At 35.0% G+C, this 273234-nt stretch overlaps 49 protein-coding genes, 2 long non-coding RNA genes, 5 other non-coding genes and 4 pseudogenes across 78 annotated transcripts; 33 read left to right on the top strand and 27 right to left on the bottom strand.

Moving 5' to 3' along the window:
- The first annotated feature begins 12282 nt into the window (after positions 1-12282).
- LOC106430771 (probable WRKY transcription factor 40) lies at positions 12283-13929 on the top strand. The gene is given in 4 exon segments (NM_001315783.1): positions 12283-12371; positions 12870-13220; positions 13320-13436; positions 13527-13929. Coding segments are annotated over 4 exon segments (906 nt in total). The 5' UTR covers positions 12283-12284; the 3' UTR covers positions 13878-13929.
- On the bottom strand, positions 13923-16197 carry LOC106430770 (DNA-3-methyladenine glycosylase 1-like). 2 transcript variants are annotated; one of them, XM_048761640.1, is made up of 6 exons: positions 15730-16185; positions 15116-15581; positions 14867-14924; positions 14698-14781; positions 14477-14606; positions 13923-14397 (listed from the first exon to the last, which is right to left on the bottom strand). In XM_048761640.1, the coding sequence occupies exons 2-6, from the start codon at positions 15462-15464 to the stop codon at positions 14131-14133; spliced, it is 888 nt and encodes a 295-aa protein (XP_048617597.1). In that variant the 5' UTR covers positions 15465-15581; positions 15730-16185; the 3' UTR covers positions 13923-14130. The 2 variants fall into 2 exon arrangements, with proteins under 2 accessions (XP_048617597.1, XP_048617596.1); XM_048761639.1 differs by having other exon boundaries at positions 15116-16197.
- Positions 16198-20471: 4274 nt separating this feature from the next.
- On the top strand, positions 20472-22711 carry LOC106430743 (probable N-acetyltransferase HLS1). Its single transcript, XM_013871538.3, has 3 exons — positions 20472-20778; positions 20923-21053; positions 21767-22711. The coding sequence occupies exons 1-3, from the start codon at positions 20575-20577 to the stop codon at positions 22617-22619; spliced, it is 1188 nt and encodes a 395-aa protein (XP_013726992.2). The 5' UTR covers positions 20472-20574; the 3' UTR covers positions 22620-22711.
- Positions 22712-22873: 162 nt separating this feature from the next.
- Positions 22874-23730, top strand: LOC106430706. The gene is made up of 2 exons (XM_013871497.3): positions 22874-23110; positions 23461-23730. The coding sequence occupies exons 1-2, from the start codon at positions 22945-22947 to the stop codon at positions 23550-23552; spliced, it is 258 nt and encodes an 85-aa protein (XP_013726951.2). The 5' UTR covers positions 22874-22944; the 3' UTR covers positions 23553-23730.
- Positions 23731-23742: 12 nt separating this feature from the next.
- Positions 23743-25551, bottom strand: LOC106430705 (magnesium transporter MRS2-10-like). Its single transcript, XM_048761638.1, has 4 exons — positions 25502-25551; positions 24327-25295; positions 24207-24254; positions 23743-24127 (listed from the first exon to the last, which is right to left on the bottom strand). Exons 2-4 carry the CDS (start codon positions 25278-25280, stop codon positions 23897-23899), a joined length of 1233 nt encoding a protein of 410 aa, XP_048617595.1. The 5' UTR covers positions 25281-25295; positions 25502-25551; the 3' UTR covers positions 23743-23896.
- A 159-nt stretch (positions 25552-25710) lies between these two features.
- On the top strand, positions 25711-26956 carry LOC111207324. The gene is made up of 4 exons (XR_007325369.1): positions 25711-25828; positions 26115-26310; positions 26452-26639; positions 26743-26956. It is a non-coding gene; the product is annotated as an uncharacterized LOC111207324 (long non-coding RNA).
- LOC106430697 (chaperone protein dnaJ 8, chloroplastic-like) lies at positions 26945-27973 on the bottom strand. The gene is made up of 3 exons (XM_013871485.3): positions 27572-27973; positions 27386-27454; positions 26945-27300 (listed from the first exon to the last, which is right to left on the bottom strand). The coding sequence occupies exons 1-3, from the start codon at positions 27809-27811 to the stop codon at positions 27121-27123; spliced, it is 489 nt and encodes a 162-aa protein (XP_013726939.2). The 5' UTR covers positions 27812-27973; the 3' UTR covers positions 26945-27120.
- A 403-nt stretch (positions 27974-28376) lies between these two features.
- On the bottom strand, positions 28377-32479 carry LOC106430744 (pre-mRNA-splicing factor CWC22 homolog). The gene is made up of 7 exons (XM_013871539.3): positions 30950-32479; positions 30653-30842; positions 30252-30355; positions 30036-30132; positions 29638-29939; positions 29181-29486; positions 28377-28946 (listed from the first exon to the last, which is right to left on the bottom strand). Exons 1-7 carry the CDS (start codon positions 32267-32269, stop codon positions 28602-28604), a joined length of 2664 nt encoding a protein of 887 aa, XP_013726993.2. The 5' UTR covers positions 32270-32479; the 3' UTR covers positions 28377-28601.
- A 784-nt stretch (positions 32480-33263) lies between these two features.
- Positions 33264-34588, top strand: BNAC06G40080D (protein HEADING DATE REPRESSOR 1). 2 transcript variants are annotated; one of them, XM_022704713.2, is made up of 4 exons: positions 33264-33420; positions 33504-33636; positions 33847-34181; positions 34259-34588. In XM_022704713.2, the coding sequence occupies exons 2-4, from the start codon at positions 33510-33512 to the stop codon at positions 34442-34444; spliced, it is 648 nt and encodes a 215-aa protein (XP_022560434.1). In that variant the 5' UTR covers positions 33264-33420; positions 33504-33509; the 3' UTR covers positions 34445-34588. The 2 variants fall into 2 exon arrangements, with proteins under 2 accessions (XP_022560434.1, XP_022560433.1); XM_022704712.2 differs by having other exon boundaries at positions 33265-33420; positions 33832-34181.
- Positions 34589-34648: 60 nt separating this feature from the next.
- On the bottom strand, positions 34649-37470 carry LOC106430746 (lysophospholipid acyltransferase LPEAT1). 2 transcript variants are annotated; one of them, XM_022704711.2, is made up of 9 exons: positions 36762-37470; positions 36250-36366; positions 36086-36123; positions 35877-35941; positions 35664-35732; positions 35454-35587; positions 35237-35377; positions 35084-35147; positions 34649-34799 (listed from the first exon to the last, which is right to left on the bottom strand). In XM_022704711.2, exons 1-9 carry the CDS (start codon positions 37239-37241, stop codon positions 34780-34782), a joined length of 1128 nt encoding a protein of 375 aa, XP_022560432.1. In that variant the 5' UTR covers positions 37242-37470; the 3' UTR covers positions 34649-34779. The 2 variants fall into 2 exon arrangements, with proteins under 2 accessions (XP_022560432.1, XP_013726995.1); XM_013871541.3 differs by lacking the exon at positions 34649-34799 and having other exon boundaries at positions 34938-35147; positions 36762-37467.
- A 1246-nt stretch (positions 37471-38716) lies between these two features.
- Positions 38717-40869, top strand: LOC106354806 (aspartyl protease family protein At5g10770-like). The gene is made up of 2 exons (XM_013794848.3): positions 38717-39049; positions 39446-40869. The coding sequence occupies exons 1-2, from the start codon at positions 38854-38856 to the stop codon at positions 40711-40713; spliced, it is 1464 nt and encodes a 487-aa protein (XP_013650302.2). The 5' UTR covers positions 38717-38853; the 3' UTR covers positions 40714-40869.
- LOC106354805 (probable folate-biopterin transporter 3) lies at positions 40830-42933 on the bottom strand. Its single transcript, XM_048761636.1, has 5 exons — positions 42454-42933; positions 42042-42301; positions 41867-41962; positions 41613-41783; positions 40830-41533 (listed from the first exon to the last, which is right to left on the bottom strand). Exons 2-5 carry the CDS (start codon positions 42288-42290, stop codon positions 40940-40942), a joined length of 1110 nt encoding a protein of 369 aa, XP_048617593.1. The 5' UTR covers positions 42291-42301; positions 42454-42933; the 3' UTR covers positions 40830-40939.
- A 1214-nt stretch (positions 42934-44147) lies between these two features.
- On the top strand, positions 44148-47097 carry LOC106430692 (AP2-like ethylene-responsive transcription factor At1g79700). Of its 2 annotated transcripts, XM_013871476.3 has the most exons (8): positions 44148-44403; positions 44500-44582; positions 44818-44826; positions 45062-45150; positions 45385-45458; positions 45534-45584; positions 45725-45801; positions 46672-47097. In XM_013871476.3, exons 1-8 carry the CDS (start codon positions 44237-44239, stop codon positions 47046-47048), a joined length of 927 nt encoding a protein of 308 aa, XP_013726930.1. In that variant the 5' UTR covers positions 44148-44236; the 3' UTR covers positions 47049-47097. The 2 variants fall into 2 exon arrangements, with proteins under 2 accessions (XP_013726930.1, XP_048617594.1); XM_048761637.1 differs by lacking the exon at positions 44818-44826.
- LOC106430691 (nudix hydrolase 3) lies at positions 47087-52312 on the bottom strand. Its single transcript, XM_022705259.2, has 21 exons — positions 51652-52312; positions 51263-51442; positions 51109-51186; positions 50898-50994; positions 50670-50800; positions 50386-50467; positions 50228-50314; positions 50018-50124; positions 49670-49841; positions 49356-49588; positions 49174-49255; positions 48964-49029; positions 48698-48775; positions 48520-48615; positions 48340-48446; positions 48101-48269; positions 47919-48002; positions 47725-47819; positions 47564-47654; positions 47332-47478; positions 47087-47241 (listed from the first exon to the last, which is right to left on the bottom strand). The coding sequence occupies exons 1-21, from the start codon at positions 51714-51716 to the stop codon at positions 47188-47190; spliced, it is 2301 nt and encodes a 766-aa protein (XP_022560980.1). The 5' UTR covers positions 51717-52312; the 3' UTR covers positions 47087-47187.
- A 641-nt stretch (positions 52313-52953) lies between these two features.
- LOC106430765 (wall-associated receptor kinase-like 10) lies at positions 52954-55888 on the top strand. 2 transcript variants are annotated; one of them, XM_048761633.1, is made up of 4 exons: positions 52954-53060; positions 53223-54125; positions 54261-54389; positions 54483-55888. In XM_048761633.1, exons 2-4 carry the CDS (start codon positions 53534-53536, stop codon positions 55706-55708), a joined length of 1947 nt encoding a protein of 648 aa, XP_048617590.1. In that variant the 5' UTR covers positions 52954-53060; positions 53223-53533; the 3' UTR covers positions 55709-55888. The 2 variants fall into 2 exon arrangements, with proteins under 2 accessions (XP_048617590.1, XP_013727014.1); XM_013871560.3 differs by lacking the exon at positions 52954-53060 and having other exon boundaries at positions 53067-54125.
- Positions 55889-55903: 15 nt separating this feature from the next.
- On the top strand, positions 55904-58737 carry LOC106430766 (wall-associated receptor kinase-like 22). The gene is made up of 3 exons (XM_013871562.3): positions 55904-57082; positions 57166-57288; positions 57358-58737. Exons 1-3 carry the CDS (start codon positions 56110-56112, stop codon positions 58569-58571), a joined length of 2310 nt encoding a protein of 769 aa, XP_013727016.1. The 5' UTR covers positions 55904-56109; the 3' UTR covers positions 58572-58737.
- BNAC06G40000D lies at positions 58602-59154 on the bottom strand. Its single transcript, XM_048761634.1, has one exon. It carries the CDS (start codon positions 59106-59108, stop codon positions 58824-58826), a length of 285 nt encoding a protein of 94 aa, XP_048617591.1. The 5' UTR covers positions 59109-59154; the 3' UTR covers positions 58602-58823.
- A 1369-nt stretch (positions 59155-60523) lies between these two features.
- LOC106430693 (serine/threonine-protein kinase BLUS1) lies at positions 60524-65145 on the top strand. 6 transcript variants are annotated; one of them, XM_048761630.1, is made up of 22 exons: positions 60524-60782; positions 60939-61126; positions 61224-61478; positions 61552-61676; positions 61766-61810; positions 61896-61977; positions 62052-62120; positions 62218-62388; positions 62485-62550; positions 62665-62733; positions 62822-62920; positions 63051-63118; positions 63236-63439; positions 63548-63636; positions 63727-63812; positions 63916-63960; positions 64066-64197; positions 64273-64321; positions 64401-64465; positions 64561-64622; positions 64719-64770; positions 64846-65145. In XM_048761630.1, exons 2-22 carry the CDS (start codon positions 60968-60970, stop codon positions 64849-64851), a joined length of 1998 nt encoding a protein of 665 aa, XP_048617587.1. In that variant the 5' UTR covers positions 60524-60782; positions 60939-60967; the 3' UTR covers positions 64852-65145. The 6 variants fall into 6 exon arrangements, with proteins under 6 accessions (XP_048617587.1, XP_048617586.1, XP_048617588.1 ...); XM_048761629.1 differs by having other exon boundaries at positions 63916-63978; XM_048761631.1 differs by having other exon boundaries at positions 63718-63812; positions 64413-64465.
- Positions 65146-65830: 685 nt separating this feature from the next.
- LOC106430696 (probable protein phosphatase 2C 18) lies at positions 65831-68523 on the top strand. Its single transcript, XM_013871484.3, has 4 exons — positions 65831-66666; positions 66980-67375; positions 67445-67562; positions 67644-68523. The coding sequence occupies exons 1-4, from the start codon at positions 66418-66420 to the stop codon at positions 68333-68335; spliced, it is 1455 nt and encodes a 484-aa protein (XP_013726938.2). The 5' UTR covers positions 65831-66417; the 3' UTR covers positions 68336-68523.
- Positions 68524-69147: 624 nt separating this feature from the next.
- On the top strand, positions 69148-73451 carry LOC106430704 (sodium/hydrogen exchanger 6). Of its 2 annotated transcripts, XM_013871493.3 has the most exons (22): positions 69149-69464; positions 69554-69605; positions 69879-69938; positions 70032-70056; positions 70143-70228; positions 70308-70419; positions 70507-70569; positions 70672-70691; positions 70775-70869; positions 71111-71139; positions 71228-71259; positions 71343-71390; positions 71474-71534; positions 71626-71723; positions 71815-71890; positions 71988-72007; positions 72121-72218; positions 72305-72414; positions 72512-72595; positions 72745-72845; positions 72963-73069; positions 73172-73451. In XM_013871493.3, exons 1-22 carry the CDS (start codon positions 69287-69289, stop codon positions 73228-73230), a joined length of 1614 nt encoding a protein of 537 aa, XP_013726947.2. In that variant the 5' UTR covers positions 69149-69286; the 3' UTR covers positions 73231-73451. The 2 variants fall into 2 exon arrangements, with proteins under 2 accessions (XP_013726946.2, XP_013726947.2); XM_013871492.3 differs by lacking the exon at positions 73172-73451 and having other exon boundaries at positions 69148-69464; positions 72963-73146.
- Positions 73452-73512: 61 nt separating this feature from the next.
- Positions 73513-75363, bottom strand: LOC125589204 (B3 domain-containing protein At3g19184-like). Its single transcript, XM_048761627.1, has 7 exons — positions 75108-75363; positions 74934-75023; positions 74668-74699; positions 74424-74586; positions 74107-74313; positions 73823-73973; positions 73513-73734 (listed from the first exon to the last, which is right to left on the bottom strand). Exons 1-7 carry the CDS (start codon positions 75237-75239, stop codon positions 73724-73726), a joined length of 786 nt encoding a protein of 261 aa, XP_048617584.1. The 5' UTR covers positions 75240-75363; the 3' UTR covers positions 73513-73723.
- A 213-nt stretch (positions 75364-75576) lies between these two features.
- On the bottom strand, positions 75577-77663 carry LOC106430769 (syntaxin-52). Of its 2 annotated transcripts, none has more exons than XM_013871567.3 (6): positions 77426-77663; positions 76792-77014; positions 76507-76712; positions 76331-76431; positions 76216-76260; positions 75577-75931 (listed from the first exon to the last, which is right to left on the bottom strand). In XM_013871567.3, exons 2-6 carry the CDS (start codon positions 77007-77009, stop codon positions 75800-75802), a joined length of 702 nt encoding a protein of 233 aa, XP_013727021.1. In that variant the 5' UTR covers positions 77010-77014; positions 77426-77663; the 3' UTR covers positions 75577-75799. The 2 variants fall into 2 exon arrangements, with proteins under 2 accessions (XP_013727021.1, XP_048617585.1); XM_048761628.1 differs by having other exon boundaries at positions 76792-77033; positions 77426-77557.
- Positions 77664-80070: 2407 nt separating this feature from the next.
- Positions 80071-83805, top strand: LOC111199413 (protein SOMBRERO). The gene is made up of 4 exons (XM_048761626.1): positions 80071-81195; positions 81688-81931; positions 82615-82886; positions 83021-83805. Exons 2-4 carry the CDS (start codon positions 81742-81744, stop codon positions 83636-83638), a joined length of 1080 nt encoding a protein of 359 aa, XP_048617583.1. The 5' UTR covers positions 80071-81195; positions 81688-81741; the 3' UTR covers positions 83639-83805.
- On the bottom strand, positions 83711-87992 carry LOC125589203 (disease resistance protein Roq1-like). The gene is made up of 4 exons (XM_048761625.1): positions 87185-87992; positions 85474-86584; positions 85000-85305; positions 83711-84906 (listed from the first exon to the last, which is right to left on the bottom strand). The coding sequence occupies exons 1-4, from the start codon at positions 87796-87798 to the stop codon at positions 84061-84063; spliced, it is 2877 nt and encodes a 958-aa protein (XP_048617582.1). The 5' UTR covers positions 87799-87992; the 3' UTR covers positions 83711-84060.
- Positions 87993-88728: 736 nt separating this feature from the next.
- Positions 88729-94079, top strand: LOC125589202. Its single transcript, XM_048761624.1, has 9 exons — positions 88729-88945; positions 89259-92069; positions 92139-92210; positions 92492-92644; positions 92727-92890; positions 92973-93120; positions 93226-93348; positions 93565-93652; positions 93757-94079. Exons 2-9 carry the CDS (start codon positions 89394-89396, stop codon positions 93954-93956), a joined length of 3624 nt encoding a protein of 1207 aa, XP_048617581.1. The 5' UTR covers positions 88729-88945; positions 89259-89393; the 3' UTR covers positions 93957-94079.
- Positions 94080-94437: 358 nt separating this feature from the next.
- LOC106430726 (phosphoglycerate kinase 3, cytosolic) lies at positions 94438-96943 on the top strand. The gene is made up of 6 exons (XM_013871517.3): positions 94438-94583; positions 94711-94927; positions 95464-95541; positions 95629-96207; positions 96276-96434; positions 96558-96943. The coding sequence occupies exons 2-6, from the start codon at positions 94733-94735 to the stop codon at positions 96750-96752; spliced, it is 1206 nt and encodes a 401-aa protein (XP_013726971.1). The 5' UTR covers positions 94438-94583; positions 94711-94732; the 3' UTR covers positions 96753-96943.
- A 264-nt stretch (positions 96944-97207) lies between these two features.
- LOC125589435 lies at positions 97208-97319 on the top strand. Its single transcript, XR_007325625.1, has one exon. It is a non-coding gene; the product is annotated as a U5 spliceosomal RNA (small nuclear RNA).
- Positions 97320-98894: 1575 nt separating this feature from the next.
- On the top strand, positions 98895-102024 carry LOC106430725 (metal tolerance protein 9). 2 transcript variants are annotated; one of them, XM_013871515.3, is made up of 7 exons: positions 98908-99278; positions 99790-99902; positions 99994-100239; positions 100321-100401; positions 100481-100711; positions 100801-101139; positions 101598-102024. In XM_013871515.3, exons 1-7 carry the CDS (start codon positions 99086-99088, stop codon positions 101598-101600), a joined length of 1206 nt encoding a protein of 401 aa, XP_013726969.1. In that variant the 5' UTR covers positions 98908-99085; the 3' UTR covers positions 101601-102024. The 2 variants fall into 2 exon arrangements, with proteins under 2 accessions (XP_013726967.1, XP_013726969.1); XM_013871513.3 differs by lacking the exon at positions 101598-102024 and having other exon boundaries at positions 98895-99278; positions 100801-101315.
- A 17462-nt stretch (positions 102025-119486) lies between these two features.
- On the top strand, positions 119487-119566 carry LOC125589507. The gene has a single exon (XR_007325691.1). It is a non-coding gene; the product is annotated as a small nucleolar RNA snoR117 (small nucleolar RNA).
- Positions 119567-119604: 38 nt separating this feature from the next.
- On the top strand, positions 119605-119690 carry LOC125589503. The gene has a single exon (XR_007325688.1). It is a non-coding gene; the product is annotated as a small nucleolar RNA snoR116 (small nucleolar RNA).
- Positions 119691-121334: 1644 nt separating this feature from the next.
- LOC106430719 (leucine-rich repeat extensin-like protein 5) lies at positions 121335-123290 on the top strand. 5 transcript variants are annotated; one of them, XM_048761621.1, is made up of 4 exons: positions 121361-121659; positions 121730-121826; positions 121913-122968; positions 123096-123290. In XM_048761621.1, exons 2-4 carry the CDS (start codon positions 121748-121750, stop codon positions 123125-123127), a joined length of 1167 nt encoding a protein of 388 aa, XP_048617578.1. In that variant the 5' UTR covers positions 121361-121659; positions 121730-121747; the 3' UTR covers positions 123128-123290. The 5 variants fall into 5 exon arrangements, with proteins under 5 accessions (XP_048617580.1, XP_048617578.1, XP_048617577.1 ...); XM_048761619.1 differs by having other exon boundaries at positions 121372-121659; positions 121910-122968; XM_048761623.1 differs by having other exon boundaries at positions 121335-121826; positions 121916-122968.
- A 2487-nt stretch (positions 123291-125777) lies between these two features.
- LOC106430729 (inosine-5'-monophosphate dehydrogenase 1) lies at positions 125778-128128 on the top strand. Its single transcript, XM_013871520.3, has 5 exons — positions 125778-126302; positions 126468-127066; positions 127369-127548; positions 127623-127880; positions 127959-128128. Exons 1-5 carry the CDS (start codon positions 125900-125902, stop codon positions 128028-128030), a joined length of 1512 nt encoding a protein of 503 aa, XP_013726974.2. The 5' UTR covers positions 125778-125899; the 3' UTR covers positions 128031-128128.
- A 277-nt stretch (positions 128129-128405) lies between these two features.
- Positions 128406-132540, bottom strand: LOC106430723 (ent-kaur-16-ene synthase, chloroplastic). Of its 2 annotated transcripts, XM_013871511.3 has the most exons (14): positions 132369-132540; positions 132151-132234; positions 131810-131862; positions 131258-131718; positions 130805-131016; positions 130604-130724; positions 130434-130531; positions 130119-130336; positions 129936-130054; positions 129755-129853; positions 129432-129647; positions 129216-129357; positions 128880-129125; positions 128406-128796 (listed from the first exon to the last, which is right to left on the bottom strand). In XM_013871511.3, exons 2-14 carry the CDS (start codon positions 132194-132196, stop codon positions 128482-128484), a joined length of 2346 nt encoding a protein of 781 aa, XP_013726965.1. In that variant the 5' UTR covers positions 132197-132234; positions 132369-132540; the 3' UTR covers positions 128406-128481. The 2 variants fall into 2 exon arrangements, with proteins under 2 accessions (XP_013726965.1, XP_022560479.1); XM_022704758.2 differs by lacking the exon at positions 132369-132540 and having other exon boundaries at positions 132151-132341.
- Positions 132541-132782: 242 nt separating this feature from the next.
- Positions 132783-137837, top strand: LOC106430724 (succinate-semialdehyde dehydrogenase, mitochondrial). Its single transcript, XM_013871512.3, has 20 exons — positions 132783-133043; positions 133288-133401; positions 133483-133582; positions 133725-133773; positions 134076-134163; positions 134276-134386; positions 134534-134596; positions 134723-134833; positions 135193-135258; positions 135376-135453; positions 135540-135617; positions 135878-135944; positions 136024-136109; positions 136349-136381; positions 136485-136517; positions 136685-136785; positions 136879-136964; positions 137043-137149; positions 137223-137300; positions 137528-137837. Exons 1-20 carry the CDS (start codon positions 132936-132938, stop codon positions 137564-137566), a joined length of 1596 nt encoding a protein of 531 aa, XP_013726966.1. The 5' UTR covers positions 132783-132935; the 3' UTR covers positions 137567-137837.
- Positions 137838-141192: 3355 nt separating this feature from the next.
- Positions 141193-143105, top strand: LOC106430728 (myb family transcription factor APL). The gene is made up of 6 exons (XM_013871519.3): positions 141193-141466; positions 141571-141647; positions 141780-141846; positions 141965-142031; positions 142116-142158; positions 142250-143105. The coding sequence occupies exons 1-6, from the start codon at positions 141292-141294 to the stop codon at positions 142886-142888; spliced, it is 1068 nt and encodes a 355-aa protein (XP_013726973.2). The 5' UTR covers positions 141193-141291; the 3' UTR covers positions 142889-143105.
- A 4590-nt stretch (positions 143106-147695) lies between these two features.
- LOC125589201 lies at positions 147696-150619 on the bottom strand. Its single transcript, XM_048761617.1, has 3 exons — positions 150093-150619; positions 149362-149721; positions 147696-148285 (listed from the first exon to the last, which is right to left on the bottom strand). Exons 1-3 carry the CDS (start codon positions 150444-150446, stop codon positions 147746-147748), a joined length of 1254 nt encoding a protein of 417 aa, XP_048617574.1. The 5' UTR covers positions 150447-150619; the 3' UTR covers positions 147696-147745.
- Positions 150620-153798: 3179 nt separating this feature from the next.
- On the top strand, positions 153799-155641 carry LOC106354782 (organic cation/carnitine transporter 5-like). The gene has a single exon (XM_048761615.1). It carries the CDS (start codon positions 154009-154011, stop codon positions 155551-155553), a length of 1545 nt encoding a protein of 514 aa, XP_048617572.1. The 5' UTR covers positions 153799-154008; the 3' UTR covers positions 155554-155641.
- Positions 155642-155739: 98 nt separating this feature from the next.
- Positions 155740-158309, top strand: LOC111214015 (annotated as a pseudogene).
- Positions 158310-158369: 60 nt separating this feature from the next.
- On the bottom strand, positions 158370-163997 carry LOC125589199 (cation/H(+) antiporter 2-like). Its single transcript, XM_048761614.1, has 4 exons — positions 163689-163997; positions 162614-163597; positions 159287-160209; positions 158370-158882 (listed from the first exon to the last, which is right to left on the bottom strand). Exons 1-4 carry the CDS (start codon positions 163845-163847, stop codon positions 158606-158608), a joined length of 2343 nt encoding a protein of 780 aa, XP_048617571.1. The 5' UTR covers positions 163848-163997; the 3' UTR covers positions 158370-158605.
- Positions 163998-164186: 189 nt separating this feature from the next.
- Positions 164187-165478, top strand: BNAA07G34870D. The gene is made up of 2 exons (XM_013794818.3): positions 164187-164452; positions 165090-165478. Exons 1-2 carry the CDS (start codon positions 164252-164254, stop codon positions 165267-165269), a joined length of 381 nt encoding a protein of 126 aa, XP_013650272.2. The 5' UTR covers positions 164187-164251; the 3' UTR covers positions 165270-165478.
- LOC125589200 (E3 ubiquitin-protein ligase RGLG4-like) lies at positions 165404-169559 on the bottom strand. Its single transcript, XM_048761616.1, has 11 exons — positions 169264-169559; positions 167691-167775; positions 167462-167602; positions 167261-167374; positions 167100-167197; positions 166540-166619; positions 166368-166473; positions 166156-166283; positions 165954-166062; positions 165809-165865; positions 165404-165699 (listed from the first exon to the last, which is right to left on the bottom strand). Exons 1-11 carry the CDS (start codon positions 169471-169473, stop codon positions 165616-165618), a joined length of 1212 nt encoding a protein of 403 aa, XP_048617573.1. The 5' UTR covers positions 169474-169559; the 3' UTR covers positions 165404-165615.
- A 4273-nt stretch (positions 169560-173832) lies between these two features.
- LOC106354778 (organic cation/carnitine transporter 2) lies at positions 173833-178945 on the top strand. Its single transcript, XM_013794815.3, has one exon. The coding sequence runs from the start codon at positions 174142-174144 to the stop codon at positions 175840-175842; it is 1701 nt and encodes a 566-aa protein (XP_013650269.3). The 5' UTR covers positions 173833-174141; the 3' UTR covers positions 175843-178945.
- Positions 178946-181115: 2170 nt separating this feature from the next.
- LOC111206977 (protein FORGETTER 1) lies at positions 181116-189839 on the top strand. Its single transcript, XM_048761613.1, has 32 exons — positions 181116-181845; positions 181960-182025; positions 182114-182287; positions 182381-182511; positions 182698-182774; positions 183298-183479; positions 183676-183753; positions 183925-184057; positions 184257-184317; positions 184395-184476; positions 184844-184972; positions 185080-185223; positions 185336-185435; positions 185525-185656; positions 185927-185997; positions 186076-186248; positions 186353-186446; positions 186704-186801; positions 186926-187061; positions 187216-187322; positions 187443-187538; positions 187652-187739; positions 187823-187943; positions 188036-188147; positions 188233-188356; positions 188424-188501; positions 188584-188702; positions 188806-188859; positions 188942-189044; positions 189184-189312; positions 189397-189508; positions 189604-189839. The coding sequence occupies exons 1-32, from the start codon at positions 181327-181329 to the stop codon at positions 189633-189635; spliced, it is 3855 nt and encodes a 1284-aa protein (XP_048617570.1). The 5' UTR covers positions 181116-181326; the 3' UTR covers positions 189636-189839.
- Positions 189840-189873: 34 nt separating this feature from the next.
- Positions 189874-191963, bottom strand: LOC111207306 (metacaspase-4). Its single transcript, XM_022705273.2, has 2 exons — positions 191492-191963; positions 189874-190947 (listed from the first exon to the last, which is right to left on the bottom strand). Exons 1-2 carry the CDS (start codon positions 191835-191837, stop codon positions 190064-190066), a joined length of 1230 nt encoding a protein of 409 aa, XP_022560994.1. The 5' UTR covers positions 191838-191963; the 3' UTR covers positions 189874-190063.
- An 872-nt stretch (positions 191964-192835) lies between these two features.
- LOC111207294 (metacaspase-5-like) lies at positions 192836-194926 on the bottom strand. The gene is made up of 2 exons (XM_022705239.2): positions 194225-194926; positions 192836-193770 (listed from the first exon to the last, which is right to left on the bottom strand). The coding sequence occupies exons 1-2, from the start codon at positions 194568-194570 to the stop codon at positions 192935-192937; spliced, it is 1182 nt and encodes a 393-aa protein (XP_022560960.1). The 5' UTR covers positions 194571-194926; the 3' UTR covers positions 192836-192934.
- Positions 194927-195110: 184 nt separating this feature from the next.
- On the bottom strand, positions 195111-196974 carry LOC111207054 (metacaspase-6-like). Its single transcript, XM_022704639.2, has 2 exons — positions 196447-196974; positions 195111-196046 (listed from the first exon to the last, which is right to left on the bottom strand). The coding sequence occupies exons 1-2, from the start codon at positions 196790-196792 to the stop codon at positions 195268-195270; spliced, it is 1125 nt and encodes a 374-aa protein (XP_022560360.1). The 5' UTR covers positions 196793-196974; the 3' UTR covers positions 195111-195267.
- Positions 196975-198589: 1615 nt separating this feature from the next.
- On the bottom strand, positions 198590-198661 carry TRNAK-UUU. The gene has a single exon. It is a non-coding gene; the product is annotated as a tRNA-Lys (tRNA).
- A 1164-nt stretch (positions 198662-199825) lies between these two features.
- On the bottom strand, positions 199826-201699 carry LOC106357417 (metacaspase-5). Its single transcript, XM_013797090.3, has 2 exons — positions 201285-201699; positions 199826-200782 (listed from the first exon to the last, which is right to left on the bottom strand). Exons 1-2 carry the CDS (start codon positions 201628-201630, stop codon positions 199959-199961), a joined length of 1170 nt encoding a protein of 389 aa, XP_013652544.2. The 5' UTR covers positions 201631-201699; the 3' UTR covers positions 199826-199958.
- A 1235-nt stretch (positions 201700-202934) lies between these two features.
- On the top strand, positions 202935-216033 carry LOC125589198 (nuclear-pore anchor-like). The gene is made up of 44 exons (XM_048761609.1): positions 202935-203362; positions 203443-203589; positions 203670-203897; positions 203981-204073; positions 204152-204217; positions 204360-204449; positions 204538-204615; positions 204982-205085; positions 205555-205675; positions 205764-205856; positions 206098-206146; positions 206264-206367; positions 206442-206510; positions 206698-206838; positions 206944-207048; positions 207118-207231; positions 207342-207420; positions 207933-207976; positions 208072-208248; positions 208333-208467; positions 208541-208639; positions 208718-208759; positions 208848-208901; positions 208985-209164; positions 209465-209512; positions 209638-209685; positions 210034-210117; positions 210191-210265; positions 210376-210560; positions 210633-210735; positions 211035-211151; positions 211274-211366; positions 211574-211732; positions 211828-211881; positions 212043-212156; positions 212302-212379; positions 212506-212655; positions 212725-212796; positions 213190-213387; positions 213494-213647; positions 213731-213807; positions 213897-214025; positions 214169-214282; positions 214379-216033. The coding sequence occupies exons 1-44, from the start codon at positions 203054-203056 to the stop codon at positions 215876-215878; spliced, it is 6273 nt and encodes a 2090-aa protein (XP_048617566.1). The 5' UTR covers positions 202935-203053; the 3' UTR covers positions 215879-216033.
- LOC106356062 (YTH domain-containing protein ECT2-like) lies at positions 216003-218519 on the bottom strand. Of its 3 annotated transcripts, none has more exons than XM_022689306.2 (7): positions 218363-218519; positions 217950-218023; positions 217685-217849; positions 216929-217597; positions 216638-216850; positions 216412-216558; positions 216003-216270 (listed from the first exon to the last, which is right to left on the bottom strand). In XM_022689306.2, the coding sequence occupies exons 2-7, from the start codon at positions 218010-218012 to the stop codon at positions 216199-216201; spliced, it is 1329 nt and encodes a 442-aa protein (XP_022545027.2). In that variant the 5' UTR covers positions 218013-218023; positions 218363-218519; the 3' UTR covers positions 216003-216198. The 3 variants fall into 3 exon arrangements, with proteins under 3 accessions (XP_022545027.2, XP_048617569.1, XP_048617567.1); XM_048761612.1 differs by having other exon boundaries at positions 216003-216267; XM_048761610.1 differs by lacking the exon at positions 218363-218519 and adding an exon at positions 218106-218123.
- A 427-nt stretch (positions 218520-218946) lies between these two features.
- Positions 218947-220214, top strand: LOC125589197. 2 transcript variants are annotated; one of them, XR_007325368.1, is made up of 2 exons: positions 218947-219515; positions 219623-220214. It is a non-coding gene; the product is annotated as an uncharacterized LOC125589197 (long non-coding RNA). The 2 variants fall into 2 exon arrangements; XR_007325367.1 differs by having other exon boundaries at positions 219602-220214.
- A 7094-nt stretch (positions 220215-227308) lies between these two features.
- LOC111213464 (disease resistance protein RPV1) lies at positions 227309-234276 on the top strand. The gene is made up of 4 exons (XM_048761607.1): positions 227309-227982; positions 231144-232257; positions 232330-232632; positions 232699-234276. The coding sequence occupies exons 1-4, from the start codon at positions 227369-227371 to the stop codon at positions 233557-233559; spliced, it is 2892 nt and encodes a 963-aa protein (XP_048617564.1). The 5' UTR covers positions 227309-227368; the 3' UTR covers positions 233560-234276.
- LOC111213466 lies at positions 233928-234276 on the top strand. The gene has a single exon (XM_022715227.2). It carries the CDS (start codon positions 233928-233930, stop codon positions 234162-234164), a length of 237 nt encoding a protein of 78 aa, XP_022570948.1. The 3' UTR covers positions 234165-234276.
- Positions 234277-234371: 95 nt separating this feature from the next.
- On the bottom strand, positions 234372-234444 carry TRNAR-CCG. Its single transcript has one exon. It is a non-coding gene; the product is annotated as a tRNA-Arg (tRNA).
- On the bottom strand, positions 234445-236675 carry LOC111213465 (annotated as a pseudogene).
- Positions 236676-237697: 1022 nt separating this feature from the next.
- Positions 237698-238506, bottom strand: LOC111213463 (annotated as a pseudogene).
- LOC125589196 lies at positions 238506-241556 on the bottom strand (annotated as a pseudogene).
- Positions 241557-241672: 116 nt separating this feature from the next.
- LOC111213468 (transcription termination factor MTERF6, chloroplastic/mitochondrial-like) lies at positions 241673-243140 on the bottom strand. The gene has a single exon (XM_022715229.2). It carries the CDS (start codon positions 242882-242884, stop codon positions 241763-241765), a length of 1122 nt encoding a protein of 373 aa, XP_022570950.1. The 5' UTR covers positions 242885-243140; the 3' UTR covers positions 241673-241762.
- A 105-nt stretch (positions 243141-243245) lies between these two features.
- LOC111213467 (proteasome subunit alpha type-2-A-like) lies at positions 243246-245037 on the top strand. 2 transcript variants are annotated; one of them, XM_022715228.2, is made up of 8 exons: positions 243246-243358; positions 243629-243698; positions 243777-243853; positions 243958-244022; positions 244172-244218; positions 244414-244489; positions 244585-244652; positions 244769-245037. In XM_022715228.2, exons 2-8 carry the CDS (start codon positions 243658-243660, stop codon positions 244776-244778), a joined length of 384 nt encoding a protein of 127 aa, XP_022570949.2. In that variant the 5' UTR covers positions 243246-243358; positions 243629-243657; the 3' UTR covers positions 244779-245037. The 2 variants fall into 2 exon arrangements, with proteins under 2 accessions (XP_022570949.2, XP_048617565.1); XM_048761608.1 differs by having other exon boundaries at positions 243267-243358; positions 243600-243698.
- A 395-nt stretch (positions 245038-245432) lies between these two features.
- LOC111213469 (14.7 kDa ribonuclease H-like protein) lies at positions 245433-245864 on the bottom strand. Its single transcript, XM_022715230.1, has one exon. It carries the CDS (start codon positions 245862-245864, stop codon positions 245433-245435), a length of 432 nt encoding a protein of 143 aa, XP_022570951.1.
- Positions 245865-273234: the final 27370 nt, after the last annotated feature.

Genomic DNA, 273234 nt, shown 5'->3' with positions numbered 1-273234 from the left:
TGAAGTTTTCTCAAAATATATGTGTTAACCCCTTGAAAAATATTGAATTTTGGTAAATGCTTTTGTATTGAAGCCTATTATCTTTAGTGTTGTTTTACAATTTCTAACCACTTTCTACATTTGCATTAATGTATGCTAAACTCTCTTTCATGGTAAATAAGAATCATTATAATTTTTTATCAATTAATTTAGTAAAACTTCATAATACTCCCAAAATCGGTGGAATAACTACTATTAAATCGCTATTTTCTTGAAAAACGGAGTCAGCAATGGCTCCAAACCTCATTCAACATCATCATATGTTAGTGCAAGATGCAACTATGCATTAAACCAATATTTTCATAGCTTTTGAAATTTTCTCAAAATCTATGTGTTAACCCCTACAAAAGTATTGAATTTTGGTAAATTCTTTATATACTGAAGCCTAAGTTCTTTCGTGTTGTTTTAAAAAATTTGAACACATTCTACGTTTGTATTAATGTATGCTAAACTCTATTTCATGGTATATGGGAACCATTATAAATTTTTATCAATTAATTTAGTAAAACTTCATAATACTCCTTAAATCGAGGAACAACCACTATAAAATCGCTATTTTCTTGAAAAACGGAGACAACAAAGGCTGAAAACCTCTTTCAACATCATCATATGTTAGTGCAGGATGCAACTATGCATTAAAACAATATTGTCATATTTTTTGAAATTTTCTCAAAATATATGTGTTAACCCCTTCAAAAATTTTGAATTTTGGTAAATGCTTTTGTATTGAAGCCTATTATCTTTAGTGTTGTTTTAAAATTTCTAAACACTTTCTACATTTGTATTAATGTATACTTATCTATCTTTCATGGTAAATAAGAATCATTATAAATTTTTATCAATTAATTTAGTAAAACTTTATAATACTCCCTAAATCGGTGGAATAACTACTATTAAATCGCTGTTTTCTTGAAAAACGGAGGCAGCAATGGCTCCAAACCTCTTTCAGCATCATCATATGTTAGTGCAGGATGCAACTATGCATTAAAACAATATTTTCATAGCTTTTGAAATTTTCTCAAAATCTATGTGTTAACCACCTACAAAAGTATTAAATTTTGGTAAATTCTTTATACACTGAAGCTTAAGTTCTTTAGTGTTGTTTTAAAATTTTGGAACACATTCTACATTTGTATTAATGTATGCTAAACTCTCTTTCTTTGTATATGGGAATCATTATAATTTTTTATCAATTAATTTAGTTAAACTTCATAATACTCACTAAATCGATGGAATAACCAACATTAAATCGCTATTTTCTTGAAAAACGGAGACAACAAAGGCTGAAAACCTCTTTCACCATCATCATATGTTAGTGCAGGATGCAACTATGCATTAAAACAATATTGTCATATTTTGTTTCTCAAAATCTATCTGTTAACCCCTACAAAAATATTGAATTTTGGTAAATGATTTATATGTTGAAGCCTATAATCTTTAGTGTTGTTTTAAAAAATTTAACCACATTATACATTTGTATGAATGTATGCTAAACTCTATTTCAAGGTATATAAGAATAATTATAATTTTTTTTCAATTAATTTAGTAAAACTTAATAATACTCCTTAAATCGAGGAATAACCACCATTAAATCGCTATTTTCTTGAAAAACGGAGGTAACAAAGGCTCAAAACCTCTTTCAACATCATCAAATGTTAGTGCAGGATGCAACTATGCATTAAAACAATATTTCATATTTTTTGAAATTTTCTCAAAATCAATGTGTTAACCCCTACAAAAGTATTGAATTTTAGTAAATTCTTTATATACTGAAGCCTAAGATCTTTAGTGTTGTTTTAAAATTTCTGACCACATTCTACATTTGTATTAATGTATTCTAAACTCTCTTTCATGGTATATGGGAATCATTATAATTTTTTATCAATTAATTTAGTAAAACTTAATAATACTCCTTAAATAGAGGAATAACCACCATTAAATCGCTATTTTCTTGAAAAACGGAGACAACAAATGCTGAAAACCTCTTTCACCATCATCATATGTTAGTGCAGGATGCAACTATGCATTAAAACAATATTGTCATATTTTTTGAAATTTTCTCAAAATCTATGTGTTAACCCCTACAAAAATATTGAATTTTGGTAAATGATTTATATGTTGAAGCCTATAATCTTTAGTGTTGTTTTAAAATTTCTAACCACATTCTACATTTGTATTAATGTATGCTTAACTCTCTTTCATGGTATATGGGAGTCATTATAATTTTTTATCATATAATTTAGTAAAACTTCAAAATACTCCCTAAATCGGTGGAATAACCACTATTAAATCGCGATTTTCTTGAAAAACGAAGGCAGCATTGGCTCCAAATCTCTTTCAACATCATCATATGTTAGTGCAGGATGCAACTATGCATTAAAAAAATATTTTCATATTTTTTGAAATTTTCTCAAAATCTATGTTTTAAAACCCTACAAAAATATTGAATTTTGGTAAATTCTTTATATATTGAAGCCTAAGATCTTTAGTGTTGTTTTAAAATTTCGGACCACATTCTACGTTTGTATTAATGTATGCTAAACTCTATTTCATGGTATATGGGAACCATTATAATTTTTTATCAATTAATTTAGTAAAACTTCATAATACTCCTTAAATCGAGGAATAACCACTATAAATCGATATTTTCTTGAAAAACGGAGACAACAAAAGCTGAAAACCTCTTCAACATCATCATATGTTAGTGCATGATGCAACTATGCATTAAAGCAATATTACCATATTTTTTGAAAATTTCTCAAAATATATGTGCTAACCCCTACAAAAATATTGAATTTTGGTAAATGCCTTATATATTGAAGCCTATAATCTTTAGTGTTGTTTTAAAATTTCTAACCACATTCTATATTTGTATTAATGTATTCTAAACTCTCTTTCATGGTATGTGGGAATCATTATAATTTTTATCAATTAATTTAGTAAAATTTCCTAATACTCTTTAAATCGAGGAATAACCACCATTAAATCACTATTTTTTTGAAAAACGGAGACAACAAAGGCTGAAAACCTCTTTCAACATCATCATATGTTTGTGCAGGATGCAACTATGCATTAAAACAATATTTTCATATTTTATGAAATTTTCTCAAAATCTATGTGTTCCCCTACAAAATATTGAATTTTGGTAAATACTTTATATATTGAAGCCTATAATCTTTAGTGTTGTTTTAAAATTTTTAACCACATTCTACATTTGTATGAATGTATGCTAAACTCTCTTTCATGGTATATAAGAATCATTATAATTTTTTATCAATTAATTTTGTAAAACTTCATATTACTCCCAAAATCGGTGGAATAAGCACTATTAAATCACTCTTTTCTTGAAAAACGGAGGCGGCAACGGCTCCAAACCTCTTTCAACATCATCATATGTTAGTGCAAGATGCAACTATGCATTAAAACAATATTTTCATAGTTTTTGAAATTTTCTCAAAATCTATGTAGTAACCACTACAAAAATATTGAATTTGGGTAAATGCTTTATATATTGAAGCCTATAATTTTTAGTGTTGTTTTAAAATTTCTAACCACATTCTACATTTCTTTTAATGTATGCTAAACTCTCTTTCTTTGTATATGGGAATCATTATAATTTTTTATCAATTAATTTAGTAAAACTTCTTTATACTCCCTAAATCGGTGGAATAAACACTATTAAATCGCTATTTTCTTGAAAAACCGGAGGTAACAAAGGCTCAAAACCTCGTTCAACATCATCATATGTTTGTTCAGGATGCAACTATGCATTAAAACAATATTGTCATATTTTTTAAAATTTTCTCAAAATCTATGTGTTAACCCCTACAAAAATATTGAATTTTGGTAAATGATTTATATGTTGAAGCCTATAATCTTTAGTGTTGTTTTAAAATTTCTAACCACATTCTACATTTGTATTAATGTATGCTTAACTCTCTTTCATGGTATATGGGAATCATTATAATTTTTTATCATATAATTTAGTAAAACTTCAAAATACACCCTAAATCGGTGGAATAACCACTATTAAATCGCTATTTTCTTGAAAAACGGAGGTAACAAAGGCTCAAAACCTCGTTCAACATCATCATATGTTAGTGCAGGATGCAACTATGCATTAAAACAATGTTGTCATATTTTTGAAATTTTCTCAAAATCTATATGTTAACCCCTACAAAAATATTGAATTTTGGTAAATGCTTTATATATTAAAGCCTATAATCTTTAGTGTTGTTTTAAAATTTCTAACCACATTCTACGTTTGTATAATGTATCCTAAACTCTCTTTCATGGTATATGGGAATCATTATAATTTTTTATCAATTAATTTAGTAAAACTTCATAATACTCCTTAAATCGAGTAATAACCACTATAAAATCGCTATTTTCTTGAAAAACGGAGACAAAAAATGCTGCAAACCTCTTTCAACATCATCATATGTTAGTGCAGGATGCAACTATGCAATAAAACAATATTTTCATAAAATTTCTAAAAATATGAAAATATTATTTTAATGAATAGTTGCATCCTGCACTAACATATGATGATGTTGAAAGAGGTTTGGAGACTTTCTTGTCTCCGTTTTTCAAGAAAATAGCGATTTTATAGTGGTTATTCTTCGATTTAAGGAGTATTATGAAGTTTTACTAAATTAATTAATAAAAAAATTATAACGATTTCCATATATCATGAAAGAGAATTTAACATACATTAATACAAATGTAGAATGTGGTAAGAGATTTATAAACAGCACTAAAAAGTTTAGGCTTTTGTATATAAAGCGTTTAATGTAAAACTTAATATTTCGTATGGGTTTATAAATAGATTTTGACAAAATTGAAAACCATAACAATATTGTTTTAATGCATAGTTGAATCTTAAACTAACATATGATGATAGTCAAAAAGGCTTGGAACCTTCGTTGTCTATGTTTCTCTTAAAAATAGCGATTTTATAGTGGCTAATCCAACGAATAATGGAGTATTATGAAGTTTTACTAAATTAATTGATAAAAAATTAGAACGATTCTGATGCACAATGAAAGAGAGTTTAACATACATTAATACAAATGTAGAATATAGTTAAAAAAAATTAAAACAACACTAAAAAGTATAAGCTTTAGTATCTAGTGCGTTTAACGTAAAACTCAATATATTCGTAGCAATTTATACATAGATTTGGAGAAAAAATAAAAAAATATGACAATATTTTTCAGTGGATAGTTGCATCATGCACTAACATGTTATAATGTTCAAAGAGGTTTGGAACCTTTGTTATCTCTGTTTCTCAAGAGAATAGCAGTTTTATAGTTGTTATTCTACTGATTTAGATAGAATTACGAAGTTTTACTAACTAATTGATAAAAATTAGAACAATTCCCATATACCTTGAAATAGAGTTTAACATACATTAATACAAATTTAGAATGTCGTCATAAAATTTAAAACAACAATAAAAAATATAAGCTTCAGTATATAGAGCGTTGAACGTAAACTCAATATTTTCCGTATGGGGTTAACACGTAGATTTGAGAAAAATTCAAAAATATAACACTATTGTTTTAATGCATAGTTGCCTCATGTACTAATATATGATGATGGTCAAAGAGGTTTGAAACCTTTGTTGTCTCTATTTCTCTAGAAATAGCAATTTTATAATGGTTAGTCCACTAATTTCGGGAGTATATGAAGTTTTACTAAATTAATTTATTAAAAAAAATTGAACGATGCTCATATACCATGAAAGAGAGTTTAGCATACATTAATACAAATGTATAATATGGTTTAAAAAATTTAAACAACACTAAAGATTATATGCTTCAGTATATAAAGCATTTACCGAAAACTCAATATTTTCGTAAGGGGTTAACACATAGATTTTAAGAAAATTTCAAAAATATGAAAATATTGTTTTAATGCATAGTTATATCATGCACTAACATATGTTATATCATGCACTAACATATGATGATGTTCAAAGAGGTTTGGAGCCTTTCTTGTCTCCTTTTTTCAAGAAAATAGCAATTTTATAATAGTTATTCCACCGATTTAGGCAATATCACGAAGTTTTACTAAATTATTTGATAAAAAAATTATAACGATTCTCATATACCATGAAAGAGAGTTTAACATATATTAATACAAATTTAAAATGTGGTTAGAAATTTTAAAATAACACTAAAAATATCACTTCAAAAATAATATTATAAATATTTTGAATTTTTTCAATCTTTTTAAAGAAATTATCAGAATGAGTGATTTTGATTTTAAAAGATAGAAGATTCATTTTATCTTATGTGATATATATATATATATATATATATCTTAAAAGAGGCAAATTAATTATACTAAACCAAATTTAATATAAACATATATAATGTATTTTACTAAAGTAAATATAATATAAAATTAACTATGATACTATCGTTAGAAATTTTTAATTATATCAAGAGGATGATAAATTATCAACTAAATCACTAAAATTATTCATTGATTAGTAATTGCGCATAAAATATGACTAAACTTAAAATTATGAAGATCATGACGAATCAGCAAATTCACTTCTCAAATAATAGTATATAACTTTTATATATCAATCCATCTATTTATAACTTACATAAGATGTTTTATTTTGAAAATTTAGAATTATTAATTGACATAAAATATTTGTAAGAAATAAATAAATATACATTATAAATAGGATAATATAGTCAAATATTATTAATTGACAAACATCTTATATATATATAAACAATCAACAGATATACAAACAATTACTTTTTCATGTCGTGAAATGTGATATATTTGTTTTTTATTAAAACATGGGTGCGCAGATCGAAGTTTAGTTTAGGTTTATTGTGCTTCCAATTATGCGATATCCTATTGGGCATTTTGAATGAATTTGGGTTAATATTTGACTGCTCTATGAAGTTGAGATTGGATTAGTGCGTCAATAGCAAACGCGGGCTTTTAATTTATGATTTTAAAGCCTGAGCTTTTAATCAGATATACTTGACTTTTAAATCTTGGGCTTTTAGGGAGATACCAATAGTTACTGATACCTTACTTTTATTTACATGTGAATATTTTCGAAATGTAACTATTTAAGAATAGTTACTGGCATCTTTCTCTTTCAGTTAAAAAGAAAAGGCATCTTTCTTTTCAGTTTAGTTTCAGTCTCCTTTTTAAGAGCAAACATGCTAATGCTATCACAGATTATTCAAAGTTTATAATCTAATTATTACATAATTGGCAGGGAAAATGATAATCTGATATGAATAGTATCATGCTACGTTAACATTTCATTGGTTTATCTTATTTAGAGACAAGTTCGTGCACTGAATTGCCAATAAGACTCTTACACGAACTCGTCAGGAGAATATTTGAATCAATAGAACGTTAGAAACCTTATTATATTTATTCATAGATAAGTCCTTCTTGGTCGGCCATCTACCATAAAGAAAAGTATAATTTTTATTTCAAGAAAACAAAAGAGACGTGAAGCCAATTCGAACCATCGAACTAAATATTGATATACAAAATAGATGTCAAAGAAAAACGTGTAACACACGGAAACACACTGTTGCTCTGATGGCTAAGACTATAATAATGGCTTCACTTTTACGGTAATGGATACTATTTGAAGAATCATTCATTGAATTCATGTAACAGTCAGTTCCATGTTGTTTAAAGTAGCAGTAAATACGTGATGAAGTTTCTATATATAGAACCTTTGTTTTTCAATAGGAAAATTCTATGATTAGGGTTAAATCAATAAAATATATTAAAACTATATAAAGGGTAATGTATTATGCAGCCTTTTCATCTATCAATATAAGAAAAAAAGCTGCCTAATTAGGAAAAAATGACGCGAAGAGAAGTAAAACCATATGTGTAAGAGTAGACTCTAGCAAAACTACTCTTTTTTCTTTCTCAAAAAAAAAGAAGAAGAGTAGACTCTAGCATTTGCGATTAGTCTTTGTTTTTTCATACTTGGTCGTGTTATTAAGTGAACGTGGGCACTAGAGACAAAATCCAAAAGACCATTTCCAAAAAGGCAAGAGGAATTAAGAATATCATATTAAATATATTTAATAGACAACACATGTTTTAGACCTTTATTAGTTCATGAACCTTTGAATTGTACGGCATTTTGTTCCTTTAGCTAAGTTCAATGCATCTGTGGATAACTAACCAAGAGGTCCAAGATACAGAATAATATCACAAAGGAAAAGAAAGCCATTATAGTTTTTTTTTTGAACTTTTGATGGCGAAAGCCATTATAGTTTTAACCTCTTAAAATGTAAAACAAACTTTCAATTCCATTACTTCTTTGGTTTCAGAAATATAGCTATAGTATCGGGGCGATACTTTTAAAGAAATTGAAACAGATTAATCTAGATTTCTATGTTTTGGTATCCATGTCTACTTAAGATTTTTGACTAACAAAAACGTAGACATATTTTTATACATAAGGAGATGACATATTGACATGCAGCACTTTGTAATTAGATTATCTGCAATGTATTCATCTAATTTTTTTGTCAATTGAATATGACATTTTCCAAAATTAATAAAACGGATGGGTCTATGCCTTTTGTTTTCTGAATCTTAATAATAAAAAACTGGATGGCTATTTGTTTTATTAAAAGGATGAAGAAGACAGACAAGGAAGGAATGGATCTAAACCAAACCACTCGTGTGTAAGGTGTTGGAAGTCAACGGTCAAAGAGGTCAAAGTCTTCAAAATACAGGAAAGGAAAGGAATTGTGCTTTCGTTACTTGGCTGCTTCTGTTCTGTCGTCTGGACGAGAATAGTTTTGCTTTTTGGTTGATTTTTTGTCCACTTGTATTTTCATTTTTCCTAAGTTCCTAACTTCATCATCACCAGTGACGTCCAATATATCCCATCACCGACCTATATTTTATTATTTTTCCACACTACAAATTCGTTTAATTTTTGGTCGGTCAGATCTTTTTCTTGGACACCCTATAATCCATTCTCAAAAGTCAAATATTAATGCATTATGCATGTATAGTGTTTGACCAAAACCTAGATATAGTGAATGTGTGCATGGCGTATTGGCATCTAACTAGCTAATAATTCATTCAAAATGAATTTAGTCCTTGATTATAAATAAAGAAAACTATTAGCAGCAAACTAAACAATTATCTGATTTATGACTAAATTGTTCGTTGAGTGTTGTAAGAACCGCCTTAGTTCGATTTTTTCTTAATAAAGAAAACTATTAGCAGCCATACTTTTCCTTTACGACATTCGTCAATGGGGATCCATCTTTTGAAAGGAATGAAGTATATATATATATAGTATAATGCATGATAAAGTCCAAAATGATCAGCACATGGTTATTCCATCTCTAGCTCAGTCAGGTTTCTTTTCGGATAGTGGATACATGGTCGGCCCCGAGAATTTGGAGGTCCTAGACCATTTAGTAAAGATTTAAAATATTTGGGGCCTAAATTTTTTTTTTCAAATTTAGGGCCTATTTTCATATAAAAATTTTCAAAAAGTTTGAGGACCTAAAGCGAATGTTTCATTAGGCTTTGCCCAGGATCGGCCCTGAATGGATATGCTTGAGGTCAATTTATGTTTTTTGGTGATCTCTCTAATATTAGCATAAATTTTACATTCTTGAATGGTAAAACAAATGAAAAAATTAATGAAAAAGAGATCAAGTCATCCAAAATTGTCAATTGTCCCAATAGTTTTTGAAAATGCCGATTAGGCTTGACTAAACAGAATATATAATTGTTGAAGTCTCTGAGTGTAATTAAACTACAGTAGTAGTAAATCTAATTGGGTTCTTAAAAATCAGAAGTAGGAAGAATGAAAGTAAGATCATGATTAACTCGGAGTTCTTAGAATTGAGTTCTTAGCGGAAGTTAAAAAACAGTTTTTTAACTTCCGATAAAAACGTCATGAACCCGGGTTAATTATCTTCTAAGATTTGATAAAGTGCGTCATCTAATAGTATCGTCACTTGTCCGATTGTTTTTGAAAAGCCGTGTCGGCTTGACTTTGACCGAACAACTTATCAAGACACACGTTTACATAAATAATTAAATAACTAATTAATGACTCGCGTTAGAAACATATAAACCACGTTCCGCACACTCTATTATTATTTACCTATACCACATTGTACAAAATTATATTTTTCGTCAACCGCAAGTAATTATTTCTGAAAACAGAATATAAAACTTTCTAATTAACCACGCCTTTACTATATTTCGCTACTATAAACTTATTCTCTATATTTCTATCATCGCACATGCCGTTCATAATCATATTTTCATATTTTATGTATATAGGTATATATAAAACGGCATTATAATTACCGTCTAATGTTTAGGTCACATGTTACTATGTTAGCATAGGTATATGAGACTCGTTGACACAAACATAAACGGGAACAGAGGAAGTTCACAAAAAACATACAGAAATCTTCCTTCTCTCTAGTTTTATCACCACCGCAAATAGTGTTCTCCGGTCGGCGGAGTGGGCTTCCACAGCCACCGCCGGTCCGGTTTTTGTATTTTTTTTTCCGTTTTTTCGCTGTGCATGTCTTTGTTCTGACTCCGGGATGAGGAAGCTCTGTTAGTTTCGTCGTCGCCGGCTTAGATTCCGGGGGGTGGAGGCTTTCAAAACCTTGCGTCGCCGGCTTTTGGATTTTGATCTTTATTCACGGTGGGTTATCTGTTACGGTGTTCTGGTTTGTCGGATTGGCTTTCTTGTATGAGATCTCGAATAGATCGATTGATGCTCTACAAGAATGAAAATAAGGCGTGGAAGGCAAACGAGATGGAGGTTCTGGATTTCTTAATCCTGTGTCTGCCGGCTTCGTGGCTCTGGATGAGATATCGATGTTGATAGATGAAATCTCTCCGGAGAAAAGAGCACGGCCGTGGAAGATGCATGTGAACCAGGAGGATTCCGGTGAAACGCCGCTTGGTTTCGGCGGTGGAAAAGGAGTAGGGTTATGGTGACACGTGTTTGTCTCGCAGTTGAGGCGTAAACACGTGTTTTTGACGTGTCGGGTTGGTTTCGGTGTTGGGCTTACCTTTAATGGGCTTCTGTTTAATATGTTTTATGTTGTTTTGAGTTCTTTTGGGCTTTGGTTGTAAATATTGTCGGGTTTGGTCCAGTTTGGACCTAGACCCTTATAATAATACTATAGATGGCAAAAAAAAAAAAAAGCATAGGTATATATGCTTGCTTAGCGACTAGGCCAGGTTATGATTTCTTTATTTATATCTTGGTTGATGCCCAAATGATTTAACAATAAGCATCATCATTTGTATGCTCAGTTCATAAACAATCGAAATGAACCAAACTCTGGATTTAAAATAGAGTATATTTGTTGTCTGGTAAACCAACTAATCAATAAAAAAACGTCAAATTCCTGTTTTTCAAAAGCATATAATGAGTAAGTTGGAGTTCTATTTATTAAATAGTCAATCTTTTTTTATCGAAGTATTCAAATTTTTAATGTATATATAGTTCACAGAAAAAAAACTCATACAAAAGAATAGGTAACGAAGTAATATATGTGTTGTAAGTTATGCTTAAAAAAAATGTAAATTCTAAAAAATGGTACGAATTTTAACATTTACACCAAAAAGAAAAAATATATATATATATGGTGGTTTAATTGTTTAAATATTTATCATCCGGGTTAAGAGATTACAATTTGAGTTCTCCTACTATGGTTTTAGGGAGAGTAGAATAGGTTACAATATTGTTATGGGACTCAATATAAATATGTTGTCCCACTATGCCAAATGTCTGCCTTGATAAAAAAGAAAGTCAACCAACAGTATAAGAAAAAATCAAGAACATATACCCTACTACTACAATAGTAAAGAAATGGTCCGGTGGTAATAAGGATTAATGGACCAAATACGTGTGCGAGTGTGGGTGGACCCGGTAGAAGACGAGTTGAGAGTAGTCTTAACGACTAAAAGTAAGAGGTGGAATCTGACAAGACCATATAGTTTATTGCATGAAAATGAAAAGAGCACATGTTGCTCTCTCTTTCCACCTTGTTTCCTCCCTTTATATATAGAATCAAAAATCATTCCTTCTTCCACCATCCCAGATCAAGAACCCAATAAGATCGACTCTTACTACGAATCTCTCAGCTTACAGAACTCCCACGCGCATATACGTACATACTCACAAGAATCAAGATCCGAGAAGATTCTTACATATTTATACATCCATGGACCAGTACTCATCGTCTTTGGTCGATACTTCTTTAGATCTCACTATCGGTATTACTCGTATGCGAGTTGAAGAAGATTCCACGGTATGCTTCTCTCCTATTCTTGATCCCTTACTACATCTTCTAAAAAAATCCATTAACCCATATCTATGGAACTTGTTAGTACTTCACAACTATATATGAACACATGTATATATATATATATATATATTTTTTTTTTTTTTTTTTTTTTTTTTTGGTAATCATGTTAAATTCATACCTTTTTAAGAGTTTACATGTTGCTTAGGATGAACACATGTATATATATATTTTATATAGGATCACAAATATCTACAGATTTTCATATGTGAATATATTTACATACGCATGTATACAAATTATTTAGATAGACTTGCTATATATTTAGTTATAAATTTCATAAAAATTGCTAGTATTTTAACAAAAAAAAGGCTTGCTAGTAACTCATTTGTTGAGTTCTTCAAATTTAATAGTGACAGCAGATCACAGGATAGGTTGTATAAAGTTTTAATATATTTATGTTACTAACTTCATGCAATATATATAAAAATGATTAATATACAGACAAGTGCATTGGTGGACGAATTAAAACGAGTGAATGCTGAGAACAAGAAGCTCTCGGAGATGCTAACTTTGATGTGTGACAACTACAACGTCTTAAGGAAACAGCTGATGGAATATGTTAACAAGAACAACAACACGGCCGAGAGAGACGACCAAACCAGTCCTCCCAAGAAACGCAAATCTCCTGCGAGAGATGAAGCAATTAGTTCAGCGGTTATTGGTGGAGTGTCGGAGAGCAGCTCTACGGATCAAGATGATCAGTATCTGTGTAAGAAGCAGAGAGAAGAGACTGTTGTGAAGGAGAAAGTCTCAAGGGTTTATTACAAGACCGAAGCTTCTGACACTACTCTTGTAAGCTTTTTAATGAAAACTAGTAACAATGGGTATACATATTTTTAGAAACTTTTGTTTATATGGTTTACTAATTATAGAAGTTTGTGTTGCTTATAGGTAGTGAAAGATGGGTATCAATGGAGGAAATATGGACAGAAAGTGACAAGAGACAACCCCTCTCCAAGAGCTTACTTCAAATGTGCTTGTGCTCCAAGCTGTTCTGTCAAAAAGAAGGTACTTACTACTATTAAGACAATAATGAAGATAACACCGTTGCTATAATTAGGCCGGCATATTAAAATTGATTCTTGGTTATGTGTTCAGGTTCAGAGAAGTGTGGAGGATCAGTCCGTGTTGGTAGCTACTTATGAGGGTGAACATAACCATCCAATGCCATCACAGATGGATTCAAACAATGGCTTAAACCGTTACGTTTCTCTTGGTGGTCCGGTTGCACCAGCTGCTGCTGCCAATGGAAGTTGTAGCTTGGCTAAGCCTGTTGATTTGACTGAATCCAAGAAAGTGAGGAGCCCATCAAGAATCGAATTTCCAGAAGTACAGAAGCTTTTGGTGGAGCAAATGGCTTCTTCCTTGACAAAAGATCCTAACTTCACAGCAGCATTAGCAGCAGCTGTTACCGGGAGATTGTATCAACAGAATCAAACCGAGAAATAGTTTAGTTTCCAATTATGTTAGTGTTCTTAGATTGAGTTTGGCATATGAGAGAAAGTAGATTATACATCCATTGCTTAACATGTAATCGTTTCAATGCAATCTCCAATAAACTCAGCCTAGCAACTTCATCTAGTTTTGACAATAAAAACATCTGTACAAATACAAACATATAACAGAGAATAACAAACTAAGCATCAGAGTGTTAAACTACCATCTCTCTCTCTCTCTCTCGGACGTTATTGGGTTTCCTTTACTAACTGGTCTCGTCCTTGGAAATGCATTCTTGGTGTCTGAAGCAGCTAGTGAGATGGTCGTTAGTGAGACCGGCTGTTTGCATGAAGGAGTAGATAACCGTAGGACTAACACTGCGGAAGCCTCTGCGGACAAGGTCTTTGCTTATCAACTCAGCTTTGGAAGTCTTCACAGGGACTTGGCGAGAGTACCGGAACTGGCTCTGAGTAGGCTTCTGGTTAACGAAGTTCCAAATGTACTTGCCAAATGATCCAAACTCAACTATTATCTGGATAACAGTCGATAAAAAGTTAATATAAAAATACACAAAAGCTATGATCATGTTTATAAAAAAAACATTAAAGTACCTTGCGAACTTGGTTTGCATTCTCGAGGATTGAGCGTAGCTTTTGCTCTGATAGTAATGAGTCAGGGGATGTTATCTTTTTGTTAGTTAGTTCAGATATGGCAATTGGATCAAAGTCCAAGAATACTTCCCTGTTTTTTAAAAAAAAAAGCGAAAGCATTTTGAGATTCAAGCTCATAAGAAGATCAATGTTACCAGAAGACTATGGTTTTTCTAGTTTACCTGAATGATTGTCTTTTGGAAAGAATGTCTTTCCAGGACAGTTCCGCAAGAGCACCAGAGAGGCTTAATAGCTCGAAAAGTTTCCTGCAAACAGTTTTAACGGTTTATAATCAATCAACAAAGAGCATTCTCTCAGGCAAAAGCAAAAGAGAGAGAGAAGATCACGTACTTGTCATCATGGACAGGAACTCCCCACTCTTCATCGTGGAAAGCAATGTAACATTGGTCTATTCAAATGAAACCAAACAAACAACATCAGTCAAATCATATTTATGTGGTCGTTGTTCAATAGAGAGAGAGAGATCTACATTCAGACACTAACTTCCAAATGTTCTAAACTAGTCAAGCTCACAATCAGAAGGAGGACACTGACGCTTCAATTGCTATCATAAGAAAGATAGAAAAAAAGGATTAATACCAGATTTGGGAGTGATCCAAGCGCATCTTCTACGACCATCAGAGAAGCAATCACCTGTCTCCTTTTCATCTCTCAGTGAACTCCAAGTGTTCGACCCACTACGCCTCTTCCCGCTAGAAGTAGACGCCATACTCAACGGAGACGACTCGCACGAAGACGACGCCTCCGACGAGTACGATGCGTTCATTGAGACACCGTTCCTCCTCAGAGGAGACGAACTCTTCTTCGCCGGAGACGCCGTAAAGGTTAGGTCTTTCGATTTACTAGCGGTCTTCTTCACCGGTTTCTGCTGCAGCTTGTTACCGGCGGGAACGAGAACTGAACGGAACTCTCTGTCGGAGGCCGACATTGTCCTAAAAGTCTCCGACTTTTCGATCGCGACTAAGAAGAATTGCGATTTCCCAAAAGCCCTTAAACCCAATTCCAAGATATTGTAATTGTACGCACCGATTCCGACAAACCCTAGCTGCATTTACAACACATTGTTTTAAGAAAATGTTGTAGAGAAATAATCAAGTTGCTCACTCACTGGAGATCACGTGAGTGAGTAAGGTTTACTTATAAGAGAGAAAGTGAAAAAGAGAAAATCTTTGGAACAGTGATGAGAAAATGACTTTTTTGACTTCGGAGAACCCTAAAAGGAGGTGACTTTTTCCGATCCAGAACGTCAAGAATCGATTTTGATTGAACGAAGAGAGTGTTAATTAGAGAAAGAGTAGCAAGGAAGAGAAGTTGTCGTTAGCCAATCATAGTTTTACACGTCATGGTTTGGTTCCTCCGCTCCTTTTCTTGTTAGGTGTTGGACCCGACCCGTATAGAGCGGGTCTTTCATTTTAACCCGGTTTGAGCTCTATACACCTTAATGAAAGTAATTTATTGCTTAATGATTTACTAAGTACATACAGTACTTCGTAGATCAGAAGGGAATGTTTTTGTCTCGTAGTGTATTAATTTATGCTAAGACAAAAGTTTTGGTTAGTCCACAGACAAAATTCTTATTGTATACGGTCCAAAAGAATACTCGCATAAGGAATCTAATCGCCGGAAGGCAGTTGAGGTTTTCTTTATTACACATTTAATCTTCTGGTTCTATTTATCACAGTATTACTATTTCCCCTATAGTTTTGGTTTATTACAAACGTTAATTATCGTTTAATTTTTTTTTTTTTGAACATCTTATATTTTATTAGATAGCCAAATGGATGATACATTTTCCTAAGACTATAATAAAAATAAATCTTTGAATGAAAGTTTAACAATTCAGTTGGACTATAAATTAAAAAGTTACAAATGTATAATTGTTACGTCCAAGCATTTGTATTTTTTTAGTTTATAGTCCAACTGAATTGTTAAACTTTTATTCAAAAGATTTCTTTTATACATTCCATTTCTGCGTGCAAAGTTGAGAAGTTCCTATTACACGTTTTATGTATAAAAAGTAGCTTTGCATGCAGAGATAAAATGTCTACTTTGGACAACTTCATGTATAAAAGAAAGAAGGATAAGCTCGATATGGTTTGAGAAAGATTGCTCGGACTTAATGGACATGAATACAAATCCGGTGGATTGGTCATCGTTCGATACAGAGATCGAAGTGTTCCAGATATTACATGAAAATTTTGAGGATGTGAGCCCGTCTCATATTCATCGGAACAGAAATGGCAGGGCAAACGCGTTAGCAAAAAAAGCAAGGATCAAAGACTATATCTTTTTCCATATAAATCAAATTCGGATAGATGTAATTGCTCCTCGGAAAATCGGCTAGTATATCTTCTGCTTGATGTAGCCGACAAAAAAAAGAAAAACTGGCGAGTACTCCTAATAAAGGTAACAAAAGTGATGTCATAGCCCAGTTTCATAATCAGAATTAGCTCAACATCGTCAACGAAGCCCAATATCAAATTGGTTGGAAGAAGCCCATGATCCAATAGAGAATAGTGACTATTTTGAATTATGAATAGGTAAATTTGAACCAATAATCAACAAAAAAATTATATTTTAGTGACTAACCATTTTTTATTTGATCAAAAAAAAAAAGTGACTAACCATTTTCCTCTCTCTCTCTTTCTTTTTCTTCATATTTCTCTTTACCCTCTTACTACAAACCTAATACTTTCACCAATATAGTCACTCAGCAAATTAACCCTTAGGTATATAAACTTTGTAGTCAGCTTGGGTACAAAAAAATAACACAAGCTGAGAATCAAAAGTGTCAAACAAGAAGATATGTGGTACTAAAGTGACCTGATTTTTTTTAATGGGAGTTAAGCTCTATAATTGCTGGTAGGGTATGAGATAAGAAATCAGGAGACGGTTGTAGCACGAGCATTTGGATCTTCCTTTGATTCGACTAGCATCATGAAAACATTACCAAGACACCAAATGAAGATTAGTTATTTGAGTGAGACATGATAACTAAGAGAGATAAAAAAATAACATGAGCATTTTTCATAGTTATTTGTATTGGAATGGAATCCAAGAGAGACATGATACTCAGCTCCCAACATACTGTGGATCTCTGATGACCCCAAATGGAACTCTGTAACCCAAGGTTTGTTCAATCTTCCCGGATCATACCCTTAATGTATACCAGCTTCACCTAACAGTTGATATATGTAAACTAAGGAAGAAAATATTGAGAATGTTCTAAGTTCTATTCATCACGTAAGTCATACATATATACTTGTTACAAGAGAATTTCAACACACAAGATCTCGTCTCATCCAATATCTACTTTTCGTACTTGTCTCATAACAATAATGACTTATACGATTATACCCCCAAGTAACGTTATCTACTAACCCATAACCGGTACATACTTAACCCGAAACCTTAACCATCTCTAACAATATACCCTGCAAATATGTCACCTTTTTTAAGAAAACACGCTACAACTTTACTTACCAGTTGATGTAATAAGACACAGCAACGATCTGGCCTATCAAAACTTTACGAGAGACGAAGAGTGACCTATTTTACGTTCTTACTAATGGGCCTCAATAATTTTCACTAATTGATTTATAAGACATGAAATAATGTGAAACAAAGGAGACAAGTATAAAGCCTAAGAATTTATACGTATTATTCGTTCGGCTTACCACATAATGAATATAAATCATTAATAAATTCGTTTATTTTCTTTCGAATATAAATAATATATTTGCAAGCTCTGATAATTTTTTGGTTACTACTTATCGTAAGATATTCTGCAAAAACTGTAACAAAAATATAATGTTTATTTTTTTTTTTTTTTTTGCTTAAGAAAATATAATGTTTTGAAAATAACAAAGAAAAAAAAAGAATGAACGAGAAGTTCCACCTTTTTCACTAACTACATATTATCACAAATCATTTCCGCATACTGTAGGAAATCATTAACCACCTAGTTAAATTATTTATTTTATTTAAGATATGATACTAACTCATATAATATAGTTACTACAAACCTAATACTTTCATCAATATAGTCATTCAGCAAATTAACCCTTATGTTTTTCAAAAAAAAAGTACTCATATAATATAGTATGGTTTATCCTACATATGGAGAGTGAATTAGAATTTGTTCTATTAATAAAGTTAGGAATAACCTTAGCTACATTTAGCAAAAAAAAAAAGATAAAATAAATAAATAAACTTAGTTGGCTTTCATTCTTTGAACTAATCAGAAAAAGAACGATAATTTTATAGCTCGTTACGGATTACAACATATTTGAATAACGACTCTTGGATTATCTGAAAGATTTGGACCTTTTTGTCTAAATTTGGACCAGTGGTAAAAGGTAGAGTTGCGGCTGTAACTTCTCTGCCACCCGAATCCGATTCGCGCTAGAAATGCTTGGATTCCGGTAAATAGGTGAAAAACATTTGGACCTATTTTTCATCACAAAAGGTATATAAACTGTAAAATCAAATGTATAGTTACTTACAACACAGAATGCGCTAGTTATCTAAATATGTGTAACATAAAAGTTTATGGTAGACTGGTAGTTAATTAGTTATCGTTTGGATGTTGGATTAGGTGTGAAGTGTTTTACTTTTATCACATATTTCACACCACGTCGTTCGTTGATATTTACATCAAAAGAGAGACAAACACAATCTAAAAGAGATCACTAGCCAATGAGAGAGAGCCAACGTACGACAAAAAAATCCAAGAGAACAACAAATTTCCCGAAAAAGAAATCAGATATAGATGCACTATGTTTTTGTTAAAAATATTATTAATATATGTCTAATTGTTGTTGTCATTTTCTATTTGTCTCCTTGGTTTATACGATGTTTTCTATTTCTCGTTTTTGTCGTTGTCAAATGATGTTCTGATTTCATATCCATTATTATAGGCATTCACCAATATTAAGCACATTCATGTTCTCAATTATTTGAACCTGACATTTGTCCATTTCTAAAAATTTGACATTTTATCAATCAGATAAAGTAGTTTTTTCATGTGTTATGTCATCTCAATACACAAGTTGTAAAACACAAAGGAAGTTTTTTTGTTTCTGAATAAATTTTTCATTCAATTCAAAAAAAAAAAATGTCATCTCAATACTTAACTCTGTATATATACTATCATCTAATCAGTCTCACCATCTATATATGATACCAATTAATAATAGTAAATTGTTTTCAGAAATAAGATCTAGTAAAAATATACCAATAATTACATACGTGGTCTTAATCAAGTCTAGTTAACTCTTATGCTATATCTGTATACTATAATATCACTGAATAATGACACTTGTTTAGCGTAAAGAACCGCCGCCATCTGCACTAACTTACATATGCCTTAGTTAACTTTACTTCATTAATTTTTCCCTCTGAGCTTCATATATTAATGGTACGACTTTAGTCGCCTATCTTAATCATTTGAGCATTCACATCTGATTAATACTTTAATCAGATACCAGAATTTTACATCTATCATGTCGCCTGTCGTGTTTAATTATATTTTTAACAATATAAAATCGGCTCAATAATATCGAAATCGTTTGATTAGCTGTTATTACTTTTTTTTAATTTGTCTATCGATCATCAGATTTCATGTCTTATTTCCGATGACACAATAACTAATTAAAAATGGATTTGACAAACCAGAAACTGCATGAACAGACTATTTTACGTAAAGCATTAATTAATGTGAGTTACAAAAAAAAGCATTAATTAATGTGATATATAATTCTTAAAAGAAAAAAATGGCATGACTATCGTTGCATGCATAATTTAATTTGCTTAACAACGTTTTTAAATAATAAAAAGGTTCCAATAACCTTTATAAATCTAGTAGTCTCTATCTCTCTATATATACATGACATCACGACATAACTCCAACTTATAACCACCAATAAATCAAGAAAATCCCTCTCCAACAAAAGAAAAATAAACACATATATATCCAAAAAAAATAAAAAGACATCACCACTTGAATGTTCTTCGCCTTAACACGGGAAAACGCATAAATGTCGAGTAAAATAGCGGCGGAGGTAGCTGCGGCTGCGGTGGTGGTGGTGAGAGAATACGATGAAGAAACCGACAAGCGTGACGTGGAGGAGATGGAACGTGAATGTGATGAGACCGGACCGCCTGGCAAACCGTTAATGGTCTCTGATTTATTAGGAGATCCGGTTCGTCGCGTCCGTCACTTTCCCTGCCATACTATGCTGGTAAATCATATTTTGACCTCTTCAACATATCAAAAAATATTACACAACACAAGTACTATATGATCATGTCTAGGTGGGTTACGGGTTGACATTAGGTACGAGTCTATAACTGCAAATTTTCTTATATCAAAATTATTGGTGTAGGTTGCAGAGTATGGAGAAGGAAGAAAGATGGTGGGAGTTGTGAGGGGATGCGTTAAAACCGTGACTAGAGGAAACTCAATCTATGTCAAACTCGCTTATGTTCTTGGTCTTAGAGTTTCACCTTCCCATCGGTACTTTCTTTTTCTTTTCTGCTTTTAGTTATTAATGACTAATGTGAATTTTAGAAGATGACACTAAAATCAACTATTTTGTTAAAAGAAAAATCTTTTTAATTTGTTTTTATTCTCTCATGTATTTCAACAGTAATCATGCAACTACCGTTATCTAATGATCATAAAACTGACAAAGACACATTTGTTCACAAGTTCTTTTCGTTACTATTTGTTTTCTTGAATTCGTTGTTTTCTTTTATTTTTCTGTAAAAAATGAACATATACGTAACGGTTTTATAGATACACGCCTCAACACAAGGCACTTATTTAAGTATTTTATATAATTATTAACTTCGAAACAAAAACTCCCAAGTCATACAAGAATCTTGTATATAAATCCACTTAGCCTAAAATCAATTTAAAATTTTTTATTTACATGCTATGTATGTGTAATGTGTGAGTGAGAATATATTTTTTGCTTTCTTGAATTTCGAATTCAATTCCACATAATAAATAAAGATTAAACGTAAAGTTGATGATAGATTCCAAATTAAGTTATGTATCCAAAAGAAAGAAGTTGCCCCTTTGGTGACACTTGTATCCACCCTAGTTGATTCTTCCTCTCATTTAATTAATCTCCATATAAATTATATTACTTTATTTAACTGATAAAGCATATATGATACACCACGCACTAATATATCCAGAAATGAATATGATTTCTCGAGCAGGAACTTAGGCATAGGAACAAAACTGGTGCAAACACTTGAAGAATGGTTTAAACAACAAGGCGCAACTTACTCGTACATGGCCACTGATTGTACCAACGAGTCTTCCATTAACTTGTTCACCAAGAAATGTGCCTACATCAAGTTCCGTACACCGACAATGCTGGTTCAACCGGTTCACGCCCATTCCAAACCAATTTGTTCAGATATCACAATCCTCCGGTTAACCACCAAAACCGCTGAATCAATCTACACCGGGGTTTTCAAAGACTCAGAGTTCTTTCCTAGTGACATCGACGCAATATTAACCAGCCGCAACAGCTTAGGAACGTTTATAGCGTTCCCAAAAGAAGAACACGGTCACAAATCTAACCGCTTAGACCGCGATTTCCCAACGGATTATGCGATATTAAGTGTATGGAGCACCAAAGATGTATTCAGGCTGCAAATGAAAGGCGTTTCCCGGTTAACTCACGCGTGCTGCTCCGGTTCGAGATTACTTGATTCTTGCATGCCGTGGATGAAACTACCCTCGTTCCCTAACGTGTTCGACAAGTTTTGGGTTTATTTCATGTACGGAATGCACATGGAAGGCAACGACGGTCCACGCCTCATGAAAAGTTTATGCTATTTTGTTCATAACATTGGGAGACACGACGAAGGATGTGGAGCTGTTGCGACGGAGATTAGTCCTTTGGACCCGGTGGCTTCGGCTGTTCCTCATTGGAAACGGCTTTCGTGGGCTCAAGACCTTTGGTGCCTCAAGAAACTCTCTGATGAACCTGAACTGTCTGATTGGAGTAGCTCAAAATATTCTTCTTCCAACGTGATTTTTGTTGATCCTCGTGATATCTAATGAATACTGGCAAGAGGATATTGTACATAGAAATGATTTAAAAAAAACTTCATGTGACATTCTACAGTTAAGACTATGTCCAGAGGTTGTAAGTATAAGAAAAAAAAAAAAATCTGATTTAGATCAGCTCCTCTATATCAAAAGAGTATTTTATAAACACTTGGAGATTCTTTAACTTCGGACAACAATGATGGTGGGAAACCATTTAACTTTGTTGTAAATAAACGTTATGGTAATGGGCCTAACTAAATAAAAAGCCCATTCAAGATGGTCGTAAAACCTTAGAAGAGAAACCTGACACGGCGACGTTGTCGGACCGACCGAGATGGGAAATGAGACCAAGAGCAACGGAGCTTCAAACATGGGAGGAGGAGGAGGATTCAGGGCAAAGATGGAGCACTATGTCTACAGTGGAGAAAAGAAGCATGTTTTGGCTGGGATCGGGATCATCACCATCATCTTCGGCATCCCTTGGTATCTCATGAATCAAGGTCCCGTTCTTTTAGAACCCAATTCGACTTCTTTGTGTTAACAAGCTAGTTTTTACAAGGAAAGTCTAGATTTTTATTTAAAAATGTTTCATTTTGATATTGATAGTTAGATATAAGCTGTTAGATTTGTAATTCAATGAAGTAATAGCATAAGCTTAGGATTCCTAAATTAAATTTTGATTGATAGATTGACTGAACAAATTAAGTTTGATGATTACTGAGGAATGATGAGTTTTTGTTACATCTCAATCAATTTATCATATTTGGTTTTATGTATGTGACTTTTGGTTTCTTCCTTCATTGAGCTAATGTTTAGACTTGACTCTTGTTAAATTTCTCGTTTGTTTTAGGATCAAAGCATCGGTCGCACCAAGATTACATGGAAAAGGCTGATAAAGCTCGTAAAGCCCGTCTCTCTTCATCTTCATCCTCTGACAAGTAGTTCTCTCCAATCCTTTTCCTCATCTTCCCCACTTGGAGACCTTTCTGCAAACTCTAGTTAGATATGTGTGTCCTGGATGAACATATCTCAGTGTTGTTTTAGAGTTCGGATACGTTTCATTTCACTGTACTGAAGTTTTCTGTATCAAATAAGTAAAAGTTTCCTCAAAACACAAAAACAATGAAAAGGATAAAGAATTGCGCTCCTAGTGAAACGATTCATTCTCATAATATTTCATCTAGAACACACTGTTTCCATCTTGTGAAGGTCACAGATGATTAATAAAAGCAAACATAGACAGTACTAATAGCAATCTCCTACTTGTCTGGCCACCACTTATGTCCTCACAGAGGCATGAGCCTTCTACGTTTGTAGAACCAGAGGAACGCCAAAAATACAAGAACGCCACAGACTCCAGTAATGGTCAAAACCCATTTGAAAACACCTGGCTCTTCAAACAAATCTATCTCAAAATTCATCCCAAAGATCCCTGCCACAACCCCAAAGATGGCCACCACAAACGTCGCTGTAGTTAGCAGCAGCTCAAACTGTATCAGCTGATTCCTCACGTTATCCTGCAAGCAAACACCATAGATTCTAAGCAAAAAAATAAAGATACAAAGTATATGATCAAGATTTAAAAGGTATACATACCAATTGAATGTTGATGAAGTCTTCAGTATCATCAATGTACTCCTTTAACTGAGTTGTAAAGAGAAAAAAACAGAGGATTAAACCTGTTAATAACACAAAGGAGTGGTGTTTTGATGTTACCGAGGTTAGCTTGTTGAGAGTGCTATCAATGACAACAAAGTAAGCTTCCAGCAACATCTCCAGCTCCTCTATATTCTCATTTTCGCTTTCTGAGCTTTTCGCACTGTCATGCCTGCTCCTTGCAATGCTCAAGCTTCTCTCAAGTCTCCTGGAGCTAGGAGGAGAGGAAACAGGAGACACCGGCGCAGAGAAAGAGACACCATCATTAGGTAAAGACTGATCACCATACAAAGAACCTTCCATCCTCTTCTTCTTCTCCGTTAGATACATCTCCGCCATGTCCCCATCATCGTCCATCAGCTGCTCAATCTCATCCCTCACCTTCTGAACTCTTCTCGTCAACGCCACAAGCCTGCTCTTCAGTCTCCTCACACGCTCCAAGTTCACAGTACTGATCTTTGAGGTGAGCTCATCCAATAATGGATACGCCTCAATCTCCAACTCTGAGGCCTGAGCATCAAGGAAGGTACAAGCAGCTTCGAGGGCGACCTCAAGGGCCCTGAACTCGAAAGGCAAGTAATCAGGGGACGTGTCGCCTACAGAACTTGCCTTTAGTCTCTGCTGGAGCTCAACCACATAGCCAAGGACATAGTCATCTAAAGAATTCAATAACAAAACCTCATCCGCAGTAATAATACAACGGATCTGCTCCAAGTTAACAACAATAGCCCTCTCTCGTCCCAGGATAGTAGACGGATATACAAACAAAGGATCAAGCAGGCGCAAGTCACGTGCAGGCAAGTCGCATCTACGCATCATTGAGAACTTATCCACCTCGATGACTTGAGTATTAGCAAAAGCGTCAACGCGGATCCACGACTTGAGACCTTGTCCACGCTTCTTGAGACCTGAAACGTCAAGTCCGAGGAGAGGCTGTCTCCCTGAGGAAGAAGGGCGAGAAAATGAATCTCCTCTGAGGGGTGGAGGAAGCAGACGATCTTTGAGATCAGACATTGTTTGACAATCAATCTACAGATACTACAAAACCGAGTAAGTGCATGCAAAGGATGAAACTTGATCAAATATCGAAAACTAAGAAGACGATTCAAAGTTAAAACCTTTGCGATCATACAAACGTACAAGTCATCGAGTGATTGGGACCCAATGATCAAAAAACAGAGAAAAGATCACCAAAAAAGGTTCTCAAATTGTACATGAGAATCCACATCACTTACGTTTAATAGAATCGAGGATTGCCTTCGTTGGATCCTTAACTTGAGTGAAGGCGAAGAAGCAAACGCAAAGCTTGTGGAGGTTTAAAACCGAATTGCAAACCGATTTTTAACTAGTTTAATTCGGTTTAGATTCAAATGTACCGGTTTAAGAGTTAACTAACATTAAACCGAATATTAACCGCTCAAAAAGTTCGGTAGATAATAAAATGATGACGAATGGACGACGTATGAAGATCTTCACTACCTTCTTCTTTCTTAATTCTCTGTTTGTGATTCTCGTTCTGGACATTGAACTATTGCGATAATTGGAGTTCGATCATCCTAAAGGTGATCATCAATTTCATTTTCTTTTTCATATAATTTTAAATTAGTTATGCGATTTTTGTATATCTTTCGACAATTTACCTATCTTTCCGATGATCATCATAACACTAAAAAAACGTATTTTTTTCTCCTTTCTCGAGTTATGAGTTTTCTGGTGATCATTTTGCATTACGTATCTGCTGAGTTGATGATGACAAACTAACCCTTAATTGTATGATTTTTTTTTTCAGACACAGAGTTGTAGTTATTGTCTGATTTCTGATACATACTTTTGTTTTGGGCTTTTAAGGATTTTTATGAGCTCTTAGAAGAAGCTATAGGGATGGCGTGTCTATAAACTCTGGTGGTGAAAAGCCTTCAACTTTGCGTGTTTGATTTGAGGAGAGGCCAAAACGAAGGACGGGAGCTCGACAAGGAAGGTCTTGTTCTTCTATCCTCCCGATGTAACTTTCTCAACTCAGTGAAGGGCTTATTACATTCACGAGGTCAGCTGCTAGAATATTTTCCGTCTAATCAGATGTTCAAGCTCATGGTCTCTCTGCGGATCATGTTCAGATTGAATTTCGAGGAAAACATTATGTTTCAGTGGTCAGTTGCTTATTTAGATTTGATCTAAACTTTGGTAGATAGTAGAGAAAAAATAAGGAGATTGAAGCCAGCCATATGGAGGATTGATGCATTGCATGCACAAGGAAGTTCATTCCCTCTTTGTTATGTTTCACGGATCAATTAGGTCATCATTGCTGGATAAAGAACCAACTGGAGTGCTTATCCGATCACATTTGTATCCATTCATCACAGACTCTTTAAAATGGTACGCAAATATCCACCTATTCTACAAACTAGTCCATGATTTGAGTTTGCAACATTAAAAAAAAAATGACAAGATGCTCATCTTTGTGAATGTGTCTCTTCAGGTACTGCAGCGGAGCATTCTCCATGGTTTAAAAATTCTACTTTTTAATAAAGTTCTTTTCAGATGTTTAGGTTTTTTCTATTACAAAGTTGAAAAGATTGATCATGTTGTCTATCTACACTTGGTCGTAGAACTTGACCCTTGACGGTTTCAAAAGGTCAAAAACAAACTTCGAATCCAAATTAATTATCATTAGATCCAAATTCACGAAAGCTTTTTAAGTTTTTTCATTGGATACTTTTGAGAGTCTACATAACATAGAAATGACTTTATTTACATTTAAGAGCCATTCAAGAGACAATTTTCAACTATTTACATTGTTCTTATAGTCTCTCTGTTGTTATTTATGTGCATTCGAATAATTGCGAAGTCGTCGTCTTCAAGCGTAAGGATTCACGTGAGAGGAGTAGTCTCTTGTTCCTGCACCTTCCCATCCCATCCATTCCTCCCACGTCTCGCAATCTGGATCATTCATTCCGTTGAATCCCTCTTCATAGACATCGAATGGCTGAAACTCCTCTGCTCCCTCCATCTGATTCTTTATTTGCTTCAACACAATCTTCAAAAAGACAAAACAAAGATCATCAATACACAATGACTTGGCTTTTTTAAACCGAATGTTTGCGTAAAGACAAGACACTTACATCGTAAGCTTCGTTGATTGTCTGAAACTGCACTCCACAGTTGCTTCCTCTACAAACATCAGGATGATACTGCAACAACAGATCAGAAAGATGACAACTTTGAGAAACCCAGATAACCAAATCGATGAAAAATCGAATCTTTTAACAGATCTAAACGATTGAGGTAAGGTAAAAAAAAGGTCAAACCTTTTTGGCGAGTTGTCTGAAAGCTTGCTTGACCTCGTATTCAGATGAATCTGGTCGGATCCTGAGGGTCTTATACGGATCCATTACAGAAGACGAAGAACAGACGACTCCTTTCCTGTTCAGCATCTTCGTGTTCTTTCGTCTGCTGTTCTTCAATCGAAGCGATGAAGAAGCTGAGGAGAACGAAGATCCGGGCAGACCCGAGAACCCGTTTCCTCCGATCGTTAAAGCAATAGTCATGTTTCTTGAGAATAATTTGAGTTCTAGAATAGCAAATATGAATTCTTTTTTTTTTTTTAGGGATTAAAGTGAAATTTTTAAAAAATGGATTTGTGGACTGGATAGGGAGAGAGGTAGAGGCAGGGAACAAATATATAGAGCCGAGAGAGAAGCGGTGACTAGTTTTCTCGTCATCTATTACTGTCCCTATCCTTATCCATTACCCTATTTCCAAGGCTTTTTTTTTTACTATTTTTACAAAATCTATTAGATTAAAAAACATTTATCCATTCCTACTTTTTTGTTATTTTGTTTAGTTAGTTTCTTTTTACTGTTTTTTTATAAAACAATTATCCATTCCTACTTTTTTTTGTTTATTTGTTTACAAGTTTTATTTTGATTTTCCCAAATAAAGAAAACCATTTAACTATTGTGCTTGGAGTTAGAGATCTGGTTTAACAAAAAAATGTGAGACAAGGGAAATGTTTAATAAGTTGGTGGTGTTTCAAGTTGTGATTAAGTTCAACTCTGTTTTCTTTACTTTCATATGTTGTTGAATCAAGATTCAAAATTTTATAATAGGGACTTTTAAACTTAAAAACAGTAATAACAAAAAAACAATACAAAAACATTTCAGTTTACAACCTTATTTGTCTGGCTAGTCTAGCCTCTTGTTCATCACCAGCGTATGCAAGAACAGACCCAAATGGCTGCTCAATTTGAGTTCTCATCTAAATTCAAGTTGAGTAGCCAAAACAAGATTTGAAAAATCTGAAGAATTTTGGTACAAATGACAAACAACACAGCCTCTTTAAGATCTTCTTCGCTTCCTCTTCTTCTCTCTGTCGCTTTCATCCGAACTAGAAGAAGACGACTCAGATTCAGACTCGGAACTAGAACTGTCGGAGCCAGACGATGATTCTGATTCTGATTCCGCAACTTGCTTCTGTTGTTGCATGATGAGGCGTGGCATGTTCTTCAGGTACTCTCTGAGATTCTCTGTGATGCCTCCAAGACCAATTGAGGTAAAGAAGTTGATCGCAAACCTCGTGTTCTTTGGGTTATCTTTAGGGAAAATGGACTCAAGTGATTCCTGCATTGTTGGATCCTGAAGCCTCTCATTAAGCAGCCTAATCCCCAAGTGTTCTGACAATTCCTGCAACCAATGCAAAGTAGTAACCAAATCAACACAACAGTCTCACAAACAAATTTGCCTAGCAGATTCCTAATTCTGCAGTAACATATCCACAGTTTTAGATAGCTCACTACGCAATCATATTATACAAACGAATTAAGCAATAACATGACCCAAATCCAATCGAACCAATGAGATAAACAGCTCTGAAATGGTAAAATGAATTTCACGGAATGTTTTGTTGATTCAAGTTACCTGGAAAAGGATCTTAATGAAGATACGGGACGAAGAAGTTGTGTCCTCCTCAGTCAGCCGAATGTAGGCAAGCACATGCCAGGGGAGTGCATCTGTGCCCAGTAAATGGGCGAAAAACTTGGCCACATTACGCAGCTTGTTCGTCTCAAGTCGGTGGATCATGGAGTACTGCTGAACAAAACATTTCTCAAAATTCTCTTGATGAATTTTGTTGATCATACAGAAACGCTGACCCAGCAAACCGTAGTAGCGCAGATATGTTCTCTCCTGAGAGCAACATTCCAGGAGCATTATGCATAGTTCCATCTGCAACATTGAATTGGATAAGAATGTTGTAAGCCTTGTGTACTTTCAACAATCACAATACTTTAAGATGGACTAGTTTATTCATCAAACAGTAAAGCAAACATATGAAAGCAGTGGAATGTAGAGATAATCAGAGTTCGGAATGAGTTACCTCTTGACCTGGTTCAAGTTTAATTTTAAGTAACTTGTGACCTGCTTCCTCAAAATCAACGCTGGACATTATGGTCAAGTATATTGTCCTCCTAAGGTTAACAAGATTGGTCTCTGTCTCATCTCTTATCCTCATTTGTTCTTCATCTTCTTCATCAGACTCATCTTCCTCCTCATCATTATCATCTGAACTAGCATCAGAGCCATCTTCATCCTCAGACTCATCCTCACCAAGTAACTCCTTCTTCAGCGCCTCGTATTTCTTTTCGTTCTCAACGAAGTCAGGATCAGGTTTGAAAACATCTGCAAACAGAAAATAAGAGACAATTTCCAAGTTAAGAGATGCTCCACAAATATAAAAAGGTAACCCATCTCTCTCGAACCATGAGGTAGACTTACCCAGAGAGGTTTCAGGATTTACTTCATCATCAATAGATAGATCATGCGAATATTTTTCTTCCACAAGATCTAGCTCCGGACGAACTGCCGGGTGTCCCTGAAAGTAAATCATTCACACGATTTATGAGCATTATGCTATCAGTGAAAACATCATCTCTACAACCACCAAGGATGTAAGAATATAATTCAATAAAGTTCTGTCTAAAATATATTTACCTGAAACTTCGCTTTCCTAATAGCAAAGAGCCCTTCAATCAAATACTGGACTCTCTTATCGATATCTCCCTCGTGGAGAATACCACGAAACCGCTCAAAGATCCCTGTATTCACAATTGGAAGAGCTTAGAAACGTGAATAAAAAAGCTTAGAAACGTGAATAAAAGGGAAGAGCAGTGGCGATAGAAAACATATATGCAATGAAAAAATAGGTGAAGTTAATCGCTTAGATACACAACCAGATTTCAAAGTTATCATTCACCAAGAGATGAAGTGGACTATATGTCAAATTGTCAATAATTACTGACGTGTTAAATAAGTTGGTGGATTAGGTGGAAATACAAAACAGTCTACTCTTTCTCACTATAACAAACAGAAAGAGAGGTTGAAAGGAACTTTACCGTGCAATCCTTTTGGGGTAACGTCCTGAAGCATCGCACCACACTCTGTGACAAATCCAACAGCCACCTCGACACTATCATCAGTCGGGATCTCCAGAAGTACACTGACTAATTCAAGGGCAATGAGCTCCTCGGCGACTTGCTGGTTTACTAGATGTGCTATGAATTTCACGGCAGCGAGCAACTGAGGCTGGCAAAACAAAAATAAAACACACAAATGCATAAATACAACATATAAATCAAAATGCTTGACAAGACTTATAGACTTGGAAAGCAAAAAAAAAAAAAAAGACAAACCTTGTCATTACGCTTGTACGCTCTCTTTAGCTGCAACACGACCCTCTTCAGTAGAAGTTCAGCAACTTCAGGAAATTTGGCGTTAATTACAGCGACCAAAGCTGCAAAGACATCCGTGAATCCAGGAGACGCCATTTGGGACTTCATACACGAACGGCAGAAAAGTCCCCTCCCTCTGATGAGGTTTTCAGCAAACAGTTCAGGGATTATGTTCTTGATGTTGCTTGCATTAACCTTATTGACCAGCCCGTTAATACTTTTACGGAGAGCGTCCCAAGTAAGACGTTGATACTCTACACTGCTCTTGTCTTCCACCTCCTTCATCATGCGTGCCAGCTTGAACGGAGGAATATAAACCCCGCCAGTTTTTCCCAAAGCCACAGCATTGCTATCAGACGGATTGAGTTCTGCCAACTTGGGCTTTGCAACTTCAATCTTCTCTTCCTTTCTCAGCTTGTCTCTTTGACTGTCATCATATCTATCATTGTGTCGCCTCTCCTTCTCATCTCTACCTCCATCGTCCCTCCGATGCCTATCCCTGCGATGCCCATCAGACCAGTCTCTCTCTCTCCGATCCCTCTTTAAGCGACTTTCATTACCTCTATCAGTCCTCTCTTTTCCTCTTCCCCCGCTCCTAATCTCACCTTCCTCATCGTCATCAGATGCTAGATGATCTCTACGCCTCCTCTGGCTTTCTCGCCCACCTCTCCTGCTCTTTTGCCTATCATCCTCTTCATCATCAGAAGGCTTATCAGCTATGACCCTACTACCCCTATGACCTCTCTCTCTATCGTGCTTCTCCCTGCCTTTGGGACTTCTCCTGCTTCCTCTCCTTTCATAATCATCCTCAACCTGTCTGGTTTCCTTCTTATTTCCCTTCAAATCACCATCTTCGTCTTCCAAACCTCTATCTTCAGCAACCTTAGAAAGATGCTTCTCATCTTCTTCTTCATCAGAAGAAGTGTCAGCTCTAACTCTACCCTTACTTCTTCCTTTACTCACCCTCCTCTCACGACCATCATCAGAATCAGAGTCTACTTCTCTACGATTCTTTCTAGACCCCCTAGCTGATTCCTCATCAGAAGAGCTATCTGCTCTCGCCTTATCTCCACGGCTTCTCTCTCTTCCTTTCACATCTGCAACGCGACCAATCTCGAGATCTCTTCGCGAGCTCTTAAGGTCATCATCGTCATCAGAAACCCTAACACGACGACCAACCTCTTCCGTCTCCATCCTCGAGCGCCTAACATCTGGGCTTCTGTCTCTTCTTCTCCTTCTCGCTCTCTCCTCTTCATCGGATGAACTATCGTGCCTACCCATGGATTCAACAGCGAATTGCAGATAAAGTACGAACCTTTCCCCCCGATTGTAACAGAAAAATCCTAACCTCGGAGCAAGAACCCTACTGCGAGGTTGTCGCCAAGATCTGAATCGCCGAGCAAAAGTGAGAGACTGGCAAATCAAATCTCTTCGATTTGGTTTTTGTTCGGAGTTACGCCGCTCCTTACCCGCCAAGATTTTCGTTACTTGCTTCTGGAAACGGCACGACGTGTGTATATATATATATATATCTTTATTCGGCGGTCGATACGAAGAATGGGCTAAGGCCCAGTTTTTAGATGATGTTTATATAAAAGAATCCTAATATATGTGAGCCCATGATTACATTTTATTTCAGTTAAGAATATAATTCCAAAATACTATTTGTAAATTACAATAAGACGCACATTTCAAGAAAGTCACTAACTTCAAGAAAGATGCCTTCGTTCGTGGCATATGCTCCTCTGCAACTTCCAAATTTCAGTTTTACCAAATTAAAGGACGAAAGTTTTGAACGTGTCTCAATGGGTCATTGATTAAAATATTACCTTGACCATTAACTAGACAGTAGAGAGTAATCATGTCCTATGTACGTATGCTCATGTTTAATTAAATTGAATTAAAGCAAGAACTATGCCGGGAGAAGACTTTGTGGATTAGACGTGTGCTCGTTACCCAATAAATCAATTTAAAAATCTTAATAACGTAATTTAATTCCCAATCGTAACGTAAAATGCACCAAGTAAAGTTTAAAATAAAATATTTAAATAGAAAATAAGAATAGTGTATTGATCAGTACTAGAAAAATAAAATCAAGGGAAATTCTACAAATCGAGTAACATTAACTGTGAAAGATGACGACATGGTAGTACCTCTATTTGATCTTATTCAAAGTAGAATGTAAAATCACGGTTTAATTTGGTTAATTACGGTTTAATCAAAGGATGCATGAAAAATAATCTGAGAAGAGGGAAAGAAGGGTCCCACAGAAGAAGACGATCAGACAACTACTGTCCGCTTCTTATCTCTCTCCACAAAAAAAAAAAACATGACACGGAGTCTGAAGATCAAAGCAAAAGCCTTTCGTAGTCGTAATCGAAACGCCAAATCATTACCGTTCAACTGAAATCCAACAGCTCTCCTTCTCTCTTGTACGCTATCTTCTTCTTCTTCTTCTTCAACTTCTCTTTCTCCAAATCTTGTGTCTTTTTTCATTTCTAGGGAACTTTTTCAGATTACAATGGAGAAAGGCGCTAGATTTGAGGGAGACAATACGAAAAAGAAGAAGACAGTTGGTGATGGATTTGTCGGCGGTTTTTTCCCTGTCTCTACCACCAAGATCGCGTGGAAATCAAGAAAAAGATCAAGTACTTCTTCTCTCTCTGTCTCCTTTGTTTCTTTGTTTTCTCAGATTTTTTTTGTCTTTTCATTTTATCGTCTGAACGATTTAGGCTGTTAAAGTCATGCTTGAATACTTAGCTCTCTCTCGGTTAACTGTTTCATCAAAGGCTTTTTCTCTCTGTCTTTAGCTTTAGTTTTAGCATTAACGACTTAGATTCCAGCATCTGTGAACTCAGACAAAGCACCGGGAGATGCTATGGAGGTCACACCAGAGAAGGATGAGTCAACAACAACAACAGCAATGGAAACCGATAAAGCTGGGGAAACAATGACCACCACAACCCCTCCTGTTCTGTCCGAGAAAAGAAAAGCTCTGTTTGAGCCGCTCGAACCCATCACAAACTTGAACGGAAAGCGACCAACAACAGATGCTGATTCCCTCTTGCCACCGCCAGATTTCGAGTCTGCAAACTACCCGAAAGGCTGGTTGATCGGTAAGAAGAGGAAGCTGGTGAATGTTGATGTGGTTGAGAGCATGCGAAGAATCGCTGTCCAAGAAATGAACAGAAAGGTAAAAAAGACTCTTGTTGTGTGTTTCTTTTTTCTTGTTGGTAAATTTTGTTAGATTAAAAGAGGATTGTGGGACAGGATCGAGAGATAGATGGGTTAAACGAGCAGCTAGAAGAAGACTCGCGCTGCTTAGAGCATCTGCAACTCCAGCTGCTACAAGAGAGAAGCAAGAGAACGGAGATTGAAAGAGAGAACACAATGCTGAAAGAGCAAGTTGATATGCTTGTCAACATGATACACCAAGAAGAAGAAGAAGAACCCTAGCTAATAGCTCTGTTCTGTTTGTTTATTCATTTGTCCATAAAACGTAAGGGAGAAAGAATCTTTACTACCATCTATTTATCTGGTTAAGCTACTGTTGTGTCCTCCTGTTAGAACAAATAATAATCAACTACATTATATTTTGAACCTGGTGTGTATGTATGTATGTGTCTGAGCTTGCTTCAGCAGGAGACAGAGGCCAAAAAAGAATAAACAAATGTAGATAGAAGTGGTTTGTGTATATATAACTGATGTGGTGTTAAAAAGTGTAATCTTTTTGTGTACTATGAATAAATGAAATTCTACGGACCACGAATTTTCGAGAGTCCATCATAATATTAGCTTTTGCAAAACAAACCTGCATGAACACGAAAGAGATTTGCTTCAGTATTTACATGTCCATCCCCAGGCAACACCTTCATTTTTTTCTGATTTATTTGACTAATAAAACAAATGCTGAAGTTAAGAAAGACATTGAGAGAAAGCTCAGGTTGTGTAAACCAAACTTTTTGTTTTATTATTCTCACAGATCCATTATTCAATCACTGGTTTTATTCTTTGGTAATGACTACTACATTACAGACACTGTAAAAAAATTTCATTCTTCTTTCTGATGGAAAACACGGAGTTGACTAAGATTACCATTGAGGGTCGCGTGATATATCCTTTTGTCTCCAAGTCCCAAATCCGACAGTATCAAATTACCCTGCAAACAACAAGATTAATGCAGAGACAAGAGTGGGTAAACGCCAACACAAGCTAAAAGCATATAGTAGTTTTACTACAAGCAAATACCTCGCTGGCCATTAATTTCCGGACATTGCTAGCATACAGTTTGGGATTATCCTTCTCTTCTTGTGAAGGGTAGTATACAGGTAACCGTATCACCTCCAAGTGGTTTACAAATTGACAGAGAAGGAAGAGAACGTGACGTGCCTGGATAAACAAGAAACGGTGAATTTATTTTCAAGGCCAAAAACTTGAGAGTTTGTTAAAAAACAGAAACACTCACTCCGGATATTGTATCCCATGCTGCACTGAAACGCTCGTACGGGTATTTTAGTATAACAGGAAGAACAGGAGTTCCGGCCAAAAATGCACCTGTCTTGAATGTAAGCAAGTAGTCTCCGTTGGTGGTTGTTCCTTCTGCAGTGACACCAAACCAGTTTTATGTAAAAATGATGGCTTGGTTGGTAAATGGACTACAGGAGCAGTACTGAACCTGGAAAAAGCATAATAGTCGGAGCAGATTTATTCTTATGAGCTTCTCGAACTCTCTCATTTACAGTGCCTGTAAAGATAATTAAACAGCGGTTATATACATAGTATGAAGACTATATTGAGCATCATTAGTTAGATATTATACTAGACTAGCATACACTAGTTACTGTACTGAGAAAGGTGAAGAGCAACTTCTCCTGAAAAAATCACATACCAGATACACCCTTGAAGTCAGGTGACTTTGCCTCTCGTTGGACATAGACACAACCAAGGCACTTGCTGCAATAGAAAGAAACAAGATTGTATAATTAAATTTGAGATGATCGGTACAAAAGAAAAACAGAAACAAGGACATTTTGATATTTTGATGAGCTAAAAAGGATTTTTTTTTCAAGAACTTAGATAAAGTTATTCAGAACTAACCTGATGAGGCCAACAAGAGGAAGTTTGCCCACTGATCTCTTCACAACCAAAAATAAATACAATTGTCATTGCCAGAAAAAAAAAAGATAATAAAAAAAATGTGAACTTCAGAAAGTAATTTTAACAGAAGCAGTACTATATATAGCATGACTCTATCAACTAACCTTGGCAACAAAACTAGGGAAAGAAGCAGACATATGATACAAAATGTCCAGGTACGAAACGTGATTAGACACAATCACTCCAGGTCTTTCAGGTTCCTCCTTATCGGTTTCCCCTTCCTGTAGGAAAAAAACAAACGCCAAGCCATGAGTGAGTAACAAAACCTTGAACCAATTACAGCAAAAAAGAGGTCCCCAGATACTATATAAATTGTACAACAACAAAAACTCCTCCTTTGAGCCAACATTGTCAGTACAATCTAGAATCCCACCAAATAAATGAATCTTCTTACAACAAAGTCTGACACTTTAAAGTTCCCTATCCACACCTACAAGGCTACAAGTTCTTCCACACACGTAATGAAACTTGGCTTATACCTCAAATAAGGACCATCCTAATGAATTGTACAACAACCTATACCTCAAATGTCCCCAGAACAGTGCCTGCCGACAATAAAGTCTGACACTTTAAGGTTCTTTATCAAGCTCCCCACATTATGAATCTCAACTTATACCTCAGAAGAAGTGGTTTCAGGATCCGGACAGCTCTCAGGAATCCAATAAAACCCAAACACGAAAAGCAAAACCCTCGAGAGAAACCTCCCACACCGCACGATCACAGTCCTTCTCCACCCACCCATGTGAGCATAATCTTCCTGAACAACTTCTTCTTCCTCCTCTTCCTCTCCCCCACGATACGGAGACGAGAACAGAGTAAACACTCTGCACACCAAGTAATACAGAAGCAAGATCGTCATCGCCAGAATAAACCGAACGGGCACAAGCGTCACCATCGCCACCGCGAGCTTGGCTTTCTCCGCCGCCGGAAAAGGACCCAACCCCATCGTCCCGTACAAATCCGTCCTCGCGTAAGGCGCGAACTTTTTGTCGAGCTCTTCGATGGCGGCGGAGACGTCGGATTCCGATTTGAGCAAGGGGCGTTCCTCCTTGCTCGTCGGTGGATTCGAATTCATATCCTTTAGCTCCGATTCCATTTATTATTGCCTTAAAAATCTAATCTTTTTTGTGGTCTCGCAGTTTTGGGGAATCAGACAAGGAAGAAGAGTGGTGGGTTCTTGTCTGATTGCGGATCTAAGGAACGTGTCATTCGCAATCCGTCTCTTCGTCGTCTCTAGATTTCCCCCATGAAAGGTTTCAGCTTTCGCGCACACGTATAGATTCGTCGACGTTAAAAAGGTAAACGTGAAACGAGAATAAGGGGTTTTGATTCGGTGAGACGAGGTGCATGGTAATGTAATATACTTGAGGAGAACAAACTGTTTTGTTTTTTTTTTTTTTTTGTTAAATAAAGCATATGACTTGGTTGGATTAATCAGATGTCTTATTGTAAGTCGCTGCCTGATCAATGTTAAGCTGGATCCAACCTGAGATTGATTTAACCATTTTTGGTATGTTAATGGATTCTTTAGAATTTTTTAATCAGGACTTTTTTACTAATTACTATTCAGTATTCTGTAGTTACACTTTAGTGGCAACACACAGAGCAAACGGGAATCATGTATCAGGCGTGTCCTCCTACTTAAGAATAAAACTGTAAGTGATTCACAAGGCATGTCTCCTTTCAATTCAGAAGCAGGATTAATCATTTTGTTTTAATTTACTAAAGAGATTAGTAAACATTGACAATCAAGTGGCTTAATTATAATATAGAAGTTTGCAGAGTCCAAGACATACTCATAGCTACCAATAGTTCACTATCACGACAATTAGATTCCATTTCACTGTGAGTTGAGTGGTCTTTTCTTCTGTTTTTTTTTTTTTTTTTGTTTTTCTTTGTTGAGTACCAATCAGAAGCGTATATCACGATGAAAATAATGCATACATTCATTGTCATTTCATTTGACAATGACCTTAATTAGTGTACTTGTAGTAGTTTACATTATGGAACAATCTTACCATGACCGACTTACTAGCGTGAACAAAGGGTGTGACGACCTGGGATTCAGTAATAAAAAAGTTCATAAAAGATATATATATATATATAGAGAGAGAGAAAGAGAGAGAGAGAGTGAGTGAGTGAGAGAATAATTAACTAAGTTTTTGTATTTTAAAAACGTATAAAATAATTATTTAGGTAAAACAATTGGACATATTATCAGACAAAGTTTTTGAAAACTTTTGTTTTGTATAAATATCACAATTTAAGAATTGCTTTACGATAGGGAGTAAATAAAACTTGGCCGGAAACTCGTAATAATCTTGGATCGACCGAGTGTTACTAACGTTGTGTTTGGAAGAATATGGTTGGTTGATTATGTTAGTGACATCAAATCATCAGCTTGCACTAGCTGCCAACATTGTAAGAACTAACAGAAGTAGCAACACCATCCACATTCCACACACTGTAAATTTTTGTAATGATTAGGTAATAAAATAGCAGTAATTCACGTGAATCCCCAATAATTTTCTCATGCACAAAGTGGGGTCCTAACTCTCTTTTTTATTTTTGTTCCTTTGCCACTTCTCTCGCCAGCCCTTCCTCTTTTGTTCTCTTCACTACCTCCAAACTTCCCAAGAATCTCTCTATTCCTCCTCTCTCTCTCCTCTTATTTTCTCTCTGCGAAGAGAGAATCCTCCTTTACGAAAATGTCGAAGAAAGCAACTTTTCTGCCATTGAATCTCTCACTTGCTCCTTTCCTTCTTGTTCTTCTTTATCTTCTTATGTTGTGTGTTAACGTTGCTCATAGCGCCCACGAGAAGAAGATTCTCAGTCTACACAACAACATTTGGTCTCTCACCAAATCAAACGAACCTTCCAGTTCATGTTTCTCTCACAATCTTGGTGAGTTTGTTTCTCAAACGTTCACCAACCATAGAGAAAGATATATAGATATACACTGTTTCTTTGCTTTAGTTTAATATTATTAATTAATGGCGTGATTTATGGGTTTTAGATTAGCAAAAGCCTCAAACTTTGTTTAAGCATTTAACTAAAGTCATTACTTTTGTAGCTCCCTTTTGTAACTAATACTATATGCTATAGCTGTTTTTTCTAAAGCTTTACAAAGTATTTATGGAATCTTGAGATTCTTTCCTCCAACTCATCTAACATAAATGTTTGTTTCTTTTGCGTCTGTTGCCTCCTGAAACTCTGTTTTATATATCCTCTTGTTGACTCTTTACTCTGTTTACGTTAGTATTTATAGAAGAAACTGATGGTTTTGTTTTGAGAACTTAGCAAAAGGAAGAGAATCATCATCCACTACACTGGGGATGAAACATAGGGGTCTTTGCTCAGGAAAGACTATAGATTGGGGTAAGAAACTGAGAAGAGCCTTAACTCTTGACAACCTTCGAGTCCAATCACTTCAACTCAGAATCAAAGCCATGAGCTCAACCACAACAGACTCCATTTCAGAAACTCAGGTTCCACTAACCTCAGGGGTGAAACTTGAGACTCTGAACTACATCATCACAGTTGAACTAGGAGGGAGAAACATGACTTTGGTAGTTGACACTGGGAGTGACTTGACTTGGGTCCAATGCCAGCCTTGCAAGTCATGTTACAACCAACAAGGTCCTTTGTATGACCCATCAGTCTCATCTTCATACAAGACAGTTCTCTGCAACTCATCCACTTGTCAAGACCTTGTAGCAGCTACCAGTAACCCGGACCGTTGTGGAGGCAGCTATGGTGTTGAAAAGACAAGTTGTGACTACGTCGTCAGCTATGGGGATGGTTCATACACTAGAGGAGACTTGGGAAGTGAGAGTATCCAGTTAGGCGACATAAAAGTGGAAAACTTTGTCTTTGGTTGTGGTCGAAGCAACAAAGGTCTATTTGGAGGAGCTTCTGGTCTAACGGGTTTAGGAAGAAGCTCAGTTTCTTTAGTCACACAAACCATGAAAACCTTCAACGGAGTTTTCTCATACTGTCTACCTTCTCTAGAAGATGGAGCTTCTGGCTCATTGTCTTTCGGTGACTACAAGAACTTAACTTCAGTCTCATACACTCCATTAGTACAACACCCTCAGCTTCGTTCCTTTTACATTCTGAACCTCACCGGTGCCACCATTGGTGGCGTGGAGCTGGAATCTCCAAGCTTTGGTAGAGGGATTATAATCGATTCAGGAACGGTTATCACTAGACTACCACCTTCTATTTACAAAGCTGTGAAGACAGAGTTTCTGAAACAGTTTACTGGGTTTCCTTCAGTTCCTGGCTATTCAATCTTAGACACTTGCTTTAACCTCACAAGCTATCAAGATGTAAGCATTCCCACTATCAAAATGATCTTCCAAGGTGACGCTGAGCTTGAAGTGGATGTCACTGGTGTGTTCTACTATGTCAATCCTGATGCATCTCTGGTCTGCTTGGCCTTGGCAAGTCTGTCAAATGAAAACGAAGTTGGTATCATCGGAAACTACCAGCAGAAAAACCAGAGAGTAGTGTATGATACCAAACAAATGAAACTTGGCATTGCAGGAGAAAACTGCAGTATCTGATGATTGTGTGTTCCCTTCCCATATCATGAAAGCCAATCATCTCTTTTGGCAAAGCCAGTTTGAATTCTTCAACTAGTCAGTCATATATATATGTGTGTCTGTATCGGTATAGCAACTGTAAGAAACAATCCTCTTATAAAAAAATTATCTAAAACAGATGAACATACAATGAACAAACAAATACATCTAAGAGAATCCACTTGACAGGTTTGTCTAAGAATCTGGATCAAGCTTCATTAGTTAACAGAGCAGTCATCTCTATCTTGTCAGTTTCAACCACATCTTCACTTCTTCGGTTCATCAACATATCAGCAGGAAGAATAGTTGAGCTGGGATCAACGTTAGGTATCAAAAAGACCAAACCAATTGGAATTACTCTCAACAAACTCCTGATCACAATAACCAACCAAAGATTATCAAACTGAGTACGTGTAACTTTCAAGGCGTGTAGCAACACTCCTCCACCCCATGAGGACAACAGATGTCCTAAATGTTCAATAGACATGAGCAAAGCAAAGAAAGTGCCCTCCATACCAGCAGGGCAGAGCTTGGAGCTGAGAACAAGTAAGGGTAGCCACTTGATTCTACTGATCATGTGAGAAACAAACTCATCTACCACAATGAAGAAGTAATCAGGAACACCGAGCTTCAGATTTATGCGCAGGACCAGGATCAAGTCGAGAAATCCTGACAGGACTGATAAGGAAAGTGCCCAGAAGACTACATTCCGGAAAGGGAAGTTCTTCAGAAAGTTCTGATAAAGCAGTATGCCCACGAGAGAGCCTATTGCACCAAAAGACATAATGGATCCAACTGCTTCCTAAGGAACAGAAAATAACAAACATTAAGGCACAGACATTAACTAAGAGATGAGATCTCCATAAACAAAGTCAAAGCACCTTAGAGAAGGAAGGCCCATCCTTAGAATCAGTGTACCAATAGAACATGCCTTCATGAATGTGCAAGCTCACTGCAGCTGACAACAACATGAACAAGCATGGGCGCCACACCTCACCATATTGAAAAGTTTTCCATATTGCACTTCCGGCATCTATAAACTTCTCATTCACCTGAACACAAAGTTAGTCTATTAAGTAAACAAATATAAAACAACCACACCTTTGGTCTATAAGGATAGCAAAAAAAAACGTACATGCTTGCCACCTGGACTACGAGAAGGAGATTCTTTCAAAATCAACCCAACCACAACAGTCAATCCTGCAGTCATACCAAGTAAACCATACACACCCTGCCAAGAAACAGGACAAAATGAAAACGCTTAAAGCATTGTTCAGAAGCCTAACAAGGAGAGCTTGAAAGAGCCTTACCTTGGACCCAAACAAGTGAACCAAAACGCCACTAAGGGAGAAACCAACCAAGGATCCAATAGAAGAACTCATACCACACAGACTCTGCATATCTGCAGCGAGCGTAGGATGGCTTATGCTAAGCTGTGTCACACAAGCATCAATAGTCACATCAGCTATAGCAACTCCAGCACTTCCCGCCACAAGACAGGACAACGCCAGTCCAAGCTGCAGATTCTTATGCAGAGATAACACCATCATAGACACCATACTAAGCACACCTACCAAGTAAAAAAGATGACATCTTTCCTTTATTAGTAATTTCTTCTTTCCTTTATTAGTAACCAAAGAAACTACCTTTAAGCTAAGAACACCTATCAAACAGAGAAACAAAGATTTAATCTTTCCTTTATTAAAGAACCAAAGAAACTACCTTTAAGCTAAGAACACTTTATCATCTGCTCGTCTTTGAAGTAGTACTGCGTGCTGACTTTGCTGAGCCCTTTGCCGAGCCCTTGGCTAACGCCGTAGACGACGATCACGCCGAAGAAGAAGCTCCAGTGAAGCTCTTCGACGAGCATTCTTAGCCACCGCAGAGGCCTTTTGAACATTAGATCTAAGATCATTCCTCCTTGGTTACTTCGCCTCGAAACGGCGTCGTGCTCTGTTTCCACTGATCGGTTCGCCATTGATACGAGGTGGCGATCTGAGTAGATGGACCAGTGTTGTTATATAGAAGCACTGGGGTTGATGACGTCACGCGTGACGCAGTTAATCTTGGACTTTGAAAGCTCGTGACGAGCTTTGGGAGTTCATCGATCGGAATCGTACTTTGTCTTCCCTCCCTGAGAAGTGAAAACCGTCCGTTGACGGCGTTGAGTGCGTGCCCTTCCGTTAGTTGACTGTTATGTATGACTTTGCAGTTTGGTCAGCCAAGTTTATAGCGCAAAAGCAATGAGCCATGCTCACTAACAATCGTGAATCAGACCCACAAATGCGACTATGGTAAATAAAATATAATCTTTTTTTTTTTTTCTCAGCTATGCGGTAAATAAAATATAATCGGTAAAGTTTATTTAGACAAATCCAAACTATGCGAGATAGAATATTTATATTTTCAGATATGAATGAAAAAATTCCCAATCGCACAGATAATTTTTACCTGTCACTGCCAAATTAATTCAGAGGCTGATTATAGTTGGTAAAATTGTACTCTCTAATTGACAAACTTTACCATAACTGTTGACAATTCCTTCCACATGCAACAAGATTTGGGGGCAGGTAGTAGTCACATTAAATTTAACAAAATGTGACTTTTGTCCATACTAAATATTAAGAAAACAGATAACAGTTTCGGAGTTATGAAATTTATTATATACGATCACTCATATCTAAGTACAATAGTTTGGTCCATGATAAAATTATATAATATAGTTGTGTGTGTTAGTTAATGTGTGTTTGCATGAGATGTTGTTCCCAAAACCATTATATTTTTTTTTTTCTAATGACAAGAGTATATATGAATATATGTGTTAAAGACTGACAAGTAAATATATTCAAATATTTAACTGAACAAATATTCCAGCTTTTTTTAATTTTTCAAAAAAAAATATATAAGAAAGTTTCTTGCTCTTTGGCATCACATCCCTCATGGGCCGACCAAGAAGTAGATCAACCATGAAGAGATCAATATTGAGGCAACCAATTTTGCTTGCCTACTATCTCCAATCTTTCCCTTAGCTAAGTAGATCCTTCCACGTGTTAAACCTTAAATTGTAATGACAAGACAAAGCGTTATATACATTTGCAAGTCATAATCAATTCTGAGAACTTATTTATGGTGTTTAATAACCAATTTAGTTAGGAAAAATGATAGCATATATAAATCAATTATGCATTATTGCTGATTTTTTAAAAAGAAACGAAATAAACTTAATTGTAATGACAAGACAAAGCGTTATATACATTTGCAAGTCATAATCAACTTGAAGAAATTTTTCATTTCTATTTTGAGAATTTATTTATGGTGTTTAATAACCAATTTAGTTAGGAAAAATGATAAAAATGGTAGCATATATAAATCAATTATGCATTATTGCTGATTTTTTTTAAAAGAAACGAAATAAATCTAATATAAATACTCAACCATTCCCAACTATCTTTCTTTCTCATTAACACAATTGTCTCTGCTCTTTCATTCCTCTCTTTCACCGGTAATGGCAAAACTCTCTCAACGGAACAAGAAGATCATCGAGGACGAAACTATCGATAAAACAGCCACTGCGTCTGCGTCGCCAGTGGTTTTTAAATGCAAACGCAAACGGAAGTCGCCGCCTCAAAACGCTCCTCCGCAACGCAGCTCCTCCCACAGAGGCGTGACAAGGTTCTAAACCTCGAACGACGACGTTGTTCTACACCTTCCCTTTTGTTGTTGGTAATTTTCTTTATTTGATCATTTTAAAATTTTCCTGTTGAGTAGGCATAGATGGACAGGGAGATACGAAGCGCATTTGTGGGATAAGAACAGCTGGAACGAGACGCAGACCAAGAAAGGACGTCAAGGTTTGTATCGATACCTACACACATACATCATTATACGTATGCCTTAACAGAGAGTTTTAGTTAGTTAGTTCACGGTCTTAGATTTGATTCCTATGATGTCGGAAACAGACTCCGTCCTTCACTCACAGTTCTTGATTTTATTTTATTTTTATTTTTTTGTTTCTTTTTCTAATTTTGGGGTATTTTGATGATGGTGATGTGCAATGGATGATGAATGCTGACTCATCAAGTACAGTTTATCTAGGTGAGATTTTTTCTTCTTTTTTCCATCACTTTTTCTTTTTAATTACTCGTCGACAAAGTGATGAAAAAAGTCTCCATATACATGTGTGATGTAGTTATCAATTAAAGAATGAATTATTAGCTGTTCTTTCTGGGTCCAACGCTATCCGTATTTGTATATATTATAGAAAAATTATTTAGAAGAACCTTATTGTATACTCGTATTAAGAAACTAATATATATGGTTCTATGGATAGGAGCATATGACGAAGAAGAAGCAGCAGCACGTGCCTATGACTTAGCGGCATTGAAGTATTGGGGAAGAGACACACTCTTGAACTTCCCTGTAATTTTTCTCCTAATCCCATTTTTACTTTCTTAAAACAAAATTCTAATTAAGAGTTAAAAATCACTAATGTCTCGCCTGCTAGTTTTTAGAACTCAAGAAACATGCATGTATGTTGTTCAAAAAAAAAAGAAACATGCATGTACGTGTAATGCAATGTTAAATTAATTTCTTCATTGAAATGTTATCATTAGTTATTTTAAATTAGTTGAAGTGTTCTGGTGAAATTTTTAGTTGTCTACTTACGAAGAAGACGTCAAAGAAATGGAAGCCCACTCCAAGGAAGAGTACATAGGATCTTTGAGAAGGTAAAAATCACTCAACTGTGTCAAACTGATTAAACATAGTTTTATAACTACATTGCTATCATTATTTGGGTGTAGGAAAAGTAGTGGGTTTTCTCGTGGTGTTTCAAAATACAGAGGCGTTGCAAGGTAATAGAAGTTCAATATAAAATAATCAAATAGTCATATTAGATTAACTACTCCAATATTAAAAGAATAATGGCCGGTTAAATAAGTTTCAAAAGATTATTATAGTATATACAAAAGTTGTTGAAGCATGAATCTTGCAGGCATCACCATAATGGGAGATGGGAAGCTCGCATTGGAAGGGTGTTTGGTAATAAATATCTATACCTTGGAACATACGGTATGTAATCGCATTTATCCTTTACTATATGTTCCTTTTTCTAGTAATATTTTATGAAAATTGTAAATTCCTGGTTTAGTTTATAAAACTCATCTTAGCAGATTCAAGTCCTAAAATTTGGGATTAGTATTGGTTATCCTTTAAGTGGGCTACTACTACAAAAGTACTTAGACCCTGACATAATTTTTCATATATATATACACAGAGAAACTAGATTTGATAGAATTAAAACTGATATAGAAAGAACGAATGCATATGGTAGATCTCATAGAAAGATAAAGATCTCCAAAGAATATCTAAGGTATAAAAACAAGTATGTTGGGGGAGGGGACTTGCTTGATATACGGGTTCACTGTCTATGAACCTTTAAGAGAGATCAAATCTTGTTGGTTGGGAACTAGATCACCAAACCCATCTATCTACTTACTCAAGCTATTTATTATTTTGTTTTTTAACTTTTCAAGTTGCTCATCTAACTTTATTGGCAAATTTATTCACTTGGAGCAGGTCCATTTTTTGTTTGGGTTGTTATATATCGAAACCTCAACAATAATATTTATAAATAACATTTTTTTTAAAAATCTAGTAACATATGTCAATTGTTTCTGAATTATTTTTATTCAGTGTGTTAGAGGTCGAATAAATTAAAAAAAAAAAGATAATGTTTAGTTTCCTATGGATCACAGTCGGTCACAGAACATGCATACATTACTATATTAGGCAAATACGTGATAGATATCCACTTAGCATATCGGGAAAGTTTAATACGAATAAAAAGCGATTTATATCAGTGGGATAGAAGTTATGTGAAATTACGCTCTATACGCAAATGTTTTGATTTTGTTCATTTTAAACCATGGTCACGTGCAGCTACGCAAGAAGAAGCAGCCAGAGCATACGACATAGCGGCAATAGAGTACCGTGGACTTAACGCCGTTACCAACTTCGACGTCAGCCGTTATCTAGACTTACCGGCAACGAAGAAACCCAACGCCGCCGCAAGTCCAGAATCACCAAACGATCAAACATCGTCGGATGATAACAATTTTACGAAAACAGAGGAGGTAACCGAACCGTCTACGCCGCCTGAAGCTATTCAATCTCGCCGGAGCTTCCCAGACGACATCCAGACGTATTTCGAGTGTCAGGATTCCGGCAAGTCAGCGACGGAGGAAGACGTTATCTTCGGTGGTTTTAGTTCTTTCATAAGCCCTGGTTTATGTAACGAGTTTGATTATTGGTCTTGATCGTATGGTACTATGTTATGCATCAAAAAAATGATTTCTTGGCGGTAAAGCTACCCAACTTTATTATAAAAACACAACACCACATAAGATTGTTCTTTCAACTACAGACACAAACTGAAACATTGCTTGAGACAAGATCTTAGTTCAACAACGCATCTGCTAATGGAAATGTCGGAGTTATATCAACTGGTACCTAAACACACAAACAAACCATGAACGCAGATTATTTATTTGTAAATGTTTAATATGTATTAATACTATTATTCTGTTAAAGAGACTGTACCTTAACGCTCTCAAGCTTCTCCAGAGCGGTTTTCAATGGCCCTGTGATGGTGCAGTACTTATTTAAAAGCAATGTTGCTGCGTTTTTGTCACCTCTTCCTTGAATCGTGAGTATCTCACGGCTCAAACTCTCAACTGCATCTTCTATCTATAAATGCAGAAGAACTTTAAGATTTTGGATATGAAGAATCAGAAAGTACTCATGGAATAAATCAAGAACTTAGATGGGATACCTTAGTGAAATCAACTGAGAATGTAGAGTCCTCATGGAAAACAAAGGCTCCTTTCTCATATAACCAGTTAAATTGTAACGCTTGCCCTTTCCTGAAGCCAGAGGAGATAGTTATGATGGAGTGTACAAGGCAGGGATTATTTAATATTATCATTGCATTACCCATGAGCTTCTGTGAGACCAAACCGGATGGATCGAAAGCATCCAGCTAGGAAAGAAACATACATACTCTCCTCCATGCTCTTTGAAAGCAGACCCTGTTGATTCCCATACAGAAATAGAACATGAAACAGTGGTTCAATTGAGTTAGAAAACAGATACTAGAGATTCGTTAACTAATAAAGATGATTATAGACCTTGGTGATGAGAAACATTAGTGCCCAAAGACCAACTATATCTGCCTTTGCTTCTTCCACTGCAGAATAAACGTCTTGCAGTTCCTTTGAGTCAAATGAAAAGACAAGGGACACAAAAAATATTAAACTACAAGTTGTTTTTGTGGCTAGTACATAAGATTCTTTAAGAAAGGAAGTAAAACCTTTCTCACTGAAGAGGTTCGACCATCAGGGAGTGTTATGCTATGCGGACCAATACCATGGCAACACTCATGGCAAATGGTGTGAGTGAAGAAAGATTCAAAATCAACAAATCCTCGTTGTTCCTTGCTGATGATGATTTCAGCTATAGGCTTTAGAATATGTTCAAACCTGGAAAATAAAAAAAGGCTTAGTAAGAAGTAATGCGTTTTGTAGGTGAAACATGAAGAGGGGACATTACTTTGCTTCTTGAACGTTTTTGAGCATAACCATTGATGTTCCTCTTTCTTTGACAATTTTCTCATCATTGGGCAAATTGAAAGCAACAGTCTGAGGACCGTTCACATCCTGTCACAATCAAGAAACAAGCTAAATAAAAGACAAGGCATGGCTCTCGGATCATTACTAGGTGGATACTTACTCCGGAATTGTAAATTAACTGGATGACCCGAATAGGAGCAGCAGACACATCTTTTGATTTGTACACACTGTCAAGCGGGAGATTGTCTTCCAATAGCTATCAGAAAGTGAAAATGAAACATGAACTCAGAGACAATGGAAAATGTATTGATTGAATTTGCAAATCTAGAGGAATGTACCTTTAGATTGTCACCAAAGAGTTTCAGATCTGCTGTGGCTTTATCATCTTTAATACCGATGAAGGCTTCAAATGAAGCCTGCGATGAAAAATAGATACAGATTAGAGAGAGAGATATCATGCAAAGAACATAATGTAAGTTAAAATTCAAATGGTTAAAGGAGTTGCAAGGAGACCGTTATTGTACAAATGCAAAGCTAAACGCTAGGATTGTGACTATAAGAACAAGTAGATCACTGCAAGAGGAAGATTAATGGAGATTCTTACCTTGTAGCCAAAAATTTCATCTTCGTATGTCTCATATGGACCAATGGTAATATCCAACTTTGAATCCTACATAAGTTGATAGAGGTGTGAATGACAATCTCCCAGACAAGAAATTGCAGACTTGATAATAAAATAGCCAAAGAACAATCCTCTTCTAACTCTTATGAAACACTACTTATCTATGAACATGAATGGGCAAAGAAGAGGTACCAAGTCCATCCATGCAATGTCTGACTCATAGTAGTCATTTGAAAGGAAGGCTTCAGCTTTGCTGTGCAGCAGCTTCTTCAAACTATGGAAAAAACATTATGTAGTCTTTCAATACAGAAAGCCACTCGAATGGGAAAATATCTTTTATTATGGTAAAGACAAGAAACTGTATGATATTATACCTCTGGGAAGTGACCAAGTCTCCAGCTTTTTGCAAAAGTTCAGAGGCTTTTGTGAGGAAAGGTCGATATATCTCTGAATAGGGAATACTATACAGATCCGAATTAGAGTCAGAGAGATGGTCAGATAGAGAAGCATCTAAATTAGCTTCACTTCGCCTTTTTATAACACTGAAAAATCCTGTTGCAGCACGCTTTTGCTCTTCCGTGAGACTACTGAGCCATGAGGTGAACTCCTATAAGATTTTCGAAACACATTTCTTACCATGGGTTACAAAAAATGGAAAACAAACATCAAACATTGTGAAAATGTGTACCATTTTATCCATATCAGGAGGGTAGAAATTGGCACCAGGTGGTTTAGTCACAGGAAAGGCTGCTCTATATTCAATACCCTTCCAGCCATCAATACGTTTCGTTGCTTCAGGAATAAACTTTACAGCTGAATCAGCCGTACTCAAGTATGGTTCATTTTCATCCAAAGACGACCTACAAATTAATGTGAAACTAAACATCAATCTCTTGTACTGATCTCTCCTAATTGTCATGAGGTAAACACATCAATTTCAATCTGTTAAATGAATTATGTTCATGACAACAACATCTTTTGCAACTTGTATTAACAGAAACCTTGCTGTAACAAAATCCAGTTCAATGATACTCACCATGGACTTTTGTTGATCAGGAAGTATTTCCATTTTAATTTGTCCAGTTCTGATGCATCAGCATGCTCCTTAAGCCAATCTCTTAGAGCTGGATTGCTGTGCCAAAGCTGTTTAGGATAACATACAACTTATCTAATTTAGTTTAATTTCAGCCATGAGATCTAATGTTCACAAACAGAACAGAAAATTCAGACTACAAATCTACAAAACCTGTTCATAGAAAATATCGTCAATAACTTTTGCAGCCTTCATGATTAGACCAAGCGCTTTCTGATCTGCCTCACAGAGTTCTGTCAACTGCATAGTCAAGAAAAGCTGAGTTTTGTGGAAACAAATAAATCACGTTAATATATGTGACAAGTTAATACATTTGCTTCTAGGGTGACAGGAGAATATCTCTGGAGTTGCTTCTGCAGAGATAAGCTACGAGCCTCAGTATTCACTTGACACCTGCAACAAACTCAGAAGAAACACTCTTTGTAAGATAAGAACTTTCTATAAAAAAAAAACCTTTAGCTCAGCGATGGATATGTAACGAAAAATTGTCTTTTGATGTTGTTAGTACATATCATGGTATATATCACTATATCAGAGATGACCAGAAACGGAAAAAGAAATTACTCAGGAAAGACTAATAAGAGTTTATGTGTACCTCTGTCTGATTATGTGGAATAGTTTTCCATATCCATTTAGATCATAAGGCACATAACCAGGATCTTTCTTGGCCAGAAGGTTTCTGTATTCTTCATAAGGTATGTATTTTACAGCAGAGACTTCCTCTTTCTAATATATATAAGAGAAAAAAACGAAATAGTGAGGACTTTGAGAATCCTAATTATCACTAAAACTTACAACTTTGTAAAAGGAAAAAAAATCTCACTTGAAGAGTAAAGGCTTCTAATGGGATTGGATGCAGAACTGTAACAAGATACACATCATTGAACTGATTGTTTATGAATTTCCCATCGTTTAGGACACTGTAAAAGCACACAAAAGAAAAAGCAACATAAGAATATCTACCTGAGACAAGATATAAAGAGAGAGAGAACATAGCATCACATAAGACAAGAAAGTTGAATTTTAAAACAAACCATTCTTGAAGAAAGACGAATAACTTTTCAAATGCATCCTTTGGGAGTTTTATGCCTAGCTCCTCTTCCAGCTCTCGCCTACACAAAAAAATTAGACAGCAACTTTAGTAAAATGGCCTCAAATAAAGGCAATGAAGAATCAGATTTATCTTACTGTGCCGATATAAGAGATGGATCACCAGCTGAGATATGACCAGCACTTGAGATGTCCCATCGACCAGGCCAAGAATCTTTATCATCAGAGCGGCGTTGGAGAACCAGTTCTTGAGTGCTCTCCACAAAGATCCAGACATTAACTGCACGATGGTAATCTCCATCTCGGTGAACCTTTGACCTATAATGAAGAAGGACACGGTGTGACAAAAAAGACAATTTGATTTTAGATAACAGGTCAACGAAGCATCAAACCAAACAAAAAACATAAAGGAAGACGTAGACTGTTTCCAAGGAAAGACGTAAACGTTAGCAATGGTCCAAATCACTTCTAGTACGAATATATTTATGTATTTTTTTATCTAAAAAGAAAGGGAAAAGCAGACATGCCTGGGTTTGGACACACCGGTCTTCTCTCCGGAATTGGTCAGAACGTCGAAGTGCTCTTCCACCATAGCTTCTATCTCTCTCTATCTCCTTCGTGACTGTCCGTAATGAAATAAACACATTACCTAAATTATTTATACAAGACGAAGTCTCTCCGTCAAATACAAAAACTGAAAGGAGTGACGTACTTTGCATACTTGCAGAATAAGCGAAAGACTTAGTTTTATTTATTTATAAGACTTTACTTTATTGGTTTCAATATGAGTTTATAAAGTCATGATGCAAATCATTACACTACAGGAAAAGTGTATGAACGCCGATGAATTTTTCCAGAGAATCTTTTTGGTCAGAAAAATATTGACAAATTTTTGAGAACTTTCCGGGAACATAAGCAAGTTGTAGGAATATACTCGGAAAGTTCCGATGTGAATGTGTTGCCGGAAGTTTCTCGGAAATATGTTTTTTTTTAACTTAAAGTTTCTCGGAAATATGTTGGGAAGTATGATATGATCCAGCAAAGGACTTAGTTTTCTCTAGTTTTATTGGGGGCAAAATAAAACTAAATAAATTAAATTGAAATATAAATAAAATTAATAGTATTATTTAATAATAATATCATATTTTAAAATCATTGATGAACAAAAAGTACCACTGTAAATATATATATGTTATTATAATTTACTATTATTTTCCAAAAATGATAATAAATGTTATACAAAAAAATATGAAAATATTATTTTGGTTATTGTATTTTGATTATTTAGTAATATATTTATCAAACAAACAATATATACTAATTGTTTTAAACTTTATTTTAAATTCTTCTTGTGGAAATTTGTTAGTATTGTTTCAAAAAAAAAAAAGGAAATTTGTTAGTATAAAAATAAATTGTTAGTACGTCACTTTAAAACAATTAATTTTGCAGGAAGGATTATATAATTTAAATGTTGTAATTCATTTGAAAGAGTCGAGCATGCAGTCAGCGAGCATGCAGCCATATATACAAAGCGCAACACATGCACATTCATCACACTTTGAGTGATCTAATTAGCGTTCATATTTGTTCAACCACTCGGCTTTCTGCGGAAGTGCGCAGCTACACTCAGATATCAAAGGCATACTGGCGGCTGAGACAAGTTGCGACTTTTCTAAGTTCATTATTGCTAATAAACAACACCACAAGAACAACAAAAAACTAGTAACTGTCGTTATCCCTAATTAAGAAGATAACAATACATGCAAATTAAAGGAAGCTGTAGACGTAGTGTTCAAACTTTTGGATTCTTTCCGGAGACTTCTACATTTGTGTTGATAAAAAAAAAGGTGTGTTGATGCCTGGAATTATCTACACCTTACAGCTTAGCTGATTGAGAAAGAGATAACGAAGACCAAGACCTCTTTGCTGTTTCCAAGTAAACGCAAACTTTCTCCTCGCATATACCTTAGAAAATCCGTCTATGCATCTAAGCATCTTACCAAGTAAACACTCAGGAAAAAAGCAACAGGCATCATAAACATGAGAACTTATTTTCTTTGGATTCTCTTACCTCTGCTACTTTTGCTGAATCTTGCAGATCTCCCCGTTTCCAGATCAACTTGTCCTAGTCGGTGTGGAGAAATCGACATCCCGCACCCATTTGGAATCGGGGAGGGCTGCTATCTCAATTCATGGTACGAAATTAAATGTAATCTTAATGCCTCTCTTTCAGCTTCAAAGAAGCCCGTCCCCGTTCTTTCCGTAATTGACAAGGAAGTTGTGAAGATTACTCCTCCATATTCAATTCGTATAAAACATTCAATAGCTTCAAAGGGATGTTCAAGCGATGGAGAAGAAGAGCTTGAATCACTTTTGAATTTGACTGGTACCCCTTTTTACCTTGGTCCTATGAATACCCTGATAGCGGCTGGTTGTGGCATCACAGCAACGTTAACAAATGTCGAGCCAAGCATAGCGGGGTGCAAATCTAGATGCGGCAAAAAAAACCATACACCTACTCAAGATTTTCTTGCACTAGACGAGTGTATTACAGATTATAGCGCCGACGCCGAGTTTTGTAGAAAAAGGAGCATTGCGGACGAAAAAAGATGCAGCGGTATTGGATGCTGTGCGGCAAAGATCCCTAGTGGACGTCCACAGATTGTTGGTGTCAGAATAGATAACACCACGACAACGTCAGGAGGGTGCAAAGTTGCCTTCTTAACAGACGAGGCCTACCTTTTGTCAAATGGTTCTGATGCTCAAAGGATTCATTCTGAAGGAAATGCTACGGTTTTGCTGGTATGGCTCATCAGTACGTCGAATCCTTCTTTTTTCGACTCTCTGGGATGCCATACTAAGACAGAGTACAGACAAGCAAGCGAAAACCAAGATGGAATAAATTGTACATGCGACAATTATTCTCGCTTTTCAACCTATGGAATATGTGAATGCACTGACGGTTACAGAGGCGACCCATATGTTGTTGGCGGATGCAAAGGTTAGTGATTGTGTTACTACTTCATGTTTCTATTCTAATCTTCTATGATGACCAAAGCAAACATATGTGAAGCTGTCTAAACAAAAACGCTATGGGGTCATCATTTGATTTCAGTTTCATTATTTTCTAAACCAGATGTTAATGAATGCCTAGAAGGAAAAGACAAGTATGGTCCCGTGCGTTGTACAGACGGAACTTGTGTCAATTTGCAGGGCGGCTTTAAGTGTGTTTACGAAAATCAACGACGGCCAGTAATTGCAATAGGTAATCATGTAAAATTTTGATCCACATTTATTTTATTATATATCCAAAACGATATATACAATGTTTCTTTTCTTTCTTTTGTGTGTGTTGCAGGGGTTGGTTCGAGTTTTGGGTCATTGATCTTTGTTGCTGGAATATACTTGGCATACAGATTTATTAGAAAGCAAAGAAGGTTAAACCAAAAGAAGAAGTTTTTCAAACGTAATGGAGGCTTATTGTTGCAGCAACAATTAACTTCAACGCAAGGCAACGTTGAAACTACGAAAGTGTATACCTCAAAGGAGCTGGAAAAGGCCACCGAGAACTTCAGCTTAAACAGAATACTTGGACAAGGTGGTCAAGGTACCGTGTACAAAGGGATGCTGGTCGACGGTAGAATTGACGCGGTGAAAAAATCTAAAGTCGTGGACGAGGACAAGTTGGAAGAGTTCATCAACGAAGTTGTCATTCTTTCCCAGATCAACCACAGGAACATCGTGAAACTCTTGGGATGTTGCCTTGAGACACATGTCCCAGTTCTCGTCTACGAGTTCATTCCTAACGGTAACCTTTTCGAACATCTTCATGATGAGTTTGGTGATATTATGATGGCTACTTGGGAATTGCGTCTCCGCATTGCTATCGATGTTGCAGGATCTCTCTCATACTTGCACTCGTCTGCATCGTTTCCAATCTATCACCGAGACGTCAAGTCTACAAACATAATGTTGGATGAGAAGTATCGAGCCAAGGTGTCTGATTTTGGAACCTCAAGATCGGTAACAGTGGATCATACCCACTTAACAACCGTGGTTTCAGGTACGGCGGGCTATATGGATCCAGAGTATTTCCAGTCTAGCCAATTCACAGACAAGAGTGATGTTTATAGCTTTGGAGTCGTTCTCGTGGAGCTTATCACCGGAGAAAAGCCGTTTTCTTTCTTGCGGTCTCAAGAAAACAGGACATTGTCAAGTTATTTCACTCTTGCAATGAAAGAGGACAAACTCTTTGACATTATCGATCCACGAATAAGAGATGGATGCAACCTGAACCAAGTCACTGCAGCGGCGGATATTGCGAGGACGTGTTTGAACATGAAAAGGAAAAAAAGACCAAGCATGAGAGAAGTGTCCATGGAATTAGAGAAAATCCGTGGGTCGTCTGAAGACACGCAGTCGCATGAGTACGTTACCGAAGACAAAAACAAAAGAGTTGTGGAAGTTAGCATAGGGGAAAGTTCATGGACTAACGTGGCTGTCACCGCTCCAGCTTCTCAAAACAGTGTCGCTACATCGTCATTGTCAGATACTGAACCTTTGTTTCCTCTTCAAACTCGGTAAAAGTCGCCTACCACCACCATAGTCTCATATATCTTTGCTTTTATGTTGTATTCTGATGCTCGTGTGTGAGTGAGTCTGAATGTACTTTTTATTAAGGTCTCCAAGTTGTGTAATAAAGGATCTCGTTTCTCAACTTTCGAGGCAGATAATCAACTTTTCGATGGTGTTTTGGTTTGGTTAGTTGACTTTGTTTCCTTTTTTGGGCATAGTTGACTTTATTTCCATATTCATTAATCAGTTGAGATAATATAATTATAAAGATTAAACCCATCACCGTAACCGTTGACAAGTTGTTCCCTGTGTGATCTTATTTTATGCATAGCTTGCTTCCATGAAACTCTCATCCAGCGAAGCGGCTCAAATGATTGTTAGCTCTCATACAAAAAATCATTACGAAAAAAATGAAAAAACTGAAAACCAAAAAAAAAAAATCTAAGAAAATGAAGAGAGAGAGACTTTTCTTTTGTATCCCACTCTCTCTCCTTACTCTCTTCGTCTTCAATGGCCCTTCTTTGATAAGAACAGCTCAAAACATCAACTCTTCTACAAGTTCTTGTAATAGAACCTGTGGAGGAATCTCGATTCCTTTCCCGTTCGGTATCGGACAGAAACACTGTTACCTCAACGACTGGTACGAGGTTGTCTGTAACACCACCACCACATCCAGCTCCGGTAACCTCCTAGCTCCGTTCCTCTCAAAGATCAACAGAGAGTTAGTAACCATCACTCTCCGAAACAGCATCGACACTTCATACGGCGTCGTCCACATCAAATCTCCGGTGACTTCCTCCGGCTGTTCTCAACAACCCGCCGTAAAGCCTCCTCCTTTGAACCTCACCGGCAAAGGAAGCCCCTTTTTCATCACAGAGACGAACCGTCTCGTCTCGGTAGGCTGCGACGCCAGAGCGTTGGTTACCAACATCGAATCTCAGATCATAGGATGCGAATCGAGCTGCGACGGGAGGGACAACAAGAACAAGAGTCGTTCAGACAAGATCTGCGGCGGTTACAGATGTTGTCAGGCGGTGATTACGGCGGATAAACCGCAAGTGATCGGCATTGGCCTAGAAAGCTCCGGTGGAGGGGACGACTGTAAAGTTGCGTTCTTGACGAACGAGACTTATTCTCCGGCGAATGTTACAGAGGCGGAGGAGGTTTATAGTAAAGGGTTTAGTGTGGTTGAGCTTGGGTGGTTCTTTGATTCTCGGTTAAGGGATCCAGTGGGGTGTGTGAACTTGACGGAAACTGGGATCTACACGAGCGCACCGAGCTGTGTTTGCGAGTATGGTTACTTCTCTGGGTTTGGTTACAGTAACTGTTATTGTAACAATATTGGTTATAGAGGGAATCCTTATCTTCCTGGTGGATGTGTTGGTAAGATCTTCATCTGATTGGCTAGTCAGTAACGTATCTGTTGATTTGATTCTCATTTTTGTTTGTTTGTAATTGTTGTTAAGACATTGATGAATGCGAGGAAGGAAAAGGACGAAACAGATGTGGAGAACAGACTTGTGTGAATGTCCCTGGTTCTTTTAGGTGTGAGCCAAAGGAATCAGGGAAGATCAAGCCTGTGATTCAAGGTGAGTCAATGGAGTTTTTGTGTTCAGATCAAAGAGTGATCTTAATTGTTTTTTTGGGTCATTGTGCAGGTCTTATTCTAGGTTTGGTGCTGTTGTTCTTGGTTCTTGGGATATGGGGGTTGATCAAGTTCGTCAAGAAGAGAAGAAAGATAATCCAGAAGAGGAAGTTCTTTAAACGTAACGGAGGTTTGTTGTTAAACCAACAGTTAACCACACAAGAAGGAGGTAATGTGGAGACATCAAAAATATTCACCTCGAAAGAGCTCGAGAAGGCGACGGATAGCTTTAACAAGAACAGAGTTCTTGGGCAGGGAGGTCAAGGTACGGTCTACAAAGGAATGCTGGTAGATGGGCGTATCGTCGCTGTGAAAAGATCTAAAGTTTTGGATGAAGACAAAGTCGAGGAGTTCATCAATGAAGTCAGTGTTCTCTCGCAGATTAACCATAGGAACGTCGTGAAACTCATGGGGTGTTGTCTGGAGACGGAGGTTCCTATCTTGGTTTATGAGCATATTCCAAACGGAGACTTATTCAAGCGGCTGCACGATGATTCTGATGATTACATAATGACTTGGGAAGTGCGTTTGCGGATGGCTGGGGAGATTGCAGGAGCGCTTGCTTACTTGCACTCGGCTGCATCTACTCCTGTCTATCATAGAGATATCAAGACCACAAACATACTTTTGGACGAGAAGTATCGAGCCAAAGTGTCGGATTTTGGTACTTCGAGGTCTATCAACATAGATCAGACTCACTTGACAACTCTAGTCGCAGGTACTTTCGGATACTTGGATCCGGAGTACTTTCAGACCAGCCAGTTTACGAATAAAAGTGATGTTTATAGTTTCGGGGTTGTCTTGGTTGAGCTTATAACCGGAGAAAAATCGTTTTCTGTTATGCGGTCTGAAGAAAACAGAGGGCTTGCATCTCATTTCAACGAAGCCATGAAACAGAACAGAGCTCTTGATATTGTTGATTCTCGGATCAAAGAAGAGTGCAAACAAGAACAAGTGTTAGCTGTGGCGAAACTTGCGAGAAGGTGTTTAAGCTTAAAAGGGAAGAAGCGACCAAGCATGAGAGAGGTATCCATTGAGCTTGAGAGGATCCGTTCATCACCTGAAGATCTAGAGGTAACTCTCGAAGAGGAAGAAGAAGAAGAAGAAAGGGAAATGGAAATCAACATAGATGATTCTTGGAGCGTGGAGATGACTGCTCCAGCATCTCTCTTTGATCTCTCGCCCAAGTTAGATGTTGAACCACTGGCTCCTCACCAAACATGGTGATTGATGGAATCTGATAAAACTGCAAAGATGTACCAAAATGTTTGTTTTAATTGTGTGATAATCTTTTCAGTATTACATTCCATTACAAAGATTCATTTATACAATGTTTTTGTGGAATCATCTTGGGACACAATCAAATAATACAATACAAAAAGTTTTACATTTATGGTTAAACATAAGCCATTTCTTTAGGCTATTGTTGTTACACACACACATTGCATTATAATGCGCATCAGCTTTGGCTGACACTCTTCAAAAGAATTTCAGTTTCCTCCCTTTAGAGAAACTGGCATGGACGTGTTCCATTTGACAGATCGCCTTCTCTTTCCCGGTCATATCAGAACACGACAAGTGCCTAGCGCCTAACGTGACGGCAAAGTAGATGTAGATGGTGCAGAGGAAGGCCAAAAGGAGCATAGCTGTTAAAAGGAAGCGATGCCTCCTGAAAACAGTGGAGAAGCTACCCAAATCCTCCCATTGCTTCTTTAGCGCATGCGGCCTACGTAGTGGTGATGACACAATCCCATCAAGAACCATTTCTTCAATAAAAAAAAAAACTGATCCTTCTAGCTTAAACACCAACCTGAAATGACAAATGTGTTTGAGTTCATAAACAATTATTAAACTATATAGATAATTGAATCTGAAGTCAGCTCAAAACTTGACGCAAATAAATCACGAAAACAGATCAAACCAGACGAAGAGATTACAAACCGATTCGAGATCTGGAGATGAAGAAGAGCTGATTACAGCTCCCTCCGTCAACAATGAAAAAAAAACTCCTAGTTTAGCTCCCCCAAATAGCAGAAGCTTTGTCTTCGTCACCGTGGCGTTGTCAAAACTGTAGATCTCGCCTTCGTCGAGTTACGCCTCTAGAGTAAGAGACGATTGGCCGGTAAACGCGGTACGTCGAGAGCTCAAAAGAACATAGTCCGTTACAAATACCGACAATTAAGGAAATTTATTAGAAAAAGAAATTTTTTAAAGAGAGAGAGAGAAAGCGTGTTAGGTTGTGTTATGATGGAATCGAGTTATATTCCACTCACTTGTGAACTTGTATTAATGCTCTCAACATGTGGGGGTTGTTGTTATATTCTAGCTGGCTTTTAAGTTTTCGACCGACATTACATGACTATTCATACTTACATTTATACATTTGTATACCGTATCCTGGTGACTTAAAAATTGTCAATGCCTGAAATTGATTGCTAAATCCCGACAAATAAATCAATAAATCCGACTTGTAAGATTTGTTAAGTTAGGCTAATTTAATGTCATTAGTAAAGTGAGTAGTGGCCGGCCCTAGTGGGTCCATCTGGTGAGTTTTGTTTTTCTTTGTATAAAATCTTAGTGGGCTATTAATGGGCTATATATTTGTTCAGCTCGCTTACAGTGTATGATTCTCTTCGTATGGTCCCTAATGGGCTATCTATTTGTTGCGAGTATCATTCATTCATGGACTATGTAGACGGTTATTACGATAATCGGCATTGAAAATTTACCTATCGAAAGGAAAAAAATTGTTTTTAGATACGTCCAACTTGACATATGGTAGTTGAAATGGTAATTTATGTGAGCAGAGATGCAAAGTTATGATCACGTACTTCTCGAAGGTATAAACATAAAAGTGTGAATAGATATTTTATCATAATTTCACGGATTTTCCGAGATTAAAAGTTGAACCACGGAGATACTACTCCTCTCTAGTCTCTAGTTCTAGTAGCATAGGCAAACCGGTTTCGTTTGGTTTAGACAAATTGATGGCCTACAAAAAGAAAATATCCAGAAGTACCGTCTCGGTTTCATTTGGTTCAGGAGAAAACCAGTGATTCAACCGGCTATTAAAATGAAACATTAGACGGTTAGTTACTTTTTAGCTGGATAATATTTTTAAAATAGCTGGATAATATTTTTAAAAAATATTGATTTTTACAAATAAGGAAATTTGAAGGGAAGGAGGAGAAAGAGAACCTAAAGTGGCGGGATTCCAATATTCACCACCAAACCCTACAAAAAGCTCTCTCTCCCATTTCGAGTGGCGATCCGATTCTCACTCTCTCCCCGTCTCTCCTTTCATTATTTTTTTTTTGTCTCAAGAAAATTTCGATAGAAAATCCAACGAAGAAAAAAAAGAGGATTCTTCATCATCACGAGATCCATCTCTTTCCTTTCCTCTCACACTCCTCACTAATCAATGCCGTGATTTGCCCGGTAACGATTTAATTCTCCTTCGAGATTACGTTTTCGAATCTCATTTGTTTCCCTAAATACATATATATTCGGTAGATTAATTTAATATTAAGCAACTTTTTGCAAGCTGCGTTTGAGTTTTAACCGTACAATTTATTGTAAAATCTATGATTCCAGAATCGTTTTTGTCAACAAGAGATCACACAATGGAGAAGAAGAAGTATCCGATAGGGCCAGAGCACTACACCATCTACGAGGTCATCGGCCAAGGCTGCAGCGCTCTAGTGCATCGCGCCTTGTGCATCCCTTTCGACGAAGTCGTTGCTATTAAGATTCTCGATTTCGAACGAGATAACTGCGACCTGGTTGATTGATTGATTGATTTCTCTTCGATTTGAGTATTCTTTGTCGTGGCTAACTAAAAGCTGATTTTGCGATTTATTTCTTTTTGTTTGTTGGCAGAACAATATATCTCGTGAAGCGCAGACGATGATGCTCGTTGATCATCCCAATGTGTTGAAATCGCATTGCTCTTTCGTCAGTGACCACAATCTGTGGGTTGTTATGCCTTACATGTCTGGTGGCTCTTGCCTTCATATATTGAAAGCTGCTTATCCTGATGGCTTTGAGGAAGTTATTATCGCTACTATGCTCCGTGAGGCCTTGAAGGGCTTGGACTATCTTCATCAGCACGGCCACATTCACCGTGATGTCAAAGTCAGTTGTTCAGGACGTCCTCTTGTTCATTATCAAATGTATTGGCTTCATATTTGACTTTCGTTTGTTTCAGGCGGGGAATATTCTGCTCGGTGCTCGTGGTGCAATCAAGCTGGGAGACTTTGGTGTATCTGCTTGTCTATTTGATTCAGGTGATAGGCAACGGACGAGGAACACGTTTGTTGGAACGCCTTGCTGGTTAGTGCTCGCTGGTGATAACTACTCTCCGCCTCAATAGTTTGAAGTTAGTACTCATGTGCATGATCTATTGTGTCTTGCTTTCGCAGGATGGCACCTGAAGTCATGGAGCAGTTACATGGCTATGACTTCAAGTAAGTTTAACCTCCTATGATCAAAGTTTATATCATTACTGGAGGAGTACATATAGTGTTTCTTATTTGGAACATCTATCTTCAGGGCTGATATTTGGTCGTTTGGTATAACCGGGCTAGAGCTTGCACATGGACACGCTCCTTTCTCTAAGTATCCACCAATGAAGGTTCATTGCCTCGTCATATCTTGAATTCAGCTCCAAAATATTTAATTCAATTCTAAAATAAAATATGGTTTCAGGTTCTGCTTATGACCTTGCAAAATGCACCACCAGGGCTGGATTACGAAAGAGACAGGAAGTTTTCAAGGGTATATACTCTTTGGTTTCAGTCAATACTTTACATTTTGGTCAGATTTTTTTGGCTTATTAACATCTCAATTTTGCCTCTTTACATGATATTTTCAGTCTTTCAAGCAGATGATTGCCAGTTGTCTAGTCAAAGACCCTTCCAAACGCCCATCTGCGAAAAAATTGTTAAAGCATTCCTTTTTCAAGCAAGCGAGGTCAAGCGACTACATTGCTCGGAAACTTCTGGATGGGTTACCAGATCTTGTTAACCGTGTTCAGGCAATAAAGGTTGAATATGTAAAACTAAGTAGATATCCTTTAGTTGTTCAGTATTATCAATCATCATCTTATGAAAGAACTGATGGGTATATTCTTTCTATACAGAAAAAGGAAGAAGATATGCTTGCACAAGAGAAAATGGCAGATGGGGAGAAGGAGGAACTGTCCCAGGTTTGTGTTTTCCAGTTTTGGCTTTCTCCATCGATCTTTAAATCTTTTAACTTTTCAGTTCCAAATCTTCTTCAGAGTATTTGGCCTTTAACCTATTGTCATAGTAACATGCAGAATGAATATAAGAGAGGTATCAGTGGGTGGAACTTCAATCTCGATGACATGAAAGCCCAAGCTTCATTGGTATAAGCTTGCTCTCCTCTAGACCATAAAAAGTAGCCAACTGCAAATTCCACTGTGCCTCAAATTATGATGTTCTTATTTCCACCAGATCCAGGACATAGATTGTGGCTTGTCGGAGAGCAGTTTATCTGAAAGTACAACTTCGTTGCAGGCTCTAGATTCACATGATATGCAACCGGAGACTCAGGTGTCTTGTACAAATATTTCTCAGCTTTCTTGAGTACATATCTCTAGATATTCTCGAAATGTTTCCTTTTTCTATCCAAATTTGTTATTTTGTCGATGTTTAAGGGTTCTTTATTACCTAATCTCTGCAGGAGGATATTGGTCAACTGGCAAATAAGCATACCCAACCCCTGATTCACCGAACTCTAAGTATCGCAAGGTTTCTCTCCTAATTTTAGTTCTGTTGTTCTCTATTTGGAATTTTCATTCTGTTGACTACTTATCTAGAACTAAGTAAAGGTGTATAAACTGAACAAACAATATTTTGGTTGACCAGGGATAAATCTGATGATGAAAGTGTTGCCAGCCCCAGTTATGATAACTATATATATTCCTCTCCCCGTCATGAGGATCTATCATTAAATAATACAACTGTGGCAAGTATGCATGCAAGCAATGGGAAACCAATGGATTCCACATCTGTCGCAACCAATCAGCCAACAGAGATTCCCGCAGGCAATTGTGTCAATAAGGGAGACAGGTTAGTCCATTAACATGCACCGCTTTTTGTAAGACTTTTGTTTGGTTCATTGACTATACATGTTCTCTGTAAGTGAGATTAAATCTAAGCTAGTATGTCAATTCCCAGTGATAAAACCCAAGATCAGCTTCAAAATGGGGCACATCCAGGAGATGAAGTACCAGCAGAGATGGCTGTTAAACCACCCAAAGCAGCAGGTAAGTATATATTTCAATCCAATTTAAACATCCCTGTGGATCAATACTTTTATAATTAATTAAATGGTGTATATGTGTCAGCGAGTCTAGATGAATCTGAAGACAAATCAAAGCCGCCAGTTGTGCAGCAAAGAGGACGTTTTAAAGTAACTTCTGAAAATCTCGACATCGACAAGGTAACCTCCATTTTCATGGTTTTAAGAGGGAAAAAAATGTTTATATGTTTGTTCACTCATGTTTTTTTTTAATTTGTATTCATATTCACTTTCTCTTTATCAGGTAGTAGTTCCATCTCCAATCTTGCAAAAGAGTCACAGCATGCAGGTTGGTAATAGTATTGAGGTCAGCCTTATCAGCTGCATACACAAATAATCAAGATGTCTATCATCATTCAAGAGTTAAAAAAAAAACATTTTTGTGGTTATGTAGGTGCTCAGCCAACATTCTGCTGCTTCTCTACCTCCCTCTGTTTCAGGATCTGATGTTGCTTTACCAAATCTAACAAGCTCATACGTTTACCCGCTTGTGTATCCAGTTCTGCAAACCAATATATTGGAAAGGGTATGCCTTTTGCTTTCTTTATATCTAGTAAAGTTGAAAAAAATATTTCATAGTTCACATCCTCCAAAAAAACAGGAGAACATTCTGCACATGATGAAAGTACTCACCTACAGAGAGCTGACAGGTTAATTTCTGTCTCCATTCATCCTTCTGATTGATTACATTTTTATTGCCACCGGATTTGATTTAAAAAATCGATGTAGACGGATGTTCAGGTGAACCAGGAGGCTTACACCAACCTAGTGTAGCTCCTACTGAGAAATCAATGGTATGTAACCGTCATTAAAAAAAGTAAAAATTACTGAATCATATTCTTCCAACAAAATTGGATATCAAAAGGATTGTTCTTCTATTGAATCACAGCTTGAAGCAGCACACGAAAGAGAGAAAGAGTTGCTCCACGACATAACCGACCTGCAATGGAGGTAAGTAACTTTGACAATCTCCTCTTTTTGAAATACTTATTTTTCAGGTTGTAATTTAGAATCTAAATATTATTTTTTCTGTTTGTGTGTCCATAGGCTCATTTGTGCAGAAGAAGAGCTTCAAAAGTACAAAACCGAACATGCCCAAGTAAGTTGCATCATGTCTGTAATCTTTTCAGCTCAACTACTGAAGTTCATACTTCCCTGTTTAAACATCTCACAGGTTTGATTTCCTAAGAAACCTGAGAAAGATGTGTGGCTAAGTATAAGAAGTGTGTATCATCGTCAGCAATAAGTATTTCAATAAGATATAATACATATAATGAAGGCAAGATTTGCTTTTAGTTTGTTTTGTAATTTGATTCATGAGTACATCACTCCCAACTATCTCTCTGTGTAGTATATGTACCATGGTAGCTATTTTATAACCATGGTTACATAATGATTTGTGTAATATTGATACGAAAAGAGTAACGGAGAAGCATCTTCGTAATATATGATGAATTAGATTTTAAGAGTTTAATAAACGGATGGAAAAGTATGTTTTGGATGAGTGTAAATGAATGCATCTCTCTCACCAGCTCAATGGGACAACTAGGACTTGTCGACCGTCGGTGTCTTCATAGGCCAGCACACAATCCGTGAATTCTTTTTTCAGTCATAATTGCTTTTCTTTAATGTTCTTATAAGCGATAGAGCATGTACATTTATGAAGAAAAGTTATATTAAAAACTGAAACAAATTCTAGTTCATACAGAATTAAAAATCCAGTTAACTGAACTTTATTTTCTTGTCTCATGTTTTCTCTAAATCTTTAAAATTGATGCAGTAACTAACACAAGTAAAAATTCCCTAAATTAACACAAGTTTTCTTATGTTTTCTCAAAAGCTTTAAAATTAACAATTTTGTGGACAAAATGTAAATTTTCCAAATTGGCTGGCTTTAGAATTTAAGTTTAATAAAGGCGGAAAGGGACACTGTGACAGATTAAATAGTTAATGCTCAACTAATTATCAATTAAACAATAAAATAATCATTAATTAACCCATCAAATCCGACACATTACAGGCAGACAGAAGACACCCGAGTAACTAACGTGGCAAAGCGTAATTGGGTGAATTTCTGGTGATGTACGATGCAGCCAAAGAACCAAATTTCCCCACAATTATTATTTATCCAGAAAAAATAGAAAAATCTAAATTGAAAGAGAAGGAAAAAAAAGGGAACTCACGTGCGGAACCAAACTATGACCTTTGTCTGATCAATGATCATCGTCTCCATCTCTCTTTCTTTCTCTCCCAGTTGTTCTTTGAATCATTACTTAAACTCTTTCCTTCCTTTTTTCTTATTTCACGAAATTTTTAATTCTCTCTTTTATTTATTTCTCTCTACTTTGGAAGTGGAGTAAGTAAACGTTGGGCTCTCTGTGGGTCTGCTGGTATTGGCGTCACTCTGTTCCAATTCACTAGAGTTTGATTTTTATACAGATGCGATGATCTGTTAGTTGTTACCTCTCTTTTCCATTTTTCCCGAGAAAAATTTGAAAAATCAGTCAGGTCCAACAAAAAAAGCTAAAGCTAAAGTGTTTATTAGACTCTCTCCAAGTCTCGGTTTGTGAGCTCTTTACTGGTTTTCGTTTTTATCTCGTTTGGCTTCTTTATTCGCCGCGGAGACTAATACCACAAATCATTGCCGACAAAACCTCCCGGAAAATTCGTAGATTTCAAGAAGAAAAAAAATTTGAAACTTGTCTTTTAAAAGCTTTGAGCCTTTTTTTCTCCGGATTTTTCAGAAATGGGTCTGTGTCATTCAGTAGATAGGACCACCGGGAAGGAACCGGGAGAAACCAGCTCCACCGCGGACGATAAATTAGGAGGCTCAGGACGGTGGCGGCGGCCGAGAGATTTAAAGGGCGGCGGCGAAGTGGAAGGGGTTCAAGAGGTCTCGGGTCGGTTGATCTCGAATGGTTCGAGTGAAATTGCATGTCTTTATACTCAGCAGGGCAAGAAAGGAACCAATCAAGACGCTATGCTCGTTTTTGAGGTTAGGTTTCTTTATATTCACTCAATTTTTTTTCCAACTCATTTCATTGTTTCTGGTTAAGAAATGTTTTGTTCAACGTATGAGTAACGCTAAAAAAAAAAAAAAAACGATATACAGAACATGGTTGCATTATTCTTTGTTGGTAGTTGCTCAGTAATTTAGATAAACTTGGAATGATGCATGTCTCTATCCATTTTTAGGACCATCACAGAGCTTAGAGCTTTGAAAATGAGTTGGCTTTGTTTTGCCATTTGTGTTTCTTCTTCAGTCTTTGACAGTTATATAACTTATGGAAATTACTTCCAAATTGCAGAACTTTTGTTCTAGAAATGACACAGTGTTCTGTGGTGTATTCGATGGACACGGACCGTTTGGTCATATGGTCGCCAAGAAAGTCCGAGATACACTGCCCTCCACACTCTCAACCCAATTGAAACTCACCTCAGAGTCAGAACAAAACGGCTTAGTGAATGAAAAGGATGTTCAGATCAAATGTACAGAAGAAGAAGAGGCTGTTACTACTATGGATGAGCAGTGGTGTGAGTTAAACCCAAACGAGAACAACAATGAACAACTTCTTCCGGAGATGTATCTCCCTCTTAAGCACGCGTTGCTCAAGTCCTGTCAGCAGATAGATAAAGACCTGAAAATGCATCCAACTATTGATTGCTTCTGCAGCGGAACAACTTCAGTCACTTTGATCAAGCAGGTTGGTACTTGCTTAGTTTTGCCTCTAATCTCATCGCTTTTGATTGTTAATTAATGGTTTCTTTTTTAGGGTGAGGACTTGGTGGTCGGAAACATTGGTGACTCGAGAGCTGTTCTTGCCACAAGAGACCAAGACAATGCTTTGGTCGCTGTCCAAATAACCGTAGACTTAAAACCAGACCTCCCAAGTATGTAATGCTCTCTTTCTATGTACTCTGAAGAATGAGAAGACAGTTTTGGTAACGTTCTCTTTCTTTGAACTCTCTCAGGTGAATCAGCAAGAATCCAGAAGTGTAAAGGTAGAGTCTTTGCGTTGCAAGACGAGCCTGAAGTAGCTCGTGTATGGTTACCGAACAGCGACTCACCTGGTTTAGCGATGGCTCGAGCTTTTGGCGACTTCTGTCTTAAAGACTACGGTCTTATCTCAGTCCCTGACATTAACTACCGCCGCCTTACAGAGAGAGATCAGTTCATTATTCTTGCTAGCGACGGGGTATGGGATGTGTTGTCTAACAAAGAAGCTGTGGACATTATTGCCTCAGCTCCTAGTCGAAGCACAGCAGCTCGAGCTCTAGTGGACACAGCGGTTCGGTCATGGAGAATCAAGTATCCAACTTCCAAGAACGATGACTGTACTGTAGTCTGCCTCTTTCTACAAGATTCAAGCTATGTAGTAAAGGATTCACACAAAGAAGACTCTGTAGAGAGTGTCAGTCTCAGTAACAAGGAGGAAGAGGAGGAGGGCGAGATTGTTCAGGTTAAAGAGGAAAGTATCCCTAAGAGTTGTGGGACTGAGTCGAAGATGATGACGACAATGACACTTGCTGAATGTATATCGGTTGCACAGGATGATGAAGAGTGGTCTGCTTTGGAAGGGTTGACGAGGGTTAATAGTTTATTGAGCATTCCAAGGTTCTTGTCTGGTGAGCTTAGATCAGCTAGTTGGAGAAAATGGTTGTGATGACCTTTCTTTGTTGTTTTTTTTCTACTTGTTTGCTTCTATAAGTTGAAACCGACATAGACATCACACATCACCATGTTCTTTTGTGTCATATCAATGTTTTGTTTTTTTTTTCTTTCTTGTTCTTTTCTTCATGTAGTGTTTTTATCCTTCCAGTTTAATCTTTCAGACATGTGAGTTTGCTCATCTTCTTACATGTATAATTTCACTACAATACAGCAAGGTTTAGATTAATAGTACTTTTTTTTGTGTGGTAAATGTGTTTTATTAGGATAACACATGTGTAGTTAGATAAAAAAAAAGATTTTAAAACAATATGATAATGGCAATTGTTGTAATGACTTTAGTAAATCATTTTCTTGTTTGTGTCTTCAGAAGTTTTGTGGTAATAATACATGAACAAAGTAATTTCTTGCTTTTAGCATTCTTTATGTTTCAAAATATAAGATATTTTAAGTAAAAACAAAAATATTATGAAAGTTGTTTTTATTTAAAATATACAGTACTATTGAAAATATATATTAAAAATAAACTGTTGAATTTTAAAAATCAAATGCTGAAAAAATAATAATTAAAAACCAACTAATTATAAAATATGATTATTTATATACAGTTTTTAATAAAACTGAAATCTAAATCTAAAAGATCTTGTAATTTGAGATTAAATAATATATAATTTATTATAGAGCAGTTGGGCCCAAATAATTATATTGGGGTTAGAAACTTATAGGCCCATTAAAGCCCAAAACAGAAACCCACCTGAGAAGTAGTAAGTGGGGACGCGGATTCCTATAAAAGGAAAGATGCGTCTCCACAAAGGGAGAGAGAACGAGTTAAAACGAATTTTCCTCAACTCAGTCTCGTGAATCTGTGTGTGAACAAACACAGAAGAAGGCGAGCTAACAAGAGCAAAAATCATTGATAGAAACCCTTAGATTTCTTAATTTCGTAATGCCGGAGATTTCGCCGGCGATTCACGACCCGCAGGGGCAAGAGAAGCAGCAGCAGGCCGCCGGAGTCGGGATTTTGCTCCAGATCATGATGCTCGTCCTCTCTTTCGTGCTCGGCCACGTCCTTCGCCGTCATAAGTTCTATTATCTTCCCGAAGCTAGTGCTTCGCTTCTCATCGGTTTGCGTCTCCTTACTCATTTGCATTTGCGATCGTCCTCCTCCTCCAAGGTTTTGATTGATTCCTTGTAAAATTTGTTTGAAAATTAGGGTTGATCGTTGGTGGTTTAGCGAACGTCTCCAACACGGAGACTAGTATAAGGTTCGTTTAAGTTATAACATAAACATAAATGAATATAAGTGTATACCTATGTAAGACGGAGGGCCTGTGGCCTGGTGATGATTAACTTGACGGCAAAAGCCCAATACAGTGAAACCACCAGGTCCTGCCGCTAATAGTTCGGCATCACCGAGGACAGAGACCAGCACGTGGTAACAAGTGTCTGGACCATTTTCTGTGGGGCCAAGATACCATGTATAATTCAAAAAAAAAAAAGTATTCTCCAATGCTGATTGATTTTCAATTTTTGTTCAGGACATGGTTCAATTTCCACGACGAGTTCTTCTTTCTGTTTCTGCTGCCGCCCATCATATTATATCCTTTATTCCAGTTTGCATTCTTTTATATTTCATAATGTTTTCTTCATGATTCTCATCTGAGTTTTTTCCTTGACGTTCTTGTTTGCACCCAGTCAGGATTCAGCCTACAACCTGTAAGTACAGAGAGCTCTACACTCAGAATCGCATCCTTGCTTGTGAATTCTTAATGATCCTTACTTTGTCTCTGGGCTTTATGCAGAAACCTTTCTTTTCAAACTTTGGAGCCATTGTCACATTCTCTGTACTTGGAACTTTTGTGGCTTCCATTGTTACTGGCGTGCTAGTGTATGTATCTCTATCCTGTGCATAGCTTCTGTTTGTTGACTGTAAAAGGTTCCCTTCTAAGCTCTTTTTCTATTGAAAGGTACCTTGGCGGCGTGATGTTTCTCATGTACAGACTTCCATTCGTTGAGTGTCTCATGTTTGGCTCTCTTATCTCAGCTACTGATCCTGTCACTGTCTTGTCTATATTCCAGGTACTTCCTTTTGCCGCTTTTCTGTGAGTTTCTCAGTTTTCTGAACAGTAGATATCTACCACTTCTTACTACTGTATTTTTTTGCAGGAACTTGGATCGGATGTAAATTTGTATGCCCTGGTGTTTGGAGAATCTGTTTTAAATGATGCTGTTAGTGGTTTTTGAGTAGTGATTTCTGATTCCTTATATTAGGATGAAAAATATCACATTACTCATCAGATTTATTCTTTTTTCTTTTGTTGCTTTTGGCAGATGGCCATATCTCTGTACAGGTATGTTAGCTAATTCAAAATATGCTGTGAAAGACAATAATAAAATGGTAAGATTTTTAACAACGCTTTGAACTGGGGTGCAGGACAATGTCCTTGGTGAGAAGTCACTCAGCTGGTCAGAATTTCTTTATGGTGATAATCAGGTTTCTTGAAACCTTTGTCGGTTCAATGTCTGCAGGTTTGCTTTTGTTATCTGCTTCCTCTTTTTTTGTCTATATTTTTCATTTATGGTTTGGCTCTTTCGACTTGAAATGGCATGGTAGCGCTTGATTTTGAGAAGGCTGCTATATCTCTTAAAGTTATCAACAAGTTTTAGCAACCTAAGAAAAGCAATATATAAATATCAAACTAAATATTACCTCAAGCATCTCAACACTTGCTTTGTGGGTTGTAAAAGAGACTAATGTGTGCTTCTGCAGGGGTTGGAGTTGGATTTACTTCTGCTCTCATATCCTTTTTTTGGTTTTAGTTTCTTATGACACATTTTTACTTCACTTCATACTCATCAACGAGTTGTTAGCCTTAATGCAAAGCACCTCTTCAAGTATGCAGGGCTGGATGTTGACAAGTGAGTGACCATAGTTCTATGTCTGTAATTTTTCTAATGGTCAGCACTGAAATATCTTATTTTGATTTTCTTGCTCCTTTCAGTCTTCAGAACTTGGAGTGCTGCCTCTTTGTGCTTTTTCCATATTTCTCGTAAGTAATGCTGCATCTTTTCTCCTATATAATTAGGTGTATATGTTTTCTTTAGGTTTATTAACTTTGTTTTCCTTGTGTAGATACATGCTTGCTGAAGGTCTCAGTCTATCTGGCATCGTATCGATTCTATTTACTGGGATTGTAAGTTGTCATTCTATTTATATGAGTTTGTGTGATATGATTCCTCAACCAAAAGGAAAATATTATAATGGGAACTGCCTGTGTCTTTCAGGTCATGAAGCATTATACCTACTCAAACTTGTCTACAAATTCTCAGCGATTTGTGTCTGCATTTTTTCATCTGATATCTTCCCTGGCAGAGACATTTGTGTATACATTTGATTCGTACACTCTCAAGCATTTTGATGGTTGATTTCTGTCAATGGCCTGACGCTATGTTTCCAAATGATCATATCTGCAGGTTCATCTACATGGGTTTTGATATTGCCATGGAAAAGCACAGTTGGTCACACGTGGGATTCATCTTTTTCTCGATTGTATCCTTTTACGCAAGTTCTTTTGGTTTAATATTCAATTTGTATAAGTTGCTGTTGCTCCTTAACTTTCTTATTTATTTTTTGTGACGAACCTCAGCTGTTCATCGTAATTGCGAGGTACCCTTTTTGTTTCACTTCATGATCTTTTCACATCATGTTCGTGTGTATAAATTTTGTGTTGTTTTTAGTGTCTGATAGTGTTTACTACTTTTCGTATATGTCTTACTCAGGGCAGCTAATGTGTTTGGTTGTGGATATTTGGTCAACTTAGCACGACCTGCACATAGGAAAATACCTATGACGCATCAAAAAGCACTATGGTACAGTGGTAAGTACTGCTCTCTGTTTACGAATGTAGATACTGTTTTCAATACCTCAGTGAAAAAAAGTAAACAAGACATGTGGGTTACATAGGACTTCGAGGGGCTATGGCTTTTGCTCTTGCTCTACAATCTGTTCACGAACTCCCAGACGGGCATGGTCAAACTATTTTCACAGCAACTACAGCCATTGTTGTTGTAACAGTAAGCCATCCTTCTTTAAAGGGTTTCTGTTGCTGATAGCTGAGCCAAAATATATTTTTTTTTATGTGATCATTGATGCTACTGAATCGGATTACAGGTGTTGCTGATTGGAGGATCCACTGGTACAATGCTTGAAGCCCTAGAGGTTGTAGGCGATAGCCGTGACACATCCCTTGGTGATGTAAGTCAAGTGAAATATTAATTTGTTATTTAAATAGACGTCTTGTCCTATATAGACCTCCTATTTTTCTCCTCAGCGTAAAGTTAATCTTTGGCCTCTCAATGTAGAAACACGACATGGTTAACACCCTATCTTTTATGCTTTGTCAGGGCTTTGAAGTGGTGAACAATCGGTATATGACTAGGTTTGATGATGAAGGTTCACCATCAGAAAGTGGATTCAGGACAAAACTAAGAGAGTTCCATAAGAGGTAAATAACTGATTAGCCTACACTCAGCAAAATCAAGTCCCGCTTTCAAGTTTGTATCAAAACACTAGAAACAACAAAAAACGTTCGTTTTGTTTTGTTTTGTTTTGTTTCATGCAGCGCAAAGTCATTTTCAGAACTAGACAGGAACTACTTAACACCGTTCTTCACAAGTAATAACGGAGATTATGATGAAGATGATGATATTAACAATGACCAACACCATGGTAACAACATATTAATGATAATCTCGTTGTCCACTATTATATGCTTCATGGTTTCTCTACCCTCGTGAGATTTAAAACGGTCTGGTCTTCTATTATGTGCAGAAGAACGAATTCCTTTTACTAGAAGAGGGAACTTTAATAACCGGGGGCTAAATTTCTGAGACGAGAAAGCTATAGCTGTTCACATTGACAGGGAGACATAGCGAAGCAGTGGTTCGTGTACATAAAAAAAAAACAAATTTGATCTTCGTTGTCCGAGAGTAATAGTAGTAGTCAGATTACTGGACTGTGTTCTTGCTCTGAACTTCGGTGGATATTGTTTTGGCTAATTACATTCACACTAAAAAGGAAGAAACTTAATGGCAATGGCTCTGATTATACTTGTCAACATCCAGAGCATATGTGTAGTAAAATGAAGTATAACGAATAAGGTGTGCAACCAATTACGACAATAAGAAAGAACACACTTTAATGAAAGTGCTCAAGAGTAGCGCTACATATGTTCGATTTTCATAGCTACCAAAAGATTAGCAATCAGAGATCATCACATAAACTAGACACCTCATCCGAGAAACCAAAACAGAGATGTTTTAATTAGGTTATTTAAACAACTGCATCCTTCCACTGATGTCCTAGTCCAAGCTTCATCAAACTCTACTTCCTGCCTGCACCCATCAATCGACAACTTTAAACATCAGAAACTATGGCTAATAAGAGATTAACAAGAGAGAGATTTGTGACAAATATTATTACCTCTTCGCTTTCTTTTACCACTGTTTGACAATGGAGGAACTTCTGAAACATTCTTCTCCTCTTGATTCTTGTTCGGTTTAATAACAAGCTCTTTCTCATTGCTCCCACCTGAACCGTTGTTTGATTCATCATTTACCCTAATGATATACACCTGAACAAGCAATAAGTTTCAACTTACAAGTTAAAGTCTTATTTATAAACGTCATCAAGCCTTTAGGCCCTTAACTCTCTAAGAGTCTTAACTTTCCAACAAATCAAAGATATCCAAGTGAATTTTCACTTGCCTTGAAGGTAGTTGGGTTGATGAGGTGAAAGACAACAGCATCTCCATCGACAAGCTGATGATCAATAGCGAAGCCTCTCCAGCCTCCGCTAAGACCATTCTTATCAGCAAGGTATTTGGTCACAGCTTCATCCTCGTTTTCATCAACTAGAGTGATCATTTCATCGTACTTTGGCAGATGTGTTTGGCAAAAACTACGCGGCAAGCCCTGTTTGCGAAAAAAAAAACAGAAAACATATGTAATACTGACAGTTTACTTACTAAGGCTAATGTTTCAGACATATATTAGCATTCAAGTTTATATAGGGTCACACATACCAGCCAGAATCCTCCGGTAACGTGTGACTGGAGCATCGGTTTAATAAAGCTAGGGAACTCAGGCTCCAAGCTTGACTGAAGAGCCTCTGCCCTGTCGATTGCATAGACTCTAGCATCGTCCGAGGCATAAACCCTGTTCAGCAAGTCTTTCCTTTGATAGCTCCTGCAAAGCACAACACAACAACTTATTGAAAAAATCACAATGAAATGAGGATTTGATGTAGAGAGAGTAGACAGGTCAAACCTTCTAGGCCTTTCCAAAGGTTCTAGCCCAAACTGCAAAATAAGGATCAAAGAAGTCTGATTAAGAAGAGCGACGATAACCTAACGTTATTAATTAAAGATTTTTCAATACTAATATCCAAAAGCTAATAACAAGATCTGATTAGTCTCAAAACAGACTCAACCACTAACTAAGCATATATATTAGTATCTCGGTGGTTCATTCATAGAAGAGTGATAAAAGATTCTGATTCCATAACTCAGCTGAATCAAAGAGAAGAAAAGGACCTCTTTGTAGCTGGGAGGAGGATTCTTAGCGCGGCTTGATCTCCTGACCTCCGACGAGTCCACCGGAGTACGCGGCGTCCTTGCCTTGGCCTGCAAATTTTTTAAAAATGAGTTAAACTCCAGAAGAACACAAATGAAATGAGAAAATAAAAAAAAGAGAGAGAGAGGATATACAGGAGAAGGCTTGGGAGAAGGAGAGGAGAGGCGAAGAGATTGAGAGAGTTTGTTGAGATTAAGCTCAATCATCCTCTTCTTGTTCTCTTCCACCCTTTTCAATCGTATCTGCTCATACTCCGATTCCACCATTTCTTCCTTAGGGCTTCTCGAGAAACACAAGATTAGAGATTAAAACCTTCCTTTAAGAGTGACCGTTGGGCTGTCACCTTCTCTTTATTAAAGATCTCTTCTTTTAATCCTTCGTGTCAAATCAAATACACTAAATTGAATTTTGAATTTTTCTGCAAACAGTGAGAAGCATTATTATTACACCACGACGATACGTGAAATAGTTATGGGCTTTATCTTAATAAAATGCTGTTTATTTACTATTGGGCCACTTGGCAGCCCAAACGTGACCTTATGCGCGTGAGCAGGTAATATGATTTCTTAACTGAAAGTTAATATAGAGAGAGAGAGAGGTTAATGACAGTTAAAATGATTATACAATTCGTGAACATATTACACGACGAAGCATACAGATTATAAGGGTTTTTTTTTTGCACGCTGCGATATTCTTTTTTGTCTCACATGAATGAGAAAAAAAAACCAAAGCATAAAAAGAGGAAACATACAATATAATAACAACCACTCTCGCATAGAGGAGAGGTACACACTTTCATAAGCTTATATCAAATTCATGTGGGGGATTACAGGTACTTAACCAGCAGCCAAATGACAAGAGCAAGACCAACGATTCCAAGCACTGACAATAGCATTGACATGCACGAGCATCCTCCTTTCATATTCTTGTTCATCACCGCTAGGCTCTTCTGCACTCGCTGTCAATCACCATTCAAGCAAAAACACCACATCAAAATCCAAAGAGAGATGTGAACCAATCTAATTCAAAACGTTACCACATTTAAACTATAAAGGGTGTTGCTGTTTTTTTTAAGATTGCGAATACAAGACAAGCTCTTGGACCTAATAGACAAGTGTGTGGTCTTAAAATTCCGACAATGGACTTGTGATTTAATGCCACAGACCAACTTCAAGTCTCTTTTAATCAATGGAACAACAACTAAAGCTCAGGCTTAGTGGAGATCAACGAATATATATTTACCCGTAAGCGAGAGTCGGTAACATCCACATGGTAGTCTAAGTCTTCCTGCATGCAGAGGACAAACAGATTTTTATTAGAACAAGAGAATTCAGTAAGAAAAACATCAGATACATACGATAAGCCTTGTCTGAAGAGTGAGCTCCTCATTGACAGCAAGAGCAATGTGTTTGGTACTCATGACTGTTTCCTCCAACTTCTCCAGCCCTTCGTCTTGTTCTACTCAATCAAACCGAAAATTAATAATACAGAAGCCAAATATTATCAATATGGGTCTTAACAAAGGCAGCTTACCTCTCATAACTTGTCGTTGGAATCCAACAATGCCTTGGTTATCCATACCAGAGACTCTGTTCATTGCATCGTCCGGCTTAGTCTCCGGCCCAAGCAAGCTGTCTCTGTTCGCAAAGTTGGACATGTTCAAAGCAGACGCCACCTGATTCGCCTTTGATCTCAAGTTCCCAACCATATCCTTGCGACGATTCATCTCCTTCTCTGACCTGCGTGTATCACACATTGGTTCAGACCCAACAATGAAACTAAAATGTAGTCTAAATTGAAAAAAAAAAAAAAGCTTACACGTGTTGCTTCCCAGGAACTTTGACAAGAAGGGATTGAAGACTGTCTAATCGAGTCCCCAAAATGGTGATCTTTCTCCGTATAGCTGAAGCACGACGCTGAGCATCAGGCCCCGTTACACCAGAGGAGTTCCTTTCAGACATCATGCCGTTGATATCCTCAGAGAGTTTTAAAGCCTCGTTGTACTCTCTCATCCATGCATCAGAAGAAGACGCCATTTGACCTTGCAAACAAACAAGTTACTACCCAATTAAACTATAGCAACAATAAAAAAACAATTAAAGAGGGGTAAAAAAAAAAAAAACAAGCTGCAAAGTCAAGCTTCTAACGAAACGAGACAAGGAAATCTCTTACATGACATGAACCACAACGCTATTACCATACATTAAACCGTGTAATAAGAAGAGCTTTTCACCAAACTTTTTTTGAGAATTAAAAAGACAATTTTTTTATTGTTGCTTAAAAGAAAATTGAGCAAGGAATCAGACGCTTAGACACAAAATCTGCGATACCCATTATCCAGAAACTCATAAACAGAGACGATCGGAAAAAAAAAATTAATATCCCCAAATCAACGCAGCCGACGAAATTGACCTAAATTACATGGTGGTGAACAAGAATCGGAAAAGCTTACCCTCTTGGCACTGCGATCAAAACCCTTTTAATTGATTTTCAAAGACAAATCGCCACAAGCCGTCGTCGAAAAAAGAAAATTATCACGCAACGGAGAGACGAGACTTTTAATTATTTCTTGCAAGCTGTAATGAAACTCAATTGTCAAAAGTTGGGTTTAATGATGATTTAACAAAGTAAAGGGTTAAGAGAACAAATCCAAAAGTAATTAAGGGGTTGTTAGGTGTAAAATACATAATCACTACGAGCCCAATGCGAGACCTAAAGAGAAACACGCTGGTGGAAACTTCTTCGGCCATGGGCTTCATATAATTAATAGGCCGAAGATTAAAAGCCCATTTAATATCCCACTCAGACAAAACGCTCCGTGTTGCTTAGTTTGGTTGCCGCCAACTTGGCATCTGCTCATCGTCAAGTGTCAAATTATCAAGCCACCAATAATTAACAACACTTGTAAGACGTCACTTATGTTGCAACTACTCTACATTTTCGTTTAAATTTACATGAGGTTTTTCTATTATTTAGCTACTATATAAATTTTGTAAATTGTTGTATAGCATATGATTTTCGGAAACATTATTCATATTCCCTCCTTGTTATAAACTACAATGTATAACCAGCTGATCCAGTAATGCACCTGAACCGAAGCTGTGAACAAGTACAACACACACACACACACACACTTATATATATAAATATATAGTGATACTAATCTTACGTAGCTAAGGAGCGTATCAATTTTTAATAAATACGTAACACTTAGCCATAATGCCATAATGGGGATTATAAAATATCAATATAAGTTTCAGAACATGTTGGCATCTATCTGTATGATTAAACCCTTCATTAATAAGAGTTTAATGCATGACGTCTTCGTGAAGGCAACGGCACATCTCAATAAGAGTTTTATAAATTAATATTGCTCAACCAAAAAAAACTGTAAGTTTCATAAACTGTTAGGAAGAGATGAATTACCGTGAGAATCCAATGTTTTTACGAGTTTCGTGTATGTGTTACTTTGGAATTTAGGAAATTACAGGTACCCATTATATTATTTTGTATTTTTCACAATAAGAAAAAGAAGAAGAAAAGGATCAATTTTGGCTCGTATCTCGACACGAGATGGTTAGGTCAAACGAGGGGACCTTGAAATGTGGATTTGGTGTTGGACGAGCACGTGCTTCTCTCCACGGCCTTTCAGGAGTTTGCTTCTTCTACCGCACGTGCCACTCCTTTCCTACGTGCGGTTTCCTCTGTTAACTTCTCTTCTTATTCTTTTTGTCAAAGACCCAAAGTCCACATTATTGTTTGCTTCTATGTTGACTTCTTTTTAGAAACATGGATGATTTCATAAAGAGAAATTCTTGGGTTCACCCCATGGGGTGGGGTGAACCTCTAGATTCACCAACCAATAGTGTTTGAGTATTTGATATTTGATATCTTTTAAAAAAAAACAAAATTGAATTTCCAAATTAGATTATATTTTTAAAATAAAACAATAAAAATACATAAAAATAGTTACAAAAAATAAATAAATAAATATTGATAAACTTTTAGCAAAATACTAAATCTTATACCCTAAATCCTAAACTCCAAACCCTAAATTATAAACCATAAATCTTGGATAAACCGTAAACCATTGGAAAATTTTAAATCCTAAATTATACATTAAAAACTAAATCTTAATAACACTAAACCCTAAACCCTAATCACTAAACCCTAAACCCTTGGATAAATCCTGAACCCTTGGATAAATCATAAACTCTAAATCAAAAATATTTAAAATTAAACCCTAGAGTTTATGATTTATCCAAGGGTTCAGAGTTTATCCAAGGGTTTAGGGTTTACCCAAGGGTTTAGGGTTTAGTGATTAGGATTTAGGGATTAGTGTTAGTAAAATTTAGTTTTTAATGTATGATTTAGGGTTTAAGATTTTCTAACGGTTTAGAGTTTATCCAAAGTTTAAGGTTTAACGTTTAGGGTTTAGGATTTAGGGTATAGGGTTTAGTATTTTGCTGAAGATTTAACAATATTAATTTATTTATTTTTTGTAACTATTTTTATGTATTTTTATTATTTTATTTTTAAAATATAATCTAATTTGGATATTCAATTTTATTTCTTTTTTAAAAAAATATCAAATATCAAATACTCAACACACTATTGGTTGGTGAACCTAGAGGTTCACCCTAGGGGGTGAACCCAAGAATTTCTCTTTCATAAATTCAAAAGAACGATATATCTGGAAACCATATCCATGATGATTTACAAGCTTTCCCATACGGGTCATACCATTTTTATTATACATATCATGTACACCGGCATGTTCTTTGATATTCTTCGGTGAAAATGTCGGATCTGACAAATAACATGGTGATCGCTTCTATTTGTATAAAATTATAAGCTTGGGTGTATATATAAAAATACAATAGAAATGTGTTTATATTCCAATATAAGAAACTTGTGTAACAAAAATGTAAAGAAATAAAGAAACTAAGTTACAAAAAAAAAATGTAAAGAAATAACTAAAACATGAGTGGGAGTGCACCTTATTATATTTTCAATCATATAGTAAAGGCTTTCACTCTAACTAATTAATTTGGTAATGAGAAAACAAATTTGAGCTAACGTCTATGTCAGTTGTATTATTGTATAAAAAAATAGCATTAGGACTTGGTTAAACGAAATCTTATAGTACTATAGTACTAAAATTTCAATGAAGTGCACTGAAACTGATGCAATAAAAAAGGCTAATGGGAGCATAGTTCAAGGTACGATACATCATTTTTCTTCCCAACATTTGACTGCAATTCGAGGGTATAGAAGCTTCAATTCTTGTTTTGTTTTTTCCTTGGGATACATAACCAGATCTTCTATTATACTATAATACTTACCATGTAGTTTATAGTATTCGGTATTTATTAATCGATTCCTACTTGTTTTCAAAGCAAATTAGTCAGACTTAATAAAGAACAGCTGTAAACCTTGGTGATTAAAGTTAATCCTTATAACCATATTCACGCCACACACAAAAGGGTGCTACGTTGTATATTACACGTACACACGTTCTTTATACACTTATATATGTATACTGATAAATCCGATTAGTAAAATTTGCAAATTGAATAATATAATATTTGTAGGAGTAGATACAATACTAGTTATATTTTTTATAAAAAAATTGAACATGAAACACTATTAAAGAAAAATATGACTATTGGTAACATCATATATATTGTATATTAGAAAATGTTAAAGTTAACTAAAAAGTAAGAAGAGAAAACTGATTTATTTACATATAATAACACATAAACAATTCAATATGATGTATGATGAGTTTGTAAGATAATTTGCTCATAAGATTTACAAGAAATTGCAGTGAACAAAAAAAAGATTTATAAGAAATTGCATATTCTAGAGAATATCTATTTTTAGTTGTGCATAAAGATAGTTTTAAATCAACAAGAAAAGTTACAATAGGAATTGCGGATACAATAAAGTATTTCTCATATATTTCTGTGACCAGCTTTGCTATATTAAATTGAAAAGAAAATAATAGTGGCACTAATCCATAGAAAGCCGAGTCTCTCCCTCATCTCTTTCTATCTCAAAGAAGAAGAAAGAGAGAGACAGAAACCCTAAACATCGTGCCCTTTAAGCTACGATATCTTCAGTTTTGTTGAAGTTCATTTTGCTTGCTTGTTTGCCTTCTCTCTTTCACTGTCTTCTACCTCTTGCCTCTAACAGAAGCAATACTTTCCGACCTCCAAGGTTCGTTTTCTATCCTCTTCCATCATATATCTTTCTTTGTTGTCATCAGCATCATTTGCATATACATATATATACACACGCACTCACTCACACCACTCTTGTATATATATATATATGTGTATTTCAAGCATCTCTCTATTTTCATTTTTTCTCTTTGATTACTCAAGAACATGACTAAGTATTTTATCAAACCTCTCTTGTTTAAGAATAGAGCATGCTCGGTTTTGAACAACTTCATGTTTTTTTGGGGATATTCAAGTTCTTTTCGTGCATATCAATGTAAGAAAGATCCAGCTTCTGCTAGTGGAAAAAGCCTTTTGTTCTTTATGAACATGTGCATGCATGATGAACTAGGGTTTTTAGATCTAAAAAAATCATGCCTTGATTATTTCTTGGATTCTTTACACAGTGATTGGTGAAAACTCATTGTTGGTCATTAACTTCTGCTTACTTTGATGTAATATGCGTTGTTGATTATATATAACTGATTAGGGCAAAGGAGAAAAGGGAAGCATCTTTAATTTTTTTTAAAGAAGAGTACGCATAATGGAGATAGGCTCGTCGTCCACAGTGGCCGGAGGAGGACAGCTCTCGGTGCCTCCAGGTTTTCGGTTTCATCCAACCGAGGAGGAGCTTCTCTATTATTACCTCAAGAAGAAGGTTTCTTATGAACCAATTGATTTAGATGTCATTAGAGAAGTTGATCTCAACAAGCTTGAACCTTGGGATCTTAAAGGTAAAACTTACAACCCACTTATAATTAACTCTTCTAGTCCTTAATAACTACAAGTATCACCAACTAATCATCCACACACTTAATGAAGGATTATATTATTTATTGATCAGTATTATATATAATAAACTATCGCAATTAACATCATAGTTTCTTATTATTTCTATAGAGAGAATATATATCAAACACGGGGAATTATTTTGTTGTCTCTGCACAAAAATACAAGTTAGATGTCAAAGGAAAAATACATAGATTGGGTAACATTGTCTAGGGTTTTGTCTGCGTCTCCATGGAAACATGTATATCTACTTAAAAATATCTTATAAGTTTAATCAGTTCTCATCCTCATAAATTATTTCCAGTTTTTATGGATCCACAAAGCCTTATACGTGTGGGTCTATATACATACATCAGGAAAGAGACAAAGTTGTCGATTCACTCATGTCGTTTAGATCTATAACAGAAGACAAAGTGTAATGTCTTGTAGTACATGACTAGGAATATTGACGTAATATTATGATGTATTGTACCCTAGAAATAAGCCAATGGTTTTCCACATTGCAGACATATAACAAACCCTTCGTCGTAAGCCACATACTGTATATACTTTTATAAAACTACTGAATTATTTTCGGGTCTCTTATTACATTTTATAAAAAAAAATATTTTGTTTGGTATCTACGTAGAAAAATGCAGAATCGGGTCGGGTCCTCAAAACGAGTGGTACTTCTTTAGCCACAAGGACAAGAAATATCCAACTGGAACCCGAACGAACCGGGCCACTGCAGCCGGGTTCTGGAAGGCTACTGGTAGAGACAAATCCATACACCTAAACAGCTCCAAGAAGATTGGACTTCGTAAGACTCTTGTCTTCTACACTGGTCGTGCTCCTCATGGCCAAAAAACTGAATGGATCATGCACGAATATCGCCTAGACGATAACGAAAACGAGATCCAGGTACTAAACAATATATATATCAAACAAACTCTCTTATTCGATGAAAAATAATATTTAGAGATCATATTGCATTTTATAAATATAGAGATCATATCTTGCATAATGTGGACTAACTATGTATGTGTGACTTGCAGGAAGATGGGTGGGTTGTATGCAGAGTGTTCAAGAAGAAGAACCATTTTAGAGGATTTCACCAAGAACAAGATCAAGATCATCATCATCACCAATACATAAGCACCAACAATGATCATGATCACCATCATCATCAGCATCACACTGAATCCAATTCAAACAATCATTCTTCTTTGATCCCACTATCTCTGGATCATCATCATCATAACATGGGAAGACAGATCCACATGCCGTTACATGAGTTTTCAAACACTTTAAGCCACGGGTCAATGCATCTCCCTCAGCTCTTTAGCCCTGACTCGGCCGCAGCAGCAGCAGCAGCCCAACCGTTTGTGTTGTCAATCAACACAACAGACATTGAATGCTCACAGAATCTACTGAGGCTGACTTCTAACAACAACAACTATGGCGGAGACTGGTCGTTTCTGGACAAGCTTCTCACTACGACCAACATGAATCAGCAGCAGCAAGTGCAGAACCATCAGGCAAAATGTTTTGGTGACTCAAGTAACAACGACCAGGCTGTTACTCATGACCATCTGGGCAATAATAATGGTAATGAAAGGTTCCCGTTTCACTATCTGGGAAACGATGCTAATCTTCTCAAGTTCCCAAAGTAGACCAAATCAAATTTGATTTGATTTGTTCAATCTCATGTTTTCAATTTTACTCTCTTCTTTAAGCTGTTGGACTTATCACAGCAACCACGTTAATGTTTCTGAAATCTGTTACATTTTTCTTCTATAATTCGGTCTTTCATTAATGAAAAACTACCCTCAAGGTTCAATATTGTTTCCAACATCTTTGCACTCCAAAATACATAAGCTCTATATGTGAATGCTCTAGCTTGTCCATAACTACATATGCTGGATCGTCTTCCTTAGTTTACTTTTCATCCCAACCAAGTGAGAGAGTGAGAAACGCCTGCACTAAGTCCATATCACGATGAGCAACTCAAGCGCTTCCTCTTCAGAGAGAGAGCCATATAAATCAAAATTTCTCATCTCTCCTGCAATATTTGGGAACTCAATTTCATGGACCTTCATAGCTTCATGGACCTCTGGTGTCTGATGCGCTCCTTGACAGACTGAAGGATGTATTGAGCCAATCTAGGCATATCAAGCGGTTCGTCTTCGGACTGAACCGACCGGGAAGTTTCCATTATGGATGTCCCATTCAGATCTAACGCTTTTAGTCGACCCGCGGTCTCAGGACGCTCTGTGATATTGGCGCAACCGCGGAGTAAGAGGAATTTCAGGTGTGTCAAGTTCTTCAATGTGGCAGGCAGGTTCTTAAGCCTTTGGCACCCGGACATGTTGAGGTAACAGAGTCTTGATTTGTCACCTATCGTTGCAGGCACTTCCTCTATTGCCGTTCCCTTCAACGCTAGTGATTCTATGTTATCTCCAACCTCTGGAAATAGTGTGATGTTGGGACAGTTGGAGAGCCAGAGAGTTGTGAGGGAATCTATGTTTCTAATGGTACGTGGAAGATTCTTCAGTTTCTTGCAACCTGATAAGTGCAGAGTTTTGAGCTTTGATAGACGCTCAATTGACGCTGGAATTTCCTCGATTGCTGTCTCGTCAAGTGATATCTTTTCAACATTTTCTGAAAGGAATGGGAAATCTTCTAGACTTGAGCATCCTTCAAGATGTAGAGTTCTAAGAAGCCTCAAGTTGATGTTATTTGGGAGGTTCTTGAGTTTCTTGCAGCCGCTCAGCTCCAGTACCCCGAGGTTATTTAGATGTCTAACAGAATCAGTGAGATCAACTAGGCTTTCACAGTTGTCCAAATTTAATTTCTCTAGACTTGTCGCCTTTGACAGGTTGGGAACTTCAAGTAGTCGTCTGCATCCTCTCAAATTCATTCGCCTTAAATTTCCAAGGTCCTGGGCGTATAAAGAGACAACAGCTCAAGCCACAAAAAGAACTAGCAGACTACAAACTAGCTCATAATATAGAGCATAAACATAAATTAGTACCTGAGTTCCATTCCAAAGTGTTTCAACCGAACTGTTAGGGAGGTTGAGTTCAACTAGATATGTAGTGCAGAATCGAGACGGCAAAGATTTCAGACTATACGCCTGCCAGTGAAGATATCTCAGCATAGGGAGATAGACAAGGCCGCCAGGCATGCATATCTTACTACTCTCTGCACCAGTGGAATTGTTGTAAAATTTTAGCAGCTTTAGATTGTACATCCTCTCAAAGATTGCAGGGCTTATGCAGAGCTCCTTTCCTTTGGGCATGTCAAGAAGTAAACTCTCAACTTCAACTGCTTCAGATCCCTGTTAATTGAGTGTAAGAGATGAGACCATGATACTACGGCACATGCTTTAAATAATAGACCAAAGAACCAACCACTTCACTCTAAACATAGATTCTAAATGATAGTGAGATATTACAACGTGCATTACTCGATGAAGCTTAAAAGTTAAAAGAAGTTAATGGCTTACCATATTTTCACAAAACACGTTGTTGATGTCCATAAAGTTCCACAGAATCCTGCGTTTCCATGGGTTTTCTTCTTTTCCTTCACAAATGATACTCCTAGCCATATCTTGGAGTAAATCATGAACCCATAGCCTCTTTGTGGTTGAAATGCTCATTAGACATTTCTCTTTAAGAGTTCTGATACACAACGTGGAGCGGAATGGCATGTGCCCAGAAACAATGAAAAGGTCTAACACCCTGCTGACGCCATGCATATGCTTTCCATTGAAACAACAGGCAACGTAAAGAAATATTAACTTTTCTTGATTGTTTAATGCCTCAAAACTTTCCCTCAACGCCTTCGAGACAGAACTATTGACATTAGTTCTCAGTAGGTCCAGGTAGTATTCCCAATCTGCAATGTCCCGGCGATACAGAGCTGCACCAGCAACTCGAATAGCTAAAGGAAGGCCATCGAGTTGCTTGACGATATCAATAGAGAGCTCTGCAGAATCTTTAGGTGGTCGAGGTTGCTTGAAGGCATGCTTACTGAAGAGCATAAGTGCCTGGGTAGTCTTCAGAGGCTTGACTTCATATATGTATTCCACATCATGCTGCTCCAGCACACGCTTGTCCCGCGTAGTTATAACGATCCTGCTCCCTGGTCCAAACCACTCAAGGCTCCCGACCAATTCTTGAAGCTGTTCCACGCTGTCAACATTGTCGATTACAAGAAGTATACTTTTCCCACGGAGCCGTTGCCTCATGACACCAGAATCACCGTCCCATGAGTTCAGATCTTTTCTGCGGAGGATCTCCCTCAAGACTTTCTGCCGCATATGCGATGAACCATACTGTTCAAATTCCGCTTTCGCATTCTCTAGGAAGCAAACGCCGTCGAACTTACTTGAGAGGCGTTTGCAAACAAACTTTGCAATGGTGGATTTACCTATGCCGCCCATGCCCCAGATTCCAACCATTCGAACATCTCCCGAGTCCATGGATAAGAGAGATTCTACGCTTCTCATGTGGGGCATTATTCCAACCAGTCCCTCTGCGTCGCTGGATGGCTGTGAGAACAATCTGTTAGAAAGATCTCGAACGACTTCTTGTACAAGCACTGCTTCCTCGCTCCTGCCACATATTTTGCCGCAAGTATTTTACCAACGACTTGTTGTACAAGTTTCAAACGCAATTCCGCGGGTATTTTACCAATCAACAAAAGTTGCGGAACAAAAATATAAAGAGAATTTTCATTAGGTGGAAAAGTGAGTTTTAGTTGATTGTTATTGAAAATTTTACAAAATTAACACTTTTATATTATTAAATTATGCTAATAACATTTTAAAATTTTAAATAAATAACAATAATTTTTGCAGTGATCAAGAGTTATGTTGTAAATAAAGTTATACTATAAATTGTTTTGTAGTATTATAAAATGTCAATCTATTATTAAAACGTATTGAAAGATAAGCTAAATATTTATAATAAGAACTAAAGTATTTTTAATAAATTTTAGTTATTTTCACATTTTATTTTTTCTTATAACAAAGAGAATACCGTATAAATATTTTACTCAAAAATTTTTCCATGGCTTAACTATTTTTTCCGCGGCTTAGTTAATGTTTTATGTGTGAATTTTAATTTTTTTCAATTTTTTCAGCCGGTTAACTATTTTTTCCGATCAGAGTCTAAATGCCCTGAGAAAATTGATATTGCTGAAGAAGAATGAACCTGGTCTTGGAATCCCATCCCGAAATATTTCCAACATCAGCCAACGCCTTTCTCCACCTCCCCACCGTCTCCAGATCATACCTCACCTCATGTTTCGCAAGAGCTTTCTCGAAGCAGCCGTTTCTCCTCTTCAACTCTGACGGATCGATGTCAAGAAAAACAGGGATCAGATCAAGCCGTTTCTTGGAAGCGAGGTCGACGATAAGCGAAAGCTCTTCCAAACACCAGCGAGAGGTAGCGTAGCCCTCGGAGAGCACAACGACGGCGAATCGTGACTCATCGATCGCTTTCACGAGTTCTTCCCAGATGAAACCGCCTCTCGGAAGCTCTCTGTCGTCGTGGAAGGCTTTGATTCCTTCCTTGGTGAGAGCCTCGTAGAGATGGCTGACGAAATATCTCCGAGAGTCTATTCCTCTGAAACTGAGGAAGACGTCGTACTTCCACAGAGACCGGCCCCTCGATTCATCCTCCGCCGCCGAAGAAACTGAAGAAGGCACGTGAGTACGAAGCTGAGGTGTCTCCGGTTTCTTCAGAAAGTCGCGGAAGCGACGTAGTGGTACCAAGAGAAATGCGAGGAAGACGAATATAGTCAGGTGGAGAAAGCTAATCTCCATGGAAGTAAAGAGCCGATTCGATTCGATCCGATCCGATCAATCAATGAAGTTTTCGCGCTATTCAGGAAATCAATCAGTCGCCATTGACTTGAACTCGAATCTTCATCGTGAGGTCGACCCTCGTTCGGATGGTTCGTATCTGTTCGGGTTTAAAATTTTCAGTCTCATTTGGCTATTTCTAAATTTCGGTTCCAATCTTTGCAAGTTTGTATAATCCATTTAAATTATTTTTAAAATTTTAATATTCATTATATGCTTAAAACTTTTCAAAATCTATAAAAAAAAAATATTACATATGAATTTGTATAATATATGTCAAGATACCTAAAATTAACATATAAATTGGTTTGATTTGAATATTTGGATAATAAATCAATAGATATTTCAAGTATTTCGGTGTTTTGAATATATTTTAGCTATTTTAGACATTTTTTTTGACTATTTATGTATATTTTCATGTATTTTAGACAATTTAAAAGTATCTTATATATTTTGGATGTTTTTAATATATATTAAATCTAAAACTAAGTAATATATTTAGGTATATAAATCTATTTCGGTTACATTCGGGTAGCCGAGATATTTTGGTTCGGGTCGGATTCGGTTTCGGTTCTTTAGATACCAAAATTTTGAATCCGTTCGAATATTTAATCAATTTCGGTTCGGATTCGATACTACTTTTTCGGATCGGGTTGGGTTCGTTCTTTCCAGATTTTTTTTCAAGCCCTACGTACACTGTTACACTCACTCGGCTGACTTTATATATATGGGCCCAATGGGCTTATTTAGTTGAGAATTTATAAAACGAAAGAAAACTAAAACGAGCCCATATTATACCCATCAGAGACCAATCTCACCATCTTCTCAATACAATCTCATTTGTAAACACAGAAAATCATCTGCAAGGAACGACACCGTCTTCTATTTTCGTCAAATGTATATCATATATAATTTATATAGCCGGGAAAAAAACGAGAGAAAGTGAGGGAACAAAACTTAGGGTTTTTGTTTTATTCTAATTCTCTCCTTCCTCGCCAGTGCACTGATCAAACAGGAGCTAGAAGACGATATCGTCGCCGCGTAAACTGATCGTTTCTGCTTCGCTGATTCCTTATCACGCTTACTTCCCAGGAAGATTTTGGTTTTGGTAATGTTTGTTCCTTCTGCTTCGAGTCGTTGGCTATTTACTGAATCATTAGATTTTTCAGTTTCAAGCTATTTTGTAGCGTTGTGATCTCGCGGAATCGATGTATCGGCTGCTTTAGTGTTTTGGATTGTTAGTGATGTTGATGGCGTTTTGATCAATTTGGTTTTGGTGATTCGGATTAGGTGACATTGTTGGATTAGTTCGAAATCAAAGCATGCATGAAGAATCTTGTTTTAAATTTTTTTTTTGATTCGATTAGCTTTCGATCTTTGCCGTGTGACTAAAACTTTTATCATCATTTCCTTGATTGCAGCTTAATCATCTTGAAGGAGCACTGAATCAATCTTCTCTGTCTTGGTAGTTCAGTGGTGGTTCTATAGTATTCAGTATATCAGATTCGTTGTAGACGTGTTTCAATTAGAGCGATTCAGAGGATTGTGTTGTTGTGATGGGTACACCTAGACACCAGCAGCCTTTTCAGCACTCTATGGAACCTGGATACGGAAACAACGAGACTGTTCTACAAACGGGGAGCACGAGTGCTAATTTTAGAGCTCCCAATCAAAATGCTTCAGATGTTAAGCAGGTGCGTAACTTCTCCATACAAACAGGGGAAGAGTTTTCTCTTGAGTTTATGCGTGATCGGGTGATTCCTCAGAGGTCTTCCAACCCCAATGCAGCTGGGGACACCAATACAAGTGACTGTGCTTCAGATGTCTCCAGGATGAGCACTATGGAAAATGGCTTGAGGGGTTATGACAGAACCAACCCTTCGCTTCACGAGTTTGGAAATAGACTTGGTCATGTCCAGTCAGCACGGCAAGCTTCAGTTAGTAAAGATAGCAGTCTAGGAAATTTACTAGGATACTCATCTTCTTCAGCCTCAGGTAGTGTAATAGCGAAAGTTAAGATCTTTTGCAGTTTTGGTGGGAAAATACTTCCACGCCCAGGTGATTCAAAGCTCAGATATGTTGGAGGCGAGACGCACATTATTTCCGTAAGGAAGGACATTTCTTGGCTGGCGCTTAGGCAAAAAGTCCTTGAGGTTTATTACCAAACTCATGTTGTGAAGTATCAGCTTCCTGGTGAAGATCTTGATGCGTTGGTTTCTGTAACATGTGAGGAAGATCTCCAGAATATGTTTGAAGAGTATAATGAGATGGGAAACCGTGGTGGCTCTGAAAAGCTTAGGATGTTTCTGTTCTCCATCGGCGATCTGGATGATGCTCTTTTGGGGGTTAATAAAAATGATGGTGACTCTGAGTTCCAGTATGTTGTAGCGGTAAATGGCGTGGGAATTGGATCAGGAAGGGACTCTACTACCCTTCATGGGCTGGATAACTCTTCAGCAAACAACTTAGCTGAGCTTGATGTATGGAACACCGAGGGGATTAAAAGCATTGCTGGAGATGTTGTTGGAGTTAGCGCACAGCAGTTGATGGCAAATGGCTTCCAACAATCATCTGGTCAACAGTCCGAGTCTATTCCACCAGGATCATCGCTTCATTATTCTCAATCTATTCCAGCCAGTGGTGCATATCAGTATCAGCAACCTGTTCAGCCAAGTTCGGATCGTCAGTATCCCCAATCTATTACGCCAGACTCCTCTTTTCAGTATCCACATTCCATCACACCGGGGTCTGCCAGCACTTATGGATTTTACCCGCAGTATTACGGGCACGTGGTTCAACATGGAGAACGAGAGCACTTTCCTCTATATGCTCAAAATCCTAACTACTCGAGTCTCGCGGAAACTTCCAGTTCCATACCGTTCCAAGGGCATGTCAATCAGCAAGCTGGCTGGGCTGATGGGCATCCGCACCCTGGTCCTACTCCACAGAACACGCAAGCCCTTGCTGAGGAGCAGAAGGTATTACCACCTGATATGAAAGTTCATGAGCATGTTGAGCCTGAAAACCGTAAAAATTTGGCAAACGGTCACCAGGATCCTCCTCATATAAATGATGCTGAGGTGACGAATCAGAATCAAGTTCGGGAGGTTTCTGCTGCAACAACTACTCCTAGCCAGGAGGCACATTTACTTCCCCCTAGAAGTGATGCACGGCAAAGCGCTTCTCCAAAGCCTGATACTTACCGTGATGATGTTTTTGCTGGGCTGGTTCCTCTATCTGTTAAGGAAGATCAGCTCCCAACTTCAAATGGCAATGTTCGTAACGACTCTGAGTCAAATCTAATTGATCTTAACTACCCTGAGCCTGTGCATTCTCCTCCACCTAAGGTATATCGTTCAGAGAGAATACCTCGTGAACAGTTAGAAGTGCTAAATCGTTTGTCGAAATCTGATGGCTCGCTAGATTCTCAGTTCTTAATGTCGCAGCCAGAAACGAACACTGCACAGCAAGATGCAGCAAAAGAAGCAGCTGGAAAGTCGCATGAAGATTCCCAAACTGTTAATGGTGATGCTACCCACCAGGAGCATAAAAGCATTGAGACAGTCTTTGAAAAACTGGGGGTATCAGATGATACATTGGACTCCGAGCCCCTGCGAAAAATTGCGGATCATGATGATGCAAACAAGAACAGAGTAGTCAATGGGGCAGATGTAAACGCAGCAATTGGTCATGCTACTCCTGAAGAGCAAGCTTCTACTAACGATTCTGATTCACTGCATGGAGATATTCTTATCGATATCAATGACCGGTTTCCTCGTGACTTCCTTTCTGAAATATTTTCGAATGCAATCTCAGAGGACACATCTGCTGTCCATCCATATCCTCACAATGGAGCTGCTATTAGCATGAATGTGCAGAATCAAGATCCAAAAAATTGGTCGTATTTTCAGCAGCTGGCTGAAGAACTTATCCGAAGAGATGTTGCAGGTGTTGACCAAGCTGATTCTCACTTTCCATCTGACATTAAAGATGGTGGAGAGAGCTCCAGATTGCATCACGTCACACCAATGAGTAGAGATGGTATTTCAGCAAACATTGGGGATCCGAAATTGACTTTAGGTCGAGATTATGGGGATGATTTTTCTAGAAGTAACGGGGGTTTCACTAGCACTGTACTCCCTACTCTGAAGGATGAACATATGAAGGTCACAGAGAGTGTAGAATTTGGTGATATTGTGGAGAACCTGAGGACGCCAGATTTTGTACCAAAGGTTAGTTGCAGTTATTTATTTTGTAATTCCCAAAACCACAAGCTTTACTAACGAGGATGAAACTTCTAGGATGAAAAGACAGAAACAAGGCATGCTGCGCTTCCTCCACTTGGCTCAGAGTTTGACCGCTGTGGCTTGCAGGTATGAAGAGCTCTGAAAAATACACCTAATAAAACATTTACTATCTTTGCATGGAAAATGGGCCATGTCAGTGGCTCTTATTACAGTTTCAAATTTGTTATAAGAATCAGCAATACGTGTACACCTTGACTGTGTGCTTCTATTTGGTTTCTTATTTTAATCTGTGTGTTTTGTTTCATTTCCTGTGGGTTCTACTGTCAAAACATAGTCCTGCTTATATCCCCCTGTGTATCTATGTTTTATTTTCATAATTTCAATAACACACTCGTAAATATCACTAGATCATTAAGAATGAAGATCTTGAGGAGTTGAAAGAGCTTGGTTCTGGTACTTTTGGAATGGTTTATCATGGGAAATGGAGAGGATCAGATGTCGCTATCAAGAGGATAAAGAAGAATTGCTTTGCTGGGCGGTCATCAGAGCAAGAGATATTGGTGAGTTGTTTGCAGATCATGTCTTATGCATTTTCCTTTTGGCCATGCCTACAATTCACTGCACTCGTTGATTTCTCTGCAGACTGGTGAATTCTGGGGGGAGGCTGAGATTCTTTCAAAACTTCATCACCCGAATGTGGTAGCATTTTATGGTGTTGTAAAAGACGGGCCTGGGGGGACAATGGCGACCGTGACAGAGTACATGGTGGATGGTTCTCTGAGGCATGTTCTGGTCCGGAAGGACAGGTAAAGTTATGCTTACTAGGTCCTCTGATGGGTCTCAGTTCATTTAACTTATGTACTCTTCTCTTCTATTTTACATGACCAGGCATCTTGATCGTCGTAAGAGACTCCTCATTGCCATGGATGCTGCATTTGGAATGGAATATTTACACTCCAAAAATACTGTTCACTTCGATTTGAAATGTGACAATTTACTTGTGAACTTGAAAGATCCTTCTCGCCCAATCTGCAAGGTAACACGATCTGGGTGGACCCTTCTGTAGATTTTCTTTTATCTTTTCTGTTTAAGATGATGTTAGAACAAATCAGATTAACATCCACATGCTAATCCACCTCAGGTTGGTGACTTTGGTTTGTCAAAAATCAAGAGAAATACATTGGTATCTGGTGGTGTACGTGGAACCTTACCATGGATGGCACCAGAGCTTTTAAATGGGAGCAGCAGCAAAGTTTCAGAAAAGGTAATACATTCATGATATAATACTAGTGATATCCCATTAGCTACTTTGACTTGTATCATGATCTTTTTTAGCATAAGTCGTCTATCTTCCCGTTTATGAGATATTTTGAGTTAGTTTCTTGTGCAGAGGATCTTTTGTTAATCCATGGCCTGATAAAGCAACCTGTAAGATCTGTGATAGGAGTTGATCCTTTATATTATTGGTCTTTACCTGCAGGTTGATGTTTTCTCATTTGGTATTGTTCTGTGGGAGATTCTGACGGGAGAGGAACCATATGCCAATATGCACTATGGGGCCATAATAGGTGCGTTGCTAGTAACACACGGCATGTTCATTCTTTCGCTAATGTTCAGAATTTTATCCATATGGAATTTGAGAGGATGATGACTTCATTTTGTGAAAGTGCAGGTGGGATAGTGAACAACACACTGAGACCAACCATACCAGCCTTCTGTGACGATGAATGGAGAACACTAATGGAGGAGTGTTGGGCGCCAAACCCAATGGCAAGACCATCTTTCACAGAGATTGCTGGCCGCTTGCGAGTGATGTCATCTGCAGCGATTTCGACTCAGTCCAAGCCACCAGCTCACAGGGCTTCCAAATAAGAGGAACCTTTTCTTCTTATTATGTGCAGTGAAAAGTATTGTTTTCCAATTCTTTTAATTTTTTTTCTCCAGTTTTAATACTCACAGTCTTTGGAGTTTCAGTAGAGATATTTCTTGACACTTCCCTTTATTTTCTTTGAAAATAAAATAAAAATGTAAGTATCTCAGTTGGTCGAAAATTGTCGTCTCTGTAGAACACACCACGATCAACCTTACACAACTCCACTGGAGGGAAAAATAGTGAGAACAAATGATTCGTCTCTCCGGCAAGACTTACGCTTCCCTCCGGTGCGGAGGTTTATCTACTACACTCCTGACTCCACACTGATCCGACGTTGAGAGTTTAAATGAAGAAAGATGAAAGAGACTAATAAGCCTTACAAATTACAAGTGGATTAGGCCCATTAAATCTCCTAATCCAATATTTAAAAGTTAAACGTAACCGGCCCAGAGAGAGAGAGAGAGTCAGTGGCAAAAACGTAATATATAATAACTTACTCTTCACGGGCCCACCATTTTTTTGGGTGTTCTCCACGCTGCTTTTATATACAGTCTCGTCGTCTCCTCGAAAGATCAGCCACTTCCATCTTCGTGTAGCTTCGTTCGTCTCTCTATACATCCACTCATGTGAGTATATTCTTTAGTTTATGCCTTAGAATCCTCATCCAATCGATTTCGATTAGAGTTTGCGCCATGTTTTGTAGATCTGTTTGATTCCTCCGTCAAATCTCATTTTCGCGAGTATTGTTTGCAGTGTTTTGTTTTGTTCAGCTGCTATGGCGACGAAGAGAAGCGTAGGAACGTTGAAGGAAGCAGATCTGAAGGGAAAGAGCGTGTTCGTGAGGGTTGATCTCAACGTTCCTTTGGACGATAACTCCAACATCACCGATGACACCAGGATTCGCGCCGCTGTTCCCACCATCAAGTACTTGATGGGAAACGGATCTAGGGTTGTTCTCTGCAGCCACTTGGTATGTCCTCCAGCTTATCTGTTTCGATCTGATCTGTTTTTTCAGCTCTTTTGGTTTTTATCACAGAGCTTCATTATTTGATCGGTGGACTATATAAGGCAGATGTTTTCGCTTTCTTACATGGGGTCTTTCTCCTTGGAACATTGATTTTCAGTTATGTTATTTGTTATTAGTGGCGTGTTACTTTTGTTATGTTCACCTCATATGCTAGCTTATCTGTTTTGATCTGATCTGTTTTATTAGCTCGTTTGGTTTTATAACAGAGCTTCTGTCTACATATGCAGATGTCTTCGCTTTCTTACATGATAGTTTAAGCCCTGTGTGAATCATTTGTATAAGTTTGGTCACTCTCATTGCAATTGAGGATGCTGGCTGCGATGTTATATTATGTTTGGTCACTCTCATTTGTATAAGTTTGGTCACTTTCTTACATGATGGTTTAATTATTCTTGGAGATTGATCAGCAGTTATATTATGTCTTAGTAGTGTTTCTTATTAGCTATTGGATGTCTCTGATCGAAGTTTATATGTTTCAGGGCCGCCCCAAAGGTGTTACCCCTAAATTCAGCTTAAAGCCTCTTGTGCCGAGATTGTCTGAGCTTCTAGGTGTCGAGGTTTGTGCCTCTTGTTCCTCTATACGAATAGAAGCTGTCAGTACTATGAGCTAACATTGTTTGTGACTTGTTGCACATTGTTAATAGGTTGTGATGGCCGATGACTCTATTGGCGAGGAAGTCCAGAAACTGGTTGCAGGACTACCTGAAGGTGGTGTTCTTCTCTTGGAGAATGTTAGGTTCTACAAGGAAGAAGAGAAGAACGACCCTGAATTTGCAAAGAAGCTTGCTGCTCTTGCAGATGTCTACGTTAACGATGCTTTCGGCACTGCTCACAGAGCCCATGCTTCCACTGAAGGAGTTGCCAAGTACCTGAAGCCTTCCGTCGCTGGTTTCCTCATGCAGAAGGAACTTGATTACCTTGTCGGAGCTGTGGCAAACCCCAAGAAGCCTTTCGCTGCCATTGTTGGAGGCTCAAAGGTTTCGACCAAGATTGGTGTCATTGAGTCACTCTTGTCCACCGTTGACATCCTCTTGCTCGGTGGAGGTATGATTTTCACTTTCTACAAGGCGCAAGGACATTCGGTTGGATCTTCTCTTGTGGAAGAGGACAAGCTTGACTTGGCCAAGTCACTCATGGAGAAGGCAAAAGCCAAAGGTGTCTCTCTTTTACTTCCAACCGATGTGGTTATTGCTGACAAGTTCGCTCCCGATGCTAACAGCAAGGTAACACTCGCATCATTGCTGTTGGCTCAATGGATCATGAACAAAATGTTTGTGTGAACTCTTTGCAGATAGTGGCAGCCACGGCAATCCCAGATGGCTGGATGGGACTTGATATTGGTCCAGACTCCATCAAGACATTCAGCGAAGCCCTGGACACAACCAAGACCATCATCTGGAATGGTCCCATGGGTGTATTTGAATTCGATAAGTTTGCAGCTGGAACTGAGGTACGACCAACTAGTACTGCAACTATATATTCGTCGTATGTTAACCCAAGTTTTATTCACCCTTTATAAATTTTCATGTATCTTCAGTGAAATAACCTGATCTCATGTCATGTTTATCACTAGGCCGTAGCAAAGCAACTTGCGGAGCTGAGCGGAAAGGGGGTGACCACAATCATAGGAGGAGGTGACTCTGTGGCTGCCGTTGAGAAGGTTGGTTTGGCAGACAAGATGAGCCACATCTCTACCGGAGGCGGTGCTAGTTTGGAGCTTCTCGAGGGTAAGCCACTTCCAGGAGTCCTCGCTCTCGACGACGCTTGAGAAATCTTCCAAGTTTCATTTCTCGTGTGTTTTTGTATGTGCAAGTCTGGGTTTACTGTGACCAGCTGAGCCAGCCACTTTTTTTGGAGTTTTTTTTAATAGTTTGTTGCCTTTCTCTAATAAAAAAAAATACAGATGAATACTACTAATCTCTGGCGATTTCAACTAATTATCAGTTTTTCTCTGGATGATCATCTCTCTTGGGTTACAAAAAACATTCGCAACAAACAAACACACACAGTGAACGCGTCATTTTCTGCCCAGTTAAACACACTACCAAACAAAGAAGCACACTACATCTGAAGCGTATTAGTAGTCTCAGAACGGCCCATAAAGTAAGTTTTCGGCCCAGTTAAACACACCACTAAATCAGTCCCACATCGAATAAAATCAAACCTAAACGTCGAAGGATTCAGGTACAAAAGCATCTGATGCTACACTGTAATAAACCATGGAGCCATGTAGTGAGCACAAAGCGAACTATTCTTTCGCCTTTTACTAAAGAATACCGTGTGCTCTCTATGCTAAATGGCATACACCTATTTTTGGAGGAGTTACTTCATTCCAAGTTAAACTCCATCAAAGTCATTAGTTCAAAAATGTTTCAATAATAAACTAGCTTAAAACGTTGCAGTGATAGTTTTTCTACGTAATAAATGTTCTTCTACCCGATAGAAATGCGATTATACAATGAACCTTAGATGGCATGAATAAGACGATGGATGTTACTGGCGGGCTTTTGGTCTAATCATGATAAAAACCGTTTAATTGTACCGAAGTTCCGCTAATTCTTACAAACCGGTTTACCCATTAACCGGCTCTATCAGTCGAGAACTTGCTCCTTGACGATCAAAAGAAAGCCGTCTTCATCCTCAGACGGAGAGCCTCTCACTGGATTCTCAATCCCTGTCTAGTCTCCGCAACCAAGAGAATTGAACTTATTAGGCGCATTTTCACCGCACATCTGCTTCACATTTAGTCTATGGACGATGCAGCAGCTAACGAGATTGAACAATGTTTCAAGGAAGGGGAAACAGAGAGAGCTTTAAGACGAGTAGTCGAATTGGATATACCAGAAGAGAAGAGCTCAGTGACGGACTTTGTTCTCTCTTGCAATCAAGAGACAGAGTGGAGATTGTCTCTCAACTTACAAACAGAATGGAACTTGCGGGTTATGATGTTGACTCGATGCTTCGATTCAGGCTTTTGAAACATCTTAGACGTAGAAGAAAAGGTCGGTTCCTCACAGATGATACATAGGTGATGAAATGATACATCAAGGTTTTGTTGAGAAGAGAATTTGATTTTGATTACAGCTCTCTTTAGCTTAGACATTACAGTAGAGTAGACGAATCTCTCTGGAACCAGAAGCTCGAGGGGAAAAAAATGTGAAGACCGAGTGTAAGAAGGTTAGAAGGAAAAGAATGGTTAATACGTAAATGCGTTGTATGCTTTATTTTTTTTACAGAGGCGTTCTTGCAAAATTTTCACTAGTGTACACTGATTTGTTCTGTATGATGTTAAATCTCTTTGAAATGAAGACTAAACATGTCTGAATATCTGGCTTCGATCCAATACGTGTTCCAAAATGTGTCTGAATCTCCTATAAGGACAGTTTGTCTTAATGCAGTTCCCTGAATCATTACAGTTTTGGTTTGTTCATATCATAAAAGGAATTTGCATGCTTGTTCCCTCTTTGATTCTTCGTTGTGGACCAGATGCAAGTTCACAAGCTTGGACAAAGGACCATATTGATATGATATATGATGTTGATGAGAGCTTGGTAAGAGCTGCGTAAAAGGTCAACTTAACTGTTTTTGGCAGGTTGTGCATGAGTAATTTGGTGTTCTTGAAGGCTTGATGACAACAACTGTCCAGTGTATTTTACTTATAACGTGATAACAATAACCTATGTGTGTTGGCCGTTGGGTTGTCATTTCTCTAGTAACCTATATATGTTATCTATGTTTATCTGAAGTTTCTATAAGTGGACAATACTCCTCGTTCATCTACGCTGGAAAGAAGGAAGAAATGGTCCACATTTCAGTTGCACCACCATGAGTCCACAGCCACGTATGTTATTCTTTCTCTTATCAAAATTATAAATGTATTTGCTTGGTTCATATCCATATCTCTCACACCTCTTGATAATACCAAATTTCTCTCAGCGATACGTTTTCTATATTTAAAAGGGGTCTGGATTTGTTTTATATGTATAAAAATAATTTACACTATTTGATATATAAATAGAGAGATTCCCAAAAATAAGCAACAATATTTGTTTGTCACGTAACTTCCCCCAGAAAATCAGCAGAGAAAAAGATATCGAGAATATGGAGACGACGAAGGAGCATCATCTCGGCGTTAGTGGACAGGACTACATTGTCGACCTTCTTCCGAACGATGACGATGACCGCTCGTCTCCACCGTCTTCGTGGCGTCTCAGCCTCGACACGTTCCGCCTCCCTTCTTCTTCTCCCCTGTCCTCTCGCCGTACTCGCTTGTCCCGTTATCTCCGGACTCCAAGTAAGTCTCCTTCATCGTCTCTTCTTCTAAATCTACCTTTCGTGTCTATGTTTACAATCCTTGTGATTCATATCATGACACTCTTTTTAACATTTTTTCTAGTAAATTGATTAAGAATCTAAACCCTACACGAACTCTTCCGTGATTAATTGCTCTGCAAGCAAACGTACGATTATGTTAGCCCTAAAGAGAACTCTAGTGTACTCGATTTAAAGTGATCAAGCTTTTTTTTGATGATATATTCTTTCTTTCCGAACATGGAGCATATGTCCGATTCTCTATGTCTCTTTAGTTGTTTTAAACAACAGTGATAACACAGAATCTTGATTTGTTTAAGTGTGGTGAGTACACAGTATCATATTCTGCGGAGGTTTTACGCATTGTAGATTGATCGAAAGATGATAAAAAAGCCATCACGGATGTCTCTATATATATATATGCTTTGAATCATCTGTGAACAGATACATAATCTTAGACATGGGTTTTGCTTTTTTTTCTTGTCGGAAATCAGAAAAGGAACGTAAAGTTTCTGAGTACTACAAGAAGCAAGAGAAGCTGCTTGAGGGTTTCAATGAAATGGAAACAATCAACGAAACTGGTTTTGTCTCTGGAGCTCCATCTGAGGTTTCCACTCTTATCCGTTCATTACGTTTCTTCTGGAATCTCTCTCTCTCTCTCTCTCTCTGTCTCTCATCTTGTTGATTGATTTCAACAGGAAGAGCTGAAGAAGCTAGCCAAGAGCGAGAGGCTTGCAGTAAACATCTCAAACGCAGCAAACCTTGTGCTTTTTGTAGCCAAAGTTTATGCTTCTGTTGAGAGTAGATCTATGGCTGTGATTGCTTCAACTTTGGACTCTCTCTTGGATCTCTTGTCTGGATTCATTCTATGGTTCACTGCAAACGCCATGAGCAAACCAAACCATTTTCACTATCCAATCGGAAAACGAAGGATGCAACCTGTGGTATATAGTCTCTCCTCTTCAAATAAGATGTATATATTTTTCATCAAAGTAAAAATCATGCATGGTTCTTGAACTTGGCAGGGGATCATTGTGTTTGCCTCTGTCATGGCAACTCTTGGGCTACAAGTGTTGCTAGAGTCAACTAGACTACTAGTTTCCAAGGTAATAAAATACACTATGGTTTACTTCTAGTAGTGGCATTATCAGTTACATGAGGTCTAATCATTTGCTTTTTTAACAGAATGGTCCCCATATGAGCAGCACCGAGGAGAAATGGATGATTGGAATCATGGCTTCTGCTACAGTCATCAAGTTTCTCCTCATGCTTTACTGCAGAAGTTTTCAAAACGAAATTGTCAGAGCCTATGCACAAGACCACCTCTTTGATGTCGTCACCAACTCGGTCGGTTTAGCAACAGCTGTCTTGGCTGTAAAATTCTACTGGTGGATTGATCCCTCTGGTGCTATTCTCGTAAGCAAAATCATCAAACCTTAAGACATTCTTGAAACTCTCTCTTGTAGCTTATGATTGAGAAAACTATTCTTCTTTTATGTTTTCAGATTGCTTTGTATACAATCAGCACATGGGCAAGAACGGTACTAGAGAATGTTCATTCGCTTATTGGACGCTCTGCACCGCCTGATTTCTTGGCGAAACTAACGTTCTTGATATGGAACCATCACGAGAAGATCAAACACATTGATACAGTGAGAGCCTACACGTTTGGGTCACACTACTTTGTTGAAGTTGATATTGTTTTGCCAGAGGACATGAGGCTGCACGAAGCTCACAACATCGGAGAGACTCTTCAGGAGAAGCTCGAGCAACTCTCTGAGGTCGAGAGGGCTTTTGTCCATATTGACTTTGAGTTCACTCATCGTCCCGAACACAAGTACAAGGTTTGATTTATCATCTGGTCCCATTAGTTAGAACCTATATCTTGATATTCAAACTTGTATTTGTGTTGGGTATGTGGACAGGGTAGTGTTGATTTATTTGGATATTTTTGTCAATAATTAGGAAAACCGAAAAAAAAAATCAAAGTTCAATAATGATAATAAGTTAATAATTTTTATTGTACTGTATATAATATTATTATTTTATTATAAGTTTTTTGAAAATGATTATTACAATAATCTTACAGTAACTACAATTTACCAATATCATATCACAATAGTTTTTTTACTTACATCACAATTAACTTTTATACAGTATATACGTTTACCTCTATTCATTTATATAAATCGGATCATTTGGATAATAAATATTAACCTCTTTTTTTTTACCACACTTAACCTCATATCGTATAATATAAATAAACTAAATCGAGAATGGACTATAAACTATCTGTTTGTAGTAAATCATAGAATAAATCCAGACAAGAGATCCAAGAGAGAGTCCAAAGTTGAAGCAATCACAGCCATAGATCTACTCTTCACTGAAGCATAAACCTTTGCTACAAAAAGCACAAGGTTCGCTGCGTTTGAGATGTGTACTGCAAGCCTCTCGCCCTTTGCAAGCTTCTTCAGCTCTTCCTGTTAAAATCAATTAACAAAAATGCTCCAGACACAAAACCAGTTTCATTGATAGTCTCCACCATCTCATTGAAACCCTGAAGCAGCTTCTCTTGCTTCTTGTAGTACTCAGAAACTTGTATTTGTGTTGGGTATGTGGACAGGGTAGTGTTGGTTTATATGGATATTATTGTCAATAAAAAATCAAATTTAAATAATGTTAATAAGTTAATAAATTTTGTTATAGTATATAATATTATTATTATTTTATTCTAAGTTTTATTGAAAATAACTATTACAATAATCCAATAACTACAATTTACCAATATCATGTCACAATAGTTTTTACTTACACCGCACTAAACTTTTATATATACGTTTACCTCTATTAATTTATATAAATCGGATCATTTGGATAATAAATATTAACCTCTTTTCTTACCACAATTTTAATATTAACCTCATATCTTAGAATATAAATAAACTAAATCGAGAATGAACTCTAAACCATCCATTTGCAGTAAACCATAGAATAAATCCAGAGAAGAGATCCAAGAGAGTGTCCAAAGTTGAGGCAATATCAGGCATAAATTTTGAGAAAAAAATTCAAAAATACGAAAATAATGTTTTAATGCATAGTTGCATTCTTCACTACATATGATGAACGTTAAAGAGGTTTGAAACTTTTGTTGTCTCTGTTTCTCTGGAAAATAACGATTTTATAGTGGTTAGTCCACCAATTTCAGGAGTATTATGAAGTTTAACTAAATTAATTGACAAAAAAATAAAACGATGCCCATGTACCATGAAATAAAATTTAATATACATTAATACAAATGTCTAATGTGTTTAGAAAGTTTAAAACAACAATAAAGATCATAGGCTTCAGTATATAGAATTTTTACAGAAAAACTCAATATTTTCGTAGAGGTTAACATATAGATTTTGAGAAAAATTAAAAAAATATAAAAATATTACTTTAATGCATAGTTGCATCTTTCACTAACATATGATGAAGTTCAAAGATGTTTGGAACTTTCTTTTCTCCGTTTCTCTAGAAAATAGGATTTTATAGTGGCTAGTCCACCAATTTAAGGAGTATTATGAAGTTTTAGTAAATTAATTGACAAAAAATTAAAACGATGTCCATGTACCATGAAAGAGAGTTTAATATACATTAATACAAATGTAGAATTTTTTTAGAAAATTAAAAACAACACTAAAGATCATATGCTTCAGTATATAGAGAATTTATCGAAAAAATCAATATTTTCGTAGAGGTTAACACATAGATTTTGAGAAAAATCAAAAATATGAAAATACTATTTTAATGCATAGTTGCATCATTCACTAACATATGATGAAGGTCAAAGAGGTTTAATACTTTTGTTGTCTCCATTTTTTTAGAAAATAACGATATTATAGTGGTTTTTTTTTTTTTTTTGAAACACAGCGATGTTACAGTGGTTAGTCCACCAATTTAGGGAGTATTACGAAGTTTTATTAAATTAATTGACAAAAACTTAAAACCATGCCAATATACCATGAAAGAGAGTTTAATATAAATTAATGCAAATGTAGAATGTTTTTATAAATTTCAAAACAACACTAAAGATCATAGGCTAGCATTTACCAAAAAATCCAATATTTTCGTAAGGAGTTAACACATAAATTTTGAGAAAAATTCAAAAAATATGAAAATACTGTTTTAATGCATAGTTGCATCATTCAATAACATATAACGATGTTCAATGAGGTTTGGAACTTTTGTTGTCTTCGTTTCTGTAGAAAATAGCGATTTTATAGTGGTTAGTCCACCAATTTAAGGAGCATTATGAAATTTTAATAAATTAATTGACAAAAAATTAAAGAAATGCCCATGTACCATGAAAAAGAGTTTAATATACATTGATACAAATGTAGAATGGGTTTAGAAATTTTAAAACAACACTTAAGATCATATGCTTCAGTATATAGAGCCTTTACCGAAAAATTCAATATTTTCGTAGGGTTAACACATAGATTTTGAGAAAAATTCAAAAATTTGAAAATACTATTTTAAAGCATAGTTGCATCATTCACTAACATATAATGATGTTCAAAGAGGTCTAGAACTTTTTTTTGTCTCCGTTTCTCTAGAAAATAGCGATTTTATAGTGGTTAGTCCACCAATTTAGGTAGTATTATGAAATTTTACTAAATTAATTGACAAAAATTAAATAAATGCCCATGTACCATGAAAAAGAGTTTAATATACATTAATACAAATGTAGAATGGGATTAGAAATTTTAAAACAACACTTAAGATCATATGCTTCAGTATATAGAGCATTTACCGAAAAATTCAATATTTTCGTAGGGGTTAACACATAGATTTTGAGAAAAATTCAAAAGTATGAAAATACTATTTTAATGCATATTTGTATCCTTCACTAACATATAATGATGTTCAAAGAGGTCTAAAATTTTTGTTGTCTCCGTTTCTCTAGAAAATAGCGATTTTATTGTGGTTAGTCCACCAATTCAGGGAGTATTATGAAATTTTACTAAATTAATTGAAACAAAATTAAAGAAATGCCCATGTACCATGAAAAAGTGTTTAATATACATTAAAACAAATGTAGAATGGGTTTAGAAATTTTAAAACAACACTTAAGATCATATGCTTCAGTATATAGAGCATTTACCAAAAAAATCAATATTTTCGTAGGGGTTTAGTTTAACACATAGATTTTGAGAAAAATTCAAAAATATGAAAATACTGTTTTAATGCATATTTGCATCCTTCAGTAACATATTATAATGTTCAAAGTGGTCTGGAATTTTTGTTGTCTCCGTTTCTCTAGAAAATAGCGATTTTATAGTGGTTAATCCACCAATTTAGGGAGTATTATGAAATTTTACTAGATTAATTGACAAAATATTAAAGAAATGCTCATTTACCATGAAAAAGAGTTTAATATACATTAATAAAAATGTAGAATGGGATTAGAAATTTTAATACAACACTTAAGATCATATGCTTCAGTATATAGAGCATTTACCGAAAAATTCAATATTTTCGTAGGATAGATTTTGAAAAAATTTCTAAAATATGAAAATACTGTTTTAATGCATATTTGCATCCTTCACTAACATATAATGATGTTCAAAGAGGTATGGAATTTTTGTTGTCTCTGTTTCTCTAGAAAGTAACGATTTTATAGTGGTTAGTTCACCAATTTAGGGAGTATTATGAAATTTTACTAAATTAATTGAAACAAAATTAAAGAAATGCCCATGTACCATGAAAAAGTGTTTAATATACATTAAAACAAATGTAGAATGAGTTTAGAAATTTTAAAACAACACTTAAGATCATATGCTTCAGTACATAGAGCATTTACCAAAAAATTTAATATTTTCGTGAGGGTTAACACATAGATTTTGAGAAAAATTCAAAAATATAAAAATACTGTTTTAAAGCATAGTTGCATCCTTCACTAACATATAATGTTCAAAGAGATCTGGAATTTTTGTTGTCTCCGTTTCTCTAGAAAATAGCGATTTTATAGTGGTTAATCCACCAATTTAGGGAGTATTATGAAATTTTACTAGATTAATTGACAAAATATTAAAGAAATGCCCATTTACCATGAAAAATAGTTTAATATACATTAATACAAATGTAGAATGGGATTAGAAATTTTAAAACAACACTTAAGATCATATGCTTCAGTATATAGAGCATTTACCGAAAAATTCAATATTTTCGTAGGGGGGTTAACACATAGATTTTGAGAAAAATTCAAAAATATGAAAATACTGTTTTAATGCATATTTGCATCCTTCACTAACATATAATGATGTTCAAAGAGGTTTGGAAGTTTTGTTGTCTTCCTTTCTCTAGAAAATAGCGATTTTATAGTGGTTAGTCCACCAATTTAAGGAGTATTATGAAGTTTTACTAAATTAATTGACAAAAAATTAAAGAAATGCCCATGTACCATGAAAAAGTGTTTAATATACATTAAAACAAATGTAGAATGGGTTTAGAAATTTTAAAACAACACTTAAGATCAAATGTTTTAGTATATAGAGCATTTACCAAAAAATTCAATATTTTCGTGCGGGTTAACACATAGATTTTGAGAAAAATTCAAAAATATAAAAATCCTGTTTTAAAGCATAATTGCATCATTCACTAACATATAATGATGTTCAAAGAGGTCTGGAATTTTTGTTGTCACCGTTTCTCTAGAAAATAGCGATTTTATAATGGTTAATCCACCAATTTAGGGAGTATTATGAAATTTTACTAGATTAATTGACAAAATATTAAAGAAATGCCCATTTACCATGGAAAAGAGTTTAATATACATTAATGCAAATGTAGAATGGGATTAGAAATTTTAAAACAACACTTAAGATCATATGCTTCAGTATATAAAGCATTTACTAAAAAATTCAATATATTCGTAGGGGTTTAACACATAGATTTTGAGAAAAATTCAAAAATATGAAAATACTGTTTTAATGCATATTTGCATCCTTCAGTAACATATTATAATGTTCAAAGTGGTCTGGAATTTTTGTTGTCTCCGTTTCTCTAGAAAATAGCGATTTTATAGTGGTTAGTCCACCAATTTAGGGAGTATTATGAAATTTTACTAAATTAATTGAAACAAAATTAAAGAAATGCCCATGTACCTTGAAAAAGTGTTTAATATACATTAAAACAAATGTAGAATGTGTTCAGAAATTTTAAAACAACACTTAAGAGCATTTACCAAAAAAATCAATATTTTCGTGGGGGTTAACACTTAGATTTTGAGAAAATTTCAAAAATATAAAAATACTGTTTTAATGCATATTTGCATCCTTCGATAACATATTCAAAGAAATCTGGAAGTTTTGTTGTCTCCGTTTCTCTAGAAAATAACGATTTTATAGTGGTTAGTCCACCAATTTGGGAGTATTATGAAATTTTACTAAATTAATTGAAAAAATTAGAGAAATGCCCATGAACCATGCAAAAGTGTTTAATATACATTAAAACAAATGTAGAATGTGTTCAGAAATTTTAAAACAACACTTAAGAGCATTTACCAAAAAAATCAATATTTTCGTGGGGACACATATATTTTGAGAAAATTTCAAAAATATAAAAATACTATTTTAAAGCATAGTTGCATCTTTCACTAACATATAATGATGTTTAAAGAGGTTTGAAACTTTTTTTGTCTCCGTTTCTCTAGAAAATTGCGATTTATAGTGGTTAGTCCACCAATTTAGGGAGTATTATGAAATTTTACTAAAGTAATTGAGAAAATATTAAAGAAATGCCCATGTACGATGAAAAAGAGTTTAATATATGTTAATACAAATGTAGAAAGGGTTTAGAAATTTTAAAACAACACTTAAGATCATATGCTTCAGTATATAGAGCGTTTACCAAAAAATTCAATATTTTCGTGGGTTAACACATAGAATTTGAGAAAAATTCAAGAGATATAAAAATATTGTTTTAATGCATATTTGCATCATTCACTAATATATAATAATGTTCAAAGAGGTGTGGAACTTTTGTTGTCTCGGTTTCTCTAGAAAATAACTATTTTACAGAGGTTAGTTCACGAATTTAGGGTGTATTATAAAATTTTACAAAATTAATTGACAAAAAATTAAAGAAATGCCCATGTACCTTGAAAAAGTGTTTAATATACATTAAAAAAATGTAGAATGTGTTCAAAAATTTTAAAACAACACTTAAGATCATATGCTTCAGTATATAGAGCATTTACCAAAAAAATCAATATTTTCGTGGGGGTCAACACGTAGATTTTCAGAAAAAATAAAAAAATATAAAAATACTGTTTTAAATCATAGTTGCATCATTCACTAACATATAATGATGTTCAAAGAGGTTTGGAATTTTGGCTGTGTCCGTTTCTCCAGAAAATAGCGATTTTATAGTTGTTAGTCCACCAATTTAAAGAGTATCATGAAATTTTACTAAATTAATTGACAAAAAATTAAAGAAATGTCCATGTACCATGAAAAAGAGTTTAATATTCATTAATGCAAATGTAGCATGGGTTTAGAAATTTTAAAATAACACTTAAGATCATACACTTCAGTATATAGAGCATTTACCAAAAAAATTCAATATTTTCGTAGGGGTTAACACATAGATTTTGAGAAAAATTCAAAAATATAAAAATACTGTTTTAATGCATATTTGCATCCTTCACTAACATATAAAGATGTTCAAAGAGGTCTGGAACTTTTGTTGTCTCCGTTTCTCTAGAAAATAACGATTTTATAGTGGTTAGTCCACCAATTTAGGGAGTATTATGAAATTTTACTAAATTAATTGAAAAAAATTAAAGAAATGCCCATGTACTATGAAAAAGTGTTTAATATACATTAAAACAAACGTAGAATGTGTTCAGAAATTTTAAAACAACACTTAAGAGGATTTACCAAAAAAATCAATATTTTCGTGGGAGTTGACCCATAGATTTTGAGAAAATTTCAAAAATATAAAATTACTATTTTAAAGCATAGTTGCATCATTCACTAACATATAATGATGTTCAAAGAGGTTTGAAACTTTTGTTGTCCCCGTTTCTAGAGAAAATAGCGATTTTATAGTGGTTAGTCCACCAATTTAGGGAGTATTATGAAATTGTACAAAATTAATTGACAAAAAATTAAAGAAATACCCACGTACCATGAAAAAGAGTTTAATATACATTAAAACAAAAGTAGAATGGGTTTAGAATTTTAAAACAACACTTTAGATCATATGCTTCAGTATATAGAGCATTTGCCAAAAAATTCAATATTTTCCTGGGGGTTAACACATAGATTTTGAGAAAAATTCAAAAAATATAAAAATACTATTTTAATGCATATTTGCATTCTTCACTAACATATAATGATGTTCACAGAGGTTTGGAATTTTGGTTGTCTCCGTTTATCTAGAAAATAGCGATTTTATAGTTATTAGTCCACCAATTTATGGAGTATCATGAAATTTTACAAAATTAATTGACAAAAAATTAAAAAAATGTCCATGTACCATGAAAAAGAGTTTAATATTCATTAATGCAAATGTAGCATGTGTTTAGAAATTTTAAAACAACACTTAAGATCATATGCTTCAGTATATAGAGCGTCTACCAAAAAAATCAATATTTTCGTAGGGGTGGGTGGACAAATAGATTTTGAGAAAAATACAAAAATATAAAAATACTGTTTTAAAGCATAGTTGCATCATTCACTAACATATAATGATGTTCAAAGAGGTTTGGAACTTTTGTTGTCTCCGTTTCTCTAGAAAATAGCGATTTTATAGCGGTTAGTCTAACAATTTAGGGAGTATTATGAAATTTTACTAAATTAATTGAGAAAAAATTAAAGAAATGCCAATGTACCATGAAAAAGAGTTTAATATACATTAATACAAATGTGGAATGATTTTAGAAATTTTAAAACAACACTTAAGATCATATGCTTCAGTATATAGAGCATTTACAAAAAAAAATCAATATTTTCGTAAGGGTTAACACATAGATTTTGAGAAAAATTCAAAAATATAAAAAATAATGTTTTAAAGCATAGTTGCATCATTCTCTAACATATAATGATGTTCAAAGAGGTTTGGAACTTTTGTTGTCTCCGTTCCTCTAGAAAATAGCGATTTTATAGTGGTTGGTCCACCAATTTATGGAGTATTATGAAATTTTACTAGATTAATTGACAAAATATTAAAGAAATGCCCATTTACCATGAAAAAGAGTTTAATATACATTAATACAAATGTAGAATGAGATTAGAAATTTTAAAACAACACATAAGATCATATGCTTCAGTATATAGAGCATTTACCGAAAAATTCAATATTTTCGTAGGGGTTAACACATAGATTCTGAGAAAAATTCAAAAATATGAAATTACTGTTTTAATGCATATTTGCATCCTTCACTAACATATAATGATGTTCAAAGAGGTGTGGAACTTTTGTTGTCTCGGTTTCTCTAGAAAATAACGATTTTACAGTTGTTAGTCTACCTATTTAGAGAGTATTATGAAATTTTACAAAATTAATTGACAAAAAATTAAAGAAATGCCCATGTACCATGAAAAAGTGTTTAATATACATTAAAACAAATGTAGAATGTGTTCAGAAATTTTAAAACAACACTTAAGATCATATGCTTCAGTATATAGAGCATTTACCAAAAAAATTCAATATTTTCGTGGGGGGTTAACACATAGATTTTCAGAAAAATTCAAAAAATATAAAAATACTGTTTTAAAGCATAGTTGCATCCTTCACTAACATATAATGATGTTCAAAGAGGTTTGAAATTTTGGTTGTCTCCGTTTTTCTAGAAAATAGTGATTTTATAGTTGTTAGTCTTATTAAATTAATTGACAAAAAATTAAAGAAATGTCCATGTACCATGAAAAAGAGTTTAATATTCATTAATGCAAATGTAGCATAGGTTTAGAAATTTTAAAACAACACATAAGATCATATGCTTCAGTATATAGAGCATTTACCAAAACATTCAATATTTTTGTGGGGTGGACAGATAGATTTTGAGAAAAATACAAAAATATAAAAATACTGTTTTAAAGCATAATTGCATCCTTCACTAACATATAATGATGTTCAAAGAGGTTTGGAATTTTTGTTGTCTCTTTTTCTCTAGAAAATTGCGATTTTATAGTGGTTAGTTTAACAATTTAGGGAGTATTATGAAATTTTACTAAATTAATTGACAAAAAATTAAAGAAATGCCAATGTACCATGAAAAAGAGTTTAATATACATTAATACAAATATAGAATGAGTTTAGAAATTTTAAAACAATACTTAAGATCATATGCTTCAGTATATAAAGCATTTACAAAAAAAAATCATTATTTTCGTAGGGGTTAACACATAGATTTTGAGAAAAATTCAAAAATATGAAAAATAATGTTTTAAAGCATAGTTGCATCATTCACTAACATATAATGATGTTCAAAGAGGTTTGGAACTTTTGTTGTCTCCGTTCCTCTAGAAAATAGCGATTTTAAAGTGGTTAGTCCACCAATTTAGGGAGTATTATTAAATTTTACTAGATTAATTGACAAAATATTAAAGAAATGCCCATTTACCATGAAAAAGAGTTTAATATACATTAATACAAATGTAGAATGGGATTAGAAATTTTAAAACAACACTTAAGATCATATGCTTCAGTATATAGAGCATTTACCGAAAAATTCAATATTTTCGTAGGGGTTTAGCACATAGATTTTGAGAAAAATTCAAAAATGTGAGAATACTATTTTAATGCATATTTGCATCCTTCACTAACATATAATGATGTTCAAAGAGGTCTGGAACTTTTGTTGTCTCCGTTTCTCTAGAAAATTGCGATTTTATAGTGGTGAGTCCACCAATTTAGGAAGTATTATGAAATTTTACTATATTAATTGACAAAAAATTAAAGAAATGCCCATGTACCACGAAAAAGAGTTTAATATACATTAAAACAAATTTAGAATGAGTTTAGAAATTTTAAAACAACACTTAAGATCATATGCTTCAGTATATTGAGCATTTACCAAAACATTCAATATTTTCATAGGGGTGGATAGATAGATTTTGAGAAAAATTCAAAAATATAAAAATACTGTTTTAAAGCATAGTTGCATTCTTCACTAACATACAATAATGTTCAAAGAGGTTTGAAACTTTTGTTGTTTCCGTTTCTATAGAAAATAGCGATTTTATAGTGGTTAGTGTAACAATTTAGGGAGTATTATGAAATTTTACTAAATTAATTGACAAATTTAAAGAATTGCCCGTGTACCATGAAAAATAGTTTATATTCAATAATGCAAATGTAGAATGTGTTTAGAAATTTTAAAACAACACTTAAGATCATATACTTCAGTATATAGAGCATTTACCAAAAAATTCAATATTTTCGTTGGGGTTAACACATAAATTTTGAGAAAAATTCAAAAATATAAAAAATATTGTTTTAAAGCATAGTTGCATCCTTCACTAACATATAATGATGTTCAAAGAGGTTTGGAACTTTGTTGTCTCCGTTTCTCTGGAAAATTGTGATTTTATAGTTGTTAGTCCACCAATTTATGGAGTATTATGAAATTTTACCAAATTAATTGACAAAAAATTAAAACAAATGACCAAGTACCATGAAAAAGAGTTTAATATATATTAATACAAATGTAGAATGGGTTTAGAAATTTTAAAACAACACTTAAGATCATATGCTTCAGTATATAGAGTATTTACCAAAAAAAATCAATATTTTCGTTGGGTTAATAAATAGATTTTGAGAAAAATTCAAAAATATAAAAAATATTGTTTTAAAGCATAGTTGCATCCTTCACTAACATATAATGATGTTCAAAGAGGTTTGGAACTTTGTTTGTCTCCGTTTCTCTAGAAAATAGCGATTTTATACTTGTTAGTCCACCAATTTATGGAGTATTATGAAGTTTTACTAAAGGAATTGACAAAATATTAAAGAAATGCCCATGTACCATGAAAACGAGTTTAATATACGTTAATACAAATGTAGAATGAGTTAAGAAATTCTAAAACAACACTTAAGATCATATGCTTCAGTATATAGAGCATTTACCAAAAAATTCAATATTTTGGTCGGGGTTAACAGATAGATTTTGAGAAAAATTCAAAAATATGAAAATACTGTTTTAAAGCATATTTACATCCTTCACTAACATATAATGATATTCAAAGAGGTTTGAAACTTTTTTTGTCTCCGTTTCTCTAAAAAATAGCGATTTTATAGTTGTTAGTTTACCACGTTATGGAGTATTATAAAATTTTACTAAATTAATTGATAAATTTAAAATATTGCTCATGTACCATGGAAAAGAGTTTAATATTCATTAATGCAAATGTAGAATGGGTTTAGAAATTTTAAAACAACACTTAAGATCATATGCTTCAGTATATAGAGCATTTACCAAAAAATTCAATATTTTCGTAGGGGGGGTTAACACATAGATTTTGAGAAAAATTCAAAAATATAAAAATAATGTTTTAAAGCATAGTTGCATTCTTCACTAATATATAATGATGTTCAAAGAGGTTTGGAACTTTTGTCGTCTCCGTTTCTCTGGAAAATTGTGATTTTATAGTTGTTAGTCCACCAATTTATGGAGTATTATGAAATTTTACTAAATTAATTGACAAAAAATTAAAGAAATGACCAAGTACCATGAAAAATAGTTTAATATATATTAATACAAATGTAGAATGTGTTTAGAAATTTTAAAACAACACTTATGATCATATGCTTCAGTATATAGAGTATTTACCAAAAAAATCAATATTTTCGTTGGGGTTAACACATAGATTTAGAGAAAAATTCAAAAATATAAAAAATATTGTTTTAAAGCATAGTTGCATTCTTCACTAACATATAATGATGTTCAAAGAGGTTTGGAACTTTGCTTGTCTCCGTTTCTCTAGAAAATAGCGATTTTATAGTTGTTAGTCCACCAATTTATGGAATATTATGAAATTTTACTAAAGTAATTGACAAAATATTAAAGAAATGCCCATGTACCATGAAAACGAGTTTAATATACTTTAATACAAATGTAGAATGGGTTTAGAAATTATAAAACAACACTTAAGATCATATGCTTCAGTATACAGAGCATTTACCAAAAAATTCAATATTTTGGTCGGGGTTAACAGATAGATTTTGAGAAAAATTCAAAAATATGAAAATACTGTTTTAAAGCATATTTGCATCCTTCACTAACATATAATGATGTTCAAAGAGGTTTGGAACTTTTGTTGTCTCTGTTTCTCTAAAAAATAGCGATTTTATAGTGGTTAGTTTACCAAGTTAGGGAGTATTATAAAATTTTACTAAATTAATTGACAAAAAATTAAAAAAATGACCAAGTACCATGAAAAAGAGTTTAATATATATTAATAAAAATGTAGAATGGGTTTAGAAATTTTTAAACAACACTTAAGATCATATGCTTCAGTATATAGAGCATTTACCAAAAAATTCAATATTTTCGTACGGGTTAACACATAGATTTTGAGAAAAATTCAAAAATATAAAAATAATGTTTTAAAGCATAGTTGCATCCTTCACTAACATATAATGATGTTCAAAGAGGTTTGAAACTTTTGTTGTCTCCGTTTCTCTGGAAAATTGTGATTTTATAGTTGTTAGTCCACCAATTTATGGAGTATTGTTTAATTTTACTAAATTAATTGACAAAAAATTAAAGAAATGACCAAGTACCATGAAAAAGAGTTTAATATATATTAATACAAATGTAGAATGGGTTTAGAAATTTTAAAACAACACTTAAGATCATATGCTTCAGTATATAGAGCATTTACCAACAAAATCAATATTTTCGTTGGGGTTAACACATAGATTTTGAGAAAAATTCAAAAATATAAAAAATCCTGTTTTAAAGCATAGTTGCATCCTTCACTAACATATAATGATGTTCAAAGAGGTTTGGAACTTTGTTTGTCTCCGTTTCTATAGAAAATAGCGATTTTATAGTTGTTAGTCCACCAATTTACGGAGTATTATGAAATTTTACTAAATTAATTGACAAAAAATTAAAGAAATGACCATGTACCATGAAAACAAGTTTAATATACATTAATACAAATGTAGAATGTGTTTAGTAATTTTAAAACAACACTTAAGATTATATGCTTCAGTATATAGAGCATTTACCAAAAAAATCAATATTTTCGTCGAGGTTAATAGATAGATTTTGAGAAAAATTCAAAAATCTGAAAATTCTGTTTTAAAGCATATTTGCATCCTTCACTAACATATAATGATGTTCAAAGAGGTTTGGAACTTTTGTTGTCTCCGTTTCTCTAGAAAATAGCGATTTTATAGTGGTTAGTTTAATAAATTAGGGAGTATTATAAATTTTTCTAAATTAATTGACAAAATTAAAGAATTGTCCATGTACTATGAAAAAGAGTTTAATATTCATAAATGCAAATGTAGAATGGGTTTAGAAATTTTAAAACAACACTTAAGATCATATGCTTCAGTATATAGAACTTTTGTTGTCTCTGTTTCTCTAGAAAATAGCGATTTTATAGTTGTTAGTCCACCAATTTATGGAGTATTATGAAAATTTACTAAATTAATTGACAAAAAATTAAAAAATGTCCATGTACCATGAAAAAGAGTTTAATATACATTAATACAAACGTAGAATGAGTTTAAAAATTTTAAAACAACACTTAAGATCATATGCATCAGTATATAGAGCATTTACCAAATAATTCAATATTTTAAAACAACAGTTAATACATAGATTTTGAGAAAAATTCAAAAATATAAAAATATTGTTTTAAAGCATAGTTGCATCATTCACTAACATATAATGATGTTCAAAGAGGTTTGAAACTTTTGTTGTCTCCGTTTCTCTAGAAAATAGCGATTCATAGTGGTTAGTCCACCAATTTAGGGAGTAATATGAAATTTTACTAAATTAATTGACAAAATATTAAAGAAGTGTCCATGTACCATGAAAAAGAGTTTAATATACATTAATACAAATGTAGAATGGGTTTAGAAATTTTAAAACAACACTTAAGATCATATGCTTCAGTATATAGAGTATTTACCGAAAAATTCAATATTTTCGTAGGGGTTGTTAACACATAGATTTTGAGAAAAATTCAAAAATATGAAAATACTCTTTTAATGCATATTTGCATCATTTACTAACATATAATGATGTTCAAAGAGGTCTGAAACTTTTGTTGTCTCCGTTTCTCTAGAAAATAGCGATTTTATAGTGGTTAGTCCACCAATTTAGGGAGTATTATCAAATTTTGCTAAATTAAAGAAATGCCCATGTACCATGAAAAAGAGTTTAATATACATTAAAACAAATGTAGAACGAGTTTAGAAATTTTAAAACAACACTTACGATCATATGCTTCAGTATATAGAGCATTTACCAAAACATTCAATATTTTCATAGGGATGGACCGATAGATTTTGAGAAAAAAATCAAAAATATTAAAATACTGTTTTAAAGCATAGTTGCATCCTTCACTAACATATAATGATGTTCAAAGAGGTTTGGAACTTTTGTTGTCTCCGTTTCTCTAGAAAATAGCGTTTTGATAATGGTTAGTCCACCAATTTAGGGAGTATTATGAAATTTTACTAAATTAATTGACAAAATATTAAAGAAATTCTCATGTACCATTAAAAAGAGTTTAATATACATTAATACTAATGTATAATGAGTTTAAAAATTTTAAAACAACACTAAAGATCATATGCTTCAGTATATAGAGCATTTACCGAAAAATTCAATATTTTTGTAGTGGTTAACACATAGATTTTGAGAAAAAAATCAAAAATATAAAAATAATGTTTTAATGCATAGTTGCATCCTTCACTAACATATAATGAAGGTCAAAGAGGTTTGGAAGTTTTGTTGTCTCCGTTTCTCTAGAAAATTAGCGATTATATAGTAATTAGTTCACCAATTTATGGAGTATTATAAAATTTTACTAAATTAATTGACAAAAAATTAAAAAGATGTCCATGTACCATGAAAATTAGTTTAATATACATTAATACAAATGTAGAATGTGTTTAGAAATTTTAAAACAACACTAAAGATCATAGGCTTCAGTATATAGAACATTTACCAGAAAACTCAATATTTTCGTAGAGGTTAAACACATAGATTTTTAAAATATAAAAATATTATTTTAATGCATAGTTGCATCATTCACTAACATATGATGAAGGTCAAAGAGGTTTAGAACTTTTTTTGTCTCCGTTTTTCAAGAAAATTGCGATTTTATAGTGGTTATTCCACAAATTTAGGGAGTATTATGAAGTTTTACTATATTAATTGACAAAAAATTAAAACGATGCTCATGTACCTTGAAAGAGAGTTTAATATACATTAATACGAATGTTGAATGTCTTTAGAAATTTTGAAACAACACTAAAGATCATATGCTTCAGTATATAGAGCATTTACTAAAAAATTCAATATTTTCGTTGAGGTTAACACATAGATTTTTTCAAAAATGGAAAAATATATAAATAATGTTTTAATGCATAGTTGCATCATTCACTAACATATGATGAAACTCAAAGAGTTTTGGAACTTTTGATGTCTCCGTTTCTCTAGAAAATAACGATATGGTGGTTAGCCACCAATTTAGGGAGTATTATGAAGTTTTACTAAATTAATTGATAAAAAATTAAAACGATGTCCATGTACCATGAAAGAGAGTTTAATATACATTAATACAAATGTAGAATGTGTTTATAAATTTTAAAACAACACTAAAGATCACAGGCTTCAGTATATAGAACATTTACCGAAAAACTCTATATTTTCGTAGGGTTAACACATAGATTTTGAGAAAAATTAAAAAATATGAAAATACTGTTTTAATGAATAGTTTCATCCTTCACTAACACATGATGAATGTCAAAGAGGTTTGGAACCTTTGTTGTCTCCGTTTTTCAAGAAAATTGTGATATTATAGTGGTTATTCTACCAATTTAGGGAGTATTATGAAGTTTTACTAAAGTAATTGACAAAAGAATAAAACGATGTCCATGTACCATGAAAAAGAGTTTAATATACATTAATACAAATGTTGAATGTGTTTAGAAATTTTAAAACAACACTTAAGATCATATGCTTCAGTATATAGAGCATTTACCAAAAAAATCAATATTTTTGTAGGGATTAACACATAGATTTGAGAAAAAATCAAAAATATGAAAATAATGTTCTAATGCATAGTTGCATCCTTCACTAACATTTGATGAAGGTCAAAGAGGTTTGGAACCTTTGTTGTCTCCGTTTTTCTAGAGAATAGTGATTTTATAGTGGTTAGTCCACCAATTTAGGGAGTATTATGAAGTTTTACTTAGTTAATTGACAAAAAAATTAAAAATGCCCATGTACCATGAAAGAGAGTTTAATATACATTAATAAAAATGTAGAATGTGTTTATAAATTTTAAAACAACACTTAAGATCATATGCTTCAGTATATAGAGCATTTACCAAAAAAATCAATATTTTCGTAGGGTTTAACACATAGATTTTGAGAAAAATTCAAAAATATGAAAATATTGTTTTAATGCATAGTTGCATCCTTCACTAACATATTATGAAGGTCAAAGAGGTTTTAAATGATTGAAATACGAACCACCGAGGAACTGGTGGGGAGAATGGGAAATGAATAGAAATGGAATACGAACCACCGAGGGACTGGTGGAGAGTATGGGAAAACGCGGCGGCCGTAGCGTTCAAAAACGGCAGGTTAAGAATAGAGGCGCCGGTAAGATTGAGTCACGCCGAGTCTTGGCGGGAAGGGGCCGTAATACACTGCAAAAGGTATAGACTACATCCAAGGAACCGGATGCCGAGTGTACCAGGGCAGGCGGCTCCACAGGAACGCAGCAAGAAAAGGGGAGGAATGGTCCGCTTGAGCTGTGTAGGTCCTAGAGTTCTAGGATGACTGGAGTCTTAAATAATAAACCGAATTGGGTGAATTGAGTGATGACTGAGTTCATTGCATTGCTTGTTTTTCGTGAAATGAGACCTTAATAGCTAGTTAAGAAATGGGTGTAGTGACTAGTCGGTTCTCGTTTCGCATTGAGCAGTATAAAAGCTCATGGTGGAGACTGGTCTAGAATCGCTTCACTGAGTATTCATACTCACCCCTCTTTTTCCCTCTTCTTTTTTGCAGAACTATAAGTGGAAATGTCAATGGTAAGAAAGGAAACGCACCTGAAACTCATGGGACCAGAAACGGGACACACGGAGATGTCGGAAAAGTAGACATGTGTGTCGTAAACCCCGCGCCCAGGAACTCCGGTTGGAAATGGGGAAGGGGCGGGTGTTTCAGTCACCATCCCATTGAAACCCTCGAGCAGCTTCTCTTGCTTCTTGTAGTACTCAGACTTTCCGTTCCTTTTCTGATTTCCGACAAGAAAGAAAAGTAAAACCCATGTCTTAAGATTATGTTACCTGTTCACAGATGATTCAAAACATACATATAAATATATATATATATATATATACATCCGTTATGGCTTTCTATCATATTCTCATCAATCTACAATCCTTAAAACCTCCGAGCTGAGTATAACTTTTGCGTTCTCACTTCTCACCACACTTAAAATAAAGCAAGATTCTGATTCATCACTACCATTAAGAGACATAAAAATCGAACATATGCTCTATGTTGGAAAGATATCCATCCAACACCAAAAACTCGATCATTTTAGATCATGAGCACATTATAACTCTCTTCAGGGCTAATAGAACCGCATGTTTACTTGGAGAGCAATTAACCACGGAAAACTTCAGATAGGGTTTAGGTCTGAATCAATTTGGCGGCTAAAGTTATTTGGGCTTTAAAAATATTAGAGGCCCATTCTTATATTTTGACTTGTGCGACGCTCTTTAGGGCTTCCTTGTAACCTAGCATAAGTCGCTATATAAATCGCCTTTTCCAAAGATTAACACATATCAATCATGTGCGTTTCTACTTTCTTACTGTTTCTTTTATCTCTTTTTCGACAGTTCTACATTATGGTTTTTTTTTTTTTTTTTTTTTTTGTCAACACTACATTATGGTTATAGACTTAAAAGAGTTTTTGTCGGTAGATCCAGAGGTCTGTGATGTTTGAGATTGTCCGTACCATCTGAGAGTATATCTCGTTGATGAGCTGTATGCTCTTTTTTCTGAGGCTTTTGGATCTATTTAAATACGTTTTCTTCTTTGATTTACTAGGCAGTGATGATGAAAAAAGATTACCATCAAACTTTGAGAGATTCACAGCTCGTTGATGCATACTTCTTTATATTACCTGAGCCTAGTTATGTTTTTTTTTCTGCTTTGTCTTGTCCTTTTAACAAAAGGCAATAAATTAGAGTCTCTGGTACACTTTTTTTTAATTTAGTAGTGTATTAAGCGCTGTACGTTGCCGAAATTGAATAAGGCTGTATTCTGGTACGTGTTCTAGTTTAAATAGTTCATTTGCATTCAAATGGCCTTAACATGTGTTTGGTTTATTTTTTTTCTTAGGAGGCAACAATTTAGAGTCTCTGATTCACTTCTTGATAGTGGATAAAGCGCTGTACGTTGCTGATATTGACTTGGTGCAAAGATTTCTCTATTGGCCTCAAATGTGTTTTGGCCAATACGATCAATGTCCCTATATGTATTCAATTTTATTACATTACTACTGGTTGATTTCATTGAACACTCTCTGTGGTTGATAGAGAATAATAATATTATCTTCTGGCCACTAGTTTCATCTCAAGGTTCTGTTCAGTGTTATGTATGGCGAGTAACCATGTCTTTTATCATGTGTTAAGTATTCGTGGTCATCTTAGATTATCGGAAATAAACATTTCGGCCTTGTTCCATTACAACACTTTTAAAAGGTTACAGAAGAAAGATCTATTTGACCCTCTCTAAATAATTTAATAATCACGATCTTGCAATTTATAAATTGAAAAATTTTACAGCAATTTTGTTGAGCTCCTTTTGATGTTGTTCTAAATGATATAAAGGCTTTGACAACCAAATAAACACACAAAAAATGGTAGTACTTTAAGAAAGGGCTGCTGTTGACTCTTTTGACTAAAATTGAGTTTGTACTACTTTTGTATATGAACTTTAATTGTATTTATACTATTACTGATGTCTAATTACGTAAGACCTACCCAACGTGAACAGACTCATTGCTGCATCAACATCTTGAACAATCTTTAAAGACTGCTTAACAAGAACCATTTTCGGCAAAAACTGAAGCTTGTCCGAATGGTCTTCAGCTCAGGTCCCCATTCCATTCCAACCTCTGAACAACCTCAACAACGTTCATTAAAGGCTTTTTCAACCCAACAATTCTAAACACTAGTAGAGACTAGAGACTTTAGAAGAAGCATTGGAGGGTTTGCCCAGAAAGTGGCATAATTACAATACAGTCCAATGGGTTTTGCTTAGTTTTTTCATTTCTATAACCATGAATTCGAACCTGGATATTATCATCCTCCTCAAATCTCTTGTATGTTTGCATACTTTTGGCTCCAATTTCACTGAAACATATCACTTGTTTCATCGGTTGATCTAGCAAGATCTTGGTTCTTGCTAGATTACAAAAGCATGTCAAAACTAAATGATCATAGCACTTTTTTTTAATTTCTTAAACATTTTAACTTTAATTTTGTATAATTTGTTTGTCATCAAAACACAAGTTGTTTTCTAAATATATGAAAATATAAATCAAAATCGTAAAGAGAATCAGTTGTTTTCTAAATTATATTTTTGCTCTTTAGTCGAGAGAGAAGAGCATCTAAAGAGAATGTGTGAGAAACTTATGCAAATAGTTGTAGTCAAGAAAAAGATACACCTAAAGAGCTTTGTTTGAGTACAAAGCAAGCAGACAAAACAACTTTCCTCTCTGATTATATTTGCATTGTCAAGCAAGCATATATGCCCATTGTCATCCATATGTGTGCATATCCTTGTACTACACTTATTTGTTTAGAGGGTTAAAATCAATTAAATATGTCAAAATAGTTTTAAGAAGTAGCTATGAGAATATAAACATCTAATTTCTGAAGTAAAGTGAGTCTTGGAAGACAGCAAAGTGAGCTGCTAAAGGACCAATCTTTATGAGAAAGACAACAGAACCTTATATCCTTCCACAGGTTGCCTTGCATGATTCTAGAGTATTGTGTTTTGTTTTCTACACATGCATATGACACACATACACACACACAAGATAAGATATATATAGAAAGAGAGAGGAGACAAGACAGATATTCAAGTTACATTGGTACTGTTTCCTTTTCTTCTTGGCAGTATAGCTCATTGGTTTTAGTTTAAAAGATTTAGACGCTCTTTAGGTGTTCATCTTAAAAACCATGGAATCAAGTAGAGCTCTCACAACCGTTTGCATTCTCCTCTGTCTCTTTTTCTCGGCCAGCTTCTTCACTCATTCTGGTAAGCCTCTCTTTCCCTCTCTCTACCTTCTTCTTTTCATTTCTAGCTCTGCAAGCTTTTGATTTTTGTTTTATCTTATTTAGTAGTAGATGCAAGAAAGCTTGAGAGACACGCAAAGAAGAAGCCAAAGAAGTTGGTTATCAAAGCATTCAAGCACACAACATTTTTAGAGAAAATGATGACACAACTCAATCTAGCTCAACCTTTGGAATATTCAACAACATCCTCCAACACTCAACCTTATGGTGTTAGCACAACTCTCACTCTACCTCCCTATGCTTCACTTCCCCCACTTCCAGTTCCCGGAAATGCCCCTCCTTTTTGTGTTAATCCCCCAAATACTCCTCTAAACTCGCCTCCCTCCATATCCAATCCTGGACTTAGCCCACCTCCCGGCCCAATCACTGTACCTAACCCACCTGAATCATCTTCGAACCCAAACTCAAACCCAAACCCGCCCGATTCCACTTCAAACCCAAACTCAAACCCAAACCCACCCGAATCATCTTCTAACCCGAACAACCCGGGTTCCTCATCCAACCCAAATCCACCTGTTACTGTCCCTAGTCCACCAGAATCATCCTCTAACCCAAACCCACCAGAATCATCATCAAACCCAAACCCACCCATAACCGTTCCAAATCCACCTGAATCATCCAGTCCAAACCCGCCAGAAACAGTTCCTAGTCCTCCTGAATCCGGTCATACACCAGGCCCATCAGGACCCATTTCAGGTCCACCTTACAATGAACCAAGCCCATCAACCCCAACCGACACTCCTACACCGTCCGGTAATATCCCATCCCCAACCGGAACAGTTCCAACGCCGTCATCGGGGTTCTTACCTCCAATTGTCTATCCACCGCCTATGGTACCACCGCCGTCTAGCATGACTCCGACCTCGGCTTACTGGTGCGTGGCTAAGCCCACAGTACCTGACCCAATTATCCAAGAAGCCATGAATTTCGCATGTGGATCAGGAGCTGATTGCCATTCAATTCAACCCAATGGTCCTTGCTTCAAGCCCAATACATTGTGGGCACATGCTTCATTCGCCTTCAATAGCTATTGGCAGCGGACCAAAAGCTCTGGTGGCTCGTGTACATTTGGTGGCACCGGCATGCTTGTTACTGTCGATCCAAGTAAAAGATTTACATATATTTCTCAATTAATTTATCATTCTTATAAGGGTATTCCCTTTTTACTTATAAAAATGCTGGCAATACTAATATTCATTTAACCGTTTTCTCTTATTTTAATGGAAAACAGGCTATAATGGGTGCCATTTTGATTTCTTCTGATGCATGAAGACTGAAGACGTCTCTCACTTTTTATTTTTCATCTTTTTGTGGATACGAATAATATCAAATGTGTTTTTGATATATAATATGTTAGGTGGGTCTCTCACTTGTAAGTTGTATGTAACTTTTAAAGGCTTTATAAATACACTAATTTACTCGAAAATGGCATAAGCGCATAATTATAAATCTTGTGCTAAATTCGTATATTGCTTTTTGCTAATGGAATTTGGTCTTCTAGAATTACAATTTACATGTACATTGCATCTACTAACTACTATCACTAATAATTCCTTTATTAAGCCCACATCCCTTTTACACCAGCAAAAGGTCAGTATGAGACACGTGAACTATATCACACTCAGACCCCGGCTCGTTTTTATGTGGACCTTGTGCAAGACTTGCTTGCAAGCCTTATTTACAATAATAATTAAAAGAAATTCATGAAAAAGGGCCCTAAAATTTTGGAGAAAACTCTAAAATACTAGTAACTAAAATCTTGTAAAGTTTTTTTGGACCTAATGCAAATGGACTCTTAGCACGTGTCAAGAGCCAGCACTGATCACACTGCTAGTCTGCTAATTATGTTTTATTATGCTGATATTCATAGTTGAGATAAGCAAATACTAAATGATTCTTAGTCCGGCAATTTGTCGTTGAAAACTTGAAATCATGTAACTTGATGTATTAGCGTTTTATTCAGTACGGACTTGTGAAAAGCTCTTTTGTCCTTACTAACAAAGTAACAAGTCTTTATGTATCAGGCCTAGAGTTAGTTAAAACGTTCCGCAATATTAGAGAATAGCACCTGATGTTATATGTTTAAACTATCGGCATCAAGATCTTTCCGCGGTTTGGCTCCATTTTGTCCTCTTTTGGGTTGACGATCTTCGTTGTCAAAACCACTCCGGTTTCCGCACGTTGGTTTATGGCCCCTAGTTTTTTTGTTCTTTATTTTCTTTTATGTTTTTAGTTTCCTGCCAGCTGAGTTCCTGTGTATTTTTAAAAGGGCAATTCTCCTTCCAAAATACACTAAACTCGATTTTAAACCAAAAAACTAATTAAAATGACTAAAATACGTTTCATTAAAAAATTAAATATCATTATATATATAAATTTTTATTTAAATAAATAATAAAAATAACAAAAACAAAATTGTATTTTCGGAAAACACATTTTCCAAATCATAATATTTATTTTTCTTTCAACATAAAATTTCAAGTTTTTTTCAAAAAACAATAAATTTTATTTTGAAATCCGGAATTTTTTAAACTATTTTAAAAATTATTATTTTAAATTTTAAACATTAAAAAAATCCTAACCCCCCCCCCCCCCCCCCCTTCCCTCCCAAAAAGATTTATCCTTCTAATCCAAACCCTAATTCTAGATTATTTAATCTTAGACTTATAAACTTTTTCTTTTTAATAAAATATTTTTGGTCATTTTAACCTTTTTATGCTATATTTATGATAAAAAATTTAGTGATATTCTAGAAAATTTCTCTTAAAATTTTCAAATATTTTAATATAAAATATTTTATGTATATAAAAAGATCTTTCAACTATTTTTTAGTAAATAAAAATATCTTGACTGAAATTCAACTAACTTCTCAGGAAAAAACTTACAAATAGTTCAATATCATAATTTATTTATTGAGTTATTTCACCTATAAAATTCATTTTTTTCCAGTCAAATTAGGATATATATATATATATATATATATATATATATATATATATATTTGCATAAGGTTACAACCAACAAAAATCACCTGCCCCAACTCACAAAAACCAGGGTCCAAAAGCCTCCATACGAGGATAATGAGGGAACCATACAAATCAGGTCATCTCTTTATACAAAAAATCAAGCCATATATATCTCCAAAACTACACTACTAAGTAGAATTCAATTTGGAAACCGTAAGATATTGAAAAGGAAAAAGTCGAATAATGGTGATGATTGGTTTCACCGTAACCGTTAAAATTTAGCTATAAATTTTAGTTGTAAGTGAGTTGGTTGTAGTTGTAAAATTGTTACCGCAAATTTTTTTTTTTGCAGAACCTTTTGTTATAGTTAAATTTGTTGTAGATGTAAAGTATATGCTATAGATATTTTAAAATAAAATATGTGTAATATATGATGTATATATAAAATAATGATTTTTATCAATTCAAATAATTTATATTGATATTTTTTTTATAAATTAACAAAGTTTACGGTTATTCAAAGTGTGATATGTAAATAATATTTATGTTATTTTAAATATTTCAATAATTTTAAAACACTCAAAATTAAATTAAAATATTTATACATGTTTTTATTAGGATTATCTAATTTATTTGATATCATAAATAATTTTTTTATTTTACAGACTCTACGGTTTATAAAATAAAGATGTAGATTTTTTGCATAAAATACATAAAAGTTTGATTAATATTTTTTTGCTGTAGTTTTTAAAATAAAGATAAAACATGATTGGTAAAAATTGATAGAAAATTGTTATAGGTTTTAACTTTTAAAAATAAACTACATTGATAAAGTTTAACGATTTTAAAATAAATAAAGCTAAAAAAAAATAGACGAAACCCGGTCAGTAACCCCAATGTAACTTCAAATCTGATTAGCACTATAAATACAAACTCTGAACTTAATCTTTCTTACAAGACGCAAGTGCCAACTTCTTCTGTCTCAACTTGTCGTCTTCCTTTTATACGAATCTCCCCAAAAGCCCTAGCTTAAATCCTAATCACCCCCGCCTCTCTCTCTCCCCTCAAGATGACGTCTCTCGAAGATGGTTTCCCGGCGGAGAAGCTCTTCTCTCAGGGATACTCCTACACCTACGACGACGTCATCTTCCTCCCTCACTACATCGACTTCTCCACCGACGCCGTCTCCCTCTCCACGCGACTCAGCCGGCGCGTGCCCCTCTCCATCCCCTGCGTCTCCTCTCCGATGGACACCGTCTCAGAGTCTCACATGGCCGCCGCGATGGCCTCCCTCGGCGGGATCGGGATCGTCCATTACAACTCCGACATCGCCGCTCAGGCGTCGGTGATCCGACAAGCCAAGTCGCTGCGTCATCCGATCGCTTCCGACGCCGGCGTGAAGCTCCCGGAGTACGAGATCACTTCGTTGGACGCCTTTGGTCCTTCCTCCTTCGTCTTCGTCACGCAATCAGGTGAGAAGAATCAGATTCGTTTTCACTGTTCCACAAATATTAAATAGTTCCTCCCAATAAGAATCGAACTCAAGTGGGCGGAGTGACCATCAGACACTCCTTTACCACTAGGCCAACGTTGGTTAATGACATTAAGTCTTGACCTTTACTTTGATTTTGATTTAGGAACAATGACGGTTCCGAAGCTGTTAGGCTACGTCACGAAAGCTCAGTGGAAAAAGATGAACTACGAGCAAAGAGAGATGAAGATATATGATTACATGAAGAGCTGTGAAGGCAGCGAGTATTGTCTACCATGGGACATTGACATTGAAAAGATCGAAGCTTTGTTAGAAGATAAGCAAAAGGGCTTTGTGGTTCTCGAAAGGGACGGTGAGACTGTGAATGTTGTGACGAGAGACGACATAGAGAGGGTCAGAGGGTATCCCAAGTCAGGGCCAGGGACTGTTGGTTTAGACGGGGAGTGGATGGTTGGTGCGGCGATAGGGACGAGGGAGTCCGATAAGGAGAGGCTGGAGCATTTGGTTAAAGCTGGGGCTAATGTTGTGGTGTTGGATAGTTCTCAAGGGAACTCTATTTACCAGCTTGAGATGATTAAGTATGTGAAGAAGAGTTATCCTGAGTTGGATGTGATTGGTGGAAACGTTGTGACGAGTTACCAGGCGCAGAACTTGATTCAAGCTGGAGTTGATGGGTTGAGAGTTGGTATGGGGTCTGGTTCGATTTGTACCACACAAGAGGTTTGCGCGGTTGGTCGTGGACAGGTACATGAAGAAGCTCCGAATCCTTACTATTTATTTGAACTTTGTGAATTATGCGATGTTTAAAAATCGATAGCTGCAATTAGGCGCTTTATATGAGATTGTTATTTGATTAGGCGGGGCACCTAGATCGATTTTTTCATCGATCTAGAAAAATCGTTTTGTTTAGGTTGTAGTCTAAACCGATTTTTAGAATTATGTAACGATCTAGAAAAATGGTTTTGTTTAGGCTGTCGTCTATACCGATTTTTAGAATTATGTAACTTATCTGATTCGTTTTTTTTTGTGTGATGTGGACATCTTAGGCTACTGCTGTGTACAAGGTTTGTTCACTCGCTGCTCAGAGTGGGATTCCGGTTATAGCGGATGGTGGTATCTCAAACTCAGGTCACATTGTAAAAGCTCTAGTACTCGGAGCATCAACTGTTATGATGGGAAGCTTCTTAGCCGGAAGCACTGAGGCTCCTGGGTCTTACGAGTATAAGGTATCATCATTCATCACATCCTCTTTGGTTTAACAAACACTCATTTCTTGATATGCTGCTTATGGTAATGATAGAATGGTAAGAGGATCAAGAAGTACCGTGGAATGGGATCGCTAGAAGCAATGACAAAAGGAAGTGATCAGAGATACTTAGGAGACAAAACAAATCTCAAGATTGCTCAAGGAGTGGTTGGTGCAGTGGCTGATAAAGGATCAGTGTTGAAGCTGATTCCTTACACAATGCACGCGGTGAAGCAAGGTTTTCAAGACCTTGGTGCTTCTTCCTTGCAATCTGCTCATGATCTGTTGAGATCTAACGTCCTCAGGCTCGAGGTGAATGAAACTGTCCTTGTGAAACTGTCTCTGTGATTTGCTGAGCTTAGTGTTAATGCTGTTTTTTTTTTGTGACAGACTCGAACCGGTGCAGCACAGATCGAAGGTGGAGTTCACGGTCTTGTTTCTTATGAGAAGAAATCATTTTAAGCTTTGCCCAAAAATTTTGAGGGATATGTTTTGAGTTATTCACATACTATTGCTCATGTTACATTTTTCATTTTTATTTATTTTAACATTTTTAAACATTTCTCAGCCAGTTCAATCCTAACATCAACATTATCTATCATTCATTTACAAAGTAAAAACTGATTTGGTAAAAGATCAAAAGATATCATCCATTTTAATTAGAAAATTGTTTTGATTAATTATAAAAATTATATATAATTTTTTTTTTAAATAAAATTGGATTTATACTATTGTTTGATTTAACATATTTTAACCGAATTTAAATTGATTTAGACCGATATTTACCAATTTAAAACTGTTTAAACCGAATATAAATTAGATTTTAAGAAAATAGGATTTTAAGAAAATTGTTTCGGCTTATTTCCAGAACATTACATAACAACAAAAAGTTTAATTGCCATATCAACTTGCATTAAGTTAGGGACTCATCTTGTAAGGTCACAGGTTCATACATAACAGATTTAACAACACTCATCAGATCTTGTGAAGTGAATCCATCATCTTTCCTGTAAAACAAGTTCAACACTTTGCTCATCTTCAAGAATGCTTCCTTGCACTCCCTTGGAACCACACTCCCTTTCTCCTCCAAAACCAGCTTCTGCAGTTCTACCCTCTTCCTCTCTGCTAAACCCTTTATACATTCTATGATCTCCTCTTCGCTGCCATTGTCTTGGTCATGTACCATGTGCAATGAAACAGAGTTCAGCTTCCCTTGAGCGCTTTCTCTCTGCCAACAACATTGACACACATTAAACCCCAATCTAATACCATTACAGTTACCATCTTCCAGCTCTAAGCAGCGAGTGTTACCTTAAAGCCTTGTATGTCATTTAGAAGACGACCCATAGTGCTCATGAGTTTGTAGAGCTGATTATACTCGGGGCTTCCGACGGTTTCTTCTGACATTGGTGGTCCGATCAGATAGGTTGCTGGGAGGACAATAGGTCCTAATGCAAATGATACATATGCATTTTCCACGTAATCCTCCAAACTTGGTGTTGACTTTTCACTAGACCACTCTGCTTCTCTCAACATAGATTTGAGCAAATCCAACCACTGTATAAGATATGTCACCACATGGACTATGGTCAGATGAATTGTTAGCAAATGATAACATATAATATAGTTCAATGTGGTATGATTTACAATTTTCACAATGTGGTTTGTCACGCTGCGTCCTTGATAGATGAATGCCTTTTCTCCCGTTTCAAGAATTGTATCCCTTAGAACCGAGAAAATGATCTCGACTTTCTCAGAGCAATACTCAGGAACACAGTTCAAATCCCACCTGTAATTTGTAAACGAGAAACATGTTATATAGTTCTTTTTAGTAGGGAACAAATAGAGAAAAGAGCCATTTACTTTTCAACCAAGTGTATGAGGCTTTCCATTTCTTCTTTTGAAGCTCCAACGTCAAAGAAGTCATCGATAACCGTTGTCAGAACTCCACCTTTGGCCCACGATATACGAGCATCAGATAGCTCTGGAGAGAAAAGGGTTGCAGCACCAGAGAAGTAACAGTAAGCCAGCTTCTGTCTTGCAAACTTCAGTTCCTGCAATCTATTCTCCACAATCCATCTGCAAGTTGGTGAGCAGAGATTTATAGAGATAATGAGATTTAGCCATATAAAAGTAGTCAAGTGCATGATTATATTCATAAAACACATTAGCTTATGGGAGTGTACCTGTCAAGACGTTTCATTTCTTCACCGTGTATGGACTGGCAGAAGTTAAAGTCCTCCACAGCTAGCTTCAAGATATCAGAGCTGCAAACATTGGGAAAGCTAGCACATAGAGGAAGAACAATGAGAACTAATGATCATCGCTTAAAAACAAACAATCAATGAATGAAACATCAGATGTTACCAATAGGATGTCTTCATAACCCTTGTGTTCTTTTCTACACATGAACCTCTGAGTAACTTTCTCCTATGATCTAATCTTTCCAGGCTTGCGTAGTGGGGAAAAGAAAGAGCATCCTCAACCTGAAAAGGATTAGACTCTCAGATAAGCTTTTCATGGCAAGATAGTTTAGAAAAAGAGGTTTACCTCTCTCTTGAGGTACTGATCTCGAACAGAGGTGATAGGCGAGTTGGATAATTCCATCTCTAGATAATGTTTAGTCCACAAACACTGCTTTTTCAAAGCTGAATCATGTGGATAGCTTTGAGCAGCCTTAAACAGTTCCAACACAGAAACTGTATTCTTCAGGTATCCTTCCAAAGTATTGGAGAAACCAGATTCTTCAGCAAATGGTTTTAGCGGATCTGCAACAAACACAAAGGTATCAACTTAACTAACACATACATGCAGTTGACTAAAATCTTAGGCTATATTCGTCTAAAAAGAAAGATGTCACTTCACCATAAGACACATCATAGCCGTGAGAAAGTAATAAACGGAACGCCAAAGCACAAGTGGCCAAGTCCAAACGTATCTCTTCATCCCCACGCAGCCAGCATCTGTTTGTCAATGATAGTTTAAGAAAGTCATAAACACAACATTGAATTTTGTGTGGGTTAATCTAGATTTACCTATAAGTTTCATCCAATGCCCTTCTGATCTCGTTCTTGAAGTCCCTATCGATCCCCAGGCTTTCAAGTGTGTCAATTACACTAAGGCGTGCGTATTGGTCAAAGGGATAAACTGTGGGAACTGCAAATGATAAAGCAAATATATTAACAGTGAGAATGTTTAGTTTACAACCAAAGTGAACACAGTGTTGATTAGTAGACCTGCAGCTTCAAAGTTCTGGAAGAGTGAAGATAGATAACGGAGACACCCATCGTTTCTGAACTGAGTAAACGCAGCTGCTGTTGCGGCTGGAGAATCAAACAAAGAGCCGTTTTTCTTTTGGTATTTCCCAACCAAATCCCAATCTTGAATCTTCCTTGTTCCCTCTAAAACATAGACCAGATATGCTTCTCTTCCCCTTGAGAAGCTTTCCCTATCACATACCAAACATTAAATCAGCTTTTTTTAATACCAGGAGGTTCGGGGCCAAGTTTAGTATCTCCAGGCCCCGAAACCACAACATGTAATATTAGTTTTGTCCCAATGGTCACTCGAACAGGGGACCTCTTCTAACACAATGGTCAAGATCCTTTTCAGTTGAGCTAACGACCTCTAGTTATAAAACAAGCTTTCAATTAAGTCTTAGTATGGTAACAAAACAGCAAGAGCATTACCTTCTAAGATCCAGATCTCTTTTCTGTATCATGGCATCAACCACTTCTGAGCCCAATGGAACCACCAGATTCAAGTCTCTAGCATACTCAACCATCCCAGGAAATACAATATCAAACCCTGCTGGTTTCTCTATGGTTTCATCAGTGACTGAAGCAGAATGGAGCTCAATAAACTGTAGGCCCTTGCTTATTTGCCTTTCGCCAGTTCCCCACTTCTTCAAAGCGAGGATACATGCCAATGTAGATGACAACATATCCTTCTTACAAGATGGATGATCAAGTCCCCAAGATCCATCCTCATGTTGATTTTCCAGTAACCAGTTCAGACATTGTGGGAAAAGTGGAGCGTTCTGGGAGCTCGGTGATGGAACCATTGCTACCCAACTAGTATCATAAGCTGATACAGAAAGCTCCACTTTTTCCAACATCTTCCTAATCTTTTCCTTTGTCTGCTCAAAACTCTGGATAATGCAAGAACATCAGTTGGATTACTGCAGAAGCAAGCAGGAGTACAAGATTACGAATCACAAAAAAAACAGCTGTTTAGTTTACCACATTGTTAACTCTTGTGTGTTCTACTGCCTCTAATCTCCTTTCCAAAGTAGCTGCATAACGAGAGAACATCTCAGGTGAGAGAACATAATAGTCAATTTCAACAATATAAGCGAAAAAAATAAACATTCGTATAAACAAAAAGACACCAAATCAGAAATTTCAATTGCGTAACAGTTGAGACAGTATCATCAAACTGAAGCCAGTTTACTTCACTCTACATGAAGCTCAGAGAAACCACGAAGACTACCACAGAATCAAGTTACAAATTAGAGAACAAAATCACGAGCATGCAAGCGAAGAATCAAAACAGTGCCGAGAAAGTGAGAGTATTACTTAACCTGAGATCGGAGAGCGCCGAAGGTTGGTAGAGGAGGAAATAGACATAGAGAGACCAGAAGCAACCGAAACGCCGTCGTATGAACCTGATTTATCATCATCATCATCATCAACAGTAAAGACTTAAGAGTCAGTCACAGAGACGAATCCAGATTGTTGCGAGAGGCTAAATAAAACATTGTAAAGAAAAAATTGAGAAAGACAGAGAAAAGGAATATACTTCCGATGAGTTGGAGCCGTCACGACCAAAAATGTCTGGAAAATCTGGCTTATAGTAATAATAAAGTACTTATAAGTAATTAGTTTATTAGATACTGTAATTACAGTGATCTTATGTTAAGTAATCCTTTTGGACCAATAGATTACGATGAAGGCTGACCCCCACAAAGAAACAAAATTAGGATCGTGACATGCGTAGAAATGAATCTGACAGGTGGTCTGTGGATACTATACTATCTCACGAAGAGGGTCAGATGTAAATTAGCGTTTTGAAACAAAATTACTTTGGTAAGTATACTCCACGTGGAGTGTACTTTACACTTTGATAAAACGCCACGCGGAGTATGGCACTCTCGGATAAAATATGATGTAACCGCCACGTGGATTATATTTTGCAGTAACACTCTCACATACAGTCAAATATCACTAACCTACCTGTCAGTTTTATAAATACAGTATTCGCCTCCTAATTTCCCTTTTTTTAATTCCCCGGCGAAGAAGATATTTTATACTCATCTGATCTCATCTTCCTCACACTTGTTTTCGTCGTCTTGTTCGATTGAAATCAATGGTACTCGGAGCTGCAGCGCGTGTAGCTAGCGTCGGTTGCCGTAGGCTCGTCTGCTCCTCCTCACATGCTTCCCCCCTCCTCGTCTCCTCCTCTCAGTGCCGCCAGGTTAATCATTCTCAGTCATCTCCTTTGTATTCAGTCGCTAAGAAAATATCGAGAGGTTTCTTCACATCGCTTCAATAATCGAAATATCCAGATCTCGTCGTTGCCAATTAGCACTGACTGTTCTTCCTCTCTGATCGTATTTTCGTATAGCCTTACTATAGAAGCTGTTGAACACGAGAGACTATGAATAGTTTTTTTTTTTTTTTTGTAACTTTGTTATTTGTCAATTCAATTGATTATTCAGATGAGTATGGATGCACAAAGCGTCTCCGAGAAGCTCAGGAGCTCGGGACTTTTGCGAACACAAGGTCTAATAGGAGGAAAGTGGATTGATTCGTATGACAAGACCACAATCAAGGTCATACATCCTTATCTGCCTCTTGATTTTAAAGCTACTGGACTTCTTCTGTTGGCATCATCATATATTCTTTCTCCACAGGTTAACAATCCAGCAACGGGTGAAATTGTAGCTGATGTTGCATGTATGGGAGTCAAAGAGACGAATGATGCTATTGCTTCTTCTTACGAAGCATTCCAATGTGTGTGACCCAAGATTTTTATTTCCTTTTGAGCTTTTCTTATTTGCAATACCTAAAACTGTTTCGTCTCTGCTCATTGTTTTGATGGTCACTTCTATTCACACTGAACAATGTGCTTGTAATATGTTTTTCATATTTTCAGCTTGGAGCAGACGGACTGCTGGAGAGAGGAGTAAAGTTTTAAGGCGATGGTACACACTTTTATCCTGTAGGCTAGCAACTAGCAATGCGTACTCTTTTTACTTTTGAAGCGTGCATGGTCATGTTTTAGGATTATAAGGCCAGTGTGGCAATGGAGGAATGTTTTCCATGGCTCTCAAATGCCTATGAAATTAAAGTATAGTAATAGTATTAAGGCTTTTGGAAATAATTGACTGCTCCCTTATTTAATGTTAAGGTTAGAGATATGGGCATAGTTAGGGGATTTTCTGGTATAGCTATTGCACGTTACTGGAACCAAGGTTCCTGATATACTTCGTTCCTCCAAACACAGGTTTGACCTTCTGGTTGCACACAAGGAAGAACTTGGACAACTTATAACTTTGGAGCAAGGAAAACCACTAAAGGAGGCTATAGGAGAGGTAGACGATTCATTTTATATCTGAGAACTTTGTATGGTGCTGATTTGAGCTTGTTTCAAATGTTGCATTCCTCTCTTAAATGCAGTATATGATTCTGTAATTTAGTTTACAGGTCGCATATGGGGCAAGTTTTATTGAGTACTATGCGGAGGAGGCAAAACGTGTATACGGTGACATAATTCCTCCTAATTCGTCTGATCGCCGGTTGTTGGTCCTAAAACAGGTTTGCCCAGTTTTCTGATTCGTAAATTCTTATGTATGCAACTTTTTTTTATTTTTGAGTGACATAATGTTGCTGACTGACTGTATTTACAGTAGCAGGTATTTACATTACACTTGCACTGCTTGACTCTCTTGATTTGCTATGCAGCCTATTGGTGTTGTTGGCGCAATTACCCCTTGGAACTTTCCCTTAGCTATGATTACTCGAAAGGTCTTGCTTGTTGTACCGTTGCAATTTACCTTCTTTTTCTATTAAAAGCCTGTCTAGTATACTATCCCAGTAGATTATGTTGAACTTTTTTCATCAAGTTTGATGTGGATGGTTGACGTACTGTAGGTTGGTCCTGCTCTGGCTTCTGGTTGCACGGTGGTTGTTAAACCATCTGAACTTACGCCCCTGACAGCACTTGCTGCGGCCGAACTTGCACTTCAAGCTGGAGTTCCTCCAGTAAGTAACGATTTTAGGCTTGAACTATATAACCCACCAGCATCTCTGGTCTAATTGATTTTGATATCCTCCTGTCAGGGAGATGGCCTGCTAATGAGTAAATTTCAAACAGTTAGTCTTTTCGTTATAACATGGGGTCTGATTTTATCGAACTCATTTTCAAGTGCTTGTAATGTCCTCAAATGTGGCTACTAATCTGATGTGTGGCCCGTTAATCTATGATTATTGTGGCTGGAAAACTAGTTTTAACAGCGTTTCTCTTGTGATCATGAACTTTCTGAGCAGACCCTTTATTTGCAGTTGTTTGGCCCTATTGATGCTTTCTTTCTGTATGATTCATTTGCATGTTTTTTCAACAGGGTGCACTTAATGTGGTCATGGGAAATGCTCCTGAAATTGGGGATGCTTTGCTTGCAAGTCCACAGGTTCCTCTAATTATCTTTGTGTACTCTATTTTTTTGTATCTCTGCCATTAGTAGTGATGCATGATAATTGATAAGTTACCTTATCAAGTGACTGTTTGTGTTTCTTGTGCTACTCAGGTGAGGAAAATCACGTTCACAGGATCAACAGCAGTTGGGAAGAAGTTGATGGCAGCTGCTGCACCTACCGTCAAGAAGGTATGCTTAAGCATCAGTATCGTGGTATTTGAAAAATATTCTCAAGACCAATATCGGTGGTACCTCTTCTTTTTTCCTTGTTCTAGGTTTCTCTAGAACTTGGCGGCAATGCACCCTCCATAATATTTGATGATGCAGACCTGGATGTAGCAGTTAAAGGAACGGTAAGTGATAGTCATGAATGTTTAAGGCATTGATTTGTCTGTCCAAAAGGTTCAAAAAGTTGGTCTATCTGGAGAAATTTCTCTTATGAGACGGTATCCCGTTCCTTTTCCATAAAAGATGTGTATTATCCCTTAAGCTGGTTATTACTTCCAAGCTCCACCTGTCCCTCCTTGTTTCAAGCACAAGTTTCTCGGTGGTGCACTATGGGGACCGTCAATACTAAATCGTTATATGACCTATTTGATTTGTGATTTTACAGCTTGCAGCGAAATTTAGGAACAGTGGTCAGACATGTGTATGTGCGAACAGAGTACTTGTGCAAGATGGTAAGAATTGGGTTACTCGGCACACCGCCTAATGGATCCTTCATCTGCTATTAACGTAATATTTGATATTTTCCCACAGGTATCTATGATAAATTTGCTGAGGCCTTTTCTGAAGCGGTTCAAAAATTAGAAGTAGGAGATGGCTTTAAGGAGGGGGCAACCCAGGTATACCCTTTTTGGTCTTATGCTTCTGCTTTCTGATGTTATACCCTTGATGATTTGGTGATTACAAAACTATAAAAGGCTATTTGCTAGAGAATCTAGAGAAGTAGGTTATTGATATCTTCTTTCTAGGTCTGTCAACTAACATCCCAAACGACTTAGTTTAAGGTTTACTGAGTCTACTTTCTTGTGTACTCTGCTATTTTGCTGTAAACTTACTTGTCAGTTCAATATTCTTACAGGGTCCACTTATAAACGATGCAGCAATTCAGAAGGTACAATATTAATAGTTTCCAGTTTCCGAGTTTTTCTCATACACCAATAATATTTGATGGCACTCATGTTAATAGTCTTGATCTTCATGCTATATAATTGCAGGTAGAGTCATTCGTGCAAGATGCCGTTTCCAAGGTTTGTATTTTTCCCTTATGCATCTTTGCTAACCTTGGTTTCTAAGTGAAGCGGTTTATATTTTGCATTTGTACGTCATTCACAGCAAAACAGAAAAATCCTGTATTTCCCCGATTCATACTAACAAGAGGTATTTTTTATGCTCTGTTGTTGTCTTCTTCTTAAAGGGAGCAAAAGTCCTTCTCGGCGGCAAAAAGCACAGTCTAGGGATGACTTTTTATGAGCCTACTGTTATCCGTGATGTTACGAGTAACATGATTATGTCTAAGTAAGCTGTGGAAGATTCAGAAAGTTGCAGTGTTATACCTTTTTGTCTAGCGTTCCTTGCATTTTTTATCAGAACTTATTTTGCTTGTCTTAGGGAGGAGATTTTCGGACCCGTAGCTCCCCTTATTCGGTTTAAGACTGAGGAGGACGCTATCAGAATCGCTAATGACACTATTGCAGGTTTGTCCTCATGCAATGCAATCTTAGCAACTTTTTTAACATGATAGAGGAGATGACGAAATGTGTATGTGTGTGCAGGACTTGCTGCGTATATATTCACAAACAGTGTCCAACGATCGTGGCGTGTATCCGAAGCACTTGAATACGGACTTGTAGGGGTGAATGAAGGAATCATATCAACAGAGGTAAGACCAGAAACTGAAGAAACACATTCTCCAAATTATAGTCAATACATTTGCTGACATCTTTTAATTGCAGGTGGCTCCATTCGGTGGAGTGAAGCAGTCTGGACTTGGAAGGGAAGGATCTAAGTACGGTATGGACGAATACCATGAGGTAACTCACAGCAACACTCATCTTCTCTCTTATCAACCTACGCTTCATTTGATCGAATCAACTTATTTAGAGATTAAATTGATTATAAGATGGTTATAAAACGTGCAATGTAAATGCTCCCAGACCCCCAACTCATAGCACATAATCTTGTGTTGTAAAAGTTTCTATATAAGCATAAAGTTGTTTGTAAATTGCTTATCGTTTATTGACGCTTGGGTTCGATGCAGATCAAATACATATGCATGGGAGATATGAACAGACAGTGATTTGGTTTGTTAGATAGCTTGGAAATGGTCAGCTACTCCTGCACTTATATATCCTTCCAATAACGGCTTACCTTTGAAGAGTTGTTCGTTGTTACTTTGAAACATAATAAAGGTTTGGAGATTTTTTATTTAGAAATAAAGAATTGGTCTAGTACGGACCAATATGTTTTAGCATGGTTTTTGAATGATTTTGTTTCAAGTGAATTTTTGTGTTATATTCTGACAATTTCTGCTTCGTATATACTAAAAAGAGAAGTCTTGTTCTTGGAAATCGATGTGTTTTATTTTATTTTTCCTTTTCATCAGTATCTTTTTTTTGAATGAATGCAAAATTTATTCAATCAAAACCTTAATTACATCTGCTGAGTCTGTTTTTCTTTGTATTTAAAGAATACAAAATCATGCTAAACAAAAGAGATTTATTCATGAGAGTTGTAGCATTCATCTGGTGAGTCTGTTTTTTCTTTTCATCTGTATCTTGTTATATAAAACACTTGTACGTCTCATGTGCCACGAGAGTTGTAGCATTCAGTTAATTGCTGTCTGAAAAAAAAAGCATCATATCGGTTTATCTAAGTTAAGAGATATTCACTATCAAGAAAACTGCACTCAGATATGGTTTTAAAATAGCGTTAGAAATACGTGGTTCTTGCGACTTGCCGAACTTCGGATTTTAATTCTTTTAACGTTTTTTTAGTGGAGAAAGATAAGAAGAGCGGAAGGAATATATTCATTCAGAGAAGAAATTCTAAAGCACCATTAAAAGATGCTTGAAGTTCAAGCAACCATGGCCTCTATTTTTTGAACCGACTTACTTTATTGTCATCAATTTATTTATTTTCCGGCTTATTTATTTCTTTTTAAGTTCTTAATTTGCTTCAACTACAATTAGCTAAAAGCCTAAAACTTAAACATTGCCTTTACCTGATTTAAATAAAACAAAAGCTTTGCTTGCAAAATAAACTCTCGCTTAAAAGCATTAAAAATCAAGAAAATAAGAATTTAAATGATCTTATGGCCGTCTAATTTGCTAATGCAAATATACTTTACATCACTATGAATAAATTTTGTAATTTGATTCCCCAAAAAAATATCAAAAGGACAGGAAATCATTATGAATAAGGTGTGCGTATCTAAACTCTAAAGGGGGTCAGAAAAAGTCTAGTAATATATTGCATGTAACTATGTAAATGTGGCTGGCCAAGTTCATACGGTTGGCATCTATCGCGGGAGTTCTATTTTCATTTTTTAATATTGTTGGCGCAATAAGAATCTATCTTTATTCATCAAAGAGGCGAAGAATTGATTCCAATTCTCATGCTATTTTAACTTTCATTTGTTATATTATGTTAAATTTAACACCATTTTCCTATTATATATTATATCCTAGCCAGATTTGTGTGCGTTGATTAATTTATTGTGCATACAATTCATTTTAAAGCCACAATTTAATATTTCTGACAAAGAAAACATTGTTTATTTGAAAAAAACAATATTACTAAATTAAATTCAAATTAATATCTGGAAAATGTATTACCATGTATAGCTGCACAATCGTCAGTCCTACAAAAGCCAAAAAGGGTAGTCCCAGCAAGCTTTAACCAAAAAAAAAAAATTAAAAATTGGGAAAAGGGAAAAACATATAGTAAAAATAAAAAAAAAGAATAAAAGAGCTTTAATAAGTATAAGAAGAGGTCCCCAACAGTAACACTCTCTTTACACATTGATGCATAATTCTCCACATATCACTAAACCATGTATATGTATAACTCAAAGTGTTGCTTCCATATTCTTATGTTGTTTTCTCTCTTTAAACTCCAGATTATATTCCTTCACTAAATGCTACACTGGACATTTCCCTGTTCATATTTAATACAAAAATTTATAGTACATATTTAAAATTTCTGCAGATTTAATGCAGTTTTATACTCCTAGATCATATGCTCTCTTTTTTGTGTGCATATCATTTTCTTATAAAAAAGTATGCATATCAATCTCAACGCCATATTCATTGGATTATTCTTGTTCTACGTAAATATACCATATGGGACCTCCCACTCATACATATCAGGTTGACCATCTTACATGTATATGAATATATTCATTCACCAAAATCAAATTATTATGAATTTTGCGATTGATCATTGATGTTGGAAAATAAAAGAATAATGCGATAGATGGACTTATTATATGATGAATGTAATTGATTTTTTTGACGTAAGACAATTCATCATCATTTGTATAAAGAATAGTTTAGTGGATGTAGTTCACGTTTGTAAACCATATTTTCTAAATTGGTCGATCAGTCAACGTTTTCGTTATAAAAACATATTCCACCTGACGGTTTGTATTTGGTAATACTATACGGTCCATTAGTTTATAACGAACTCATCATTGCTTAGAATTGTATATTCAGCTCATAATTAACCAAAAAGGTTTACCCTGTCATTAATGATAAAACCCCTTGTCGACTTGTTTGTTTAGATATGTGTGTATGTGTCCTGATTGCAATATATAACGACGATGTAAACATACTATAAGTCTAGTATACGACTATCCTCGTGCGATCTTAATTGAATAGAATATATACATATATAACTTTAATATATTCAACTTTGAAAAGTAAAGTTTATAATCTCGTTTTTATATTATTCTTGTCGAATTTAATTTATTACAAATATTAGTTAGTACTTATATACACCAAATCAAGCAGAAAAACAAATTAAAGGATAATAATAAAATTGGTTTTAAAACGTGCTCATAGTTTGAAAGTTAGTAGAGAGAAATAACAAAAAAAAGTAGTACTCCCGTTTCAATATAAATGTCGTTTAAGGTTTCTGCACACGAATTAAAAAAACTATTAAATTTATTGTTTTATTCTTTTTTTTGGGTCAACTGTTTCACCTCTATTTAATGTAATTTTTTGTTTGATTTTTATTAATTAATGAATTAAACATAAGGGTAAATTGGAAAATATGTGTAAAATATGCATTAGAAATATAAAACAACACTTATTTTGAAACAAAAATTAAAAGCTAAAATGATATTTAATATGAAACAGAAGGAATAGTACCACTACATCAAATTCGAGATATTTTAAATGTATTAATGCTTATATTTATGGCAGAAAGTGAAAAATGCTAGTGTTTTTGTAAAATTTAATGAGTACATATTACAAACACCTTCCATCTGATGATATAACCTCTTTTGTGTATAGCTAACTTGTATAGGATCCCCGATGTTAAAACTTACCTTTTTCAACAACAAAAAAGAAATCAATATTAATTTATTTTTTGTAATTAAACCTTTGCAACATTTTAAAGCCATTTGAGAAATACATGAATTACTTCATGTATACGTATATTCCTTTACAGACATTTTATACTGAAAGTAATTCAAAGGTATTCAAGCTAGCGACAGTATCTTTTCGCAAAGGAACGTCTGTGTACTAGTCTAAAACTTTAGTTCTCTTCCTTACTTAATAATGATAAAACAATAGTATTAATTACTATAATATTATAACCATTTTCTTTCTCAAAAAAATATTAATAAAAAAAATTTATTCACAAGAAAAATAAAAAGAATACGCGAGAGAGAAGGATAAAGAGCAAAAAGCCGTCATCTGATCTCTTCAAAACCGCATCGTATTCTCTCACATTTTTGCATCACATTCGTTTCCTTGAATCCCTCTGTTAGAGAGAGAGAAAGAGAGTCATAGAGAGAGAATGTTCCATGCTAAGAAACCTTCAAGTATGAATGGTTCATATGAGAACAGAGCTATGTGCGTTCAAGGAGATTCAGGCCTTGTCCTCACCACCGACCCTAAACCGCGTTTGCGTTGGACTGTCGAACTCCACGAGCGTTTTGTCGATGCCGTCGCTCAGCTCGGCGGCCCCGATAGTATGCACACACATATATATCATCTTGATCGATTTTAACATATACTAGTTTTTTTTTTGAGAATTATATACTAATAAGTTTTTGATCGTTCTTTTTATTTACAGAAGCGACTCCAAAGACGATTATGAGAGTTATGGGTGTGAAGGGTCTTACTCTTTACCACCTAAAGAGCCATCTTCAGGTATGTACACAAATATAAATTAGGGTTTTCTTTCCTTACTTGCTTTTGATTTTCTCTTCTCTCTATATTTTTTTTTTCTTTTCACTTAATCATATAATAATATTATAATGTTACCTGGCTGTATGAGTGCAGAAATTCAGGCTTGGAAAGCAGCCGCACAAGGAGTACGGAGATCAGTCCACAAAGGAAGGCTCAAGAGGTGACCACTATTCCTTTCTCTATCATATTAGGGTTGCAGAAATTATATACATATATATATATATAATATATGTGTATTTTTAATCCATTGTTCTCTAAAATAAATTATATTTCTTTAGCTTCTGCCATGGATATTCAGCGCAACATAGCTTCCTCCTCTGGCATGATCAGCCGCAACATGAACGAGTACATCCTCTCTTCACGTTAATTTTATCTATTTTAATGTTCTGTTTATATTAGCAGCAACTTACACTTGGTTTATTTGATCAGGATGCAAATGGAAGTGCAGAGAAGGTTGCATGAACAGCTAGAGGTAGTTAATTTTTTCATATTTTATAATATTCATCTCTTATAAAAGATAATTTTGGTTGATATATAATATATATTGCATTTAAATGTTTTAGGTGCAGAGACATTTGCAGCTGAGGATTGAAGCACAAGGAAAGTACATGCAAACTATATTGGAGAGAGCTTGCCAAACCTTAGCCGGTGAGAACATGGCAGCCGCTGCCGCCGCCGGAGGAGGTTACAAGACCAATTTGGGAAGTACAAGTCTTTCCGCAGCGGTGGGTCCACAACCTCATCCTCTTAGTTTCCCGCCGTTTCAAGACCTAAACATTTATGGAAACACAACCGAACAAGTTCTTGACCAACATAACTTCCATCATCAGAACATAGAGAATCATTACACGGCCAACAATGCTGCAGACACCAACATTTACTTGGGGAAGAAGCGACCAAACCCTAGCTATGGTAACGATATAAGGAAAGAACTCTTAATGTGGTCTGATCAAGATCATGATCTTTCTGGAAACCAAGCCATCGATGACGAGCATCGGATTCAGATACAAATGGCTACACATGTTTCCACGGATTTGGATTCTCTGTCGGAAATTTACGAAAGGAAATCGGGTTTGTCAGGTGATGAAGGAAATAACGGTGGCAAATTTCTGGAAAGGCCATCACCTCGAAGGTCACCATTGAGTCCTATGATGAACCCTAACAGTGGGTTAATACAAGGAAGGAACTCACCATTTGGGTGATAAAATTGTTTATTTTAATATGTGATGCATGAGAACGTGAGAATGAGATATATATTTTGTTTTATGAGCTTGACTTAGGTTTAGAGATGAGGCATAAAAAATTACAAACTTTGTTATGTTTATCGGATTAGTTTTGCTGGTGTTTTTAATTTGTACTGAAATTATGTATCATTATTGTTGCTATCATATTTAGGTTATATTATATACTTGTTCATTATTCTCCAGCCAACTGTTTGAAAATTGATGATTACAGTGCTAGTCAGTAGAATGGCCAAGTGATTATATGATTATGTTTTCTTTGCTTTTAATCAACCACTAGTTATTTTCATTTTTTGTATGTTTATGCTGAACTATTTTAATATAAATATTTGATAGCAGATTACCTTTTGTCATTTTTATTAATAACTGAATATAAATAAACCCCAATTTATTTTATATGTTTTTACGACTTTTTTAACTGACAGTCTTACCAATCAGATATTCAGATGCATATACAAAATGTAAAATCTATAGACTAAAGTATAGACGTTTAACCAATGTATATGTGTATCACATATAATATGCCTTAACCGGTATATATACGAACGTACGTAGCATCTTATGACAAATTAAATAATGAACATTTATGGGTAGAGAGAATGAGATCGCTCATGTTTCAAGGCATGTACGATATTTAAAAGCTTTTAGAGGGCCCTTTGCTTTTTTCATGAGTTAGTTATTTCTATCTCGAGTTAGTTTGTACTTGATGCCTTATACTATGATTACGCTAAAATGGAGATATCTGCATCGGGAAACTAAATTTCGAATCAAACTTAGATATAAAGTTTATGGGTAAAAAACATGAGTAAATAAGAAAAAGAAGGACAAAGCCAGTCATAATGATGATGATCCCAATCAAAGCAAAAGGTTTTTAGGGTTTTGGGAAATCCACATGCAAACAGCAAGAAAAGCTGTAAATTTTGATTCAAATGTATACAGTCACTTGATTTCATATGTATATAGCGTAAGTATGAGTGTGACTGTGTGTATAGAGCTACAACATCCTTTCCAAAAGAAATAAATAAAAGAACTTGTCATAAGAGAAATTAACCGACACTGAGTATCTATCTTTCCTTCCGAAGATATCTTTGTTCTTTATTCCTTTCTTTCTTTCTTTCTTTGGTTCATATGACCACTAATTAGTACGAATGTCTATAGACACACACAAAATATTTGAAAATAAAAGTTTTGCCTTGATAACGAATGTTTTGTGTTTAATTACTCGACAAAATTCAAATTACGGCTCATACATGTAATAGATATATACTGACACTTTGTTGGCTGTAGAGAGAGAACTATATAAAGATCTGGTCATCACTGCAAGTTGGCATGTAAAAAAGAAAGCTCTCTCAGTCAGTCTCTTATCTCTCCCTAAAAGCTGAGAAAAACAAAAGGCAGAAAGAGAAGAATTGAAGGAGAAGCATATATAGATAGTGTCACAGAGATATAAGAGCATCTTTATCCGGGTATACTAGAAGGGTTTCTTAGCCTGTGGATCCCGCGTAGGACCCACTTTTTTTTTAAAAACCGGTTACAAAAACTACTAAATAGTAGTCGGTTCTTAAGGGTTTCTTACACTGTTCGCGGGCCCCACTAACACGTGGCGGCTCACGATTGGTTCGTTTTTTTTTTTTTTTTAATTCGAAAAAGTAAAAAAAAAAAAAAAAAATTAAGAAATAATGATGCTCTAAACGCACTCCCATGTGTGCACTTCTCGAGGAAGCTTCTCTTCTCCTTTTACCTACGCCCCACACTTCTCCTTAACAAACAAATATATTCAAAAACAAAATTAATATAATAGTACACCATGGTCGAATCTAAAATTTAAGAGATCATAAACATTTTAAGTTAATTTTAATTTCATATGGTACATCTATGTAAATAACTTTTTAAAGTTTGGGAATCAAATCAAATGTTTCTATCCGGCGGTGCTCAAAACGAGCAATATATAATGTATGCTTTTTTTTGTTTAAATATAATGTATGTTTATTATTGAATATTTAGCCATGGTGCAATAATCCATGTCTCTGTGAAGATGCATTGTATGAAAGTGGAACTGAAATTACAGTGTTGCATGCCCAATGAATATTCAGCCACAATACTAATCACACTAAGTCACCAACCATAAGTTAACTACTACAACTATCCAGAGCTTTCAATATTTATCCATCTCACTCTGCTACTTTTTCGCGGTTCACATGCATAAACGTGCATGTGGATGTAGCTTTACTTGTATATCATAATTTTAAACAATAAAAATAATACTAATGATAAAGTTAATGTTTGTACGCATATCATATGGTAATTATTAGGGGTGTTAATCAAACCAAAACTAAAGTACTTAGAATAAATAATCAAAAGTAACAAAGGTAACGGTCGCATCGATGGTCTATGCACATTCTTTCATGCAGATTAAAAACAAACATCTGTTGGCAACTTATGATCTCGACCTTGGATTCCATTTTCTCCTCCCTTACTTCTTCTATTTTTGCTAAAGAAGATATTAAATTACACTTCTTTATGATATAAATTAATTTTTAAAATTATACTTTATCTTTGGTATGTGTAGATGTTGAATGCTCTCTTAACAAAGTAGTACATTGCCCGAATATATAAAAAAAAATACACTCCCGAAGCTTCTTTTTGATAATTCTTTCTCTGATTTGATTCATCCATTTGTTCTAATTAATTATTTCCCGACAAAGAAAAATCAAATTTTACTCTATTTATTTTGTACAAAAAAATAACCAGATTATCACATTGCGAAGTCGAAGAAATGAAGAGAAAAGCCCATCAATAATATCTATGTAAACCTTTGTTTTTTTTTATTTTATTGGGCCTTCAACAATGTCACATAACATTTTCATATAACGCCCAAAAAAACATTAATCTATTCTATTAAAACAGCAGTGTGACCAATTGATATAGATTCAGTCCAACAACAATTTTTCTCCATAACCTACTTTAAAAAAAAAATAAACCAACTCTTTTATAACTACATCTAAATTTACATATTTCTTCCTCTTACGTGACTTCTTCTTTTTTTCCTATATTCTAAGAACCCTCATAACTTCCTTTTTTTGATAACTATCATCTATGAGAACTTATAATTTATTTATTTCATTTTAAAATTGTTTTGTTTAATTAACCAATGCAGATTTTGTAAAAATTATATTTTATTCTCAGTGTAGAGATCTTTGACGGGGGTGGTTCGTCGTGACTTCTTTCTACTCAGTTAAAAACACAGAATGTTGAAAAAATTATGTATAGTGTTAGTATATGTAAAATCTTTTTTGTTCTTAATTGTTTGTGGTTTTTTTATAAATTTAAGAACTATGAAGAAAAAATGATGAGAAAACTAAAAAGAATAAAGAAAGAGCGGCTGAATTAAGTTTACATGGAGAGAGAAAGAATAAGACTTTTTAATGCTTTGACTTTTCTATTTTCTTTTAATGCGAACATCATAATGGAAAAGATATATTCTCTCCGTTTCATTTTATTTGTCGTTTTAAGTTTATACATACAGATTAAAGAAACATATGATTTTGTAAATTTCTAAAATAAAAACACGATTACCTATACACCTAATCATATTTCAACCAATAGAAAAATAAAGTGGAGAATCTTATTTATAAATTTTGCATTGAAACTATAAACAACAATAATTTTGAAACGAAAATTTTTCCTTGCAACGATAATTAAATCAAAACGGAAAGAGTATAAATTGACCTAAAGTTGGACAAATTTTTGGCTGTTTAGCGAACCCAACTTCATATTTCATTAAATAATGAATAGCTTTTCACTGGCTCATTTAAACAACACATTTTACATTGGAAGCAAATGATATAAATCCACTTCGCAAGCCTGGTAAAATTAAAATTATTTTTGTTATATAATAAAAATCCAAACAATAAATGTATAGATGTAATAAAGTACAAAAAAATGAAACTTGCAATTTATAGAAATAAAAAGTTTTTAAAAATAATAAAATAGGTTTTCAAAACTAAAAAATACGCATTTTTATTATAAAATAATATGGATTGGTGTAAAGAATAAACTTACTTAATACTTACACAAGAATTTGGCATAATAATTAAATTAAATTTATAAAACAGTTTTTAAAAAAAGTGAAAATGTTAAAAATGAAATTAATACACTGGCCCTAAACGTATACAATTAATATACTTACAATGTATATATATATATATATATATATATATATATATATATATATATATTTAACAGAATAAATTAAAATTATTTTTTTCACATTTTTCAAAAAAAATGTTCGTTCTTCAGAGTGGGTTGGGACGGGTTGGATTTAATATTGGTTTTCGAATATAAAATTTTAAAAATTATCCGGGTATATAGTTCATGTCTAATTGAGTACAAGACTTGATTTTCCGGTCGATTCCAAAAAAAAATTTATACGAATATTTTTGACTAATTATGTTAGGTAACTATTAAGAAAATATTATATGTTACAGGAATAAAGTTTAAAAATAATTTTGAAATACATATAGCACAGTGTATAATGCAACTTGACATATTTAATACTTCTACCAAAATTTAAATTAAATTAATTTAAGATTAAACACAAATATGATTACAAAAAAACACAAATATGATTAAAACATAAATATAAGAATTAAATGTTTCAAAAAAAAATTAGAACAAAAATATACCCGCCCTTTGAAGGGCGGTTCAAAATCTACTTTCTTGATAAAGTAATATACAAAAACAAACGTCACATTATACCATCAACTAATTAACCCGCCAATAAATAGTTTTTTAGTTATTAAATTAGTCCACATTTTTTTAACGGGAATTTACATTGCTGCAAACAGGAGTACTAATGTTGTTATCATCTTCAAATATATCGGCGGGAGGAATAAACGAATCCAACGAAAGCCCAGGCACATCGAAAACGACGTCGTCGATCCTCCAAATCTCCTCCATCCTCGTCCTGCTATACTGCAACGACGTCTCTCCGAATCGAAACACCGTCGCGACGGCACGTCCGCAGTGAGCTACAGCGACTCCGTCAACGTCACGGTAATCTCCGATGCTACTTCCTATCGTCGTCTCCCAGTAAACCGCTTCGTCTTCTGGTGAGATCGTCGTGACTCTGGTGAGGTGTGAATCTTCCAAGTAGATCAGTAGACCGCTCTTCTGGCAGAAGTACCCGTACAGCGCGTGGCGTATAACCTCCGCCGGAGCTCCGGCGTCGTTACGCTCGATCAGTGAGTCACGATCGGCGGATACTTTGAGTACGAAGCAGTCATCGTCGCCGATTCTTCTCTCGCCTAAGCATTGGGCCTTTGCGAATAGGCCTGCTGTTGTTTTTGGGTCCAAGCCCTGTAACCCAAATTACATAATAAATCATGTTTAGTAAAAAATAAAGTTATCACATTAAAGCACTATTTAATATTCAAATAAAATATCTAACCAATTATAAAATAGTTTGGATATAAAATATAATAAAACTAAATTTTTCTTAATAAAATGTTTGACATTTTATAAATTGAAATACAAATCTTACTATTTTATATATTAAAGACAGAAGTAAAAAAAATTCTCAATATCTTATACCAAAGGAAGCTGACAAGAAAAAAAAATCTTACACCAAAGGAAAAATGTTTTTTTTTTTTTTTTGCTAAAAAAAGGAAAAATGTTTCCGACGCATATTCGTTGGAGTTTGAACGACAAGAACTATAAAGCAAAAGATTTTAAAGAAAAGAGAAAAGATAAAGTCGAAAGACAAACTTTGATAATCCCAAGAAGTTCCCCACTTTGAAATTGAATTAATGATAGATCGTATTCATATGGCGAATATACGTGCATAATAGTACACTATACTCTATTTTCACACCACATATTAATATATTATATACACCTCTAACCAATAATTGTACACAGCTACCTAGCAAATCGTCCTGACGGACAAACTTGTAGTTCGTTACTTTCTTTACGTATAGAAAAAAAGAGAGAGAATGCAATAATCTGTGGAACTAAACCTCATACTTACTAAAAATGGAACTAAATCTGAAACCATTAGCAAAACATTTCACATATAGATATAGATAGTAAGCAAGCCTTCGATATAAGCAATCAAAACAAATGACGTCAACGTGACATAAAAGTATAAAGCACGTGTGGTGCGTGGGAGAGTCAAGAGTGGGTAATGGTGTGGGGCTATGTTTTGATTTTGAAGTTTCAAAAGAAAGCAAATAGAGAAGGAGACAGCTTCTCCATCACTTGTCAGGTTTATATATTTTTATTAGCTCTCGTTTCTTATTGGACAATGACTACTCTTTTTCCTTCCACGTCCTTATCTCTTCAACAATCTTTATGACGTCATATATATTTGAGTATATGAAATTCTAATTAAACCTCGTGTATGTTTGAATAATTATCAAAAATAAATACATTACCTGGATGAGACGACGAAGTGGACGTTGAGGGCCTTTAGCAGCGTGAGTACCTAGCCATGGCGTATGGCGCCAGACGGTTTTACCGTCGGAGCCGGATATGAGTTTAGTACCACCGAGAACAAGCTCCAGAGACCACATCCCAGGGTGCATCTGCCACAGTACAAAACAACCACTATCTCCGCTCCGACCATTTCCACCACCACCGAGTGTCTTAACGCTTTTTCCGGCGGCTATCTCCGTCTCACAGCAGCTCATTTTCATTATTCCCGTCGCGTACATATTTTTAGCCGCCTTAGCTCGCTTTAGACATCCCGTCGCCGCTAAGTATTGTTGTATTATGTAATGAGCCGTCGACGTCTCCTATAATTTAAATATTTATAATTAATTAAATAAATAAACCATATATATATGCATACATACCTAACGTATACTTACTAGTTTTCATAATTAATATTGTGGATGATTTAATTGATAACATTACTTGGTTAGGTTCTGGAGTATTTGTTTGGACTTTGGTTTAGGATCTATGATTATCAAAAACAGAAAAAAGTAACAAATATATTTATACCCAATTTATCTTAAAGATTAACTACTCAAACGACTTTTTTCCAAATTAAATGATAACTTTTCAAATGTAATCCATTTTAAACTATGAAAATCAAATTAAAGGCATTATTCGATATAACCCAACAAAATAGAAAGAGTGTAAAAGAGGTAGTAATAATACTCACAAATGGGACATTCTTGATTTGGAAAGAGCCAAGAAGAGGGTCATCGGGTAATAGATCGGAGCCGACGACGGAGATTGGAGCAAGAGGACAACCTAAGACGCCGAGCAAGAGCCTCACGTCTTGTCCTTTGGCCGCCACATCATAACTATTGCAATGTGGTTGTACGGATGGAGAAGACATGTTTCCAGAAATACCCTTGTGAACCTTAAACCATTCTCTAATGGCTTCCCATGAGCTCTCCTTCTTGGCTCTTTCATCTTGCATGTCTGGATCTGGTCCTTCCATCAATGGCGTTAACGTTTGTGGAGGCGTTCCCCATCTTTGCTTCCTCCAGTATGATTTTGAGTTGCTCATTATGATCTGATGATAGCAAAGAGTGATGATGATAATGATGAGTGTGGTTGTTTCAGCTGTTTTTATTTTGGGATCGAATATCTATTAGAATGGTTTTGTACTACAGAGAGAACATTATTGGTTTATATTTATATCTGTATGTAGCTTGTAGGGAGAGAGATGGATAGACAAAAGGGACATTGTATCAGTCCAGCGGTCCCAGACGCTTAACCTTATAAATTTAAATTCTTCGAATATTGACAATCACAAATTTATTTTGGATACTTTCCTAATCTCTCTAAATATTTAATTAATCATTGAGGAATAGACGAATTATTCTTTTCTTATGCAAATTCTAGAATTGTTTTTCCTTTTTTGTATAACTATTATACAATAAGATTTAATTGCATCAAAATAATTTTATATATCTATATTTCAGCAAATACTTTTCTACCTTGAAGAGATAACCGATTACAAATATTCATACGTGGAAAGGAATGTGGAACAGCGACTAATAACATGGAATAAAATCAGTATGTCATGTGAATAGATCCGATCCGTGCAGCTTCTTTTTGTACACTATGGGCTCTCCTTTTGAGTCTTTGATCACACTTTTTTGGTCCTTTCAATTTGAATTGTTTTTAATCATTTTAACATATGATCTTTGCCTTGTTCTTTCGAGGATTTCTATGCTAATCCTTTAATCTAATTGTAAGTATGATCTCTAGGTGTAATCTTTCTTGGAAAATGACACCACACCCCAGTGATATTACTGTTGGTTAATGGAAATTTATAGTGTTTTTATATCAGATAAGGTGTTGTGTCTTTTGATAAAGGTCTCATGTAAAGACAGTCGCATACAAGTTTAATCCTTTTTCTTTCTCCTTTTATTGTCTGGATGTCTTGGGATTCATTCCATCTCGCTTATATTCGTCATGAGAAACAAAAATAGTGACCACAATATCCCCCTATACTATTTATACAACTGTACATAAAAGTTGGAAATGCAGAATAATTTAGTGATCAGCACATTACATATTCATGGCCTAAAAATTAAATTAATAATTGTATAATTCAAGTTGATATAAAATAAATGGCATAGCATAACTCATGTGTTTTGAATATTTATTGCATTCAACACAATACAGTACATTCAAGACAAGGTGGCACGTCACTAGTGAGAATGGTTGCGGTAGATGGATAATCTTATAAGCCAAGATTGATCTCATTATTCATTTTGATAGTCACCTTTCGTTATTCTTTTCTTGGCGAGATGTTGAGACGTTACAGGTCAAAGTTTCACCCATTCAAAGTTTCACCCATTTGAAAAATATGATTGATGATTTTAGATTTTGGTTTTTAGTTTTGCCTTTTTGCTTTCAAAATAATAAAACAAAATATTTTTAAAGTAAAATATTTATTCTGGAAATAATAAAATATAAAATATTATTACCAAAACACACATAAGCTTATTTAAAATTAAAAAAAACAAAATAATAATAATATAATTCTATGTTTAAACATAAATTTATATATATATATATATACACTTTATTTTACCATTTTTATTTATTTTTCTTATACTCATTCATAATATACTAATATTTTTAGTTAAAAAAATAACTGAAAATCCATAGGACAAGTTTTGAAAAAACCCATGAAAACCATGATTTTCTTCTTTTTTGTTTAGAAATATATATTCTTTTTTCAAAATAGTTTCTCTGTATTTTTTAATTTATGATTTCTGTAGTTATTAATTTATGAATGTACAACTATTTTAACAAAGAAAAAAAAACTAACGACAGTTTGCAAAGAAAAACCAAGAAAACATAGATTTTCGTGTTTGTATAGAAAGAAGTAGTTTTCTCGAAATCTGGTTTCCTTAAAGTTTAGGGAATCTATTTAAAAAACAAAAAAATTGATTGGTAAAAAAATAATTTTTAGAGAATCAAAAACCAAAAACCATTTTAAAAAACCACGAAAAAAATTATGTTTACTTTTTAATAGGGAAAATTTGGAGAAATACATTCAGATAAGATTATAATTTGAAAACTACACCATTGTTTAAGTTTTTGGAAAAATACACTTATGTATATAAAAATTTACCAAATTGTACAATCTTAATATTTATCAATTCCTAATTTATTTTATATTTTAAGTAGCAGTTTTACAAAAAAATATTTTTTTAAAAAAAATCTTTAGAGTATCTAGACAATATCTTTTTAATATATCTTAAACTTTTTATTGTTTGGAAAAAATAAAAATAAGAACTCAAGATGACGTCTTGTCTCATTCTCAGTATCCTCCCTTTCTCCTTTTTTTTTCTTTTTCTAGTTTCACAGATTCTTTGTCTTATCTCATTAAGAGGTTTGTTGATTCATGAAGCAGATTTTTGTTTCTAATTCTGCTACTATTTTACTTTGACAATAGTTCTATTTTTGAGGTGTGATTTGGCTGAGTTCTGGAGATGGATGTTCTACGCCTTTGAAGAACTCCAATTCTGTTCAAGTTCGTAAGTGTCATGAAACTGCATAGCACAAAATCTGTAAACGCTCGTTCTGGTTCCAAACTCATATCTGATTAATACCAACTGACTTAAACTCTATTGGTTTCATACATTCCTAATTTACATGTATTCGTATGTTTTCAAAATGCTAAAAACACAGCAAGAACAGCCGTCCCAATACCAGAGAGAAATCTAGACATGAATGAGTTAAATGGAAATGATCCCACCAAAGCCATATAAGCCACCTGTTCAGTAAAATCAAAGTAAAATCAAAACAAGAGTACACTTAACGATTAACACTCGCTTGCTAGTTGCTATTGGGTAGGTGCTTGACCTTTTGACCATATCCATTGTACTGAACTAATGAAAAAAAAGAATTAAAATGCTACTCACGAGTAACAGAGACGTCTAACTCACCCATCCATGAAATAAAATTTATATAAACTTCATTATAAAGTCAAAAAATTCATAATTTGTTTATTTTACATTATTCTTGTTATTGTAAAATTTTAAATAGTTAAATAACATATTAATCTAAACACGCAAATTTATCTTAATCATAAATAATTATAATAATATTATTCTTATTAATTTGAAATTTATATCTCAATTATTGAAATATGAATCTGGGTAAAAATGTCAATTTATATTTAAGAAAGTGTAGTTTTCAAAAAATAAAATAGAAGGAGTAATTTACAAATTTCAAACTGTTAATGGAGTAATTTACAAATTATCCCTTTTTAATAACTATCAAACATATTAATCAATTTAAATATTTTCAACTTATTTATTTCAATCACTAAAATATCTTATAAAATAAAAACTATTCTTTTGTATAGAAAAAATGCACATGCTTCAATTATTGGTCTGAGACAATACACATACAAGTCACTAACGATCACACGATCTTTTGAGTCTTTGACCAAACAATCTAGACGACATTTTAAATTTTCTTTACAAACAATATACCAGATCCCAAGATTATATAATTACCAGGTAGTAGTGGTTGATATATCATTCATGTAATAATTCTCACAACCTCATAGAGAAAGTCAACTGAAGAGAGCAAAGCAAACAATGGAGGATTCATCCGCACCACTGTTGACCCACATCGAAGACGAAGACACTTCTCCACCTTTGACCTTCGACAAGATTTTCGAACAGAGCTTGTCTGATCTAGGGCTCTCACAGTTCTTACAGATACTTCTTGTCGGGCTCGCCTTCGCCTTCGATTCCCAACAGATATTCATCACCGTCTTCACAGATGCGTACCCTACATGGCACTGTCTCGACCACACGGTTTGCAATCCGGCAACAACCGACATCTGCGATCTTCCCCGGTCAACCTGGGAATGGGACGGCGGGTTCAAGGGTAAAACCGTCATTTCAGAGTTCGAACTCGAGTGCTCGAGCTCCTTCCTCAGAGGTCTCCCCACGTCTGCTTTCTACTTGGGTTCCATCGTTGGAGGGGTTGCCATGGCTATGATTCCAGACAGTTTCTTGGGAAGGAAGCAACTACTTTTCTTCACAACTCTAGCGATGTCGTTCACTGGAATCTCGATCTTCTTCTCAACCAACATATGGATCTACGTTTTCTTGAAGTTCATCATCGGATTCGCGCGTTCTCAGATTTGTACCTACGCGTTCAATCTAATAGGTGAGAGAGTTTCCACCAAATGGAGACCTCGAGGTGCTATGATTCCTTTTACTCTCTTTGTGTTAGGATTCATGTCTTTGTCTGGAATAGCCTACCTTGTTAGACACGCTTCTTGGAGAGTTCTTTATCTCTGCACATCTGTTCCAGCAGCTATCCATAGTGTTTTAATCTATTTATTCGCCCTAGAGTCTCCTCGTTGGCTTCATGTGCAAGGCAAGAACGAAGAAGCTATTGAAGTACTTAAAAGAATCTCACCTGCAAGCAGAGGTTACTTGGAAGCAGTATCATCTAGGTTACCTTCAAAAGATGACGTGGAAAACACTCCAAGCAGCTCGATCAAGGACTTGTTCATCAGAAAATGGGCTTTTCGAAGAATCTTGGTCGTTATGACCATAATGTTCGGGTTAGGTATGATGTACTACGGAGTTCCATTAGCGGTTAGAGACATAGACGTGAACATCTACTTGAGCGAAGCCCTAAACGCAGCGGTGGAGTTACCTACCTTTGTCATCGCACCAATCTTGCTAGAGAAGTTCAACAGGAGAACCTCCGTGCTTGCGAACTGCTTGGTCGGAGGAGCATTAGCAGTGTTCTGTTTCGTCCTGGCACTTTTAGGCCTAACGAACATTGCTTTTGTATTTGAACTTGGCTCTTTCTTCTGCGCTAGGATCGGGTTTAACCTGATGGCGGTTTACATGATTGAGATGTACCCAACATGCGTGAGGAACTTTGCGACAACAATGCTTAGACTGTCCCTTGTACTTGGAGGAGCTGCTTGTCCAATCATTGCTTCTGTCGGAAGAAACGTTCCGTCGCTCTCTTTTGCGGTTTTTGGGTTTACAATGTCGGGTCTCGGATTTTTCGCGTTGTTTCTTCCTGAGACCAAAGGTGCAAGTCTTTGTGATACAATGGAAGCACAAGAGCAGAGGGAACGAGTCATGGAGACTAGCAATAGTAGCTGCTAAAAGCATAGTTCCATAAACTCTGTTCTGTTATTGTGCCTACAAATCTACAATGTTATATATCTTAATAAAGCGAACCATTTGGATCGTATTTAGCTAACCTGTTAATGGCTTAACAGTCCAGTATAGGATCATATACAGAAATAGGCATGCTTCTAAAAATAGGTCTAGACAGTAACTCGGTCATATCCCCAACCAAATTTTTTAAAATCCAATTTATAAAATTCAAAGCAGTTTATAAATCGGTTACGAACGGTTTAAATCGATCTAAATTTGGTGATTAAGCAACAATGTTAGTCGTGTTCAAAAAAAAAAGCAACAATGTTAGTATAAATCTACAAAATTCTCTATTTTCTTTTGTTTTGTATATTTAGTTTTGATAATTCATCAAAATAATTTTATAATTAAACTCAAAACTAAAATATCTTATATAATGTAAAATATATATTAAATTAATAAATTAATAACTAGTTAAAAACTAGGTCTTATCTATGCTCTGAATAATCTGCATAGACTTACTCTTCTACAAAAAGTCTAGTTAAGAGCATCTTTAACCGGTGGTTTCCACCAATGTTCTAATCTTTAAAAATAAATGAATTAATCAAAAAGTAAGAATGAGACTAATGAAAAGTTTTTATTAGAATTCCTCTGATGTCCAAGTGTCAGTTAACTAGAATTCCAATTGATTAAAGACAATTAAAATATAAACATATAAATAAAATAATAATATTTTATTTTTTTAGATGTTGTCTGGGGATGTAACCGTTACGGTCTAACGATTTATTAAACATTGGAAATATGTATTCCCATACATGTGAGTCTGTGACTTGCATTAATATGCTTCACTTGATTTGTTGTATCACTCTAGCCTCTAACTATAGGTAACCGATCATTAACGATCACGTTATGGATGACATACATTGAATGCGAAATATGAGATTTCTCGTGATCTCTGATTCAGACAAGACGACCATCACAGATCACAAAATCTCTTAGCCATACATATAATATGCTATTAATGTAATAACTCACTTGACTAGAGCTACAACAATGGCTAGTTCTTCAGCTCCTTTGTTGACTCATCTTGAAGCTGAAGATACTTCGTCAACTTTGACGTTTGATACCATCGTTGAACAAAGCTTATCGGACTTTGGGCTCCGGCAGATTCTACAGATAATGTTTGTAGGGCTTGCCTTTACGTTCGACTCCATGCAGATATTCATCACCGTCTTCACAGACGCATACCCTACATGGAATTGTCTCGACCACACGATCTGCAATCCGGACACGACCAACATGTGTGGACTACCTAGGTCAGCTTGGGACTGGGACAACGGCTTCAGGGGCAAATCCGTCATTTCAGAGTTCGATCTCGAGTGCTCGAGCTCCTTCCTCAGAGGTCTCCCCACCTCGGCGTTCTACATGGGTTCTATAGTAGGAGGGATTTTACTCTCCACGATCCCTGATGGTTTCTTGGGACGCAAGCAACTTCTTTTCTTGTCGACTTCAACAATGTCAGTGACTGGAATCTCGATCTCCTTCTCTTCCAACATATGGATCTACGTTTTCTTGAAGTTCTTGGTTGGTTTCGCGCGTTCTCAGACATGTACTTACGCGTTAGTTTTGATATCCGAGAGAGTTTCCACAAGGTGGAGACCTAGAGCTACTATGATTCCTTTTACTCTCTTTGTGTTAGGGTTTATGTCTCTCTCTGGAATCGCTTACCTTTCTCGGTCACGCTTCCTGGAGAGTTCTTTATCTATGCACATCCGTCCCGGCGGCTGTTCACAGTATTTGTCTCCTTTTCTTCGCCTTAGAGTCTCCTCGTTGGCTTTATCTACAAGGAAGGAACCAAGAAGCCATTGAAGTACTCAAAATAATCTCACCTGAAACTAGGGCTTACTTGGAATCAGTCTCTTCTAGGTTACCTCGACAACAGCATCTAGAGCAGGCTCCAAGGTACACGATCAAGGACTTATTCATCAGAACCTGGGCTTTCAAACGAATCATAGTTGTTATGATCATAATGTTTGGGTTGGGTATGTCGTACTATGGAGTTCCATTAGCCGTCAGAGACATAAAACTCAACATCTACTTAAGCGAAGCCCTAAACGCAATGGTGGAGTTACCTTCATTTGTCATAACACCGATCTTGCTGGAGAGTTTCACCAGAAGAAGCTCTGTGCTAGTCAATGCCTTAGTGGGAGGAGCATCAGGAGTGCTATGTTGCTTCCTAAGCCTTTTCGGTAGAACAAAGATTGCTTTCGCTTTAGAACTTGTTTCTTTCCTATGTGCGAGGATTGGATTCAACTTGATGGCCGTTTATATCGTTGAGCTGTTCCCGACATGCGTGAGAAACTGCGCTATGACGATGCTGAGACAGGCACTTGTGGTTGGAGGAGCTTGTTGTCCTATCATTGCTTCTATAGGAAGACATGTTCCATCACTCTCTTTCGCGGTTTTCGGATTTGCAATGTCGGGTTTTGGGTTGTTTGTTTTGCTTCTTCCTGAGACCAAAGGGTCAAGTCTTTGTGATACAATGGAAGCACAAGAGCTGAGAGACAAGGCCTTGAAGATTAGCCCTAGTTTCTGAAATTTTAGTTTCATAAAACTCTGTTGTTTTTCTCTAGTAGACATCTCCCTAGTATTCACTGTATGCTAAATTAGGGCATCTGGACAAGCGTTAGAGATTTTGGAGGCCGTAAACATTTAGTTAAAAATTTAATAATATAAAGAGGTTAAAAAAAATTTGGGAGTCATATGTATATTATCTTCGCAACTTTTAGATGCCAAAACTAATGTATCATTAAGATGTGCGCAGATCTGACCATGCATTTGGTATCGTTATTCTAAGACAAGGGCAAAGAGACCAAACTGTTTAGTCCTGGTTTAGGGTTTAGCTCCGAACCTTTTGTTCCATACATGAAGTGATGAATCCTATCTTTTTTGTTGTTGCTAAAATTCATGAAACCTATCTTAATAAACTAAAGTATAAACAATGCAAAAGAGATTAAATAGAGAAGAGATAATTACTGCTGAAACTAAGAAATGTTTACTAATCATCTATAAAGTCATCATGTGAATTTCTTTGTCTTTGAACAACTAATACAGAAGCATTTACATCTAAAGAAGAAGCGAAGAAATCTCCGACAGTACCAAGCTCCGGACACTCTTCCCAATCTTTCATTCTCACCGTCATAGGACAGTCTCCTCTGCTCTTCCCAACCACAAAGAGTGAATACAGCTCCTCGATCTCTCTTAGAACCGTCAGCGTATGTGGTCCGTTGCTCACACGCTTCTCTATGAACCCTACTTGTCCCGTTGACACAAACCTGTTGCATATGGAAGTATGAGTTGCACTAAGGCCAGGTTATAAGAGCATCATTAACGCAAGGTTCTTAGTACAAGGTTCTTAGCAGAATATAAGAACCCGACTCTTAACTTTTAACTGAAAAAGTTAAGAGTCGGCTCTTAAATCTCTTATTTAAGAGCCGACTCTTAGCATTTTCAGTTAAAAATTAAGAGTCGGGTTCTTATATTCTGCTAAGAACCTTGTACTAAGAACCCTGCGTTAATGATGCTCTAAATATCTTAAAGCTAATCTTAGTAAAAAATATTTTCGGCAATTTATAGAAACCACTTGACATATGTATAAAAATTTGGAGACGAAGGGAATGTTTCATCCGACTGTGCTCGGAACCGGCTCTAATTTTAGAAGAGAGTGTTAGTAAGGTACCTATTGTGGAACTCTTCTAATAAACTTCGGTCTGCTTCATGTTCAGATTGGCCTCTTCCCTGAACATCTATAAGAACCTCACTACTATCTCGTGTTGTCGCATTCCTAACTGGAGACTCTGGATGTGAATCCTCGGGAACGAACTGTATGATTGTAAGATGTATCAACGTGTTGTTAGCAAACCATTTACACAAGGCTAGAGCCTCACGGTCATCCGGACCACCAAAGAACAATACCGCAACGTTTTGTACCGAACCAAACCCATGCGGTTGTTGAAACCCGGTTATGTTCCGGTCCACGAATATACCAACCGAACATGGTGCATGCCTTAGAACGTTACGGTTCATCTGCCTGAAATGTTCTCCATCGTTTGTAGTCTTCCCATCGATCCTCTGATGTTTATGAAACGGAAGAAACACAATATTAACGCGAAGATCTTCCGTTGCGTTACATATCTCTTCATGCATGCTAACCATCTGCGTCACGAGCTTCACTTGTTGGATCAATATCTTACTGTCTTTAGCAAACGAGTCAATAGAGTCGTTGACCATCAAACTTTCGTTAGTCCCAAAGTCATCATCTACATGCACATCTTCATCGTGCTCGTGATACAACAGCTCTGATTTTCTCTTCTTCGGGAGTGGTACGAGGTGCATGAGAAGAGGCGTGAACGGCTTGGAGCCTCCGTGAGAGCCGCTCAAGGACGAGATAAGAGAGATTTCACCACGAGCGCAGCGGGCTCCGTAGACGCAAGATAAGACGCGTAGCTCCTCGCTGGTGTCGTGAGATTCAAGAGAAGTTTTCTGGTGAGCGAAGTCTTTCTCTCTTGCTTTAAGTATGAAAGACGCAAGGACACCGCTTAGTAACGTCGTGATTACCAACGCCGCTATCACCATATCATGAATAGTTGTGGTCCACCATTTCTACAGGCATATCACACAAAGAATGTGAAAAAAGAAATAAAAATCGACCGTAAAAGCATCAACATTATTGAATATCTCACAACCAAAAGTAAATAGAAAAAAATAGATAATGTGAAAATATATGAAAATCGACTATCAAACTCTCGATAAATTTCTCACCAATAAAAATAAATAAACAGAGAAAATAAAAAAATTGTGAAAGTTAGTATATATGAAAGATTTTCTCAGCACTTGGCACTTTTAATGGTTGATAATTTTGAGTATTAAAATATATTATTAAAAGACTATGAATATCTCACAGATGATGATGCTCTAATAAATGCTTCAATATTAGCCAAATCATGTCTGAAATACTTTAACAACTCACTAGATATTGACCTGCCCTTAAAAGGGCGGGTATATTTTTTGTTTAAATTTTTTTAAAATTTTTAATTTCTATATTTTTGTTTTTTTTTGTAATTAATATTAATTTAATTTAATTTAATTGTTGGTAACTATACTAAGTATGTCAAGTTGCATAACTATAAACTTGTGCTTTATGTATTTCGGAAATTATTTTTTAGTTTTATTCCAAATATTTGTGACATATTATATTTTTTCGTAGTTACCTAACATAATTAGTCAAGAATAATCATACAAAAAAATCGATTTGGAATCGATCTGAAAATCAAAGTCTCATGTTCTATTAGACATGACATATATACTCGAAAGATTCTTAAAATGTTATATCCGAAAACTAATATCAAACCCAACCCGCACCGAAAATCATGAATTTAATATATTCAGATAAATATATTTACGTAAATGGTTACTATAGTCTTCACTAATTTTTAGTAAAATCACATTTAATAAATAATTTTTAACAGAATAACCTATTTACAATCTGTTAAAATAAATGAGTTTAAACGAATTTTTATTTTTATTAAAAATTCACTTAAAACCCGTTAAAACCTATTTTAACATCATTTTAATCTAAGATTATATAGGTTTAAACCCGTTAAAACCTATTGTGTAAAACATTCAGAATTTGAATAAATTAATGTCTCGATGAGTAAATCATAACTTCTTGGGCTGGGATGTAAATTATGTTATTGTGGTGTAAAAATGATTTTTTAAAATATATCAAAGTTAATTTTAATCTAAGATTATATAGGTTAACAATTCACATTTGATATAAATCAGAAAAAGAAGGATATTTGTTATTATATATATATATATATATATATATAAATGTCAGTAATATACAATTCATGTTTGATATAAACCCAAAAAGAAAGAATATTTGTTAATATATATATATATATATATATATATATTAATTGTCAGTGTGTCAGTGATATATTTTTTCAAAAAACAAAATTGTCGGTGATATATATGTGGGTACCGAGAATTTTGGGATGGAAGTTACAAATTATATGTTGTATAATTTGTTTATTTTGCTTTATTTAAAATGCAGTTATCAAATATCTATTCTATTAAAACACAAGTGTGACTTATTGATATTAGTTTAGTCCAACAAATATTTTCCATGATACATACCTTTTGATATGATAACTGTATATAAGAAAAATACAAACTTTATACAATAACCACCGCATCAGTTAACCTAATAACCACTACATCAGTTCTCACCTAACTGCATCAATATATTTGGGCATCAATAATATACCCGCCCTCCGAGGGCGGGTCACTCTCTAGTTTAATTTATTTTTTAAGTAGGTTATATGAAGAAAATAATAGTTGGATTAAACCTTTATTAATAGATTATGTTCATAATTTAATAGAATAGATTTTAAAAACATTTAAATATTTGTATATTTTTGAACGTATTATTTTAACTGATGTTAGGTCAAATATTAAACGTTTATATTAGGGATTATAAAGGGTATTACATTATGCATAATATATAAGATGGTTATAATTGAGGTAATATGAATAGGCATAACCACATTTGGAAACAACAAAAAAAGTATAATTATTCACATCTTACACGTCGGTTAATCAATGTAGTTGAGAGAAGTGGTCCCACCATTTTCGTTTGATTCTTATGAGTTATATAAGGAGTTACGGTAAGTTGTTTTAAATAAAAATGAATATTATTGATGGAGTTATAAAATAATCAGTTTATTAAAATTAGTTGGACCCTATTTTTATCAATTGGTCATACTGCTGTTTTAATAGAATAGATGTATGTTGTGAAAAATAACAAATTCAATAGTACACAATAGTACTGTCTGTATATTATGTCTTTTTTGTTCATTTTATTAGTTCTTTTGTAGTGGATCATGATTCATGTGTGAAACAATATACTCTAAAATCAAGTTTACTGTGAAGGGCGAAAGAATATGACGAGAATTTTAAAGCGAAGTAGTAATCATCAAAACTATGTAGATGAAGAAAATACCTTTTCCGCGTAGTTGGCGTCAAGAAGAAGAAGACCCACATGGCCTTTAACAGAGAGAATGGTTGGTAAGAAAAGCCAATATTTCTTGGGGATCTTCAGGTACATGCAAGCGCTTATCACACCAATAAACTTCCCCACTAAGGTTAGAATCACTATAATAACGAGAACAATGTAATATCGTCTGGTTAACCCAATGACGCTGAATCTGAACCCAATGTAACCAAAGTAAACCGGAAGAACAAACTCATGGATCGGGTAACTAAGCCGGTTTATCAGCGTCCTATGAGTTTTCCCTTGCCTTGGGAAGTTTATGCCGATGATGAAAACCGAAACCGATGAGTTAACATCGTATGATTCGATTGTTATGGCAACGATGAGAAGGAAGATGAAGAAGACTAATGTTTCAGCTTTTGATAGATATTTCTCTTTAGGGTTTCTCTTTGGGAGCCATGGAGCTAGAAACCTATTGAGCAAGATTAGGGCTCCTGTCATGAAAATAAATAGGAAGAGATCACCTATCAATTTACCAGATACGACCGCGATGATTAGAGTGTAGACCACCACGTTTGTTAATTCATTGAGCAACGCGCATGAGATAGCCAACCGCCCAATCTCAGATGTGTTGAGTTTCCAATCAGCTATTGAACGTAGGACTACAGGAGATGCCGTGTTGGACAAGGTAATGAACAGAACCAAGAAGAACGTGAAGTAGTCCTCTTTGATGTGTAGTAAAGGTTTGAGGAGATAGAAGAACGCGAGGCTGAGGAGACCACAAGACACAAAAGAGCTGATGGTTATCACGGTGACTTTCTTTAAGTTTCTTCTCATGGACTGTAGATCGAATTCAAGACCGATCAAGAACATGAAAGATGTTCGTAAGGCGAATGAGAAGAAAGAGTAGTAATCTGCTGCATCTTTCTGGAGGAAGAACTCTTTGACTTTAGGGATTCTTGAGAGAAGAGCAGGGCTCAGCACAATACCAGCCTGAAAAAAAATACAATCACATTATTTTAAAAAGCCCTAAAACTAAGGTGTTGCGTGTAACACAAGAAATGTATTTTTTTTTTAATCTTACGAGAATCTGTGCAACGGGACCAGCTTGACCACATGGTTTGAGGAGGAGAAAGAACAACTGAGAGAAGACGAGAATGCAAGCCATTTGAATAAACATAGTATTAAGAGGGTTAAACAATGCATCTCCTTGCGGCAAACAGAACAACAGCTTTGGATCCATCTTGTTCTTGATTCAATGTTCATGAGCATTCTTCAAACGTTATGATGAGAATGAAGAGAAATTGAGAAAGTTGTCTAAATCGATAACATATAATTTTCAGAATTATTTGGTTGGAGTTGATAAGAGTTTACAACTACTTGACCGTCCTTTAATTACTCGAGACCTCTATTTCTCCCTTTGAAAGCGGATTAACTAGCGATGTTGCTGTCATTAAACGAACTAAAGGGGCCAAAATATGATTTCTAAATTATTGGGGTAAACGTTAAAACATAATAATATTTGGGGGTGATATTGAAAATGTATAGAACAATAGGGGGGCATTTGCATTTACGCTAAAGTGTGAACCTTTAAAGAACCATAGAAACCTCCGGTGAGTAGAAACGGTGACTCGGAGGGAGAGAACGATGTCGTTTTTGTATGAGAAGAGCGATATATGGAGATGGCTAGTGAGGAAGACGAGAGATTCGAGATCCTTCTTCTTCACGTTCGCTACCGTATGCGGTGTGATTCCGGGAATCATTGGCTATGGGGTTATGCAGGCCACCAATTCCACTAACCCGGAGCTCGAGGCCCGGCTCCGACAATCCGCCCGACCCGAAACCGTCGTATGTATCATCGGATCTCATAAAAATGTTTCCTTTACTCGAAAAACTATGCATTTGTCTGATGTTGTCGGCGCAAGTTTCCTTATTTAGGATTTCTTTTTTACCGACCATGATTAGCTGTTCGGTGATAGAAACATGTAACTTGTGGTCTGTTGATGCTTGTCGGAAAGCTAGTTTATTGGAGCTTTATGGTTACTTTTTTTTTTTTTTTTTTAATACATAGTTCCTAGAGAAGTCTTGCTGCTGTGTGGACTTGTCGTGAATAATATCTAGAACAAGTTGATAATTGTTGTGTCTTGTGCTTATACTGCCTGGGAAATTGAGATGCTTTGCAAAAAGCCGCATGGCATTGAGTCCCTTCCTTAGTTGTTGAGGCTTAGATCTATTGGGGAGGGTATTATAGTATGGCTTGTGTTGATTCTGTTGCTAGTAATGTTAACTAGGAACTTTATGTATCTAACAATGTTGACTCCATTAAGTTTCTTGATCATAGCTTTGTATTAAATAATCTAGAGGGCTGATTTGTTAAGCATGAAAGGATATGTTTTATTGAGGTTGATACTCGCTTGTCGTCATAGTGCAAGTTTTAAACTTTATTTGTGGTATTTTTCTCTGATTCTGCAATGTATTTGGTCAGATGATGGGTAAAGTAAACCAAGAGAGGCTAGCTGAGTACCTCGGGGAGTTGAAACAGAAGCAGGATACCAACGACAGATACGTGGCTGCTCTAAGGGGAGAGACTCTTACCAGGAAGCCTTACCAAAGAATCCAACCAGTGCCAAAGCCAAATGACACGGTCACAACCAAACCTCAGTAATGAATGATCACTTCTTAGAAAGAGCTACTGTAATGGATGCCAAGATAGGCATGTCTATTGGCCGTTAATGTTTTATTTTATTTTATTTTTGAATCTGGCATGCTTTGTGGTTATCAAACTGGTGCAAGGTTCAGTCACTTCAAACATTTTGTGATAGACAGAGAATAAAAATGTAAAACACATTACATGTTTTGTACATTGCTTCGCCATTCTTGTTCGCAAGCTAACATATATAGTACATAGGAAATTAATAGGTACAATCTGATTACAGAACAATGTCAGAGACACTTGGTAAACCTGAGACAGTATGTGCAAGGGTTTTGTTATGTGCAAAGGCACAGAGAGATCACGTGTAAAGCCTTAGCCGGCTTGTGATCAGTACTCTGCAGATGGGGCAGTTTGATATCCTGGATCCACACTCTCCACAAGTCTGCAAACAAGAAAGTTGCAAACCTGAGTAAACTTGTTCTTGTTCATGAATGGGTTTGAGTGATACGGTAATAGGTAAACAGTTTAGGCTTCTTGGGGGTGAAACTTACCATGTGACCACAGCCAAAAGCCACGTCTTTTCGGTTAGTCAGACAAATAGGGCAGTTCTGGTTCAACAGGAAACAATATGAGATGTGATGTGATGAGATGAGACAAGGCAGCAACATAATAAGAAAAGTAAGCAGTTTATGGGACCTGAGTTTGTTCGTCTGAATCAGATGATGCTTGTCCAGTGCGAACTGGAGGCGTGTAAGGAACAGGTGGTGGCCTTGGGTTTATTTTCTTGGCTAAGCCCGTCGTTTTCCTTTATAAAAAAGAACATCAGTAGCAGTTAGGACAGAAACAGACAATAGCTCTGTTCTGCCTCTTGGACTATATCAAAGAGACATTTAAGTACCCGAGTAAGCCGAGTTCGATTGCTGCTTGATACTGGAAGGGAATCTCCATCAAAGCAGCAAGAGCAAAGGCAGTTTCTTTGGCAGACGCTGGTGAGTCTTTCTTCATAATCTCAGTAAAGTTCACAAACTTTGCATAGAGCAGCAGATCAAGATCAAGATCAAGAAGAAGCTCGGAATATAGATGGAAGAGGAGTTGAAAATGGGATGATACCTGAAAGTTATCGAACTCACGCTTAGGAATCTTGTCATCAAACTTCCTCATGTCTTCCCATGGACCGTCTCCAACACCGATTAAAACAATCGACAATGCATATGAGCTGCAATGTGAAAAGGAGGTTTTAGTAAACAGAGTTGAGAAGTGAAAGCAATCTATGTTGTCTCACCTTGCGTTTACAATGGCGTCTATAGTTGTTTTCTCTTGTTGACTGAGTTCTCCCTCGGGCATATCCAAACCTCTAGTTACCTTCACATTCAGAACATGGCCTTGTTATTTATCAATGCTCAAAAAAATAGTTAGACGGTAATTAGATGTTTAGTAGAGCAACTAGCTATTATGTGGATTATTCGGGACTGTAGTTGTTAGTGTCATTGATTTATTTTATATATTTTACAATTATATTAGATATTTAATTTTTAAGAAAATTATTAAATTATTTTTATATATTACAAATTTAGATATACAAAAATGAATTGATGAATTTGAACCAACATTATTGCTTGATTTAAAAGATTTGGACCAATTTAGATTGATTTAAACATATTTAAATTGTTTTTAACCGATTTAGAAGAGTTTAAACCGAGATTTGAGTTGCATAAATTAAACTTTAAGAAAATCGTTTCGGTTATGACTAATTTGCCGCGTATGTGCCGCTTAAACCAATTTTTAAACATTGTTATTTAGTGTTCATACTCTTTTTGTTTTGAAAAGCTTTGTAACTTTTACCTGCCCATCAGCGACAATCACCAGAACATGAAACTGTCCGTTGTTCTTTTCAACAATGTCGACCGCAGCATCGATAAGCGGTCCATACGACGTTGGCCCTTTTGAACAAACGTTACTTAGAAGCTTATGTTTTGGTAATGAAAGGTAGAGATTTTACTGACCTGATAAACGCAAGTTAGGTGCGATTCTTCTGTAACATGCTAAGACCTCTTCAAAGCCATGGCATGGAGAGTTATCACTGTGGAAACCGAACACTTCCTCGTCATGGGTCGTTGCTAGATAATGAAAGAAAGAAACACACCGTCTTAGAAACACAGCTTGAAAATTTTTGTCTGAGGAAACAAACAAAAAACATAACTCACAGTCACCAAAGCCGAAACAAGGGATGAGGTTGTCTTCGTCGAAAGGAGCTAACGTTTGGCCTATTACAAATATTGCCTTTTCATATGGATTTGGAGTTTCTCCAAGAGCGTGCAGACATTTTCCTTGGAAGGATGTTTTCCCTGAAAAAACAGAACGGTGATCACCCTGTTACATTCTGTATATGGTATAGTTTATTACCATAAGTAGTGTTTCTTTTTTATAGATTACCAGTCCATTCGTTGCTCTTTGTGAAATCAATTCCAAGAATGAGATTTGATGATTCAAGACCGGCTTCTCTTAGTGCTTTTGATACCTTTTAAAAAATAAGTACCATTCGTTAACTCATCAACCACACTTTCTCTAGTCGCTTTTTCATACATTTATCTCAATTAGAAAATATACCAAATCATTTAATAGTGAAACTCAGAAAATTAAATTTTTAAAAAACACTGAAAATTGATTAAACAGCCATTCAAAAGGTTTTTATATAATGTTTTTGGAAAACAAAATACTGAAAATTGATTAAACAGCCATTTAAAAGCTTTTTGTCGTCTATATATATATTTTTTTTAAATGTATGAATGAATAATTTACAATTAATAAAATACCCTTCATATTTTTACCCGTTCTATAAAAAAATTATTAGTCCACCGAAATTTAATCCACTATCGTAAATACTATCTATATATATAAAAATATGTTCGTCTCCCTCCCGTGATGCCACGTCATCAAGTCGTGCGTTATGGGAGTAACACGTGTCCCATTTTATATTTGGGACCAAAATAAAACAAAAAGTTGTCAAGGGTAATTGAACCCAGCACTGGTAATTTTTCTTAGAACCACTAGGCTAAAGTCACTTTTTATAAATATGTGGCCGCAAAAATACTTATTATCGTGTTGGCTGGAAGTCCATGCTTCTTCTGTTTGTGGGCAGGGCCGGCACTGAACTGACGTCAAGATGAAGATTATGAAGTTAAAAGTTTTGCTCCAAACAGTTTTGCAATGTTTCCGGCCTTTATAACTTGATGCATATAATATATATCAAAATACATTTGTTGTACACGCTTTTATTAGTTTTGCTTTTAAAAGAAGGTATTTGCAGTTATAAATATTTTGTGTCAGTGAAGTAATGGTTGAAAAACCTCTATACATATGTCATTTTAAAATAACATTCAACTTCTATATATAGTCAATACATATATCCATGTTATATTCTAGACTAAATATTTTCTCTTTTAAAAATATAGAAAATAGTTTTTTTAGTCTACAAGCAAATGTTGTAGAGCAAGTATGCATTATACAAAATAATATATATATTTATAATTCATACGCAAAAACATAAAAGTTGATATTGGCCTCTTTCTGACACATGCACACTCCACTATGAATAAAAATTAAAAAAAAACAGTATTGTCATCAAACGTTATCACAAATCCACATGTGTACATCTATAATTATGAGTTGGACAATTAGTTAATTTGATACAATACCAAAACAAGAATAATCGAAAAACAACTATACCACCGCATACTAATAAGTAACACATACCAGATAACTAAATTATTGAATCTTAAAACAAATTTCAACTCAAGCATTTAGTGAATATCAAATTAACTAATATCCCGCCCGTGTCAACGAAATAGTGGAGAAAACAAATAACCATTTCTGTTTTTCTACAGCAAATAAATATTCTAAAGTTAAGACTTTGAAGAAATCAAAGGACATGGAAGTGGCATGGTGATCAAAAGTCTAAGTCAACATCATAAACTGAGGTCTAAAGAACAAGAAAGAAAACAAGAACCTGGTCCAAGGAAGAGAAACGATCAGGGATGAGAGCGTACTTCTTCTTGGCGGCGTTGATCTTGTCGGAAACTGAGACTGAAGCATCAGACGGTGATGGTTCATCTAATGATACAGAAGACGACGTTGTTCTCTGTCCCCTAAAACTTCTACTGCTCTTGCTTTTACCACTTCCCAACTTCCGTAAGAAATTCCCCATACCCGTCGACATGTTGTTTGCTTCTTCTTCGAATTGAAATATGATTTTCCTGATGGAGATAAGATTCTTTGCTGGAATGTTTTTGAAGGAAGGCACCTTTGGTTCACAGTTATTTATAATTTCGCCACTAAATTAACGCGGCAACCATTATTGTTATCTTTATTTTACGCGGCCAGGTAGGGTCCTATTAATATTTACTGTCCCACTCTCATGGGATATATTTACTGTCCCACTCTTATGGGATATAATAAACACACCATTATTAGTGAGATAATAAAAAATAGGACAAAACTTAGGTTCACCCCTCTTATAACCAATTAAATTGTCACCTAAATAAGTAATAAAAAATATTAAATTTTATTTAAAAAATTTAAAATAGTTGAAAAAGAATGATGTCTAACAAAACTCTAAATCCTACACTCTAAACCCTAAATCTAAATCTAACCCTTAAATACTAAACTCAAACCCTATACCCTAAACCCTAAACCCAAATAGTAAACCCTAAACCCAAACTTTATACGATAAATCCAAATCCTAAACCCTAAACCCAAACTGTAAACCCAAATCTTGGACCCTAAACCCAAATTTTAAACTCTAAACCTAAATCCAAATCATAGATCCTAAACCAAACCGTAAACTTTAAACCCAAATTCAAATATTTTGGGTTTAAGGTTTAGGGTTTGGGTTTATAGTCTACAATTCAGGTTTAAGATATAAGGTTTGGGTTTAGGATTTGAGTTTAGGTTTAGGTTTAGGGTATAAGGTTTGAGTTTATGATCTAGAGTTTGGGTTTAGGATTTAGGATTTAGAGTTTGGGTTTAAGATTTATGGTTTAGAGTTTGGGTTTATGATTTAGGGTTTAGAGTTTGGGTTTTGAATTTAGGGTTTAGAATTTAAAATTTAGGATTTTGTTAGTGGCATGAATTTTTTAGTTATTTTTGATTTTTTTAAAAAAATTAAATTTTTTATTAATAATCTAGCTGGCACTTTAATTGGTTATAAGATGGGTGGTGAATTTAAAGATTCACTTTGTGATTGAATCTAAGTTTTGTCCTACAAAATAATAATAGGATGACGTGGTGACTAAGGTGGAATAAGGAAAAGAATGACTTGTGGTCAGGGTGGAATTAGATGCTCTTGTGTTAAGAGCAGCTACTTTGATAGTATGCGAGGAAGTATCTGAGACAAAAAGGTAATAAAAATCTGGCACATTATCAAGTGAAGACTAAGGCTTAGTTAATTATGATTTGGATCATGGTTTATGTTTGTTTTTATAAGTTTTGTATGTAATTTATGTTTGTCTGTTTTTAGTTCTGTTTTTATAAGTTTTTATGTAATTTATGTTTGTCTGTTTTTAGTTCTGTTTTTATAAATTTTTATATAATTTATGTTTGTCTGTTTGTGTTATTTAAAATATTATAACTTTTACTATATTATTTTTTAAACAAAATCTTTACTAGTTTTACACATAAAATAATTAATACAATTATAATTTATTATTATTATTATTATTATTATTATTATATAAATAAAATTAACTAATACAAATAAATAATTTAGGTATAATTGCAATGTTTAAAAAAATAGATTAAAGTAAAATTTTAAAAATATATTTTCTAACCTAAATTACATTAAAATAAAATTAAAATAATAATATTATAATGATAAGAAAGTTAGTGGATATCTACCGTTGGAGCTAACAATTTTAGTACAGTTTTTTGACTTAATTTTTATTTAATATAATGTTATTGTATTAGCGGAATACTTAGTGAGTATCTCACCAATAAGGTTGCCCTAATATCCCAAGTCCCAAGTTAATTTCTCTAATTTCTTCACCCCACCCGTTTCTTGAATCTTACTCTACCGATATAAAAATACAATAGCCCGTTATGGACGTAAAAGAGTTCCAGAAGCCATTATTGTTCCTCCGTTTTGGAAGCTATCTTAATCATTTTTATCAAAATTTTGCTGCAAAAAAGGTTGCAAAATGTAATAGAATATAAAATTTGAAATACCTGTTATTTTAATATTAATATAATTAGTTTAGTATTTTTGAGAGCATGTGAGACTCTTGTTAGTTTAGTATATTAATATATTTAGTTTAGTATATATGCATACACAATCGATCTAGAAATTTCTCTATACGTTTGTTTTCAAATATGGAAGACAAACTAATTAGTTTTCCATCCATAAATTTCTCATGATGGCCCAAATGAATCAAGGATCAGAATGCCAGCAACGTTAGGAATGGGATGTGTCTGTCACCTATCATTTATCTGCGAGTCCACGCCAGAAGAAAACTAGTGTATTTCACGTTTATTATATTGATTAAAGATAGTACAGAAATTAGGTTCACCCGATAGGATATGATGAACTTTTAAATTAACCCCACTATTTATTACCAATCAAAATAACATACAGATTATTAATTAAAAAATATTAAATTAAATAAAAAATAGCTACAAAAAATAAAAACGTTAATTTTAACGACGCTAACGCTTCCAGCTAAACCCTAAATCTTAAATTCTAAACCCTATACCCTAAATTCTAAACCTAAATCCAAACTCCTAAACCCAAGTCTTATACCCTAAACCCTAATCATAGACCCTAAACCCAAATTATATACATTGAACCCAAAAATCAGACTATAAACCTAAACTCTATATCCTAAACCCAAGTCCTAGACCCTAAACTCAAACCGTAAACCCAAATTATATATCCTAAACCCAAAACATTAACTATAACTCCAAACGGTAAATCCTAAACCCAAACCGTAAATCCTAAACCCAAAGCCTATACCATAAACTCAAATCCTAGACCTAAAACCCAAATGGTAAACTCTAAACTCAAACCCCAAACTTAGATGCTATAGAGTTTGGGTTAAGGTTTACGGTTTGAGTTTAAAGTCTAAGACTTGGATTTAGGGTATAGGGTTTAGGTTTATAGTCTATTTTTTGGGTTTAAGGTATGTAATTTGGGTTTATGATCTAGGATTAGGGTTTAGGGTCTAGGATTAGAGTTTAAGGTTTACGGTTTGGGTTTAGGGTGTATGACTTGGGTTTAGGATATAGAGTTTAGGTTTATAGTCTAGTTTTTGGGTTTAGGGTATATAATTTGGGTTTAGGGTCTAGGATTAGGGTTTAGGGTTTAGGGTTTGGGTTTAGGGGTTTGGATTTGGGTTTAGAATTTAGGGTATAGGGTTTAGAATTTAAGATTTAGGGTTTAGGGTTTAGTTGTAAGCGTTAGCGTCGTTAAAATTAGCGTTTTTATTTTTTGTAGCTATTTTTTGTTTAATTTAATATTTTTTAATTAATAATCTATGTGTCATTTTGATTGGTCATAAATGGTGGGATAAATTTAGAGTTATTCTTGGGTTCAGGGTGAACCTTTAGATTCACCGGCCAATAGGATTTCTTTATTTCAAATTCGATATCTTTTAAAAAAGGAAACAAAATATTATCAAGTTATATTATGTTTTTAAAATAAAAAAGTAAAAAAAAAAAATAGCAGCTACAGAAAAAATAATTAAAAAAATATTTTTAACGTCGTCAGCAAAATACTAAACCCTAAATCCTAATCTCTAAACCCTAAATCCTAATCCCTAAACCCTAAATCCTAAACTCTAAACCCTTGGGTAAACCCTAAACTCATAGATAAACTCTAAACCCTTGGGTAAACCCTAAACCCTTGGATAAATCCTAAACTCTAAATAAAAACACTAAACCCTAAACTCTAAACCCTAAATCCTAAACCCTAAACCCTTGAGTGTTTTCGTATTTAGTGATTTTGATTTAGAGTTTAAGATTTATCTTATAGTTTAAGATTTATCCTAGAGTTTAGGGTTTACCCAAGGGTTTAGGGATTAGAATTTAGGGTTTAGGGATTAGGATTTAGGGTTTAATGTTTTGCTGACGACGTTAAAAATATTTTTTTTGTAATTATTACTATTTTTTATTTATTTCTTTTTACCTTTTAATTTTAAAAAGATAATATAATTTTACAATATTTTGTTTCTTTTTTTAAAAGATATCGAATATGAAATAACACAATCCTATTGGTTGGTGAACCTCGGAGGTGAACCCAAGAATAATTCATAAATTTAAAAGTTCAAACATAGGGGGTGAACCTAAATATTGTCGTTAAAGATACTTGATTATAACAAGGAAGGGAAAACAAATGATAGACTAACATGTGACAACTTTCTAAACTGAGCGATGAGGTTAAGCTTTTATTTATATCTATAGTATAGTTCTAAATGAATGTACGTAATGAAAACACGATGTATAATAGTCAACAAGTCGAAAGTTGTATGTTTTAGAAAATACCTCAAAAACTGTTACGATAAGTTTGTACTCTGTATCGTTCTAAGTCCAAGTTTGGTATAAGCTTCTTCCGCACATGTGTCTCGTGATTTCAAACAACCAATTCAATGTGTAACGAATCAAAGACCACGAAAATAATTGTTTTAATTCAACTGTTGCATTTTTTCTCCAGTCTGGTTAACACTAACATTATATCATTAAACCATGACACTACGACATCATCAGGAAAATATGACAAAATTATATTCTTGCAACATACAAATGCATTAAACATTTTCGGGTACTGTAAGCATTTACAACAAATTTTATAAACTTAAATGAATCATTACCGTTGAATAAAATAGTTAAGTTCATTACCATGAAATTTCAAGAAAAGAAAAAAAGTTCATTACCATGTGGAAAAGTCAAAAACAACTTCTGTAATAAAAGCAGAACGAAAGACTCGCTGCATCAGATGTTCTCCGCAAGACAAGAACAAGAAAAAAAGGTGGAAACTCCTGAACCATTCATGGCTGAACCAACTCGGCCGCTTCTTACAGATTCAAACTCGCTTCCACCAAGGTCCCTCGACGAGACCATCGAGAGATACATTGGAAGCTTTGGTTGGGCACAGTTTCTTCAAGCCACGTTAGTCTCTTTCTCCGGCGTTTTCGACGCGCAACAAACTTTCATCTCTGTTTTCACTGATTTCGAACCCACGTGGCACTGCACCGAGTCAGACTCGTGCCATGACTCCCTCTCCAACATCTGCATCCTCCCCAAAACCGCATGGTCATGGGATCTCTCTCCACACGTCTCCGTTATCTCAGAGTGGAGTCTCCAATGCTCCGGCTCGTTCGTCAAGGGCTTGCCGGAGAGTTCCTTCTTTGTCGGATGTTTGATCGGCGGTTTGGTTCTCTCGACGCTAGCAGATTCGTCGATGGGTCGTAAGAACATGCTGTTTCTATCATGTCTTATCATGTCGATATCAGCAATGCTTACGGTCTTCTCACCTAATGTTTGGGTTTACGCTTTTCTTCGGTTCGTTAACGGGTTTGGTCGAGCGACGGTCGGGACGTGTGCTCTAGTTCTCTCGACTGAGCTGGTCGGGAAGAAGTGGCGAGGACGTGTCGGGATCATGAGTTTCTTCGGGTTCATGCTAGGGTTCTTGTCTCTCCCTGCCATGGCTTATATAAACCGAGGGAACTCATGGAGGGTTCTATATCTATGGACCTCGGTTCCGACCATGGTATACTGCGTCATGGTTCGGTTTTTCGTTTGCGAGTCTCCAAGGTGGCTTTTCGTCAGAGGTCGTAGAGAAGAAGCCATTTCGATTCTCAAAAGGGTTGCTTCGAGCGATGTCGCCATGAGTTTACCATTTGAGGAGCAAGAAAACATAGATGAGAAACCTAGTGTTAACATCTACGCAGCCATGAAGGTGTTGGTGGAGAAGAGATGGGCACTTAAGAGACTATCCACGGTGATGGTGGTTGCGTTTGGGATCGGTTTGGTCTATTACGGGATGCCTCTAGCGTTATCTAATCTCGATTTCAATGTCTATATGAGTGCAGCGTTTAATGCCTTGATGGACTTGCCAGCAAACCTCATCACACTTTTCCTGGTCGACAAACTCAGCAGGAGAAACGCACTCATCGGGTTTACGGCGTTGGGCGGGGTCTCCAGCGTTCTCATATTCGCGTTACAGAATTTGAGAATCAATAACCACGGGGCGTTACAGTTGGTATTAGAACTAATGTCTTACTTTTGTGCGTGTTCGGCTTTTAACGTGGAGATGATTTACACTATTGAGTTGTTTCCGACATGTGTGAGGAACTCGGCCATCGCAATGGCTAGACAGGCATTGGTGCTTGGTGGGGTTTTCAGCCCTGTTATGGTAGCAGCTGGTCGGAAGAATGGGGTCTGGTCGTTCGGGTTGTTTGGTCTTGCCATAGGTTTGCTTGGTTTGTTTACGGTCGGATTGCCAGAGACTAGAGGGAGTGATCTATGCGACACTATGGACGAGGAAGAATGCAGAGATCGGCGGAGTAACAATGATATGGCTAGTAGTGTGATTGCATGATCAGATGAAGAGTTTTAAATGCATGTAACGTAGAGTTTATCTCTTACTATCACTTGATTGTTTTTTAATGTATAATCCAACGTTAAGGTTTTTCACTTTTTTCTTAAATTGTAGGCCTTGCATTTTTTTCGTTTTTTGTTTTCTATTTCATAAATAGACCTTAAGATAATGTTTCAAAATTTACACTATAATCAGTCATTTCAAACGAGTGTGGAGAGGAATCAAGATAGCTAGACATCCATGTCTTTTTTTTGCTAAACTGTTAATATTCAAATTAATGAAAGAGTTAGATTTACAAAAAATCAAAGAGTACCACTATGGCAAAAAAGAAGAAAAAACATAGTGGAGCTAGGTAAAGGATTTGTGAAAGATTATTATCTAAGCCAAAAAGACATGAGAGAAGAGAAGTTCTTTCGTTTCCGTTTGGCAGTGATGGTGATCCGAATGTCGCGGTCAACAAGACAGAAGATTTCAGCTGTGGAGAGAGATATCTGGTTATGGATGACGTTGTTGCGTTGTTTCCACAAGTGAAAGATGATGGTCTGAACAGAGATACGACGAAGAGTGACGGTTGGGGAAGCTTGCGGTCCTCTGATTCAAGAAAGAAGTTCAGCCCATGAGAGCAGACTGTGACGGGAACGGTCGAGACGTTCGAACAGCAACCTCCATATCTCCTTTGAGAAGTCACACATAAGAAGAAGATGGTCTCTGGTCTCATTTTGAGATGAGCAAAGGGGGAAACAAGTTTCGATGTTAATGCCCCATGATGCGAGCCGCGATTTGGTGGGGAGACGGTCTGCATTAGCAACCCACATATTGAAAGCGTGTTTTGGAGCAGCGCCTTTGAACCAAATAAGCTCAGCCCATTGTTTCTTTGTCTCCCGAGGCCTGAGAATTTCCCAGGTGTGAGAAGCGGAGAAAGATCCATCCGAGTTACCATTTGCTTCCTAGACGTAGGCATCTTCGTTTACAGACGAGTCAGGGAGCGGCAGAGTAGTTAGGTGTATGTGGAGATCAAGTTCTTGCTGAGAGCGAGGCCCTCCCAAACACCAGCCCGTAGCGTTAGCAGCTCGATTAACAGTGGCGTTTATGGGAATTCTCGTGTTTCTCGGTCCATTTGCGCCAATGTAAAGAATAAGTTGGCCTAGGGGAGTCCAAATATCATACCAAAACTTAATCATAGAGAACTTTCCCAAGTTAGCTCGCAAGAAAATAAGGGCTGCCGGTCTCAACTTCAACAAACGTTTCCACATCCAAGAGTCTTGTTGAGTTTCCCCAATAGCCCAAAAACTCTCCTGAGATAAATTGTAATGACGATGCCAATCAGCCCAAAGAGAAGGTTTGTCGGAGAAGAGAAGCCAAATGAATCGAAGGCAGAGGACCTGATTCCAGACTGTAAAGTTACGGAGACCTAGACCGCCTTCATCCTTGGGGAGGCAAACGGTAGACCAAGCAACCTTAGCAGATTTACGCAGCTCTATATTACCAGACCAAAAAAACCGAATGCAGAGCGATTCAATTTGCTTGATACAGCCTTTAGGCAAGATGAAACAAGACATCCAGAAGTTTACAGTGCCGGTAATGACAGTGGAGAGGAGCTGAAGACGGCCTGCGAAGGAGAGATTATAGTAGCCCACATTTTGAACCTAGCCGAGATCTTAGCAATAAGGGGAGCATATTCTGATATTTTCAGTTTCCTCGACATGAGAGGAAGACCGAGGTACCTAATAGGCAGAGAACCGGTAGTGAAACCAAACCTCGCGATGGCAGCGGCTTCCTGAGGATCCAGGCCAGCAATGAATAACTCAGTCTTTTCTTTATTCATTTCCAGACCAGACCAGCTAGCAAAATCTTCCAGACACTCGGAGATGCCATGTAGAGAGCTACAGCTCCCATAAAAAAATATCATAACATCATCTGCAAACATGAGATGGGATATCTGAAGGTCAGCAGTATTTGGATGATAGGAGATCCAGCCCGCCTGAAATCTGGAATGAAGCAGCCGCGAGAGAGCTTCCATGGCAAGCACAAAGAGATACGGAGAGAGGAGATCACCCTGACGCACTCCCCTAGTGCTCTAAAAGTATCCTCCAGAAACCCCGTTAACCGAAACAGAGAACGAGGACACCCATGTCTTGCTTATACTTTATCTGACATTAAGATTTAACCTAACCGAATTAAATGCGAGCGAAACCATTACATATATTCGTCGTTCCAATCATGGGTATAATACTACTATGTTAGCTGGAGTTGCTGGTAGTTGACTGTGTTGGTAATAGTCAATGCGAAACACATACCATACCCGCTTGTTTTGTAGATATGCTTTCATTGGTTTTAAATGTCGAAACTCTATTATACTATCAAAAGAATTGTCGAAAATTGAGGTCAAAAAATTGTCCGCAATCATGAGAAAGGGACTGTACTGTTTGTTTTTTATCAGTTAAACTAACCTTTGTTACGAATGAGCTGACTAATGACATTTATACAGGGAAACTTTTATATGTCAACTAAATTAATTTGCTATATAGTATGAATTCGTGTCTATTTACATGCATTCATATATTGGGTGATGACTTCTTCCATTTGTATCAAAATTCCATATATAAGCCACTACAAGAAAACTTCATGAACTCCGACGATATTTCCCGAGAACACAAGTCGTCAGAATGGTTTTGATGATTTGTTGACAATTTTCCGAGAAATGAGTTTTTTTGTCGGTATTTTCTCGGAACTTTTTGACAAAACTGTTTCGTCGGTTATTTCTCATAAAACTTTGTCTGAATATTCCGATCACCTAGTTTTCTCGGCAGTGTCTCGGAAATGTTTGTCGGAATCTTCTCGGGAAGACATAGATTTCCGAGAACAAAGGAGTTCTCGGTATATCTCCGGAGCTTCTCGGAAAATCATTGGGTTTTGTCTTTAAAATGTATCGGGAATTGAAAATTTTCTGAGGAGAGACCGACAATGAACTTCATCACAGAGTCATCGGAAGTTTCTCAAAAATTACCGACTGTTGGACGTTGTCGGAAGAAGCACAGAAAACATGACACATAACGTCGGTCTATTCTCGGAATCGAAAACTATATTTGCCGCGTAGATATTTTGAAAGTCCAGGCTAAAATTTAGTGTTTTCATTTCTGAGGAAGAACCGGTGAACATATATCTCGGAAAATCATACTTTGAAAAATAAACTGTTTTAACTTAATAGTTTGATTTGTTTTTTTTTTTAAATTTATTCATATCACCAAACCACTGAAAACAAATATATAAGTTTAGTTTTATTATATATTTTAAGTTATCTCTCAGCTAAAATTTCACTATTTATTTTATAACATTTTTGGAATAAATTATTTGTATATGTTTATACATTATTTGATTTTAAAAACTATTTGTTTCATCATTGTTTTGTGCCAATTTGAATTAATGATTCATTTAACTTTCTTAATTATATAGTATAGATGCAACAAAATTATCTGAAAGTGGAACATATTTTTAAAACGATAGGGTAGACATAATTTTTTTTAAGGAAGTTGTGTTGGAGGTGAGAGAATCATCAAGGAGGTGTGGTAGTTAGGCTCATTGTTGTTTAGAGTCAAGTTTGAGAAACTGGTGTTCATGTTATTACCATATTTCTTTTTCTTGACTGCTTTTATTACTTGCACAATCGATGTGTTTCTAAAACAGATTTTGCATTCAAACGAAACTTTATTGGTTTGTTCAAGTGTGCTCACATTACTTTTCAAGTATGCTAAATCATTTTAAGATCTTAGTAACTATGACCATGCTAAATCATTAAAGATCTTAGTAGCTCTGACCATATGGAGGCAGGACTTTGGGATGCAACTTATTGGGAATGCTTGCTCGAGCTGAATTACTTGACTTTCATTTGATGTAAAACTCTTTAGATATATTAAGATACATGGAAAATACACCCTTCAATGTGAACATTTAGGGCATTCTACTTACATTGAATAAACTATCCTATCATGTGCTGCCCCTTTCCAATGTTGCAGGTTCTCAATGGTCTACTTAGTAGAAGCAGTCCCACCACATCATATAGAGATGAAGAACGAAAGAAGAGAAAAAACAATAGAAAGAACCTCAAAGAATTCACTTTTCTTTTTCATCGGCATGGCGTACGAAAACGTTGGATACACAGCTTCTAAGCTCTGAACTTTCTGGTTCGCGTAATTTCTGGAATCCATGAACACTCTCGGCTCTGGCTGAAACCAAAAGCTGGGATTTAGTCAACTCACTAATAGTTTTTGAACCATGCCATGTGGCAGTTGAGGAAGAGTGACTTCTGCGAAAAGACATATGTTATCCTTAAATTGAGTCTCCTAAGTATCACAATCTTTCTTCAAGTTATTTTTAAAATGTATCACAAAGTCTTTTGCCATGTACATACTCTTTGGCTCAAATTTGTCTAATCCAACCTTCTTCAAAGCCACTATCCTCCAATTTTCAGTCTCTCGCGCACGGAAGACACTATGGTTCATCCATTTTCAAATCTTTAATATCTCCAAAAAGGAAAAAAACAGAGCTAATAATTTTCCATTAACTGCAAAAATTCAGACGCAAACACATTCAAATGTATTCATAACATAACATAATGAAAAATAAATGAGCTAAAAATGCAAAATATTGTACTTGATTGAGTTGTCGAGCTCTTGATTGAGTTAGCTTGCTTAGATTGCCCAGAGGCGGTGGAAAATCACCAGTGAGCTAAACGTGTTACCATGGTGGTAAGAAAATTAGATTTGTTCATTCAGTTTAACCAACAAAAAAAGATAAAGCAAAATTAGATTTGTTCACTCAACTTAGGTAGCTAAAATGGAAAAAGGCTTAATGCGCACCCATGACATCTCAGGTTCAATCCTGGTGATGCATTTATTTTTACTTTTTATGAGTTGTGCACCCACCCAAAAAACATTCTAGATTCACCCCTGCATCATCCTCTTGTATCATAGTCCAACTTCAATAATATAGAAGAGCACACCAACAAATAAAAAGGTTTGTAGAATTGAAAAATATTTGAATGTAAGCATAGCCCTTTACATTATGGCGAAGGCTCAAGATAAAAGACCATATTTCACAAAGCCCAAACACAATGTTTACATAACAAAATCCTAAAGATCATTCTTATATGGTCGGTCTTGTGTTAAAAAAGCCCAAACCAAACTACTGTATGAGCTGTTAGGTCACGTGACACCACGTGCTCCATCCACCCCTCACCGGTACAACACAGAGGTGGTTTTCTTTCTCGTTACAGTACTCGAGCGATAAACCAAAGACCAACCAATTAATAAAGAAAAAAGGGGAAAAAATCTGAAACCAAAAATCGAGAAGGAGACGAAGAAGAAGAACCTTTCGCGCTCTGACGATTAAAATTTCATTACTTACACTCATACATACTTTGCCTCTCCCCTCTCTCCTCACAAGGATCCTTGCCTCCCCCTTGCTCGGATCCCTAGAAATCAATTAATGACGCAACCCCCGCCCCAACCTCCTCCGCCGCTCCCCGCTCCGCCGCACTCTGGTCCTTCGAGAGGCGACGTTCAGGTCAGATGCGCAGGATGCCGCGTGATTCTTCGGGTCAAAACCGGCGTGGTGGAGTTCTCGTGCCCCACTTGCCAGCTCCCCCAAATGCTGCCGCCGGAGCTTCTTTCTAGGGCACGGACGCAACCGCCTCCGCCGATTCAGTCGCTTCCTCCTCCGCCGCAGCAGCTGAAACCTATGAATTTGCAGCAGCAGCAGCAGCAGCAGCCTCAGCCCAGGCCTCCGGTTCCGGCGCACGGAATCGATCCGACGAAGATGCAGTTGCCCTGCGCTAACTGCCAGGCGATTCTCAATGTCCCCCACGGGCTCGCGAGGTTCTCTTGCCCTCAGTGCCACGTGGAGCTCGCGGTTGATGTCTCTAAGCTTAATCGATCTCTAACTGCTCCTCAATCTCAATCTGCTCCTCCCTCCGTTCCTCCGCCTCCTCCCGAAGAAGTCAACGAGGTCTATTCCCGTTTTAATTTCTCAATTTCATCGCTATTTGGATTATGCTATGTGTTGTTGTTTGTTTATATGTTTGGGTTAATCAATGTTGAGATCGTATTCACTGTATTGTAGGAAGCTATTGAAGTTGAGAGGGAAGAGGATGAAGGTGGAACTGCTGGAGAAACTTTTATGGATTATGTGAGTGTCACATCTTTTTACAGTTGTTTTTTTTGGTTATCATCTTTTTTGTCAGTTTTAATGGTTTTTTTTTGTTTTTTGTTTGCAGCGTCCACCAAAGCTTTCAATTGGACCTCCTCATCCTGATCCGATCGTGGAAACATCCTCTCTCTCTGCAGTGCAGCCCCCAGAGCCAACTTATGATCTTAGAATCAAGGAGGAGCTCGAAGAGTCAAAGGCTTTGTCGTGCTTGCAGATTGAGACATTAGTTTACGCTTGTCAGGTTGCTTATCAAATGGCGGAAAGTTTTGTTAATGGTCTCGAATGTGACTGGTTCTTGTCTGACGTTGTTTGTTTGTTTTTTTTTTAATTATAGAGGCATCTTCAGCACCTTGCTGATGGTACCAGAGCGGGCTTTTTTGTTGGAGATGGTGCTGGTGTGGGGAAAGGGCGGACAATTGCTGGGTTGATTTGGGAGAATTGGAAACATGGAAGGAGAAAAGCTTTGTAAGTCTTGTAGGAGGATTCTGCTGAGTCAATTACATCCTTGATTAGCTGTTGATAACTCAATTCTTTCTGGCTTATTTGAGTATACTATATAGCCTACAGTGTCCCTTTGTCTAGTAGATGACTTAAATTGGGATTGGATGAGTTCTAATTATCTTTGCTTCATTTTCTCTATGATTTACGTAGGTGGATTTCTGTTGGCTCAGACTTGAAGTACGATGCAAGGAGGGACTTGGATGATGTGGGTGCCACATGCGTTGGAGGTACTATCTTGACTTTGGCTGTCAATTTGAGTTTGTAATTCGCTATTTTTTGGGTCCAAAATGCTCTTATGGTATACCTAAAGCTTCTTCTAGATACTTTTCCCGGCTCATGGTGTTTTGATAGTGTATGGTATAGAGTAGAGTGGATCAGAATGATTTCTGTTATAGCTGAATGCTTTAATCGGCTCATGCTGTACTATTACGATGTAAAGTATATATGTATTAGTTCCGGGATATTAAAGAGCGTATTCACTTTGCTGATAAAGGTAACGGGTTTCTGAGCTCCTTCTATGATGTCGTCATACCTAGAACTGTTATGGATAACTGATTACTGTGCATTCTTAATGATTTCAGATAAATTAAACTTGGACTGTATTCCAATTGGATTTGTGATTCTTAGTCTCGTTGAATTTTATAATTTTTGAGCCTGGAAATTTTCAGTCAAGTGAACATTAGAATGTCTTGTCTGATTACCAATTGTGTTCCGTCTGCTACTTAGTAACGTTATGGGTTTTACGTGCAGTGAATCCTTTGAACAAGCTGCCCTATTCTAAGCTTGACTCAAAGAATGTTGGTGTTAAAGACGGAGTGGTATTCTTGACATATAATAGTCTTATTGCTTCCTCTGAGAAGGGGCGTTCTCGTTTGCAGCAGCTTGTTCAGTGGTGTGGACCAGATTTTGATGGTCTCTTGATCTTTGATGAGGTAGTAAATCCACGAATTAGTATATTTAATTCCTTAGTGTAAAAAATGGTTCTTCTGCTCGTTTTGATGAATTAAACAGCGTGCATGCATCCCTGTGTGGTAAACTGTTTGATCACTGGTTGCATCAATTTTGAGCAGAGCTCGAATTATTAGTACGTTACGCAGCTTCATTTACTTAAGTATTCCTTTTATGTAGTGCCATAAAGCAAAAAATTTGGTACCTGAAGCTGGGAGTCAGCCGACACGCATCGGGCAGGCAGTTGTTGACATTCAGGTCTGCTACTTGAAACTGAATGCCTGAATCTGAAGAGTGATCTTAGATACTCTCATTTTTTTTTTCTTTTTGGATTACTTCGTCTCAGTTACATATAATGTAGTTTAATGTCTAGTTTGGAACGCTTAATGGTCCCTAGTTGACTAGAGATTATGAATTTTGGAAAAACAGGATAAGATCCCCCAAGCACGTGTTCTTTATTGTTCTGCTACTGGTGCATCTGAACCACGAAACATGGGCTATATGGTCAGGCTTGGACTTTGGGGAGCTGGAACAAGTTTCAGTGATTTTAGCAAATTTCTAGGTCTGTATTCTATTCTTTCTATTTTTGAATATAATTTGGTAGCATTTCGATTTCTATTTTCTATCCTATTTGCCTTGTGTAGACAACAAGCTTTATTTTAAAGCTAAATTGGATAAAGACGCATTCATTTAGTGTCAGTTTTAAGTTTCTGTCTAGAGCATATACAAATACAAATGATTCCATAAAATGGTTTGTGCAGGTGCGCTTGATAAAGGTGGAGTAGGAGCTTTGGAATTGGTTGCCATGGACATGAAAGCGAGGTTTAAGAAGCCTGTGTCATTCTTTTAAGCCATTCACATTTGCTCATATTCATTCTAACATCCCTTCTTCGTAATAGGGGGATGTATGTATGCCGTACCCTGAGCTACAAAGGGGCTGAGTTTGAGATTGTTGAAGCTCCTTTAGAAGCAGGAATGGAGGTAAATCTTCTTCTTTTTATATATAGATATTATTTTGCTTGAAAGCTGCACATATCTCAATTGACTATCTAGCTCTATCATCAAGTAATGGCATGTAAGCTCAACAAATTGGTATAATATGAAGATTAAGCCGTCTCTGATGAAGCTTGAAACCAAGCTCTTACAAAAATTTAGCAGGCTTTATTGTGTTTATGAAATTTCCAATCGTGTGGTCTTAACTTAAAATCTGAATGGTGCTTTGATACTTTTGGCAAGCAAGTTCATTATTTCTATTATCTCGTGTTTTTTATTTTCACTTTTTCAGAGATCCCTGTCAATAAATTAAAAAGTAGGCTGTTTGTGTTGAATTACTTGCTTTCTTCTGTAGGCAATGTACAATAAGTCTGCAGAATTTTGGGCAGAGCTACGGATAGAGATGTTGTCAGCAAATGCTTTTCTCCCTAACGAGAAACCAAATTCTAGTCAATTGTGGAGACTATACTGGTCAAGCCATCAGGTATAAACTTCCAGAAATAGCAGATAGACAGTGTTATTACAGTTGATGGTTGTCATCTTAAACCCAGAGGTTGATCGATCTATTTCCTCTATGTAATGTTACTGCAGCGTTTCTTTAGACACTTGTGTATGTCAGCTAAAGTTCCTGTAACTGTAAGGTTAGCTAAGAAAGCCTTATTAGCAAACAAGTGTGTGGTTATTGGCCTTCAGAGTACCGGAGAGGCTCGAACTGAAGAGGCTGTAACTAAATATGTGCGTTTCTTCTTATACTGCTTTTGGAAATATATTTTGAGTATCCTTTTATGATTCCATCTACCTAATTTCTACGTGATTGATTATGTTGTCCCCCTTTTTCTTGCAATAGGGTGTTGAGCTTGATGATTTTGTCTCGGGACCTCGAGAGCTCCTGTTGAAATTCGTGGAAGAGAATTATCCCCTGCCAGAGCAGCCCGAACCTCTCTCAGGTAACTTAATTCTCTGTCAAATTTTTTGCTTTCAACCCATGTTGGCGTTGATCTCGTGTTCATAGTTTTCCTATTGTTGACTTTTACAGAGGATGATAGTGTTAAAGAACTTCATAGGAAGAGGCATTCAGCTTCACCTGGTGTCTCAGTTAGGGGGAGAGTAAGAAAGATGGCAAAGTGGAAACCAGATAGTGATGATGAAAGTTATTTGGAGTCCGAAGGTGGGTTTCATAGTGAACAGACAATCGTGATGCTTAGGCTGTAGGGACTAGGGACAAATTATAAGAGGGGAAGTGTTGATATGCTTCTCTACACACTGCAATCTATAAAACCTGAAATCGATGTAGCAATGTATTATTATAGATCTTCAATATGAAATTGCTATAGGGGTATCCCTACTTTTTGATATGCATCCTCTTGGTCTGTTATTAATCGAGCCTTAATTACTCAAGGTCTGTACATTCTCTTAATCAGTGGTGTTTTCATTGCAGCTGAGTCTGCTGATGATTCTAATGATTCTGATGATGAGTTCCAGATATGTCAGATATGCAGTGGGGAAGATGTACGTTGCTTTTAACTTGGATAGCTTGATTTCCGTTGTGCTTAAGAATTTTAATAATTTTTCTTGTGATGAAACTAGGAAAGGAAGAAGTTGCTCCATTGTTCAGAATGTGACAAGCTTTTTCATCCAGATTGTGTAGTTCCTCCAGTTACAGACTTACCATCTGAAGCATGGATATGCTATTCTTGCAAGGAAAAAACAGAGGAGTACATTCAAGCAAGGCGTGTCTACATTGCGGAATTGCAGAAAAGGTCTGTAATCTTGAATAGCAACATGTGTCTTGATAATTTCCTGCTCGTATAATTGAAGCAAAATATATATTTGTTTTTCTAAGAGTGGTTATCTATTTTGTTAGGTATGAAGCAGCCTTGGAACGAAAATTAAAGATTTTAGAGATTATCCGGTCTCTGAATCTTCCAAACAATCCCTTAGATGATATCGTTGATCAGGTAACTATCATCTAAATGTCTCTGATTTTTCTTAAATATGAAGTAGCTCGTGGTAATAGGTTAATCTCCTTTATTTTATGGAATAATGCTTTATGTTGATGGTGTTGAGTGGTATAGGTGAATCATTTATCCAAGTAATGGCAGTTAGGGTGCGTTGATTGTAAAAGTTGTAGTATCCAAAGGCTTAATTGTGTGGTTAAATTTACTTTCTGGAAACGTAAGAATGTTCCTAAATTGCTAGTGCTGTTTTACTGCAGCTTGGAGGCCCTGACAAAGTGGCAGAAATAACAGGCAGGCGAGGTATGCTTGTAAGAGCGTCTAATGGGAAAGGTGTTACATATCAAGCAAGAAACACGTAAGTTTTAAATCTTTCTCTCTCTCACATTCTCTATTTCCTCTTTAATGCCTCTAATTCATTCTAAGTAGTTTATGTTATAACGCACCAGTAATTTACTTTTCATCCTTGTACTTGTCTCTAGAAAGGATATAACAATGGAAATGGTCAACATGCACGAGAAACAACTATTTATGGAGGGCAAAAAGTTTGTTGCCATTATTTCTGAAGCTGGTTCAGCTGGAGTTTCGTTGCAAGCAGATAGAAGGGCAGCAAATCAGGTGTGTCGAGTTTTTAGCTACTTTTTTGTTGTCTCTCTGCATGAACCTAATGCTCGGAAGATCCAATGACGTTATGAATGATGGCCTCAAAGGACTTCACGTGTTTGCTTTTGAGGTATTAGTTAATTTGGAAATATTGTATATTCGTCTGCAGAGACGAAGGGTTCATTTAACATTGGAGCTTCCTTGGAGTGCTGATCGTGCGATTCAGCAATTTGGAAGAACTCACCGGTCAAATCAGACATCTGCTCCTGAATACAGGTTGGCATGACTACGTTTGTGTAGTTGATTTTGTACCTGTACAATTGCAAAAGTAATTGATACCTTTTCATCTTATATCAATTGCTGAAGTTGATGCGTTCTCTGTTTTGGCCCTGTCAGTCTACTTTTCACAAATCTTGGTGGGGAACGCCGCTTTGCCTCTATTGTTGCAAAGAGACTAGAAACTCTTGGTGCTTTAACACAGGGAGATCGCAGGAAAGTCATGCACCTCTCTAAACCGTTTCCTAGCTGTTTGTTATGTTGCTTGTTACTACTTAAAACCTTGCCAAAAATATTATCTCAAAATATGGTGTGGTGTATTATTGCAGGGCCGGACCTTCTTTGAGTGCTTACAATTATGATAGTAACTTTGGTAAAAAGTCCTTGATGGTGATGTATAGAGGGATAATGGAGCAGGTCCTCATAAAACCCCGTGTTCTTCAGTATTTAGGACCGGTGATAATGGATAGGGCGTAAATATTGTATGGTTTACTTTCCAGGAGAAATTACCCGTTGTTCCTCCTGGCTGCTCGACTGATGAACCGGAAACAATTAAAGAGTTCTTAACCAAGGCAAGGGCTGCGCTTATTGCTGTAGGAATTGTTAGGGACAGTGTTTTGGGTAAGTTTTGCTGGTTTTCATTTTTCGTACTGTACTTAAATTCTATTTGTTGTAACCTCCTTTCTTACCTTACTTCATGGATGACAATACAGCTAATGGAAAAGACACTGGAAAGTTATCAGGACGCATTATTGATTCTGACATGCATGATGTTGGACGATTTCTGAATCGCCTCTTGGGATTGCCACCTGATATTCAGAATAGGTAATATGCGTCAAATGAAAGCTCACGCTTTGTAGTACTAGAAGTTGTTTCAGTCTTTAATGCTTTGGTCTCCTGTTCTGTGCAGGCTGTTTGAATTGTTTACGAGTATATTAGATGTTCTTGTACATAATGCTCGAATTGAAGGAACTTTTGATTCGGGAATCGTGGATATGAAAGCTAATAGCGTTGAGCTGCTGACCACTCCAAAGGTTGATATCTCGTGCTTGATTTTGGTTCGTTAGCGTATTTGTGCCTACTAATATTTAATTTTTTCAGACCGTCCATGTCGATCAAATGTCTGGTGCCTCTACTATGCTCTTTACTTTCACCCTAGATCGTGGGATTACATGGGAGGTAGTTCAATATCTATCGCTCTGTGTAAATAACTCCAATTTAACTACATTGAATGAAAATATTGAATTGATTGTGTTCCCAGTCTGCAAGTTCAATGCTAGAGGGTAAGAGAAGGGATGGGCTTGGTTCAGCTAGTGATGGCTTTTATGAATCCAAAAGGGAATGGTTAGGAAGACGGCACTTCATATTAGCGTTTGAAAGGTGAATTATTCTCCCCTCTAATCTTTGTATAAATTCTTGCGTCAAATATGGTCCTTAAACAAATATTAATTAATCTCATTACCCTTTTTTTTTTAATTTCCAGTACGGCCTCTGGGTTGTTTAAGACTGTCCGTCCTGCGGTAGGAGAGTCGATCAGGTATCTACACACCATTGCCAGTACCTTCACATTTCATATTTCTAACTAAGAAGCTGGTATAAACTCATGTTTTTTTTTGCAGAGAGATGTCTCTTTCAGAGTTGAAAACTAAATACCGAAAACTCTCATCTTTGGAGAAGGCTCGTAACGGTTGGGAAGACGAGTACGAAATTTCATCCAAACAGGTCTGCTTCCTCAATCAATAATGAATCTATATAGAACCGCTTTTGCTCAGACAGAAAAATAGATTAGCACAGAATCAACCTGGTGTAGCTTAAGTTTACGCCACATGGCTCATTAACAATATGAGTTTCGATCTTACAGTGTATGCACGGACCAAAGTGTAAGCTGGGAGAGTATTGCACAGTAGGAAGAAGAATACAGGAAGTAAACGTTGTGGGTGGCCTCATTCTTCCCATCTGGGGAACCATTGAGAAAGCTCTTTCCAAACAAGTAAAATCCATTTGCAAAATTTTCTCTAACATTCTCTCTTTGGTGTTGGCGACGGAACCTTACAGTGCTTCATTTTGTTTGCAGGCCCGTCAAAGCCACAAGAGGATTAGAGTTATACGCATAGAGACTACGACGGATAATCAGAGAATAGTGGGACTCTCTATCCCTAATGCAGCTGTAGAAACTGTGTTACAAGGTATCATTACAAAAGCTCATCTCATATAAAGTCATTTGGTTTTAAGTCCCACAAGAAACTAGAATGATTACTTATGTCGTTTTGTTGTCTTGCAGATTTAGCATGGGTTCAAGAGATCGATGATTGAGACCAAACAAAAACATTGTCTTATGTAAGAAGAAAACATACACCAAACCCTCTCAAGCCATGTTCCCCCCATGCCTAATCGTATTTTTATTTATTTCATTTTCAAAGGAGAAAGACACTTTGACTTTCATTTTTGTGTATATCACATGGCAATTTGGCAAGTTATGTAATAATATTATTATTATTATCTAACCTTTTGGCTAAATGTTTCTTTTGGTGTCATACAAGGATGTCCAAAATAAACAGAACTTAAAAATTTTATAAAAAAAATAAAACAAAACATAGTCCTCAATAAAACAAACATAAATCCAGTGTTTCACCAAACACAACACACATAACTTGCCAATTACACAAATGCTCTCAAACAGAGGCTTATTCCCCGACCAGAACCACCAACGGTCGGTATAAATAAAAACATCAATAGTTTTCTCAACAGATAAAAGGAGCATTTGCATAACCATCATGGCAATACAAACCTGGCTGCTGAGTAAACCCTTGCTTCTTCAACGCCTTCCTCGCCCTCGTCACCATCTCCCTATTCGATATTTCCCCATCCGTCTCCTCCAATATCTTCTGAATCGAGTTACTCATCGCTCCATAAGCTTCACTCGGCTTCCCCGGCGGAGTCGCGTCAGCAGAGGTCTGATCAGTCTGACAACCACTGATCAATATCCCACTGTCTGGAAGCGGAACCGAACCTCTAGACCCACCAGCATAAACCTCTTCTTTCCTCCCTACTTCCGTCTGCATAGCAGGCTTCACATAGTCATCATCGTTAAGTTTCCCTTCGAGAAACCCTGAAGCTAGCTTCCCAAGCATCCCCATCAGCCCACCTTCTCCTTCTCCTGCTTTAAGCTTACCTAAGATCACTTTCATGAACTTCTTCACTTTGGGGCTCGAGTCATCGCCAAACGCATCGAAAAGACTCGGCCTGATCTTCCCGACCTCGATGTCATCGTTACCCGTTTGCTGCTTGAGGATATCGATCAAGGTCTGAAGAGGCAGAGACTTGTCTTTGGCAAGGATCATTTCTCCGTCTTCCAGCTCTATCTCCTTGGTCTCGATCTCGTCCGCCTCATCTTCGTCCTTCTTGTTCCCTCTAATCGCGCTTTCCACCTTGCTGCGCAAAAACTTCCTGAACCCGAACCGGGAAGACGACTCTTCCTCTTCCTCCTCCTCATCGTCTTTCTTATGGCTCTCACCGATCTGCTCCTTGGCTTCATCGATCAAGCCACCACTGTGACAAGAGTCTGAGATGATTGTCATCCTGCAACCTTGCGGAACACGGTCCACAAGATCCCTGAAGTCATCATCTGCAAAAAACAACAATACCAAGTATCATCACACAGAGCTCATCTACATGATCGTTCTTAAGCTATGAAGAACCAATCTTAAAAGCACTGAGTGTTCTAAATATCTGTCTAGACAGCTGCCGACCATTACATAAGCTAAAAGCCTAGGACTACGAGCCAGCCGGAAGCCACTCGCTTGCCTAGGCTTCTGCTTAGTCAGCAAATCGGACCTAAACGAAACAATATTCTTGAACAATTCTTTTTAAAAAAAAATCGGTCTAGACGGCGGGAGGCTAACCATTACATAAGCTAAAAGACTAGAATTACAAGCTAGCTGGAAGCGACTCGTTTGCCTAGACGTCCGCTTAGACAGCAAATCAGACCTAAACGAAATACATTTTTTCTTGAACAATTTTTTTTTAAAATCGATCTAAAATTAATAATTCCATATAAAATGCATAATTACTGTTGATTAAAACACAATCAAACAGATGAGAACATCAAACACTATAATTTAAACAGATCCTACCATCATCATCATCAATTACAAAAGAGAGAAACTCACCAGTAATCAGATTCATATCGCAAGGGACAATACACTCATCGTAACCAGTGTCATCATCCTCCCCTGTCTCCGCGGGCAACCTCGTCCCATGTCCACTGTAATGAACGACGAGAACATCGCCAGAATCAGCCGATCCGACGAGATCCGCGAGCGCCTTGCGGATGTTCTTCCCCGTGGGTTTAGTGTAGGAGTCATCGGTGTCGATCAGCACCGTGATGTCCTCTTCGGCGAATCCGTACCGTTCGACGAGGCATTTGTACATCCGACGAACGTCGTTGACGCATCCGCGTAGTTCCGCCTTGGTTCCTGGGTAGTTGATCCCGATCAGCACCGCCTTTTTCGCCATTTGATGATGGATAGAGTTTGAATCTGGAATCGGTAAAGTCTCTGTCTTTGTGATCGTAGAGATGGATGATGAATGATGATGAGAGAGTGTTTCCGACAAACGTGATTTATTATATATAAATTTTAATTTTTGTTTTTGGTTAAAATATTGTTTCTTTATTCATTGATTGATTGGTTAGGAATGTACTATCTGACGTGGCGTTGATTTTTTTTTTCGTCACGTTATTACACGATTAACGCATTTCAGAATACTTTTTTATCAGCGTTTATACCCAGAGCAGAAAGCCACTTTTATTTAATTTTGAGAATTTTCGTGATATTTCTGAAAATGTAACCAGGTAGTATTGGTTTAGACCCATCTATTTCATAATATAAATTATAGATGTATTTTTGTTTTAAATATAAATTATTGTATACATATCTATGTAATTTTAACATTTATTAGATAAAGTAACCAATTATACATTACAATTTTTCATAATTAACTGAATTAGATTTATCTTTCTCATATATGTTTTAAGTATCCAAATGTTTAGTTTTCTTTTCTTTTGCTAAAATATCCAAAATGTTTAGTTAAAAAAATATATTATAAAACGGAAGAAATATAATTAAAAGTGATTTAATAATCTTAACTTTACTTTTATACTCCATAAACCTTATTGTTGTTACACTATTTTGGTTTATCTTCTTCTTTTCTTTTATCAAGCACATCAATGCTGATCTCGTTATCAATTTGCTTTACAATGTTACAAATTGACTGTAAAAAGTCGGTAATAATTGCTTATTAGGTAGATTATAAACCGAAAAGGTTGATAAAATATTTATTACAATCGGAAGTATTACTAATAGGTCAACAAGTCAACAACTAAAACAGGTATGATAAATCATTAAATCCAATAATCCATAGCCAATGACCAACGAACAGTTGCTTTGGGTGTATACTGTATAAACATTTTAAATATATAAAAAAAAGTTATAACCAAAGAGAAAGTGACAAAGTAACAGTTGACAATCCATTGAAAGTTTACAACAACAAAATACAGACATCACATACCTTATCCAACACGGAATTTCAAATACTTTATGAGAATGTTACAATCAACAAATAAACGGAGCATTCACGTAACCGTCGCTGCAATACAGGCCCGGTCGTTGAGTAAAACCCTGTTTCTTAAGAAGCTTTCTTGCCTTCATAACAAGTTCTTTATATGTAACCTTACCATTGCTGTCCTCGAGTATGATCTGAACAGCATTGGTGAATGCTCCATAAGCCAGTTCAGGTTGACCTAAAGGACTCGCGTCTGCTGAAGTTTGATCAGTTTGACAACCACTAATCAAAATACCGTTATCAGCAATAGAACCATTGCTTGCACCTGCATATACCTCTTGCTTTCTCCCAACATACTCTTCATTGTCGTTGAGCTTGTGTTCAATAAACTCTTGCGTTAGTTTCCCAATCATTCCCATTGGACCACCATGATCATTTTCACCTTCTTGCAGCTTTGTTAGAAGCACTTTCATGAAGTTCTTCACCTTTGAAGATGCATCTTCTCCAAACACATTGAATAGTGTTGGTCTGATTTTACCAAGTGCGATATCATCGTTGCCCGTGTCGAGCTTGAGGATATCGATAAGAGTTTGTAGAGGTAGAGATTTGTTTCCCACATGGATTTTGTTCCCATTTTCTAGCTCAATATATTCTTTAATATTGGTTTCTTCGTCTTCTTGTTCCACAGTTTCAAGCACGAAGTCTTTGATTCCAAGTCTTGAAGAGCCTTTAGCTTCTTTCTTTGGTTTCTTCTTCTTCTTCTTTGTGCTCTCTCCTATCTGCTCCTTAGCTTCATCTATGAGACCACCACTATGACAAGAGTCTGAGATGATTGTAATGCGTGCATCTTTTGGAACTTTATCCACAAGTTCCCTGAATTCATCATCTGAGAATAGAACCACCATAGAAATAATATTTAGACTAAAAAGAGTGAATCTAAAACAAAACATTATATATCTATTAACAATAGGATTAGTATGTCTTCTCATCGTAAAAATTATTTTAGTTTTAAGAGATTGTCAAAATGTTCAAGGTGGTGTGTATTTTCATCTTAAAACTGAATTGATTTTTAAGTTGTTAAAATGTCTAATAAAAATTAATGATTGTAAATCTTGAAATGAATGAACAATTGATGATAATACACACCACATCAAGCCATGCATGCTTCTATTCATCCAGATTCCAACATGAGATTGAACTCTAAAACCTAACAAATTCTATTCGTTTCATCTCAACCATTCTCAGCAACATATAAATCAATCAAAGTGATAAACAACAAGTTCAACTTCACACCAAAAATATGACAAAGTAAAAGTCAGTTTCAACATTTTTTTACGTACCGGTGATCAGATTCATATCACATGGAACAATACACTCATCGTAACCAGTATCATCATCTTCACCAGTCTCGGCCGGCAACCTCGTCCCATGTCCACTGTAATGAACGACGAGAACATCGCCTGATATAGCTGACTCAACTAGATTCAACAACGCCCGTCGGATGTTCTTACCAGTTGGTTTGGTATAAGAGTCGTCAGTATCGATCAGCTCGGTGATGTTTCTCTCCAAGAAACCGAACCTATCGACTAGGCATTTGTGCATCCTCCGAACATCGTTGACACAGCCTCGTAACTCCGCCTTAGTTCCAGGGTAGTTGATTCCAATTAATACTGCTTTCTTCGCCATTGATAATACCTCAAAAGGTCCGCTTTACAAATTTTATTTTGTTTTTGTTTGATCGTGAGACGTTACACCTTATCCTTCTTCACGTTTTTATACTGGTGTACTTTGTTTCCGGTCAAAGATACTAATGTTTATTACCATAAAATGAAAGATATCCATTCCATATATAAGTGTTTCAAAAAAGAAGTGTTTCAAAAAAAAATCCATTCCATATATATTCTGTTTCATAAATTAGTCTTATCTTAATGTAACTAATTACATTATTTTTAAGAGAAACTATATTTTAATTATTCAAATATATCCAAAACGCCACCAATATTGGTTTAACAATTTAGAGAAGAAAAATAACGTCAATGGCTTTGTTCTTTCTTCCATACGAAAGCTAAAACGTACAAACCTTGTTTAGATTGTGAGGAAGTGATGCTTGTTGTTGTGAACACATCTCTTGAAGGCGGTAAGGCTTTCTTATCAAAAACAAGGTTTCTTGTGACAGAAGTTAGGCGTTTACAAAATTCAGGAAAATCTAATATAACCACGTTTAAGAAAAGTTATTTTAAATGTCAATCAACAACCAATGAACAAAACAAAAGTTACAATTTATTCAGATTCAAAGTTACAATAACAAACCAAAGCAACACACCACACAAATAAGAAAACGTGTTCCACACGAAACCAAACCAACAAACCCTCCAAACTTCTTTCAGCATATAAACTGATCATTCACATAATCATCGCTGCAATACAGTCCCGGTCGTTGTTCAAATCCCTGTTTCCTAAGAAGTTTCCTAACCTTCAAAACAAGATCTTTGTTACTGATCTTACCATTAGTCTCCTTAAGTATGATTTGTATAGCATTGGTTAGTGCTCCATAAGCCTGTTCCGGGTGACCCGGTGGGCTTGCATCAGCAGACGTTTGATCAGTTTGGCAACCACTAATCAGAATACCATTATCCGGAAGTGCACCATTGACTGCACCAGCATAGACCTCTTGGATCGCAGGTATCACAACATCATTTATCTTCTGCTCAAGAAACTCTTGAGTTAGGTTTGCAACTGATTCCAATATATCACCTTGACTAGTTTGACCAGTGGTAGTCTCTTGTAGGTTGCTTAGAATCACATTCATGAACTTCTGCACCTTTGGGCTTGAATCTTCTCCAAACATATCGAAAAGAGTTGTTCTGATTTTCCCTACTTCGATATCATCTTTGCCTGTTTCTTGCTTCAGCATATCGATCAAAGTCTCTAAAGGCAGAGATCTGCTCCCCAAATCAGCAATCTCCTTGGTCTCTGTCTCTTCTACTCCTGTCTCCTTGTTGGTTCTTGAAGATTCTCCAGACTCTTTCTTCTTCTTCTTTGTGCTCTCTCCAATCTGCTCTTTGGCTTCATCGATGAGACCACCACTGTGACAAGAGTCTGAAACTATTGTAATGGGACAATCCTTTGGTGCCATATCCACAAGATCCCTAAAATCATCATCTGTAAACAGAGTCGTCACAAAAATAAAAATTAGATTCCAACATAAAAGGTTATCCAAATATATTCATTACTATCTCCTGTACCGAAACCTTTTTTTTCAAAAAAAGGTTTAATTTATATGAATTTAATTCAAAACCGAATAAGCCTATAAAATTCCACATATCCATCAGTTATCAACATATAAGCAAAGCCGGTCCTGGGCATAACTAAAGGAAACATTAGCATTGGATCTCTAGAAAATTTCAAGTTTTTATATGTGAACATAAGTCAGTAATTGTAAAATAACTAAATTGTTTACCAAAATCGCTTATAAAAATAATTTGTTAAAAATCTTTTTACTAAATTGTTTATGGCTTTCAAAATCGTCTTGCATATAAAGCCTCTTGTCTTTTTTACTTACCTGTGATAAGATTCATATCAGAAGGAACAATACACTCATCGTAACCAGTATCATCGTCTTCTCCAGTTTCAGCAGGCAACCTTGTCCCGTGTCCACTGTAGTGAACGAAGAGAACATCACCCGGTTTAGCTGGTTGAACGAGATCCAACAACGCCTGTCGGATGTTCTTGCCGGTCGGTTTGGTCGTAGAGCTATCAGTATCGATCAACAGTTTGATGTTCTTGTCGGAAAATCCATAACGTTCGACGAGGCTTACATGCATACGACGGACGTCGTTGACGCACCCTCGTAGCTCAGCCTTCGTGCCTACGTAGTTGATTCCTATCAGTACCGCTCTCTTAGCCATTGATGGTATGGTATTTTCAACTCACTTTCACAGTTGTTATGATTCTGTAACGATTCACCCTTGATGATTTATATAATCATCGTATTATTATTAACAATAAATAAACTATCACATTTTTGTATGACTTTAGGAAAATAACAATCAATAAACTATCAGCTCACGTCTTTTTAACACAAACATAACATTATTTTCTACTATGATGTGTGTATGAAAAGATTAGAGTTCTGATTTTTTTTGTTCGTCAAGTGGAGTTAAATAACTAAAACGTACACGACTTAGATAGCTTATAAGAACTAGTCTATTAATCTTTGTATAATTCTCTAAATAATTATTTTTTTAGTGCTTAAGAAATAGACAATTGTTATTATTTCTAGTTGAATCCCTTTCGTGAAAGCGTAAGCAATCTCACGTTATAGCATGTCGCTTTAGTCAAGCCAATAAAAGTGGTTTAAATTCCTTCTGGCACAATCCAATGGGACTAAGTCATTGATTCTTTGTATCCGAAGTCAATGGAACTTATATTCTTAAGCCTCTGCACATAAACGAAAAGGTGGAATCTATCATAAACAAACAAATTTGAAGGGCATTTTGCTTTTTACCCATTCTTTTCCTATTTTCTTATAACTAGTTAAAAAACATTTTATTCTATATGAAAACAAATATAATCCATTTCGTTCTTTTGGTATTACATATAATAATTCCTAAAACTATAATATATTTCATATTTCTAGTGATCAACTAATAATGTATTTTCTACGATAATTTAATTTCTTTGTCCGGAGAGTTCAAACATCATTCTATCTTATAGGTCTGGGATGGATCGGGTATCCGGACAATTTTAAGGTATCCGGATCCGGATCCTTATCCGGCGGATCCATAATTTTAATATCCTTATCCGGATCCGGTGTTCTCGGATATCCGGGTGTCGGATATCCTTCTAAAAATTATAATATCCGGCGGATATCCGGATCCGGATTTGGATCCTTAAAATAAATAAAAAATAATATTAATATATATATAAATATTAAAAATAATTTAAAAAAAAAAAATATATAATGTTTTTAATTATTTCTATGTATAATATTACAAAATTTACATACAATTTATATATACTATTATAAAAATGAAAATATATTAAATAAAATTAGTTTTTAATATATAAATATTACTATTTTTGAACTAGTTATTAATAAAACTTACGGAGCCGGATATCCGGACTAAAAAATAAAGATATCCGGATCTGGCTTTGACGGATCCAACATTTTACTATCCCGATCCGGATTCGGTCCTTCTGGATATCCGGATTTTCGGATCGGATATGGATCGAATCTCGGATCGAATCCGGATCTCGGATAAAAATCTCAGGCCTACTATCTTATATATATGTAACAATAATTAAACCCCACTTGCTGATAAAATTATTTTTTGATAAAAAATATACATGAGTTGATGTTCATATTACAACGAACAAAAAATATATGATTTAGTACTAGAGTTTACTCAGCCCATTAATTAAGGTTTATCATCAAAATGGCAGCCATGAAAGCATGTGGATGATTAAGGTATATGTAGTACTATTCCTAATAACCATATTCTTTACTAAATCCACTTCTACAAATCAAACTTGTTACCTCATAAAATTACATCCATTTTTACTATGCACAGAAAAAAACTAACAAACATCCAGAACAGTCATGAATGAAAAGAAAGAGGCTCTACTCAATCAGCGCCATATTTGGCATATAAAAGGAGCATATAAAAGGAGCATTCACAAAAATTTCATTATACAAACTCAAGCGCCGTCTGTGGGGATCGAACCCACGGCCACGGGATTAAAAGTCACGCGCTCTACCACTGAGCTAAGACGGCTGGACAATTAAGCAAACCTAAGTAACTTATACAATTAATAACCTTAATTACCAGAGGCGTTAGGGTTTTCGAATTAGCCTTTTACGTAACAGACGTGACAATACAGCCATTAATCTAGTACTAATCTTTTTCAGCATAACGATAAAAAGATTAGACTAGTCCTAAGAGTTGCTTGTACTTGTAGTAAACTCGATTTTATAACAAACAATACATAAATCACAAAGATACTTGTTCAACATCAAACTCAAATTGTTTTAAAAGAAAATTACGAACATGAAATGTTATTTTCAGAGCTTTAGAGCCAACATCTGCAGTAACTTGATTAGTTGGCACCCACTAAGCACAATACCATTGCTCTCTTCTTCTGACCAAGCTCGTGAGTGTGTGTTTTTAAGAAACTTAGGTTCTTGATTGAACCAATAATATTTCAGTTCTTAGGATTTATTAGGATGATGCTTACGGGAAACAAAATATTTTGAAAAATTATGATACTTCTATGAGATACTTCTGTGGATGGAATTTAAAGTTATGATCTTTTTCTTTTCTATTTTTTTTTTGTTGCGAAATTTGATTGAAAGTTTTGATTTTTTTGGTGGAGCTGTTGTGTTAAAAGTTTTTTTTATGTTTTGATTTTGGTTAGGTAGATCAGCATGGGTAGGATGGAGGAGATCATCATGGAGAGGGCCCGCAGGAATAATAGGAGGATGGAAGCTCTTCAAAATGTAATAAACAACCAAAAGAAGGTAGTGTGTTGTTTCATATGTTGTTGATTTGAAAGTTAAATGTCTGTGAAACTTATTTTGTACTTTCTTCTCAGGAGCTTGATGCTGCCATTGCAGAAAAGGAGAAGGAATGCTTGAAACATGCTGCCATAGACACTGGAAACCTGGAGGTTTTGACTTTTCACCATTGGTTTTGTGAAACAGTTGGTTTTGTTCGAAAAACTAAAGAACATAGAGATTGAAAGCGTTGCACACAAAAGACATTAACGAGGCAGCTATGTTTTTGTTCTTTTGTCTCTATAAAACCTATCTATCTATTTTAAAACAACTCTGTCTGGTTCCCCCAATACTTTAATTTTAAAGTTAGTAAGACTAAAGATTTTTGCTGTGTCTTGTTTTTGCTGCTACTTCCAGTCAATGTATGTGATAAAAGATGAGAGACTAGTCCTAAGAGTTGCTTGTACTAGTATTAAACTCTTGAGTTTATAACAAACAATACATAAACCACAACAATTACTTGTTCGACTTCAAACTCCAAGTATTTTAAGAGAACACTACAAACATGAAGAGTTCTTTTAACATATGAATGGAGCATTCACGTAACTATCGCTGCAATACAACCCTGGTCGTTGAGGATATCCTTGTTTTTCAAGATACTTCCTCGACTTTAAAACCAGTTCCTTGTAACTGATCTTACCTTTTGTCTCAGCAAGTATGATCTGTAATGAATTGGTGAATGCTCCATAGGCCTTGTCTTTAGAGCCAACGTCAGCTGAAACTTGATTAGTTTGGCACCCACTAAGCAGAATACCATTGCTCCCAAGTCCACCATTAATCGCCCCTGCATAAACCTCTTTCTTGCTCTTGACTTGTGTCTCCATCGCAGGTTTCAAATATTCTTCATCATTTAACTTATCCTTCAGAAGAATTATTGCTTGTTTCGCAAGGCTCCTCAACATCAAACCCTCACCAGTACTCTCTTGCATATTGCTTAATATCACCTTCATGAACTTCCTCACCTTTGGGGATGCATCTTCTCCAAACAAATCGAAAAGGGTCGTCCTTATATTCCCCTCTTTGATATCATCTCTTCCTGTAGCTTGCTTCAGCATCTTAATTGAAGTCTGCAGTGGTAGAAATCTGTTTCTGCCATTGACATCGTTTTCATCATCATCAATCTTGATGGGCGTTTCTTCTTTTGATTCAGCCTCACTTGTTGTACCTTTGGAACAAAAGAGTCCAAAAAGGTATTTAAACATTTTACTGGACTTCTTATTAAAGCTCTCTCCTATTTGCTCCTTGGCTGAGTCAATAAGACCACCACTATGACAAGAGTCGGAGACGAATGTAAAGGAACAGCCCTTCGGCACATGACCCACAATTTCTTTGATATCATCATCTGAGAACATAACCAACCCACACACACAACAAATAATTAGATACACATGAACGAAAACTGACTACTAAGTACAAGAATAAAAATCTAAAATGGATTGATTAGCATAACTTTCTTTAAATCCTTTCTGGTTTTGTTTATTTAATTACACAAGTTCTTAAACTGAAGCTCGTAATCTCTTATATTCGAAACCACAATATGTAATATTAATTTCAATCCAAATATCACTCGACTTCGTATAAACTTTATCTGTGTGGTCTTTTCCAGTTGATCTACCACATTTGATAAATAATATAATAGATTGTGTGGCTTTTTTTTTCAAATAATGAAGAAAAGCAATATAAACATAATTAAAAATTTGCTATTACATTTATTTTTATTTGGCTCAATTTATATGAGTGACTTTATAATTAAATTATGGTGAAAAAGGAAAAATAAATAATATGGATTTGAATTCTTACAAAGATAAATAAGATAAAGCAAAAGAAAAAAGTATAGTACTTACCGGTGATGTAGTTTATGTCGGAGGGAACAATACACTCATCGTAGCCAGTATCATCATCTTCTCCGGTCTTCGGAGGCAACCTAGTCCCATGTCCACTGTAATGAACAAAGAGAACATCACCTGGTTGTGCCGATCCAACAAGATCCCAAAACGCCTGTCGAATGTTCTTGCCGGTGGGTTGGGTTTTAGACTCGTCGGTATCTATCAGCTCAACGATGTTCTCCTCCGAGAAACCGTACAGTTCGACGAGTGATTTGTGCATCCTCTTGACGTCATTGATGCAGCCTACCAGCTCTTCTTCGGTTCCAGGATAATTGATCCCTATCAGTACAGCTTTCTTCACCATTGATTCTGAAACTTCTCTGTTTTTAATAATTATTGTGTGATGTTCAATGATGGTTCGTCTTTCATGATTTTATAGACACGTCTATTATCAAACTAATGATGATTTTGATTCTTTAATTATTAGTTTTAGCATTATTAGGTGTTGTTTGTTATAGGACATGTTCATTGGTGTTTTCCAATCAATACTGCGTGATTATATTTTATTTATCATCAAAAGTCCTAGTTGTATGTTGGTAGCCGCGCTGTAGTTGGTAGACGCGCTGTAGTTGGGTGTTCTTTTCGTAACAGAGAACAAAACATGTGCGAGATTAATCGATTTATTATTAAAAAAAAGTTTCATTCAAATATTAGTGGGTTTTGGTTAGTGGATTTAATTTTTTTTTTTTGGTAAGTCTGGTATCTGGGCAACCACATTCCCAACTATCCCCGTAAGGGTCCAGCGCCCCAACGGAAGGGATGTTAAATCTGCTGTGGCCGGGACTCGAACTCGTGATGACGGACAACTCAGCTGAGGTTCCTATACCACCAGACCACGAAGCCCGATTTTAGTGGATTTAATTTGTTATTTGATTTCAAAAATTACATTTACATTTAGTGAATTTTAAAAATACCAAGTTAAAAATATAATACTTTTGACAAAACAATACAAATATAATATTCAAATTTGAGCATAAATGGTAATCGAGGACCGGATCTGGGCACAACCGTTTGAAACATTGATTTTACTAAAGTTTTTGAATTTTTTCCTACGTGTGAATAGATACCCAAATTACAGAAAATTTTTTATATAAAATCTCTTAAATAAATGTTTAGAGCCCCCGAAATCTTAGATCCGACCTTGTGGTAATCCAATTAAAATCAAAACATAACAAATTTATACAATTTGGAAAAATATGGATGAAACAGTAACTTGGATAAAAGTGTGAGTTGTTTGCTTTGTTACATACTTCCATGTAGTATGCATGGCATCGAGATTATTTCAAACGCATGCATGGCCAGGCCTGTGCATGGCATGAACGAGTCTGACACCATAGTTAAAAACAAAACCGCCGTCTGTGGTCTGTGCAGAACGAACCCACGTCTGTGGTCTGTGCAGAACGAACCCACGGCCACGGGATTAAAAGTCACGCGCTCTGAGCTAAGACAGCTAAACAATTGTTAATTCGTAACAAAATACACTACCAAAACATAAGCCCAACAAGTGACCTGGTATCAGTTCGGCCCAAAACTGACAAGTGTTTGGCCCAGTAGACTAACGACGTCGTTTACTAAACACGACGTATAAACTCCCCTGAGGTTTTCTCGAGCATTGCATCATTCATCGCTTTCCCGAATCGATTTCGCCAGGGAGAATAAAAAAAAGAGTGTTCGCAAGTGTCGACGTATATAGCCACGGTTGTTTCTAGAAGCTAGGGCACGAAACTATGCCCTTGTTTATGCCCGACGACGAGCTCGCGCGGCTCTCCAGCGACGCCGCGTCGGTGGTCGCCGAGAGAGCCGACGAGTACATCCGCAAGCTCTACGCCGAGCTTGACAGTGTCCGCGCCAAGGCCGACGCCGCTTCCATCACGGCGGAGCAGACGTGCTCGCTTCTCGAGCAGAAGTACCTCTCGCTCTCTCGCGATTTCGCGTCGCTTGAATCTCAGAACGCGCAGCTTCAGTCCGATCTCGACGGTAGATTGGCTGAGCTCGCGCAGTCTCAGGCGGAGAAGCACCAGCTTCATTTGCAATCGGTAACGTTCTTGTGATTTCGTGTGGTGGTTTTGAGTGTTTTCGTGTGATTTTGAGGGAGATACTTGTTTTGGTGATGTAGATTGAGAAGGATGGAGAGTTAGAGAGGATGACGACGGAGATGGCTGAGCTTCACAAGTCCAAGAGGCAACTCATGGAGTTGCTGGAGCAGAAAGATGCTGAGATTAGCGAGAAGAATTCGAATATAAAGAGTTATCTGGATAAAATCGTGAGTAGTGATGCTGCTTCTCTATTTTTTTATTTACTAATAAAGTTTGAATCCTAATTGATTGGTTAATTTATTATCAGGTTAAGCTGACTGACGCCAATTCGGAGAAGGAGTCTAGATATGCTGAAGCAGGAGCAGAGTTGGCGCGTTCGCAAGCTATGTGCAGTCGTTTATCTCAGGAGAAAGAGCTCATGGAAAGGCATACGAAATGGCTTGATGAGGAGTTAACAGCCAAAGTTGATAGTTATGCTGAACTCCGTAGGAGGCATTCTGATCTTGAGGCTGAAATGTCTGCGAAGCTTGTGGATGTAAGAGCTTATTTTCTAATGCTCTGCTTTTCTTTTCTTAAAGTCATTTCCTTTACTCCAGTTTCATTTTCATCTCTTATCAGGTTGAGAAAAATTACAATGAGTGCTCTAGTTCGTTGAATTGGCATAAGGAAAGATTGAGAGAGCTGGAAGCTAAGATTACTTCACTACAAGAGGTATGCATGGGATAAATCACTTGTTACCTTATCATTTCGTGCTTTATGACGTTTACTTGTTTTTCTTCGTGTTCAAAGGAGCTCAGCTCGTGCAAAGTTGCAGCAGCGGCCACTGAAGAGCAATACAATGCTGAACTTTCTACCGTGAGTTTTCAAATTCTTTTGTTTTTAAACCTTGAAGGAGAGCTAACTTTATCGATCTTTTTCAGGCATTTCATGTTTTTAATGTAGATATCCCTAGTTGTTGTTTAGTTCAATCTAATCGATTACTTGGTTGTTGACCTAGGCGAACAAGCTTGTTGAGCTGTACAAGGAAAGTTCGGAGGAATGGTCCAGAAAGGCGGGTGAACTTGAGGGTGTCGTTAAGGCCTTAGAGGCAAGTTTGCTGTAACAATTTAGAGGGAATTGATTGTAGCTTTTGTGTCTGTATGCTCGCCATCTGAGTTTAAATTATGACTGATCAGGCACGTTTGATCCAAGTCGAGAGTGGGTACAAAGATAGTCTTGAGAAAGAAATGTCTACAAACCAGCAGCTAGAGAAGGTACTGAGACACTTTTGTCTATTATTTATAACATCTGTTGCCTGTTCCGGTTACTAGTTAAGTGGTGGCATCCTTTTCAACTTATACTGAGGGTGTTTCCTGTAGGAAAAATTGCTGTTACGGTATTGCTTCAGTTAACCTTATAATCAGATATAGTAACTTGAACGATTGTTCTCTAAAATAAATTAGTTCGTTCTGTCTTCAAATATAGGAGTAATTTCCTATAATCTTAATTTCAATATGTTTTTTTTTGAGAAGTTCTTTTTTCAATATCTGGTATACCCTTTGGATCTACGAGTTCTCACCTTTTGTGTATTTTAGTTTATTTTCTAAACAGATAATTACTTTTGTTATCTTCAATTTCAGGAGAACGAAGACCTTAAACAAAAACTTGAGAAGCTTGAAGCAGAAATTGAGAAAACTAGGAAAACAAATGAGTTAACGCTTTTACCTTTCAGCAGTTTCACAAGGTATAATTCACCTTTCTGGGAACAAGATATTGTTCATTTTGAGGAACCTTTGTACGGACACGCAATAAAGTGATTTTTTTTTGTGTGTTCCTGCCATCTTTTTTTGCTATATTTGCTTATGAAATAGAGCCGAAACAAGTAAAAGTAGGGATTAGTGATATTGGTTGCTTCAAGAGATGTACTTTCAATACGGATTCTATAGATCTCGCCTATGATCCTCTAGTACTACGAACCTGTAGATCTTCTGACCAAAACATAAGGAAGTTTTTAAATTCCTAGCTGGTGCTAGAAAATTATAGTTGTTTGAAGTCTTTACTGGGGTTTACAGTGAAGTGATTTTCTTAAGAGTGTTTGATCCATGAAATTGGTTATAGTGGCATTTAAATATGGTTTTTGATTGCCCTAGACACTAGTGTTCATGTAACGATAACATTTTAAGATGTTTCTTTTGAAATTCTTTTTTTCCTAGAGGGGCAGACGATTCAGGGACCAGCAACATGATAGAGGAAAGCCATGCAATAATTTCTAAGATTCCTGCTGGTGTGTCAGGAACGGCGCTGGCAGCTTCACTCTTACGTGATGGGTGGAGTGTGAGTTTCAGTCTTATTATATTAGTCCATTTTATCAGCATTTCAACTCTATTAGTTGCGTAAATATCTTTTTTTTTTGTTTCTGTAGTTGGCCAAAATTTATGAGAAGTATCAAGAGGCTGTTGATGCAATGAGACATGAGCAATTAGGTCGAAAGGAAGCTGAGTTGATACTACAACGGGTATGAACTACTTGACCGTATTTGTTTAGATGTTAACTCTTGTTTTGTCTCTTTTTGTTAGTTGGCTACAACTTTTTCCAACTTCAGTTCCTTTTTCTTTTCATTTCCTGTAAAATTATGCAAGACTTGTGGGCTTGATGGTCAATACCCGATGGAAACATTAAAAGTTTCCTTTTCGTCAGAGCTGTGTCTGAATTTGATCATTTAACTAGAATGTTGGCCTTGAATCATGTGTATTTAGGTTTTATCCGAATTAGAAGAGAAAGCTGAGTTTATCCAAGAGGAAAGAGGTATGATTCATTTCTGTGCTCCCAAATATTTCTTTCATCTGTGCAGAATTTTTGTTTTATCTTGTTGGATACATCATGTTTAAACCTCATTTGGTGCAATATGTTTTTTGTTTCCAGGTGAGCATGAGCGTTTGGTTGAAGCTTATTCACTAGTCAATCAAAAACTTCAGGATTCTGTATCTGAACAATCAAATATGGAGAAGTACATCATGGAGCTAAAGGTACTTGGTATTATCATAGTGGCTGTTTAGTATGCATATTTTGTGCTGTTCTTATATATTTATTTTATTGATAGGCTGACTTGAGGAGACGGGAACGTGAAAATATTCTATCTCAGAAAGATATATCTGACTTACAGAAGCAGGTTACTGGAAAATCTATTCTCCTTTGTTCACCATGCTATGTTTTTTTTTTTTCTGCATGTTTGTTGTTTCCTTCAGTTTCTTGGCTTAGATGATTTGCAATGTTAATAGGTAGAACTTTAGCTCACAGATATATGCCTAACGGGTTGCCTTATTAATTGCTACTTTGTGTTTGTATACATGATTTAGGTAACGATACTACTGAAGGAGTGCCGTGATGTCCAACTCCGCTGTGGAGCTGCCAGGGATGATGAAGAAGATGATGCTCAGCTTTCTGACGTTGAGATGGAAATGGAATCTGAAGCTGATAAAATTATTTCAGAGCATCTTGTAAGTTTCTCTCTTTTTCTTGAGGTCATTCTATGTGTTAGAATTTACTTGTGAAATAATTTGTGGATGACTAATGCTTGTCCACTTGTTGGGATGAATTTTCAGTTGAAGTTTAAAGATATAAATGGACTAGTTGAGCAGAATGTTAAGCTCCGAAACCTTGTTCGTAGTCTCTCAGAGCAGATTGAAAGTAGGGAAATGGAGCTGAAGGTATGACTGATTTTTTCCCGGTTTTTCCTTCAGTGCAGTGTCGTTTTAAAAGTATTTTTGGAATCCCAGGAAATGTTTGAGACAGACCTGAAGAAAAAGACTGATGAAGCTTCTTCCAAAGTAGCCATCGTGCTCAAAAGAGCTGAAGAGCAGGGTCAAATGATTGAATCACTTCACACATCTGTAAGTCTTTTCCACCCTTCAGTTAGGGTGGTTCTCTTCTCAATTGCACTTGCTTAAATGATCTTGGTTTTCAAATCAATGATTTTTCGTGTACATTTTGTTCTTTTCAGGTTGCAATGTATAAACGACTATATGAAGAGGAACAGAAACGTTATTCATCTAATTCTCGTTCTTCAGATTTGCCTCCAGGTTTGAGCTCTATATAGTGATTATGTGTTCCTGCTACCCTCAATTATTGACTTCACTGGATAAGTTTAATTAAATGAGATTTTAGTTGATCTTTGAACTATAATCCTTACCAAAATCTTATTACAAATGGTTGAGTTTGAGTAGGTAGACAAGAAATATTGAAGATACAGTCGCTACAACTCTGAAATTAAAAATTAGGTTAGGAAGCATCTGGATCTGAATAACTACCGAATTTTAAGATTGGGGAGCATCTGGAATTTAAGTTTGCTCACGATGGTTTACCTCATATATCGCAATAATCAGTCGTGAAAATCAACGCCGTATCCGCACAATCAAATTTCAGTTGAAGTCTAGCTTTTAAACATAATTAGCTTTCCTGAAAATCTCATTTGTTTCCTGAAACGTAAAGAAGATTCACAGGCTGTTTCTTGCTTTGCTAATAAATTGGAATACATAGTTCGGTTGTATAAGCTTTAAAATGGCTTGACTGAGATGTATTTTGTTTGCTGTAGTGCCAGGAAGGAATAACTTTTTACATCTACTTGAGGATTCACAGGTATTTTGTTTCCTTACTCTTCTTTATTATTCTCTCTTTCGGCGCATCAATGTAGTTGTTTGAGACTCATTTGTTGACTGGATTGCTTGTTCCAGGAAGCTACGAAAAGAGCCCAAGAAAAAACTTTCGAACGCATCCGAAGTCTGGAAGAAGATTTAGCGAAGGCTAGGAGTGAGATAATAGCGATAAGGTCTGAACGGGATAAGTTGGCCATGGAGGCAAATTTTGTTAGGGAAAAACTAGAAGGCATCATGAAAGAATCTGAACGCAAGGTGATCTTTAATATTTGTCACAAATTTATATCATCAACTGCTTGTGTGGATTGTGCTTTCTTCATCTTATATATCTTGTAACAGAGAGAAGAAATGAACGGTGTTTTGGCAAGAAACATAGAGTTCTCGCAGCTGATCATCGATCACCAAAGGAAGTTACGTGAGAGTTCTGAGTCTCTGCATGCAGCGGAAGTTATTTCTAGAAAATTATCAATGGAGGTAGTATACCAATCACATACGTCAATTTTTTTGATTTTATGTGCTTTAAATCTAATAGTAATCTGTATTATAGGTTTCGGTTCTGAAACAAGAAAAAGAAGTGTTATCCAATGCTGAAAAACGAGCTTCTGATGAAGTTTCTACTCTATCTCAGAGAGTTTATCGTCTTCAGGTTGGAAGCATTAGTATTGCAAATTCTATCTTAAGTTGTGCATGTTCATTTTCTTTTGGCTAACCTAATTTTCTGCAGGCTACCTTGGATACTATACAGAGTACAGAGGAAGTTCGTGAGGTAACAAAACCACCTTTGGTTTTAGTTTACTAATTTGTTGCGAGGAGGAATACTGATTAAAATTTGATATCTTTACCAAAAATCTCAGGAAGCAAGAGCTGCTGAGAGAAGGAAACAAGAGGAGCATATCAAGCAACTTGAGGTCTGTAGCATATTTAATAATTCTTGTGTTGGCGCATTCCTTATGTAGAAAATTTACTGATTTTTTGGACGGTGTTTTCTCAGAAAGAATGGGCTGAAGCTAAAAATGAATTGCAAGAAGAAAGGAGCAATTCGCGAAATAGCACTTCGGACCGCAATCAAACTTTGAACAATGCTGTTATGCAGGTCGAAGAAATGGGAAAAGAATTGGCTAATGCCTTGAAGGCTGTCTCGGCAGCAGAATCAAGGGCTTCTGTGGCTGAGGTACTCTTTTAAGTCTATTTTACGTTCCTTACGATGGCCAGTTCCTAGATTGCATACTAGCTTTTCTAGGTGGACCTTTCCTGATTGCCTTTCCTCTGGTGGCTATTTTGAAGCGAGTCTTTGCATGTGATTTGGTTTGTGCGAACTGGTTTTACTAGTTTTGGATATGTGTAATAACCACAAGATTACACGTTGTCAATCCACTAAATTTTGCATCTGTCAGCAATCCATACTTATATTGGCATGCTCTATTTTGGCTGGTTATTGTCGTTGATTATTTGTTTAAATGTGTAAAATTAGGCTAGACTTTCTGATTTGGAGAAGAAGATAAGGTCTTCAGATCCTAAGGTAAACGTTATAATTTTCTTGATAATTGAGTTGTGGGGTTACTTCAAACAGCAAGTCCTGAATGTAATTTGCAATTAGTAATATGCTTTTGTAAATTGTAATGAATTCTGTTTTCGCACTTCTAGAGCATTGATATGGACAGTGGTGGAGTCGTCTCTCTTTCTGATAATGAGGTCAGTGAAGTCCTTCACCAATATTTTTATGAGTTTTTAAATTACGTAATTACAGTATTGCTCATATTTCGTGGTTGCAATCTTTTCGTAAAAACTTCAAAGTTATTGTAAAAGATGTTGATTTTTGTACGATAAGGTGAAAACTTTCTTGAAGCTGAACATGCGTCTCCGATAGGAGTTAGGATTTGCATTATGTACTACCCAGCTAGTTGAATAAGCAGATTTGAGACTTTCGCTTAAGCAATTATTTTGTGTTTGCCTTTAACTTGTTGCTATATAGCAATCGAATATTTGTGGTTGTATTGCTGTCTGTTAATCTCTTTTCGATGTGGATGTTATTTACACTAGATGTCCGTAGAACTGCGTACTGCAAAGGAAGAAATGGAAAAGTTGAGGGGAGATGTAGAATCTAGCAAAAGCCACATGCTTCAGGTAATTGCTGAATTTGCTTTGTTAGTTTGGTATTCCTCACCACTAGCAACTGACGTTGTGGATTATCTTACAGTACAAGAGTATAGCCCAGGTGAACGAAATTGCTTTAAAGCAAATGGAATCTGCCCATGAGAACTTCAGACTTGAGGTATTGGTGATTGTCCGTAAACAATGATCTTATCTAGCTGTGCAACTATTTCCTTTAATAAAAGTAGATCTGTTATTTGGTTTGATTTTTAACCTGATGGCTATTTATAGGCTGAAAAGAGACAGGAATCGTTGGAAGCAGAGCTTGTTTCTCTTAGGGAAAGGGTGTCAGTACTTGAAAACGACTGTCTACAAAAATCTGAGCAGATAACCAATGCTGCTGCAGGAAAAGAAGATGCTCTTGTATCAGCATCAGCTGAAATTGCGAGTCTGAGAGAAGAAAGCTTAGTTAAAAGGTACATGTTATCTTTTGACCCATCCGCATACACATGTTCGTCTTTAAATTGACATCATAGAATTGAATGCAGTTCCCAAATCGAAGCAATGAATATCCAAATGTCCACTATGAAGGATGACTTGGAGAAGGAACATGAAAAATGGCGTGTTGCTCAGAGAAATTATGAAAGACAGGTTTGTGAAGGCTCTCTATTTTAAGAAATATATTCACCATCATGCATATTCACGTCGTTGGCTATAACTTTGGTTTTTATTGGATAATTCTCGAAGCTGAAATACTTCAATACCCATCTTGTTGCTCCATTTTATTAAACAGTGGTTTCTGAAAACTCTATTTTATAACACCTCTGTCTTATAACACTTCAGATATTTTCATAAAATGCTTGTTAGGTTACTTCTATATTTTGATTTTGTTCTCCTTTAGTCCAGACATTTTAATGGCCTATCTTGTTTCTCTACTTTCTGGAACGCAGGTTATTCTGCAGTCTGAAACTATTCAAGAGCTGACGAAAACATCGCAGGCTTTGGCTTCCCTTCAAGAGGAGGCATCTGAACTACGTAAATTGGCTGATTCAAGGGGAACGGAAATTGTAACTTCTACTCTATTAAAACTTCAATGTTATTTTTAAATCTTCCACAGTTACTGTCGGGAAACATAAACTAAAGTGCTGATTCCAGAAACGATTTAATTATCTTTTATGGTCTTTTTCAGTCCGAGCTTAACTCCAAGTGGAGTGAAGAGAAATGTATGCTAGAGCAGCAAAAGAATCAAGCGGAGAAGATGTATCATGAACTTAATGAACAGGTGGCCACTGCTCTCTGATCTTTACTTTTTGGCTATCTTACTCTTTTCAATGCATATGACATATCGAAGTTGGCACCTCTCGTCCATTATCTGTTTGATGTTATTTAGTGTGTTCTATTCCTATCATATATGATGAGGATTATGTAGAGTTTCAGTTGATGTTCTTGTTACGAATTTTCCACTCATCTTAATCGCTCTCTCCATCAGAACAAATTACTCCATAGCCGACTTGAGGCTATGCATCTTCGCTCAGCTGAGAAAGATAGCCGTTCTGGAAACCTATCATCTGGAAACACTGACTCGGATCAACTTGGAGATTCTGGTTTGCAAAGTGTAGTCAATTATTTGCGCAGAACAAAGGAAATAGTAAGAGAAGTTCCATATTTAGGATTGCTTTCTTTTCTTTCTACCTCGTCTGCGTACTGTGTCGTTATCTAAGTTTTCTGCATCTTTTTTGACAGGCTGAAACAGAAATATCACTTATGAGACAGGAAAAGTTACGGTTGCAATCGCAAGTAAGTTGTTGTATTTTATCATTATCCTAATTTTGCTATAACATCTCTTTTAAAGCAACACCCTTCTCAATACACGCACACATGTAAAGAAAAAAAATCCTATATATTTATTAGAGTTTTGACTGCGTTACGATTTTTCTTGCAACATTGTTATTGTCTAGCTTGAGAGTGCCTTGAAGATGGCAGAATCTGCCCGGGGTTCACTTAATGCTGAGCGTGCCAGTACAAGGGCCTCATTATTGACTGAGGATGAAATCAAATCTCTCCAGCTCCAGGTAAAGTTGAATGACACGAACTAATAATCTTGCTTCTTCAGTTCCTCAATTCAATACTTTCTGCTTGGAGCTCGTCGTTTTGATTCCCTAGCCAAGGTTGGAATGAAATTATTAACTTTAGCTGACTTCAAAGTTCTCCTTGCAGGTTAGTGAGGTGAACTTGCTCCGTGAAAGCAACATGCAACTCAGGGAAGAAAACAAACATAACTTTGAGGAGTGCCAGGTTCGTAGTGGAACTTTCAGGAAAATTTCTTCTGCTTTATATGGCTCGAGTGACTAAACTCCCTTGCACCACCTGATCCTGCTGACTGTCTTAGTAAGAGCTGATAAAACTTGTTTCAAATTTCAGAGATTGCGTGAGGTAGCTCAAAAGGCTAAGACGGATTCCGAAAACTTGGAAAATCTATTGAAGCAAAAGCAAACCGAGTTAGACTTGTGTATAAGCGAGATGGAAAGGCTAAGGAAGGAGTCCGATCTTGAAAAAAAGAGGGTGGATGAGGTACGCTAGTTGATACTAAAAGCTATATATTTATTTACGCATACTTACAACTGTTTTCGTTTTTTGCAGTTGAGAGAGACTTATAAAAACATTGATGTTGCTGACTACAATCGCCTCAAAGTTGAAGTGCGGCAACTCGAGGTATTCCTCTAAAGTTAATGTGACATTGTTGAAATTTCTGCAGTAGTCATGTTTTTTTCGTAGGTGTGTATAAGTTCCCTAGCTATGTTACTGTGCAACAAGTTAAAATGTCAATTCATGAAATGATACCATTGTCTGCTGAAGGTCGTTGTTAAGGGACTGTATATCTAGATTCTAAACAGTTACTAATCATCATATTTCCTGGTCAATGAAACTGTCTAGGAGGCCTCTTTGTCTCCTTTTATTTCTTACCTTTGACGCTGATTACACAATGGCATTTCGTTCATATTCTAGTGTAGGATAATTGTCTTTTTAACTGGCGAGATTTTTGGGTGAACTTATCTTTTAGTGTATGAATGACGCTGATGCTATAAATTGTGTTGATATGACTAGGAGAAACTGAAAGCGAAAGATAATCATATTGAAGGTTTCAAGAAGCTTCTCCTAGAGAAGCAGAATAAGATATCGCAACTAGAGAAGGATCTAACAAACTGTAAAAACGATCTGAGTGAGAGGGAGAAGGATCTAACAAGATGCAAAGCAGAACTGAGTGAGAAAGAGAAAACGTTAGACGCTTCTCAGCAAGCACAGGTAGAATGAGAACGATCTCTCTTGATGGAAACTTAGCTGTTACATGTAGAATGAGAACTACCCCACCTGTAAAGCTGCTAATCCTGTCTCTGTACTTTTTTATCAGGCGACTATGGAGTCAGACTCGGAGAAGCTGAAAGCAGAGATCACAAGGGTCAAGAGATCTTATACCTTCATGAAGAAAAAGCTCGAAAAGGAAAGGGACGATTTGAACAGTGATAATCAGTCACTCTCTAAACAGTTAGAGGAAGCCAAAGAGGGTACCTATCATTATTTTTAAGTCATAATATTTTTTGGTAAGTTTCTATTAGTATTTGCTCATGTTATCTATTGGTGCCAAAAGCTGGAAAGAGAACAACAACTGATGCTACGGTGGAGCAGGCCGTTAAGGAGAGAGATGAAAAAGAACAAAAAATTCAGGTATTATTAGACAAATCGTATTTAGTTTGTAGCTCCCTGATTTCATGTGTTCTGTGCCCTTTTTAAAAACACATGAACTTTTGCTGCAGATATTGGATAAATATCTTCATTCACTGAAAGATGACCTGAAGAAGAAGGATGACGAATTAACAAAAGAGAAAACAGAACGCAAGTCTGTTGAGAAGGTACTTGAAGACTCCTTGGCCAACATTAAAAAGGTTCGGTTCTCTCCAGCCTCACTTGTGTGTCTCTTGTTACTCACGTCTTGTGGCAATTTTAGAAACATAGTTCTTCAAAGTACCCAATTTGAAAATCGTCACCCAATACCTTATAGCTCATATGTTCCCTATCTTTTTCTCAGGAGAAAACTAAAGTGGATGAAGAGCTTGTTAAGCTCGAGAGGTATCAGACGGCATTGGCTAATCTCTCTGAAGAATTGGACAAATTGAAGCAAGCGGATGGAAATCTTCCAGAGGTAACTAGTATTTGTAGATATATTTATATATGCACCAACATATATCATGTCACTCATGACCTATGTTCTAAGCTTTCTTTCGTTTCTTTTAAATAGGGTACTTCAGCTGTCCAGGTTCTCTCTGGAAGCGTATTGAATGACCAAGCCGCTGCCTACGTATCAGCTGTTGACTCCTTTGAACGCATGGCTCGTACTTTTGTCCTCAATTCTCAAGGCAGCACCAAATCTACCGATATGGTTACTGAAGCATCCCCTGCTACAGTTGAGCCTTCAGCCATAGCCAGAGCTTCTTCGTCAAAAGCACCGATGGCGACTACGCAGCAGCAACCCAAAGTGAAGAGATTGACTTTGCAGAAACCAAACGCTGAACTCCGCAGAGGGAGGATTATTCGTCCCCAGCTTGGCAAACCAGAGGAACCTCAAGTTGATACTGAGATGCCAGAAGCCGAAGGAGCTGGTGGTGAAGGAAAACAGCCTTCCTCCCATGTCACAGAGAGTCAAGGAACCACAGTTGTACCGCCTGTTCAGACACATGTCCGTAAACGGCAGGCCGATTCGTTGGCTTCTGAGCAACCGCAAGCGACTCAAGGGGAAGCTAGTACCGAGATTGTACCACCTGCGTCTAAGAAGCCAAAAGGATCTGAGACAGAACCTGATACTGCCGAAGGTGATAACCTCTCCAAAGAGCCAGACATGGATGAAACCATGGATGCTACTACTGCCGCCGAAGACGACAATGAAGAAACAGAAGCTGAGATTGCAGATGAGGAAACAGTGGAAGCACAACAAGAAAATGAAGCTGAAGAAGGGCAGGATAAAGCTGATGAACCAGTGGAAGAAAACCCAACCAAGACTGAAACCATCCCTACCGAAGAAGAGTTCAAGGATCAGACCGAACAAGAGAATCAAGATCTGGCAGATGCGGAATTTGATAAAGAAGAAGGCGAGCTCGATCTAGATACACTGGAAGATCTCGAAGAGCCTACGGATGTAGCTACTACACCCATGCAGTCACCTATTAGGATGGAGACAACAATGGAGGAAGCTGAAACAACCATTGAACCACCACTAGAAGATGTTAAGAACGACGAAGGAGGTGATGTAGCTGTTGAAGAAGCCTCTGATAAACCCAACAATGGTAATAATCAACAAGTAGCAGAAACCGATCTCAAGCCAGAGACCACCTCTGCATCTGCCACTCCACCCACTTCCTCTACTCCAGAAACTGAAGAAACGAAAAGAAACCGATCTCAAGTAGCAGAGACCACAGTAGCTACAACTGTCTCTGCATCTACCACTCCAGCATCAGCAGGTGCGAGCGAAACTCCAGAAACTAGTGAAGAAACGAAAAGAGCAGCGTCGCCAAGTAGGACTATTAATATAGCTGATAAAGCAAAGGAGAAAGCAGCTATAAGACGAGCCGGAGTAGCCGCTTTAGGAGGAACCCGAACTCCCTCACCAGCCAACCGAGCTCCTTCACCACCGGCTCCTAGAGGTCGTGGTCGAATTGTAAACACTCGAGGAGGCGGTCGAGTGAATTCTCGTGGTGGCCGAACCACACGCGGTGGACGTGGACCACCCCCGAGCCAGCCGTGATCTGTTCTAGGTTTGTTCTGAGTTAGCCATGCAGGCTCCTTGAAGAGATCGTAGAGAACTCATTTTCATGTCTAAGCCTTTTATAAACTTAATATGTCTAAGCCTTATCCTACGATTTTTGAGATTTCACTATTAAACCAAATTTTATTCGTCAATGGTATTACAAAACTGCAAAACATTACACACAATAGCATAAGAAGAAACTAATCACTTGTTATAAAAATCAAAGCAATCCGAACCAATGGAACCGTTTTATGGCGACTTAAAAGGAAAAAACCCAAAACACACAACAGCTACTTTTAGTTACGTCACAGTTCCTGTCATGTAAGTTTTCCGCTCTTTGATATCTCCATTGTTTGGAGATCAGCAACCAATTCTTCTTCTTCTTTCTTCTGTGATCAAAACCGTAAAGGGACAAAGAGGCTGGTTAGAATTAAGGGCTAATTGGCTTACTAGCCACATTTCGGTGAGAACTCAAGGAATTAACAGTACACAGAAACAAGATGAAGATGACTACAAGATCTAAAGATGACCTTTATCTGAGCCGGAGGGAACCTTAGCTTCTTCTGAACCATAACCTTCTCTCTATTTTCATAAAAATCGAAATCATCTAATATAGACGTCTTTGCTGCATAGCTGTTGAATATGTTCAACACTTCACTCCCTTGTGGCAACCTCACCTATGTAGAGTTTAAAACAGCATGAGAATTAGTTGTTTCTTGTGACAATTGATCATTCACTAAAAAGACTGTTTGTTACCTCTTGTGTGTCTCGGCTATTCGTTACAGGCTTGTTCTCATTGTTCTCCAGTATTACATGCCTTAATTGCGGATTTGGAACATCTTTGATTATGTGCCACTTGACCGGAAAATAGCCAGTCCACTTATCTTGCTGCCAAAAGTCCATGCTCTTCTCATAATCTACTCTCCCAGTCATCTCAGCTATACCGCAAAACTGGCCACTTGCATTCACCTGCAGTTCAATAAAACCACATCAGAGACCAACCAAGAGATGTCAGCACCAAATGAAAAAATTATATACTTCATTTACCGAGAAGAAAAGGAAGACAGGGCACGTTCCACCTTTCTCTGCAACCTTCTTTTGAGATTCTTGATACGCACTGTCTAGCTTCTTGTTCCCATTGAGAGTACTAGACCAAACACTGTACTTGATGCTCTTGTGAATGTCGTCTTCGCTATAAGATTTTATCACAAAGAACATTGCTTCTTCATACTTGGTCTCAAAGCTAGGGAGGTTGTATTGATCTCTTTTGATCACAGAACCTACACAGGACTCACATTCTCCTTCAGTACTATTAACATTATCTTTGTTCCTCGCTTTCGCCTTCTCTGTTTCATCTCTATTTAAAGCTCCAGACTTCTTAGGCCGAGCTCCCATGCCGTGACTTGTGAAAGAAGTCTTGGTCTTTGAGTAATAGTTGCTGGGGTTATAACTTGAAGAAGAAGATATGTTCTGTTTCAAAGGTTTGGTACTTGTAGCAACACCGTACACATACTTGTCTTCCCATAGATAGGTTGGCGATGAAACATCTCCATAACCATATTGGTTCTGATAATACCCTTGAGCTGCATACATTGGTGAGTGAAGGGCCTGACTTGACACACAAGCCGGGCTTATAGGCATATAAGTGGAACTAACATCATAAGATTGAAACCCTGGCATCATGTAGACCAAAGATCCATTTTCACCTTGCATAACCTTCAAATCAAGATCAAGAAAAATGGTCAGATAAAAAAAAGCTATTCGAGTATCTAAATATTTATATACAAAAAAAGTTTTGATTACTGGGTATTGAGCTTCTGTTCCATAACTATAATATCCATTATCCTTTGCTTCTCCAACTGAACCATCAAGACTTGGATAGTACAATCCATAGTAGCCACCATAAGGACAAGGGAGGCCTTGATATGTCTCAAGGGTACCATAATATGGCTCTGACTGGCGGCTCTTCTAAACCATATAAGCCAAAATAACAAGCACATGATGTTAAAAACATTCCAAAAGAAAAACGTAATCATCTTAATTAACAAAGAAGATAATATGATCTCACCATGGATGTGGTAGAGGCAGAGACCACCTTAGCAAGAGGATCCACTTTAAGGTTCGTCACCATGTCGTCAATGGCTGAAACATGTAGGCAGCAAACGTTCTCTAAGAGACCAATCAATGTAGAATGATATATGTATGTATAGAGTAAGACACAAACACTAATAATATCGTAGTGAGGAGACAGGTTTGAAACGTGAACTGATGTCTGAATATTTAGTCGTACCGATAAAAACTAACAACTAAGCGTGAACGAAATCATATCTATATATATATTATTCTTCTTTTTGTAGATAAGAGTGTTGAGTATATCAGCAAGAAACAGAGCACTAATAAACACATATACACGCACATAGATATATATATAATATATTATACATCACGAAGAAGATAGCAGCAAAGGATAATCTCTTTTACCTGAAAACAAAGTACATATACGGAACAGAGAAAAAACAGAGAGTTGATGAGATATATAAAGAGAGAAGAAGAATAGTAATGGCTATTCAAGAAGAAAGAAGAACAGAGATGTTTTGTTTTTGCCCTTTTGGTCTTTTTTTCTTCTATTTGTTCCACACTTTTTATTTATTTTAGTTGAAAAATATTAGAAAAGTTTATTTCTTAATAAAAAGAGGTTGGGAAGAGGTACAGATGGAAGGTGGAGAATAGCCCAAGTCATGGGATAATGAGATGAGTGAACAAGCTGACCGTTGGATTAAGCTACTACTAGAGGAAATTATAACATCTTTTATGTTGCCAACTTTTCCATATGGGATCCTATTCTTTACACAACTCTCTTCAGTGTGCTTCTTCAAAAGGTTATAATAAAGAAGGCATCTTATTTTGGCATTAGCTACCAAAAAATCATTTCTACTATTTTCTAGAGGAATATAATTATATGGAAAAAATATGAAAGTTAGGACCAGTTCTCATGGTCAGGCAAATAATAAAAAGCATATAATATGGTTTTGAAAAAAAAGGAGAATAATATAATTTTGATAGTTGAAAACAATGGATTTGGCCATATCTCTTTTTCTCCATGTATCACTTCAGTCTGAGCAATGCCACAAATAAGAAAAAAACACAAATATACTTTTTCTTTTTCCATTCAAAAATCTATTATTATAAAAAAATCTTTGTCTCCCTCCTGTTGCGCCACATCAGCGCCAGGTTAGAAAGTCGCTCATCCTCAAGACGACACGTGTCGCTGTTTTCAAAACACTTCATTTAAAATTGATACTGAGTTAATGATATTTGGGCCCGAAATCCAGAAAAAATTAGGCCCATAATGCCTTCATCTTCTTCCCGACATACAATTTTAGGGTTAATCGGCTCTAGGACTCTAGGATTCTGTATACAAACGATGGCGGTTCTGATATTGCCTAAGACTCGATGATTCATCGTCGGACTCTGATCATGTCGTTTTAGTCTCCCTGATTCACCTCAAAACCGTTACAAGTCGCATTGATTCAAATCATTAACCAAAACTTAACTCTTCCTGCCCATTACAACCACGATCTCGAATTCAATGAATTTATCCATCTTGCAGGCGGCGATTCTCCCCTATAAAAAGGTTAGGATTCATCCCTTCCTAATCTTGAGAGAATTTTTATTTTCAATATAATGGATGCCTCATCTGTCATGATCTCTGATTTGAAGGCTGACTGTTGTTCTTCTAAGGTGGAGGTGTGGCTGGCTGCTGTAGAGTTTTCAAATATGGTTTACAAATTTTTATTTGTAATCTGGTTATATTAAGGGACGTTAAGAGGGGGAAATCTGCGAGAGGTTGGGGAATCTTGCCATTGATGAGTATTGTAGCTCGAAGAATCACACGAAAATGAAGATTTTTTTAATCAAAGAAATGGACATGAGGAGATGCAAGAGGAAGAACATGAAGAGACTGGGAGGCGGTGGTCTTTCTCTCCACATTTTTGCTAACTTGAAAGTCAAATAACAGTCACAAAAATGCTTTCATAAGAGACTCTTACTACATAGTTGTTAGCTACTCTTTTCTGATGCGAGAATTGGGAGGAACCCTTGCTTTAAGATGATGATATGATTGCTACAGTGTGTATGTAGTAATTTGTTATGTATATATTATGTGTATGTAGTATGTAAGATGATTAGAAGAAAGTAGAGCATATCCTAATTAGTCAGTGACTATGTCAATGGTGTTAAGAATTAGAAGAAGACTATTTTGGAGCTCTTATGATGAGATTCAGACTAAGCTTGAAGTAAAGATTGAATGAGTTTTGTTTCTTTTGCGATGATCTATTAACTTTTCTCTTTCCAGAAAATAAAAATGAGTTCTACAAGAATGCCAAGTATGTGAGCAAGTTTAGGAAGTCAACGAATCATCACAACTTTTGTGAGAAGGATGAGATGAAGCAGCAGAACTTTTAAGCAGATGATCATAGTAAAAAACTTTTGTGTAATTCATCCTAAAAGAAACACGAAAAGGTACTGAAGCATGCCATGGATTTTATAATTTACACATGCTTTTACATTTTATGTCTTTTCACTCTCCCTAGAAGATCAAGAGCAAAACAAAGATGGCTTCTGGTTACGTAAAAATTTAATGTTAATAACAGTTTTATAATTAATCTAGCTAGCTCTCAGACCTTTTTTTTTTCAATCTCAAAAAAATTATTAAATATTTTTTCTTTGTTTTCCAATAAATGTCGAGAGCTCTACGAATCTATCCAGACCACTTAGCAGTTGTAAAGAAGAGTCCTCTTATTCACGTTTGATAACATCACTTATATGTAACGACATAGTGTGTATATGTAACGACATAGTATGTAACCTACAGCTATACACACTAAGTTACAAAACATAACCGACCTATATATGGCCAAATACTTCTTCAAGATTACTAACATCCAACTTGAATAGAAAAACACTTAACTCAAGATTTTTATATATAAAATTTTTTAAACCAGTTTTAATTCAAACCAACTTCCATTTATAAACCAGCTTCTGCTAAACCAGTGTTAACAAATTCATGCTAAAGCACAAGATGCATCATGTAAAGTTCATAAAAAAAGATGCATCATATATAGTTATTCGACTGTTTCTTATAAACTTTGAGATCTGAGATTAATATGTAGTGTACATATTAAATAGGATAATAATAATTACTCTTTTGTTAAAATGTGTGAAAATGATAAAAAAAAACATATATAACTGTGGGATTATATTGACATTGTTAATTGTGTCATTATAATTTTTAAAATAAATAATAAAATACATAGATAAAATTGCTATAAAACAATCATGAACCTAATACCATTTTAGTTAAATTAAATTAAAAATTAAAAATAATTTTATATTATTAGTTTATTTACGTGTCCGCCCGTAGGGAGGGTTTACCCTAGTATGATATATTCATATTAATGGGTGTCACCATTTTAGTAATACTTTTCTCCAAAGCATGTATTTATTAATTGTTTTTCTAAACAGTTTTTTTTGTAACTGTTGAAATTCCAAAATTTAATTTCATAATCTTTCTTAAAATGGAAATCAATCGGTAAAAATTAAATAATTATTTGTATCTGATTCATTTTGGCATTTGATATACAAAAAAAAAATTTACTTGCATTATTATTAGGTCAACAATACTATAATTACAATTTTAATATATCATTTTTTAAAAGAGGTGAACAGTTCATATACGCTATAGTTGTTGTTTGGATCTTCTTTGAAAATGTTATTAAAGATGGGAGGTTGAGATCTCTTACCATTGATATGGTTCCATTATTGCAAAATCTGAGTCTTCTTTTAAATCTTTTGTATTATTATTAGGTGTTAAGTGAACCATTCGTATATATACAATTGTATCCATTCAATAGTTCTACGCTGCACCCACATCCAATTCATAAAGTTATCATTTAAAATAGGTGGATACCACAAGTCTGTAAGTTTAATAGTATGATCCTACGACTACAAGAATTAAATCTAGTAAACTTTTAACTTCTCTTTAGTAGATTCCAACTAATATTTAAACTTTGCACCACCTTACCTGACTCCATTAGTATTATATTTATCCAAAGTAGATATTGCTTCGAGGGCAAGAAAATATTTGTCAACATCGCATAAGAAGCCAAATAACCCTACAAAAAATCATATGAAATGATAATCTAAATGTATGGAGCGCAAGAGAAATACAAGGTGCCACGTTTTGTCTTTTGCCGTGGCCTAAACGTGTCTGCTTCACACCTTATATGATTTATTTATTTAAATGTATGTATTGAATATTTCCCGTGGGTTTACGTATGCATAACAAGTTTTATATGATTGCATAAAGAAATGGCCATTTTTGTAGTCTACAAAGTGTTTAATAAATGAATATATATTAGTTGTGATGAATTCATCTTTGTTGAATCCATCAATATAGATTTATATTTTCAGTCAAAAAAAAAAGATTTATATTAAGCTTTGTTGTTATTCATTAGAGAGTTGTGATCTGAAAAACGAGTAGCTAGTAGTACATTGCATGGACATGTGTAAAAGAGGAGTCTCTATATAAAAACCCTATGGGCTAAACATGTTACGCTTTATCGAAATGGATACAAATCACTTTCGACCGTACATAGGGATATAGTGGGCCTTTCATTGTTTTCTATAAATGCTCATTTAGCTCTCGAATTGTCAGCTTCTCTGGTTAGAAAGCACATTGGTCGTTGGTGACTTGGTGATCATTGATCAATGAATTCTCTCGCTAAAGAGCAATTTCAAAATGTTATGAAACAGTGATGGGATTATACAGAATCAGCAGAAATGATATTAAAAAATCATGCAGATAAATATGGATATTTTATGCACCAATTTGATATTTTTTTTGGAAGATCACACTCATAGAAAAAAATGAAATAAACTATATAAGTGATCATATGGTTGGAGAAAAATCTATTTAAGAAAGAAAAGAGATAACCAAGGGGAGAACACAATCTTCCTTTGTCTTCAGCAAATGTATCCAAGGGGACCTTTTATTCCCTCCACTTCTCCACTTTCTTTGGAAACACAGAAAATACTTTTTCTCCATCCATTTCTTCTCCTCTCCTCTCTTTTTCTCAATTAATCATTGTTTTCCCCCCTTATTTTCAAGACAATTATCATGTTCCCAACAAACAAACAAAAAAACTGAACAGAAAAAAAAAACATAATCTTCGAACTACACTAAATCATTAAGATACATATTAGATGAAACATAATATTTTACTGTTTTTTTGAAAATAATATTTTATTGTTAATTTGTTCAAAATCCATAGTTTCCCTCAAACTTCAAACATCTGCCTCGGTTGTTTAATATAAGTACGTACCTCGACGTGCAGACCAGTCCTCTAGCTAGATTCTGTTCAACAAAACATGAAGGAGACTTTTAATATTCGTGATACCACGTAATATCCATATATGGATGATAAAGGAACTCAATCCCTATTGACTCTTCTTTAACAAAACAGGCTTCTCAGTAAGACTCATCGTACCTGGCTATGTTTTCTAAGACGGGCAAGAAGCTTGACTCCCCGAGGTAGGCACAAGCAAGGTTGGCATAACAATAATGATCATAATTTTTATATCGAGATATTTTGTTTTCTTGAGCAGTCAAGTCATCATGTCTCGTCCTTGGAGCCAAGATCAGAATCAGCTTATCATACAGATTAATCAACAGCTAGAAAAAGTTCTTCCCGTCCTGAATGTAATTTTCTATTTATAAAAGTATAAATAAAATACTTATGTTAAATGAAATTATTTTGTAAGATCTAAACCTGAAAAATATTTATAACTATTTTTTAATGTTTCATAAAGTTTTAAGTGTTTTAGTCAATATTTGATAAATCAAATAATTTGAAAATATTAATAAAAAGTTGTTAGAAAGATGAGATCTAATTTGTTATATTGTTTGGACACAAGATTAATTATTGTATTGTTGGAAAACATAGATAGTAGTATAATGTTGTTTCCATAATCACATTAATGTAGTTGTAATGTTTTCATCAGTTTTTTTGGACGTCAAATGTTTTCATCAATTATATATAACATTTAATGTAATATAACAGTTAGCAAAATTTAGATACACCACAATATTTCTGTTTTAATAAGATAGATATGCCACATGCTTATAATGCCAAAATTTTGTGTTTGGTGGATACATGCATCATCATCATTTTAACATGTTACATTGCATCAGTTATACACATCAAATCATTTTTCTAATGTTGGGAAATATATCAATCTGAGGGTGTCTAATTAAAAACCTAGGAGAAAATGAAACTGCACAAGATGATATGAAACACTAAATAAAGTATCTCTTAAGAACATGCAACGTATTTCAAAAGTTTAAATTTAAGTTGTAAATATTTTGATATTATTCACTAATTCTATAGTAGATATTTTTTTTCTTCAACAATTAGCTCATTCTAAGAACCAGAGGTTATAATATATTCATCCATAAGACGGTAAATTCAAACTGAATTATTATTTTTTATTTAGCAAATGCATAAAATCAAAGATTCGATCCGATCTTCTTACCTCAGATCATGAGCTTCCTAAACGGTGATTATGTTCCCGTCAACATAGGTTTCATCCAGGCGATCAATAGCCAAAAACAAGAACGCCATGGATGGAAAGACAACAAAAGAAAAACCGGTCGAATAGTTTTGATCTAATATATGTCTCAGAGTCCACAGCCTCCAAGACACTTTCCCAGCGACACCGCATCAGTCATCTCAACAAGATTTCCAACATGACATGTTGCAAACTTGCTTTCGTAGATAATTCTTTCCCCTGACTTGATTTCTAGGATTATATCATATGAATGTTTGATTCTAAAAAGAGAGTGGAAGATTGTACTAATTTTGCCATTAACATTTATGAGAGACGAATGATTGATATGAAATTTATCGGGTTCATCAATTTCTAAATGTTATGTCATGTGAACTATTATGTTACCGGTTTGTTTACTAGAAATTTAATGGCCGGTTGAATTGCTAATTTATATTATGTATGGTTGATGAATGTTTACAAAGATATAGTAATATTTTGCAATTTGGTTTAACAAATTAAACGAATCAGTCAGTCTACATGTCATAAATGGAACACATATTAATGATTAAATGCTTTAAAGCATATAAAATCAAATTTATTTTTTGTTGTATGTTACCTATAATCAATAATAATATTAACTAAATCTTTTAATTAATCTTTAAGTCTAAGTTTTGCATTTAAATTCAGTTAATAAAAATTTATTGTTATGATATTATTAGTTAAATAAGATCATACATCTAATTCAAAAATTAAAATTCTCAAAATCAATAATAATATTAACTAAATCTTTTAATTAATCTTTAAGTCTAAGTTTTGCATTTAAATTTAGTTAATAAGAATTTATTGTTATGATATTATTAGTTAAATAAGATCATACATCTAGTAAAAAAAATAAAATTCTCTAAATAAAAAGTCACTTATGAAATAAATCACTAATTCTATTTTAATAGATAAAATATTTTCTTTTAAATTAGAAATAAAAATAAACATTTGTTTCTAACAAAATCTATTTAAAATCTTTGTAAAATGTATTTTCAAAAACGAATCAATTTAAATTGTTATTGTTAGTAAAATACAATCAATTTTTTTTATATAATTTTAGTTTTTCGTTTATAAATAAAAATAAGTTAATTTTAATTTCTAATGACATTTTATGATAATTAGAATTTAAATTAACTAAATTTCAGAAATAATTTTAAAAAGATTTAAAAAAGATTTTGTTAGATTTTTTTCCAAAAATATTCATTTGTATTTCAATCAAAAAGATAAAGATATTATAATTAGAATATGTTAAATTTGTTAAAGTTTCTAAAGAATGGTCTAACTGAAAAATCTATATATTGGTATTATCATTAAAATATAATTAAAATATTTATATAATTTTAATTTTCGTTATAAATAAAAATTAATTAATGTTAGTTTCTAATGACATTTTATGATAAATAGAATTTAAATCAATTAAATTTCAGAAATAATCTGCACAATGTGATCGGACAGGCGCTGAGGTTCCCGGAAGTTTCGAATGTGAACTCGGCGGCGAGGGATTTGATTAAAGGACTGTTGGTTAAGGAGCCGCGGAAACGATCGCGTATGAGCGAGGCGCGACAGAGATCAAGCAGCATCCGTTTTTCGAAGGTGTGAATTGGGCGTTGATACGGAGTGCAACGCCTCCGCACGTGCCGGAGCCCGTGGATCTCACGTGTTTCGCGAGTAAGGATAAGGAGACAATGGCTGGTGGTGGTGACGAGGGGAAGAAGAGTAACAACCACCCTAGTAGTCACCATGATCCTGATTACATTGACTTTGAATACTTTTAGCTATTGATGGTTGTTATACTTCTTTCAAACACTTCCCGCCTTTTATCTCTACATAATTGTTTTTTATTCAACCTTTTTTTTAATTAGTGTTCAGTATCAAATGTATAAACACATGATTTTCATTCCGTTATGTGTAATTTTGTATATATATCAAATTAAAAACATTCACTAATTAATCACTATATTTGAATCGAACATCCAATGATATTATCTTAAGCTTTTCCGTATTTAATTTTTAAAATATACTAAACTTTTGGTTTACGTGTGGAATTTACGCTGGCCAATGCCTAAACACTTTTGGTAGATATTATTGGGCCGGACATGAAATATCCTCCTCCCGTAATTGTGTCCGAATTGAATCTTGAGATCTTGTGGCATGCATGTTGTTTTTGTGTACTTGCTGGATTAGTGTTTTCCTTGGATATGCTAATCCATCTCTTCTTAGGCTTATGCCATGCATGCAAATACTTATGGACCTTTTGGCAAGAAGAGTAGGGGAAGTAATGTTTCCTCGCCTTTTATTTTGCTTACCAATAATTTGTGCACACAGTAAAGCAAACACGTTGAGGCTACGGAGACAGAAGCGGATCCTCTCTTGCTATCTTCGTGTGTATGTGACCATCATTGATCTTGTACACAACAAGAAAGTGGTATTGACGATGATAGATATATAGTTGCAACATCAATATATATACGGACCCGGCTTCGAATCCCCGTGTGGCCACCCGGGCCCTAACCCTGCTACTTTCTGGGGTGGAAATCACGTGGCTGCTGCGGATCTCGTGGGATTAGTCGGTTGACCTCGGTCGCCGGATGCCACGGATATCAAAAAAAAAAAAAAACATCAATATATATACCTTCCCAACTTGTTATTTTTATCAACTTTACACGGCCTAATAATTGAATCAGAGTGTCGGCTATAAAAATTCAACGACCAGGCCACCGCGTGGACCCCACACTCACACTAAGAACGGTGTAAATATTTGTTTTTCTAAATTTGATTTCACATTTTCCTAAACTGTGACTTAATAACGAATCTCACAAGCAAGCTTATCTTCTTCGTATGGCTCTGACTTTCCTCTTGGGCGTTTTCTCCTTCATTGTCTTCTGCTTAGGACTACGACGTCTCCTTCACTCTGACAAGAGAAAAAACCCAACGCATCTTCTGCATCATGTAACTTCCACAACTGCTGATGCTTCTCCATCTTTGCAGTCACCCTCGTCCCGCCCTTTGTGGAAGTACGATGTGTTCCTCAGTTTCAGGGGAACAGATGTACGGAAAGGATTCCTCAGCCATCTCTACAAGGCTCTCACCGACAACGGAATCCACACTTTCCGCGACGATACAGAGCTTCAGCGAGGGAACTTCATCAGCCCTGCTCTCCTCGGAGCCATCGAGCAGTCAAGATTCGCTGTCGTTGTCTTATCCGAGAACTACGCCACCTCTCGCTGGTGTTTACAGGAGCTCGTGCATATCACCAAGTGCGTCAAGAAGAAGCAGATGGAGTTGATCCCTGTCTTCTTCGGAGTTGATCCTTCACATGTCAAGAGACAGTCTGGAAACTTCGCCAAGGCCTTCGCTGAACACGACAAGAGGCCTAATAAAGATGCTGTGGAGTCATGGAGAAAAGCTATGGCCACAGTGGGATTCATCTCCGGCTGGGATTCAAGAAACTGGTGATGATCCATTTCTTACACAACCTTTTTAATTTATGTTTGTTAGAACCACAAGACCATGATTAATTGCAAGACCATAATTAATGCACTAGTTTTTTTAGTTGAAATCTAAGAGACGTCTCTTGTACAGACCCTTCCTCGTTAATCATGCCATAAGGTTTCTCAAAAATTAAAAATAGATTTTACTATGAATAAAAGTAAGATATATGATATATTGTTTATATTTATATACACTAGGTAAGGAACCCACGCGATATCGCGTGGGAACTCATTTTTATAAATAAATATATCATATTATAATTTATATATTATATAAATAAATAATTTTAATTTCAAAAATTATCATGTCAAAACGTAGAACATATGTGTTTATATTTACTTGTAGATAATATTAAAAATGTATATTCTATAATTTAAAATTACAACTAAAATACAAATACATCAATACTAATAAAATTATATATTTTTTATTATTTTAGGTAAGTTACTCTAAAATTTTAAGTTATATCAATTTATAATAAATAAATAAAATCTCTTACTAAACATAAAAATCTTTTTAAATAAAAAATGTATAGTTTACGTTAGACTGTTGGGTCGTCAACGAAAAAGTACGAACGATTCATAACCTAAGAGGTACGAACACGTTATAAACTAAGGGATGCAAACATGATGTGATTCAAGAGGTATGAACTTGTTCCAAGGGGTGGACGAATGTTCCTTGACCGAAGGTATGAATGTGTCATGACTGAAAAAGAGTAAATGACGTGAACGAAAGGGTGTAAATTGAAATTGAGATTCATAAGACAAAAAAGTTTCCGGATGGATAAAACATGCAAAATCTAAGAAATATTAAGAAAATGATATATTCTAGTTTGGATAGCATTTTTATGTTGTCGAGAAAAGGTCATACTCTAATATCACCAGCACCATGGTTGACCATAAGACAAAAAAGTTTCCGGATGGGTAAAAACATGCAAAATCTAAGAAATATTAAGAAAATGATATATTCTAATTTGAATAACTTTTTATGTTGTCGAGAAAAGGTAATGCTCATATATCACTAGCACCATAGTTGATCTTTAACATTCTCTCAGTGATGTCTCGTTCGCACTTTTTCAGTCACGATCCATTCTTACCTCTTCGGCCATGATTCATTGGCACTCTTTTGGATACGACTCGTTTGCACTCTTCGGTTACGAGTCACGACACATTTGCACTTTTTTGTCACAGCTCATTTGCAATATTTCGGTCACGACCATTTGCACCCTTTGGTCACGATCCAATCGCAACCTTTCGGTCACGATCCAATCGCAACCTTTCGGTCACGATCCAATCGCAACCTTTTGGTCACGATCATTTGCACCCTTTCGGTCAGAACCAATTTGCACCCTTTTGGTCATGGTCAAGATTTGTTTCCACCCTTTCAGTCAATATTAATTTCACATCTTTCGGTCAAGATCCATTCACACTTTTTCGTTTATGATCATTAATTGGCAGCCTTTCGGTCACGACCGTTTTGTATATTTTCGGTCAAAATACATTCACATCCTTTCAGTCACAAAACGTTCATACTCCTTGGATCATGATATGTTTGTACCTCTTGGATCACAACACGTTCATACCTCTTAGATTACGATGCGTTCATATCTCTTAAATTACAACACATTTGTACCTTTTCGTTGATGACACCACGTAAATATTTATCATTTTTTAATCATTGTTAATATGAAAATTGTGTCTCTTAAGTTTTTTTTATGAAAATTTATTTTTATTAGTATTGATATGAAAATTTATGTCATTTTTTTACTTTATTTATATATATGAATAGTCACATCTTTCAATTTAAAGGTGGTTATTTTGAAATGATACTTATATGAATAGTTACAGCTTTTCAATTTAAATAGTCACATCTTTTCAAATTTAAATGTAATTATTTTCAAATGATATAAATATGAATAGTCACAAATTTTTATTTAAATAATTACATATTTTAAATTCTGACTAATGCACAACTCTCGAAACAAATAACGAAAATACACAACTTTAACAAGAAATAAAATTCCTATAAACACAACTTTTCAACATTGTTTGGGTTTTTCATGTAAAACATTTAAGAGATGCAACTTTTATGTATGAAACTTAAGAGATTCAAATTTTCATATAAACCAATACACTGATTTTTTGAAATGAAACAATTGCAAATATTTATGAAATATTAATAAATAGATATGAGCAAAATAAAAACAAAAAGACATAATTTTTCATCTCAATACTAATAAATACAACTTTTCATATAAAAAATTAAGAAATGCAACTTTCATATAGATGTATAGTCACATTTTTTCCAGTTTAAATGTGGTTATTTTAAAATGATACTTATATGAATAGTCACAACTTTTCAATTTAAAGGTAGTTATTTTGAAATGATACATATATGAATAGTCACAATTTTTCATTTAAATAATTACATCTTTTTAATTTAAATACTAACTAATACACAACTCTTGAAACAAATAATGAAAGGACATATCTTAATATATAATGAAAAGACACAACTTTTAACAAGAAATAAAATTCTTATAAAACATACAACTTTTCAACATTGTTTGGGTTTGCTATTATTAATTTTTTTTTCTTCACCATTTTACTTGATTAGTGAAAATTATGCCTTTAGAAGGCATATACATTGGACTATTTATAGATTTTCAAAAATTTGTTTGAAGAGTCACATCTTTTGAATTAAAAGGTTGTGTCTTTTTGTAATAATACTTATATAAAGAGTCACAACTTTTCAATATAAATGGTCACATTCTTTCAATATATATAGATATTTTTAAATAAAAAGGCACAACTTTTAGTTGTTGAAAAGACACAACCTTTCAACATAAGTGGAATTCACAACTTTTTGAATTAATTGGGAATGCTATTATTAGTAGATTAGTTATCAAATTTATGTTTATTGATATATCTATATACAAAATTCAAAAATTACTATCGAGTTATGTTATATTTTACATTTATCCACATGGGAGCTAGTGAGCTTGTGAAATCTAAGAATTCTTTTTTTTTTGAACAATCTAAGAATTAATCTAGTATTTATATAGAGACACAACAACTTCATTTTGTCTGAGAGATCATGTGATGTCTTTTTTGTCATGTAGGAACGAGGAGTCAAAGCTAATAGAGGAGCTTGTTCAGGATCTTTCAGAAAGACTATTCTCACCGGTGTCTACGAGTGATAACGGTGAATGGATCGGGATGAGTACACACATGAGAAGTATATATCCTTTGATGAGGGAAGACCCTAACGATGTCCGAATGGTTGGAATCTGGGGCATGGGAGGTATTGGCAAAACCACCATTGCTAAATATATCTACAAAGCCTTCTTGAACAAGTTCGATGGTGCTTGCTTGCTAGAGAATGTGAAAAGAGACTTTAAACGACATGGACCGTCACATTTACGTGAGAAGATCTTGTCTGAAATCTTTCGCAAGAAAGACATGAACACATGGAACAAAGATTCCGATGTAATGAAGCAACGGTTACAGGGAAAAAAAGTTCTTCTCGTCCTGGATGATGTTGATGACATACAACAGCTAGAAGAGTTAGCTGGAAGCTCTCATTGGTTTGGACCAGGAAGTAGAATCGTCATAACTACTAGAGACCGGCGTGTTCTTGACCAGCATGATGTGGAACGCATCTACGAAGTGAAGCCTCTTAGGACTACACAAGCACTTCAGCTCTTTAGCAAACACGCTTTCAAGCAGCCTCGTCCATCCGAAGATTATCGAGAGCTCTCTCTCGACGTTGTGGAGCAGCTCGGTGGTCTTCCACTAGCTATTCAAGTCGTTGGGGGATCTCTATACCGTCGAGAGCTGGAGTTCTGGGAAGACAAGCTGGATTTACTTAGAAACAACGGCGATAACTCTGTTTTCAAGGCGTTGAAAGTAAGTTATGAAGCGTTGGATGAGATTGAAAAGAAGATTTTTCTTTACGTTGCGGTTTGTTTCAACGGAGTGTATATGGACCGTGTTAGAAAAGTGCTAGACCTTTGTTTCGTGTCTTCCAGGAGAAGAGTGTTACCAACAAGACCGAGCATTGTAGCTCTGATGGAGAAGTGTATGATTAGCTTGTCGAAGAAACGTTTATGGGTTCATGACTTGCTCCAAGACATGGCTGAGGATATTGTATGTGAAGGGAAAGATGAAAGGCCATGGAAACGTTTAATGCTGTGGGATTTTGAAGATATCAATCACGTTTTTTCCACCAATATGGTAAGCATAGAACCTTTTTTAAGTTCACTTTATGTCCCATTTGAACATTTGAATGTGTGTTTAAATCATTAGGGAGATGAAGCAATTGATGTTGAAAGCATATTCTTAGACATGTCTGAAGGAAATGAGCTTAGTATTACCCCTGGGATCTTCAAGAAGATGCCAAATCTCAAGCTGCTTAAATTCTACACTAACTCCAGCGTTGAAGAGAGCAGAACAAGGATGTTAGATGGTCTTGAATACCTCCCTACGCTGCGGTATCTTCGCTGGGATGCTTATCATCTGAAGTCTTTACCATCTCAGTTCTGTACTAGCTTTCTAGTTGAACTCAATCTCTCTCACAGCTCAATAGAAACTGTTTGGAGTGGAAGTCAGGTACCCTTTTCACATCTACATGGTCCTCCTCTTGAATGAATCTTTAACTATGTTATTGTGGTGCAGCAAGATCTTGGAAACTTACGGAGCCTAAACCTCATAAGGTGCAAGCACCTAAACGAGTTTCCAGATCTTTCAAAGGCAACTAATCTCGAGTCTCTCAAGCTCTCAAACTGTGATAACTTGGTGGAGATCCCTGGCTCCTCTCTTAGACAACTCAACAAACTCGTCCACTTCAAGTTAAGCAACTGCAAGAATCTAAAAAACCTCCCAAACAACATCAACTTGAAATCCCTCAGGTCTCTACACCTAGACGGATGCTCTAGCCTAGAGGAGTTCCCATTCATCTCAGTGACCGTCGAGAAGCTGCTGCTCAACAAGACATCTATCCAACAAGTACCACCATCTATCGAACGCCTCACTCGTCTCAAAGATATACATCTCTCTGACTGCAAGAAACTGATGAATCTTCCAGACTGTATCAAGAACTTAAAGTTCCTCAACGATCTTGGCCTAGCAAACTGTCCCAACGTTACATCGTTCCCACAAGTTGGAACGAATATAAGATGGCTGAATCTGAACAAGACATCCATACAAGAAGTGCCGTCGACGATAGGGGACAAGTCAGAGCTACGTTTCTTGAACATGTCTGGATGTGAGAAGCTCGTGAGCCTTCCTCCGACGGTGAAGAAACTGCAACAGCTTAAGTACTTGTACCTTCGTGGCTGCGTTAACGTCACCGAGTCTCCTAACCTCGCTGGGGGAAACACGATGAAGGCTTTGGACTTGCATGGAACATCGATAACAGAGGAACTCGTTGACTCCAACAAGGGAGAAGAGCCTCCTCAGTGTGAAGTGCCAGTGATAAGACGGTTCTTTATGAAGAACGTTCGAGGACGCAGCAAGAAACGCAAATCCAACAGATGATAAGGATCAAGGCAATCTAATAGCATAAGGAAGTGGAAATAAAATAAATAAATTTTATTTGAAATTAAATATACAATTAATGGTCTAAATATTAATTTTATATTACTAAATTTAGAGTTTATAATTTTAGGAAAATAGAGTTATAAAATTTTAAAATTATTTTATAACATTGTTAAATATATAGTTAATGATTTTTTAAACAAGCTCCAATAAATAATTGGAGACGACACTAATAAGGATCACTCAGGACACGTAACAAAACTGCCAGGTGTAACACCTCCTTGGCCAGGTGTTGAGTTTCAAGAATATTGCATGAGTGTATATATAAGCTTTGGTGAGACAGATAAATATGAGATAACAGTCTAACAATGTCGGGAGCGCAAGGAGCAGAGCCGATGGGATCAAAGACGGCGACGACGTACGAGTCGGTGGAAGGAGGACAGAACAAGACAAAGCTTGATTTAAGGTCGAGGGAAGATGAAGGTGGAATTAAAGTTGATAAGCAAGAAGACAAGGTTCCTGAAGCTGCTGGTCTAGGCGGACCTGTCTTTGGCGCTGGTAAAGAAGATAAGAAGCAGGATCTTGGTGTTACCGGCACTGGTTAAATCTCTTGTTTCTATAATGTATAGTATGTGTTTATACTTGTCTTTTCACGTTAGTGTTTGTTTAAGAATCAGAAGTCGATGAATAAAGTAATCTACGGGTCTTTTCTCGTCATGTTAATGTTAGTCCCACAAACGACATGTCTACGTACAATAACCTTTATATGCTTTTAATACGAACAGGGAAGGCGCAAAAGAAAGGCAAACATGCGACCACGGTGGGACTCGAACCCACAATCTCCCGCTCCGGAGGCGAGCGCCTTATCCATTAGGCCACGCGGTCATCTTGTTGTGTTCCTCTGTCTTACAATTATAGTAATATTAAGTTCATCTCTGTTTTAACCTTTTGCCATGTGACAGAGGAATAAAAAACAATTCATGTTCTAGAAACACAGTCCTCTTTCACTTTGAGGCAGATTCTAAGCAAAGCAATTTAATAATAATGATTTATTTCAAGTCAAAAACACCATGGTTCTCATTGTATGTGGCCCTTCTAATCTTGTTGCTAGCCTTTCCAAGGACTTTTCATGAAGAAGATTCAGCTCCTTCCATGGGCAAGTCTGGTTCTGTTGCCCATTCATTCCAGGAGCCATCATAGACTGGCACATCGGTTTTACCCAGTCGGTGAAGCCCCTAAGAGAGAAAGTGACCGAGTCAGACTCCTCTCCACCATTTTATATTATAAATTCTCAAATAAAGATGGTGAAAGAAGTAAGTTAATTACCATTGCCACCACAAGAGGCCATAATAGGCTTGTCCAGTGAGATTTCTACACCAAAAAAGCCTTAGGATGTTAAGACTTGGTTCATATGGTGAAACTCATTCTTCAAGTGGAGAGGAAACAGTTTACTACCTTCTTGTTCAAATCGTTTCTTCACTTCTTCTGCTGGTAAGAGCGTTTGAGAAGAATCAAGCAGCTGCAGTGCAGAAACAAAAAAATATTCACCACATTAACTCAGATGCAGCAGAAGAAGTGGAGGAAGGTGTGTTATAAAGAGCCCTTTAGAGATTACCTGAGGAAAGGGGACACATTTGCTTCCAGGGATATGACCGCTTCTTATTCCCTTACGCGGTTCTGGAGCAGTACCGTCAAACCTGTTACAACAAGCGTATCAAAGATGGAACTCTAGCGAGAGCATTTCATCAGTGCAAATCATAAGTACCTGGCTTTGGAACGTGCGTCTATGTGTTGATATGTCTGATCCTCCATGTTTTTCTTGACCTGTGTGTGAATTGACCAAAATAAAGTATACATATGTGAATTAAAGCAGAAATGATAATACTGAAAATTAAATCTTAATCTGATCCACAAAGACTTGAAGTTGGGTCATCATTAGGACTCTCTTATGAGGATTTGAATTTGTGGTTCAATAGACGGAATGATCTTTGAAAGAATTAAATCATAATAACATTAAAACCGTTCAGAAGATGCCAACCTGATCAAGTGACCACACTAGATGTTGCTGAAACTTGGTCTGAAAGGTTATTGGACTGACCTGCAGAACCAAAAGAGACAAAGCTGTTACATTGAAAAATCTTCACTCCTCATAAAACCATACTTCCTAGACTTACGGTTTGTCCTTGATAAATTTTCTCAATAGCCTCACTTGCGGCACTGGCTTTCAAAATAGCATCACCAGATGCACTAGATTCAACATCATAACCTGAGGCACGCCATCTCGGTAGACCTCCATCCAGCACCCAAACTTTGTTGTGTCCAAAAGCTCTGAACATCCTGTTTGGAGTAGAATAAAAGAGCACCCATCAAATTTTTATTTTTTTTTAAATACCTTAGGAAAAGACACTGAACAAACCAAGAGATTTAAAAAGGACAAAGGAGAGCAAATAACTCACCACCATACACGGGCTGCACTATAGATCCCCTTAGCATCATAAACAACCACTCCGTTTTTGTTCTCAATCCCAAGAGCAGAACAACCAGCAGCAAAAGCTTCCTCAGACGGCAACATATGTGGCAACTGCTACAGTATCATACAGTTACTTACATGGTCACCTTTATAGCAAACGCAGAAACTCACAAGTAAGAACTATAAGTAAAGGGGGAAGATAGTGATTCTTACACTAGTTGATCGATCTGATATTCCATCCAAATCAAAGAAGAGAGCACCAGGAACATGAGCAACCTGTGGGAGAGAACAAAGTCTATGAGGATCCAAGTAGTGTACTAACTTAACTATTCAAACAGATTTTGCTTCTTTACTATAACACAACTCTAATGCTCTCACCTGATACTCCTGGATCAAGTTCCTCTGCTCTTCTGGCATGTACCATGACGCATCCAAAACCTGAACCAGAACATAAACAAGGTAAATGTTAAGCATAGCTGACAAGAGTCTCGCAGGAAAAGAAGAGCAGTGACCTTCAAATCAGGCTCTCTAAGATTAGAATGGAGCCAGTCAACAGAGACAACAGGCTCATATTGGTTGGTACGGACGATGTAGAGTATCCAGCTTTCCCGCCAACTCCGCTAGAAGCCATAGCTCGACGAGCCCATGTAGAGGAAGCGCCTAACTGAGAGTAGAATGATCTCTTCTGCAATAAAGGGGAAGAAGACCAACCAAAATGGTCAAATGAAAACCCATTTGAGAAATGATTAAGATCAGAATTTCGATTACGACTTACACTCAGGAACGCGGCGAGGTTTAGTGTGGTTTCCGCAAGAAGAGACGGAGTGATCAAGCGGCGACTTGCAGCCAGAAAGGCTCTGGAGAAAAGGGTCGAAGCCATATTACCTCTACAATGCCAAAGTTCTCTCCTTTCAGCTTGATCCTCTCCAGGGAAGAAAGATAACGCCAAGAGATATTTACCAGCTTTTCATTAATGATCAATTGATCTCCTCTGCTACCTGCTACGACTAAGGCGTGTTTGGCCGTTACACAAACGTGATTCTTTGCGTGTGATACAGAGGAGCCCGGTTTAACTAATTGGTTAGGTGTTCGAATTATTTGACTGTGATGACCAAACCGATATTTCAAAAACATGATTGAAAATTAAACTGAATAATTATTTATGCTCCAATTCAATTCAACTGGATCAAAGCTGGTTTAATATATTTTTAATATATTAAATTTTAAATAATGTTAATAAAAATCAAAATGTAAAATATTATAAATTAAATTAGTTTTTGTTTATTCGTATGGTTGATTTATAGATTTTTGATAGTTTTTATCCAATTCAATAATTGGATTTCAAGCGATTCATAGTCAAACTAATTATTAGATTTAGTCTAGGTACGTTATCAGTTCATGATCGAATCTGGTTCAACCATCATGATTGGTTCGGTTTTAAAACATTGGCGCTAACCGAACTAAACTATTTTTTTTTTTAGCAACACCGAACTAAACTATAAAGAACATAATATTATGGTTTTGAAATCTGAAAAGCTCTTTATTTTAGCTACAATCTTGGCTTAGAGGAACACTATGGAGTAGCTCCTACAAAAAAAACTGAAAGGTCTTAACTCAGAAAGCTACACAATGTTTACATCTTTAAGCAAACGCATTCAGAAAAGAGACTTAAAAGGGGAACCCTTTTCGAACATACTTCTTAGCTTCTACACCCAACCGTTTCACGTTTTTATAGCTTTCTCATAAAACTCCATCAACTCCTCTCCAACATCTTCTTGATGACACATCACATAAACCTTCAAGAACCGTTTCTCGCTCATCCTCAGCGCTGTGGCAATACTCACATCTTCCACCAAAGGCTTCATCCCCATCTCAAAGACTCGCTTCACCAAATCCACACGAGGCCTTATCTGAGTCTCGAGGTTGGCCAGAAGCAAGAACGGGTGCTTAAGCACGGAACTAGCCGCAAGTTTCATCGTTGCTAGGACGAAAGTCATGTTTCTCTGAACTTTCTCAACTGACAAAGTGAGAAGGATTGGGCATTTCCCACAAAGACACCAAATCTCTTCTTCTGACAACCCGAACTTCTCCAGGTTCGCAACTTTCTCTTGGATCGTCTCCATAGCTGCAACGTATTTAAACATCTTGGAGTCTCTGGTGACCCCAGTTTTATGTATATACTCAAGCTTACCCTTGTTGAAGCTCGTTCTCGGAATCACAGTGGGACGAGACATCAACATTGCAACAAGATCCTCCTAGCTAAACCCCAACCCTTTGTAGAAATCTATAGCGGGTTTGATCTTGTCATCAAGTTCATACAACATGAGAGAATGGTTCCGAATAATGGCTCTCCGCAACACCTCTTTTGACCCCAAAACGTCGATGAAGTAGTTGATTCTTTCGTCAAGGACGAGGTGAATACGAGAGCTAAAGAACTTGGGACGGCAATTTATTTTTTTTTTTATTATAAAGTTAAAAAATCAAGATATAAAACAATTTGTAATTAAATATTAGTCAAACAAAAATATTTATATAAAGATATTTTATAAACTATTTCTAATATACGAGTGTTTTGAAACTTTTAACACAATAATAAGTGCATAGTTTGATTAACGTTTTTTTGACATATATAAATAATTTGATGTTTGATTTAACTATTTAAAATCATAAATAATAACTTAACTTGTGACTGAGTTCAAAACAAATTTTCTTGTTTTTATTTTAAACCAGTTTAAAACACTATAGCTTCAATTAGTGACCACTAGAATAATGAAAAAAATGAACAAAATAAAAAATAAAATTTCATTTGAGGAAACGAAAAAATAAAAAAAAATATGAATTTTTGTTCAATTTGTTCCTTATCAAAATTGCATAGAGAAATTATTTCTTATAAATTCATTCCTCCGTGGAGAATTTAGAAGAAAAAAAATGGAATATACCTTTCAATAATTTGACTAAAATTTTAACAATAACTGATATAAATTTGGAGGAATAAAGCACTCACCATAATTTTTTTTCTTCAGCATGTTCACCAATTAGAGTTTTATTATGCCAATTTTTGGATTAATAAGACATAAAATAATAAGTATTCGTAAGATGATTATGTCCGCATGTGCGGGCAAAACACCTAATCGAATGTTATAGTACAACTATTAAAGTAATTTCAAACCACATCCGAAAATAACCAAAAAGCGAAAGAGCACAGTGCACAATCTCACCAAACTAAAGACTAAAAAGAGTGGAAAAGGTCAGAGACTTACGTCTTTATTGACTTGATTAATGTTTGGTGGGTTTGGTGGTGTTGTTGGCTACGTTAACTACTTAATATCACCACCAAACCTTCATTACTTAATTAATTTATCTTTAACCATCCCAAATTATTCAAAGTAGTTGTTATACATTCGCTACTAGATACTCCCGAAATAATTAAAATATTTCGAATACTAAGTATTAGCGACAAATTGAAGTTAACTCCAAGTAATAATCCAAACAATTATTGCAAAATATTCACAACTAGATAGTGGATTATTATGAGTGTATTTAGAAGACTCAAAACCTAGGAGTGTAAAAAGGATGTTATCATTTTAAAATTCACATAAAAGTTGGATAATGGATACACACACCCAGTTAAATTTATAAATATGATTGATTGGTCAGTACGCTGCATGATTTAAGATAGACAATGAAAACACACACGAGCTTAAAGACCATGAAAACATAGGGGGATGTCAAAAACACAAGCATAAACTAATATAGTCTTAGAAATAAGTCTGACAAAAGAAGATCTGGATAAAAACAGTCTCGAGACAAAAGATGAAAGGGATTACATAGACGAAGGCATAAAACAAAAGCAAAGAGTTTCCACCTCCCCCTCCACATCTCAAACTTGGTCAGATTAACATCCTGCAAAATTGTGAAATCAAACATTCTGAAAAGGTGTACTAGTTGTATTATGCAAGCAGAAAACTTGTAATAAAAACTTACATTTGTCTCTGAGTTGGTTGACTTGGACTAAGGTTGGACGAAAAGAGGAAGAGCAAACAAGTGGGGGAAGAAGAGCTTGACAGTGCTTTCCGGAATAGGGGGAAAGGTGTTGGAGTTTGAGAGCCTGTCCGAGATTAACAGATTGGATGTAGCCGGCTTGTCCAAACACAAAAGCGGTGTGTTGACTCGGATCAGGAGGAGCCGAGATGGATATATATGAGTCTCGTTCAAACACCACAGCAACTTTGTTTTCCTCATCAACAAAGAAGCTCCCACCAAAATATGTGCTAAGCTGAAAATGTAAAGAAGTGAATATAGGGCCCCCCCGTTTCCACTAGCAAAAACTTTGTCCAGGACACATGGTCGGGTTCAACCAGAGTAAGGGTGAGCCAAATCTCAAAAAAGCTTGATTCATCACCTCTAAGGAAGCTTGAGAGGGTGACACAGTCTTCATTGAAAGAGTGAAAAGGAAGAGGGAGGCGTGGTCCAAATGGTAAAGTCAAAAGAGAGTAAGAAATCTTCAACCCCGTCAACTGGGATCGATCCGTCAGCGTCAGGCTCTATATCATCAACTCTGTCATGAGCAAAAAAGTAGGTGTTACCGTTGACAGACGCCCCTCGCTGATGCACATCTATCTTCGAGGACTCTCCATGATGAATCAGAGCTGCTCATTTCATAGATTTCGCACCTGAAAACGCCTTTTACTGGTCCAGCGACACAGTTGTCATCCACCAACCTCAGGATTTTGTGGTCGCGCTTCTTATTCTTATCCTCCGAGTATCCGATGGCGTAAATGTCGCTTGCCTTGAAGCTTTTCTCCTCTCGGTCCGATCCACCTTGATTGACACAGGTAAGGGTTCCACACCAGCAGCTTCGAGAGGTCATTAGCCACGCATAACACCAACCCATCGCAGTGATATACTGCGGATATCTCCAACTGATTAAGCAGATCTACCTGCTGTACCGATACATCTCCTTGATGGTACCTCAGAGAGTAGACCTTGTTATTCATCTTCACGAACCCCAGAAGAAACTCATCTGTGCTGCTTTTTTACCCAAAACCACCCAGCTTTTCGTTATAGCCTCCCATGTTTTGCAAGTAGATCGAACCGCCTTCAGAGATGTTATCGGAACCCTCTTGAATATCTCCACAACCAATTTCTCCCCAAGATCGCACATCCTCGGCATCATCCTTCTTCCAACTCTTTGGCCGCAATTTAAAAAAATATTAGGGTTTTCCTCTCTCTCTCTACGCGCGTGTTGTGTGTCGTGTATTTATATTACTATCATAGCTTGCTACGCACGGAGCAATTATATTATATATTTTTATTATTTTATCATAAATTTAAATTTAAATAATTCGTAATGGTCAAACCAATGGACCAGAACCAAGAAGCTACAGTAGCGATCAAACAAACATCAAGATCAGAATTTTGATTACGACTTACAGTCAGAAAGGCTCTGGAGAAAAGGGTCGAAGCCATATCACTTATAGAGTGCCAAAGCTTTCTCCTTTCAGATTGATTCTCTCTCTCCAGGTAAGAAGAAGTTTAATTAGAGCTTTGCAATCGTTTTGTTAGTGTGTTTGGCCGTTACGCGTTTTCACTGTGTACAGAGTAGCCCGGTTTAACTAATTGAACCGGAACCAAAAAGTGAACTAAACCACGAAGAACACTATGAATATAATGGTTTGAAATCCAAAAAAAACTCATAAAGCCACACATTGTTACAAACTCAGAAAAAGAGATTCAAAAGGGGAATCCTTTACGAACATACTTCTTAGATTCAACACCCAAACGTTTCACGCTTTTAGCTTTCTCATAAAACTCCATCATCTCCTCTACAACGTCTTCTTGATGACACATCACATAAACCTTCAAGAACCGTTTCTCGCTCATCCTCAGCGCCGTGGCAATGCTCACATCTTCCACCAAAGGCTTCATCCCCATTTCAAAGACTCTCTTCACCAAATCCACACGAGGCCTAATCTGAGTCTCGAGGTTGGCCAGAAGCAAGAAAGGGTGCTTAAGCACGGAACTAGCCGCAAGCTTCATCGTTGCCACGACGAAAGTCATGTTTCTCTGAACCTTCTCAACTGACAAAGTGAGAAGGATCGGGCATTTCCCACACAGACCCCAAATCTCTTCTTCTGATAGCCCAAACTTCTCCAGGTTCGCAACCTTCTCTTGGATTGTCTCCATCCTAGTAACCCCTATGATAGCTGCAACGTATTTAAACATCTTGGAGTCTCTGGTGACCCCGGTCTTCTGGATGTACTCGAGCTTTCCCTTGTTGAAGCTCGTTCTCGGAATCACCGTGGGGCGAGACATCAACATTGCAACAAGATCCTCCTGGCTAAACCCCAACCCTTTGTAGAACTCTATAGCGGGTTTGATCTTTTCATCGAGGTCATACAACATGAGAGAAGGGTTCCTAATAATGGCTTTCCGCAACACCTCTTTTGACCCAAGAACATCGATGAAGTAGTTGATTCTTTCGTCGAGGACGAGGTGAATACGAGAGCTGAAGAACTTGGGACGGCAAGTGACGATCTTGACAAGGTCGGACGATGTGATCCCCAGTGGAGTAAGAAGGCTGAGTTTGAACTCTAGCTGAGAGACATTGGCTCTCTGCAAAGCCGGTCTGCTAGTGAAAAGCTTCGAGATTTCATCGTCGTTACAGCCCCATTTTCTTAGAACTTCCAAAGGACTCAGTTTAACACCATCAACGCGTTGTTTTACTTCATTGACGCATAACGTCGAACACCTCGTGGTGATGGTGGCAGATAAGTGATTTCTTCTTACTAAACTTGAACTAGTGGAGAGTAATCTGATAAAAGCTAATGGATTTATCTTCCCTGTTGAATGCATTTCAATAAAAGAGCAAACTTTCACCAATAATCAAACAACACAGGCAGTGACATTTAACAAGCGTAATCAGATGCTTCAAGAACTCTGAGAAAACAGTTTCACACCAACGATGAAGAGAAGGAGGAGGAGGAAGCGATGGAGAGTGATCATGTGATGATGATGCGCACCACAGCGAGTTTTCGGACCAGGTCTTGCGACGATTGTGTTTGTGTCCGAGCGAGTCTGAGGCGAGAGTTATTGTGGTCCGAAACATAAGTTGATGTAAACTATTGGAGCATTCTGTAATTTTTAATAAGTGTCACTTACTGAAACGACGTCGTTTATAAATAATGGACTATTCTGTAAATTTTTAAACAAGTGCCAACTTAGTAACGACGTCGTTTAACATTCTCAGTGCAAACTCTTTCTACAAGAAATCAAAAGCTACTTCCTTCGTCTCTCTCCCTTCGTCGTTGCTCGATCCGTACATCGGAGGTAAGCTATCATATATTTTTCGATGGAAAGTTCATTCCTTTGTTGTCTGTTGAACCCAAATTGCGAATTGTAATCTGTTCTTCTGGGTTATAATAAAGTTGTTAACTTGATCGTTGAGCTTGATTTGATTCCTTTCCGACTCTAAATCCGGATTTGTTATCGTCTATAGTAATTGGGTTTTAAGTTTTAGCAGATTCAGCAACTTCTACGGTTCCAAAGTTTTAATTTTTGTTTTTTCCAGAAAATTTTGTTATAAATGCAATGTTGCAGGTTTTTTTGAGGTAAGCTTAAAGGTGCAAATGGGAGACAGTCAGTACTCGTTTTCTCTCACTACGTTCAGGTATGAAATGAATCTCTTTTCTTGCATTTAGATTGGTTTCTTTGGAGATTAATTTTGGGTTGTGGTTTGTGGAAACAGCCCATCAGGGAAGCTGGTTCAGATAGAACATGCTCTAACAGCTGTTGGATCAGGCCAAACATCTCTCGGAATCAAAGGTTTGTTGTCAGTGACCTGTTGAAAATTATAAACAAGAGATTCGTAAGGAAGAATTTTATTTTGTAGTTATGACTGTGTTTTTCTTTCTTTCTTTAATGCATAGCTTCAAACGGAGTTGTCATTGCAACAGAAAAGAAGCTTCCCTCTATTCTAGTTGATGAAGCGTCTGTAAGTCTTGATCCATCTCTTTCTTGTGTTCATCATGTTACTTGCAGTTTTGTCAAAAAAAATTATAGCAATTAGCTCGTTTTCCTTGTACCAATACTTGTGGAACTTTCATTAGGTTGTAATAATTGTGAAGCTAATGTCTGTTTCAGGTTCAGAAGATTCAGAACTTGACTCCCAATATTGGAGTTGTTTACAGGTTCTTCTCCTCCTCAGCTATCTGTAGATCTTGTTTGATAACAGATATGGTTTTTATTTGACCAAAAAAAAAACAGATATGGTTTTTATAGCTTAAAGATTTTGATTTAATGCTTAGTATCTCTCATAAGTTGCCTTTTCTTTAGTTCTTGTTCTCATCATTTTAATGCTAACTTTGGTATTTGCTTCTGTGAAGTGGTATGGGTCCTGATTTCCGAGTTCTTGTACGAAAGAGTAGGAAGCAGGCTGAGCAGTATCTCCGCTTGTACAAAGTAATCTTAAGACCTCTATTTTTAACTACTTTTCTTGGAGTATGGTAATGCATATATGATGAATTATCAACTTCTAAAGGGGTTTATTGTTGCAGGAACCTATCCCTGTGACGCAACTTGTAAGGGAAACTGCTACTGTGATGCAAGAGTTCACTCAATCAGGGTAATTAATACAATTCAAAAATCTATATGGTTACTTCCTCTATTACTATGATCAACAGTGTTAAGAAGAGTTTCTTAAGAATCTTGCTTCTGTTTTTTACTTTCTAACTCCGGCAGAAATCGATGATTACTTGGCTGAAGTCGAGTAAAACTTTCACCTTGGCCGTGCAACAAAACCAGGATTTGAATCCCATTACTATCTTTTGTTTCATTCTTGCTGGTTGCACAAATTTGTTGGTTGGCTTATTCCTTCGGTAACTCTTTTAGAACTTGTTAAAGACTCAATTTAGAATCTGTTTTTCATTTGTTTAGATATGTTCAAAATATCTCTTCATGTGAAATTTCAGAACTGAGAAAAGTAAACTAAAATTATTTAACCTGAGCCATTTTTGGTTTACATAAGATTTTTTTTTTTAATAGATTTTATTAGAACTTGTAGCATCAACCATTACATAGTTGGCAGTTTATACAAAGACTGAAACAATTTCAAACAAACAAGCAACTAAAGATTCTAAGTTGGCTGTGGGTTCAATCCAGCTCCAGTTCTCTCTTCAGATAACCAAACAACAATACCGCCAAAGATAGATGAAACCGGGAAAGAACAAAAGGACCTAGCGAGCCAAGATGCTAATAATTAAGACACAAGAGGCAATGACTCCTCTATTAGTAGAAGCTTAGCCAGTATTTGAGCTTCTTCTTCTTCCAATAGCTTGACTCTTTCAATATTAGTGTTAAGAACACTTCTTTTTTTGTAACAACTGCCATTCATTCATTAAAAAACTTAGTTTGCTGGGGGCATTAAATCTGCCACAACCACCTCTTGTTTATACAACAATAATACATTCTTTGCAAGCATATCAGCCTCACTGTTCCTCTTTCTCGGAATCCACTCAAAAGCAACACGATCAAAGGCGCTAGCGAGTATATGGATGTCTTCAACTATTCCGTACATCTCCAAAGTCGGGGACTTCTTGTTTATGGATTTGATTAGTTGCGTTGAATCAGATTCAAACTGCACTTCCTTGATATCTTGGTGCCGACAAGTCGCCACCGCTTCTTTAAGAGCAAGTCCTTCCTCAACAAGGACAGAGGAGATAACACTAACGCCTCTCTTTTGTAGAGTCCTCTGTTCTCGGTTTATCACAAGCCACCCTAGACCTGCATTCTTTGTTGTCGTAGACCAAGCCGCATCCGATCTGGCGATAGTGTCCATTTCAAGGGAAGGAGGTTGTGAGACCCGTCGGGAATGCTTACTTTCCTTTTCGTGCGCTAGAGACCATTCTCTTGCTGCACCAATGGCTTGCGATAATGTATCTAGAGCGTTTAAAACAACACTTAAATACTTAGACTTCAGTATATAGAGCGTTTAAATATACTTCCTAAATCGGTGGAATAACCACTACAAAATCGTTATTTTCTTGAAAAACGGAAACAACAAAGGCTCAAAACCTCTTTCAACATCATCATATGTTAGTGCATGATGCAACTATGTATTAAAACAATATTGTCATATTTTTTGAAATTTTCTCAAAATCTAAGTGTCCCTACAAAAATATTAAATTTTGGTAAATGCTTTATATACTGAACCCTATAATCTTTAGTGTTGTTTTAAAATTTCTAACCACATTCTACATTTGTATTAATGTATGGTAAACTCTCTTTCACGGTATATGAGCATCGTTCAATTTTTTTTATAAGTTAATTTAATAAACTTCATATACTACCTAAATTAGTGGACTAAACATTATAAAATCGATATTATCTAGAGAAATGGAGACAACAAAGGTTTCAAACCTCTTTGACCATCATCATATATTAGTACATGAGGAAACTATGCATTAAAGCAATATTGTTATATTTTTTGAATTTTTTTTCAAAATCTATGTGTTAACCCCTACGAAAATATTGAGTTTTACGTTAAACACTCTATATACTGAAACTTATACTTTTTATTGTTGCTCTAATTTTTCTAACGACATTCTAAATTTGTATTAATGTATGTTAAGCTCGCTTTTATGGTATATGGGAATCGTTCTAATTTTTATCAATTAATTAGTAAAACTTCATAATACTATCTAAATCAGTGGAATAACCACTACAAAATCGCTATTTTCTTGGAAAACGGACACAACAAAGGCTCTAAACTTCTTTCAACATCATCATATATTAGTGTAGCATGAAACTATGCATTAAAACAATATTTTCATATTTTTGACATTTTCTCAAAATCTATGTGTTTAACCTCTACAAAAATATTGAATTTTGGTAAATGCTTTATATATTGAACCATATAATCTTTAGTGTTGTTTTAAAATTTCTAACCACATTCTACATTTGTATTAATGTATGGTAAACTATATTTCATGGTCTATGAGCATCGTTCAATTTTTTTATAAGTTACTTTAGTAAAACTTCATATACTCCCTAAATTAGTGGACTAAACATTATAAAATCGTTATTATCTAGAGAAATGGAGACAACAAAGGTTCCAAACATCTTTGACCATCATCATATATTAGTACATGAGGCAACTATGCATTAAAGCAATATTGTTATATTTTTTGAATTTTTCTCAAAAATCTAAGTGTTAACCCCTACGAAAATATTGAGTTTTACGTTAAACGCTCTATATACTGAAACTTATACTTTTTATTGTTGCTATAGTTTTTCTAACGACATTCTAAATTTGTATTAATGTATGCTAAGCTCTATTTTATGGTATATGAGAATCGTTCTAATTTTTATCAATTAATTAGTAAAATTTCATAATACTATCTAAATCAGTGGAATAAGCACTACAAAATCGCTATTTTCTTGGAAAACGGACACAACAAAGGTTCTATACCTCTTTCAGCATCATCATATATTGGTGTAGGATGCAACTATGCACTAAAACAATATTTTCGTATTTTTTGAAATTTTCTCAAAATCTATGTGTTAACCTCTACAAAAAGATTGAATTTTGGTAAATGCTTTATATATTGAACCATATAATCTTTAGTGTTGTTTTAAAATTTCTAACCACATTCTACATTTGTATTAATGTATGCTAAACTCTCTTTCATGGTACATGAGCATCGTTCAATTTTTTTATAAAGTAGTTTAGTAAAATTTCATATACTCCAAAAATTAGTGGACTAACCATTATAAAATCGCTATTCTCTAGAGAAATTAAGACAACAAAGGTTTCAAACCTCTTTGAACATCACCATATATTAGCCCAGGAGGAAACTATGCATTAAAACAATAATGTTATATTTTTGGAATTTTTGTCAAAAGCTATGCATTAAATCTACGTGTTAAAACAATATTGTCATATTTTTTGAAATTTTTTCAAAATCTAATTGTCCTTACAAAAATATTGAATTTTTGGTAAATGCTTTATATACTGAACCCTATAATCTTTAGTGCTGTTTTAAAATTTCAAACCACATTCTACATTTGTATTAATGTATGCTAAATCCGCTTTCATGGTACATGAGCATCGTTCAATTTTTTTTATAAGTTAATTTAGTAAAATTTCATATACACCCTAAATTAGTGGACTAACCATTATAAAATCGCTATTCTCTAGGGAAATAGAGACAACAAAGGTTTCAAACCTCTTTGACCATCTTCATATATTAATACAGGAGACAACTACGCATTAAAGCAATATTGTTATATTTTTTGAATTTTTCTCAAAATCTATGTGTTAACACCTCTACGAAAATATTGAGTTTTACGTTAAACTCTCTATATACAGGAACTTATACTTTTTATTGTTGTTCTAAATTTTATAACCACATTCTACATTCGTATTAATGTATGTTAAACTCTCTTTCATGGTATATGAGAATCGTTATAATTTTTTATCAATTAATTTAGTAAAACTTCATAATACTCCCTAAATCGGTGGAATAACCACTATAAAGTCTCTATTTTCTTGAAAAACGGAGACAACAAAGGCTCCAAACCTCTTTCAACATCGTCATATGTTAGTGCAGGATGCAACTTTGCATTAAAACAATATTGACATATTTTTTGAAATTTTCTCAAAATCTATGTGTTAACCCCTTCAAAAATATTGAATTTTGGTAAATGCTTTATATACTGAACCCTATAATCTTTTGTGTTTTTTCAAATTTATAACCACATTCTAGATATGTATTCATGTATGCTAAACTCTCTTTCATGGTACATGATCATCGTTTAATTTTTATAAAAAAATAATTTAGTAAAATTTCATATACTCCCTAAATTATTGGAGTAACCATTATAAAATCGCTATTCTCTAGAGAAATGTAGACAACAAAGGTTCCAAACCTCTTTGACCATCACCGTATATTAGTACAGGAGGCAACTATGCATTAAAGCAGCATTGTTATATTTTTTTATTTTTTCTCAAAATCTATGTGTTAACCCTTACAAAAATATTGAGTTTTACGTTAAACGCTCTATATACTGAAGTCTAAACACTTTATTTTTGTTCTAAATTTTCTAACCACATTCTACATTTCTATTAATGCATGTTAAACTCTATTTTATGGTATATGAGAATCGTTCTAATTTTTTACCAATTAATTATTAAAATTTATAACACTCCCTAAATAGATGGAATAACCACTACAAAATCCCTATTTTCTTGAAAAACAGAGACAACAAAGGCTCCAAACCTCTTTCAACATCATCATATGTTAGTGAATGATGCAACTATGCATTAAAACAATATTGTCATATTTTTTGAATTTTTTTCAAAATCTATGTGTTAACCCCTACAAAACATTGAATTTTGGTAAATGCTTTACATACTGAAGCCTATAATCTTTAGTGTTGTTTTAAAATTTCTAACCACATTATACACTTGTATTAATGTATGCTAAAATCTCTTTCATGGTGCATGAGCATTGTTCAAATTTTTTTATAAGTTAATTTAGTAAAACTTCATATACTCCCTAAATTAGTGGACTAACCGTTATAAAATCGATATTATCTAGAGAAATGGAGACAACAAAGGTTCCAAACCTCTTTGACCATAATCATATATTAGTACAGGAGGCAACTATGCATTAAAGCAATATTGTTATATTTATTGATTTTTTTTCAAAATCTATGTGTTAACCCCTACGAAAATATTGAGTTTTACGTTAAACGCTCTATATACTGAAACTTATATTTTTTTATTGTTGCTCTAATTTTTCTAACGACATTCTAAATTTTTATTAATGTATGTTAAGCTCTCTTTTATGGTATATGGGAATCGTTCTAATTTTTATCAATTAATTAGTAAAACTTCATAATATTATCTAAATCAGTGGAATAACCATTACAAAATCGCTATTTTCTTGGAAAACGGACACAAAAAAGGCTCTAAAACTCTTTCAATATCATCATATATTAGTATAGCATGCAACTATGCATTAAAACAATATTTTCATATTTTTGACATTTTCTCAAAATCTATGTGTTTAACCTCTACAAAAATATTGAATTTTGGTAAATGCTTTATATATTGAACCATATAATCTTTAGTGTTGTCTTAAAATTTCTAACCACATTCTAAATTTGCATTAATGTACGGTAAACTCTCTTTCATGGTATATGAGCATCATTCAATTTTTTTATAAGTTACTTTAGTAAAACTTCATATACTCCCTAAATTAGTGGACTAAACATTATAAAATCGCTATTATCTAGAGAAAAGGAGACAACAAAGGTTCCAAACCTCTTTGACCATCATCATATATTAGTACAGGAAGCAACTATGCATTTAAGCAATACTGTTATATTTTTTGAATTTTTTTCAAAATCTATGTGTTAACCCCTACAAAAATATTGAGTTTTACGTTAAACGCTCTATATACTGAAACTTATACTTTTTATTGTTGCTCTAATTTTTCTAACGACATTCTAAATTTGTATTAATCTATGTTAAGCTCTCTTTCATGGTATGGGAATCGTTCTAATTTTATCAATTAATTAGTAAAACTTCATCATACTATCTAAATCAGTGGAATAACCACTACAAAATCGTTATTTTCTTGGAAAACGGACACAACAAAGGCTATAAACCTCTTTCAACATCATCATATATTAGTGTAGGATGAAACTATGCATTAAAACAATATTTTCATATTTTTTAAATTTTTCTCAAAATCTACGTGTTAACCCCTACAAAAATATTGAATTTTGGTAAATGCTTTATATACTGAACCCTATAATCTTTATTGTTGTTTTAAAATTTATAACCACATTCTAGATTTGTATTAATGTATGCTAAACTCTCTTTCATGGTACATGAGCATCGTTCAATTTAAAAAAAAAAATTAATTTAGTAAAATTTCACATACTCCCTAAATTATTGGACTAACCAATATAGTAAAATCGCTATTTTCTAGAGAAATAAAGACAACAAAGTTTCCAAACCTCTTTGACCATCACCGTATATTAGTAAATGAGGCAACTATGCATTAAAACAGCATTGTTATATTTTTTGAATTTTTTTTTCAAAATCTATGTGTTAACGGCTTAACGCATACGAAAATATTGAGTTTTACGTTAAATGCTCTATATACTGAAGTCTAAACACTTTATTTTTGTTCTAAATTTTCTTATCGCATTCTACATTTGAATTAATGTATGTTAAACTCAATTTTATGGTATATGAGAATCGTTCTATTTTTTTCCCAACTAATTATTAAAACTTCATAATATTATTTTAATCATTGGAATAACAACTACAAAATCGCTATTTTCTTGAACCTATTTCAACAAAGGCTCTAAACATATTTCAACATCATCATATATTAGTGTAGGATGTAACTATGCATTAAAACAATATTGTTCTATTTTTTGAAATTTTTTCAAAATCTATGTGTTAACCCCTACGAAAATATTGAGTTTTACGTTAAACTCTCTATATACTGAAACTTATACTTTTTATTATTGTTCTAAATTTTCTAACTACATTCTACATTTGTATTAATGTATGTTAAACTCTCTTTCATGGTATATGAGAATCGTTATAATTTTTTATCAATTAATTTAGTAAAACTTCATAATACTCCCTAAATCGATGGAATAACCACTATAAAGTCTCAATTTTCTTGAAAAAAAAAGAAAACAAAGGCTCCAAACCTCTTTCAACATCATCATATGTTAGTGCAGGATGCAACTTTGCATTAAAACAATATTGTCAAATTTTTAAAAAAATTTCTCAAAATCTATCTGTTAACCCCTACAAAAATATTGAATTTTGGTAAATGTTTTATATACTGAACCCTAAAATCTTTAGTGTTGTTTTAAAATTTCTAACCACATTCTACATTTGTATTAATGTATGCTAAACTCTTTATCATGGTACATGATCATCATTCAATTTTTATAAAAAATTGATTTAGTAAAATTTCATATACTCCATAAATTATTGGACTAACCATTATAAAATCGGTATTTTTTAGAGAAAATGTAGACAAGAAAGGTTCCAAACCTCTTTGACCATCACTGTATATTAGTACAGGAGACACCTATGCATTAAAGCAGCATTGTTATATTTTTTTATTTTTTCTCAAAATCTATGTGTTAACTCCTACGAAAATATTGAATTTTACGTTAAACGCTCTATATACTGAAGTCTAAACACTTTATTTTTGTTCTGAATTTTCTAACCACATTGTACATTTCAATTAATGAATGTATGTTAAACTCTATTTTATGGTATATGAGAATCGTTCTAATTTTTTACCAATTATTTATTAAAACTTCATAATACTCCCTCAATAGGTGGAATAACCACTACAAAATCGTTATTTTCTTGAAAAACGAAGACAAAAAGGCGCTAAACCTCTTTCAACATCATCATATGTTAGTGAATGATGCAACTATGCATTAAAACAATATTGTCATAGTTTTTAAATTTTTTTCAAAATCTATGTGTTAACCCCTACGAAAATATTGAGTTTTACGATAAATGCTCTATATACTGAAACTTATATTTTTTTATTGTTGTTCTAAATTATCTAACGAGATTTTAAATTTGTATTAATGTATGTTAAACTCTCTTTATGGTATATAGGAATCGTTCTATTTTTAATTGATTAATTTGTAAAACTTCATAATACTATCTTAATTAGTGGAATAACCACTACAAAATCGATATTTTCTTGAAAAACAGACACAATAAAGGCTCTATACCTCTTTCAACATCATCATATATTAGTGTAGGATGCAACTATGCATTAAAATAATATTGTCATATTTTTTGAAATTTTCTCAAAATCTATGTGTTAACCCCTACAAAAATATAGATTTTTGGTAAATGATTTATATACTGAACCCTATAATCTTTAGTGTTGTTTTAAAATTTCTAACCACATTCTAGATTTGTATTAATGTATGCTAAACTCTCTTTCATGGTACATGAGCATCGTTCATTTTAAAAAAAAAAATATTTATAAATATTTCATATACTCCCTAAATTATTGGACTAACAATTATAAAATCGCTATTCTCTAGAGAAATTAAGACAACAAAGGCTCCAAATCTCTTTGACCATCACCGTATATTAGTACAAGAGGCAACTATGCATTAAAGCAGCATTGTTATATCTTTTGATTTTTTCTCAAAATCTATGTGTTAAACGCTCTATATACTGAAGCCTAAACACTTTAGTGTTGTTTTAAAATTTCCAACCACATTCTAAATTTGTATTAATATATGTTAAGCTCTCTTTAATTGTATATGAGAGTAATTATAACTATTTATCAATTAATACAGTAAAACTTCATAATACTTCCTAAATCAGTGGAATAACCACTATAAAATCGTTATTTTATTGAAATACGGAGACAACAACGTCTCCAAACCTCTTTCAACATCATCATATATTAGTGCAGGTTTCAACTATACCTTACAACAATATTGTCATTTTTTGAAATTTTCTCAAAAATAAAAGTGTTAACCCCTACAAAAATATTGAATTTTAGTCAATGCTTTATATACTGAAGTCCATAATCTTTAGTGTTGTTTTAAAATTTATAACCACATTCTAACGTATGCTAAATCCTCTTTCATGGTACATGAGCATCGTTTAATTTTTTTTTATAAGCTAATTTAGTAAAATTTCATATACACCCAAAATTAGTGGACTAACCATTACAAAATCGCTATTCTCTAGGGAAATAGAGACAACAAAGGTTTCAAACCTCTTTGACCATCTTCGTATATTAATACAGGAGGCAACTATGAATTAAAGCAATATTGTTATATTTTTTGAATTTTTGTCAAAATCTATGCGTTAACCTCTACGAAAATATTGAGTTTTACGTTAAACTCTCTATATACACGAACTTATACTTTTTATTGTTGTTCTAAATTTTCTAACCACATTCTACATTTGTATTAATGTATGTTAAACTCTCTTTCATGGTATATGAGAATCGTTATAATTTTTTATCAATTAATTTAGTAAAATTTCATATACTCCCTAAATTATTGGACTAGACATTATAAAATCGGTATTTTTTAGAGAAAATGTAGACAACAAAGGTTCCAAACCTCTTTGGCCATCACTGTATATTAGTACAGGAGGCACCTATGCATTAAAGCAGCATTGTTATATATTTTTTTTTTCTCGAAATCTATGTGTTAACCCCTACAAAATTATTGAATTTTACGTTAAACGCTCTATATACTGAAGTCTAAACACTTTATTTTTGTTCTGAATTTTCTAACCACATTCTACATTTCAATTAGTGAATGTATGTTAAACTCTATTTTATGGTATATGAGAATCGTTCTAATTTTTTATCAATTAATTATTAAAACTTCATAATACTCCCTCAATAGGTGGAATAACCACTACAAAATCGTTATTTTCTTGAAAAACGAAGACAACAAAGGCTCTAAACCTCTTTCAACATCATCATATGTTAGTGAATGATGCAACTAGGCATTAAAACAATATTGTCATAGTTTTTAAAATTTTTTCAAAATCTATGTGTTAACCCTACGAAAATATTGAGTTTTTGTTAAATGCTCTATATACTGAAACTTATATTTTTTATTGTTGTTCTAAATTATCTAACGAGATTTTAAATTAGTATTAATGTATGTTAAACTCTCTTTATGGTATATAGGAATCGTTCTATTTTTTATCGATTAATTTGTATAACTGCATAATACTATCTTAGTTAGTGGAATAACCGTTACAAAATCGATATTTTCTTGAAAAACAGACACAATAAAGGCTCTATACCTCTTTCAACATCATCATATATTATTGTAAGATGCAACTATGCATTAAAACAATATTGTCATATTTTTGAAATTTTCTCAAAATCTATGTGTTAACCCCTACAAAAATATAGATTTTTGGTAAATGATTTATATACTGAACCCTATAATCTTTAGTGTTGTTTTAAAATTTCTAACCACATTCTAGATTTGTATTAATGTATGCTAAACTCTCTTTCATGGTACATGAGCATCGTTCAATTTTTTTAAAAAAATATTTATAAATATTTCATATACTCCCTAAATTATTGAACTAACAATTATAAAATCGCTATTCTCTAGAGAAATTAAGAAAACAAAGGCTCCAAACTTCTTTGACCATCACCGTATATTAGTACAAGAGGCAACTATGCATTAAAGCAACATTGTTATATCTTTTGATTTTTTCTCAAAATCTATGTGTTAAACGCTCTATATACTGAAGCCTAAACACTTTAGTGTTGTTTTAAAATTTCTAACCACATTCTAAATTTGTATTAATATATGTTAAACTCTCTTTAATGGTATATGAGAGTAATTATAACTATTTATCAATTAATACAGTAAAATTTCATAATACTTCCTAAATCGGTGGAATAAGCACTATAAAATCGTTATTTTATTGAAAACGGAGACAAAAACGTCTCCAAACCTCTTTCAACATCATCATATATTAGTGCAGGATGCAACTATGGCTTACAACAATATTGTCATATTTTTAAAATTTTCTCAAAAATCTAAGTGTTAACCCCTACAAAAATATTGAATTTTAGTCAATGCTTTATATACTGAAGTCCATAATCTTTAGTGTTGTTTTAAAATTTATAACCACATTCTAACGTATGCTAAATCCTCTTTCATGGTACATGAGCATCGTTTAATTTTTTTTTATAAGTTAATTTAGTAAAATTTCATATACACCCAAAATTAGTGGACTAACCATTACAAAATCGCTATTCTCTAGGGAAATAGAGACAACAAAGGTTTCAAACCTCTTTGACCATCTTCGTATATTAATACAGGAGGCAACTATGCATTAAAGCAATATTGTTATATTTTTTGAATATTTCTCAAAATCTATGTGTTAATCTCTACGAAAATATTGAGTTTTACGTTAAACTCTCTATATACAGGAACTTATACTTTTTATTGTTGTTCTAAATTTTCTAACCACATTCTACATTTGTATTAATGTATGTTAAACTCTCTTTCATGGTATATGAGAATCGTTATAATTTTTTATCAATTAATTTAGTAAAACTTCATAATACTCCCTAAATCGATGGAATAACCACTATAAAGTCTCTATTTTCTTGAAAAACGGAGACAACAAAGGCTCCAAACCTCTTTCAACATCATCATACGTTAGTGCAGGATGCAACTTTGCATTAAAACAATATTGTCATATTTTTTGAAATTTTCTCAAAATCTATGTGTTAACCCCTACAAAAATATTAAATTTTGGTAAATGCTTTATATACTGAACCCTATAATCTTTTGTGTTTTTTAAAATTTATAACCACATTCTAGATATGTATTCATGTATGCTAAACTCTCTTTCATGGTACATTAGTGTAGGATGTAACTATGCATTAAAACAATATTGTTCTATTTTTTGAAATTTTCTCAAAATCTATGTGTTAACCGCTACAAAAATATTGAATTTTAATAAATGTTTTATATACTGAACCATATAATCTTTGGTGTTGTTTTAAAATTTCAAACCACATCCTAAATTTGTACTAATGTATGTTAAACTCTCTTTCATGGTACATGAGCATCGTTCAAATTTTTTAAAAAATTAATTAAGTAAAATTTCATATACTCCCTAAATTATTGAACTAACGATTATAAAATCGATATTCTCTAGAAAAATGGAGACAACAAAGGTTCCAAACCCCTTTGACAATCATCATATATTAGTACATGAGGCAACCATGCATTAAAGCAGCATTGTTATATTTTTTTAATTTTTCTCAAAATCTATGTGTTAACCCCTACGAAAATATTGAGTTTTATGTTAAACGCTCTATATACTGAAACTTATATTTTTTATTGTTGTTCTAATTTTTCTAACGAGATTCTAAATTTGTATTAATGTATGTTAATCTTTCTTTATGGTATATAGGAATCATTCTATTTTTTATCAATTAATTAGTAAAACTTCATAATACTATCTTAATCAGTGGAATAACCACTACAAAATCGTTATTTTCTTGAAAAACGGACACAAAAAAATCTCTAAACATCTTTCAACATCATCATATATTAGTGTAGCATGCAACTATGCATTAAACAATATTTTCGTATTTTTGACATTTTCTCAAAATCTATGTGTTTAACCTCTACAAAAATATTGAATTTTGGTAAATGCTTTATATATTCAACCATATAATCTTTAGTGTTGTTTTAAAATTTCTAACCACATTATACATTTGTATTAATGTATGGTAAACTCTCTTTCATGGTCTATGAGCATCTTTAAAATTTTTTTATAAGTTACTTTAGTAAAACTTCATATACTCCCAAAATTAGTGGACTAAACATTATAAAATCGTTATTATCTAGAGAAATGGAGACAACAAAGGTTCCAAACATCTTTGACCATCATCATATATTAGTACAGGAGACAACTATCCATTAAAGCAATAATGTTATATTTTTTTAATTTTTCTCAAAATCTAAGTGTTAACCCCTACGAAAATATTGAGTTTTACGTTAAACGCTCTATATACTGAAACTTATACTTTTTATTGTTGCTCTAGTTTTTCTAACGACATCCTAAATTTGTATTAATGTATGGTAAGCTCTATTTTATGGTATATGGGAATCGTTCTAATTTTTATCAATTAATTAGTAAAACTTCATAATACTATCTAAATCAGTGGAATAAGCACTACAAAATCGCTATTTTCTTGGAAAACGGACACAACAAAGGTTCTATACCTCTTTCAGCATCATCATATATTGGTGTAGGATGCAACCATGCACTAAAACAATATGGTCGTATTTTTTGAAATTTTCTCAAAATCTATGTTTTAACCTCTACAAAAATATTGAATTTTGGTAAATGCTTTATATATTGAACCATATAATCTTTAGTGTTGTTTTAAAATTTCTAACCACATTCTACATTTGTATTAATCTATGCTATACTCTCTTTCATGTTACATGAACATCGTTTAATTTTTTTTATAAAGTAGTTTAGTAAAATTTCATATACTCCATAAATTAGTGGACTAACCATTATAATTCTCTAGAGAAATTAAGACAACAAAGGTTCCAAACCTCTTTGAACATCACCATATATTAGCCCAGGAGGAAACTATGCATTAAAACAATAATGTTATATTTTTGGAATTTTTGCCAAAAGCTATGCATTAAATCTACGTGTTAACCCCTACGAAAATATTGAGTTTTACGTTAAACTCTCTATATACTGAAACTTATACTTTTTATTATTATTCTAAATTTTTTAACTACATTCTACATTTGTATTAATGTATGTTAAACTCTCTTTCATGGTATATGGGAATCGTTATAATTTTTTATCAATTAATTTCGTAAAACTTCATAATACTCCCTAAATCGGTGGAATAACCACTATAAAGTCTCAATTTTCTTGAAAAAAAGACAACAAAGGCTCCAAACCTCTTTCAACATCATCATATGTTAGTGCAGGATGCAACTTTGCATTAAAACAATATTGTCATATTTTTAAAAAATTTCTCAAAATCTATCTGTTAACCCCTACAAAAATATTGAATTTTGGTAAATGCTTTATATGCTGAACCCTAAAATCTTTAGTGTTGTTTTAAAATTTCTAACCACATTCTACATTTGTATTAATGTACGCTAAACTCTCTATCATGGTACATGAAATACTCTCTATCATGGTACATGATCATCATTCAATTTTTATAAAAAAATAATTTAGTAAAATTTCATATACTCCCTAAATTATTAGACTAACCATTATAAAATCTTGCTATTTTCTAGAGAAAATGTAGACAACAAAGGTTCCAAACCTCTTTGACCATCACTGTATATTAGTACAGGAGACACCTATGCATTAAAGCAACATTGTTATATTTTTTTATTTTTTCTCAAAATCTATGGGTTAACCCCTACGAAAATATTGAATTTTACGTTAAACGCTCTATATACTGAAGTCTAAGCACTTTATTTTTGTTCTGAATTTTCTAACCACATTATACATTTCAATTAATGAATGTAAGTTAAACTCTATTTTATGGTATATGAGAATCGTTCTAATTTTTTACCAATTAATTATTAAAACTTCATAATACTCCCTCAATAGGTGGAATAACCACTACAAAATTGCTATTTTCTTGAAAAAAGAAGACAACAAAGGCTCTAAACCTCTTTCAACATCATCATATGTTATTGAATGATGCAACTATGCATTAAAACAATATTATCATTGTTTTTGAAATTTTTTCAAAATCTATGTGTTAACCCCTACGAAAATATTGAGTTTTACGTTAAATGCTCTATATACTGAAACTTATATTTTTTATTGTTGTTCTAAATTATCTAACGAGATTCCAAATTTGTATTAATGTATGTTAAACTCTCTTTATGGTATATAGGAATCGTTCTATTTTTTTATCGATTAATTTGTAAAACTTCATAATACTATCTTAATTAGTGGAATAACCACTACAAAATCGATATTTTCTGAAAAAAACAGACACAATAAAGGCTCTATACCTCTTTCAACATCATCATATATTAGTGTAGGATGCAACTATGCATTATAACAATATTGTCATATTTTTGAAATTTTCTCAAAATCTATGTGTTAACCCCTACAAAAATATTGAATTTTAGTCAATGCTTTATATACTGAAGTCCATAATCTTTAGTGTTGTTTTAAAATTTCTAACTACATTTTAATGTATGCTAAATCCTCTTTCATGGTACATGAGCATCATTCAATTTTTTTTATAAGTTAATTTAGTAAAATTTCATACAAACCCTAAATTAGTGGACTAACCATTATAAAATCGCTATTCTCTAGGGAAATAGAGACAACAAATGTTTCAAAACTCTTTGACCATCTTCATATATTAATACAGGAGGAAACTATGCATTAAAGCAATATTGTTATATTTTTTGAAATTTTCTCAAAATCTATATGTTAACCTCTACGAAAAATATTGAGTTTTACATTAAACTCTCTATATACAAGAACTTATACTTTTTATTGTTGTTCTAAATTTTTTAACCACATTCTACATTTGTATTAATGTATGTTAAATTTTCTTTCATGGTATATGAGAATCGTTATAATTTTTATCAATTAATTTAGTAAAACTTCGTAATACTCCCTAAATCGGTGGAATAACCACTATAAAGTCTCTATTTTCTTGAAAAACGGAGACAACAAAGGCTCCAAACCTCTTTCAACATCATCATATGTTAGTGCAGGATGCAACTTTGCATTAAAACAATATTGTCATATTTTTTGAAATTTTCTCAAAATCTATGTGTTAACCCCTACAAAAATATTGAATTTTGGTAAATTCTTTATATACTGAACCCTATAATCTTTTGTGTTTTTTAAAATTTATAACCACATTCTAGATATGTATTCATGTATGCTAAACTCTCTTTTATGGTACATGATCATCGTTTAATTTTTATTAAAATTTAATTTAGTAAAATTTCATATACTCCCTAAATTATTGGAGTAACCATTATAAAATCGCTATTCTCTAGAGAAATATAGACAACAAAGGTTCCAAACCTCTTTGACCATCACTGTATATTAGTACAGGAGGCAACTATGCATTAAAGCAGCATTGTTATATTTTTTGATTTTTTCTCAAAATCTATGTGTTAACCCCTACAAAAATATTGAGTTAACGCTCTATATACTGAAGTCTAAACACTTTATTTTTGTTCTAAATTTTCTAACCACATTCTACATTTCTATTAATGTATGTTAAACTCTATTTTATGGTATATGAGAATCGTTCTAATTTTTTACCAATTAATTATTAAAATTTCATAATACTCCCTAAATAGGTGGAATAACCACTACAAAATCCCTATTTTCTTAAAAAACGGAGACAAATATCTTTCAACATCATCATATGTTAGTGAATGATGCAAATATGCATTAAAACAATATTGTCATATTTTTTGAAATTTTTTCAAAATCTATGTGTTAACCCCAACAAAATATTAAATTTTGGTAAATGCTTTACATACTGAAGCCTATAATCTTTAGTGTTGTTTTAAAATTTTAACCACATTATACACTTGTATTAATGTATGCTAAACGCTCTTTCATGGTGCATGAGCATTGTTCAACTTTTTTTATAAGTTAATTTAGTAAAACTTCATATACTCCCTAAATTAGTGGACTAACCGTTATAAAATCGATATTATCTAGAGAAATGGAGACAACAAAGGTTTCAAACCTCTTTGACCATCATCATATATTAGTACAGGAGGCAACTATGCATTAAAGCAATAATGTTATATTTTTTGAATTTTTTTCAAAATCTATGTGTTAACCCGTACGAAAATATTGAGTTTTACGTTAAACGCTCTATATACTGAAACTTATACTTTTTATTGTTGCTCTAATTTTTCTAAAGACATTCTAAATTTGTGTTAATGTATGTTAATCTCACTTTTATGGTATATGGGAATCGTTCTAATTTTTATCAATTAATTAGTAAAACTTCATAATATTATCTAAATCAGTGGAATAACCACTACAAAATCGCTATTTTCTTGGAAAACAGACACAACAAAGGCTCTAAACCTCTTTCAACATCATCATATATTAGTGTAGTATGCAACTATGCATTAAAACAATATTTTTATATTTTTGGCATTTTCTTAAAATCTATGTATTTAACCTCTACAAAAATATTAAATTTTGGTAAATGCTTTATATATTGAACCATATAATCTTTAGTGTTGTCTTAAAATTTCTAACCACATTCTACATTTGCATTAATGTATGGTAAACTCTCTTTCATGGTATATGAGCATCGTTCAATTTTTTTATAAGTTACTTTAGTAAAACTTCATATACTCCCTAAATTAGTGGACTAAACATTATAAAATCGCTATTATCTAGAGAAATGAAGACAACAAAGGTTCCCAACCTCTTTGACCATCATCATATATTAGTACAGGACAACTATGCATTAAAGCAATACTGTTATATTTTTTGAATTTTTTTCAAAATCTATGTGTTAAACCCCTACGATAATATTGAGTTTTACGTTAAACGCTCTATATACTGAAACTTATACATTTTATTGTTGCTCTAATTTTTCTAACGACATTCTAAATTTGTATTAATCTATGTTAAGCTCTCTTTCATGGTATATGGGAATCCATCTAATTTTATCAATTAATTAGTAAAACTTCATCATACTATCTAAATCAGTGGAATAACCACTACAAAATCGTTATTTTCTTGGAAAACGGACACAAAAAAGGCTATAAACCTCTTTCAACATCATCATATATTAGTGTAGGATGCAACTATGCATTAAAACAATGTTTTCATATTTTTTGAAATTTTCTCAAAATCTATGTGTCCCTACAAAAATATTGAATTTTGGTAAATGCTTTATATACTGAACCCTATAATCTTTATTGTTGTTTTAAAATTTCTAACCACATTCTAGATTTGTATTAATGTATGCTAAACTCTCTTTCATGGTACATGAGCATCCTTCAATTTTTTTTAAAAATTAATTTAGTAAAATTTCACATACTCCCTAAATTATTGGACTAACCATTGTAAAATCGCTATTTTCTAGAGAAATAAAGACAACAAAGGTTCCAAACCTCTTTGACCATCACCGTATATTAGTAAATGAGGCAACTATTCATTAAAACAGCATTGTTATATTTTTTGAATTTTTTTCAAAATCTATGTGTTAACAGATTAACGCATACGAAAATATTGAGTTTTATGTTAAATGCTCTATATACTTAAGTCTAAACACTTTATTTTTGTTCTAAATTTTCTAATCGCATTCTACATTTGAATTAATGTATGTTAAACTCTATTTTATAGTATATGAGAATCGTTCGATTTTTTTCCCTATTAATTATTAAAACTTCATAATATTATTTCAATCAGTGGAATAACAACTACAAAATCGCTATTTTCTTGAAAAACGGACACAACAAAGGCTCTATTTTATGGTATATGAGAATCGTTCTAATTTTTATCAATTAATTAGTAAAACTTCATAATACTATCTAAATCAGTGGAATAAGCACTACAAAATCGCTATTTTCTTGGAAAACGGACACAACAAAGGTTCTGTACCTCTTTCAGCATCATCATATATTGGTGTAGGATGCAAATATGCACTAAAACAATATTGTCGTATATTTTGGAATTTTCTCAAAATTTATGTGTTAACCTCTACAAAAATATCGAATTTTGGAAAATGCTTTATATATTGAACCATATAATCTTTAGTGTTGTTTTAAAATTTCTAACCACATTCTACATTTGTATTAATGTATGCTAAACTCTCTTTCATGGTACATGAGCATCGTACAATTTTTTTATAAAGTAGTTTAGTAAAATTTCATATACTCTATAAATTAGTGGACTAACCATTATAAAATCGCTATTCTCTAGAGAAATTAAGACAACAAAGGTTACCAACCTCTTTGAACATCACCATATATTAGCCCATGAGGAAACTATGCATTAAAACAATAATGTTATATTTTTGGAATTTTTGTCAAAAGCTATGCATTAAATCTACGTATTAACCCCTACGAATATATTGAGTTTTACGTTAAACTCTCTATATACTGAAACTTATAATTTTATTATTGTTCAAAATTTTCTAACTACATTCTACATTTGTATTACTGTATGTTAAACTCTCTTTCATGGTATATGAGAATCGTTATAATTTTTTATCAATTAATTTAGTAAAACTTTATAATACTCTCTAAATCGGTGGAATAACCACTATAAAGTCTCAATTTTCTTGAAAAAAAAAACAACAAAGGCTCCAAACCTCTTTCAACATCATCATATGTTTGTGTAGGATGCAACTTTGCATTAAAACAATATTGTCATATTTTTAAAAAAATTCTCAAATTCTATCTGTTAACCCCTACAAAAATATTGAATTTTGGTAAATGCTTTATATTCTGAACCCTATAATCTTTAGTGTTGTTTTAAAATTTCTAACCACATTCTACATTTGTATTAATGTACGCTAAACTCTCTATCATGGTACATGATAATCGTTCAATTTTTATAAAAAATTAATGTAGTAAAATTTCATATACTCCCTAAATTATTGGACTAACCATTATAAAATAGCTATTTTCTAGAGAAAATGTAGACAACAAAGGTTCTAAACCTCTTTGACCATCACTGTATATTAGTACAGGAGGCACCTATGCATTAAAGCAGCATTGTTATTTTTTTTTTTCTCAAAATCTATGTGTTAACCCCTACGAAAATATTAAATTTTACGTTAAACGCTCTATATACTGAAGTCTAAACACTTTATTTTTGTTCTCAATTTTCTAACCACATTCTACATTTCAATTAATGAATGTATGTTAAACTCTATTTTATGGTATATGAGAATCGTTCTAATTTTTTACCAATTAATTATTAAAACTTCATAATACTCCCTCAATAGGTGGAATAACCACTACAAAATCGTTATTTTCTTGAAAAACAAAGATAACAAATGCTCTAAACCTCTTTCAACATCATCATATGTTAGTGAATGATGCAACTATGCATTAAAACAATATTGTCATAGTTTTTTAAAAAATTTCAAAATCTATGTGTTAACCCCTACGAAAATATTGAGTTTTACGTTAAATGCTCTATATACTGAAACTTATATTTTTTATGTTGTTCTAAATTATCTAACGAGATTCCAAATTTGTATTAATATATGTTAAACTCTCTTTATGGTATATAGGAATTGTTCTATTTTTTATCGATTAATTTGTAAAACTTCATAATACTATCTTAATTAGTGGAATAACCACTACAAAATCGATATTTTCTTGAAAAGCAGACACAATAAAGGCTCTATACCTCTTTCAACATCATCATATATTAGTGTAGGATGCAACTATGCATTAAAACAATATTTTCATATTTTTGAAATTTTCTCAAAATCTATGTGTTAACCCCTACAAAAATATAGATTTTTGGTGAATGATTTATATACTGAACCTTATAATCTTTAGTGTTGTTTTAAAATTTCTAACCACATTCTAGATTTGTATTAATGTATGCTAAACTCTCTTTCATGGTACATGAGCATCGTTCAATCTTTAAAAAAAAATATTTATAAATATTTCATATACTCCCTAAATTATTGGACTAACAATTATAAAATCGCTATTCTCTAGAGAAATTAAAACAACAAAGGCTCCAAACCTCATTGACCATCACCGTATATTAGTACAAGAGGCAACTATGCATTAAAGCAGCATTGTTATATCTTTTGAATTTTTCTCAAAATCTATGTGTTAAACGCTCTATATACTGAAGCCTAAACACTTTAGTGTTGTTTTAAAATTTCTAACCACATTCTAAATTTGTATTAATATATGTTAAACTCTCTTTAATGGTATATGAGAGTAATTATAACTATTTATCAATTAATATAGTAAAACTTCACAATACTCCCAAAATCGGTGGAATAACCACTATTAAAATCGTTATTTTATTGAAAAACGGAGACAACAACGTCTCCAAACCTCTTTCAACATCATCATATATTAGTGCAGGATCAGGATGCAACTATGCCTTACAACAATATTGTCATATTTTTGAAATTTTCTCAAAATTTTTGTGTTAACCCCTACAAAAATATTGAATTTTAGTCAATGCTTTATATACTGAAGTACATAATCTTTAGTGTTGTTTTAAACTTTCTAACCACATTCTAACGTATGCTAAATCCTCTTTCATGGTACATGAGCGTCGTTCAATTTTTTTTTATAAGTTAATTTAGTAAAATTTCATATACACACTAAATTAGTGGACTAACCATTATAAAATCGCTATTTTCTAGGGAAATAGAGACAACAAAGGTTCCAAACCTATTTGACCATCTTCGTATATTAATACAGGAGACAACTATGCATTAAAGCAATATTGTTATATTTTTTGAATTTTTTTCAAAATCTATGTGTTAACCTCTACGAAAATATTGAGTTTTACTTTAAACTCCCTATATACAGAAACTTATACTTTTTATTGTTGTTCTAAATTTTCTAACCACATTCTACATTTGTATTAATGTATGTTAAACTCTCTTTCATGGTATATGAGAATCGTTATAATTTTTAATCAATTAATTTAGTAAAACTTTATAATACTCCCTAAATCGGTGGAATAACCACTATAAAGTCTCTATTTTCTTGAAAAACGGAGACAACAAAGGCTCCAAACCTCTTTCAACATCATCATATGTTAGTTCAGGATGCAACTTTGCATTAAAACAATATTGTCATATTTTTTGAAATTTTCTCAAAATCTATGTGTTAACCCTACAAAAATATTGAATTTTGGTAAATGCTTTATACACTGAACCCTATAATCTTTTGTGTTTTTAAAAATTTATAACCACATTCTAGATATGTATTCATGTATTCTAAACTCTCTTTCATGGTACATGATCATCGTTTAATTTTTATAATAAATTAATTTAGTAAAATTTCATATACTCCCTAAATTATTGGAGTAACCATTATAAAATCGCTATTCTCTAGAGAAATGTAGATAACAAAGGTTCCAAACCTCTTTGACCATCACCGTATATTAGTACAGGAGACAACTATGCATTAAAGCAACATTGTTATATTTTTTTATTTTTTCTCAAAATCTATGTGTTAACCCCTACAAAAATATTGAGTTTTACGTTAAACGCTCTATATACTGAACTCTAAACACTTTATTTTTGTTCTAAATTTTCTAACCACATTCTACATTTCTATTAATGTATGTTAAACTCTATTTTATGGTATATAAGAATCGTTCTAATTTTTTACCAATTAATTATTAAAATTTCATAATACTCCCTAAATAGGTGGAATAACCACTACAAAATCCATATTTTCTTGAAAAACGGAGACAACAAAGACTCCAAACCTCTTTCAACATCATCATATGTTAGTGAATGATGCAACTATGCATTAAAACAATATTGTCATATTTTTTGAATTTTTTTCAAAATATATGTGTTTAACCCCTACAAAATATTGAATTTTGGTAAATGCTTTACATACTGAAGCCTATAATCTTTAGTGTTGTTTTAAAATTTCTAACCACATTATACACTTGTATTAATGTATGCTAAACTCTCTTTCATGGTGCATGAGCATTGTTCAACTTTTTTTATAAGTTAATTTAGTAAAACTTCATATACTCCCTAAATTAGTGGAATAACCATTATAAAATCGCTATTCTCTAGAGAAATGGAGACAACAAAAGTTCAAAACCTCTTTAACCATCATCATATATTAGTACAGGAGGCACCTATGCAATAAAGCAATATTGTTATATTTTTAGAATTTTTCTCAAAATCTATGCGTTAACCACTTAACGTTTAACGTAAAACTCCATGTTTTCATATGGGTTAACACATAGATTTTGAGAAAAATTCAAAAACTATAACAATATTGCTTTAATACTTAGTTGCCTCCTGTACTAATCTACGGTGATGGTCAAAGAGATTTGGAACCTTTGTTGTCTCAATTTCTCTAGAGAATAGCGATTTTATAATGGTTAGTCCTATAATTTAGGGAGTATATGAAATTTTACTAAATGTTTTTTTTTAAATTGAACGATTCTCAAGTACTATGAAAGAGAGTTTCGCATATATTAATACAAATCTAGAATGTTGTTTTAAATTTTAAAACAACATTAAAGATTATAGGGTTCAGTATATAAAGCATTTACAAAAATTCAATATTTTTGTAGGGGCTAACACATAGATTTTGAGAAAATTTCAAAAAATATGACAATGTTGTTTTAATGCATAGTTTCATCCTACACTAATATATGATGATGTTGAAAAAGGTTTAGAGCCTTTGTTGTGTCCGTTTTTTAAAGAAAATATTGATTCTGTAATGGTTATTCCCATGATTAAGATAGTATTATGATGTCCTACTAATTAATCGATAAAAAAATAGAACGATTCCTATATACCATAAATAGAGTTTAACATACATTAATACAAATTTAGAATCTCGTTAGATAACTTTGAACAACAATTAAAAGTTTAAGTTTCAGTTATAGAGCGTTTAAAGAAAAACTCAATAGTTTCGTAAGTTAACACAGATTTTGAGAAAAATTCAAAAAAATATAAAAATATTTTTTTAATGCATAGTTGCCTCTTGTACTAATATATGATGATGGTCAAAGAGGTTTGAGACCTTTGTTGTCTCCATTTCTCTAGAGAAAATCAATTTATAATGGTTAGTCCACTAATTTAGGGAGTATAAGAAATTTTACTAAATTAACTAATAAGAAATTGAATGATGCTCATGCACCATGAGAGAGAGTTTACAATATATTAATACAAATGTATAATGTGGTTAGAAATTTTAAAACAACACTAAAGATTATAGGCTTCACAATATAAAGCATTTACCAAAATTCAATATTTTTGTAGGGGTTAACACATAGATTTTGAGAAAATTTCAAAAAATATGACAATATTGTTTTAATGCATAGTTTTATCCTGTAATAACATATGATGATGTTGAAAGAGGTTTGGATACTTTGTTGTCTCCGTTTTTCAATAAGATAACAACTTTATAGTGGTTATTCCACCGATTTAGGGAGTATTATGAAGTTTTACTAAATAATTGATAAAAAATTTAACGATTCACATATACCATGAAAGAGAGTTTAACATACATTAATACAAATGTAGAATGTGGGTAGAAATTTTAAAACAACACTAAAGATTATTGGGTTCAGTATATAAGGCATTTACTAAAATTCAATATTTTTGTAGTGGTTAACACATAAATTTTGAGAAAATTTCAAAAAATTTGACAATGTTGTTTTAATGCATAGTTGCATCCTGCACTAATATATGATGATGTTGAGAGAGGTTTAGAGCCTTTGTTATGTCCTTCTTTCAAGAAAATATCGATTTTGTGGTGGTTATTCCACTGATTAAGATAGTATTATGAAGTTTTACTAATTAATCGATAAAAAATAGAACGATTCCTATATACCATAAAGAGAGTTTAACAAACATTAATACAAATTTAGAATCTCGTTAGATAATTTAGAACAACAATAAAAAGTATAAGTTTCAGTATATAGAGCGTTTAACGTAAAACTCAATATTTTCGTAGGGGTTGTTAACACATAGATTTTGAGAAAAATTCAAAAAATATAAAAATATTTCTTTAATGCATAGTTGCCTCTTGTACTAATATATGATGATGTTCAAAGAGGTTTGAGACCTTTGTTGTCTTCATTTCTCTAGAGAATAGCAATTTTGTGACGGTTAGTCCACTAATTTAGGGAGTGTATGAAGTTATAGTAAATTAACTTATAAAAAAAATTTAACGATGCTCATGCACCATGAAAGAGAGTTTAGCATATATTAATACAAATGTATAATGTGGTTAGAAATTTTAAAACAACACTAAAGATTATAGGCTTCACAATATAAAACATTTACAAAAATTCAATATTTTTGAAGAGGGTTAACACATAGATATTGAGAAAATTTCAAAAAATATGACAACATTGTTTTAATGCATAGTTGCATCCTGTAATAACATATGATGATGTTGAAAGAGGTTTTGAGACTTTGTTGTCTCCGTTTTTCAAGAAAATAACAATTTTATAGTGGTTATTCCACCGATTTAGGGAGTATTATGAAGTTTTACTAAATTAATTAATTAAAAAATTTAACGATTCCCATATACCATGAAAGAGAGTTTAACATACATTAATACAAATGTAAAATGTGGTTAGAAAATTTAAAACAACACTAAAGATTATAGGGTTCAGTATATAAAGCATTTACCAAAATTCAATATTTTGTAGGTGTTAACACATAGATTTTGAGAAAACTTCAAGAAATATGACAATATTGTTTTAATGCATAGTTGCATCATACACTAATATATGATGATGTTGAAAGAGGTTTAGAGCCTTTGTTGTGTCTGTTATTCAAGAAAATAGTGATTTTGTAGTGGTTATTCCACTCACTAAGATGGTTTTATGATGTTTTACTAATTAATTGATAAAAAATAGAACGATTCCCGTATACCATAAAGATAGTTTAGCATACATTAATACAAATTTAGAATCTCGTTAGAAAATTTAGAACAACAATAAAAAGTATTAGTTTCAGTTTATAGAGTGTTTAACGTAAAACTCAATATTTTCGTAGGGGGTTAATACATAGATTTTGAGAAAAATTCAAAAAATATAACAATATTGTTTTAATGCATAGTTGCCTCATGTACTAATATATGATGATGGTCAAAGAAGTTTGGAACCTTCGTTGTCTCTAATTATCTAGAGAATAGCGTATTTATAATGGTTAGTCCACTAATTTAGGGAGTATATGAAGCTTTACTAAATTAACTTATTAAAAAATTGAACTATGCTCATGCACCATGAAAGAGAGTTTAGCATACATTAATACAAATGTATAATGTGGTTAGAAATTTTAAAACAACACTAAAGATTATAGGCTTCAGTATATAAAGCATTTACCAAAATTCAATATTTTTTATGGGTCAACACATAGATTTTAAGAAAATCTCAAAAATATGACAATATTTTTTTAATGCATAGTTGCATCCTACACTAACATATGATGATGTTGAAAGAAGTTTGGAGCCTTTGTTGTCTAGTTTTTCAAGAAAATAGTGACTTTATAGTGGTTATTCCACCGATTTAGAGAGTATTATGAAGTTTTACTAAATTAATTGATAAAAAAATTATAACGATTCCCATATACCGCGAAATAGAGTTTAACATATATTAATTCAAATGTAGAATATTTTTATAAATTTTAAAACAACACTAAAATGTTTAGGCTTCAGTATATAGAGTGTTTAACGTAAAACTCAATATTTACGTATGGGTTAACACATAAATTTTGAAAAAAAATTCAAAAATTCAAAAAATATAACAATATTGCTTTAATGCATAGTTGTCTCCTCTAATAATACATGGTGATTGTCAAAGTGGTTTGGAACCTTTGTTGTTTTCATTTCTCTAGAGAATAGCGATTTTATAATGGTTAGTCCACTAATTTAAGGAGTATATGAAATTTTACTAAATTAATTTTAAAAAAATTGAACTATGCTCATGTACCATGAAAGAGAGTTTACCATTCATTAATAAAAATGTAGAATTTGGTTAGAAATTTTAAAACAACACTTAAGATTATAGGGTTCATTATATAAAGCATTTACAAAAATTTAATATTTTTGTAGGGGTTAGTTAACACATAGATTTTGAGAAAATTTCAAAAAAAATTACAATATTGTTTTAATGCATAGTTGCATCATGCACTAACATATGATGATGTTGAAAGAGGTTTGGAGCCTTTGTTGTCTCCGTTTTTCAAGAAAATTGCGATTTTACAGTGGTTATTCCATCGATTTAGGGAGTATTATGAAGTTATACTAAATTAATTGTTAAAAAATTATAATAATTCTCATATACCATGAAAGGGAGTTTAAAATACTTTAATACAAATGTAGAATGTGGTTAGAAATTTTAAAACAACACTAAAGAGTTTAGGCTTCAGTACATAGAGCGTTTAACGTAAAACTCAATATTTTCGTAGGGGTTAACACATAGATTTTGAGAAAAAATAAAAAAATATAACAATATTTCTTTAATGCATAGTTGCCTCATGTACTAATATATGGTGATGTTCAAAAAGGTTTGGAACATTTGTTGGCTTCATTTCTCTAGAGAATAACGATTTAATAATGGTTAGTCCAACAATTTAGGGAGTATATGAAATTTTACTAAATTAAGTTTTTTTAAAAAAACGATGCTCATGTACCATGAAAGAGAGTTTAGCATACATTAATACAAGTCTAGAATGTGTTTAGAAATTTTAAAACAACATTAAAGATTATAGTGTTCAGTATATAAAACATTTACCAAAATTCAATATTTTTGTAAGAGTTAACACATAGATTTTGAGAAAATTTCAAAAAATATGATAATATTGTTTTAATGCATAGTTTCATCCTACACTAATATATGATGCTGTTGAAAGAGGTTTAGAAGCTTTGTTGTGTTCGTTTCCCAAGAAAATAGCGATTTTGTAGTGGTTATTTAAATGATTTAGATAGTATTATGAAGTTTTACTAATTAATTGATAAAAAAATTAGAACGATTCTCATATACTATAAAAGAGAGTTTAACATAAATTAATGCAAAGGTTTTAGTGTTGATAAAAATATTGAATTTTGGTAAATGTTTTATAAAATCTATGTATTAAATCCAGCGTGTTAATAACATACATTGCATTTTTTTAGCAACAGAAAAATAGAGCACTCAAAAGAGACCGAAGGAACGGTAGTTGGTTGAGGTTTGAATCCGTACTTGGAGATTAACTCCATACACCCCATACCTTCCTAAACTCAAGCTTATTATCCTAACCCTATTCATCCCACCCCTTTATCCTTGCACTCCCTAAACTAGCATTTGTCCATTTATTCCTCAATTAAAAACCAACCACAATTCAACTACCTACATGGCCCACATCCTAACCTTAACCAATCAAAATTCTTTGGTCCACATGTTCTTCTTCTTCCTCGTACTCTCTCCTCCTCTTCATCCTCCATTGGTGATTTTGGAAGCTCCTAAATAAGGTAATTATTGTTCGTTTTAGGTGATTTTTTTTGTAAAATCACCCTTAAAATGTCCTGTATATCATAGAGATATTCATTCTGATGATAATTAGAAAGTTTAAAAATGAATTTAAAAACTGTGGTAAGAGATTATAAGTATAATTTATGTCCGTTTTTGATGATTTTTTTGCTGAAATGTTATTAAAAACATGTGTATAGCTCGGGTAGTGTAAAAACAGCAGATCCAATGAAAATAATGATAGATTGAAAAAGATTTTGAAAACTGTTTTTATAGATTTTTGGGTATATGTTATCTATGTTTTGATGATTTTTTGTGTGTAATTTCATTTAAGATAAATTATACATCATGGGTAATGTAAAATCCTAACAACAATGTCCTAAAAACGGATTAGTTTGTGGAAGAACAAGTTCTGGGTATTACTAGGAGAACTACGCATTAC

This window comes from Brassica napus, chromosome C6 (assembly GCF_020379485.1).
Source record: "Brassica napus cultivar Da-Ae chromosome C6, Da-Ae, whole genome shotgun sequence".
Taxonomy (NCBI): Eukaryota; Viridiplantae; Streptophyta; class Magnoliopsida; order Brassicales; family Brassicaceae; genus Brassica; species Brassica napus.
The sequence above is the reverse complement of the archived record's forward strand: the minus strand, read 5'-3'. Positions and strand labels throughout refer to the sequence as shown.

Coding starts and splice junctions, on each gene's coding strand:
- LOC106430743 (XM_013871538.3), top strand. CDS start 20,575: ATGTCGAGTAAAATAGCGGCGGAGGTAGCTGCGGCTGCGGTGGTGGTG. Junction 20,779..20,922: donor TTCCCTGCCATACTATGCTG/GTAAATCATATT, acceptor TTATTGGTGTAG/GTTGCAGAGTATGGAGAAGG. Junction 21,054..21,766: donor AGAGTTTCACCTTCCCATCG/GTACTTTCTTTT, acceptor TTTCTCGAGCAG/GAACTTAGGCATAGGAACAA.
- LOC106430723 (XM_013871511.3), bottom strand. CDS start 132,196: ATGTCTATTTCCTCCTCTACCAACCTTCGGCGCTCTCCGATCTCAG. Junction 130,725..130,804: donor CCAGAACTTTGAAGCTGCAG/GTCTACTAATCA, acceptor TATCATTTGCAG/TTCCCACAGTTTATCCCTTT. Junction 129,358..129,431: donor CTCATACACTTGGTTGAAAA/GTAAATGGCTCT, acceptor TACAAATTACAG/GTGGGATTTGAACTGTGTTC.
- LOC106356062 (XM_022689306.2), bottom strand. CDS start 218,012: ATGGTGACGAACCTTAAAGTGGATCCTCTTGCTAAGGTGGTCTCTGCC. Junction 217,850..217,949: donor CTGCCTCTACCACATCCATG/GTGAGATCATAT, acceptor TATATGGTTTAG/AAGAGCCGCCAGTCAGAGCC. Junction 216,559..216,637: donor ATAGCCGAGACACACAAGAG/GTAACAAACAGT, acceptor AACTCTACATAG/GTGAGGTTGCCACAAGGGAG.
- LOC111206977 (XM_048761613.1), top strand. CDS start 181,327: ATGACGCAACCCCCGCCCCAACCTCCTCCGCCGCTCCCCGCTCCGCCG. Junction 182,288..182,380: donor CATTAGTTTACGCTTGTCAG/GTTGCTTATCAA, acceptor TTTTAATTATAG/AGGCATCTTCAGCACCTTGC. Junction 185,436..185,524: donor GCAGCCCGAACCTCTCTCAG/GTAACTTAATTC, acceptor TGACTTTTACAG/AGGATGATAGTGTTAAAGAA.
- LOC106430728 (XM_013871519.3), top strand. CDS start 141,292: ATGTTCCATGCTAAGAAACCTTCAAGTATGAATGGTTCATATGAGAAC. Junction 141,467..141,570: donor TCAGCTCGGCGGCCCCGATA/GTATGCACACAC, acceptor TTTTATTTACAG/AAGCGACTCCAAAGACGATT. Junction 142,159..142,249: donor GGTTGCATGAACAGCTAGAG/GTAGTTAATTTT, acceptor TAAATGTTTTAG/GTGCAGAGACATTTGCAGCT.
- LOC111207294 (XM_022705239.2), bottom strand. CDS start 194,570: ATGGCGAAGAAAGCAGTATTAATTGGAATCAACTACCCTGGAACTAAG. Junction 193,771..194,224: donor TGATATGAATCTGATCACCG/GTACGTAAAAAA, acceptor TTCTATTCTCAG/ATGATGAATTCAGGGAACTT.
- LOC106430766 (XM_013871562.3), top strand. CDS start 56,110: ATGAAAAAACTGAAAACCAAAAAAAAAAAATCTAAGAAAATGAAGAGA. Junction 57,083..57,165: donor TCTTCCTGGTGGATGTGTTG/GTAAGATCTTCA, acceptor ATTGTTGTTAAG/ACATTGATGAATGCGAGGAA. Junction 57,289..57,357: donor GATCAAGCCTGTGATTCAAG/GTGAGTCAATGG, acceptor GTCATTGTGCAG/GTCTTATTCTAGGTTTGGTG.
- LOC111213468 (XM_022715229.2), bottom strand. CDS start 242,884: ATGCATTCAACAGGGAAGATAAATCCATTAGCTTTTATCAGATTACTC.
- LOC106354806 (XM_013794848.3), top strand. CDS start 38,854: ATGTCGAAGAAAGCAACTTTTCTGCCATTGAATCTCTCACTTGCTCCT. Junction 39,050..39,445: donor ATGTTTCTCTCACAATCTTG/GTGAGTTTGTTT, acceptor TTGAGAACTTAG/CAAAAGGAAGAGAATCATCA.
- LOC111213466 (XM_022715227.2), top strand. CDS start 233,928: ATGTCGGGAGCGCAAGGAGCAGAGCCGATGGGATCAAAGACGGCGACG.
- LOC111199413 (XM_048761626.1), top strand. CDS start 81,742: ATGGAGATAGGCTCGTCGTCCACAGTGGCCGGAGGAGGACAGCTCTCG. Junction 81,932..82,614: donor TGAACCTTGGGATCTTAAAG/GTAAAACTTACA, acceptor GTATCTACGTAG/AAAAATGCAGAATCGGGTCG. Junction 82,887..83,020: donor ATAACGAAAACGAGATCCAG/GTACTAAACAAT, acceptor TGTGACTTGCAG/GAAGATGGGTGGGTTGTATG.
- LOC125589200 (XM_048761616.1), bottom strand. CDS start 169,473: ATGTCGACGGGTATGGGGAATTTCTTACGGAAGTTGGGAAGTGGTAAA. Junction 167,603..167,690: donor AAAGAGCAACGAATGGACTG/GTAATCTATAAA, acceptor CTGTTTTTTCAG/GGAAAACATCCTTCCAAGGA. Junction 166,474..166,539: donor GACGCCATTGTAAACGCAAG/GTGAGACAACAT, acceptor TTCACATTGCAG/CTCATATGCATTGTCGATTG.
- LOC106430691 (XM_022705259.2), bottom strand. CDS start 51,716: ATGGTGGAAGAGCACTTCGACGTTCTGACCAATTCCGGAGAGAAGACC. Junction 50,995..51,108: donor TTCGTCTTTCTTCAAGAATG/GTTTGTTTTAAA, acceptor GTGCTTTTACAG/TGTCCTAAACGATGGGAAAT. Junction 48,003..48,100: donor GAACCTCTTCAGTGAGAAAG/GTTTTACTTCCT, acceptor TTTGACTCAAAG/GAACTGCAAGACGTTTATTC.
- LOC106354778 (XM_013794815.3), top strand. CDS start 174,142: ATGAAATTTCAAGAAAAGAAAAAAAGTTCATTACCATGTGGAAAAGTC.
- LOC106430705 (XM_048761638.1), bottom strand. CDS start 25,280: ATGTCTGATCTCAAAGATCGTCTGCTTCCTCCACCCCTCAGAGGAGAT. Junction 24,255..24,326: donor CTCTCAACAAGCTAACCTCG/GTAACATCAAAA, acceptor TTTACAACTCAG/TTAAAGGAGTACATTGATGA. Junction 24,128..24,206: donor ACTTCATCAACATTCAATTG/GTATGTATACCT, acceptor GTTTGCTTGCAG/GATAACGTGAGGAATCAGCT.
- LOC106430719 (XM_048761619.1), top strand. CDS start 121,748: ATGGAATCAAGTAGAGCTCTCACAACCGTTTGCATTCTCCTCTGTCTC. Junction 121,827..121,909: donor CAGCTTCTTCACTCATTCTG/GTAAGCCTCTCT, acceptor TATCTTATTTAG/TAGTAGATGCAAGAAAGCTT. Junction 122,969..123,095: donor GCTTGTTACTGTCGATCCAA/GTAAAAGATTTA, acceptor AATGGAAAACAG/GCTATAATGGGTGCCATTTT.
- LOC125589204 (XM_048761627.1), bottom strand. CDS start 75,239: ATGGTGGAATCGGAGTATGAGCAGATACGATTGAAAAGGGTGGAAGAG. Junction 75,024..75,107: donor CTTCTCCCAAGCCTTCTCCT/GTATATCCTCTC, acceptor AAAAATTTGCAG/GCCAAGGCAAGGACGCCGCG. Junction 74,700..74,933: donor CTCCTCCCAGCTACAAAGAG/GTCCTTTTCTTC, acceptor CTTATTTTGCAG/TTTGGGCTAGAACCTTTGGA.
- LOC125589202 (XM_048761624.1), top strand. CDS start 89,394: ATGGGTACACCTAGACACCAGCAGCCTTTTCAGCACTCTATGGAACCT. Junction 92,891..92,972: donor GTTCTGGTCCGGAAGGACAG/GTAAAGTTATGC, acceptor TTACATGACCAG/GCATCTTGATCGTCGTAAGA. Junction 93,349..93,564: donor GCAGCAAAGTTTCAGAAAAG/GTAATACATTCA, acceptor CTTTACCTGCAG/GTTGATGTTTTCTCATTTGG.
- LOC106354782 (XM_048761615.1), top strand. CDS start 154,009: ATGGAGGATTCATCCGCACCACTGTTGACCCACATCGAAGACGAAGAC.
- LOC106430697 (XM_013871485.3), bottom strand. CDS start 27,811: ATGACTATTGCTTTAACGATCGGAGGAAACGGGTTCTCGGGTCTGCCC. Junction 27,455..27,571: donor TCAGACAACTCGCCAAAAAG/GTTTGACCTTTT, acceptor CTGTTGTTGCAG/TATCATCCTGATGTTTGTAG. Junction 27,301..27,385: donor CAATCAACGAAGCTTACGAT/GTAAGTGTCTTG, acceptor GTCTTTTTGAAG/ATTGTGTTGAAGCAAATAAA.
- LOC106430729 (XM_013871520.3), top strand. CDS start 125,900: ATGACGTCTCTCGAAGATGGTTTCCCGGCGGAGAAGCTCTTCTCTCAG. Junction 127,067..127,368: donor GCGCGGTTGGTCGTGGACAG/GTACATGAAGAA, acceptor TGGACATCTTAG/GCTACTGCTGTGTACAAGGT. Junction 127,881..127,958: donor CTAACGTCCTCAGGCTCGAG/GTGAATGAAACT, acceptor TTTTTGTGACAG/ACTCGAACCGGTGCAGCACA.
- LOC106430724 (XM_013871512.3), top strand. CDS start 132,936: ATGGTACTCGGAGCTGCAGCGCGTGTAGCTAGCGTCGGTTGCCGTAGG. Junction 136,110..136,348: donor TTAAGGAGGGGGCAACCCAG/GTATACCCTTTT, acceptor ATATTCTTACAG/GGTCCACTTATAAACGATGC. Junction 137,301..137,527: donor GTATGGACGAATACCATGAG/GTAACTCACAGC, acceptor GGTTCGATGCAG/ATCAAATACATATGCATGGG.
- LOC111213469 (XM_022715230.1), bottom strand. CDS start 245,864: ATGGACACTATCGCCAGATCGGATGCGGCTTGGTCTACGACAACAAAG.
- BNAA07G34870D (XM_013794818.3), top strand. CDS start 164,252: ATGTCGTTTTTGTATGAGAAGAGCGATATATGGAGATGGCTAGTGAGG. Junction 164,453..165,089: donor CCGCCCGACCCGAAACCGTC/GTATGTATCATC, acceptor GTATTTGGTCAG/ATGATGGGTAAAGTAAACCA.
- BNAC06G40000D (XM_048761634.1), bottom strand. CDS start 59,108: ATGGTTCTTGATGGGATTGTGTCATCACCACTACGTAGGCCGCATGCG.
- LOC106430706 (XM_013871497.3), top strand. CDS start 22,945: ATGGGAAATGAGACCAAGAGCAACGGAGCTTCAAACATGGGAGGAGGA. Junction 23,111..23,460: donor TTGGTATCTCATGAATCAAG/GTCCCGTTCTTT, acceptor CGTTTGTTTTAG/GATCAAAGCATCGGTCGCAC.
- LOC106430725 (XM_013871513.3), top strand. CDS start 99,086: ATGGAGACGACGAAGGAGCATCATCTCGGCGTTAGTGGACAGGACTAC. Junction 100,240..100,320: donor AACGAAGGATGCAACCTGTG/GTATATAGTCTC, acceptor TGAACTTGGCAG/GGGATCATTGTGTTTGCCTC. Junction 100,402..100,480: donor CTAGACTACTAGTTTCCAAG/GTAATAAAATAC, acceptor CTTTTTTAACAG/AATGGTCCCCATATGAGCAG.
- LOC111213467 (XM_022715228.2), top strand. CDS start 243,658: ATGGGAGACAGTCAGTACTCGTTTTCTCTCACTACGTTCAG. Junction 243,699..243,776: donor TTTTCTCTCACTACGTTCAG/GTATGAAATGAA, acceptor TTGTGGAAACAG/CCCATCAGGGAAGCTGGTTC. Junction 244,219..244,413: donor AATATTGGAGTTGTTTACAG/GTTCTTCTCCTC, acceptor GCTTCTGTGAAG/TGGTATGGGTCCTGATTTCC.
- LOC125589203 (XM_048761625.1), bottom strand. CDS start 87,798: ATGGAGATTAGCTTTCTCCACCTGACTATATTCGTCTTCCTCGCATTT. Junction 86,585..87,184: donor GGATGGGATTCCAAGACCAG/GTTCATTCTTCT, acceptor AATATGTGGCAG/GAGCGAGGAAGCAGTGCTTG. Junction 85,306..85,473: donor ACGTGTTTTGTGAAAATATG/GTAAGCCATTAA, acceptor CTCAATTAACAG/GGATCTGAAGCAGTTGAAGT.
- LOC106430770 (XM_048761639.1), bottom strand. CDS start 15,587: ATGCAGCTAGGGTTTGTCGGAATCGGTGCGTACAATTACAATATCTTG. Junction 14,782..14,866: donor GTTCCTGTCCATGATGACAA/GTACGTGATCTT, acceptor AACTGTTTGCAG/GAAACTTTTCGAGCTATTAA. Junction 14,607..14,697: donor TCCAAAAGACAATCATTCAG/GTAAACTAGAAA, acceptor TTTAAAAAACAG/GGAAGTATTCTTGGACTTTG.
- LOC106430692 (XM_013871476.3), top strand. CDS start 44,237: ATGGCAAAACTCTCTCAACGGAACAAGAAGATCATCGAGGACGAAACT. Junction 45,459..45,533: donor TACATAGGATCTTTGAGAAG/GTAAAAATCACT, acceptor ATTTGGGTGTAG/GAAAAGTAGTGGGTTTTCTC. Junction 45,585..45,724: donor AAATACAGAGGCGTTGCAAG/GTAATAGAAGTT, acceptor TGAATCTTGCAG/GCATCACCATAATGGGAGAT.
- LOC106430765 (XM_013871560.3), top strand. CDS start 53,165: ATGAGAACTTATTTTCTTTGGATTCTCTTACCTCTGCTACTTTTGCTG. Junction 54,126..54,260: donor TGTTGTTGGCGGATGCAAAG/GTTAGTGATTGT, acceptor TTTCTAAACCAG/ATGTTAATGAATGCCTAGAA. Junction 54,390..54,482: donor ACGGCCAGTAATTGCAATAG/GTAATCATGTAA, acceptor TGTGTGTTGCAG/GGGTTGGTTCGAGTTTTGGG.
- LOC125589201 (XM_048761617.1), bottom strand. CDS start 150,446: ATGAGCAACTCAAAATCATACTGGAGGAAGCAAAGATGGGGAACGCCT. Junction 149,722..150,092: donor AAATCAAGAATGTCCCATTT/GTGAGTATTATT, acceptor TTTAAATTATAG/GAGACGTCGACGGCTCATTA. Junction 148,286..149,361: donor CACTTCGTCGTCTCATCCAG/GTAATGTATTTA, acceptor TTTGGGTTACAG/GGCTTGGACCCAAAAACAAC.
- LOC106430769 (XM_013871567.3), bottom strand. CDS start 77,009: ATGGCGTCTTCTTCTGATGCATGGATGAGAGAGTACAACGAGGCTTTA. Junction 76,432..76,506: donor CCAACGACAAGTTATGAGAG/GTAAGCTGCCTT, acceptor TTGATTGAGTAG/AACAAGACGAAGGGCTGGAG. Junction 76,261..76,330: donor CTCTTCAGACAAGGCTTATC/GTATGTATCTGA, acceptor CTCTGCATGCAG/GAAGACTTAGACTACCATGT.
- LOC125589198 (XM_048761609.1), top strand. CDS start 203,054: ATGCCCTTGTTTATGCCCGACGACGAGCTCGCGCGGCTCTCCAGCGAC. Junction 210,561..210,632: donor GAAGAAAGCTTAGTTAAAAG/GTACATGTTATC, acceptor AATTGAATGCAG/TTCCCAAATCGAAGCAATGA. Junction 214,026..214,168: donor CCTTGGCCAACATTAAAAAG/GTTCGGTTCTCT, acceptor TCTTTTTCTCAG/GAGAAAACTAAAGTGGATGA.
- LOC106430704 (XM_013871492.3), top strand. CDS start 69,287: ATGCCGGAGATTTCGCCGGCGATTCACGACCCGCAGGGGCAAGAGAAG. Junction 69,465..69,553: donor TAGTGCTTCGCTTCTCATCG/GTTTGCGTCTCC, acceptor TTTGAAAATTAG/GGTTGATCGTTGGTGGTTTA. Junction 69,939..70,031: donor CTGCTGCCGCCCATCATATT/ATATCCTTTATT, acceptor TCTTGTTTGCAC/CCAGTCAGGATTCAGCCTAC.
- LOC111207306 (XM_022705273.2), bottom strand. CDS start 191,837: ATGGCGAAAAAGGCGGTGCTGATCGGGATCAACTACCCAGGAACCAAG. Junction 190,948..191,491: donor CGATATGAATCTGATTACTG/GTGAGTTTCTCT, acceptor TGTTTTTTGCAG/ATGATGACTTCAGGGATCTT.
- LOC106430746 (XM_013871541.3), bottom strand. CDS start 37,241: ATGGAATCGGAGCTAAAGGATATGAATTCGAATCCACCGACGAGCAAG. Junction 35,733..35,876: donor TGACTTCAAGGGTGTATCTG/GTATGTGATTTT, acceptor TTATCTTTACAG/GCACTGTAAATGAGAGAGTT. Junction 35,148..35,236: donor GGAAATTAATGGCCAGCGAG/GTATTTGCTTGT, acceptor TGTTGTTTGCAG/GGTAATTTGATACTGTCGGA.
- LOC111213464 (XM_048761607.1), top strand. CDS start 227,369: ATGGCTCTGACTTTCCTCTTGGGCGTTTTCTCCTTCATTGTCTTCTGC. Junction 227,983..231,143: donor GGCTGGGATTCAAGAAACTG/GTGATGATCCAT, acceptor TTTGTCATGTAG/GAACGAGGAGTCAAAGCTAA. Junction 232,258..232,329: donor ACGTTTTTTCCACCAATATG/GTAAGCATAGAA, acceptor TTAAATCATTAG/GGAGATGAAGCAATTGATGT.
- LOC106430744 (XM_013871539.3), bottom strand. CDS start 32,269: ATGGGTAGGCACGATAGTTCATCCGATGAAGAGGAGAGAGCGAGAAGG. Junction 30,133..30,251: donor TTAGGAAAGCGAAGTTTCAG/GTAAATATATTT, acceptor ATTTACTTTCAG/GGACACCCGGCAGTTCGTCC. Junction 28,947..29,180: donor TCATTAAGATCCTTTTCCAG/GTAACTTGAATC, acceptor CATTGGTTGCAG/GAATTGTCAGAACACTTGGG.
- LOC106430693 (XM_013871478.3), top strand. CDS start 60,968: ATGGAGAAGAAGAAGTATCCGATAGGGCCAGAGCACTACACCATCTAC. Junction 63,979..64,065: donor AGGTTGGTAATAGTATTGAG/GTCAGCCTTATC, acceptor GTGGTTATGTAG/GTGCTCAGCCAACATTCTGC. Junction 64,466..64,560: donor CTCCTACTGAGAAATCAATG/GTATGTAACCGT, acceptor ATTGAATCACAG/CTTGAAGCAGCACACGAAAG.
- LOC125589199 (XM_048761614.1), bottom strand. CDS start 163,847: ATGGATCCAAAGCTGTTGTTCTGTTTGCCGCAAGGAGATGCATTGTTT. Junction 163,598..163,688: donor GTCCCGTTGCACAGATTCTC/GTAAGATTAAAA, acceptor ATTTTTTTTCAG/GCTGGTATTGTGCTGAGCCC. Junction 158,883..159,286: donor TTAGAAGAGTTCCACAATAG/GTACCTTACTAA, acceptor CATATGCAACAG/GTTTGTGTCAACGGGACAAG.
- LOC106430696 (XM_013871484.3), top strand. CDS start 66,418: ATGGGTCTGTGTCATTCAGTAGATAGGACCACCGGGAAGGAACCGGGA. Junction 66,667..66,979: donor ACGCTATGCTCGTTTTTGAG/GTTAGGTTTCTT, acceptor TCCAAATTGCAG/AACTTTTGTTCTAGAAATGA. Junction 67,376..67,444: donor CAGTCACTTTGATCAAGCAG/GTTGGTACTTGC, acceptor TTTCTTTTTTAG/GGTGAGGACTTGGTGGTCGG.
- LOC111207054 (XM_022704639.2), bottom strand. CDS start 196,792: ATGGCTAAGAGAGCGGTACTGATAGGAATCAACTACGTAGGCACGAAG. Junction 196,047..196,446: donor TGATATGAATCTTATCACAG/GTAAGTAAAAAA, acceptor CTCTGTTTACAG/ATGATGATTTTAGGGATCTT.
- LOC106430726 (XM_013871517.3), top strand. CDS start 94,733: ATGGCGACGAAGAGAAGCGTAGGAACGTTGAAGGAAGCAGATCTGAAG. Junction 94,928..95,463: donor TTGTTCTCTGCAGCCACTTG/GTATGTCCTCCA, acceptor TATATGTTTCAG/GGCCGCCCCAAAGGTGTTAC. Junction 96,435..96,557: donor AGTTTGCAGCTGGAACTGAG/GTACGACCAACT, acceptor GTTTATCACTAG/GCCGTAGCAAAGCAACTTGC.
- BNAC06G40080D (XM_022704712.2), top strand. CDS start 33,510: ATGGAGAAAGGCGCTAGATTTGAGGGAGACAATACGAAAAAGAAGAAG. Junction 33,637..33,831: donor GAAATCAAGAAAAAGATCAA/GTACTTCTTCTC, acceptor CTTAGATTCCAG/CATCTGTGAACTCAGACAAA. Junction 34,182..34,258: donor TCCAAGAAATGAACAGAAAG/GTAAAAAAGACT, acceptor ATTGTGGGACAG/GATCGAGAGATAGATGGGTT.
- LOC106357417 (XM_013797090.3), bottom strand. CDS start 201,630: ATGGTGAAGAAAGCTGTACTGATAGGGATCAATTATCCTGGAACCGAA. Junction 200,783..201,284: donor CGACATAAACTACATCACCG/GTAAGTACTATA, acceptor TTATGTTCTCAG/ATGATGATATCAAAGAAATT.
- LOC106354805 (XM_048761636.1), bottom strand. CDS start 42,290: ATGGTGTCTATGATGGTGTTATCTCTGCATAAGAATCTGCAGCTTGGA. Junction 41,963..42,041: donor TTCACTTGTTTGGGTCCAAG/GTAAGGCTCTTT, acceptor GTTTCTTGGCAG/GGTGTGTATGGTTTACTTGG. Junction 41,784..41,866: donor GTAGTCCAGGTGGCAAGCAT/GTACGTTTTTTT, acceptor CTTTGTGTTCAG/GTGAATGAGAAGTTTATAGA.